Source organism: Phyllobates terribilis, unplaced genomic scaffold, assembly GCF_046119375.1.
Source record: "Phyllobates terribilis strain yellow unplaced genomic scaffold, ASM4611937v1 Scaffold_5__5_contigs__length_657084704, whole genome shotgun sequence".
NCBI lineage: Eukaryota > Metazoa > Chordata > Amphibia > Anura > Dendrobatidae > Phyllobates > Phyllobates terribilis.
In genome coordinates, this window is record NW_027362765.1 from 22,556,457 (window position 1) to 22,844,814 (window position 288,358).

Genomic DNA, 288,358 nt, shown 5'->3' on the forward strand with positions numbered 1-288,358 from the left:
GTGCTGACAGGTAAGTTAACATGCCTGTGTCCCTGCAGGGGAGGAGGAAGGAGACCCATGCAGGGGTGCCAGCACTGCTGTAACAATGCCCATGCGTTGCCAGGAGTATTGAGCTGTTTCTGGACAATGGATTATATATGATTTTTCTCAGATGAGAAAAATTGAGCTGAAAGGAGAATTATCCTCACTAACAAATCTGTTTCTGCTGCTGTGTATATTTACCACTACTTTGAAATCAATGAAATTATTCCACCATACTGACCTTTAATGGCTGTTAATGGTCCTTGCACCCGAGACACAAGTTCTCTCTTATGATACAATAATTTTTTTAGAAGTGGAAGGTTCTATCTGCTAAGCAGGAAACAAACCAGATCTGCCTGTCATAGAAAGAAACCTTATCTCCATCCCTACTAGAAAAAATGAGATGTATAACTATGATAGAGGCCATGTTATATCAGATACATCATTTCCTGTAATAACTGGTACCATCCATACGTGACTGCACAGAGAGATAACGGTAAATGTTTCTCTGATCTATCAGTTCTACAATCTAAGCATCTGGTCACTTGGTTTTCTGTATTAAGTCACATTATTCATTTCTTCATTGGTTATTTCTCTGGGTAACATGATACATTGCTTCTGCTGCACAAGGGAATAGTCTTAAAAAACTACAAGGTAAGTGACTGAAAATATCATAAACAATTAATTTACATAGAAATTGTGGGTAGAAATATGATAACTAGTGATGGGCGAGGACTAAAATGCTCTGGTGCTCGATGCTCGGGTCGAGCACATTGGAATACTCGGGTGCTCGACCCGAGCAACGAGCCCAATGTAAGCCTATCGGAAACTCAAGCATTTTTCAGGCGGCTCCCCCCGGCGGTCTGAAGAGGGCCTAAAAATTGCCCAAATCGATGGGAACAGTGCTCAAATTACATGGGAACAGCATGGGGAAGACCCCTGGAAGCATTTCTGACTCCCAGGTCACTGTTGTCAACAATGTTGTCAGAGGTATTACGCCACTTTTATGGACTCACAATAAAACATGCAAAAATGAAACCAAAGCGGATTTTCCTACGGAAAATGTTAAGGAACATCCTTTTCCAGGGTAATGACTTGTATATAAGGCAAAATAAATAAACAAACACAAAAATGCTCTTCCACACCTTGAGCTATGTTCACACGTAGCGTTTTTGATGCGTTATTGCACTTTTGCATTGCTTTCAACCAAGACAAGTGCATTCACTGGGAAATGTCATTTTAACATTTTACAACCTTATCTGGCCATGTGGTGTGTGACACTCCAGCCGCCACTATTTCTCTCGGTGTTGTCTCCGCCTTCCACAAGCACGGGTCCCACAACATTAACCGTGTTCTCCCCAGTGCACTTAGGTGGGAAGTTCCGCCTAACCATAAACACGTGGACAGGTGAAAGTGGCCAAGGAAGGTATGGAGCCAGTCCACATTAAAAATGCAACCATAGAGTGTCCGGGAACCTTCCCAAACACATTTCTTAGCCAGGGCTGCTTCTCAGCAGGGTTGGACCAGCCCACCAGAGAATCCTCGGGCTTCTCCATCAGAAGAGTTCATGATAGGCGCAAACTTTGCAGCTGCTATGGGGCTCTTGTGCGGGGGAGAAAGTTGAGCCCTCAGAATCAAATCCTCTGATGGGCCCAATGTTTTTCAGTTTGAAACTGCTTCTCAGTGGGAGTTGTATTTCACCACACCCATATTCTTTAGCTCATTGATATAACTGGCATAGATGGAAACCATATCTACTCCGGCTGTCATTTCTGATTGCCTGACTGTATGTTCAGCGATGAGAGCCACAGATCAGGCTGCTGTGTTACAGCTTTCAACAACTCTGCAGCGGTGGGCAGTTTTTCACCTAAGCATTAAGCATGTTATCTTCAGCACAGCCTGTTGCCGCTTGGCCAAGGCAGTGCTGCAGTGCTCTCAGCTTGTGACTGATATGGTCATTTCGGGGATGGAGGAGGAGGTGCAGGAGCTGAACAATGTGGTTACATTGAGGTTACATTGGCGAGTCTGGTTTTTAAACTAAACAAAGATCCTACTGTGTTTTTATTTTTACGTTATTTTTTAAGACAAATGCATTCACCGGGAAATGTCATTTTAACATTTTACAACCTTACCTGGCCATGTGGTGAGTGACACATCATCAGACACATCCTGCTTCATTTATGATGGAGGAACTCTGAAAGTCACAGAGTCTATTTTTATAGGGTCATCAGGAAGCCCTTACTATTCTTAAAGGGCCAGCAGCCAGCCCTCGCTATTGTTAGAGAGCCATCAGCCGGCTATGCTTTGTTGTTCCCATTATAAACGAGTGGCTCTCCTATACTATTATTGCGTATGCAGTGACTGCAAGGGCTGGCAAAAATTTGGATGCAACCCAATTCCTCTTTGAAAAGACATAGAAGAGGGTCTCAGTAAAAAAAAATATTCCCATTATAAAGGAGCGGGTTGTTATGCTGGCGTGTCCTTTAATAAAATTAAATTACACTTAAAGGACACGTCGGAGTCTACCGGACTGCAGAGAAGCTGCAGCCGCTGAGTCCCTGGGGGAATGTTCAGCTAAGCACAGAGAAATAAATCTACTAGTGTGTTATGTGCACACACAAGTAGTAACGAAACAAGGTACAATGCTGGGAGTTTAGCAACACTCCAGCAATGAAACTAATAAACCTCTGCACTGCAAGACACCGCTATGCAGAGCAAGGAATATTTAGCAGCATGAAAACGCCTAAGCACTAGATGCCGGCGTATAGAGCTGCAGGCCAGAAAAGGCCAGGAACCTAAGTTCCTAAATGGGTGGAAGATCTCTGCAGCACCCTAAACGTGGGTGGAAAAGTGGCAGTGTGACCACACATACAATGAAGGAGCCCTGGGATGCTGGATCGGTAGCTAAGACGCCTCCGTTGCGTGAACACCAACTTGTGAACCGACACAGTAGAGTGTGCTGCTCACAGCAATCCCCCTAGCCCTAATTGATGGCTAGGATGACTAGGAAGCACACGGCAGGAACCCTTGACAATGACTCTCACACACTGCATTTACTGCCAGAGACCTTACCCCAGGTTAGACAGAGATAGACTAGGCACCGGGGCGGAGACCACTGTGCCCTTAAATAAGTGCCCTTAAGTGATACCCCCAGGCCCCCTGGAAAACCAATCACGCTGTGACAGACAGCAGTGGGCATGGCTTAGCGTCACATGACCGCAAGGGGGCAAGGCCTACCTGCACATGAGCAGAAAAGCAGAAACAACACTTAAAATCCCTAGAACTGAACCTAAATGCTGACAATTACTGAGCAGCAGGAAGGGGCCTGGCCGGACGCCGCGAGAAAGCCCTTCTCCTGCGTACTGGCCTAACACGGGTCTCCTCTAGTGGTAATGCCCATGCTGTGACTTCAAGGGCTGCCAAAATTTGGAAAACCCCACTAACAATTTAAAGACACATAGAGCTGGGCCACAGTAATGACATGTTCCCATTTAATATGAGAGGGTCTGCTATACAGTTAAAGGGTATGCAGTGAATGCAACCATTGCCAAAAATTTGGAGGAACTCCAATGCCCCTTGCAAGAGACGTAGAGTTCAGAAGGCCTCCTGAAAACAATGTTCCCATTATTAGGAAGTGTGTCTCCCATACTGTTTGCCTATGCAGTGAAGCAACGGCTGCCAAAAATTTGGAGGAACTCCAATGCCCTTTGCAAGAGACATAGAGGTCAGAGGGCCTCCTGAAAACTATGTTCCCATTATTAGGAAGTGTGTCTCCCATACTGTTTGCCTAAGCAGTGAAGCAACGGCTGCCAAAAATTTGGAGGAACGACAATGCCCCTTGCAAGAGACGTAGATATGTTGATATGGTACATATGGTGGTGATATGGTGGTGGGGGATGAGGATGCGGAGAAGGAGGAGGACAAAAGAAAATAGACAAAATCGGGAAGCGTATATCCATGTCTGGGTGTGAAGACAGAGGTGCGTGGGAATAGAGTTAGACCTCCCAAAAAAAAGACACTGTATTTGAGTTTATCTTATGCTGCTATCATTCGGTGGTGTTGATACGTTTGGCCTAATCCAGCCCTTGTTCATTTTTATGAGTCAGCCTGTCAGCATTTTCAGTTGACAGGCGAATGCGCCTATCAGTTATAATTCCTCTGGCGGCGCTAAAAACCCGCTCTGACAAAACACTAGCAGCAGGGCAGGCCAGGACCTTCAAGGTGTAGAGAGCCAGTTCATGTCACGTGTCCAGGCATAGAGGAATCACGGAGGATGTTGGTATGGTCGGCAAGGTGCTCCCTCACCATCTTCCGAAACTTTGCACTCCTTTGGAGAATACCCTGTGCCTCAGGGCCTGTGCGATGGGAGGGTCTGAGCAAACTGTCCCAGAACTTTGACAGTGTTCCCCTGCCTCTGCTGGATTGCATTTGTGGCTCTCTTGCCTGTACTCCTTGGTTGTCCAGCGAACTGTGACCTCTGCCGCCAACATTTTCTGATGGGAATTTTTTAATAATTCTGCAACAAGGGCCTTCTCATACTGCACCATTTTGTTAGGCCTGTCCTGCTAAGGAATAAGAGACAGAAAGTTCTCCCTGTAGCGTGGGTCTAGAATAGAGATGAACCACCCCCGTAGTGTTCGGGTTCGGTTCGTCGAACGCCGCCGGTATGTTCGCCGAATTATTCATCGAACGGTTCGTCGAACACCGTCGAACATCGTTAAAACCAATGGCAGGCAAACAAAAACACATAGAAACACATAGAAAACACATAGAAAACACCTTCAAAGGTGTTCAAAAGCTGTCAAACTGCTCAGAAGACACAACTAACACATGGAAAAGTGACAAGTACATATAGTCATGCAAAAAGAAAAGAGGTGGAGGAGTAAAAGTAGGAGGAGACACAGATATAGGCATGTCATGCCCTTCTAAAATCAAGAAAGGCTGGAGTAAAAATCTAAAATCAGCCTACCAACACCCAGACGTCGTGACAAGAAAATTAAAAAAAGAAATATCTTTAGGTAGAATGGCGGTTCCATTCAGAACACTTTCCTTAAAGACGTAGTGGTATCCCCGTTGTGAGTTGTGCCAAAAACGGAACCCAATATATTCGGACTAATCCACCATTTGTCATATCCAAGGGGCAGGTCAGTAAACGACAACATCGACGCGGAACGAAGTACAGTAGTATATACTGTACATCCTTTGACAAGGCAATCAGGCGGGTCAAGACGTTGTGAAGGTGCACCCTAATGGCCAAACCAGACATTGAGGGGGCGTTCCGGTTACTTACTACCTGTGCCTCCGAATAGTGTCCGCCTATTGGGCTGCTTCTGGGAAGGAGCATACTATATAGATTGCTGTTTGCCCATGGGGTGCTCCAGATCCTGCTCACTATTTGAGGCGTTTAGTTGCTTCCTCGAATGGGTCGTCACGGACGTTTCTTAGGGGGCACATATTATCCATTACCTCGACGACTTCTTATGCCTGGGCCCAAAAGATTTGCCACAGTGTGAATACATGCGGTAGTCCACCTGTGAGAAGGAGAGAGCTGTAGGGAGAGCGGACACCACAGAGCCTGGGGGGTTAGATGGAGAACGGAAGAAGGAAAGAGGCCGAGGGAGGTAAGGGAGTACGGTGGAAGGCCGACCTGAGATCCCCCACGTTCCTGCTGGGCGGGGAACAGCCCTGGGAAGAAAAGTCACTTGCGCATCCCTTTGAGGTTACGGGCGCGAGTGGGCAGAGGGACTAACCTGGAGTGCGAAGCCGACATGGCCAGGCCGTTCCTACCCGTGCGACCTCCGTGTTGCCGGGTTTGTGCCAGAGCCGCGGTGGACCCTGACGGCCAGCTCCCCTCTCCCAATACTGGTGCCTGTCCTCTGGTGTGTCGAGCCCCCCATCGGTGGAGGCAGGTCTAAGCTCTGTAATTTGAGTGAGTACACTTTAAATCCTTTTACAAGGATCTATTGGAGGGCACGTCTGGTGCCAGCAGCCACGGTAATTCCAGCTCCAGTAGAGTCCACTAAAGCTGCTGCAGTTAAAAAGCTTTTATAAGGATCGAGCTTGGCGGTCCGCCACAAGGCGTGCTACCACCAGTCCCAGCCCCCTTGCCTTGGGGCGCCTACCCGATAATCTTCACTGAGTGTCCCGGGGGCCCGAAGCGTTTCCTTTGAAAAAATTAAGTGTCCAAACCACAGGTGGTGTAGCTTGCTTAACAGCTGGGCTACTCCACTGACTAGCAGACACTGCTACTAGGCCCAAAGGATTGCCTGGGCTAGATGCAGTTAAAAATTTGTAATTAGATCTACAGGCGGTGTAGCTTGCAAAACAGCTGGGCCACTCCGCTGACTAGCAGACACTGCTACTAGGCCCAAAGTATTGCCTGGGCTAGATGCAGTTAGAAATTGTTATTAGATACACAGGCGGTGTAGCTTGTTTCACAGCTGGGCTCCTACGCTGACTAGCAGACACTGAAGCTTTGGAGCAGACCTCTGATTCCCAGGCTATAGTATGAGTAAACAGCTCTTCAGACTCAACCATCTGTGTTACCCCAAGCCATAGTGTATGTAGTTTCTTACAGTTAAAAGGGGGGGGAGCGACCTGACCCACCTGGAATTGACGATGCCAACGTCATGTAAAACACAGCAAGGGGACTCCAAAAAGAGTCTCCATTTTTTTCCAAAAATTGTGGCACAGACACCACTTAAGTGGCATCAATTGTCCCAGAGTTGCTTAAAATGGTTGGTGAGGTGATTTTCCAAAATCCTCATGCTTTTAGTCTCCCCAGGATGACACAGGGGTAGAAAAGTCCTTGCGGATCCATGATTTGTTCATCTTTATGAACGTGAGTCTGTCTACATTGTCAGTAGACAGCCGCGTGCGCTTATCTGTCAGCACACCACCAGCAGCGCTGAACACACGTTCAGAAAGAACGCTGGTTGCGGGGCACGACAAGATCTCCAAGGCATGAGTGGCGAGCTCAGGCCATTTTTCAAGATTGGAAGCCCAAAATGAGCAAGGGTCCAGTAACACAGTCATGGCTTCAATGTTCACTTGGAGATACTCCTGTACCATCCTCTCTAGGCGTTGACTATGTGTCAGACTTCTTGTCTCCTGCGGCCTTGCAAAGGATGGGCTAAAAAATTGGTGAAATGATTCCACAAAATTGATGTTACCAGCAGATACGGTGTTACTGTTACGGTTTGAGTGATGAAGACTCGACAGTCCCACGGTTGGCAACTTAGAACTGTGAGATTCACTACGTGCACCACTGGTGTTTTGTGGAAAAGCACATGTAAGATTTTTTAACAGCCTCTGCTGATACTCCTGCATGCGTGAATCCCTTTCTATGGCAGGAATTATTTCGGCAAATTTACTTTAGTACCAGGGATCTAAGAGTGTGGCAACCCAGTAGTCGGGATTACTTCGAATTCTGACAATCCGAGGGTCATATTGCAGGCATTGCAGCAAGAAGGCACTCATGTGTCTTGCGCATCCAGGAGGACTAAGTCCTTGTTGTGTTGGTGGCGAGGTAAGAATCATGCTTCCTTCCTCTGCCCTCTCCCCCCAACCTCACACAACAGAAATGTGACCAAGGTCTCCCTCATCTGATGAGTCTTCCATGCCCATCGCCAGTTCGTCCTCCACTTCTTCCTCGGCTCCTGCACCATCCTCAACAGTTTGGCTGCTACCATGCGCCCTCGTTAATCCCTTTCCCCCACCCTCCCATGCCTGCCGCCTTGGTGCTGCCGACCCTCTGGAACTTGGAGATGTTATCTCTTCCACATATGACTCCTCCTCTACTTCCTCCCCCTCCTCTTGTCCCACCACCTGACTCCGGATTCTGTTTAACGTGTGCTCCAGCATGTAAATCACCGGAATAGTCATGCTGATAATGGCATCGTCAGCACTAAACATCTTCGTCGCGATTTCAAAACTGTGCAGAAAGTTGCATAGGTCCCTGATCTGAGACCACTCCTGCAGCGTGATTTGCCCCACCTCTGGGTCTCGTTGGCCCAGGCTATACGTCAGAACGTATTGCACCAGGGCTCGTCGGTGCTGCCACAGTCGCTGCAACATGTGCAGAGTTGAATTCCACCGTGTTGGCACATCGCATTTCAGCCGGTGAACTGGCAGGCCTAACGACTTCTGTAGAGATGTAAGTCGTTGAGCTGCGGGATGCGAACTGTGGAAGTGAGAACACAGTGACCATGTCCTCTGCAGAAGGCCATCTAGTCCGTGATAGTGGGCTAAAAATTGCTGGACAACCAGGTTCAACACGTGAGCCATACAAGGCACGTGTGTGACATTGCCCCGGCGAAGGGCCGCACCCAGGTTTGCAAGAATTGTCGCACACGGCCTTCCCTGGCTGCAGGACCAGTGGAACCAACCATTCATGAAACTCGGTCTCCAGAGCTGACCACAACTCCTCAGCTGTGTGACTCACATTTCCCAGACATTTCAAAGTAAACACCGCCTGATGCCGTTGAGCCCTGCTGCCAGCATAGTAAGGAGGTGTGCAGGATTCCTCCTGCGCAGTTAGAACACGGGTCGCATTACCAGACAGGCTTTGGGTGCAGGTGGAGGACCGAGAGGAGGTTGAGGAGGCAGAAGCAGTGGAGGAACTTCTAGATAAAGAGGATTGACGCACAACTCGTGGGGACGGCAAGACCTTGACAGCAGCCCCTTGTCCTGCTGTCACCTTAGTTACCCAGTGCCCAGTCAGCGACATGTAACGCCCCTGTCCATGCCTACTCGTCCAAGTGTCTGTGGTGAAATGAACCCTGTCACACACAGAGTTTCTCAAAAAAGCAGTGATGTTGTGTGCGACATGCTGGTGGAGCGCAGGCACACCTTTTTTTGAGAAGTAGTGCCGACTGGGCATCTGGTACTGGGGCACTGCGACGGACATAAGGTCTTGAAAATCCTCAGTGTCCACCAGGCGGAAAGGCAGCATTTCTGTAGCCAACAGCTTGCAGATGGTGAAATTCAATCTCTTAGCTTTGTCATGGCTAGGAGGAAATGGTCTTTTACTTGTCCACATCTGAGGGACCGAGGGCTGGCTGTTGTGCTTAGACCGGGTTGAGTAGGGTGTTCCCGGCAAACTGCTGGTCTGTGAGGAAGATGCAGGCTGACATGTTAGGCTGCCTTGATCCAAAGGTGGTGCTCTCGATGTCGGAGAGCGCTCAACACCAGCAGGTGTTTCCACTTCCAAATGAACTGACAACCTGCAAATCACACTGGCTGTTGCGGGTAAAGAGGTGGCAGGTCTGCGTCCAAAAACATGTGTGATTGCTGTCCCCCCAGTCACAGAGGATGAATAGGCCGCGGATGCACAATATGGGACAGACGGTGGTTGGCCCAGCACGCTAGGCCACATTGTAGCACAGTGAGCTTCCCACTGCAACTTATGCTTCATATCCATGTGACGGTTCATGCATGAAGTACTCAAACTATGGATTTTTTGGCCTCTACTTAGCTTTTGGTGACAAATGCTACAGATAACATGAGTTGGGTCATCCTTATCGGTCTGAAAAAATGCCCAGGCTATGCAAGGCTTAGAGCCCATGCGACCTGAAGAGCCACCACGACTTGTGTTCAGAGGCAGAGTTGTGGTTGAGGATGCAGTTGTTGACGTGCTTCCAGTACTCCGTCTCTGTCCAGGAAGGCACAACCTAACCTCGTCGTCAATAGCATGCTCCTCCACCTCCTCTGCTGACCTCATCGACTGGCTGACTGTGGGTTGACAGTAAGTGGGATCTCCAACCTCGTCATCATCACCCTGTGTGTTCTCACACCCGTCGTCCTCAGAGCCAACCTCTTCCTGCCCTGACCAAAAAGTCAAGTTGTCGCTCCAATCAGGTATCTGAGTCTCATCATCGTCTTCCTCATTGTCTCCACCAACTGGAGTTATAAAGTTTGGGAACGAGGGTCTACATTATGCTCAGAACCTTCTTCATCTGGGCCTGGATCTGACTCATAAACATTCTGGGCATCAGTGCAGATCATTTCCTTGTCTGGATTTACAGAAGCTCTGGAGCAGACCTCTGATTCCCAGGCTATAGTATGATTAAACAGCTCTGCAGACTCAACCATCTGTGTTACCCCATACTCAGACGGGCAGCTGACGACTTGGGAGCTGTGAGGAAGCAAGTGCAATTGGGGTGACACCTCTAAGGACTGGAGTATTTGTGATGTTGAAGTTGAGGTGGAGAAGAGTCCACTTGAAGGAGCACTTGATATCGGTTGAAGCACCTGCTGTTTTTGTGCCTCATCTGGAATTTGTAGCGATGGGCGCGTCCGTAAGAAAGGGATCTTATCACATTGTCCACGAAAAGAAGTAGACATCTTGGTTTGGCTGGAAGATGGTCTTTCTTCTGCAGATGTTAATATTGCTTTACCATCTACCCCACGGACACAACCTTTTTTTCCCTTTCCAACACGCATATTCCCCTTTCCACCAGCAGCAGGCCATTTGCAACTCATTTTGGTGGTTAACTAATTGGCAACTCTTTAGTTGTTTGCACAAAAAATGATGGATGGAAACCGAGCAGAGCTGAGTGGCCAAACTGTGGTACTAGCCGAAAAGGATTGGATGGGTTAGATGCAGCAAAACAATTTTATTAGATACACAGGGGGTGTAGCTTGCTTCAGATGCTCCACAGACACTGCTACAGGCTCAAAAGCATTTTCTAGGCTAGATGCAGTAAAAAATTGTTATTTGATTGATACACAGTGGTGTAGCGTGGTTCAGATGGGCTACGCCAATGACTAACAGGCACTGCTACAGGCCCAAAAGGATTTACTAGGCTAGATGCAGTAAAAAAATGTTATTTGATAATCAGTGGTGTAGCTTGGTTCAGATGGGCTACTCCAATGACTAACAGACACTGCTACAGGCCCAAAAGGATTTACTGGGCTAGATGTAGTAAAAAATTGTTATTGGATACACAGGTGGTGTAGCTTGGTTCAGATGGGCTACTCCAATGACTAACAGACACTGCTACCGGCCCAAAAGGATTTACTGGGCTAGATGCAGTAAAAAATTGTTATTTGATACACAGTGGTGTAGCTTGGTTCAGATGGGCTACTCCAATGACTAACAGACACTGCTACAGGCCCAAAAGGATTTACTGGGCTATATGGAGTAAAAAATTGTTATTTGATACACAGTGGTGTAGCTTGGTTTAGATGGGCTACTCCAATGACTAACAGACACTGCTACAGGCCCAAAAGGATTTACTGGGCTACATGTAGTAAAAAATTATTATTTGATACACAGGGGGTGTAGCTTGGTTGAGATGGGCTACTCCAATGTCTAACAGACACTGCTACATGCTCAAAAGGATTTACTCGGCTAGATGCAGTAAAAAATTGTTATTTGACACACAGTAGTGTAGCTTCGTTCAGATGGGCTACTCCAATGACTAACACACACTGCTACAGGCCCAAAAGGATTTACTGGGCTTGATGTAGTAAAAAAGTGTTATTTGATACACAGGTGGTGTAGCTTGGTTCAGATGGGCTACTCCAATGACTAACAGACACTGCCACAGTTCCAAAAGGATTTACTTGGCTAGATGCAGTAAAAAATTGTTATTGGATACACAGGTGGTGTAGCTTGGTTCAGATGGGCTACTCCACCGACTAACAGACACTGCTACAGGCTCAAAAGCATTTTCTGGGCTAGATGCAGTAAAAAATTGTTATTTGATACACAGTGGTGTAGCTTGGTTCAGATGGGCTTCTCCAATGACTAACAGACACTGCTACAGGCCCAAAAGGATTTACTGGGCTACATGCAGTAAAAAATTGTTATTTGATACTCAGTGGTGTAGCTTGGTTCAGATGGGCTGCTCCAATGACTAACAGACACTGCTACAGGCCCAAAAGGATTTACTGGGCTAGATGCAGTAAAAATTTTTTATTTGATACACAGGTGGTGTAGCTTGGTTCAAATGGGCTACTCCAATGACGAACAGACACTGCTACAGGCCCAAAAGGATTTACTGGGCTAGATGCAGTAAAAAAATGTTATTTGATAATCAGTGGTGTAGCTTGGTTCAGATGGGCTACTCCAATGACTAACAGACACTGCTACAGGCCCAAAAGGATTTACTGGGCTAGATGTAGTAAAAAATTGTTATTGGATACACAGGTGGTGTAGCTTGGTTCAGATGGGCTACTCCAATGACTAACAGACACTGCTACCGGCCCAAAAGGATTTACTGGGCTAGATGCAGTAAAAAATTGTTATTTGATACACAGTGGTGTAGCTTGGTTCAGATGGGCTACTCCAATGACTAGCAGACACTGCTACAGGCCCAAAAGGATTTACTGGGCTAGATGTAGTAAAAAATTGTTATTTGATACACAGGTGGTGTAGCTTGGTTCAGATGGGCTACTCCAATGACTAACAGACACTGCTACAGGTCCAAAAGGATTGGCTTAGCTACATTTAGCCAAATGCTGTGAAAAACACTTGCACAGCACTGGCACAGACCTACCTGGCAAAAAGTGCTAGGAACTGCTGTAATCTAGCCCTCAATAGGGCTGCAATTACAACTAGTCCCTACTCCCTAAACCTATCTCTCTCTTTAACAGAAAATTTGCTCCCAGTTCACACAGTTATACTATATAACGCCCACAGCAGCAGCGGTGCCGTCTAACACTCAGCTGCAGCAGTGAGAAAATGGTGGCGACTGGGAAAATGGCTGGGTCTTATAGGGCAAGGACATGTGACATACACAGCCAATGACACATGCCCTTGCTTGTGTGAAGAAAAAAAAGCACTTCGCTGCGTGTGTGCGCTGCTGATAGGCTGACAGACTGCACCTCCCCACTTTAAATGCGGGAAAGAAAAAAAAAATGGAGATCAGCATTATCTCTGCAGAGATCCATCCCCTGCCCCTCCCCCTCCCCCCTCCCACTGTACACTAAAACTGTCTTTTAACATTGATTAACAGTATTACTGTGAAAAAATCCAGTTACAATTTTGGTGTACAAACAGTTATCGAACATAACCTCGAATAGTCGAATTTTTTGCAAATCATTCGGGTTCGTCGAACGGCTCGAACACCGCCCAAAACTGCTCGAATTTGAGATTGGCGAACAGTTCGAGTCAAACACCGCTCATCTCTAGTATAGAAGTGCCACAAACCAGTAATGACTGTCACCCAAAATTTGGACAACGCAATGGTCACGAGAAAGGCAGCGTAACATAAACTCAGCCATGTGTGTCAGACTACAAAGAGGCAAGACGTCCGTGTCCTCACCAAGAGGACGACTGACCATGCTCTCTTCCTCATCTTCCTCCTCCTCCCTGTTCTCAGGCCATCCATGCTGAACAGACGGTATGACAGTTGTGCAGGTAGTACCGTCTATATCGCAGGAAACTAGTGACGTGCCACCTGGGGCCGTGGGGTACTCGGTAGCCAGGCCGGTCGGTGCTGGGGATGTCATGGTGGCAGTAACCCTGTCCGTGGCCCCGGGCAGTCAAATAAAGGGAAAGTAAAAGGGGAATAAAGTATTTGGGATAATATTCATGACGCCACCTGTGGTATGCGGCTATATGGAGCCGCCGCTGCAGTGCAGATCCTCTGGAGCTGATGGTGACGCAGCAGAGTTGGTTCAGCTTTCCACAGGCAGCGCTAAGCTCCAGGGCAGTGAAGATGATTTTATGAGGTAGATGTTGTTTGTGCAGTGTAGTTCAGGGCTGGTGATGGCGCAGCAATTATTCAAGGACACAGTGGGGTGCAGTCTTCAGGTTTTACTCACAGTTGTTCAATTCTCCAGGTTATAATGGGCAGCGTGTAACTGCCCACATCGTCCTGTGTCCTCTAGGGTAGTGATCCAGCAAATTCTCAGGCATCTCAGGAGCACTTAAACGGGACCCCGTTCTATGTACCTTTCTCAGTCGTCTCACTGCGCTGGCTCTCACACTCCTGCCCTGCGCCTCACACCCAGTGTCCCAAGCCAGTGGCGCGGACCTTGTCGGGCGACGTCTTCCCTGTCCCCTGGGTCCTCTATGGCCACCTTTTTAGCAATTTAGGTGTGGAGTGTGGCTGCAGCACCTGAAATGCTGCAGCCTCCGGTTGGAGAGCAAAGACTTGAAGTACTCCACTAGGCTGGGGCCGGTCCCCTACTGCGGCCTGATCCCTCCATGTCAGCATGAATTCGGTCGCACGGTTGGCATCCACACTCACCGTGCCCCTGGGATCCCCTCTGTCTCTCTGGAGCCCTCCTCACTGCTCCACTCTTCTCCTCTCTCTTTCCTCCTTCTGGGCCTCTCTCACTAGGCCCTGCTCCTTCCTTGCTCTCCAGAGCAGAGCTCCTTCTGAGCTCCTGCTCTGAGCTGACTCTCCTCTCAACAACAACCCCTTCTAGAACTTTCTACCTTCTTTTTATACTCTTCCTTTCAGTGCTCCCCTGAACTACCTCCTCCACCCATACCCATTACATGGTTCCCTATCTCTTGGTTCCCCCCCTTCCAGCCAGAGACAGGGCTCAGCAGTGGACAAGTGCATCTTGCCCCGCCTGCTGGTCTGGAGTAGTGTAGTGTCGGATGTAGGTGTGTGGTTCCTGGGTAGTACTCCCTCCTTACCTGAGAATGGGATACCACACCTCTGGGTGAGATGCAGTACCTCTGTGGCAACTGGACCCGCTCCTGTTATTCCTTCTCCTCCTCTTCCTCATTGTCACCCAATCCATGTTGGGTTGAGATGAGGCTGGGCTGTGTGTAATCACCCTTTATGGTTCCTTGCTCCTTCTCATCGTGCTCCGCCTGCAATGCATCATCCATTTAATTACAAGCAGAGAGTGTTTCAGAAGACAGAGAAGCGGGATGGTGACACTAATTATGGTGTTATCGCCGCTCGCCACCTTGATGGAGTCCTCAAAGTTTTGGAGGATGGTACAGATGTCTGACATCCATGTCCACACCTGAGGTTTTATGTGTGGAGTCTGACCTGAATACCGATGGCCTTGTTGATGCTGGCAGTCAACAACTGCCCTCTACTGTTCACAAATCCTTCCCAATATCTGCAATGTAGAGTTCCAATGCGAGGAGTCAACACAGATAAGTCGGTGAGCCGGAAGCTGCAAATGCTGCTGAAGCACGGCAAGGGCGGCGGAAGCTGTAGCTGACTTTCTAAAATGGGCACAGAGGTGGCGTACTTTGACAACCAGATCCAACAGATCCATTTAGGTTTTGAGAAATCACTGAACTACGAGGTTAAGCACATGGGCCAGTCATTGTACGTGTGTGAGCTCGCCTCACCTCAGAGCCACCACCAGATTCCGGCCATTGTCACACATAACCATGCCTGGCTGTACGGTCAGCGGTGTCAGCCACAGATCTGCCTGCTCTTTCAGAGCTATCCACAAATCTTCAGCGTTGTGTGGTTTGTCACCTAAGCATATTAGCTTCAGCACAGCCTGTTGCCGCTTGACCGAGGTGGTGCAGCAGTGCTTCCAGTTTGCAACTGATGTGGTCATTTCAGAGATGGATGCAGAAAAGGAGGAGAAGGAGGTGCAAGAGCTGTAGAATGTGGGGGCAACCCTGATTGATCCAGGGCTTGCAATCCTCGGTGTCGGGAGGACGTGTTCAGTTCCAAGGTCCGACTGGGTCCCAGCTTCCACTATATTAGCCCAGTGTGCCGTCAGCGAGATGTACCGTCCCTGCCCACAAGCACTTGTCCACTTGTCTGTGGTTAGTTGGACTTTCCCAGTAACTGTGTTGTTGAGGGCACGTCTAATATTGTGGGACCCGTGCTCATGTAATGCGGGGACGGCACACTGGGAGAAATACTGGCGGCTGGGAACCCAGTACTGAGGGACGGCCTCCGCTATCAGGTTGCGGAAAGCTTCCATCTCCATGAGCATAAAAGGCAACATTTCGAGTGCAAGCATTCACAAAATGTGTGATTTTAGTAGCGCGGCCTGGGGGGTGTTAGCTTCGTATTTGCGCTTGCATTCCAAAGACTGGGGTAGGGGCAACTGTACGCTGCACTTGGACAAGGACGTGCTTGCTGATGGTGCTACTTGAGAGTGTGCAATGACAGGTGCAGGGCAGGGGCATCCTGGCATGCGCCATGGACAGGGGATTGGCGTGCACGCACAACAGCGGAACAAGAAGTGGTGTCACCCGCAGACACTGTTGCTGGACCCTGGGTTTCAGCTCACTTAGTCAATTGCTTTGCTGCCATGTACCTGATCATGCTGGTGGTGGTCAGGCTGCTAGTTTTGCTAGCCCTGCTGATGCTGGCCTGGCAGGTGGTGCAAATGGCAATTTTGGGGTTATCTGCAGAGTCTTTAAAAAATAACCAGACTCAGGAAGACCTAACAGTTGTACTGGCAACTTCCGTCGTGTTGGCGTTACAAGGAATGCTTTCCCGCCTTGTGTCTCCGGTCACCACACTGCTTCTTTCTGCCTGTTGTGGTGCGTCGACTCCCTCTCCGTGTGTGCTGCTGTCCTCACTCTGTGTGTCCCCCTGCCAGGCTGGATAAGTTACTATATCATCCACCACCTCATCTTCCACTTCTGCACACTGGTTATCCTCCTGACTTTCTGGCAATTGCGTCTCATCATCATCATCCACCTTTTGCATCAGTAATTGCACTTTCCCACCATCGCCCTCATGTGACCGTGGCTCTTCTGAGTGTCCAAGTGTGGGATCAGTTGTCTCTGGGCTCTCAGCATGGTGGGAGGAAGGAGGATCAGGGTGAGGAATATGCGGTCCAGACTCACAGCTACTGAGCTGTGAGTCTGGACCGCATATTGGAGATTTTGTGAACCGTTATACCCGTTCCGTGTGCTTTTAACACGGAGGGGTTAATTACTTAATAGGTGCGTCTCCGGACGCTCATCTTCCGTGCAGTTAACGGATATAGAGCGCACCGCTATACCATTACCGTGTGTTGTTAACACGGAGCGGTTATCATTTAAGTTGATTGTTTCCCTTTCCACCCGGGAAGTGTTCGGCAGCAGTCCACCAGGCTAAATCGCGGACCCCGGGGTCGGTTGCGTTCCATTTTATTAAAGTTGTCTGCAACTGCCCTCCTAACAGTATCCGAGCGCCAGGGTCTTGGCGAACATGGCCGACAATCAACAACAGCAGCGTTATATACAGCAACTGGAGTCCAGACTTAGAACTCTGGAACAAACTGCTCCAGTCGCTGATATCACTGCAGTAGCTTCCCAGGCGGCTTCTCTAGCAGCCAATATTATCAACTCGGCTGCAGTGAATACTGCAACCACTGCAAGTGCCCCATTACCCCGGTTTGCTCTCCCGGAGAAATTTTCTGGGGATAGTAAACTCTGCAGGGGTTTTATTAATGTATGCTCCATTCATTTGGAGATGATGGAGGCACGGTTTCCCTCCGAAAGAGCCAAAGTGGGATATATCATCTCATTGCTTTCTCACAGGGCTCTGGAGTGGGCTACTCCCCTATGGGAGCGGAACGACCCGGTTGTAGTAAATGCGGGTCTTTTCCTTAAGACCCTAAAAAGTGTTTTCCTGGGTCATCAGGTCGCGCATGATATGGCTCTTAAGCTTCTTGCGTTGGTCCAGGGTTCGGCCACCGCCAGCTACTATGCTGTCCAGTTCAGAATCTTAGCGGCTGAACTGGATTGGTCTGAGCGGTCGCTTATCCCGGTGTTCTGGAAGGGTCTGGCTGGGCATATTAAAGATGCATTATCTACCAGAGAGATTCCAACCTCTCTGGAGGAGTTAATATCTCTCGCTGACCGTATAGACTTGCGTCATGCAGAACACAAGTTAGAGCTAGAGGTTGGCAGACCTCAGTATCTGTTGGCACCAGGCGTCTTTAAATCCAAATCCAAGACTCTCGACCCGGAGCCTGAGGCTGTGGACATATCCCGGACTGAGTCTAGTCCCTCTCGTTCCCGACCTGCACATCTCTTGGAGCACTCAGTAAATAAGGGTTCCAAGCAGTCGGTAAAACGAGTAGGTCTTACCACCGTTGGAGGAGGTGTATTAAATTCCGGGTCTTCTTCCTCCAAGTTATCATATAATGTGACATTTTCCTTTGGTAAATCTGCAGTTTCTGCCAAGGCATGGGTGGATTCTGGTGCTGAGGGCAATTTTTTATCATCTATGTTTGCCCAGAGGCATGCCATCCCTATTGAGCTACTCTCTAGTCCAATGAACATTAGTGTTGCCAATGGTTCACTCCTGGATGTGCAAACCACCCATCAGTCGATCCCTCTCACCATGTCATTCCCTCAGGGCCACCGGGAGGTTATCTCATTTCTTATTATTTCCGGTGGATTAGACGAGGTGTTATTGGGTCTCCCCTGGTTGCGTTGTCATTCTCCACACATTGACTGGAATACGGGGAGAATTTCTTCCTGGAGTGAGAATTGTGCATCTCAGTGTTTGGTCAAAGTCACCCGGAGGGTAGTCTCTGATCCTCCTGTCATTGCGACATCCGGTACAGATTCCTTGTCTGTTTCCAGGACCCGGGTCTTGTCAGATTATGTAACAAAGAACTTTCAGGAAGAGAGGGTGGCTGCAGTGTCCTCCAACCCGGTTCCGTCGGGGAGGACGTTTGTTTCCCCTAATCTACGGAGTATGGTGCTCTCCTGGACTCATGCCCCTAAGACCGGAGCTCACCTGGGGGTCAAACGTACCATTAAGTCCCTTCAACGGTCCTATTGGTGGCCCCGGTGGCACCAGGACGTCAAGGACTTTGTTCTCGCGTGTCCCGTCTGTGCGAGAGATAAATCTTTCTGCCAGAGACCGGCGGGTCCTTTCCCTCTGTCACCCATGAAGGATCCCACACATGAAGAACCAGTTGTCACTTCTTGCCATCCTGCTTCCCGCCCTAAGAAAGGTACCCTGTACACCGGAGGGGTCACAGTTTCGTGAATCCTCTCTGTGATCCGATGGACCACATCCTTGCCCCCCGGTTCATGGAGGAAAATGAGCATCAAGTGGAGGGGGATATTAGAGGGGGGGATAATTTTAGGCGTTGGTCTGGTGCTGGATTCGAAATGGGTCCAGGACCTTCTGTGGTCACCCATTTTGGTCCAGCTGGGGCTGATGCTACTCAGCATCGTTGTCAGCCCCAACACCTAGCTGCTCCACGAGCAGTACAGATTGTCTCCCAGGCATTTGTACCTAGCAATGTTAAGCTTAGGTTGCAGAGGGAGACAGGGCTTGTGGAGTCTAAGTCCAGGATTCGCCGCACTGAGCATGTCCGTGACCTGGCGGATCATGATTGGTGGTTTGGCACCTACCTGACCCGGTGATCTGGCACCGCCTGATTGGTCCACGGGTGGCATCACCAATGGCGAGTCGGTGGGCAGGGCTTAGTCTTTAAAAGGCCCGCCCACAAACATGGTGGTGCGCTCGGATCATTGAGCATGTGTTGCTTTGTGTGGACGATTGGTTCCACGTAGTTTCTGCAGGCAGGTTTAGTGAAAGTAGGCAGGCTAGTGAAAGAAGGCAGGTAGCTTCGTCTAGCAGTCTGGCTCTGCCAAAGGGGTCGCCTAACACCCCGAGCAGCCTGCAGACATCCTATTCACGGCTATCGCCTGTCTGCCACGTGGAGTAGCTCCCTTCAGTCCGGTAGCACGCCGGCTGGAGGCACGTGTACCTGTCGGCGTAGTCACACCCGCACACTAGCGCCAACTCCTACTGCGTAGCGCCTGTATCGCAGACAGGGCTACTGCTTCTCCCCAGGTCACACGTCTCCCTGTGGTTCTTGGAGATTGTGTGAACCGTTATACCCGTTCCGTGTGCTTTTAACACGGAGGGGTTAATTAGTTAATAGGTGCGTCTCCGGACGCAGTTAACGGAGATAGAGCGCATCGCTATACCGTTACCGTGTGTTGTTAACACGGAGCGGTTATCATTTAAGTTGATTGTTTCCCTTTCCACCCGGGAAGTGTTCGGCAGCAGTCCACCAGGCTGCATCGCGGACCTCGGGGTCGGTTGCATTCTATTTTATTAAAGTTGTCTGCAACCGCCCTCCTAACAATCTGCTATCCAACCAATAACCTTTTCATACTGCGGCTTTAAATTGTAGGTCTGTAATTTACTAATATTATTCCACATGGAGACCTAGTGTGAATAGCTTCACCGACACACTGCAATGGAATGAAAATGGAAGAAATGTATGATTTTTGAACAGTATTTTAGGTGATATGTCTGACAGAGAAACATGGCTTTAAATTGTAGGTCTGTAATTTACTAATATTATTCTACACGGAGAAGTAGTGTGAATAGCTTGACTGACACGCTGCAACGGAATGAAAATGGAAGAAATGTATGATTTTTGAAGTCTTTTCAGTGATATGTCTGACAGAGGACCACGGCTTTAAATTGTAGGCCTGTAATTTACTAATATTATTATACACGGAGACCTAGTGTGAATACCTTCACTGCCACACTGTAACAGAATGAAAATGGAAGAAATGTATGATTTTTGAAGTCCTTTAGGTGATATGTCTGACAGAGAACCACGGCTTTAAATTGTAGGCCTGTAATTTACTAATATTATTCTACACGGAGACGTAGTGTGAATAGATTCACAGACACACTGCAACAGAATGGAAAAGGAGGCCAATATTTACCACGTTCAGTTCAAATTTCTGGATTTTTGTTGCTGAAATATGGAACAGATCTGGCTTTATTCTGCAGTGAGCAGAAAAATGGTGTACTCTGGATTGCTTTTTAAGTAAATAACCAGGTTTAAGATAAAAAAAATGCCTTTCTATGTCTAGAAATATCTAATTTTTATAGCAGCAGCAGACAGGACATTCAATGGACCCTCTTGTGCTGTATCATGCACTGCAGTCTGCAAAATACACTGCCTGCCTGCCTAGCACGGATTATATGCAGCTGGATTAGTCCTCAGAAGGACTGTTAGTTCAGATGGATATACACAGGTGGTCAAATGGTTAAAATTGTTGGTACCCCTCGTTTAATGAAAGAAAAACCCACAATGGTCACAAAAATAACTTGAATCTGACAAAAGTAATAATAAATTAAAAATCTATGAAAATGAACAAATGAAATTCAGACATTGCTTTTCAACCCTGCTTCCACAGAATTATAAAAAAATTAAACTCATGAAATAGGTCTGGACAAAAATGATGGTATCCCTGAAAATAATTGACAAAAGGGACATGTTAAATCAAGTTGTGTCCACTAATTTACATCACAGGTGTCTATAATCTTGTTATCAGTCAGTGGGCCTGTATATAGGGCTACAGATACTCACTGTGCTGTTTGGTGACATGGTGTGCACCACACTCAACATGGACCAGAGGAAGCAAAGGAAAGAGTTGTCTCAGGAGATTAGAAAGAAAATTATAGACAAGCATGTTAAAGGTAAAGGTCATAAGACCATCTCCAAGCAGCTTGATGTTCCTGTGACTACAGTTGCACATATTATTCAGAAATTTAAGATCCATAGGACTGTAGCCAATCTTCCTGGACGTGGCCGCAGGAGGAAAATTGATGAAAAATCAAAGAGACGGATAATACGAATGGTAACAAAAGAGCCCATGAAAACTTATAAAGTGATTAAATGTGAACTTCAAGCTCAAGGAACATCAGTGTCAGATTGCACCATCCGTCATTGTTTGATCCAAAGTTGACTTCATGGGAGACGACCAAGGAGAACACCATTCTGGAAAAAAAATCATAAAAAAGCCAGACTGGAATTTGCCAAACTACATGTTGACAAGCCACAAAGCTTCTGGGAGAGTGTCCTATGGACAGATGTGACAAAAATGGAAGTTTTTGGCAAGGCACATCAGCTCTATGTTCACAGACGGTAAAATGAAGCATATGAAGAAAAGAACACTGTTCCTACTGTGAAACATGGAGGAGGCTCTGTTATGTTCTGGGGCTGCTTTGCTGCATCTGGCAGCACAGAGTATCTTGAATCTGTGCAGGGTACAATGAAATCTCAAGGCTATCAAAGATTCTAGAGAGTAATACGCTGCCCAGTGTCAGAAAGCTCGGTCTCAGTTGCAGGTCATGGGTCTTGCAACAGGATAATGACCCAAAACACACAGCTAAATACTAAGCTGTGTGTTAAATACTAAGACTATTCTGAAGTGGCCTTCTATGAGCCCTGACCTAAATCCTATTGAGCATCTTTGGAAAGAGCTGAAACATGCCGTGTGGAAAAGGCAACCTTCAAACATGAGACAACTGAAGCATTTTGCTCATGAAGAGTGGGCCAAAATACCAGTCGAGAGGTGCAGAAGTCTCATTGACAGTTACAGGAATCGTTTGATTGCAATGATTGCCTCAAAAGGTTGTTCAACAAAATATTAAGTTAAGAGTACCATCATTTCTGTCCAGGCCTATTTCATGAGTTTAATTTATTTTTAAATTCTGTGGAAGCAGTTTTGAAAAGCAATGTCTGATTTTCATTTGTTCATTTTCATAGATTTTTAATTTATTATTACTTTTATCAGATTAAAGTTATTTCTGTGACCATTGTGGATTTTTCTTTCATTAAACAAGGGGTACCAACAATTTTGACCATGTGTGTAGATATATGTTGTGGAATACCTATACTAACTATAAACAACCAAATGTCTCCCTGACCCAGCAGCAGCTCTCCCTACTCTGCCTGATTCTGGGTAGACTGTGACGAGCATGGCGGTGCCTGGTCTTATATAGACTTGATGATGCTGTGCGGCCAGCCAATCACTGTAATGCCCACAAACAACATGGCTACGGCATTACAGTGTATGTCAGGCAATCCCTGCATGTTTGTTGGCTCTCTAAAGAGCACCAAACATGCAGGGAGGGGACCAGAGTTTCCGCCCGAGCAACCCAGGAATACTCGCCGAGCTCATCGAGCACAGTAATGCTCAGGCGACTACTGAGCAGTGGCGGGCACATTCTCTCATCACTAATGATAACGTATAGAAATAGATACATGATAGATATTAGTGTTGAGTGAACATGCTCGACACTGCTCGCTACTCGGAATGTTCGGCGAGCATTTCCGAGTTACTTGGGCGGGAGCTCGGGTCTCCGCCCTGCATGTTTGGCGCTCTTTACAGAGCCAATGAACATGCAGGGATTGCCAGCCAGTCACTGTAATGCCGCAGCCATGTTGGTTGTGGGCATTACATTGATTGGCTGGCCGCACAGCGTCACCTCGAGTATTTAAAACTGGGCGCCGCCATCTTGGACACAGACGGCCGGGATCAGCTAGTGTAGGGAAAGTGCTGCTGAGCTAGAGAGAGATTTATTATGCGAAATAGGTAGTGTAGGGTCTCTAAAGCCTGCCAGATCAAACAAACAGTCCTTCTCAGGACTAATATCCATCCCAGATATCAGGCAGGCAGGCAGGCTGTATAGGAGACGCAGTGGTTATACTAGCAAACGCTGCATTACACTCCTGTGTGGTCCTGTTGCTGAAATTTCTGGACTTAGCTCCAGGTCTCGGGGGCCAGGAAAAATCCTTTTTTTTCATCTAAATCCTCTTTTTTTTTTCCTTCTTCACACTATACAAATACCCGCCTTATTAACCTCTTGGTGTCCCCCCCCCCCCAATAAAAAAAAAGTGTGTCTGTGACAGTTCAGACACAAATATATCTATTTAACAAAGTCTGGTGTAGACCAGAGAAATAGAAGTGTGGTTTTGCAGTTCCACGGTTCAAACCTCTGTATTATCCACTTTTGGGCCATTTTTACCTAAAAAAAACAGTTTGAGTGTGTCGCTCACTGTTCAGTCACAAATATATCTATTTAAAAAAGTCTGGTATTCACCAGTAAATTATAACTGTGGTTTTGCTGTTCCACGGTGAAAAATCTCTATTATCCTGCTTTTGGCATTTTTTGCCGTAAAAAAAAAAAACGTAATAGTATCTTTCTGATTGTTCAGACACAAATATATCTGTTTAAAATAGTCTGGTGTAGGCAGAGAAATAGAAAAGTGGTTTTGCAGCTCCACGGGTCAAATCTCTGTATTATCCTGCTTTTGGCATTTTTTGACATAAAGAAAAACAATAATAGTGTCTCCTGATTGTTCAGACACCAATATATCTATTTAAAAGAGTCTGGTATACACCAGTAAATTATAACTGTGGTTTTGCCGTCCCATGGTAAAAAATTTCTATTATCCAGCTTTTGGTATTTTTTCCAAAAATGAAAAAGAGTAATAGTGTCTCCCTGATTGTTCAGACACAAATATATCTGTTTAAAATAGTCTGGTGTAGACCCGAGAAATAGAAGTGTGGTTTTGCAGTTCCCTGGATCAAATCTCGGTATTATCCTGCTTTTGGCATTTTTTGCCGTAAAGAAAAACAGTAATAGTGTCTCCTGATTGTTCAGACACAAATATATCTGTTTAAAAGAGTCTTGTATACACCAGTAAACTATAACTGTGGTTTTGCCGTCCCATGGTAAAAAATTTCTATTATCCAGCTTTTGGTATTTTTTTCCGTAAAGAAAAACAGTAATAGTGTCTCCTGATTGTTCAGACACCAATATATCTGTTTAAAAGAGTCTGGTATACACCAGTAAATTATAACTGTGGTTTTTCTGTTCCACGGTAAAAAATCTCAATTATCCAGCTTTTGGTATTTTTTCTGAAAATGAAAAACAGTAATAGTGTCTCCCTGATTGTTCAGACACAAATATATCTGTTTAAAATAGTCTGGTGTAGGCTCGAGAAACTGAAGTGTGGTTTTGCAGTTCCATGAGTCAAATCTCTGTAATATCCTGTTTTTGGCATTTTTTGCCATAAAGAAAAACAGTACTAGTGTCTCCTGATTGTTCAGACACAAATATATCTGCTTAAAAAGTCTGGTGTATGCCAGTAAATTATAACTGTGGTTTTGCCGTTCCACGGTAAAAAGTCTCTATTATCCTGCTTTTGGCATTTTTTGCCGTAAAGAAAAACAGTACTTGTGTCTCCTAATTGTTCAGACACAAATATATCTGTTTAAAAGAGTCTGGTGTAGGCCCGAGAAATAGAAGTGTGGTTTTGCATTTCCACAGTTCAAACCTCTGTATTATCCACTTTTGGGCCATTTTTACCTAAAAAAAACAGTTTGAGTGTGTCGCTCACTGTTCAGCCGCAAATATATCTATTTAAAAAAGTCTGGTATACACCAGTAAATTATAACTGTGGTTTTACTGTTCCACGGTAAAAAATCTCTATTATCCTGCTTTTGGCATTTTTTTCCGTAAAAAAAAACTGTAATAGTGTCTCCCTGATTGTTCAGACACAAATATATCTGTTTAACATAGTCTGGTGTAAGCCCGAAAAATAGAAAAGTGGTTTTGCAGCTCCACGGGTCAAATCTCTGTATTATCCTGCTTTTGGCATTTTTGACGTAAAGAAAAACAGTAATAGTGTCTCCTGATTGTTCAGACACAAATATATCTGTTTAAAAGAGTCTGGTATACACCAGTAAACTATAACTGTGGTTTTGCTGTCCCACGGTAAAAAATCTCTATTATCCAGCTTTTGGCATTTTTTCCGTAAAGAAAAACAGTAATAATGTCTCCTGATTGTTCAGACACCAATATATCTGTTTAAAAAAGTCTGGTATACACCAATAAATTATAACTGTGGTTTTGCTGTTCCATGGTAAAAAATCTCTATTATCCTGCTTTTGGCATTTTTTGCAGTAAAAAAAAAACTATAATAGTGTCTCCCTGATTGTTCAGACACAAATATATCTGTTTAAAATAGTCTGGTGTAGGCCCTAGAAATAGAAGTGTGGTTTTTCAGTACCACGGGTCAAATCTCTCTATTATCCTGCTTTTGGCATTTTTTGCCGTAAAGAAAAACAGTAATAGTGTCTCCTGATTGTTCAGACACAAATATATCTGTTTAAAAGAGTCTGGTATACACCGGTAAATTATAACTGTGGTTTTGCCATTCCACGGTAAAAAAATCTCTGTTATCCAGCTTTTAGTATTTTTTCCGTAAAGAAAAACAGTAATAGTTTCTCCCTGATTGTTCAGATTGTTTAACAGAGTTGGGTGTAGGCCAGAGAAATAGAACTGTGGTTTTCCTCTTCCATGGTCCTAATCTCCTTTTTATTACCCTTTTTCCATTGATAGTGCGAGTGTAAGCTATTTTACTTCCTTTACAATGGGCAAGGTGCGTGGCAAGGGACGTGGAACTGGATGTTCTGGTGATGGTGCGTGCAGAGGACGGGGCCGTGGCCAAGGTGAAAATGTGCCACAACCAACAGCCACATCTTCTCACTCCCAGTTTTTGACCGAATTACTAGGGAAGCAGAGAACAACACCAGTATTGCGAACTGATCAGTGTGAACAGGTTATTAATTGGATAGCAGATAATACTTCCAGTTACTTGGGCACCACCACCTCCGGTCTGTCTTCCACACGGTTAAATCTTAGCAGCCGTGAGTCTCGAACGCATACTCCTCCTCCCCCTGATGCTCCTTCCTCCCACCATGCCGAGTTTTGTCAGACAGCAACTGATCCCACACTTGGACACTCTGAAGAGCTGTTAACTGGTCCATTTCCAGATTTGTGCCCCTCGCCTGCTCCGCTTGAAGTGGTGGAAGAGGAGATCCCATGTAGTGATGCCCAAATATTTGAACATTTGAACAGCCACGGCCACAGGAAGTCGATGCTGGCAATTTGTCACAAGAGGTGGACGATGACGAGACACAATTGCCAGGAAGTGAAGAGGAGGATCCTGGTGCGCAAGTGGAAGAGGAGGAGGTGGTGGATGATCTAGTAGCTGACCCAACGTGGCAGGAGGACATGCAGAGTGAGGCCAGCAGCACACAGGGTGAGTGAGGCAGAGTACCCCAACAGGCAGGAAGAAGCAGTGTGGTGGCCGCACACAGAAGGCAGACAACAGTTCCCCGTAACACGAAAACGAGGGATGTTGCCAGTATAACCTGTAGGTCTTCCAGAGTCTGGAATTTTTTTTAAAGACTCTGCTGATAACCCCAAAAAGGCCATTTGTACCACCTGCCATGCCAGCATCAGCAGGGGTGACAAAACTACCAGCCTGACCACCACCAGCATGATCAGGCACATGGCAGCAAAGCACCAGACTTTGTGGGGTGAACCCCAGGGTCCACGACCAGTGTCAGCGGCTGTCACCACTGCTTCTTCCGCTGTTGTGCGTGCAATAGAACCCCCTGTTGTGTGTGCAAGGCAATCCCCTGTCCATGCTGCATGCAAAGATGTCCCCTCCTCTCAGTCTTCACTTGTTATGGCAGTTTCTCAAGAAACAGCATCAATGTCCACGTCCACGTCCCACTGCAGCGTTCAATTGTCGATATCCCAGATGTTTGAACGAAAGCGGAAATTTGCATCCAACGCCCCACAGCCCACAGTCCTAAATTCTCACATTTCATGACTGCTTGCGTTGGAAATGCTGCCTTTTAGGCTGGTGGAGACAGAATCCTTCCGCAACCTTATGGTATTGGCCGTCCCTCGGTACTCGGTCCCCAGCCGACACTATTTTGCCCTGTGTGCCATCCCCGCACTACACAAGCACGTGTCCCAAAACATCTGCCGTGCCCTCAACAACGCAGTTACTGGGAGAGTCCACCTGACAACGGACACATGGACAAGTGCTTGTGGCCAGGGACGGTACATCTCCCTGACGGCACACTGGGTAAACATAGTGGAAGCCGGGACCCAGTCGGACCTTGGGACAGAACACATCCTCCCCACACCGAGGATTGCGGGCCCTATGTCAGTCAGAGTTACCCCCACAGAGTGTTCAGCCTCCATCTCAGATATCACATCAGTTACAAGCTGGAAGCACTGCAGTACTGCCTCAGCCAAGTGGCAACAGGCTGTGCTGAAACTCATCGCTTAGGTGATAAACCTCACACTGCTTGTATGTTGTGAACAGCTGTGAAAGAGCAGGCAGATCTGTGGCTGAGACCGCTGAACCTACATCCAGGCATGGTCGTGTGTGACAATGGCCGTAACCTGGTGGCGGCTCTGAGGCGAGGTTAGATCACACACATACCATGCCTGGCTCATGTGCTTAACCTCGTGGTTCAGCGGTTTCTTAAATCATACCCCGAGTTGCCAAATCTGCTTGTGAAAGTACGCCCCCTGTCAGCTCATTTTCGCAAGTTGCCTACAGCTTCCGCCGCCCTTGCTGTGTTACAGCAGTGTTTGCAGCTTCCGGCACACCGACTGGTGTGTGATGTCCCCACACGTTGGAACTCTACCCTCCACATGTTGCAAAGGATTTGTGAGCAGAAGAGAGCAGTTGTGGAGTACCAGCTGCAACAAGGCCGTCGATATTCAGGTCAGACTGCACACTAGTGTTGAGCCACCCCCGTAGTGTTCAGGTTCGGTTCGTCGAACACCGGGATGTTCGTGAAACTGTTCGTTGAACACCTTAGAACACCGTCGAACACTGTCGAACACTGTCGAATACCGTTAAAACCAATGGCATGCAAAAAAAAACCACATAGAAACACATAGAAAACACATAGAAAACACCTTCAAAGGTGTCCAAAAGCTTACAAACTGCTCAGAAGACACTCTCTTTAAAAAAGCCGGCCGGCAATTCAGCAGCGGCATACACCGGTACCCGACAATTTAGAACAGAAAGAATAGAGCATCACACATAGATTAGATACATAGAAACATGTCAGTCACATATATAAGAAGTACAGTGATAGTGTTGATTACTGTACTTGTCATTTAGTGTTAAAATAAATGATTTATTTAAAAAAAATTGGCGTGGGGTTCCCCGTAATTTTAGTCTCTAGCGAAGGTTAAGCAGACGGCTGGGACAGATGTTTGAAGCCTGGGAAGGGGGTAATACCAACGGAGCTTCCCAGGCTACTAATATCATCCCCCAGCTGAATACCTAGCCTTTACTAGCTATTAAAATGGGGGACCCCCAAAAGAATGACGTGGGGTCCCCCCTATTTTAATAGCGAGCAAAGGCTAGGCAGACAGCTGGGGGCTGATATTGATAGCCCAGGAAGGGTACCATGAATATTAGCCCCCTCCCAGGCTAGAAACACCAGCCGTCAGCCGCCCCAGAAATGGCGCATCCATAGGATGCACCAATTCTGGCACTTAGCCTCGCTCTTCCCACTGCCCTGTAGCGGTGGCAGTGGAGTAATAGGGCTGGGTTTGATTTCAGCTTATAATGCCAGCTGACATCAAGCCCAGGTTAGTAATGGAGAGGCGTCTATAAGACACCCCCATTACTAACCCCATAGTCAAAGTTAAAAAACCCCACAAACACCCAGAATAAAGTCCTTTAATTGAAATAAACACACAATTCTTTATTGTTCTAAATTAAACCATACTTACCATCACGCCCATTCCAAATGAATCCAATGTCTTCTGCAATAAAAGTAAAATAATAAACCAACATCATCCTTACCTTTCCATGGTTCCCACGACGGCTCCAGCTCTGCTACATTCACATGACAGGCTGGATCGCAGCTGAAAGCTGCCGTCCAGCTAGCCATGCCGCAGACACTGAGAAGCGCAGGCATGCTTGCGCTCCTCAGTGTCTGGCTGTGACGGCATCCAGATGAGCCAAGTTCATGTCCAGGAGAATTTTCCCACGCTGTCAGTGACGTGCATGAGGTGAGCTCATGTCCAATGAACTCAGCTCACCTCATGCACATCACTGACAGCGTGGGAGAATTCTCCTGCGCTCAGCGCTTGAGCAGGAGAATTTTCCCACGCTGGGATGGCATTGAGATGACAGGCTGCATCGCAGCTTAACGCTGCCATCCAGCTTGTCATACTTCAGAGACACTGCAGAGCGCAAGCATGCCTGCGCTCTGCAGTGTCTATGAAGGATGGCATGCTGGATGGCAGCGCTCAGCTGCGATCCAGCCTGTCATCTCAATGCCATCCCAGCATGGGAGAATTCTCCTGCTGAAGCGCTGAGCGCAGGAGAATTCTCCCACGCTGTCAGTGACGTGCATGAGGTGAGCTGAGTTCATTGGACATGACCTCGGCTCATCTGGATGCCGTCACAGCCAGACACTGCAGAGTGCAAGCATGCCTGTGCTTCTCAGTGTCTGCGGCATGGCAAGCTGGATGGCAGTTTTCTGCTGCGATCCAGCCTGTCATGTGAATGTAGCAGAGCTGGAGCCGTCGTGGGAACCATGGAAAGGTAAGGATGATGTTGGTTTATTATTTTACTTTTATTGCAGAAGACATTGGCTTCAGCTGGAATGGGCGTGATGGTAAGTATGGTTTAGTTTAGAACATTAAAAATTTGTGTGTTTATTTCAATTAAAGGACTTTATTCTGGGTGCTGTGTTTTTTTAAATACTTTACTAGAAATTCATGGTGGTCATGTCTAATATTGGCGTGACCCCATGAATTTTGGGCTTAGGGCCAGCTGATAATGCCAAGCTGGCCCTAACCCCTTTATTACCCAGTGAGCCACCGCACCAGGGCCCTGGATGAGTTGGGTACAGCGCCAGAAGATGGCGCTTCTATGAACGCGCCATTTTCTGGGGTGGCTGCGGACAGAATAAAGTCCTTTAATTGAAATAAACATACAATTTTTTAATGTTCTAAATTAAACCATACTTACCATCAAGCACATTCCAACTGAAGCCAATGTCTTCTGCAATAAAAGTAAAATAATAAAGCAACCTCCTCCTTACCTTTCCATGGTTCCCACGATGGCTCCTGCTCTGCTACATTGACATGACAGGCTGGATCGCAGCCGAAAGCTGCCATCCAGCTTGCCATGCCGCAGACACTGAGAAGCGCAGGCATGCTTGCGCTCTGCAGTGTCTGGCTGTGACGGCATCCAGATGAGCCGAGGTCATGTCCAATGAACTCAGCTCACCTCATGCACGTCACTGACAGCGTGGGAGAATTCTCCTGCGCTCAGCGCTTCAGCAGGAGAATTCTCCCACGCTGGGATGGCATTGAGATGACAGGCTGGATCGCAGCTGAGCTCTGCCATCCAGCATGCCATCCTTCATAGACACTGCAGAGCGCAGGCATGCTTGCGCTCTGCAGTGTCTCTGAAGGATGACAAGCTGGATGGCAGCGTTCAGCTGCGATCCAGCCTGTCATCTCAGTGCCATCCCAGCGTGGGAGAATTCTCCTGCTCAAGCGCTGAGCGAAAGAAAATTCTCCCACGCTGTCAGTGACGTGCATGAGGTGAGCTGAGTTCATTGGACATGAGCTCACCTCATTCACGTCATTGACAGCGTGGGAAAATTCTCCTGTGCTCAGTGCTTCAGCAGGAGAATTCTCTCACGCTCACTGAAAGCGCAGGAGAATTTTCCCACGCTGTCAGTGACGTGCATGAGGTGAGCTGAGTTCATTGGACATGACCTCGGCTCATCTTTATGCCGTCACAGCCAGACACTGAGGAGCGCAAGCATGCCTGCGCTTCTCAGTGTCTGCGGCATGGCAAGCTGGATGGCAGCTTTCAGCTGCGATCCAGCCTGTCATGTGAATGTAGCAGAGCTGGAGCCATTGTGGGAACCATGGAAAGGTAAGGATGATGTTGGTTTATTATTTTACTTTTATTGCAGAAGACATTGGCTTCAGCTGAAATGGGCATGATGGTAAGTATGGTTTAACTTAGAACAATAAAGAATTGTGTGTTTATTTCAATTAAAGGACTTTATTCTGGGTGGTTGTGTTTTTTTTTAACTTTGACTATGGGGTTAGTAATGGGGGTGTCTTATAGACGCCTCTCCATTACTAACCTGGGCTTGATGTCAGCTGGCATTATAATATGACATCAATCCCAACCCTATTACCCCACTGCCACCGCTACAGGGCAGTGGGAAGAGCGAGGCTAAGTGCCAGAATTGGTGCATCCTATGGATACGCCATTTCTGGGGAGGCTGACGGGTGGTGTTTCTAGCCTGGGAGGGGGCCAATATTCATGGCACCCTTCCTGGGCTATTAATATCAGCCCCCAGCTGTCTGCCTAGCCTTTGCTCGCTATTAAAAGAGGGGGGACCCCACGTCATTTCTTTTTGGAGTTCCCAATTTTAATAGCTAGTAAAGGCTAGGTATTCAGCTGGGGGCTGATATTAGTAGCCTGGGAAGCTCCGTGGGTATTACCCCCTTCGCAGGCTTCAAACATCTGCCCCAGCCGTCTGCTTAACCTCCGCTAGAGACTAAAATTACGGGGAACCCCACGCCAATTTTTTTTTTAATAAATCCTTTATTTTAACACTAAATGACAAGTACACTAATCAACAGTATCACTGAACTTATTATATACAGTATGTGACTGACATGTTTCTATCTATCTAATCTATGTGTGATGCTTTATTCTTTCTGTTCTTAATTGTCGGGTACAGATGCTGAATTGCCGGCCGGCTTTTTTAAAGAGACAGGTGCATGAAAACACTTGTATTTTTTTTAAATAAATCCTTTAACACTAAATGACAAGTACAGTAACCAACACTGTCACTGTACTTCTTATATATGTGACTGACATGTTTCTATCTATCTAATCTATGTGTGATGCTCTATTCTTTCTGTTCTAAATTGTCAGGTACCGGTGTATGCCGCTGCTGAATTGCCGGCTTTTCATGTTTCACTGTGAGCACGGTTCCCATCGATTTGGGCAACCACTGTAATGCCTCAACCACCATGGCTATGGCATTAAAGTGAGTGGCAGACAATCCCTGCATGATTGGTGCTCTAAATAGCGCCAGACATGCAGGACACGCTTTTGGTGCACGAACAGTTATTGAACATAACCTCGAACAGCCAAATTTTTTGCAAATCGTTCGCGTTCCTCGAACGACTCGAACACCGCTCAGCACAGCTCGAATTTGAGATTGGCGAACAGTTCTAGTCGAACACCGCTCATCTCTACTCAACACATAAGACCTCAGGAGTGGACCTGGATGTCTGACATATGTACCATCTTGACAAACTTAGAGGAGTCCACCAAGATGGTGAGTGGCGATGACGCCATCATTAGCGTCAGCATTCCACTTGTCTGTCTTTTGCAATGCTCTCTGCAGAGAATTAAAGAGATGGCATTGCATCCAGAGTATGATGAGATGGATCAAAAAGCCATAGCGGGTGATTACACACAGCCAAGCCTCATCTCATCCCAACGTGCATTGGGGGACAATTAGGGAGAGGAGGAGGAGGAGGAGGAAGAACAGGAGCTGGTATCATGCGCTGTAGACGGTAGTACCTGATCAACTGTCATACTGTCGGTTCAGCGTGGGTGGCCTGAGGACAGGGGGGAGGAGGGGAGCATGGTCAGTCGTCATCTTGGAGAGGACACGGAAGTCTTGCCCGTTACCAGTCTGGCACGCATGGCTGACTTTATGTTACGCTGCCTTAACCGTGACCCTCGCATTGTCAAAATGTTGGGTGACCGTCATTACTAGAGATGAGCGGTGTTCGACTCGAACTGTTCGCCAATCTCAAATTCGAGCTGTTTTGGGCGGTGTTCGAGCCGTTCGGCGAACACGAACGATTTGAAAAAAATTTGGCTGTTCGAGGTTATGTTCGATAACTGTTCGTGCACCAAAATCATAACTGGATTTTTTCTCAGTAATGCTGAAAATTAATGTTAATACGCAGTTTGAGTGTACAGTGGGGCGGGGGGTGGGGCAGGGGTTGGATCTCTGCAGAAATAATGAAGATCTCCATTTTTTTTTCTCTTTCCCGCATTTACAGTGGGGAGGTGCAATCTGTCAGCCTATCAGCAGCGCACACATGGAGCGAACTGCTGTTTTTCACACAAGCAAGGGCATGTGTCATTGGCAGTGTATGTCACATGTCCTTGCCCTATAAGACCCAGCCATTTTCCCCATCGCCACCATTTTCTCACTGCTGCAGCTGCGTGTTAGACGGCACCGCTGTTGCTGTGCGCTATACTTTGTTAATTTCAAGCCAATTTTCGCACAAATCTACAGATAGCTTGGGAGTAGGGAATAGTTGTGATTGCAGTCCTTTTAAGGCATAGGTTACATCATTTCCTACGACTTTTATCAGGCAGGTCTGTGCTCTTAAATAGATAGGTTGGGAGTAAAGACTAAATGTAATTGCAGTCCTTTTCAGGGCTAGGTTACATCAATTCCTATCACTTTTATCAGGCAGGTCTGTGCTCTTAAATAGATAGGTTGGGAGTAAAGACTAATTGTAATTGCAGTCCTTTTCAGGGCTAGGTTACATCAGTTCCTATCACCTTTTGCAAGGCAGGTCTGTGCTAGTGCTGTGCAAGTTTTTTTCACAGCACTTGGCTAAATCTAGCAAAGCTAATCCTTTTTGTCCTCTTGCAGTGTGTGTTAGTCAGTGGAGAAGCCTTTCTGTGTTGCAAGCTACACCAACTGTGTATAGAATACAATTTTTTTTACTGCACCTAGTGAAGTAAAACCTTTTGGGCATAGCATCATTCTATTAGTCCATCTATACTAACCTCCTTCAGGTTGCAAATTCAATCTAATTTTTTTCTGCATCTAGCTCTGAAAAAATATTTCGGCTTGTAGCAGTGTGTGGGACTTGTTCTATTAGTCCATCTATACTAACCTCCATCAGGTTGCAAATTCAATCAAATTTTTTTCTGCATCTAGCTCTGAAAAACTCTTTTGGCTTGTAGTAGTGTGTGGGACTTGTTCTATTAGTCCATCTATACTAACCTCCATCAGGTTGCAAATTCAATCTAATTTTTTTCTGCATCTAGCTCTGAAAAAAATATTTCAGCTTGTAGCAGTGTGTGGGCCTTGTTCTATTAGTCCATCTATACTAACCTCCATCAGGTTGCAAATTCAATATACTTTTTTTCTGCATCTAGCTCTGAAAAACTATTTCGGCGTCTAGCAGTGTGTGGGACTTGTTCTATTAGTCCATCTATACTAACCTCCATCAGGTTGCAAATTCAATATAATTTTTTTCTGCATCTAGCTCTGAAAAACTATTTCGGCTTCTAGCAGTGTGTGGGACTTGTTCTATTAGTCCATCTATACTAACTTCCATCAGGTTGCAAATTCAATAAAAAATGTTTCTGCATCTAGCTCTGAAAAACTATTTCGGCTTGTAGCAGTGTGTGGGACTTGTTCTATTAGTCCATCTATACTAACCTCCATCAGGTTGCAAATTCAAAATAATTTTTTTCTGCATCTAGCTCTGAAAAAATATTTTGGCTTGTAGCAGTGTGTGGGACTTGTTCTATTAGTCCATCTATACTAACATCCATCAGGTTGCAAATTCAATATAATTTTTTTCTGTATCTAGCTCTGAAAAAATATTTCGGCTTCTAGCAGTGTGTGGGACTTGTTCTATTAGTCCATCTATACTAACCTCCATCAGGTTGCAAATTCAAGATAATTTTTTTCTGCATCTAGCTAGGAAAAACTATTTTGGCTTCTAGCAGTGTGTCGGACTTGTTCTATTAGTCCATCTATACAAACCTCCAGCAGGTTGCAAATTCAAAAATAATTTTTATCTGCATCTAGCTCTGAAAAAATATTTGGGCTTCGGCTTGCAGCAGTGTGTGGGACTTGTTCTATTAGTCCATCTATACTAACCTCCATCAGGTTGCAAATTCAATATAATTTTTTTCTGCATCTAGCTCTGAAAAACTATTTCGGCTTCTAGCAGTGTGTGGGACTTGTTCTATTAGTCCATCTATACTAACTTCCATCAGGTTGCAAATTCAATATAATTTTTTTCTGCATCTAGCTCTGAAAAACTATTTCGGCTTGTAGCAGTGTATGGGACTTGTTCTATTAGTCCATCTATACTAACCTCCATCAGGTTGCAAATTCAATATAATTTTTTTCTGCATCTAGCTCTGAAAAAATATTTCGGCTTGTAGCAGTGTGTGGGACTTGTTCTATTAGTCCATCTATACTAACCTCCATCAGGTTGCAAATTCAATATAATTTTTTTCTGCATCTAGCTCTGAAATAATATTTCGGCTTCTAGCAGTGTGTGGGACGTGTTCTATTAGTCCATCTATACTAACCTCCACCAGGTTGCAAATTCAATCAAATTTTTTTCTGCATCTAGCTCTGAAAAAATATTTCAGCTTGTAGCAGTGTGTGGGACTTGTTCTATTAGTCCATCTATACTAACCTCCATCAAGTTGCAAATTCAATATAATTTTTTTCTGCATCTAGCTCTGAAAAACTATTTCGGCTTCTAGCAGTGAGTGGGACTTGTTCTATTAGTCCATCTATACTAACCTTCAGGTTGCAAATTCAATATAATTTTTTTCTGCATCTAGCTCTGAAAAAATATTTCGGCTTCTAGCAGTGTGTGGGACTTGTTCTATTAGTCCATCTATACTAACCTCCATCAGGTTGCAAATTCAATATAATTTTTTTCTGCATCTAGCTCTGAAAAAATATTTCGACTTGTAGCAGTGTGTGGGACTTGTGCTATTAGTCCATCTATACTAACCTCCACCAGGTTGCAAATTCAATATAATTTTTTTCTGCATCTAGCTCTGAAAAACTATTTCGGCTTCTAGCAGTGTGTGGGACTTGTGCTATTAGTCCATCTATACTAACCTCCACCAGGTTGCAAATTCAATATAATTTTTTTCTGCATCTAGCTCTGAAAAACTATTTCGGCTTCTAGCAGTGTGTGGGACTTGTTCTATTAGTCCATCTATACTAACCTCCATCAGGTTGCAAATTCAATATAATTTTTTTCTGTATCTAGCTCTGAAAAACTATTTCGGCTTCTAGCAGTGTGTGGGACTTGTTCTATTAGTCCATCTATACTAACCTCCATCAGGTTGCAAATTCAATATATTTTTTTTCTGCATCTAGCTATGAAAAACTATTTTGGCTTCTAGCAGTGTGTGGGACTTGTTCTATTAGTCCATCTATACTAACCTCCAGCAGGTTGCAAATTCAAAAATAATTTTTATCTGCATCTAGCTCTGAAAAAATATTTGGGTTTCGGCTTGTAGCAGTGTGTGGGACTTGTTCTATTAGTCCATCTATACTAACCTCCATCAGGTTGCAAATTCAATATAATTTTTTTCTGTATTTAGCTCTGAAAAAATATTTCGGCTTCTAGCATTGTGTGGGACTTGTTCTATTAGTCCATCTATACTAACTTCCATCAGGTTGCAAATTCAATATAATTTTTTTCTGCATCTAGCTCTGAAAAACTATTTCGGCTTGTAGCAGTGTATGGGACTTGTTCTATTATTCCATCTATACTAACCTCCATCAGGTTGCAAATTCAATATAATTTTTTTCTGCATCTAGCTCTGAAAAAATATTTCGGCTTGTAGCAGTGTGTGGGACTTGTTCTATTAGTCCATCTATACTAACCTCCATCAGGTTCCAAATTCAATATAATTTTTTTCTGCATCTAGCTCTGAAAAACTATTTCGGCTTCTAGCAGTGTGTGGGACTTGTTCTATTAGTCCATCTATACTAACCTCCAGCAGGTTGCAAATTCAAAATAATTTTTATCTGCATCTAGCTCTGAAAAAATATTTGGGCTTCGGCTTGTAGCAGTGTGTGGGACTTGTTCTATTAGTCCATCTATACTAACCTCCACCTGGTGGCAAATTCAATCTAATTTTTTTCTGCATCTAGCTCTGAAAAAATATTTCAGCTTGTAGCAGTGTGTGGGACTTGTTCTATTAGTCCATCTATACTAACCTCCATCAGGTTGCAAATTCAATCTAATTTTTTTCTGCATCTAGCTCTGAAAAAATATTTCAGCTTGTAGCAGTGTGTGGGACTTGTTCTATTAGTCCATCTATACTAACCTCCACCAGGTTGCAAGTTAAATCTAATTTTTTTCTGCATCTAGCTCTGAAAAAATATTTCGGCTTCTAGCAGTGTGTGGGACTTGTTCTATTAGTCCATCTATACTAACCTCCATCAGGTTGCAAATTCAATATAATTTTTTTCTGCATCTAGCTCTGAAAAACTATTTCGGCTTCTAGCAGTGTGTGGGACTTGTTCTATTCGTCCATCTATACTAACCTCCATCAAGTTGCAAATTCAATATAATTTTTTTCTGCATCTAGCTCTGAAAAAATATTTCGGCTTCTAGCAGTGTGTGGGACTTGTTCTATTAGTCCATCTATACTAACCTCCATCAGGTTGCAAATTCAATATAATTTTTTTCTGCATCTAGCTCTGAAAAACTATTTCGGCTTCTAGCAGTGTGTGGGACTTGTTCTATTAGTCCATCTATACTAACCTCCAGCAGGTTGCAAATTCAAAATAATTTTTATCTGCATCTAGCTCTGAAAAAAAATTTGGGCTTCGGCTTCTAGCAGTGTGTGGGACTTGTTCTATTAGTCCATCTATACTAACCTCCATCAGGTTGCAAATTCAATATAATTTTTTTCTGCATCTAGCTCTGAAAAACTATTTCGGCTTCTAGCAGTGTGTGGGACTTGTTCTATTAGTCCATCTATTCTAACCTCCATCAGGTTGCAAATTCAGTATAATTTTTTTCTGCATCTAGCTCTGAAAAAATATTTCGGCTTCTAGCAGTGTGTGGGACTTGTTCTATTAGTCCATCTATACTAACCTCCATCAGGTTGCAAATTCAATATAATTTTTTTCTGCATCTAGCTCTGAAAAACTATTTCAGCTTCTAGCAGTGTGTGGGACTTGTTCTATTAGTCCATCTATACTAACCTCCAGCAGGTTGCAAATTCAAAATAATTTTTATCTGCATCTAGCTCTGAAAAAAAATTTGGGCTTCGGCTTGTAGCAGTGTGTGGGACTTCTTCTATTAATCCATCTATACTAACTTCCACCAGGTTGCAAATTCAATCTAATTTTATTCTGCATCTAGCTCTGAAAATCTATTTCGGCTTCAAGCAGTGTGTGGGACTTGTTCTATTAGTCCATCTATACTAACCTCCATCAGGTTGCAAATTCAATTTAATTTCTTTCTGCATCTAGCTCTGAAAAACTATTTCGGCTTCAAGCAGTGTGTGGGACTTGTTCTATTAGTCCATCTATACTAACCTCCATCAGGTTGCAAATTCAATATAATTTTTTTCTGCATCTTGCTATGAAAAACTATTTCGGCTTGTAGCAGTGTGTGGGACTTGTTCTATTAGTCCATCTATACTAACCTCCATCAGGTTGCAAATTCAATATAATTTTTTCCTGCATCTAGCTGTGAAAAAATATTTCAGCTTGTAGCAGTGTGTGAGACTTGTTCTATGAGTCCATCTATACTAACCTCCATCAGGTTACAAATTCAATATAATTTTTTCCTGCATCTAGCTCTGAAAAACTATTTCGGCTTCTAGCAGTGTGTGGGACATGTTCTATTACTCGATCTATACTAACCTCCTTCAGGTTGCAAATTCAATATAATTTTTTTCTGCATCTAGCTCTGAAAAAATATTTCGGCTTGTAGCAGTGTGTGGGACTTGTTCTATTAGTCCATCTATACTAACCTCCATCAGGTTGCAAATTCAATATAATTTTTTTCTGCATCTAGCTCTGAAAAAAATTTTGGCTTGTAGCAGTGTGTGGGACTTGTTCTATTAGTCCATCTATACTAACCTCCACGAGGTTGCAAGTTCAATCTAATTTTTTTCTGCATCTAGCTCTGAAAAAATATTTCAGCTTGTAGCAGTGTGTGGGACTTGTTCTATTAGTCCATCTATACTAACCTCCACGAGGTTGCAAGTTCAATCTAATTTTTTTCTGCATCTAGCTCTGAAAAAATATTTCGGCTTCTAGCAGTGTGTGGGACTTGTTCTATTAGTCCATCTATACTAACTTCCACCAGGTTGCAAATTCAATCTAATTTTTTTCTGCATCTAGCTCTGAAAAAATATTTCGGCTTCTAGCAGTGTGTGGGACTTGTTCTATTAGTCCATCTATACTAACCTCCATCAGGTTGCAAATTCAATATAATTTTTTTCTGCATCTAGCTCTGAAAAACTATTTCGGCTTCTAGCAGTGTGTGGGACTTGTTGTATTAGTCCATCTATACTAACCTCCATTAGGTTTCAAATTCAATATAATTTTTTTATGCATCTAGCTATGAAAAAATATTTGGGCTTCGGCTTGTAGCAGTGTGTTGTACTTTTTCTATTAGTCCATCTATACTAACCTCCATCAGGTTGCAAATTCAAGATAATTTTTTTCTGCATCTATCTCTGAAAAAATATTTCGGCTTGTAGCAGTGTCTGGGATGTGTTCTATTAGTCCATCTATACTGACCTCCATCAGGTTGCAAATTCAATCTAATTTTTTTCTGCATCTAGCTCTGAAAAAATATTTTGGCTTCTAGCTGTGTGTGGGACTTGTTCTATTAGTCCATCTATACTAACCTCCACCAGGTTGCAAATTCAATCTAATTTTTTTCTGCATCTAGCTCTGGAAAACTATTTCGGCTTGTAGCAGTGTGTGAGACTTGTTCTATTAGTCCATCTATACTAACCTCCATCAGGTTGCAAATTCAATCTAATTTTTTTCTGTATCTAGCTCTGAAAAAATATTTCAGCTTGTAGCAGTGTGTGGGACTTGTTCTATTAGTCCATCTATACTAACCGCCATCAGGTTGCAAATTCAATATAATTTTTTTCTGCATCTAGTTCTGAAAAACTATTTCAGCTTCTAGCAGTGTGTGGGACTTGTTCTATTAGTCCATCTATACTAACCTCCATCAGGTTGCAAATTCAATATAATTTTTTTCTGCATCTAGCTCTGAAAAAATATTTCGGCTTCTAGCAGTGTGTGGGACTTGTTCTATTAGTCCATCTATACTAACCTCCACCAGGTTGCAAATTCAATCTAATTTTTTTCTGCATCTAGCTCTGAAAAAATATTTCGGCTTGTATCAGTGTGTGGGACTTGTTCTATTAGTCCATCTATACTAACCTCCACCAGGTTGCAAATTCAATCAAATTTTTTTCTGCATCTAGCTCTGAAAAAATATTTCGGCTTGTAGCAGTGTGTGGGACTTGTTCTATTAGTCCATCTATACTAACCTCCAGCAGGTTGCAAATTCAAAATAATTTTTATCTGCATCTAACCCAGCCAATACTTTTGGGCTAATACCACAGTTTGGCCGCTCGGCTCTGCTTGGTTCCCATCCATTGTTCTTTGTGTAAACAACTCCAGAGTTGTGAATTAGTTAACCACCAAAATGAGTGGAAAAAGGCTTGCTGCTGAGTGGAAAGGGGAATAGGCGTGTTGGGAAGGGAAAAAGAGGTTGTGTCCGTGGGGTAGGTGTTAAAGCAACTGTAACATCTGCAGAAGAAAGACCATCTTCCAGCCAAACTAAGATGTCTACTTCTTTTCGTGGACAATGTGATAAGATCCCTTTCTTACGGCCACGCCAATCACTACAAATTCCACATGAGGCACAAAAACAGCAGGTGCTTCAACGGATATCAAGTGCTCCTTTAAGTGGACTCTCCTCCACCTCAACTTCAACATCACAAATACTCCAGTCCTCAGATGTGTCACCCCAATCGCACTTGCTTCCTCACAGCTCCCAAGTCTCCAGCTGCCCGTCTGAGTATTGGTTAGAATAGATGGTTGAGTCTGCAGAGCTCTTTACTCATGCTATAGCCTGGGAATCAGAGGTCAGCTCCAGAGCTTCTGTGAATCCAGACGAGGAAATGATCTGCACTGATGCCCAGAATCTTTATGAGTTGGAACCAGGACCAGACGCAGAAGGTTCTGACCATAATGTAGACCCTCGTTCCCAAACTGTAACTCCTGTTGGTGGAGACAATGAGGAAGACGATGATGAGACTCAAATACCTGATTGGAGCGACATCTTTAGTTTTTTGTCAGGGCAGGAAGAGGTTGGTTCTGAGGACGACGGGTGTGATAACACACAGGGTGATGATGACGAGGTTGGAGATCCCACTTACTGTCAACCCACAGTCAGCCAAGAGATGAGGTCAGCAGAGGAGGTGGAGGAGGATGCTAGTGAAGACGAGGTCAGGTTGCGCCTTCCTGGACAGAGACGTAGTACTGGAAGCACGTCAACAACTGCATCCTCAAACACAACTCTGCCTCTGACCACAAGTCCTGGTGGTTCTTCAGGTCGCATGGGCGCTAAGCCTTGCATAGCCTGGGCATTTTTTCAGATCGATAAAGATGACCCAACTCGTGTTATCTGTAACATTTGTCAGCAAAAGCTAAGTAGAGGCCACAAAATACATAGTTTGAGTACTTCATGCATGAACCGGCACATGGATATGAAGCATAAGTTGCAGTGGGAAGCTCACTGTGCTACAATGCGGCCTATCCGGCCGGGCCAACCACCATCTACCATATCTTGTGCATCCGCAGTCTCTTCATCCTCTGTGACTGGGGGGACAGCAGTCACACCTGTTTTGGGACGCTGACCTGCCACCTCTTTACCCGCAACAGCCAGCGTGATTGGTAGGTCATCATTTTGTTTGGAGGTGGAAACACCAGCTGGTGTTCAGCGCTGTCCGACATCGATAGCACCACCTTTGGATCAAGGCAACCTAACATGTCCACCTGCATCTTCCTCACAGACCGGCAGTTTGCTGGGGACACCCTTCTCAACCCAGTCTAAGCACAACAGCCAGCCCTGGGTCCCTCAGATGTGGACAAGTAAAAGACCATTTCCTCCTAGCCATGAGAAAGCTAAGAGGTTGAATTTCACCATCTGCAAGCTCTTGGCTACAGAAATGCTGCCTTACCGCCTGGTGGACACAGATGATTTTCGAGACCTTATGTCCGTCGCAGTGCCCCAGTACCAGATGCCCAGTCGGCACTACTTCTCAAAGAAAGGTGTGCCTGTGCTCCACCAGCAAGTCGCACACAACATCACCGCTTCTTTGAGAAACTCTGTGTGTGACAGGTTGCATTTCATCACAGACACTTGGACGAGTAGGCATGGACAGGGGCGTTACATGTCGCTGACTGGGCACTGGGTAACTATGGTGACAGCAGGACAAGGGGCTGCTGTCCAAGTCTTGCCATCCCCACTAGTTGTGCGTCAATCCTCTTTATCTCAAAGTTCCTCCACTGCTTCTGCCTCCTCAACCTCCTCTCGGTCCTCCACCTGCACCCAAAGCCTGTCTGGTCATGCCACAAGCTTTCTAACTGCGCAGAAGGGATCCTGCACGCCTCCTTACTATGCTGGCAGCAGGGCTCAACGGCATCAGGCGGTTTTTACTTTGAAATGTCTGGGAAATGTGAGTCACACAGCTGAGGAGTTGTGGTCAGCTCTGGAGAACCAGTTTCATGAATGGTTGTCTCCACTGGACCTGAAACCAGGGAAGGCCGTGTGCGACAATGCTGCAAACCTGGGTGCAGCCCTTCGCCGGGGCAATGTCACACACGTGCCTTGTATGGCTCATGTGTGAACCTGGTTGTCCAGCAATTTTTAGCCCACTATCCAGGACTAGATGGCCTTCTGCAGAGGGCACGGTCGCTGTGTGCTCACTTCCGCCATTCGCATCCTGCAGCTCAGCGACTTACATCTTTACAGAAGTCGTTGGGCCTGCCACTTCACCGGCTAAAATGCAATGTGCCTACCCGATGGAATTCAACTCTGCACATGTTGCAGCGACTGCGGCAGCACCGACAAGCCCTGGTGCAATACGTTGTGACGTATTGCCTGGGCCAACGAGATCCAGAGGTGGGGCAAATCACGCTGGAGGAGTGGTCTCAGATCAGGGACCTATGCACCCTTCTGCACAGTTTTGAAATGGCGACGAAGATGTTTAGTGCTGACGATGCCATTATCAGCATGACTATTCCGGTGATTTACATGCTGGAGCACATGTTAAACAGAATTCGGAGTCAGGTGGTGGCACAAGAGGAGGTGGAGGAAGTAGAGGAGGAGAAGTTGTATGCGGAAGGGCTAACATCTGCAAGGTCCAGACGGTCGGCAGCACCAAGGCGGCAGGCATGTGAGGGTGGGGGAGATTGTTTTACCAGGGCGCATGGTAGCAGCCAAACTAGTGAGGAAGGTGCAGGAGCCCAGGAAGAAGTGGAGGACGAACTGATGGAAGACTCATCAGATGAGGGAGACCTTGATCACATTTCTGTTGTGCGAGGTTGGGGGGAGAGGGCAGAGGAAGGAAGCATGATTGTTACCTCGCCACCAACACAACAGGGACTTGGTGCTCCTGGATGCGCAAGACACATGAGTGCCTTCTTGCTGTACTACCTGCAACATGACCCTCGAATTGTGAGAATTAGAAATAATCCTGACTACTGGGTTGCCACACTGTTAGATCCCCGGTACAAAAGTAAATTTGCAGAAATCATTCCTGCCATAGAAAGAGATGCACGCATGCAGGAGTATCAGCAGAGACTGTTGCAGAATCTTAGATGTGCTTTTCCCCAAAACACTAGTGGTGCACGTAGTGAATCTCACAGTTCCAACTTGCCAACCGTGGGACCGTCGAGTGTTCAGCACTGAAACCGTAACAGAAACACAGTATCTGCTGGTAACATCAATTTTGCGGAATCATTTCACCACTTTTTTAGCCCATCCTTTGCAAGGCCACAGGAGACAAGAAGTCTGACACATAGTCAACGCCTAAAGACGATGGTACAGGAGTATCTCCAAGTAAACATTGAAGCCATGACTGTGTCACTGGACCCTTGCTCTTTTTGGGCTTCCAATCTGGATAAATGGCCGGAGCTCGCCACTTACGCCTTGGAGATCTTGTTATGCCCCGCAGCCAGCATTCTGTCTGAATGTGTGTTCAGCGCTGCTGGTGGTGTGCTGACAGATAAGCGCACGCGGCTCTCCACTGATAATGTAGACAGACTCACGTTCATAAAGATGAACAAATCATGGATCCGAAACGACTTTTCTACCCCTGTGTCATCCTAGGTAGAGTAAAAGCTTGATGATTTGTTAAAATCACCTCACCAACCGTTTTAAGCTTTAAAATTACTAATCATGTTTATCTGTATCTTGGCTGGAAAATAAAATGGGCCTTGTAGCAGTGTGCAGTACTGATTCTATTAGGCCATCTATACTAAGCTCCACCAGATTTAAAATTACTAATCATGTTTATCTGCATCTTGGCTGGAAAATAATTTGGGCCTTGTAGCAGTGTGCAGTACTGATTCTATTAGGCCATCTATACTAAACTCCACCAGATTTTAAATTACTAATCATGTTTATCTGTATCTTGGCTGGAAAATAATTTGGGCTTTGTAGCAGTTTTCAGTACTGATTCTATTAGGCCATCTATACTAAGCTCCACCAGCTTTCAAATTAATAATAATTTTTAGCTGCATCTAGCCCGGAAAGTAATTTTGGGGTTCCTAGATGCGCAAGACACATGAGTGCCTTCTTGCTGCACTACCTGCAACATGACCCTCAGATTGTCAGAATTCGAAGTAATCCTGACTACTGGGTTGCCACACTCTTAGATCCCCCACACTCTTCGATCAACCTTTTCATTTTAATAAAGAACAAAAAAATGGTCATTTTTGATATTATAAGCATTAGCAGGTTATTAGAAACTGAAATCAAACAGTTTTCAACTCAAAACTTTATTCTAGGTGATGTTACATTTGCACATAGGACCCCTTGTTCGAAAGGAGCTTCTGAACTCTCTCGTCCATTGAATTTGTCAGGTTTTGGATGGTTTCTGCTTCAATTGTTTTGCATGAGGACAGAATACCCTCCCAGAGCTATTGCTTAGATGTGAACTGCCTCCCGCCATCATAGACACTCCTTTTGATGATGCTCCAGAGGTTCTCAATGGGGTTGAGGTCAGGGGAAAATGGGGGTCACACCATAAGTTTGTCCCCTTTTATGCCCATATGAGCCAGAGATGCAGATGTGTTATGTGCAGCATGAGACGGTGCATTATCATGCATGAAAATGATCTTGCTGCGGAATACACGGTCCTTCTTCTTGAATTATGGCAGGAAGTGCTGTTTGAGAAACTCCACATACATTATGGAGTTCATCTTTACCCCTTCAGGGATCCTAAAGGGGCCGACAATCTCTCTCCCCATGATTCCAGCCCAAAACATTATTCCACCTCCTCCTTGTTGGCGCTGTAGCCATGTTTGCGTGGGGTGTCCATCAACCAGCCATCCTCCACTCCATCCATCTGGACCATCGAGCATTGCACGGCACTCATCGGTGAACAAAAGAGTTTTGAAGTCAGTCTTCATGTATTGTTTGGCCCACTGGAGCCGTTTCTGCTTGTGTGCAGTGGATAGAGGAGGTCGACAGGATGGCGTACGCACAGCTGCAAACCTCTGAAGGACTCTGCATCTTGTTGTTCGGGGGATGTTGGAGGCACCAGCAGCTTCAAAAACTTGTCTACTGCTATGACAAGGCTTTTTTGCCGCTGCTCTTTTAACCTGACGTAATTGCCTGTAGGAAAGAGTCCTCAATTTTCCCTTATCAGCATGCACACGTGTGTACTGTGAATCAGCTGCATACTTCTTGATTGTGCGATGATCAGAATGAAGTGTCTTGGCAATGTTGATTGTAGTCATGCCTTGACCTAAACACTCCACAATTTGTTGCTTCTCAGCAGCCGACACATCCTTTTTCTTTCCCATTTTGGCAGAAAATGTAGGCTGCTTAATAATGTGGGACAGCCTTCTTAAGTAGTCTGGCCTTTCATTGGACACACCTGCCAAACTAATTAGCACAGGTGTCTGCAATTGCTTACAGTGATATAAAGAGCCATGACACACATCACCATCAATGAGTTTAACTGACAAACAAAAAAATTCTTTCCTTATCACTCCTAAACACTTTTTGCATAATAATTTGGAACACAGTGTACATGTGCTTTTCCACAAAACACCAGTGGTTCACGTAGTGAATCTTACAGTTCTAACTTGCCAACCGTGGTCTGTATGGAGTTGTTCAATAAAGGGCCCAAAATTAAGATAACATAGACGGGAGAGGTCTCTATGAATAGGAATTCCTAAGTATTTGATACCCTGTGAGGGCCAGGCAAAAGGAAAGTTGGACTTGATGGAATCCTGTATGGATTTGGGGAGGGAGACATCGAGGGCCTCAGACTTCACTGCATTGATTTTAAAATTTGACCATGTAACAAAGTGATCTATTTCAGCCATAACAGCAGGGATGGATATATGTGATTGAGTGATTTATACTAGGACATCATCAGCAAATGCAGAGCACTTGTACTCGATGCCTCCCACCTCAATCCACCTAATATTGGGGTTATGGCGAATTGATGAGAGCAGGTGCTCCGTCACTAGGATGTATAAGAGAGGGGACAGAGGACATCCCTGCCTTGTCCCATTGGTGATTATGAAAGGTGATGAAAATGTTCCATTTATCTTCAGCCTAGGTGAAATATTGCGATACAGGGCTGTGATTTTGCCTATAAAAGGGTCCCCTAGACCCCTACCCCAAGCTTTTTAAGGGAATAATATATGGCGTGCCAGGAGACTCTATGGAGTGCTTTCTCAGCATCCAACGAGAGTATCTAATTACAAATTTTTAACTGCATCTAGCCCAGGAAATACTTTGTGCCTAGTAGCAGTGTCTGCTAGTCAGCGGATTATCCCAGCTGTTAAGCAAGCTACACCACCTGTAGTTTGGACACTTAATTTTTTAAAAGGAAATGGTTTGGGCCCCCGGGACACTCAGTGAAGAGCATCGGGGAGGCACCCCAAGGCATAGGGGCTGGGACTGGCCGTAGGATGCCTTGCGGTGGACCGCCGAGCTCGATCCTTATAAAAGCTTTTTAACTGCAGCAGCTTTAGTGGACGCTACTGGAGCTGGAATTACGCGGCTGCTGGCATGAGACTTGCCCTCCAATAGATCCTTGTAAAAGGATTTAAAGTGTATTCATTCAAATTAGAGAGACAATTTAAATTAAAAAGCTTAGACCTGCCTCCACCGCAGTGGGGCTCGCTCGACCCACCAGCCGACAGGCACCAGTATTGGGAGAGGGGGGCTGGCCGTCAGGGTCCACCGCAGCTCTGGCACAAACCCGGCGACATGGAGGTCGCACGGGCAGGAACGGACTGGCCGTGTCGGCTTCGCACTTTTTTGGTTTTAGAAGGGCATGACATGCCTATATCTGTGTCTCCCCCTCCTTTTACTCCTCCACCTCTTTTCTTTTCGCATGACTATATGTACTTGTCACTTTTCCATGTGTTAGTTGTGTCTTCTGAGCAGTTAGTCAGCTTTTGAACACCTTTGAAGGTGTTTTCTATGTGTTTTTGTTTGCCTGCCATTGGTTTTAACGGTGTTTGACGGTGTTCGACGAACAGTTTGGCGAACATACGAGTGTTCGACGAACCGAACCGAACTCGAACACTACTGGGGTGGCTCAACACTAGTCATTACTGGTTGGTGACACTTTTAGACCCCCACTACAAGGAGAACTTTCACTCTCTTATTCCTGAGGTGGAGAGGTCTACAAAAATGGGGCAGTACCAGAAGGCCCTTGCTGCAGAACTGTTAAAAAAATTCCCATCTGAACACGCTAGAGGCAGAGGTCACAGTTCATTGCCCAACCAAGGCGTACATGCGAGAGAGACGCAACTCCAATCCAGCAAAGGCAGGGAAACACTGTCAACGTTCTGGGACAGTTTTCTGAGACCCGCCCGGCTTACAGGCCCTGAGGCGCGGGGTACTCTCACAAGGAGTGGAAAGTTTGAAAAGATGGTGAGGGAGTACCTTGCCGACCGTACCAGCGTCCTCCGTGATTCCTCTGTGCCTTTTAATCTTTGGGTATCTAAGCTGGACACTTGGAATGAACTTGCTCTGTATGCCTTGGAGGTCCTGGCCTGCCCTGCTGCTAGCGTGTTATCGGAGCATGTTTTTAGTGTCGCTGGGGGAATTATAACTGATAAGCGCACTTGCCTGTCAACTGACAATGCTGACAAGCTGACCCTTATCAAAATGAACAAGGCCTGGATTGGGCCAGACTTCTCATCACCACCAAATGACAGCAGAGTAAAATAAAGTCAAATCCAGTGTGTTATTTCGGGAGGGGTGTATTCACATGCACAGCTTCACACCCACACATGGGTTTACGCTTCCTCATTTCGGCTGTTTTATGTTCTTCTCCTTATCCTCAGCCTCCACCACCACTATACCACCAGGGTGGCCATGGTCCGTGTTGCCATTATTGAAAGTTCCTCCGTCCTTATTTTTGGCAGCTTTTGCTTGGAAGGCATAAGCAAAGACTATGGGAGACCCATTCCCCAATAATGGGAATAATATTTTTAAGATGCTGTACTGTATGGCTCTTGTAAGGGTCATTAAAACCGCCTTGTTAAGCTACTGTAACCTCCACCACTTTTCCAAGGGGCATTAAAACCGTCTTGTTAAGTTACTGCGACCTCCACCACTTTTCTAAGGGGCATTAAAACCATCTTGTTAAGCTACTGTGACCTCCACGTCTCTTCCAAGGGGCATTAAAACTGTCTTGTTAAGCTACTGCAACCACCACGTCTCTTTGGAGGGGCATTAAAACCGTCTTGTTAAGCTACTGTGACCTACACAACTTTTCCAAGGGGCATTAAAAATGTCTTGTTAAGTTACTGAGACCTCCACCACTTTTGTAAGGGGCATTGAAACCGTCTTCTTAAGCTACTGTGACCTCCACGTCTCTTCCAAGGTGCATTAAAACAGTCTTGTTAAGCTACTGCGACCACCACATCTCTTCCGAGGGGCATTAAAACCATCTTGTTAAGCTACTTTGACCTCCACGTCTCTTCCGAGGGGCATTAAAACAGTCTTATTAAGCTACTGTGACCTCCACGTGTCTTCCAAGGGGCATTAAAACAGTCTTGTTAAGCTACTACGACTTCCACCAGTTTTCCAAGGGGCATTAAAACAGTCTTGTTAAGCTACTGCGACCACCACGTCTCTAACGAGGGGCATTAAAAACGTGTTGTTAAGCTACTGTGACCTAAACCACTTTTCCAAGGGCATTAAAACTGTCTTGTTAAGCTTCTGCGACCTCCACCACTTTTCTAAGGGGCATTAAAACCATCTTGTTAAGCTACTGTGACCTCCACGTCTCTTCCAAGGGGCATTCAAACTGCCTTGTTAAGCTACTGCAACCACCACGTCTCTTCCGAGGGGCATTAAAACCGTCTTGTTAAGCTACTGTGACCTGCACCACTTTTACAAGGGGCATTAAAACCATCTTGTTAAGCTACTGTGACCTCCATGTCTCTTCAAAGGGGCATTAAAAGCGTCTTGTTTAACCACTTTGAACTCCACAGCTCTTCCAAGGGGCATTGAAATGTTATTTTTAATTACCTCTAACCTCCACGACTCTTCCAATGGGCATTGCATTTCCTCCTAATTTTAGTCAGCTTTTGCTTTTAAATGCAAAGTCGAAAACTAAGCGAGACCCACTCCCCAGTAATGAGTAAAAGGTTTTTAGTACGCTGTAATCCACGTCTGTTTCAAGGGGCATTGCAGTTCCTCATAATTTTTGGAAAGCCTTCCATTCACTGCTTAGGCCAACAGTGTACAGGAGACCCAGTTTCTATAATTGGAAAAAACGGTTTAGTTAAGGCCTTATGACCTCCATGTCACTTCCAAGGGGCATTGGAGTGCCTCGAAATTTTTGGTAGGTATTGCACTCACTGTATGCCCTATAACTGTGTAGCCGAACCGCTCCTTTTGTTACAGAAACATATCCTACAAGACATGTGTGGTTGACTAGCCTGATATTGATGTGAATGGTCCCTGTTCCTCCTGCTCTTTCTCCTTTGCCACCACCTCATCCATCAATTTATCACCTGAAGCTTTGTTTTAACGGGAGTCATAGAACTGGAATAGTAGCAGGAAAACATCCAGCAATCCTCGGAGGAGGTAGCATATGCGCCAAAACGCTGACCATCTCAGGACTAGCCGCTACTATATACATGCGCTTGCATTCCAAGAAAACAAAGCAGATGCTAACTTCTATCATCATCATCATGCTCCTCACCTTGACACTCCCAACTCCCCTGATGGAGAAGCCAGGGCCCACCGGAGGAGTCTGGTTCTATGGTGGGCTCGTCCAATGCTGCCCTAAAGCAGGCCAGGCTAAGAAAAGTGTAAGGGAAGGTGACAGGAGAAATAGGGGCGGCTGGGGACCATTTATGGACACCCGGCTGCCCCCAGGCGGCTGGGGACCGTGAGTGGACACCCGGCCGCGGGGCGGCTGGGGACCGAGTATGGATACCAGGCCTCCGACGCAGCTGTGACATGGTGGCCAGATTCCGCCTCCACATGCCTAAAAGGCCCAATTTAAAGTGCAAGCAAGCAAGTAGTATGGTATTGCAGCCTGGGGGTGGGTGGGTGGCAGGCTGCATACTTGTGCTTACATTGGAAGGAATGGGAGAGGTACAATTGAACACTGCCCTGGGACAAGGACTTGAACGGGGATAGTTGCAAGTCTGCAATGACAGGTGCAGGGTGGGTGGCATCTTCGTATGTGCCATGAACAGGGGGTTGGCATGCACGCACAACAGCGGAATAGGCTGTCCCTCCCACTAAATGCACTGGGGAGGGCACAGGTAATGTTTTGGTATGCGCGCTTAATCTTATGTATAAGGCGCACCGGAACAAATAGTGGCGGCTGGGGACCGAGTATGGATACCTCGCTGCCGAAGCAGCCATGAGGTAGTGGCCAGCTTCGGCCTCCTCCAAACTAAAAGGCCCCATTTCAAGTGCAAGGTAGCACTATGGCCAGGGCCGGCGTCAGCACCCGGCGCACCCGGGCAAATGCCGGGGCCCTGAGCAGGCAGAGGGGCCCACTGGCGGTCGCGCACCCCGCTGGGCTATGGGCGGAGAAGAGCGGTGTCAGCGCCCGCCCTTCTCCGCCACTTGCTCAGGGCCCCGGCAGCCCGATACTTACCTCTCCCCGTGCCTCCGCAGATCAGCTGTCTTCCTGCTCTGCGCTCCCTGTGACGTCTCAGGTCAGAGGGCGCGGTGACGTCTTTACACCGCGCCCTCCCCTGAGCCGTCACAGGGAGCGCTGAGCGGGAAGATGCCGACAACGCTGGAGTTCGGAGCCGAGCAGCGAGCGGCGGGCAGCAGGCAGCGGGCAGCAGGTAGCAGGTGAGGAGAAGGGAGGTGAGTATTTGATTTTTTTTTTTTTTTAATGTATGGAGGCATGGGGCATTATAAAGAGGGGAGGGGGGGCATCCTGCATGGGGCATTATAAAGAGGAGGGGTGACAGCCTGCATGGGGCATTATAAGGTGGGGAACAGCCTGCATGGGGCATTATAAAGAGGGGGGGATTCCTGCTTGGGGCATTATAATGAGGAGGGGTGACAGCCTGCATGGGGCATTATAAGGTGGGGACCAGCCTGCATAGGGCATTATAAGGTGGGGAACAGCCTGCACGGGGCATTATAAAGAGAGGGGGGGCATCCTGCATGGGGCATTATAAAGAGGAGGGGTGACAGCCTGCATGGGGCATTATAAGGTGGGGAACAGCCTGCATGGGGCATTATAAAGAGGGGGGGATTCCTGCTTGGGGCATTATAATGAGGAGGGGTGACAGCCTGCATGGGGCATTATAAGGTGGGGACAAGCCTGCATGGGGCATTATAAGGTGGGGAACAGCCTGCACGGGGCATTATAAAGAGAGGGGGGGACATCCTGCATGGGGCATTATAAAGAGGAGGGGTGACAACCTGCATGGGGCAGTATAAAGAGGAGGGGTGACAGCCTGCATGGGACATTATAAAGAGGAGGGGTGACAGCCTGCATGGGGCATTATAAAGAGGAGGGGTGACAGCCTGCATGGGGCAGTATAAAGAGTAGGGGTGACAGCCTGCATGGGGCATTATAAGGTGGGGAACAGCCTGCATGGGGCATTATAAAGAGGGGGGGATTCCTGCTTGGGGCATTATAATGAGGAGGGGTGACAGCCTGCATGGGGCATTATAAGGTGGGGACCAGCCTGCATGGGGCATTATAAGGTGGGGAACAGCCTGCACGGGGCATTATAAAGAGAGGGGGGGACATCCTGCATGGGGCATTATAAAGAGGAGGGGTGACAGCCTGCATGGGGCAGTATAAAGAGGAGGGGTGACAGCCTGCATGGGGCATTATAAAGAGGAGGGGTGACAGCCTGCATGGGGCAGTATAAAGAGGAGGGGTGACAGCCTGCATGGGGCATTATAAGGTGGGGAACAGCCTGCATGGGGCATTATAAAGAGGGGGGGATTCCTGCTTGGGGCATTATAATGAGGAGGGGTGACAGCCTGCATGGGGCATTATAAGGTGGGGACCAGCCTGCATGGGGCATTATAAGGTGGGGAACAGCCTGCACGGGGCATTATAAAGAGAGGGGGGGACATCCTGCATGGGGCATTATAAAGAGGAGGGGTGACAGCCTGCATGGGGCAGTATAAAGAGGAGGGGTGACAGCCTGCATGGAGCATTATAAAGAGGAGGGGTGACAGCCTGCATGGGGCATTATAAAGAGGGGGGGCAGCCTGTATGGGGCATTATGTGGGGGGTAACAGCCTGCATGGAGCATTAAAAGGGGGGGGCCTGTATGGGGCATTATGTGGGGGGGAACAGCCTGCATGGAGCATTATAAGGGGGGGGGGGGCAGCCTGTATGGGGCATTATGTGGGGGGTAACAGCCTGCATGGAGCATTAAAAGGGGGGGCCTGTATGGGGCATTATGTGGGGGGGAACAGCCTGCATGGAGCATTATAAGGGGGGGGCAGCCTGTATGGGGCATTATGTGGGGGGTAACAGCCTCCATGGAGCATTAAAAGGGAGGGGCCTGTATGGGGCATTATGTGGGGGGTAACAGCCTGCATGGAGCATTATAAGGGGGGGACAGCCTGTATGGGGCATTATGTGGGGGGTAACAGCCTGCATGCAGCATTATATGGGGACCGGTATCCTGTATGGAGCGTTATATGGGGGCCAGTATCCTGTATGGAGCGTTATATGGGGGCCAGTATTCTGTATGGAGACTTATATGGAAGCCAGTATTCCGTATGGAGCCTTATATGGGGGCCAGTATTCCATATGGGGGCCAGTATTCCGTATGAAGCCTTATATGGGGGCCAGTATTCCGTATGGAGCCTTATATGGGGGCCAGTATTCCTTATGGAGCCTTATATGGGGGCCAGTATTCCATATGGAGCCTTATATAGGGGCCAGTATTCCATATGGGGCCTTATATGGGGCCAGTATTCCGTATGGAGCCTTATATGGGGGCCAGTATTCCGTATGGAGCCTTATATGGGGGCCAGTATTCCGCATGGAGCCTTATATGGGGGTCAGTATTCCGCATGGAGCCTTATATGGGGGTCAGTATTCCGCATGGAGCCTTATATGGGGGTCAGTATTCCGCATGGAGCCTTATATGGGGGTCAGTATTCCGTATGGGGCCTTATATGGGGGCCAGTATTCCGTATGGGGTCTTATATGGGGGCCAGTATTCCGTATGGGGTCTTATATGGGGGCCAGTATTCCGTATGGGGTCTTATATGGGGGCCAGTATTCCGTATGGGGCCTTATATGGGGGCCAGTATTCCGTATGGGGCCTTATATGGGGGCCAGTATTCCGTATGGGGTCTTATATGGGGGCCAGTATTCCGTATGGGGTCTTATATGGGGGCCAGTATTCCGTATGGGGCCTTATATGGGGGCAAGTATTCCGTATGGGGCCTTATATGGGGGCCAGTATTCCGTATGAAGCGTTATATGGGGGCCAGTATTCCGTATGGGCGTTATATGGGGACCAGTATTCCGTATGGAGCCTTATATGGGGGCCACTATTCTGTGTGGAGCGATTCACCGGTTTCTGAGCTATTGTGGAATTTACAATAGATATCACTCATGAAGTGAAATCTTTGCATTGTACTATATATATATATTTCTCCGCCGTATCTCTGCATCATGAATCGTGGTATGTGTTAAAGGGGCCCACTGAGACTCTTTCGCCCGGGGCCCAGAAAAACCTGGAGCCGGCCCTGACTATGGCATTGCAGCCTGGGAGTGGGTGGGTGGCAGGCTGCACACTTACGCTTGCATTCCAAGAAAACAAAGCAGATGCTAACTTCTATCATCATCATCATGCTCCTCACCTTGGCACTCTCAACTCCCCTGATGGAGAAGCCAGGGCCCACCAGAGGAGTCTGGTTCTCTGGTGGGCTCGTCCAATGCTGCCCTAAAGCAGGCCAGGCTAAGAAAAGTGTGTGGGAAGGTGACAGGAGAAATAGGGGCAGCTGGGGACCGTTTATGGACACCCGGCTGCCCCCAGGAGGCTGGGGACCGTGTGTGGACACCCGGCCATGGAGTGGCTGGGGACCGAGTATGGACACCCGGCCGCCCCCTGTCAGCTGGGGACCGAGCGTGGACACCCGGCCGCCGGGAGGCTGGAGACTGAGTATGGATACTTCACTGCCGAAGCAGCCATGAGGCAGTGGCCAGCTTCGGCCTCCTCCAAACTAAAAGGCCCCATTTCAAGTGCAAGCTAGCATTATGGTATTGCAGCCTGCGGGTGGGTGGATGGCTGCATCTTTGTGCTTGTGACGCGCCCCCTGGGCCGCGTGTGTGTGGGGATACCCGGAACAGGACCCGTTGTGGATGCTAGGGGTTGTAGTCCTTGCGTGGCGGGGACCCGGTCCCATGGCTCAGGGCGGTCAACCGAAATGGCAGTCTATTTGTGTGGTTTTGTGATATTTAAGGCGGGGCTCCAGTTCTCGCGCGCTTTCGTCATCCACACCCCTTTTCTTCCCGCGCGGCATCCCAAGGATGGCGCCTGATGGCGGGAAAATGGCCGCGGATGGCGGGAAACGGCTGCGGATGGCGGGAAACTCCACCAAAGTAAGTTTTACGGTCTCTCTTCAGGCACGCAGTACCCGTTGGTGGCGGGTACGAAATCCTGCCGACTACGCCAAAAGTTGACGCGCCACCTGGGCCGTGTGTGTGTGGGGATGTTCGGAACCGGACCCGTTGTGGATGCTGGGGGCTGTAGTCCTTGCGTGGCGCGGGGACCTGGTCCCATGGCTCAGGGCGGTCAACCCAAATGGCAGTCTATTTGTGTGGTTTTGTGATATTTAAATGTCCGACTACGCCACCCGTGGATTGCGGTCAGAGAGTACCACCGCTGCAGGGCAGACCGCTGAGGCTGGTATTGGGAATGCAGCAGAGGATAGTATAACTCCCCACGGGAGGAGTATAGCCTCAGGGCAGAAAGTAGGGATGTTGGTGGTGATGGTGCGCGGGAGCAGCAGTAACCACACGGAGTCTGTCATGCAAGTCAGGGTCTTTACTGTTGGTGGTATTAAGGGACCCATCCGGAATACAGGTTAACAATGGAGGCCTGGTCAGTCTGAGAGCAACTAGGAAATCCCGCTGGTCAGGGGGAGTTTGTAGGCCTACCGTGCTGACTTCACTCTTTCTTGGCTATCCCGCTGTAGTGTAATGGTAGCCCACGTCTCTGAGTGTACCGTGTTGTTCTCACCCGTATGACTGGCGACTCGGGCCTTCCGTACTTCTCACCCCTCCAAGGCGGTAGTGGTCCCTCTCATGTGGCTGAGCCTCCGGGCTTCCTTGGGCCAGAGGACTTGAAGTCCCCTGCATGGTGGTTTTCTGCTGCTGGGCTTATAACCCTCACAGCCTCGGACTCCAGTGTCCGGCTTAGTAAGTCTCTAGCCAGGATGAGCTGTTCTAGCTCCCCTCCTGGCCCTGTGTTCCTCCTCTGCCTACAGGGACTCCTCAGCCTGCTGCTGACCTGTCCCTATCTGCAACTTCACTGGAGCTTGTCTCTAACTGGTCTCTCTAACCCCGCCCCAGATACAGTTTATAAAGGGCAGGTTTCTCCCCTCCCTGGACAGAGGCAGGAGGTGCTGCATGCTAATTGCCCCCAACCAGTGAACCTCCAACCTGCTCTCAGACATGACATTGCTGCCCCTGTGGTGACCAGACCTGGGGTGCCACACTTGCATTTCAAGAAATGGGGGAGGTACAATTGAACACTGCCCTGGGACAAGGACTTGCACGGGGATAGTTGCAAGTCTGCATCTTCTGATGCGGCAAGGATCACTTCTGATGGGCACACTTTTAGGCAGTGACATGGGTGTCAGAAATGCTTCCAAGGGTCTTCCCCATGCTGTTCCCATGTCTTTTCAGCACTGTATGCATGTGTCACACAGTACATGGCCAGATAAGTTTGTAAAATGTTAAAATGACATTTCCAGGTGAATGCATTTGTCACGGTTGAAAGCAGTACAAAAGTGCAAAAACGCATAAAAAATGCTACTTGTGAACATAGCCCAAGGTGAAGAGGAGTATTTTTGTTTTTGGTTATTTATTTTACCCTATACGCAAGTCTTTACCCTGGAAAGGAAATTCCTTAACATATTTCACAGGAAAACCGTTTCAGTTTTGTTTTTGAACGTTTTATTGTGAGCCCGTAAAAGTGGCTTAATATCTCTGACCACGTTGTTGACAGCAGTGACCTGGGGGTCAGAAATGCTTCCTGGGGCGATCCCCATGCTGTCCCCATGTCTTTTGAGCACTGTCACTATCGTTTTGGGCACTTTTTAGGCTTTCTACAGACTGCCGGGGGTGCCACCGCAAAAATGCTCGGGTCTCCCATAGACTAACATTGGGCTCGTTGCTCGGGTCGAGCACCCGAGTATCACGGTGAGCTCGGCCCGAGCTTCGAGCACCCGAGCATTTTAGTGCTCGCTCAACACTAATAGATATCACTGTTCTACATACTGTATTTTCAAAAGTTGTCAGGTTCAGTTATGAAATTAGCCATTTCTTAATGATTTTGACCTCCTGAATTTAAATCTGACAATGACAATTTTTAGTTGGCTCTTGTTTCTATGATATCAAACAGTTTCATTTTACTGCTACATATAATTAATCCATGAACGTTTCAGTACTTTGAAATATTATTTTTGCAAATATAAAGATGCAGAATATTTTGTTATGACAATTTTCTGATATTTATTTAGATGAACAATTCAAATAACCATAACCTGTCTAAATACTATTACGAATTATAAACAGTTACAGAAATTTCACTACAAAATCTGGTCCTCATTCAGTGACAACTCTTTTTTTCTTGTCTCTTGTACTCCTTCATCGGATCATCTCTTACAATTCACCCAAGGTAATCTGCAAGCATTGCTGGATTCCATTTTCCTTGATATCTTTTATCCATAGCTGCAATATCTCGTCGCTCACTGCTCCGCAGTTTGGTGGACAAAAGTCTAGATCCGAATGTAAGAAATTAATCTTTAAGGAAATGTTACAGCCAATATCCTTATATGTTTAGAGGAGATTTTGCACCAACCATTCATAGATTTCTGCTCTTGAGTTTCCCAAAAAATATTTACCACTAAATGTGAATGTTACCCATGCAGTCTTTTCCTTGCCATGCAACAAACGGAGAAACTCCTCAACTTGAAGAAGCTTATGAATCTGAGTTGCAATAAAGACTCCTTCCTTTATCTTTGCTTCACTCAACCTTGGAAATTTTGTCAATGATATACTTGAATTCTTTTGCATTTTTATCCATTGTCTTTACAAAGTTCTTCATTAGGCCCAACTATGCAATGGTAGTAATAAATCTTATGTGGGTCATCAAGTGCTGGATGCAGAACATTTTTACTTCCCGGCTGGAGTGAATGTTGGAGAGGTCAGTCTCTTGTAATGTAGTGATTTTCTCTTGCACAACTATCCCACTCATACAGAAAGCAGCAGTACTTTGTGTATCCACCCTGGAGACCAAGTAAGATGGCAACCATCTTTAAGACCCCACAGAGGGGCCACAAATGTTGGTCATAGTTCAGGCACCTCAACAGCTGTTTCATGTTGTCATAGGTTTCTTTCAAGTAGACTGCATAATCAAGTGGAATTGAAGGTAACACATTTCCATTATGCAGTAAGATGGCTTTTAGGCTTGTTTTTAACTAATCTGTCAGGGAAATATTAAGAAAATATTAACAATTTCTCCCAAACCCCTCTTCCCTCTCACCCTCCCTTGTCCACCATTTGTCACAAGAGAAGAGATGACAATCTAAAGGGCGATCTCTCTGCAAATTATCACCCACAGCAGAAGTAGCTTAAAGAAATGCTAGCACAAAGAGAGGTGCTACAAACCCATTTAGCATGCGAGTGTGTTTCTCCTCTGACACAGAGAGGAGGACGCAGCTCGTTAAGGTCAAACTCACAATAACTAAGACAATTCCCCAACTGCAAACTGCAGGATTTTCGGCTCCCATACGACATATGGTATAACTAAAGTTCCATATGTCCGATAATAATGGGACCTATATTTTTAGTGGCAGGGTCAGCCAAGGAACAATACGGATATTTTCCCATCATTGTAAGCCCCTCTGGGGAGCAGTAATGCAAAAGTACCAGAATAACAGATTGCAGCTATTCCATGTGTAGTCTCTAAAGAAAGGTAAATTCATAATGAAAAATATGGCATCGCTTGCAAGCTTCTGCGAAAAACCAGGGATGAGTTATCACAGAAATTAGCATATTTTAATGAAAACATGAAGGGTTGAGCCGAGCCCACATGATGTTATCACAGGGGTGTGTGGGTCGGTCTCTCCCTTCGGCATTAAAGAATCCACTGAGGATGGATCCATATTCATTGCGGGGAGTATATATTTATTATAGCAAAGGATCCTGTTCAATAACAGTTTAATCAATCTGAGTGTCTCCCCGCCACCTATATTGAATCGTCTCATCGATTTTATAGTAAGTTTCTGCTTTAATCTTTATTATTTTGTGTAACTGCATCTATATTGTATTGTCCCCTTTCGTAAAATCTTGTATATTTTTCCTAAACACTGCCTCCCTTTCGGACTAAATATAACATTTAATAGTTCGGTTTCTTTTGTCCTGTAATCGTTCCCTCCCCCGAAGCTATATACGCTACCAGAATGCAGGTGTTCGACCCGGCCTGTATTATATTTTGGGTCGGTGGTGGAAGAGAATAATATTAATTGGGCTATCGTGAAGCTGGCAGTAACCGTACGGTGGCGTGTACACATATTCCATGAGTTGGAGTCCGGAGGTGTGACGCCATATGCTTTCTGCTCGCTTGCTGATAGTGATGAAGTGAGTAATCGGGATCATGTGCTCGCGAATCCCTGCTCAAACCTGTGAATTCCCGACGACGTGACGGCAGCGGTGAGATATTGTGTGATCTCCCTGGTGTCGTCGGTGACGTCCCTGACATAATCAATGAAGAACCTCCATTCCCCTGGATTATGACTTATCTTCAGAGCTTACGTTAAACTGTTGGCATTGTTGCATGCCACAAGATCTCCCTCCATGAAGAAGTATTGGACAAGATCGTTATCACAATTGTGGAACAAAGAAATGCGAACATCGCCCGCCAGGAGATTCCACTGCTGTAGCCTGGAACCTAAGAGCTCAGCCTTACTCTTGGGCAGATCCAAATCTCTAACAAGATCATTCAGTTCACTTTGTGTTATAAGGTGTGGTTCAGTTGAAGTTGTTGATAGAAAGTCTGGGTCATGATAGGAAGATGCTTTATAACACCAAGCACCCTCTTCTTCCTCACTCGACTTGACTGAAAATATTTCTGGTACTGGATGTATTGCAGATGGAATGTTTGGATACTATAAAGTCCACGTCTTCTTCCTTGAAACTCTTTTCCTAATAGGGGGGCAGCATACAAAAATAACAATTAGTAGTATAATCACTTGGCTCGCTCCAGATCATTGGAATTGCAAAAGACATAGATTGCCTCTTCCCATGCAATCACTTGGTAAGAATGTGATGCACATCGATTGCAGCATATATGTGGAACCCAACTCTTTTCCTGATCTCATATTCTGAAGCCAAAATACAGGCTGTAGGCTTTCCTTATCATGGTAGTCTAGCTTAAGCTTTGTGACTCAAAAGTGACATCTCCGCATATGTAGCAAAAATTATCCGCTTTGTTAATGCAGGAATGAGGAATATCTGAAAAATCATATATAAACATTTCAATATGCTACGAAACTAAGCATTCTTAAAATTGTATACCGTATACAGAGGGCATTTATAGAAGTAGGTAATTAGGATTATGTCATCGGAACGGATTTGGCGTTTTTTGACTGGTCAACCTTAGATGATAGAAAACTGAAGGCTCAATAGATGATGTAACAGACTACCTACTAACAATGCAATAATGATGATGAAATAATAAAGATGCAATTCTGCAAGCCTACTTGAAAGGTGCCATAAGTAATTACAACCTCCTCTGGATCTTGAACATTAGAGCCAATCAGCAAATTTAAGCATCACATTTGTTTTCAGCACCACAAAATTAGTTAAAGGGAACCTGTCATCAAGTTTTCCCATATGAGGTAAGGCCAGTACCTGTAAGTCCTCATACACAGCATTCTAATATGCTGTATATATGCCCCAATCTGACCTGCAAAACATGAAAAAGAGGTGTTATTATGCTCACCTACAGGGAGGTCAGGTCCAATAGGTGTCGCTGGTCTTGCTAGAGTGCCTCCTCTCTTCTTGTGATGCCATCCTCCTTCTCAGCTTCATATTGATAATGCTTCCTACGTCATCCACATGGCTTCCAGCATCGTGCTCTTGCGCAGGCGTAGTTCTCTCTGCCCTATTGAGAGTGTTTTGGGGACCTCCAGGGGGTCCTCAAGGTCATCAAGGTGGTTTCCAAATATTTTAGGCTTGAGCAGACAATAAGGAACCAGACAGAGACAGGTCTCAGTTTGGGAGGATTCCATGGAAATCTCTAACCCTTGTATTGCATAGACAGGTTATATAGGTTTACAGACATTCCTTCCTAGTTCCCACCACCCAATCACAACCCAGAGTTCAGTCCTTTGCCCATATTAGGAACAACAATGAAGCGGTTCATCTGGTTCTGGTGTTGTCTTGTCGTTGTCAAGTGTGGACACATTCCTGGACACATTCCTATACGAGGTGGATTCTGTATCTGTTAAACTGGTTTAGGCAGAAATATATAATGCTTAAGGGGAGAGGGGGTGCTTCATAGATAAAAATATCATTATCACCATGGAAAGCCAGTCCATACTTCACAGTCCCCCCTTGATAATATATTTTTATCAATTATATTGATTATGTGGGCCCAACATTCCTGGTCAAGGGTTCTGTGGGTACTATCCCATGTTGTAGAGGCACAGGGGAGGTTGGTCTTTATTCAGACTGATTCCATGTTATCAGACTGGAGCTTTCTGCGGCACCTCCATCCCCCTACAGGCCTTGACCAGACATAAGTATGGGCCCACTTTCATATCTGTATCAATTATATCAGCTTTCTCAATTTGAATCTCCAGCTGAGTTGCTAAACTGGTTAATGCATCTCGGGAATAATTAACAAACATTTGTTGGTTGTAATACAAATAGTTAATCCAAGCTACATTCTTATTAGCTGTAATGATGGGAAGCAGGGATTCAAAACCAGCTTTCACCTCATCCTGGGCCTTGAATTCATCAGGCACCCCCCTTGGGACTCCTATGGCATCTATGTAAACGTGGGGGTCATCAAACAGTTCTGGTTTTATGGCTGCACGTCTGTACCTGTTCCTAACTGAACTGACTATATCAGTGAGTTCTACTTCATGGTTTACTCGGGCTATCAAAATCGGCATAATTACTTTCATGAGGGCACATTGTCCTTCCCAATTTCCTTCCAATCTGCTCCTTACTCTGAGATCACCACAAACCCAGTATATATCTGCTAAAGATTTAGTATGGTTTTGTGCCAACTGGGTTATATTCTCATCATTGGTGATATTCTCTGCACAGTAGCCTGGAGGGAACATACCATAATTTCTAAATGTACCAGTAGTATTTTGTATTGTAATACACGTATACTTTCCAGGGTAAACAGTTATTTCTTGGCCAGGTTGGGGTGTCCTGGTTATTATAGGATATTTTTCTTTCCATTTCTGACATTCCGTACTGATATTATTATTGCTGGAGTATAAACTCAAAAAACATTCCAACACTTCATCTCTCACATGTAAGGGTACTGATCCTAGATGGGGCCTTGCAGAAGCACATACAAAACAATCTGATTGATTATTGGTTTTAGCAGTATATTGAGTCCATTGAACCCAGAGATTGGTGTCTGTATACCCTGTCTCTACCAAGAAGGTTTCTGCAGTTGACAAATGAACTGATTGGCCTGGTGGTATTGGTTTACCCAGGGTTTTACTTGGGAGTAGGGGATTTGAGGGCATACCAGGGCTAACGTGGGGCGTCTGAGCGACATCTTTTAGTATCAAATGTCCTAGATACAAATTCCCTGTATTTTCAGACTGCCATAGACCCAGAACATAGGTCCCTAGATCACATTGGGTTGGATTTTCAAGGTTCAGTACTAGCGATGAGCATTTATTATTATCATTAGATCGGTAACACTTATTATTGGTCCTGGCCAATTCCGGATTAGTGAGGGTAAGCCGAACACGCAAACTCTGGTTTTTGTTATTTCTACACTTTATACTTTCTGTTGGGCGGTATCCCCAATCTTCTCCAGTGTTCCACCCCACATCACTCCACGAATGACAGTTCTGATTATTTTTCTCGGGTTGCACAGATAGTATCTAAACTCAGCCCCCCTCCTAAACCAGGCTGTCCCTGAACAATTAACCACATTACAGTAGTCAAAGAAGAATGTTTGGGTTGGGAAGGTAGTATTCACCCATAGTACATAAGGGCTGGTGCCAGCATTTTAAACGGGCATCGCCAATCCAGAACTTAATATACATAAGGAAAGGATATGGGAAATCATTTCTTTTGGGGAACCAGTTTGCAGTGTGAAGCGTGTATCCATGTTGACCGGCCTTCAACCTTCATCGAGGTAGGAGTCACGAGTAGAACTTGGTAAGGGCCGTCAAAGGATGGTTCTCGGTAGCTCTTCTTTATGTGTCTTTTGACCAATACCTGATCTCCAGGTTTTATACGGTGGCAGGCACTGCTGGCTTCAGGATCTGGAATGGAAGAAGAAACTATAGCATGGGAGTTAGTTAATTCTTTAGTGAGATTGATTACAAACTGAACAACTCTATCATTGGACTGAGACAATTCTTGTGGACAGTAAGAAGCTATTGGGGGTATAGCTCAAAACAATATCTCATACGGTGACAACCCATGTCTGGACAATGGGGTTGTTCTGACATGGTAAAGAGCAATGGGGAGCAAGTCAGGCCATCCCTCAGTCGACTCATGCATCATTTTTGTCAGTTTTCTCTTCAGGGTACCATTCATTCTGTCTACCTTGGCGTTGGCTTGTGGATGATATGGAGTATGCAGGGCCACACTTGATCCTATCATTGTCAACAGTTCCTGGTAGACTGAGGCTACGAAGGCGGGGCCCTGATCACTTTCCACTACTTCTGGGACTCCATACCGGCACACAACTTCTGAGATCAACTTCTTAGCCGTAGTCTTTGCCGTCATGTTGGGCACAGCGAATGCTTCGGGCCAATTAGAGAAAACGTCTACCACTACCAGACAGTAATCATATCTTCCTGCTTTGGGCAACTGTATATGATCAACTTGGAGTCTCTGGAAGGGGTAGTCTGGTTTAGCAAGGTGTTTTGATGGCACGACTTCTGTTCTTCCGGGGTTGCAGGTCTGGCAGACGAGACAACTTTTGTTATAGTTGGACAATGTTGTTGATATCCCAGGTGCCCAGTAAAACTTCTGAATAAGTAGCAGTGCCTGATTCTTGCCTCTGTGTGTAGGACAGTGGGCCCAGGCTGCAATGGCTGCATGCATTCTTTTGGGCAAACAGACTAATCCATTCACTCGCCATATATCATTTTCTTTCTTTGTACCCTCTCTCTTCCATGTTCCTAATTCTTCCTTGGATACCAATCTTTGCTCGGCTGTAAGCTTGTCAGTAGGTGTCCGACCAAGGACTACAGCGTCTTGTGGCCCCCCTGGTTCAACCAGTGCCAGATCACGCAGGGCCTGTCTCCTTTGAGCTCGAGTGGTTATCATGACATAGGTATACTCAGCTTCTTTCACTTCCATTCCATTTCTTGCATGTCCAGGTGTCTTTTCACAGGATGGATCGGATCCCCCTTTGGAAGAGGAAGAAGCGTTGCTGGATTGATGGTGGTACATTGATGGAGAGTGACATTATCTGGAAGGAGGAGGGAGCACTGGAGCTGGAGATGTCGTTGGGTAGACAAATGTTTGGGTTGAGTCAAGGTCAAGATGGCAGAGATATCATGAGGGGCGAAGATTTTGGTCGGGTGCCCAAGGATGATGTCAGCTGTCTTGTCGAGCAGTATGTGTGTGGCTTGAACAGCTCTCATGCAGGTGGGGGAAGCTCTGGCTACCGGGTCAAGACGTGCAGAATAATAGCCAACTGGCCGTTGTCGTGTGCCATGACGTTGGGTGAGTACTCCAGCGGCATGTCCTGAATTTTCTGAAACATACAGGTGGAACAGTTTTTGATAGTCTGAGATTCCTAATGCCGGGGCTGAGGCAATCTGAGACTTGAGTAAATTGAAGGCTTGACGGATGGCTGTGGTTCTTTGAGAGTTATCCTCGGTATATGAGGAGAATCCAGTTTTGAGAGCATCATATAGAGGCTGCATGGTTCTGGAGGCATCTGGAATCCATTGCCGAAAGTAGGTGCATAATCCAAGAAATCTTTGAAGTTCAGTTGGGTTGCTTGGAAACTTGAGTGCGATGATGGCTGTCTTCCTTTCTCCTGTGAGGTGTTTGGCACCCCGAGAGATACAGTGTCCAAGGAAGACAACTTGACTTTGGCAGAGCTGAACTTTAGAGCGCAAAACTCTACAGTTAAGATCTGCGAGATGCTTGAGGAGGGACATACTGAGGGACAAACAGAACTGCTCATCCTCCGCACAAAGGAGGAGGTCATCAACAGACTGCAAGAGAACTGCATCGGTATGTTGCATTATTCAGGGCAGCAAGCAACTGGTCATGTTGCGGGTGAATTGGTTCGGGCTGTTTTGGGTTCCTTGGGGCATAACAGTCCAAGTTAATTGGTAACCTTTGAGCGTAAAAGCAAAAAGATACTGGCAGTCTGGATGTAAGGGGATACTGAAGAAGGCATTTGCCAAGTCAATGACAGTGAAACAAGCAGCTTCCTTTGGTACGTTAGACAGCAAGGTGTGAGGATTGGGGACTACAGGGGTTTCGAGAACCGTGGCAGCATTGACAGCTCTCAAGTCTTGGACTAAGTGATAAACTGGAGCTTGTCCTAGTACAGCCTTTTTCTTTACAGGAAACAGGGGTGAATTACATGGAGAAACACAATGTCTGAGGGCTCCGTTTCCAAGAAGGGTATTGACTTGTTGCTGTAGGCCCTGCACCTGGGCAGGTTTTAGGGTGTATTGGGGGACTCTGGGTAGTGGGACACCAGGTTTCAAATGAACCATGACAGGGTCGACTGGGAGACATCCGATATCATCGGGACCCTTGGACCATAAATGGTCTGGTAGCTGATCCAGGAGGGCTTGATATTGGGGTTTGTTAGCAGGTGATGACAGAGCCATCATTATTGTGGGTAGTGCTTTGAGCAGACAGATTTCCTCATGCCCCTGTTGAGTATGAGGATTGACGAGGACAACATGCATATTACCATCATCACTGTAGGTAATTCTGGTTTTAAACTGTGACAGGAGTTCGGACCCCATCAAATTAACAGGGCAGGTTTCAGAGATCACAAACTGGGATACCACATCGGGAAAGGGGCCAACAGGAATCGGGACAGTCAAATTATGGGTGGTTGGCTCTACGGGCGGGTGCACTTTAGGGGCGGGATTTGGGCCATCAACGTCCACTAAGAGATCAGTGGGCGGATCAGTAGTAGGTACGGGCTGGGCAACAAAGCAACCTGCCTGGGGGTCTTTCTGTTCCTTCTCCGTTTCCTGCTGCACGTAGTAGTACACGTAGTAGTACATGAATATACCATCTTTGCCTTCTTTCTCAATCTCTACATATCCTTCTCGTTTCAATTCGCGTGCTACGGCAAAGAAAGTCTTCGCAACATCCAACAAACCCTCATCACTTAACTTTCCCTTCTTCTCATTAATGCCATTTTCCCTTCTTCTCATTAATACCATTTTACCACTCGATAGGTTGTAAGCGGCCACTCTTCGGCATGCCTAATAGTTTGAAGAGTTTAGTACTGTTCTTCACCGCTTTCTTCCCCTCTCTATTGGCAACTAGAGTAATTACATCCTGTAGATCCTCTCACTCGCTATCCCGTTTCTTACCCCACCTAAACATCCTGTCTATTCCTTGACTAAAATGACAATTTGACAAGAACTAAAGACTATTTTGGCGCACGATGCCGGGCGTTCCACCCCTACTCTAACTCCCTTCGCTAGGTAGGCAACCACGGTGGTCCGTGAAAGGAGGAGGAGTTCCTATACAGACATCTGCTCCGGGCGCGGCTAACTACGCCTTTTACAGCCCTTCCCAATATTCGATCACAGACACCGCCTTGTCTCAAATACAGACAAGGAGAAACAAATCTCACTGTTGTCAAACCGTCAGCTTCAACCTATTATATTCAGAACCAACGACCACCTTATGATCCTCTGTGACATTGTTTCACGTACACCTCGGGGAGTATGTTCGTGATACCGGGCCCCCAGCGGGCACCACCTACCGGGTCACTTCCGGTCACCCCGACTCGGCGAGATACGGTGGGCAGCAGTGTTTCAACACCTCTCTATAAACCCAACAAACGGCAGTGAATACACAGTATGTAACACCGTAGTTCGGGGGGTTGATCAGTCCCGCTTTGGAGAGAGGAGGCTTCCGCCGCTCGACCACGAGTTTCGCTGAGCTTTCGTGTTTAGGGGTGCTCCTTTTGGGGGCCCCACGTTGGGTGCCAGGCTGTTGGGGGGACCTCCAGGGGGTCCTCAAGGTCATCAAGGTGGTTTCCAAATGTTTTAGGCTCAAGCAGACAATAAGGAACCAGACAGAGACAGGTCTCAGTTTGGGAGGATTCTGTGGAAATCTCTAACCCTTGTATTGCATAGACAGGTTATATAGGTTTACAGACATTCCTTCCTAGTTCTCACTACCCAATCACAGCCCAGAGTTCAGTCCTTTGCCCATATTAGGAACAACAATGAAGCGGTTCATCTGGTTCTGGTGTTGTCTTGTCGTTGTCAAGTGTGGACACATTCCTGGACACATTCCTATACCAAGTGGCATTCCTATATGAGGTGGATTCTGTATGTGTTAAACTGGTTTAGGCAGAAATATATAATGCTTAAGGGTGGAGGGGGTCCTTCATAGATGAAAATATCATTATCACCATGGAAAGCCAGTCCATACTTCAAAAGAGCAGAATTGAAGCAGACATTTTCCACAGCATTTCTGCATGTCCTTGCCAGTAAAAGCGCATGCGGATTTTGCACGCGTTTTTTAAGCGATTTTGAAGCGTTTTTACTTGCGGATTTGCCATGCATTTTTCAAATGCATTGTGTAGGCAAATCCGCATGTAGAAACGCACAAATGATGGACATGCTGCAGATGGGAGAAGGAGCCTCCTTCCCCTCCCAGCCTGCTAAATTCTGCAATCAATATCCAATTGCAGATGCGTGAAAATTGGAAAAAAATGCAATTCCACCGTGTTTTTTTGAGTTTTAAGTTTACCATGTTCAATATGTGGTAAAACTGACCTGGCACTGTGATTTCTCCGGTTAGTATGAGTACACAGATACCAAACATGCATAGTTGTTTTTTTTTAATTAAGTGGCGAAAATAAAATTCATAAATTTGTCCAAAAAAAATGTTTACTTTTGTTGCCATTTTCTGAGACCCATAGTGTTCTCATTTTTCGGGACTTGGAGCTGTATGAGGGCTTAGTTTTTGCTCAGGAAAAAATCTGGAGCATTTCTGCATCGTGGGCACATAGCCTTAGAGTGCTTTTAAATGTGTCAGTCAGCAATATATGAAAACTACGGTATATAGGATATGTGTAGGTTGCGACCGCACCTCAAGTATATCCTGATACCCTTATATGAGTGATGCTATTGGGACAGACTATGAAACAGTGATAGGTAGGAGACCAATATAAGGAGAGATATAATAGCTATCTGTCCCTTTGCACTGCTGACTGCATGCTGGTTTTAATATGTTGCTCTAATAATTTAATAGTAATTATTAAAAGTTACATTTTATGAGTTCTTAGTTCAGGGCTTATTTGCCTATGGCAATTTGTAATTGCCATCATACATTATGCCCCCCACAACATAATCACAGCAATAGGGCCTGTGTGCCGTTCCCTCGTGGTGGCCCCTTCAAGGCATTGCCACGTGGTCTCCAAATGGAGACCAGAGGCGGAAATAGAGCAAAGGAGTCTTGAACGGGAGTTTAACTTCTTCAACAATGAATCCATTTTGTATCCTGGACATCTGCTCAGTCTTTTGTCTTATTCCCCATGTACCACATCTGGGACATCAAAGACGGCAATTACAAAGTGAGCTGCCAGCAGAGGATCTTGATGATTTCCTTAAGTGCTGCCTGTTTTTATTGATCAGCATCATACAGGGAGAAGAAGTGCAAGCTATTTGATAACAACCACTTGGACTTAACAAACGTTTACTCATTAGGTACCGAATAGTGTTGAGCGAGCACTAAAATGCTCGGGTGCTCGAAGCTCGGGCCGAGCTCACTGTGATACTCGGGTGCTCGACCCGAGCAACGAGCCCAATGTTAGTCTATGGGAGACCCGAACATTTTTGCGGCGGCTCCCCTGGCAGTCTGTAGAAAGCCTAAAAAGTGCCCAAAATGATAGTGACAGTGCTCAAATGACATGGGGACAGCATGGGGATCGCCCCAGGAAGCATTTCTGACCCCCAGGACACTGCTGTCAACAACGTGGTCAGAGGTATTAAGCTACTTTTACAGGCTCACAATAAAACGTTCAAAAACGAAAGTGAAAGTGCTTTCCTGTGAAATATGTTAACCCCTTAACGACCATGGGTCTTTCTGTTTTTGTGTTTTCCTTTCTTGCTCCCCTTCTTCCCAGAGCCAGAACTTTTTTAATTTTCATTCAATATGGCCATGTGAGGACTTATTTTTTGCGGAACGAGTTGTACTTTTAAACACCATCACTGGTTTTACCATATCGTGTGCTGGAAAATGGGAAAAAAATTCCAAGTGCAGTGAAACTGCAAAAAAAATGCAATTCCACAGTTGTTTTTTGGGTCCTTTTTTTACCATGTTCACAGATTGCTAAAACTGACCTGCCATCATTATTTTCCAGGTCGTTACGAGTTCATAGACACCAAACATGTATTGGTTCTTTTTTATTTAAGTGGTGAAAAAAAAATCCAAAGCTTGCTAAAAAAACCAAAAAAAATGACGCCATTTTCCGAGACCCTTAGCGTCTCCATTTTTCGGGATCTGGGGCCAGGTGAGGGCTTATTTTTTGCGTGCCAGGCTGACGTTTTTATTGATACCATTTTGGGGTAGATCCGATGTTTTGTTCGCCCGTTATTGCATTTTATTGCAAAGTTGTAGCGACCAAAAAAACTTAATTCTGGCGTTTAAATTTTTTTTCTCGTTACGCCGTTTACTGATTGTATTAATTCTTCTTTTATATTGATAGATCGGGCGATTCTGAACGCGGCGATACCAAGTATGTGTATGTGGTTTTTTTTTTATATATATATATTTTATTTTGAAAGGGGGGTGACTTAAACTTTTATATATTTTTTATTTTTTTTATTTTTTTAAAAACTTTTTTTTACACTTTCTGCTTGCTTCTATAGTCTCCAGAGGAGACTAGAAGCAGCAATTGTCTGATTGCTTCTACTGCATACAAGCGATGAGCAGATCGCTTGTATGCAGGAGAAATGCTCACTTGCTATGAGCGCTGACCACTAGGTGGCGCTCATAGCAATTGAGACATGACAACCACAGGCGTCTGCTGCAGACCCTGAGTTGTCATGCCCACCCATTGGTGACCCGCGATCACGTGACGGGGTCACTGATGGGCGGGGCTTAGGACTCCCGGAAGCGCGAGTTAAATGCCACTGTCAGAGATTTAACATGTTAACAGCCGCGGGTGGATTGCGATTCCAATAATCAGCTGACATGTGCTCGCTTCAGTGCGGGCTCACCGCCGGAGCCCCCGCTGAACCGGCCTTCCGACCTGGTGCGTACTATTACTGACCAGGTCGGAAAGGGGTTAAGGAACATCCTTTCCAGGGTAAAGACTTGTGTATAAGGTAAAATAAATGACCAAAAACAAAAATACTCCTCCACACCTTGGGCTATGTTCACAAGTAGCATTTTTTATGCGTTTTTGCATGTTTGTATTGCTTTCAACCGTGACAAATGCATTCACCGGGAAATGTCATTTTAACATTTTACAACCTTATCTGACCATGTGCTGTGTGACACATGCATACAGTGCTAAAAAGACATGGGAACAGCATGGGGAAGACCCCTGGAAGCATCTCTGACACCCAGGTCACTGCCTAAAAGTGTGCCCATCAGAAGTGATCCTTGCCGCATCAGAAGATGCAGACTTGCAACTATCCCCGTGCAAGTCCTTGTCCCAGGGCAGTGTTCAATTGTACCTCCCCCATAACTTGCAATACAAGCGCAAGTATGCAGCCTGCCACCCACCCACCCCCAGGCTGCAATACATTACTGCTAGCTTGCTTGCACTTGAAATTGGGCCTTTTAGGCATGTGGAGGTGGAATCTGGCCACCACGTCATGGCTGCGTCAGTAGCCTGGTATTCATACTCAGTCCCCAGCCGCCCGGCGGCCGGGTGTCCACGCTTGGTCCCAGCCGCCAGGGGGCGGCCGGTTGTCCATACTCAGTCCCCAGCCGCCCCGCGGCTGGGTGCCCACACACAGTCCCCAGCCGCGTGGGGGTGGCCGGGTGTCCATAAACGGTCCCCAGCCGCCCCTTGGAGGTTAGAGGTAATTAAAAACAACATGTCAATGCCCCTTGGAAGAGCTGTGGAGTTCAGAGTGGTTTAACAAGACGGTTTTAATGCCCCTTACAAGAGACGTGGAGTTCAGAGTGGTTTAACAAGACAGTTTTAATGCCCCTTGGAAGAGATGTGGAGGTCGCAGTAGCTTAACAAGACGGTTTTAATGCCCCTTGGAAGAGTGGTGGAGGTCGCAGTGGAATAAAAAGACAATATCAATGCCCCTTGGAAGAGTGGTGGAGGTTACAGTGGAATAAAAAGACAATATCAACGCCCTGTGGAAGAGACGTGAAGGTCACAGTAGCTTAACAAGATGCTTTTAATGCCCCTTGGAAGAGTGGTGGAGGTCGCAGTGGAATAAAAAGACAATATTAACGACCCTTGGAAGAGACGTGGAGGTCACAGTAGCTTAACAAGACGATTTTAATGCCCCTTACAAGAGCCATGCAGTACAGCATATTAAAAACATTATTCCCATTATTGGGGAGTGGGTCTCCCATAGTCTTTGCCTATGCCTTCCAAGCAAAAGCTGCCAAAAATTAGGAAGGGGGAACTTGCAATGTCCCTTACAAGAGCCATGCAGTACAGCATATTAAAAACATTATTCCCATTATTGGGGAGTGGGTCTCCCATAGTCTTTGCCTATGCCTTCCAAGCAAAAGCTGCCAAAAATTAAGACAGAGGAACTTGCAATGCTGGCAACATGGACCACGGTCACCCTGGTGGTATAGTGGTCGTTGAGGCTGAGGATAAGGAGAAGAGCAAAAAACAGCCGAAATGAGGAAGCGTATACCCATGTGTGGGTGTGAAGCGATGCATGGGAATACACCTCCCGAAATAACACAGTGGATTTGACTTTATGTTACTCTGCTGTCATTTGGTGGTGATGAGAAGTCTGGCCCAATCCAGCCCTTGTTCATTTTGATAAGGGTCAGCTTGTCAGCATTGTCAGTTGACAGGCGAGTGCGCTTATCAGTTATAATTCCCCCAGCGGCACTAAAAACACGCTCCAATAACACGCTAGCGGCAGGGCAGGCCAGGACCTCCAAGGCATACAGAGTGAGTTCATTCCAAGTGTCCAGCTTGGATACCCAATAATTAAAAGGTACAGAGGAATCACGGAGGACGCTGGTACTCCCTCACCATCTTTTGAAACTTTCCACTCCTTGTGAGAGTACCCTGCGCCTCAGGGCCTGTAAGCTGGGCAGGTCTCAGAAAACTGTCCTACAACATTGACAGTGTTCCCCTGCCTCTGCTGGATTGGAGTTGCGTCTCTCTCGCCTGTATGCCTTAGTTGGGCAGCGAACTGTGACCTCTGCCGCTACCGTGTTCAGATGGAAATTTTTTTAATAGTTCTGCAGCAAGGGCCTTCTGGTACTGCCCCATTTTTGTAGACCTCTCCAACTCAGGAATAAGAGAGTGAAAGTTCTCCTTGTAGAGGGGGTCTAAAAGTGTCATCAACCAGTAATGACTGTCAGCCAACATTTTGACAATGCGAGGGTCACGGTTAAGGCAGCGTAACATAAAGTCAGCCATGGGTGCCAGACTTCCGTGTCCTCACCAAGATGACGACTGATAGTGTTGAGCGATCACTAAAATGCTCGGGTGCTCGAAGCTCGGGCCGAACTTACCGTGATACTCGGGTGCTCGACCCGAGCAACGAGCCCAATGTTAGTCTATAAGAGACCAGAGCATTTTTGCGGCAGCACCCCCGGTAGTCTGTAGAAAGCCTAAAAAGTGCCCAAAACGATAGTGACAGTGCTCAAAAGACATGGGGGCAGCATGGGGATCGCCCCTGGAAGCATTTCTGACCCCCAGGTCACTGCTGTCAACAACGTGGTCAGAGGTATTAAGCCACTTTTGCGGGCTCACAATAAAACGTTCAAAAACGAAACTGAAACGGTTTTCCTATGAAATATGTTAAGGAATTTCCTTTCCAGGGTAAAAACTTGTGTATAAGGTAAAATAAATAACCAAAAACAAAAATACTCCTCCACACCTTGGGCTATGTTCACAAGTAGCATTTTTCATGCGTTTTTGCACTTTTGTATTGCTTTCAACCGTGACAAATGCGTTCACCGGGAAATGTCATTTTAACATTTTACAACCTTATCTGGCCATGTGCTGTGTGACACATGCATACAGTGCTGAAAAGACAAGGAATCAGCATGGGGAAGACACCTGGAAGCATCTCTGATCCCCAGGTCACTGTCTAAAAGTGTGCCCATCAGAAGTGATCCTTGCCGCATCAGAAGATGCAGACTTGCAACTATCCCCGTGCAAGTCCTTGTCCCAGGGCAGTGTTCAATTCTACCTCCCCCATTCCTTGCAATGCAAGCGAAAATATGCAGCCAACCACCCACCCACCCGCAGGCTGCAATACCATACTGCTAGCTTTCACTTGAAATGGGGCCTTTTAGTTTGGAGGAGGCCGAAGCTGGCCACTACCTCATGGCCGCTTCGGCAGCGAGGTATCCATACTCTGTCCCCAGCCGCCCGGCGGCCGGGTATCCACGCTCGGTCCCCAGCCGCCAGGTGGCGGCCAGGTGTCCATACTCGGTCCCCAGCCGCCTTGATTTCTCCTGTCACCTTCCCCCACACTTTTCTTAGCATGGCCTGCTTTAGGGCAGCATTGGACGAGCCCACCAGAGAACCAGACTCCTCCGGTGGGCCCTGGCTTCTTCATCAGGGGAGTTGAGAGTGCCTAGGTGAGGAGCATGATGATGATGATAGAAGTTAGCATCTGCTTTGTTTTCTTGGAATGCAAGCGCATGTATGTAGTAGCGGCTAGGCCAGAGGTGGTCCGCGTTTTGGCGCATATCCTACCTCCTCCGAGGATTGCTGGATGTTTTCCTGCTACTATCCCAGTTCTATGACTCTCGTTAAAACAAAGCTTCAGGTGATAAATGATGGATGAGGTGGTGGCAAAGGAGAAAGAGCAGGAGGAACAGGGACCATTCACATCAATATCAGGCCAGTCAACCAGATATGTCTTGTAGGATATGTTTCTGTAACAAAAGGAGCTACACAGTTATAGGGCATACAGTGAGTGCAATGCCTACCAAAAATTTCGAGCCACTCCAATTCCCCTTGGAAATGACATGGAGGTCAGAGGGCGTTAACTAAACCTTTTTTTCGATTTATAGCAACTGGGTCTCCCGTGCACTGTTGGCCTAAGCAGTGACTGGAAGGCTTTCCAAAAATTATGAGGAACTGCAATGCCCCTTACAAGAGCCATGTGTGGCACCCCAGGGGTCTGGTCACCACGGTAATAGAGATATTACGTCGGAGAGCAAGTGGGAGGTTTCCTGGTCAGGATCCCTTAAACATGCAACATCCTCCTGCCCCAGTCCTTGGAGGGGAGAATTCTGCCCTTATAAACTGGATCTGGGGTGGGGTTGAGTGAGTCAGAGAACAGTCAGAGTCAGAGTGAGAGCAAGGGAAAGTAACAGCAAGGAGCTCTGTAGGAGCTAGGAGCTAAAGACCAGGGGCTGGAAGCTGAGCAGAGCTCGCCCTGGCAGAAGACAATAGGAACTGGACACAGGAGTCCGAAGCTGTGAGGACTTATATATCCAGCAGCAGAAACCAGCCGGCAGGGGATTTCAGGTCCTCTGGCCATAGAAGCCCGGAGGCTCAGTCACAAGCAAGGGACCAGCACCGCCGTCGTGGAGCGGAGGCTAACAGAAGGCCCCAAGTCACCAGCCATACGCGTGAGCACTACACGGTACACTCAGGGACGTGGGCTACTTCTACCCGCTTACAGCAAGGTAGCCAGGAAGAGTGCAGACAGACGGGGAGGCCTACAACTCCACCTGGCCAGGGGAACTCCTGCTTGCTCACAGACTGACCAGGCCTCTTATGCTAGACAGTACTCCCGGGAGGGTCTACCTTATAATCATCAGTAAAGACCCTGAACTGCACTGCAAAGACTCTGAGTCGTTCCTGCTGTGCTCGTGCACCATCACCCCCATAATCCACACTCACTGCCCTGAGGCTATACTCCTCCCGAGGGGAGTTATCCCATTCTATGCTGCATACACAACACCAGCCTCAGCGGTCTGCCTTGCAGCGGTGGTACTCCCTGACCGCAATCCACGGGTGGCGCAGTCGGACAATTAACCTCAAAACCTAAGAAAGACTGCCACTGGTTTGACCAGCCTGAGCCACGGGACCGGGTCACCACCACGGAGACTACAGACCCCAGAGACCCGGCACCGGGTATCCCACACACGTGTACACATGGCCCAGGGGGCGCGTCACATGCAGTACAGCATATCACAAACATAAGTTCCATTATTGGGGAGTGGGTGTCTCATGGTATTTGCTTATGCCTTGCAAGCAAAAGCTGCCAAAAATTAGGACGGAGCAACTTGCAATGCCCCTTACAAGAGCCATGCAGTACAGCATATTCCAAACATAAGTCCCATTAATGGGGAGTGGGTCTCCCATAGTATTTGCTTATGCCTTGCAAGCAAAAGCTGCCAAAAATTAGGATGGAGCAACTTGCAATGCCCCTTACAAGAGCCATGCAGTACAGCATATTACAAACATAAGTCCCATTATTGGGGAGTGGGTCTCCCATAGTATTTGCTTATGCTTTCCCAGCAAAAGCTGCCAAAAATTAGGACGGAGCATCTTGCAATGCCCCTTACAAGAGCCATGCAGTACAGCATATTACAAACATAAGTCCCATTATTGGGGAGTGGGTCTCCCATAGTATTTGGTTATGCTTTCCCAGCAAAAGCTGCCAAAAATTAGGACGAAGCAACTTGCAATGCCCCTTACAAGAGCCATGCAGTACAGCATATTACAAACATAAGTCCCATTATTGGGGAGTGGGTGTCCCATGGTATTTGCTTATGCTTTCCCAGCAAAAGCTGCCAAAAATTAGGACGGAGGAACTTGCAATGCTGGCACCCTGGTGGTATAGTGATGGTGGAGGCTGAGGATAAGGAGAAGAAGATTAAACAGCCGAAACGAGGAAGCGTATACCCATGTGTGGGTGTGAAGCGGTGCATGTGAATTCACCTCCCGAAATAACACAGTGGATTTGACTTTATGTTACTCTGCTGTCATTTGGTGGTGATGAGAAGTCTGGCCCAATCCAGCCCTTGTTCATTTTGATAAGGGTCAGCTTGTCAGCATTGTCAGTTGACAGGCGAGTGCGCTTATCAGTTATAATTCCCCCAGCGGCACTAAAAACACGCTCCGATAACACGCTAGTGGCAGGGCAGGCCAGGACCTCCAAGGCGTACAGAGCAAGTTCATTCCAAGTGTCCAGCTTGGATACCCAATAATTAAAAGGCACAGAGGAATCACGGAGGATGCTGGTACGATCGGCAAGGTACTTCCTCACCATCTTTTGAAACTTTCCACTCCTTGTGAGAGTACCCCGCGCCTCAGGGCCTGTAAGCTGGGCGGGTGTCAGAAAACTGTCCCAGAACGTTGACAGTGTACCCCTGCCTCTGCTGGATTTGAGTTGCATCTCTCTCGCCTGTACGCCTTGGTTGGGCAACGAACTGTGACCTCTGCCGCTAGCGTGTTCAGATGGGAATTTTTTTAAGAGTTCTGCAGCAAGGGCCTTCTGGTATTGCCCCATTTTTGTAGACCTCTCCACCTCAGGAATAAGAGAGTGAAAGTTCTCCTTGTAGCGGGGGTCTACAAGAGTCACCAACCAGTAATGACTGTCACCCAACATTTTGACAACGCGAGGGTCACGGTTAAGGCAGCGTAACATAAAGTCAGCCATGCGTGCCAGACTGGTAACGGGCAAGATTTCCGTGTCCTCACCAAGATGACGACTGACCATGCTCTCCTCCTCCTCCTCCTCTTCCTCCTCCCCCCTGTCCTCAGGCCACCCACGCTGAACCGACGGTATGACACTTGTACAGGTACTACCGTCTACAACGCATGATAGCAGCTCCTGTTCTTCCTCCTCCTCCTCCTCCTCTCCCTCATTGTCCCCCAATGCACATTGGGATGAGATGAGGCTGGGCTGCGTGTAATCGCCCGCTACGGCTTCTTGATCCATCTCATCATTAGTGTTGAGCCACCCCCGTAGTGTTCGAGTTCGGTTCGTCGAACACCCGTGTGTTCGCCGAACTGTTCGTCGAACTGTTCGTCGAACACCTTCGAACACCGTTAAAACCAATGGCAGGCAAACAAAAACACATAGAAACACATAGAAAACACCTTCAAAGGTGTCCAAAAGCTGACAAACTGCTCAGAAGACACAACTAACACATGGAAAAGTGACAAGTACATATAGTCATGCGAAAAGAAAAGAGGTGGAGGAGTAAAAGGAGGGGGAGACACAGATATAGGCATGTCATGCCCTTCTAAAATCCAAAAAGTGAGAAGCCGACACGTTCAGTCCGCTCCTGCCCGTGCCACCTCTGTGTCGCCGGGTTTGTGCCAGAGCCGCGGTGAACCCTGACGGCCAGCCCCCCTCTCCCAATACTGGTGCCTGTCCGCTGGTGGGTCGAGCGAGCCCCCCTGTGGTGGAGGCAGCTCTAAGCTTTTTAATTTAAATTGTCTCTCTAATTTGAATAAATACACTTTAAATCCATTTACAAGGATCTATTGGAGGGCAAGTCTCATGCCAGCAGCCGCGTAATTCCAGCTCCAGTAGCGTCCACTAAAGCTGCTGCAGTTAAAAAGCTTTTATAAGGATCGAGCTCAGCTGTCCACCGCAAGGCATCCTACTGCCAGTCCAAGCCCCTATGCCTTGGGGTGCCTCCTGATGCTCTTCACTGAGTATCCCGTGGTCCCGAAGCATTTCCTTTGAAAAAATGAAGTGTCCAAACTACAGGTGGTGTAGCTTGCTTAACAGCCGGGATAATCCGCTGACTAGCAGACACTGCTACTAGGCACAAAGTATTTCCTGGGCTAGATGCAGTTAAAAATTTGTAATTAGATACTCTCGTTGGATGCTGAGAAAGCATTCCATAGAGTCTCCTGGCACGCCATATATGATTCTCTTAAAAAGCTTGGGGTAGGGGTCTAGGGGACCCTTTTATAGCCAAAATCACGGCCCTGTATCACAATAGGTCACCTAGGCTGAAGATAAATGGAACTGTAGCACCCTGAGGGCTCCGTTGCTACCGAGGTATTGCACCTCACCCAGAGGTGTGATATCTCACTCTCAGGTAAGGATGGAGTGTGGATCAGGACCCGACACCTGCATGCATTACACCACATTGCCGTGGGGCAGGGCGACCAATATGCCCCTGAGATGGGCACGACAGTCCCTGTCCCTGGCTGGAGTGGGGGGAGGGAACACTGAGGAAGGGGAACCCTGTAGTGCAGGAGCAGGGAGGAAGCAGTTCCTGGGTGCATTGAGAAGGGAGTATAAAAGGTGGGCACCATCTTAGTTCAGTGCAGAGAAGTCTGAGCAGAAGTGGCAGGGAGCAGGGGCTCTGCATGAGCTCTGCTCCGGAGGCGGGCCTAGTAACAGAGGCCCAGGCCTGGAAGAGGGAGAAGGAAGGAAGAGGAGCGGAGAAGGCTCCAGGAATGAGGAACGAAGGGATCTCAGGGGTGCGGACGGGCGAGTCGCCACCGCACGCCCGAATCCACCTGCGTGGAGGGGTCAGGCCAAAGGGGGAGACCGGTCCCCGAAACTAGTGGAGGCAGGAAACGACCCTCAGCTAGAAACAGGAGGCTGTGACATTTTATGTGGCGCAGCCCCTCGCTACACCCGCTAGGAAGGCACCACATAGGGTCAGGGAAACTGGCGCCAAGTTTACCAAGAGGAGGCCCGAGGCAGCCGGACAGAAGGGTTGGTAAGAAAGGCCAGACAAAGGACACACAAAGGGGGTCCTGTGAAGCACTCCAAAGTTATCTGGGAGTTGTCTGAGCCCCTCACCTGGTGAGCACAGTACGACGTGGGCAGCCGTTACCTGCAGACGTGGTCTGGATAATAAGAACTGTGAGTAAAGGCCCTGGACTGCATCACTGACTCCGTGTCATTACTGCTGCTGCCCTGCACCATCACCCCCATCCTCCGCATACACTGCCCTGAGGCTATACTCCTCCCGTGGGGAGTTATGCTACGCTCTGCTGCACCCACAACACCAGCCTCAGCGGTCTGCCCTGGAGCGGCGGTTCACTCTGACCGCAATCCACAGGTGGCGTAGTCGGATATTTAAACATCAAAACCACATAAATAGTTCCGCCACTGGTTTGACCGCCCTGAGCCACGGAACCGGGTCGCCGCCACGGAGACTACAACCACCAGCATCCACCAAAAAGGGTCCGGCTCCGGGTGTCCCAAGGCCCAGGGGGCGCGTCAGAACATTTTCATCACCTTTCACAATCACCAATGGGACAAGGCAGGGATGTTCTCTGTCCCCTCTCTTATACATCCTAGTGATGGAGCACCTGCTCTCATCAATTCGCCATAACCCCAATATTAGGTGGATTGAGGTGGGAGGCACCGAGTACAAGTGCTCTCTATTTGCTGATGATGTCCTAGTATATATCACTCAATCACATATATCCATCCATGCTGTTATGGCTGAAATAGATCACTTTGTTACATGGTCAAATTTTAAAATCAATGCAGCGAAGTCTGAGGCCCTCGATGTCTCCCTCCCCAAATCCATATAGGATTCCATCCAGTCCAGCTTTCCCTTTGCCTGGCCCTCACAGGGTATCAAATACTTAGGAATTCCTATTCATAGAGACCTCTCCCATCTATGTTATCTTAATTTTGGGCCCTTTATTGAACAACTCCATACAGACCACGGTTGGCAAGTTAGAACTGTAAGATTCACTACGTGAACCACTGGTGTTTTGTGGAAAAGCACATGTACACTGTGTTCCAAATTATTATGCAAAAAGTGTTTAGGAGTGATAAGGGAAGAATTTGTTTGTTTGTCAGTTAAACTCATTGATGGTGATGTGTGTCAGGGCTCTTTATATCACTGTAAGCAATTGCAGACACCTGTGCTAATTAGTTTGGCAGGTGTGTCCAATGAAAGGCAAGACTACTTAAGAAGGCTGTCTCACATTATTAAGCAGCCTACATTTTCTGCCAAAATGGGAAAGAAAAAGGATGTGTCGGCTGCTGAGAAGCAACAAATTGTGGAGTGTTTAGGTCAAGGCATGACTACAATCAACATTGTGCGATGATCAGGATGAAGTGTCTTGGCAATCAAGAAGTATGTAGCTGATTCACAGTACACACGTGTGCGTGCTGATAAGGGCAAATTGAGGACTCTTTCCTACAGGCAAATACGTCAGGTTGAAAGAGCAGCGGCAAAAAAGCCTTGTCATAGCAGCAGACAAGTTTTTGAAGCTGCTTGTGCCTCCAACGTCCCCCGAACAACAAGATGCAGGGTCCTTCAGAGGTTTGCAGCTGTGCATACGCCATCCTGTCGACCTCCTCTATCCACTTCACACAAGCAGAAACGGCTCCAGTGGGCCAAACATTACATGAAGACTGATTTCAAAACTGTTTTGTTCACGGATGAGTGCCGTGCAGCGCTCGATGGTCCAGATGGATGGAGTGGAGGATGGCTGGTTGATGGACACCCCACGCAAACACGGCTACAGCGCCAACAAGGAGGAGGTGGAGTAATGTTTTGGGCTGGAATCATGGGGAGAGAGATTGTCGGCCCCTTTAGGATCCCTGAAGGCGCTAAAGATGAACTCCATAATGTATGTGGATTTTCTCAAACAGCACTTCCTGCCATGGTTCAAGAAGAAGAACCGTGTATTTCACAGCAAGATCATTTTTCTGCATGATAATGCACCATCTCATGCTGCACATAAAACATCTGCATCTCTGGCTGATATGGGCATAAAAGGGGACAAACTTATGGTGTGACCCCCATGCTCCCCTGACCTCTACCCCATTCAGAACCTTTGGAGCATCATTAAAAGGAGTGTCTATGATGGCGGGAGGCAGTTCACATCTAAGCAACAGCTCTGGGAGGGTATTCTGTCCTCATGCAAAACAATTGAAGCAGAAACCATCCAAAACATGACAAATTCAATGGACGAGAGAGTTCAGAAGCTCCTTTCGAACAAGGGGTCCTATGTGAAAATGTAACATCACCTAGAATAAAGTTTTGAGTTGAAAACTGTTTGATTTCAGTTTCTAACAACCTGCTAATGCTTATAATTTCAAAAATGACCATTTTTTTGGTCTTTATTAAAATGAAAAGGTTGATCGAAAAGTTTGGGGGATCTAAGAGTGTGGCAACCCAGTAGTCATGATTACTTCGAATTCTGACAATATGAGGGTCATGCTGCAGGTAGTGCAGCAAGAAGGCACTTATGTGTCTTGCGCATCTCGGAGCCCCAAAATTATTTTCCGGGCTAGATGCAGATAAAAATTATTATTAATTTTAAATCTGGTGAAGCTTTAGTATAGATGGCCTAATAGGATCAGTGCTGCACACTGCTACAAAGCCCAAATTATTTTCCAGTCAAGATACAGATAAACATGATTAGTAATTTTAAATCTGGTGGAGCTTATTATAGATGGCCTAATAGAATCAGTGCTGCACACTGCTACAAAGCCCAAATTATTTTCCAGCCAAGATACAGATAAACATGATTAGTAATTTGAAAGCTTAAAATGGTTGGTAGGGTGATTTTAACCAATCATCAAGCTTTTACTCTCCCCAGGATGACACAGGGGTAGAAAAGTCGTTTCGGATCCATGATTTGTTCATCTTTATGAACGTGAGTCTGTCTACATTATCAGTGGAGAGCCGCGTGCGCTTATCTGTCAGCACACCACCAGCAGCGCTGAACACACGTTCAGACAGAACGGTGGCTGCGGGGCATGACAAGATCTCCAAGGCGTAAGTGGCTAGCTCCGGCCATTTATCCAGATTGGAAGCCCAAAAAGAGCAAGGGTCCAGTGACACAGTCATGGCTTCAATGTTTACTTGGAGATACTCCTGTACCATCGTCTCTAGGCGTTGACTATGTGTCAGACTTCTTGTCTCCTGTGGCCTTGCAAAGGATGGGCTAAAAAAGTGGTGAAATGATTCCGCAAAATTGATGTTACCAGCAGATACTGTGGTTCTGTTACGGTTTGAGTGCTGAACACTTGACGGTCCCACGGTTGGCAAGTTGGAACTGTGAGATTCACTACGTGCACCACTGGTATTTTGTGGAAAAGCACATGTAAGATTCTGCAACAGTCTCTGCTGATACTCCTGCATGCGTGCATCCCTTTCTATGGCAGGAATAATTTCTGCAAATTTACTTTTGTACCGGGGATCTAACAGTGTGGCAACCCAGTAGTCAGGATTATTTCTAATTCTCACAATTCGAGGGTCATGTTGCAGGTAGTGCAGCAAGAAGGCACTCATGTGTGTTGCGCATCCAGGAGCACCAAGTCCCTGTTGTGTTGGTGGCGAGGTAACAATCATGCTTCCTTCCTCTGTCCTCTCCCCCAACCTCGCACAACAGAAATGTGATCAAGGTCTCCCTCATCTGATGAGTCTTCCATCAGTTCGTCCTCCACTTCTTCCTGGGCTCCTGCACCTTCCTCACTAGTTTGGCTGCTACCATGCGCCCTGGTAAAACCATCTCCCCCACCCTCACATGCCTGCCGCCTTGGTGCTGCCGACCGTCTGGACCTTGCAGATGTTAGCCCTTCCGCATACAACTCCTCCTCCTCTACTTCCTCCACCTCCTCTTCTGCCACCACCTGACTCCGAATTCTGTTTAACATGTGCTCCAGCATGTAAATCACCGGAATAGTCATGCTGATAATGGCATCGTCAGCACTAAACATCTTCGTCGCCATTTCAAAACTGTGCAGAAGGGTGAATAGGTCCCTGATCTGAGACCACTCCTCCAGCGTGATTTGCCCCACCTCTGGATCTCGTTGGCCCAGGCTATACGTCAGAACGTATTGCACCAGGGCTTGTCGGTGCTGCCACAGTCGCTGCAACATGTGCAGAGTTGAATTCCACCGGGTAGGCACATCGCATTTTAGCCGGTGAAGTGGCAGGCCCAACGACTTCTGTAGAGATGTAAGTCGCTGAGCTGCGGGATGCGAACGGCGAAAGTGAGCACACAGCGACCGTGCCCTCTGCAGAAGGCCATCTAGTCTGGGATAGTGGGCTAAAAATTGCTGGACAACCAGGTTCAACACGTGAGCCATACAAGGCACGTGTGTGACATTGCCCCGGCGAAGGGCCGCACCCAGGTTTGCAGCATTGTCGCACACGGCCTTCCCTGGTTTCAGGTCCAGTGGAGACAACCATTCATGAAATTGGTTCTCCAGAGCTGACCACAACTCCTCAGCTGTGTGACTCACATTTCCCAGACATTTCAATGTAAAAACCGCCTGATGACGTTGAGCCCTACTGCCAGCATAGTAAGGAGGTGTGCAGGATCCCTTCTGCGCAGTTAGAAAGCTTGTGGCATGACCAGACAGGCTTTGGGTGCAGGTGGAAGACCGAGAGGAGGTTGAGGAGGCAGAAGCAGTGGAGGAACTTTGACATAAAGAGGATTGACGCACAACTCGTGGGGACGGCAAGACTTGGACAGCAGCCCCTTGTCCTGCTGTCACCATAGTTACCCAGTGCCCAGTCAGCGACATGTAACGCCCCTGTCCATGCCTACTCGTCCAAGTGTCTGTGGTGAAATGCACCCTGTCACACACAGAGTTTCTCAAAGAAGCGGTGATGTTGTGTGCGACATGCTGGTGGAGCGCAGGCACACCTTTCTTTGAGAAGTAGTGCCGACTGGGCATCTGGTACTGGGGCACTGCGACGGACATAAGGTCTCGAAAATCCTCTGTGTCCACCAGGCGGAAAGGCAGCATTTCTGTAGCCAAGAACTTGCAGATGGTGAAATTCAACCTCTTAGCTTTCTCATGGCTAGGAGGAAATGGTCTTTTACTTGTCCACATCTGAGGGACCGAGGGCTGGCTATTGTGCTTAGACGGGGTTGATAAGGGTGTCCCCGGCAAACTGCCGGTCTGTGAGGAAGATGCAGGCGGACATGTTAGGTTGCCTTGATCCAAAGGTGGTGCTATCGATGTCGGACAGCGCTCAACACCAGCTGGTGTTACCACCTCCAAAGAAAATGATGACCTGCCAATCACGCTGGCTGTTGCGGGTAAAGAGGTGGCAGGTCTGCGCCCCAAAACAGGTGTGACTGCTGTCCCCCCAGTCACAGAGGATGAAGAGGCTGCGGATGCACAAGATATGGCAGACGGTGGTTGGCCCGGCCGGCTAGGCCGCATTGTAGCACACTGAGCTTCCCACTGCAACTTATGCTTCATGTCCATGTGCCGGTTCATGCATGAAGTACTCAAACTATGTATTTTTTGGCCTCTACTTAGCTTTTGCTGACAAATGTTACAGATAACACGAGTTGGGTCATCTTTATCGATCTGAAAAAATGCCCAGGCTATGCAAGGCTTAGCACCCATGCGACCTGAAGAGCCACCACGACTTGTGGTGAGAGGCAGAGTTGTGTTTGAGGATGCAGTTGTTGACGTGCTTCCAGTACTACGTCTCTGTCCAGGAAGGCGCAACCTGACCTCATCGTCACTAGCATCTTCCTCCACCTCCTCTGCTGACCTCATCTCTTGGCTGACTGTGGGTTGACAGTAAGTGGGATCTCCAACCTCATCATCATCACCCTGTGCGTTATCACACCCGTCGTCCTCAGAGCCAACCTGTTCCTGCCCTGACAAAAAACTAAAGTTGTCGCTCCAATCAGGCATTTGAGTCTTATCATCGTCTTCCTCATTGTCTCCACCAACAGGAGTTACAGTTTGGGAATGAGGGTCTACATTATGGTCAGAACCTTCTGCGTCTGGTCCTGGATCCGACTCATAAAGATTCTGGGCATCAGTGCAGATCATTTCCTCGTCTGGATTCACAGAAGCGCTGGAGTCGACCTCTGATTCCCAGGCTATAGTATGAGTAAACAGCTCTGCAGACTCAACCATCTGTTCTACCTCATACTCAGACGGGCAGCTGGAGATTTGGGAGCTGTGAGGAAGCAAGTGCGATTGGGGTGACACCTTTGAGGACTGGAGTATTTGTGATGTTGAAGTTGATGTGGAGGAGAGCCCACTTAAAGGAGCACTTGATATCCGTTGAAGCAAATGCTGTTTTTGTGCCTCATCTGGAATTTGTAGCGATTGGCGTGGCCGTAAGAAAGGGATCTTATCACATTGTCCGCTAAAAGAAGTAGACATTTTAGTTTGGCTGGAAGATCGTCTTTCTTCTGCAGATATTACTGTTGCTTTACCACCTACCCCACGGACACAACCTTTTTTCCCCTTTCCAACACGCCTATTCCCCTTTCCACCAGCAGCAGGCCTTTTTCCACTCATTTTGGTGGTTAACTAATTAACAACTCTGGAGTTGTTTGCACAAAAAAACAATGGATGGGAACCGAGCAGAGCTGAGTGGCCAAACTGAGGTATTAGGCCAAAACTATTGGCTGGGTTAGATGCAGAAAAAAATTATATTCAATTTGCAACCTGATGGAGGTCAGTATAGATGGACTAATAGAGAAAGTCCCACACACTGCTAGAAGGCCAAATATTTTTTCAGAACTAGATGCAGAAAAAAATATATTCAGTTTGCAACCTGATGGAGGTCTGTATAGATGGATTAATAGAACAAGTCCCACACACAGCTAGAAGCCCAATATTTTTTCAGAGGTAGATGCAGAAAAAAATATATTCAGTTTGCAACCTGATGGAGGTCAGTATAGATGGACTAATACAACAAGTCCCACACACAGCTAGAAGCCCAATATTTTTTCAGAGGTAGATGCAGAAAAAAATATATTCAGTTTGCAACCTGATGGAGGTCAGTATAGATGGATTAATAGAACAAGTCCCACACACAGCTAGAAGCCCTATATTTTTTCAGAGGTAGATGCAGAAAAAAATATATTCAGTTTGCAACCTGATGGAGGTCTGTATAGATGGACTAATACAACAAGTCCCACACACAGCTAGAAGCCCAATATTTTTTCAGAGGTAGATGCAGAAAAAAATATATTCAGTTTGCAACCTGATGGAGGTCAGTATAGATGGACTAATACAACAAGTCCCACACACAGCTAGAAGCCCAATATTTTTTCAGAGGTAGATGCAGAAAAAAATATATTCAGTTTGCAACCTGATGGAGGTCTGTATAGATGGATTAATAGAACAAGTCCCACACACAGCTAGAAGCCCAATATTTTTTCAGAGGTAGATGAAGAAAAAAATATATTCAGTTTGCAACCTGATGGAGGTCAGTATAGATGGATTAATAGAACAAGTCCCACACACAGCTAGAAGCCCAATATTTTTTCAGAGGTAGATGCAGAAAAAAATATATTCAGTTTGCAACCTGATGGAGGTCTGTATAGATGGATTAATAGAACAAGTCCCACACACAGCTAGAAGCCCAATATTTTTTCAGAGGTAGATGCAGAAAAAAATATATTCAGTTTGCAACCTGATGGAGGTCAGTTTCGATGTACTAATATAACAAGTCCCACACACAGCTAGAAGCCCAATATTTTTTCAGAGGTAGATGCAGAAAAAAATATATTCAGTTTGCAACCTGATGGAGGTCTGTATAGATGGATTAATAGAACAAGTCCCACACACAGCTAGAAGCCCAATATTTTTTCAGAGGTAGATGCAGAAAAAAATATATTCAGTTTGCAACCTGATGGAGGTCTGTATAGATGGATTAATAGATCAAGTCCCACACACAGCTAGAAGCCCAATATTTTTTCAGAGCTAGATGCAGAAAAAAATTATATTCAATTTGCAACCTGATGGAGGTCAGTATAGATGGACTAATAGAATGATGCTATGCCCAAAAGATTTTACTTCACTAGGTGCAGTAAAAAAATTGGTATTCTATACACAGGTGGTATATCTTGCAACACAGATAGGCTACTCCACTGACTAACACACTCTGCAATAGGCCAAAAAGGATTAGCTTTGCTAGATTCAGCCAAATGCTGTGAAAAAAACTTGCACAGCACTGGCACAGACCTGCCTGGCAAAAACTGATAGGAACTGATGTAACCTAGTCCTGAAAAGGACTCCAATTACAATTAGTCTTTACTCCCAAGCTATCTGTAGATTTGTGCAAAAATTGGCTTGAAATTAACAAGGTATAGCGCACACAGCAACAGCGGTGCCGTCTAACACGCAGCTGCAGCAGTGAGAAAATGGTGGCGACGGGGAAAATGGCTTGGTCTTATAGGGCAAGGACATGTGACATACACTGCCAATGACACATGCCCTTGCTTGTGTGAAAAAAAGCACTTCGCTCCGTGTGTGCGCTGCTGATAGGCTGACAGATTGCACCTCCCCACTGTAAATGCGGGAAAGAGGAAAAAAAATGGAGATCTTCATTGTTCCTGCAGAGATCCATCCCTTGCCCCTCCCCCCACCCCGCTGTACACTCAAACTGCGTATTAACATTAATTTTCATCATTACTGAGAAAAAATCCAGTTATGATTTTGGTGCACGCACAGTTATCGAACATAACCTCGAACAGCCGAATTTTTCTCAAATTGTTCGTGTTCGTCGAACGGCTCGAACACCGCCCAAAACAGCTCGAATTTGAGATTGGCGAACAGTTCGAGTAGAACAACGCTCATCTCTACTCATCATACTCTGGCTGCAATGCCTCCTCTTTAATTCTCTGCAGAGAGCGTTGCAAAAGACAGACAAGTGGGATGCTGACACTAATGATGGCGTCATCGCCACTCACCATCTTGGTGGCCTCCTCAAAGTTTGTCAGGATGGTACATATGTCAGACATCCAGGTCCACTCCTGAGGTCTTATGTGTGGAGTCTGACCTGAATATCGACGGCCTTGTTGCAGCTGGTACTCCACAACTGCTCTCTTCTGCTCACAAATCCTTTGCAACATGTGGAGGGTAGAGTTCCAACGTGTGGGGACATCACACACCAGTCGGTGTGCCGGAAGATGCAAACGCTGCTGCAACACAGCAAGGGCGGCGGAAGCTGTAGCCGACTTGCGAAAATGAGCTGACAGGCGGCGTACTTTCACGAGCAGATCTGGCAACTCGGGGTACGATTTATGAAACCACTGAACCACGAGGTTAAGCACATGAGCCAGGCATGGTACGTGTGTGATCTCACCTCGCCTCAGAGCCACCACCAGGTTACGGCCATTGTCACACACGACCATGCCGGGATGTAGGTTCAGCGGTCTCAGCCACAGATCTGCCTGCTCTTTCACAGCTGTCCACAACTCACAAGCAGTGTGAGGTTTATCACCTAAGCTTATGAGTTTCAGCACAGCCTGTTGCCGCTTGGCGGAGGCAGTACTGCAATGCTTCCAGCTTGTAACTGATGTGGTGATATCTGAGATGGAGGCTGAACATGAGGAGGAGGAGGAGGAGGATGCGCAGGAGCTGTACACTGTGGGGGCAACTCTGACTGACATAGGGCCCGCAATCCTCGGTGTGGGGAGGATGTGTTCCGTCCCAAGGTCCGACTGGGTCCCGGCTTCCACTATGTTTACCCAGTGTGCCGTCAGAGAGATGTACCGTCCCTGGCCACAAGCACTTGTCCATGCGTCCGTTGTCAGGTGGACTCTCCCAGTAACTGCGTTGTTGAGGGCACGGCAGATGCTTTGGGACACGTGCTTGTGTAGTGCGGGGATGGCACACCGGGCAAAATAGTGTCGGCTGGGGACCGAGTACCGAGGGACGGCCACCGCCATAAGATTGCGGAAGGATTCAATCTCCACCAGCCTAAAAGGCAGCATTTCCAATGCAAGCAGTCGTGAAATGTGCGAATTTAGGACTGTGGCCTGTGGGGCGTTAGCTGCGAATTTCCGCTTTCGTTCAAAGGTCTGGGATATGGACAATTGAACGCTGCGGTGGGACGTGGACATGGACGTTGATGCTGTTTCTTGAGAAACTGCCATAACAAGTGAAGACTGAGAGGAGGGGGCATCTTTACATGCAGTATGTACAGGGAATTGCCTTGCACACACAACAGGGGGTTCTATTGTACGCACAACAGTGGAAGAAGCAGTGGTGACACCCGCTGACACTGGTCGTGGACCCTGGGTTTCACCCCACAAAGTCGGGTGCTTTGCTGCCATGTGCCTGATCATGCTGGTGGTGGTCAGGCTGGTAGTTTTGTCACCCCTGCTGATGCTGGCATGGCAGGTGGAACATATGGCCTTTTTGGGGTTATCAGCAGAGTCTTTAAAAAAATTCCAGACTCTGGAAGACCTACCACTTGTACTGGCAACGTCCCTCGTGTTGGGAACGGTTGCCTGCCTTCTGTCTGCGGCCACCACACTGCTTCTTCCTGCCTGTTGGGGTACTCTGCCTCCCTCCCCCTGTGTGCTGCTGGCCTCACTCTGCATGTCCTCCTACCACGTTGGGTCAGTTACTAGATCATCCACCACCTCCTCCTCTTCCACTTGCGCACCACGATCCTCCTCCTCACTTCCTGGCAATTGTGTCTTGTCATCGTCCACCTCTTGTGACAGATTGCCAACGTCGACTTCCTGTGGCCGTGGCTGTTCAAATATTTGGGCATCGCAACATGGGATCTCCTCTTCCACCACTTCAAGCGTATCAGGCGAGGGGCCCAAATATGGAAATGGACCAGTGAACAGCTCTTCAGAGTGTCCAAGTGTGGGATCACTTGCTGCCTGACGACACTCGGCATGGTGGGAGGAAGGAGCATCAGGGTGAGGAGGAGTAAACGGTCGAGACTCACGGCTACTAAGAGTTGACCGTGTGGAAGACAGACCGGAGGTGGTGGTGCCCAGGTAACTGGAAGTATTGTCTGCTATCCAATTAATAACCTGTTCACACAGATCAGTTCTCAATACTGGTGTTGTTCTGTGCTTCCCTAGTAATTCGGTCAAGAAGTGGGAGCGAGAAGATGTGGCTGTTGGTTGTGGCACATTTTCACCTTGGCCACGGCCCCGTCCTCTGCACGAACCATCACCAGAACGTCCACTTCCACGTCCGTTGCCACGCGCCTTGCCCATTGTAAATGAAGTAAAATAGCTTACACTTGCACTATCAATGGAAAAAGGGTAATAAAGAGTAGATTAGAACCGTGGAAGAGGAAAACCACAGTTATTGTTCATTGGGGTATACCACACTTTTTTAAATAGAGATATTTGCGGCTGAACAGTGAGCGACACACTCAAACTGCTTTTTTTTTAGATACCAAAGGCCCAAAACTGGATAGTACAGCGATTTGACCCGTGGAACTGCGAAACCACACTGGGATGTCGGGCCTACACAAGACTATTTTCAACAGATATATTTTTGTGTCACAACAGTCAGGAGACACTACTGTTTTTCTTTACGGAAAAAAATACCAAAACCTGAATAATAGAGATTTTTTACCGTGGGATGGCAAAACCACAGTTATTGTTTACTGGGGTATACCACGCTTTTTTAAATAGAGATATTTACGGCTGAACAGTGAGCGACACACTCAAACTGTTTTTTTTAGATACAAATGGCCCAAAAGTGGATAATACAGAGGTTTGAACCGTGGAACTGCAAAGCCACACTTGGATTTCTCGGGCCTACACCAGACTATTTTCAACAGATATATTTGTGTCTGAACAATCAGGAGACACTATTTATTTTTTACGGCAAAAAATGCCAAAAGCAGGATAATAGAGATTTTTTACTGTGGAACAGCAAAACCACAGTTATAATTTACTGGTGTATACCAGGCTTTTTAAAATATATATATATTTGCGGCTGAACAGTGAGCGACACACTCAAACTGTTTTTTTTAGATACAAATGGCCCAAAAGTGGATAATACAGAGGTTTGTACCGTGGAACTGCAAAACCACACTTGTATTTCTCAGGCCTACACCAGACTATTTTCAACAGATATATTTGTGTCTGAAAAATCAGGGAGACACTATTATTTTTTTTTTTACAGCAAAAAATGCAAAAAGCAGGATAATAGAGATTTTTTACCGTGGAACAGCAAAAGCACACTTCTGTCTCTCTGGCCTACACCAGACTATTTTCAACAGATATATTTGTGTCTGAAAAATCAGGGAGACACTATTATTATTTTTATACAGCAAAAAATGCCAAAAACAGGATAATAGAGATGTTTTACCGTGGAACATCAAAACCACAGTAATAATTTACTGGTGTATACCAGACTTTTTTAAATATATATATTTGCGGCTTAACAGTGAGCGACACACTCAAACTGTTTTTTTTAGATACAAATGGCCCATAGAACTGCAAAACCACACTTCTATTTCTCTGGCCTACACCAGACTATTTTCAACAGATATATTTGTGCCTGAAAAATCAGAGGCACACTTTTTTTTTTTTTGGGGGGGAGGACACCAAAAGGTTAATAAGATGGGTATTTGTACATTGTGAAGGAGGAAAAAAAAAAGAGGATTTAGATAAAAAAAAAAGGATTTTTCCTGGCCCCCGGGACCTGGAGCTAAGTCCAGCAATTTTAGCAACAGGAGCAGCACACAGGACTGTAATGCAGCGTTTGCTGGTATAACCACTGCATCTCCTATACAGCCTGCCTGCCTGCCTGATATACCTGGGATGGATATTAGTCCTGAGAAGGACTGTTTGTTTGATCTGGCAGCCTTTACAGACCCTACACTAACTATTTTGCAGGATATATCTCTCCCTAAATCAGCAGCGCTGTCCCTACACTGTCTGATCCGGAGCGACTGTGTCCAAGATGGCGGCGCCCGGTTTTAAATACTCGAGGTGACGCAGTGCGGCCAGCCAATCACTGTAATGCCCACAAACAACATGGCTGCGGCATTACAGTGACTGGCTGGCAATCCCTGCATGTTCATTGGCTCAGTAAAGAGCGCCAAACATGCAGGGCGGAGACCCGAGCTCCCGCCCGAGTAACCCGGAAATGCTCAGTGCTCACCGAACATCCCGAGTAGCGTGATGCTCGGGCGAGTACCGAGCAGTGTCGAGCATTTTCACTCAACACTAGTACCAAATACTTTGATTTCTAATATCTCCATAACTGAGAGGAAAAAAAATGTTTTATTCCGCTCTGCAGCCGCTATTTACATTGTATGTCCAACTGAAGATGAAAAACTTGGTACAAACTCCTCTTTAAATACAACAATAAAAACATTAGTATTACACTTTTCTCATAATGAACTCAAAGCTCTGATAATTGTATAAGAATCAAGGAAAAGCATTAAAAATGATATGTATAAAATATGTTTAAACTAATATATCCGGATGTTTCAATAACAACTAAATAAATTATATAAAGAACAATTATTTATAATTGTTTGCTCTTAGCAGAAGTGTCTGATGGATTGGGGCTGAGAAGTGTATATATATATATATATATATATATATATATATATATACAGTACAGACCAAAAGTTTGGACACACCTTCTCATTTAAAGATTTTTCTGTATTTTCATGACTTTGAAAATTGTACATTCACACCGAAGGCATCAAAATTATGAATTAACACATGTGGAATTATATACTTAACAAAAAAGTGTGAAACAACTGAAAATATGTCTTATATTCTAGGTTCTTCAAAGTAGCCACCTTTTTCTTTGACGACTGCTTTGCACACTCTTGGCATTCTCTTGATGAGCTTCAAGAGGTAGTCACCAGAAATGGTTTTCACTTCACAGGTGTGCCCTGTCAGGTTTAATAAGTGGGATTTCTTGCCTTATAAATGGGGTTGGGACCATCAGTTGTGTTCTGCAGAAGTCAGGTGAATACACAGCTGATAGTCCTACTGAATAGACTGTTAAAATTTGTATTATGGCAAGAAAATAGCAGTTAAGTAAAGAAAAACGAGTCGCCATCATTACTTTTAGAAATGAAGGTCAGTCAGTCCGAAAAATTGGGCAAACTTTGAATGTGTCCCCAAGTGCAGTTGCAAAAGCCATCAAGCGCTACAAAGAAACTGGTTCACATGAGGACCGCCCCAGGAAAGGAAGACCAAGAGTCACCTCTGCTTCTGAGCATAAGTTTATCCGAGTCACCAGCCTCAGAAATTGCAGGTTAACAGCAGCTCAGAGTAGAGACCAGGTCAATGCCACATAGAGTTCTAGCAGCAGACACATCTCTTCAACAACTGTTAAGAGGAGACTTTGTGCAGCAGGCCTTCATGGTAAAATAGCTGCTAGGAAACCACTGCTAAAGACAGGCAACAAGCAGAAGAGACTTGTTTGGGCTAAAGAACACAAGGAATGGACATTAGACAAGTGGAAATCTGTGCTTTGGTCTGATGAGTCCAAATTTGAGATCTTTGGTTCTAACCACCAGTGTCTTTGTGCGACAAAGCAAAGGTGAACGGATGGACTCTACATGTCTGGTTCCCACCGTGAAGTATGGAGGAGGAGGTGTGATGGTGTGGGGGTGCTTTGCTGCTGACACTGTTGGGGATTTATTCAAAATTGAAGGCATACTGAACCAGCATGGCTACCACAGCATTTTGCAGCGGCATGCTATTCCATCTGGTTTGCGTTTAGTTGGACCATCATTTATTTTTCAATAGGACAATGACCCCAAACACACCACCAGGCTGTGTAAGGGCTATTTGACCAAGAGGGAGAGTGATGGGGTGCTACGCCAGATGACCTGGCCTCCACAGTCACCAGACCTGAACCCAATCGAGATGGTTTGGGGTGAGCTGGACCGCAGAGTGAAGGCAAAAGGGCCAACAAGTGCTAAGCATCTCTGGGAACTCCTTCAAGATTGCTGGAAGACCATTTCCGGTGACTACCTCTTGAAGCTCATCAAGAGAATGCCAAGAGTGTGCAAAGCAGTCATCAAAGCAAAAGGTGGCTACTTTTTAGAACCTAGAATATAAGACATATTTTCAGTTGTTTCACACTTTTTTGTTAAGTATATAATTCCACATGTGTTAATTCATAGTTTTGATGCCTTCAGTGTGAATGTACAATTTTCATAGTCATGAAAATACAGAAAAATCGTTAAATGAGAAGGTGTGTCCAAACTTTTGGTCTGTACTGTATACAGTATGTACAACAGCAATGCTGGTTATAGACAAAGAATCCGCTAGACTAACTGACCAGAGAGAAGGGATCCTAGTTGAAGAAGTACAGGTGCATCTCACTAAATTAGAATATCATCAGAAAATTAATTTATTTCAGTTCTTCAATACAAAGAGTGAAACACATATATTATATAGAGTCATTACAACAGAGCGATCTATTTTAAGCGTTTATTTCTGTTAATGTTGATGATTATGGCTTATAGCTAGTGTTGAGCAAGCACTAAAATGCTCGGGTGCTCGAATCTCTGGCCGAGCTCACCGTGACACTCGGGTGCTCGACCCGAGCAACGAGCCCAATGTTAGTCTATGGGAGACCTGAGCATTTTTGCGGCGGCACCCCCGGCAGTCTGTAGAAAGCCTAAAAAGTGTCCAAAACGATAGTGACAGTGCTCAAAAGACATGGGGGCAGCATGGGGATCGCCCCAGGAAGCATTTCTGACCCCCAGGTCACTGCTGTCAACAACATGGTCAGAGGTACTAAGCCACTTTTACGGGCTCACAATAAAACGTTCAAAAACGAAACTGAAACGGTTTTCCTGTGAAATATGTTAAGGAATTTCCTTTCCAGGGTAAAGACTTGTGTATAAGGTAAAATAAATAACCTTATACCTTCTCTCTGCTCTGTCTTGTCCACCACTTCCGTGTTTTGCTTTGCTCTGCCTTGGCCACCGCACCTGCGGTTTCGCTTTACTCTGCTAGTCTACAGCATTTGCGGTTCTGTTCCTGAATCCCAGTCTATACTGGACCCTATCCGGCCTGCGCTCCAACCTGCTAGTACCTCCCTGTCTGCATGCCAGCCATGCCTGCCAGTACCTCCCTGTCTGCATTCCAGCCGTGCTTGCCAGTATCCCCCTGTCTGCATATCAGTCGTGCCTGCCAATACCCATCTGTCTGTGAGCCAACCTAACCTGCCTGTTCCTGCATTCCCCGGTGTGGGTCAACAGCCGTGTCCGGGGTCTGACCTAGGAGTAGCACCTGGTCCCTGTGCTCGGTTCCTCCCTGGTGCACAGAGTCGACTGATCCGCCGTGCGACATTGGTCGGATCGGGTTGATACTTAGTCATGCCCCTCCAGGCACTCCCCGGTTCATGGTACAGTGGGATCACTAATCACGCACACGCCAGCCAGTACGGGCGTGTGCATAACAACCGGGAAATGTCATTTTAACATTTTACAAACTTATCTGGCCATGTGTTGTGTGACACATGCATACAGTGCTGAAAAGACATGGGAACAGCATGGGGAAGACCCGTGGAAGCATCTCTGACACCCAGGTCACTGCCTAAAAGTGTGCCCATCACAAGTGTTCCTTGCTGCATCAGAAGATGCAGACTTGCAACTATCCCCGTGCAAGTCCTTGTCCCAGGGCAGTGTTCAATTGTACCTCCCCCATTCCTTGCAATGCAAGCGCAAATATGCAGCCAACCACCCACCCGCAGGCTGCAATACCGTACTGAAATGGGGCCTTTTAGTTTGGAGGAGGCTGAAGCTGGCCACTACCTCATGGCTGCTTCGGCAGTGAGGTATCCATACTTAGTCCCCAGCCGCCTGGCGGTCGGGTGTCCATAGACAGTCCCCAGCCGCCCCTATTTCTCCTGTCACTTTCCCCCAAACTTTTCTTAGCCTGGCCTGTTATAGGGCAGCATTGGATGAGCCCACCAGAGAACCAGACTCCTCCGGTGGGTCTGGCTTCACCATCAGGGGAGTTGAATGTGCCAAGGTGAGGAGCATGATGATGATGATAGAAGTTAGCATCTGCTTTGTTTACTTGGAATGCAAGCGTAAGTGTGCAGCCTGCCACCCATCCACCCCCAGGCTGCAATGCCATACTGCTAGCTTGCACTTGAAATGGGGCCTTTTAGTTTGGAGGAGGCTGAAGCTGGCCACTAACTTATGGCTGCTTCGGCAGCGAGGTATCCATACTCGGTCCCCAGCCGCCCCTATTTGTCGCAGTGCGCCTTACACATAAGATTAAGCGTGCATACCAAAACATTACCTGTGCCCTCCCCAGTGCATTTAGTGGGAAGGACAGCCTATTCCGCTGTAGTGTGTGCATGCCAACCCCCTATTCATGGCACATGCGAAGATGCCTCCCACACTGCACCTGTCGTTGCAGACTTGCAACTATCCCCATTGAAGTCCTTGTCCCAGGGCAGTGTTCAATTGTACCTCTCCCATTCCTTGCAATGCAAGCGCAAGTATGCAGCCTGCCACCCACCCACCCCCAGGCTGCAATACCATACTGCTTGCTTACTTGCACTTTAAATTGGGCCTTTTAGGCATGTGGAGGCGGAATCTGGCCACCGCATCATGGCTGCGTCGGCGGCCTGGCATCCATGCTCAGTCCCCAGCCGCCTGGCGGCCGGGTGTCCACGTTCTGTCCCCAGCCGCCAGGCGGTGGTCGGGTGTCCATACTCGGTCCCCAGCCACCCCGCGGCCGGGTGTCCACACACGGTCCCCAGCTGTCTGGGGGCGGCTGGGTGTCCATAAACGGTCCCCAGCCGCCCCTATTTCTCCTGGAACTTCCCCCACACTTTTCTTAGCCTGGCATGCTTTAGGGCAGCATTGGACGAGCCCACCAGAGAACCAGACTCCTCCGGTGGACCCTGGCTTCTCCATCAGGGGAGTTGAGAGTGCCAAGGTGAGGAGCATGATGATGATGATAGAAGTAAGTATCTATTTGTTTTCTTGGAATGCAAGCGCATGTATGTAGTAGCGGCTAGGCCTGAGGTGGCCAGAGTTTTGGCGCATATCCTACCTCCTCCGAGGATAGCTGGATGTTTTCCTGCTACTATCCCAGTTCTATGACTCCCGTTAAAACAAATCTTCAGGTGATAAATGATGGATGAGGTGGTGGCAAAGGAGAAAGAGCAGGAGGAACAGGGACCATTCATATCAATATCAGGCCAGTCAACCACACATGTCTTGTAGGATATGTTTCTGTAACAAAAGGAGCGGTTGGGCTACACAGTTATAGGGCATACAGTGAGTGCAATGCCTACCAAAAATTTTGAGGCACTCCAATGCCTCTTGGAAGAGACATGGAGGTCATAGGGTCTTAACTAAACCGTTTTTTCCATTTATAGCAACTGGGTCTCCTGTACACTGTTGGCCTAAGCAGTGAATGGAAGGCTTTCCAAAAATTATGAGGAAATGCAATGCCCCTTGAAACAGATGTGGATTACAGCGTACTAAAAACCTTCTACCCATTATTGGGGAGTGGGTCTCCCTTAGTTTTCGCCTTTGCATTGAAAAGCAAAAGCTGACAAAAATTTGGAGGAAATGCAATGCCCGTTGGAAGAGTCGTGGAGGTTAGAGGTAATTAAAAACAACATTTCAATGCCCCTTGAAATAGCTGTGGAGTTCAGAGTGGTTTAATAAGACGCTTTTAATGCCCCTTGGAAAAGTGGTGGAGGTCACAGTAGTTTAACAAGACGGTTTTAATGCCCCTTGGAAAAGTGGTGGAGGTCACAGTAGCTCAAAAAGATGGTTTTAATGCCCCTCGGAAGAGACGTGGAGGTCACAGTAGCTTAGCAAGATGGTTTTAATGCCCCTTGGAATAGTGGTGGAGGTCGCAGTAGCTTAACAAGATGGTTTTAATGCCCCTTGGAAAAGTGGTGGAGGTCGCAGTAGTTTAACAAGACGGTTTTAATGCCCCTTGGAAAAGTGGTGGAGGTCACAGTAGCTCAAAAAGATGGTTTTAATGCCCCTCGGAAGAGACGTGGAGGTCACAGTAGCTTAGCAAGATGGTTTTAATGCCCCTTGGAAAAGTGGTGGAGGTCGCAGTAGCTTAACAAGACGGTTTTAAATACCCCTTGGAAAAGTGGTGGAGGTCGCAATAGCTTAATAAGACGGTTTTAATGCCCCTCGGAAGAGATGTGGAGGTCGCAGTAGCATAACAAGACGGTTTTAATGCCCCTTGGAAAAGAGGTGGAGGTCACAGTAGCTTAACAAGACGGTTTTAATGCTCCTTGGAACAGTGGTGGAGGTCGCAGTAGCTTAACAAGATGGTTTTAATGCCCCTTGGAAAAGTGGTGGAGGTCGCAGTAGCTTAACAAGATGGCTTTAATACCCCTTGGAAATGTGGTGGAGGTCACAGTAGCTTAACAAAATGGTTTTAATGCCCCTCGAAAGAGACGTGGAGGTCGCAGTAGCTTAACAAGACGGTTATAATGCCCCTTGGAAAAGTGGAGGAGGTCACAGTAGCTTAACAAGACGATTTTAATGCCACTTACAAGAGCCATACAGCACAGCATCTTAAAAACATTATTCCCATCATTGGGGAGTGGGTCTCCCAGAGTCTTTGTTATGCCTTCCAAGCCAAAGCTGCAAAAAATTAGGATGGAGGAACTTGCAATGCCCCTTACAACAGCCATGCAGTACAGCATATCACAAACATTATTCCCATTATTGGGGAGTGGGTCTCCCATAGTCTTTGCTTATGCCTTCCAAGCAAAAGCTGCCAAAAATTAGGAGGAAATGCAATGCCCATTAGAAGAGTCGTGGAGGTTAGAGTTAATTAAAAACAACATTTCAATGCCTTTTGGAAGAGCTGTGGAGTTCAGAGTGGTTCAACAAGACGCTTTTAATGCCCCTTGGAAGAGACGTGGAGGTCGCAGTAGCTTAACAAGACAGTTTTAATGCCCCTTGGAAGAGACGTGGAGGTCACAGTAGCTTAACAAGACGGTTTTAATGCCCCTTGGAAAAGTGGTGGAGGTCACAGTAGATTAACAAGACGGTTTTGATGCCCCTTGGAAAGGTGGTGGAGGTCACAGTAGCTTTACAAGACGTTTTTAATGCCCCTCGGAAGAGACGTGGAGTTCGCAGTAGCTTAACAAGACGGTTTTAATGCCCCTTAGAATAGTGGTGGAGGTCGCAGTAGCTTAATTAGATGGTTTTAATGCCCCTTGGAAAAGTAATGGAAGTCGCAATAGCTTACCAAGACGGTTTTAATGCCCCTCGGAAGAGACGTGTAGGTTGCAGTAGCTTAACAAGGCGGTTTTAATGCCCCTCGGAAGAGACGTGGAGGCCGCTATAGCTTAACAAGACAGTTTTAATGCCCCTTGGAAAAGTGGTGGATGTCGCAGTAGCTTAACAAGACAGTTTTAATGCCCCTTACAAGAGCCATGCAGTACAGCATATTACAAACATTATTCCCATTATTGGGGAGTGGGATTCCCATAGTCTTTGCTTATGCCTTCCAAGCAAAAGCGGACAAAAATTAGGACGGAGGAACTTGCAATGCCCCTTACAAGAGCCATGTAGTACAGCATATTACAAACAAAATTCCCATTGTTGGGGATTGGGTCTCCCATAGTCTTTGCTTATGTATTCCAAGCAAAAGTTGCCAAAAATTAGGAGGAAATGCAATGCCCGTTGGAAGTGTCTTGGAGGTTAGAGTTAATTAAAAACAACATTTCAATGCCCCTTGGAAGAGCTGTGGAGTTCAGAGTGGTTTAACAGGACGCTTTTAATGCCCCTTGGAAGAGACGTGGAGGTCGCAGTAGCTTAACAAGATGGCTTTAATGCCCCTCGGAAGACAAGTGGAGGTCACAGTAGCTTAACAAGAAGGTTTTAATGCCCCAGGGAAAAGTGGTGGAGGTCACAGTAGCTTAACAAGACAGTTTTAAAGCCCTTTGGAAAAGTGGTGGAGGTCTCAATAGCTTAGCAAGACAGTTTTAATGCCCCTCGGAAGAGACATGGAGTTCACAGTAGCTTAACAAGGCTGTTTTAATGCCTTTGTGGAGAAGTGGTGGAGGTCGCAGTAGCTTAACAAGATGGTTTTAATGCCCCTTGGAAAAGTGGTGGAGGTCGCAGTAGCTTAAAAAGATGGTTTTAATGCCCCTTGGAATAGTGGAGGTCACAGTAGCTTAGCAAGATTGTATTAATGCCACTTGGAAAAATGGTGGAGGTCGCAATAGCTTAACAAGACGGTTTTAGTGCCCCTCGGAAGAGACATGGAGGACAAAGTAGCTTAACAAGACGGTTTTATTGCCCCTTGGAAAAGTGGTGGAGGTCGCAGTAGCTTAATAAGATGGTTTTAATGCCCCTTGGAAAAATGGTGGAGGTCGCAATAGCTTAACAAGACGGTTTTAATGCCCCTCGGAAGAGACGTGGAGGACAAAGTAGCTTAACAAGACGGTTTTATTGCCCCTTGGAAAAGTGGTGGAGGTCACAGTAGCTTTGCAAGACGGTTTTAATGCCCCTTGGAAAAGTGGTGGAGGTCGCAGTAGCTTAACAGGATGGTTTTAATGCCCCTCGTAAGATACGTGGAGGTCACAGTACCTTAAAAAGACGGTTTTAATGCCCCTTGGAAGAGTGGTGGAGGTCACAGTAGCTTAACAAGACGGTTTTAATGCTCCTTGGAAAATTGGTGGAGGTCGCAGTAGCTTAACGAGATGGTTTAAAAGCCCCTTGGAAAAGTGTTGGAGGTCACAGTAGCTTAACAAGATGGTTTTAATGCCCCTCGGAAGAGACGTGGAGGTCGCAGTAGCTTAACTTGACGGTTTTAATGCCTCTTGGAAAAGTTGTGGAGGTCGCAGTAGCATAACAAGACGGTTTTAATGCCCCTTGGAAGAGACGTGGAGGTCACAGTAGCTTAAGAAGACGGTTTTAATGCCCCTTGGAAAAGTGGTGGAGGTCACAGTAGCTTAACAAGATGGTTTTAATGCCCCTTGTAAAAGTGGAGGTCACAGTATCTTAAGAAGACGGTTTTAATGGCCCTCGGAAGAGACTTGGATGTCGCAGTAGCTTAACAAGACGGTTTTAATGCCCCTTGGAAAAGTGGTGGAGGTCGCAATAGCTTAACAAGATGGTTTTAATGCCCCTCTGAAGAGACTTGGAGGTCACAGTAGCTTAACAAGACTGTTTTAATGCCCCTTGGAAAAGTGGTGGAGGTTGCAGTATCTTAAGAAGACGGTTTTAATGCCCCTTGGAAAATTTGTGGAGGTCACAGTAGCTTAACAAGACGGTTTTAATGTCCCTTGGAAAAGTGCTGGAGATCACAGTAGCTTAACAAAATGGTTTTAATGCCGCTTGGAAGAGACGTGGAGGTCGCAGTAGCTTAAAAAGATGGTTTTAATGCCCCTTGGAAAAGTGGTGGAGGTCGCAGTAGCTTAACAAGACGGTTTTAATGCCCCTCGGAAGAGACGTGGAGTTCGCAGTAGCTTAACCAGATGGTTTTAATGCCCCTTGGAAAAGTGGTGGAGGTCACAGTAGCTTAACAAGACGGTTTTAATATCCCTCGGAAGAGAAGTGGAGGTCGCAATAGTTTAACAAGACGGTTTTTATGCCCCTTGGAAAAGTGGTGGAGGTCACAGTAGCTTAACAAGACAGTTTTAATGCCCCTTATAAGAGCCATACAGTACAGCATCTTAAAAACATCATTCCCATTATTGGGGATTGGGTATCCCATAGTCTTTGCTTATGCCTTCCAAGCAAAAGCTGCCAAAAATTAGGAGGAAATGCAATGCCCGTTGGAAGAGTCGTGGAGGTTAGAGTTAATTAAAATCAACATTTCAATGCCCCCTGGAAGAGCTGTGGAGTTCAGAGTGGTTTAACAAGACGCTTTTAATGCCTCTTGGAAGAGACATGGAGGTCGCAGTTGCTTGACAAGACGGTTTTAATGCCCCTCAGAAGAGAGGTGGAGGTCACAGTAGCTTAACAAGACGGTTTTAATGCCCCTTGGAAAAGTGGTGGAGGTCGCAATAGCTTAGCAAGACAGTTTTAATGTCCCTCGGAAGAGAAGTGGAGGTTACAGTAACTTAACAAGACGATTTTAATGCCCCTTTGAGAAGTTGTGGAGGTCGCAATAGCTTAACAAGACGGTTCTAATGCCCCTTGGAAAAGTGGTGGAGGTCGTAGTAGCTTAACAAGTCGCTTTTAATGCCCCTTGGAAAAGTGGTGGAGGTCACATTAGCTTAACAGGACGGTTTTAATGCCACTCCGAAGAGACGTGGAGGTCGCAGTAGCTTAACAAGACGGTTTTAATGCCCCTTGGAAAAGTGGTGGAGGTCGCAATAGCTTAGCAAGACGGTGTTAATGCCCCTCGGAAGAGACGTGGAGGTCACAGTAGCTTAACAAGACGGTTTTAATGCCCCTTGGAAAAGTGGTGGAGGTTGGAGTAGCTTAAGAAGATGGTTTTAATGCCCCTTGGAAAAGTGGTGGAGGTTGCAGAAGCTTAACAAGACGGTTTTAATGCCCCTCGGAAGAGACGTGGAGGTCGTAGTAGCTTAACTTGATGGTTTTAATGCCCATAGAAAGAGACGTGGATGTCGCAGTAACATAGTAACATAGTAACATAGTTTTAAGCTTGAAGAAAGACTAAGTCCATCTAGTTCAACCCATAGCCTAACATGTTGATCCAGAGGAAGGCAGAAAAAACCCATGTGGCAAACACTAAGCTCCACATTGGGGAAAAAAATTCCTTCCCGACTCCATACGACAATCAGACTAGTTCACTGGATCAACACCCTATCAAGGAATCCATGCCCTTCTTAAATGTTAGAAGTGAATCACTCATTACAACATCATGCGGGAGACAGTTCCATAGTCTCACTGCTCTTACAGTAAAGAATCCCCGTCTGTGATTATGATTAAACCTTCTTTCCTTCAGACGTAGAAGATGCCCCCTTGTCCTCGTCTCTGGCCTCAGAGTAAAAAGATCAGTAGAAAGGTCTTTGTACTGTCCCCTCATATACTTGTACATAGTAATAAGATCACCCCTAAGCCTTCTTTTTTCCACAGTAAATAACCCCAAGTGTAATAACCTGTCTTGGTATTGCAGACCCCCCCAGTCCTCTAATAACCTTGGTCGCTCTTCTCTGCACCTTCTCTAGTTTAGCTATGTCTTTCTTTTACACCGGAGACCAACACTCTACACAGTATTCTAAGTGTGGTCGCACTAATGACTGGTATAGAGGTAAAATTATGCTCTCCTCATGAGCATCTATGCCTCTTTTAATGCATCCCATTATTTTATTTGCCTTTGCAGCAGCTGCCTGACACTGGCCACTAAACGTGAGCTTGTCGTCCACCAATACACCCAGGTCTTTTTCAGTTACAGTTTTGCCCAGTGTTTTACAATTAAGCATATAATTATACATTTTATTTCCTCTTCTCAAGTGCATTACCTTACATTTATCCCCATTAAAGCTCATTTGCCATTTATCAGCCCAAGCTTCTAGTTTACATAGATCCTCCTGTAATATAAAATTGTCCTCCTCTGTATTGATTACCCTACAAGGTCATTAATAAATATGTTTAAAAGAAGGGGGCCCAATACTGACCCCTGTGGTACCCCACTGTTAACTGAGACCCTGTGTGAGTGTGTTCCATTAATAACCACCCTTTGTTTCCTATCACTGAGCCAGTTCTTAACCCACATACATATATTTTCCCCTATCCCCATTGTTCTCAATTTATATATCAACCTTTTGTGTGGAACCGTATCAAAAGCTTTTGAAAAGTCCATATATACAACATCCACTGCATTTCTTTGGTCCAGTCCAGAACTTGCCTCCTCATGAAAACTGATCAGATTAGTTTGACAAGAACGGTCCCTCGTAAACCCATATTGATATTGGGTCATGAGGTTATTCTTCTTCAGATACTCTAGTATAGCATATCTTAGAAAACCCTCCAGGATTTTACCCACAGTATAGGTTAAGCTTACTGGCCTATAATTTCCAAGTTCAGTTTTTGTCCCCTTTTTGAATATTGGCACCACATTTGCTATAGGCCAGTCTTGTGGTACAGACCCTGTTATTATGGAATCTTTAAAGATTAAAAATAATGGTCTATCTATGACGTTACTTAATTCCTGCAGTTCTCTCGGGTGTATCCTATCCGGGCCCGGGGATTTGTCAACTTTACTGATTTTTAGACGCCGCCGTACTTCCTGCTGGGTTAAGCAAGTGACATTTAATGGAGAATTTTTGTTATCACTAATCATGTTTTCTGTCATGCGATTTTCTTGTGTAAATACGGTTGAAAAAAAATCATTTAGCATATTGGCTTTTTCCTCATCCTCATCCACCATCTCACCCAGACTATTTTTAAGGGGGCCAACACTATCATTTTTTAGTTTTTTACTATTTATGCAGTTAAAGAATATTTTGGGGTTATTTTTACTTTCTCTGGCAATGATTCTCTCTGCCTCAATCTTTGATGCCTTGATTTGTTTTTTACATAATTTATTTAATTTTCTATATTTATTTAATGCCTCATCACTACCTACTTGCTTTAGTTCTCTAAATGCTTTCTTTTTCTCAATTATTGCGTCCCTTACAGCTCTATTTAGCCATAGTGGTTTCCTCCTATTTCTAGCATGTTTATTCCCAAAGGGTATATATTGTGCACAGGTCCTATTCAGGATGTTAATAAATGTCTCCCATTTGCTTTGTGTAGCTTTATGTCTCAGGATATCGTCCCAGTTTATTGCACTAAGATCATCTCTCAACCGTTGGAAATTTGCCTTCCTGAAGTTTAGTGTCCTTGTAACCCCTCTACTACACATCTTATTAAAGGATACATGAAAACGTATTATTTTGTGATCACTATTACCCAAGTGACCCCCAACTCGTATATTTGATATAAGGTCTGGCCTATTGGTTAATATTAGGTCTAGCAGTGCCCCCCTTCTTGTTGGGTCCTGAACCAGTTGTGAAAGGTAATTGTCTCTCATAGTTGTCAAAAACCTATTACCTTTGCTTGAACTGTGTGTTTCTGTCCCCCAATGTATTTCAGGGTAGTTGAAATCTCCCATAATAATGACTTCTCCTTGAGTCGCTGCTTCATCTATTTGCTTTACGAGGATATTCTCCGCTACTTCCATTATTTTTGGAGACTTATAACAAACCCCTATCAGTAATTTATTATTTTTTCCCCCTCCCCTTATCTCCACCCACAGGGACTCTACATTTTCATTAGATTCACATATATCTTCCCGCAAGACGGGTTTTAAGGATGATTTTACATATAAACACACACCCCCCCTTGCTTGTTTGCACGGTCATTTCTGAACAGACTATAGCCCTGTAAATGAACTGCCCATTCATGGCTCTCGTCCAGCCATGTCTCAGCTATCCCTACCATGTCATAATTATTTTCCAACAAAATTAATTCTAATTCCTCCATTTTGTTGGTGAGGCTTCTGGCATTAGTGTACATGCATTTTATGTGTCTCTCTGTACCTCTATTCTTTCTTACTTTATTGACTGTTCTTACCCCACCCCCAATTTCTTTATTTGTGCCCAGGTCACTATCTGCACTATCTTCCCCACCTATAAAATGAATACCCTCCCCCCCAATCCCTAGTTTAAACACTCCTCCAACCTTCTAGCCATTTTCTCCCCCAGCACAGCTGCACCCTCCCCATTGAGGTGCCGCCGGTCCCTAGCGTAGAGTCTGTAGCCAACTGAGAAGTCGGCCCAGTTCTCCAGGAACCCAAATCCCTCCTTCCTACACCAGTTCTTGAGCCACTTATTTATCTCCCTAATCTCCCGTTGCCTCTCTGGCATGGCACGTGGTACCGGTAGTATTTCAGAGAATACCACCTACCTCTAACTTTGTCATTTGTGCCAATGTGCACCATGACCGCTGGGTCCTCACCAGCCCCTCCCAGTAATCTGTCAACCCGATCAGCGATGTGCCGGACTCGAGAGTCAGGTAGGCAGCACACTGTTCGACGATACCTGTCTTTGTGACAGATTGCCCTATCTGTTCCCCTAATAATTGAGTCCCCCACTACCAGCACCTGCCTGGCCTGCCCTGCTCTCCTATTTCCCTCTTTACTGGAGCTGAAACTCCTCCAGCTTTCAGGAGACATACCTTGCTGCAGTAGTGCTACCCCTGTACCGTCACTCCCCTCATCTGCCAACTTTGCAAACTTATTGGGGTGTGCCAGATCAGGACTAGCCTCCCTGGCCCTCTTCCCTCTACCCCCCCTTCTAACTGTCACCCAACTAGCGACCTCACTGTCCTACAGCTCCCGACCACCATCCTCCCCCACATCTACCCCAGTGAGCTGCTGCTCAGTGAGCAGCAGACTCCTTTCCATATTGTTAATGGATCTCAGTGTTGCCAGCTGCTCATTTAGATCCAGTACCTGGGCTTCCAGACGCACAACGTGCACACATCTCGCGCAGCAGTAAGCAACCCCAACCGGCTGTTCAAGGAATGCATACATGTGGCAAGATGTACACTGGATAGCATTGTCAATAATGGAGCTCATTTCCTAATGGGGATTGCAATAAACAGAATGTTAAGTAAAAAGAAAAGTAAAGAGTTAATAAAATACAGACAGCAATTCAGTCCAAAGTCCTCCCTTCCAATCTCCCTGAATCCAAAGTCACTGAAAAACAAGTCACACACTTACTTTTGCTCGCACTTACGCTCCGGTCACTCTCAGCTCGTTGACACTGGAAAACTAAGAGATTTAAAGAGTTTTTTTTTTTTCCCTTTTCCAGCAATGCACCCTTCACCTCAATGCACTTCCAAATGACTGGATGCCCAACCAGCTGCCCCTTATAAACCCTTAATTATGACCCCTCCCCCTTAATTAACCCCTTGTGAGTATAGCGACACCTCAAGATTTTAGTGCAATGTAGTTAACCCTTAAATACACAGGTAGTAAACTAAGAAACTGTAAAACTGTAGTGAGAAAATAGGTTTTAAAAAGCCCAATAACATTAAACAGGCAGAAAAGCACTCAGCAGGTCACAATGCAGCAACTCACCGCAATTCACACAGGTATTTTCTGCAGGATTCCCAAATATCTCTTCACTGAAAAACAAGTCACACACTTACTTTCGCTCGCACCTACGCTCCGGTCACTCTCAGCTCGTTCACACTGGAAAACTAAGAAATTTAAAGAGTTTTTTTTTTTTTTCCCCTTTTCCAGCAATGCACCCTACAGCTCAATGCAGTTCCAAAGGACGGGATGCCCAACCAGCTGCCCCTTATAAACCCTTAATGATGACCCCTCCTCCTTAATTAACCCCTTGTGAGTATAGCTACACCTCAAGATTTTAGTACAATGTAGTTAACCCTTAAATACACAGGTAGTAAACTAAGAAACTGTAAAACTATGTAACGGGTCTGGGAGGTGGAACCTCTGAGCAACTATACAAAGGGGCAGTCCTTGTAAGGAAGCGGGTGACTCCCAGGGAAGGCGGGGCAGGCAGTCACGGCTAGTGACGGGGGCAGTCTCTGGGTAAGAGGGCAGGAGGTCACGGCGAGTGACGGGGACAGTCTCTCGACAGGCGGATGGTCACGGCAAGTGACGGGGACAGTCTCTTGACAGACGGGTGGTCACGGCAAGTGACGGCTAAGCCTCCAGGTAGGCTAGCAGGCAGGTAGCAGGTGGACGCTCCCAGGTGAGCGGGCAAGAGTCTCTGGACAGACAGGTGGTCACAGCAAGTGACGGCTGAGCCTCCAGGTAGGCTAGCAGGCAGGTAGCAGGTGGACGCTCCCAGGTGAGCGGGCGAGAGTCTCTGGACAGGCAGGTGGTCACAGCAAGTGACGGCAGAGCCCATAGGTAGGCTAACAGGCAGGTAGCAGATGGACGCTCCCAGGTGAGCGGGCAAGAGTCTCTGGACGGGCAGATGGTCACAGCACGTGACGGCAGAGCCTCCAAGTAGGCTAGCAGACAGGTAGCAGGTGAGCGCTCCCAGGGTAAGAGTCTCTGGACGAGCAGGTGGTCACAGCACGTGACGGCAGAGCCTCCAGGTAGGCTAGCAAGCAGGTAGCAGGTGAGCGCTCCCAGGTGAGCGGGCAGACGGATCCATAGACAGACTGGCAGGGCTGGTAGGCAGACTGTCGGACCGCAGGAATGTCAGCAGATAGACACGTATCAGGCAGGTATCAAACAGGAAACTGGCAGGTAACTGTCAGGTAACTGACAGGTATCTGGAAGCGGAACTGAGGGCTGAAGCAGAGTGATAGGCTATGCTACAACATTGCTCGGGCACCTCCATTTTGGAGGCGGTGCCTTATATATGGAGAGGTCCTCCGGCCATTGGCCGGGGACACCTTAGGACGGCGCGCGCGGCCCCTTTAAGAGAGGGGGAGCGCGCGCGCGCGCCCTAAGCACAGTGGCCGGGAAGGAGCGCGCGCTGCCAGCAGAGCGGGAGGAAGACGCCGGGCACGGAGCGGAGAGGTGAGGGGAACAGCGTCCCTGCCTAGCAGGAGGCAGGGACGCCGACGCTACAGTACCCCCCCCTTTAGGCCCCCCCTTTTTTAGGCCAGACAGAAATTTATCAAGGATGAGAGGGGCATGGATGTTCTCCCGGGGCTCCCACGTTCTCTCCTCAGGACCAAACCCCTTCCAATCCACTAGAAAAAAGGTCTTTCCTCTTACCCTTTTGGTGGCAAGAATGTTCTCTACCTCAAACTCGTTCTCAGCAGAAACCGGAGCAAGGGGCTTACCTGTAGACTTGGAAAAAGAGTTAAGTACCACGGGTTTGAGGAGAGATACATGGAAGGAGTTAGGGATCCGCAAGTTGGCCGGGAGTTTCAATTTATAGGCCACCGGGTTGATCTGTTTGATAACCTCCAGTGGGCCGATGAACCGAGGCCCTAACTTGTAGGAAGGAACCTTGAGCCGGACATACTTGGACGAGAGCCAGACTTTATCTCCAGGACAGAATTGTGGAGGATCCAGGCGTTTTTTGTCTGCATGTTTTTTCATCCGCTCGGACGACTGAAGGAGTGCGGATCGGGTACTCTCCCAAATGGAGGAAAATTCGCTAACGAGAGATTCCGCAGCCGGATTGTCCACCGAGGTGGAGACAGGAAATGGGATCCGAGGATGCTGACCGAAGACTACAAAAAACGGGGATTTGGAGGAAGATTCGCTCTCGTGGTTATTGTAAGAGAATTCGGCCCATGGTAGGAGATCCACCCAGTCTGAATGGTGGGCATTAACGAAGTGCCGGAGGTAACTGGTCAGGATCTGATTGATCCGCTCCACTTGACCATTGGACTGTGGGTGGTAAGCGGAGGAGAAGTCGAGGGTGACGTCTAGCAGCTTACATGTGGCTCTCCAGAAGCGTGAGGTGAACTGAACCCCACGATCCGACACGATGTGGAGGGGCAGGCCATGGAGACGGAAGATGTGGCAGATAAAGTCTTTAGCCAGCTCGGGTGCAGACGGGAGGCCCGGCAGGGGAATGAAGTGAGCTATCTTGGAAAAGCGGTCAGCGACCACCCAAATGACCATACAACCGGCAGAGACAGGGAGATCTGTTATAAAGTCCATAGCTATATGCTGCCAGGGGGCAGCAGGTACCGGAAGAGGAAGGAGGCGACTGGATGGCAGGTGTCTCGGAACCTTGTTGTGGGCGCAGGACACACAGGCAGAAACAAAGTCTATTACGTCCTTGTGCAGGGTAGGCCACCAGTAGTGCCGGGTAATAAGCTGGAGGGTCTTTTTCTGACCGGCGTGGCCAGCTAACTTAGACGAGTGACCCCAGTGTAGGATCTTCTCCTGATCAGGTACAGTTACGAACGTCTTACCGGGAGGGAGACGATTTAGATTCACGGGAGCCACCTGCTTTACTCTGGCGGGATCGATGATGTGTTTAGGTTCCTCCTCGAGATCAGACACCAGGAAGGATTGGGACAAGGCGTCAGCTTTGATGTTTTTGTCAGCCGGGCGAAAATGAAGGACGAAATCAAAGCGAGCAAAAAGCAAGGACCACCGGGCTTGGCGCGGGTTAAGTCTCTGGGCACTCTGGAGGTAAGCCAAGTTCTTGTGGTCCGTATAAATTATTACCGGGTGAAGAGCCCCTTCGAGCAGGTAACGCCACTCCTCCAGTGCCAGCTTAATGGCCAATAACTCTCGGTCTCCTATAGAATAGTTGCGCTCAGAAGAGGAGAAGAGTTTGGAGAAGAAGCCGCAAGTTACCATTCTTCCGGAAGACGACTTTTGGGTAAGTACCGCTCCGGCTCCAGAGGAGGAGGCGTCAACTTCCAGGAAGAATTGTTTGTTGCCGTCCGGGCGATGCAGCACCGGGGCGGAAGAGAAAGCCTGTTTTAAGGAAAGAAAGGCTTCCTCTGCTTCAGGCGGCCATTCTCTGGGATTAGTACCCTTACGGGTGAGCGCAGAGATTGGGGCAGTCCGGGAAGAGAAGTGCGGTATGAAGAGACGGTAGTAGTTGGCGAAGCCCAGGAACCGCTGAATAGCCTTCAACCCCTCTGGTCGAGTCCACTTCTGGATGGCAGACAGTTTCTCAGGATCCATTCGTAGGCCGGTCTGAGAGATTATGTAGCCCAAAAACGGAAGCGAGGTCTGCTCAAAGAGGCACTTCTCATATTTAGCGCAGAGGTGGTTCTGCCTGAGCCTGAGCAGGACCTGACGAACATCCCTCCGGTGAGTGGGAAGATGCGGAGAGAAGACCAAGATGTCATCTAGGTACACCACTACGCAGGAATAGAGAAGGTCCCGGAAGATGTCATTGACCAACTCTTGAAAGACGGCGGGAGCGTTACAGAGACCAAAGGGCATTACCAGGTATTCATAGTGGCCGTCCCGGGTGTTGAATGCCGTCTTCCATTCATCCCCCTGACAGATACGGACCAGGTTATAGGCCCCACGGAGGTCCAGCTTGGTGAAGATTCTAGCCCCCCTCAGACGGTCAAATAACTCCGGAATGAGCGGAAGGGGGTATTTATTCTTCACCGTGATCTGGTTAAGGCCTCTATAGTCTATACAGGGACGGAGTGAGCCGTCCTTCTTTTTAACGAAGAAGAAGCCTGCTCCCGCCGGGGAGGTAGATTTCCGGATAAATCCCCGGGGCAGATTCTCCTCAATATATTCAGACATGGACCGGGTCTCAGCAGCGGACAAAGGGTAAATACGCCCACGGGGAGGAGTAGCGCCGGGTATCAGGTCGTATGGTCTATGAGGGGGTAAGGTCTCTGCCTCCTTTTTATTAAAGACGTCCGCATAAGACCAATAGGGAACCGGAAGTCCAGGTAGATTGGCTGGGGTAGGAGAAGGACGGACAGGATGGACGGGAACTAAACAAGTCTTATGGCAGTCCTGTCCCCAGCGAAGGACTTCTCCGGTCTGCCAATCAAGCACGGGTGCATGTTTCTGAAGCCAAGGTAGGCCTAGCAAGAGGGCGTGAGAGAGTCCAGGCAGAACATGAAAGAAGATGCTCTCAGAGTGCAGCATTCCCACCTGCAGAGTAATGGATTCGGTGATGAGTTGGATGGGAAGTGGTAAGAGGCCCCCATCCACGGCAGCGACAGATAAGGGTACAGCCAGAGGTTTGGTGGGAATGCGGTATTTCTCTACCAGGGACTGAGAAATAAGATTTCCGGCAGCTCCAGAGTCAAGTTGGGCTAGTTCAAAATAACGGTTCTCCCCGCAGATGATAGAGACCGACAGCAACAGAGATGGAGAGGGTTTACTCTTGTCTAGGACGACCTCTCTGAGCGATCCTAGACACAGGCGTTTCCCGACCTCTCCGGGCAGGAACGGATCCGGTGCTCCTTACTGCCACAGTAGAAGCAGCTCCCCTCGGCTCGGCGTAACTCTTGACGGGTCTTGACCATCTTGGTCTGGTCGACCTGCATAGGCTCGGGTGAGTGCGCCTGGGGAGTAGCGGGAGAAGTGACAGGTTTCTGAAAGGTAGGGGCTAGACATGGAAACCTCCTCTCACGGGTGACCTCTTTGGCGCGCTCCTGGAACCAGATGTCAATCCGGGTGGCAAGAGTTATTAAGTCGTCGAGAGTGGTAGGAATGTCCCGACCGGTGAGTTCATCTTTAATACGGCCGGAGAGACCCTCCCAAAATACAGACACCAGGGCGTCGTTATCCTAGGCCAGCTCTGAAGCAAGGGTACGGAACCGTATGGCATATTGGCCCACGGTGAGATTTCCTTGATGGAGGCGTAGCAGAGATGATGCGGATGAGGTCTTCCGTCCGGGTTCGTCGAAGACTTTCTGGAAAGCCATGAGAAAGGCTGGCAGGTTGGACACCAGGGGGTCTCCTCTCTCCCATAGAGGATTTAGCCAAGCCAGTGCCTCCCCCGTGAGATGGGACATGATGAAGGCTACTTTGGCCCGGTCGGAGATAAACTGGTGGGACAGGAGTTCAAAGTGCAGGGTGCACTGGTTTATGAAGCCCCGAGCTTGAGCGGGGTCGCCTCCGAAGCGAGGAGGTGCAGGCGGGGTCCGGGGCAGGATGCCATGGTATTGGTGGGCAGCGGCGCTGCCGGGTTGCGAGTCATGACACTAGAGGTGGTTGCTGGTGGAGCAGTCAGAGTGTCCAGGCGAGAGTTGACATTCCGCAGGTGGCTCAGGATGGACTCCTGTTGGGACCTCTGACGGGGCAGTTCATGACATAGGTCCGAGAGTGAGGGAGCTTGGGTGCCACCGGGTTCCATGGCCCGAGCAAACTGTAACGGGTCTGGGAGGTAGAACCTCTGAGCAACTATACAAAGGGGCAGTCCTTGTAAGGAAGCGGGTGACTCCCAGGGAAGGCGGGGCAGGCAGTCACGGCTAGTGACATGGGCAGTCTCTGGGTAAGAGGGCAGGAGGTCACGGCAAGTGACGGGGACAGTCTCTCGACAGGCGGGTGGTCACGGCAAGTGACGGCTAAGCCTCCAGGTAGGCTAGCAGGCAGGTAGCAGGTGGACGCTCCCAGGTGAGCGGGCAAGAGTCTCTGGACAGACAGGTGGTCACAGCAAGTGACGGCTGAGCCTCCAGGTAGGCTAGCAGGCAGGTAGCAGGTGGACGCTCCCTGGTGAGCGGGCGAGAGTCTCTGGACAGGCAGGTGGTCACAGCAAGTGACGGCAGAGCCTCCAGGTAGGCTAACAGGCAGGTAGCAGATGGACGCTCCCAGGTGAGCGGGCAAGAGTCTCTGGACAGGCAGGTGGTCACAGCAAGTGACGGCAGAGCCTCCAGGTAGGCTAACAGGCAGGTAGCAGATGGACGCTCCTAGGTGAGCGGGCAAGAGTCTCTGGGCAGGCAGGTGGTCACAGCAAGTGACGGCAGAGCCTCCAGGTAGGCTAACAGGCAGGTAGCAGGTGAGCACTCCCAGGTGAGCGGGCAGACGGATCCATAGACAGACTGGCAGGGCTGGTAGGCAGACTGTCGGACCGCAGGAATGTCAGCAGATAGACACGTATCAGGCAGGTATCAAACAGGAAACTGGCAGGTAACTGGCAGGTAACTGTCAGGTATCTGGAAACGGGACCTGAGCGCTGAATCAGAGTGATAGGCTATGCTACAACATTGCTCGGGCACCTCCATTTTGGAGGAGGTGCCTTATATATGGAGAGGTCCTCCGGCCATTGGCCGGGGACACCTTAGGACGGCGCGCGCGGCCCCTTTAAGGGAGGGGGAGCGTGCGCGCGCGCGCCCTAAGCACAGTGGCCGGGAAGGAGCGCGCGCTGCCAGCAGAGCGGGAGGAAGACGCCGGGCACGGAGCGGAGAGGTGAGGGGAAAAGCGTCCCTGCCTAGCAGGAGGCAGGGACGCCGACGCCACAAACTATAGTGAGAAAATAGGTTATAAAAAGGCCAATAAAATGAAACAGGTAGAAAAGCAATCAGCAGGTCACAATGCAGCAACTCACTGCAATTCACAGAGGTATTTTCTGCAGGATTAACAAATACCTCGTCATTGAAAAACAAGTCACACACTTACTTTCGCTCGCACTTACGCTCCGGTCAAACTCAGCTCGTTCACACTCACAAACTAAGAGATTTAAAGAGTTTTTTTCCCCTTTTCCAGCAATGCACCCTACAGCTCAATGCAGTTCCAAAGGACTGGATGCCCAACCAGCTGCCCCTTATAAACCCTTAATTATGACCCTTCCCCCTTAATTAACCCCTTGTGAGTATAGCGACACCTCAAGATTTTAGTGCAATGTAGTTAACCCTTAAATACACAGGTAGTAAACTAAGAAACTGTAAAACTGTAGTGAGAAAATAGGTTTTAAAAAGCCCAATGAAATTAAACAGGTAGAAAAGCACTTAGCAGAGGTCGAGGAGGTCGCAGTAGCTTAACAACATGGTTTAATGCCTCTTGGAAAAGTGGTAGCGGTCGCAGTAGCTTAACAAGACGGTTTTAATGACCCTTGGAAAAGTGGTGGAGGTCGCAATAGCTTAACAAGACGGTTTTAATGCCCCTTGGAAGAGACGTGGAGGTCACAGTAGCTTAACAAGACGGTTTTCATGCCCCCTGGAAAAGTGGTGGAAGTCACAGTAGCTTAACAAGATGGTTTTAATGCCCCTTGGAAAAGTGGTGGAGGTCACAGTAGCTTAACAAGACGGTTTTAATGCCCCTTGGAAAAGTGGTGGAGGTCACAGTAGCTTAACAAGACAGATTTAATGCCCCTCGGAAGAGACGTGGAGGTCGCAGTAGCTTAACAAGAATGTTTTAATGCCCCTTGGAAAAGTGGTGGAGGTCACAGTAGCTTAACAAGACCGTTTTAATGCCCCTTGGAAAAGTGGTGGAGGTCACAGTAGCTTAACAAGACGGTTTTAATGCCCCTTACAAAAGCCACACAGTACAGCATCTTAAAAACATTATTCCCATTATTGGGGAGTGGGTCTCCCATAGTCTTTGCTTATGCCTTCCAAGCAAAAGCTGCCAAAAATTAGGATGGAGGAACTTGCAATGCCACTTACAAGAGCCATGCAGTACAGCATATTACAAACATTATTCCCATTATTGGGGAGTGGGTCTCAAATAGTCTTTGCTTATGCCTTCCAAGCAAAGGCTGCCAAAAATTAGGACGGAGGAACTTGCAATGCCCCTTATAAAAGCCATGCAGTACAGCATATTGCAAACATTATTCCCATTATTGGGGAGTGGGTTTCCCATAGTCTTTGCTTATGCCTTCCAAGCAAAAGCTGCCAAAATCTAGGAGGAAATGCAATGCCCGTTGGAAGAGTCGTGGAGGTTAGAGTTAGTGAAAAACAACATTTCAATAACCCTTGGAAGAGCTGTGGAGTTCAGAGTGGTCTAACAAGTCGCTTTTAATGCCTCTCGGAAGAGACGTGGAGGTCCCAGTAGCTTAACAAGATGGTTTTAATGCCCCTTGGAAAAGTGGTGGAGGCTGGAGTAGCTTAACAAGATGGTTTTAATGCCAATTGGAAAAGTGGTGGAGGTCACAGTAGCTTAACAAGACTGTTTTAATGACCCTTGCAAAAGTGGTGGAGGTTGCAATAGCTTAAGAACATGATTTTAATGCCCCTCGGAAGAGACGTGGAGGTCGCAGTAGCTTAAAAAGACGAATTTAATGCCCCTTGGAAAAGTGGTGGAGGTCACAGTAGCTTAACAAGACAGTTTTAATGCCCCTGGGAAGAGACGTGGAGGTCGCAGTAGCTTAAAAAGACAGTTTTAATGCACCTTGGGAGAGACGTGGAGGTCACAGAAGCTTAATAAGATGGTTTTAATACCCCTTGGAAAAGTGGTGGAGGTCACAGTAGCTTAACAAGACGGTTTTAATGCCCCTCGGAAGAGACCTGGAGGTCGAGTAGCTTAAAAAGACGGTTTTAGTGCCCCTTGGAAAAGTGGTGGAGGTCGCAGTAGCTTAACAAGACAGTTTTAATGCCCCTTGGAAGAGACGTGGAGGTTGCAGTAGCTTAACAAGATGGTTTTAATGCCTCTTGGAAAAGTGGTGGAGGTCACAGTAGCTTAACATGACAGCTTTAATGCCCCTTACAAGAGCCATAAAGTACAGCATCTTAAAAACTATATTCCCATTATTGGGGAGTGGATCTCCCATAGTCTTTGCTTATGCCTTCCAAGCAAAAGCTGCCAAAAATTTGGATGAAGGAACTTGCAATGCCCCTTACAAGAGCCATGCAGTACAGCATATTACAAACATTATTCCCATTATTAAGGAGAGGGTCTCCCCTAGTCTTTGCCTATGCCTTCCAAGCAAAAGCTGCCAAAAATTAGGACGGAGGAACTTGCAATGCCCCTTACAAGAGCCATGCAGTACAGCATATTACAAACATAATTCCCATTATTGGGGAGTGGGTCTCCCATAGTCTTTGCTTATGCCTTCCAAGAAAAAGCTGATAAAAATTAGGAGGAAATGCAACGCCCGTTGGAAGAGTCGTGGAGGGTAGAGTTAATTAAAAACAACATTTCAATGCCCCTTGGAAGAGCTGTGGAGTTCAGAGTGGTTTAACCAGATGCTTTTAATGCACATTGGAAGAGACATGGAGGTCGCAGTAGCTTAACAAGACGGTTTTAATGCCCCTCGGAAGAGACGTGGAGGTCACAGTAGCTTAACAAGACGGTTTAAATGCCCCTTGGAAAAGACGTGGAGGTCGCAGTAGCTTAACAAGACGGTTTTAATGCCCCTTGGAGAAGTGGTGGAGGTTGCAGTAGCTTAACAAAACGGATATAATGCCCCTTGGAAAAGTGTTGGAGGTCACAGTAGCTTAACAAGACGGTTTTAATGCTCCTTGGAAAAGTGGTGGAGGTCACAGACGCTTAACAAGATGGTTTTAATGCCCCTCAGAAGAGACGTGGAGGTCACAGTAGCTTAACAAGACGATTTTAATGCCCCTCGGAAGAGACGTGGAAGTCACAGTAGCTTAACAAGACGGTTTTAATGCCCCTTGGAAAAGTGGTGGAGGTTGCAGTAGCTTAACTAGACGGTTTTAATGCCACTTGGAAAAGTGGTGGAGGTCACAGTAGCTTAACAAGACCGTTTTAATGCCCCTCGGAAGAGAGGTGGAGGTCGCAGTAGCTTAACAAGACGGTTTTAATACCTTTTGGAAAAGTGGTGGAGGTCGCAGTAGCTTAACAAGACGGTTCTAATGACCCTTGGAAAAGTGGTGGAGGCCGCAGTAGCTTAACAAGACGGTTTTAATGCCCCTTGGAAAAGTGGTGGAGGTTGCAGTAGCTTAACAAGACCGGTTTTAATGCCCCTTGGAAAAGTGGTGGAGGTCGCAGTAGCTTAACAAGAGGGTTTTAATGCCCCTCGGAAGAGAGGTGGAGGTCGCAGTAGCTTAACAAGACGGTTTTAATACCTTTTGGAAAAGTGGTGGAGGTCGCAGTAGCTTAACAAGACGGTTTTAATGACACTTGGAAAAATGGTGGAGGTCGCAATAGCTTAACAAGATGGTTTTAACGCCCCTTGGAAGAGACGTGGAGGTCACTGTAGGTTAACAAGATGGTATTATTGACCCTTGGAGAAGTGTTGGAGGTCACAGTAGCTTAACAAGACGGTTTTAATGCCCCTCGGAAGAGACGTGGAGGTCGCAGTAGCTTAAAAAGACGGTTTTAATGCCCCTTGGAAAAATGGTGGAGGTCACAGTAGCTTAGCAAGATGGTTTTTATGCCCCTTGGAAAAGACGTGGAGGTCGCAGTAGCTTAACCAGACGGTTTTCATGCCCCTTGGAGAAGTGGTGGAGGTTGCAGTAGCTTAACAAAACGGTTATAATGACCCTTGGGAAAGTGTTGGAGGTCACAGTAGCTTAACAATACGGTTTTAATGCTCCTTCGAAAAGTGGTGGAGGTCACAGTAGCTTAACAAGACAGTTTTAATGCCCCTCGGAAGAGATGTGGAGGTCACAGTAGCTTAACAAGACGATTTTCATGCCCCTCGGAAGAGACGTGGAAGTCACAGTAGCTTAAAAAGACTGTTTTAATGACCCTTGGAAAAATGGTGGAGGTCGCAATAGCTTAACAAGATGGTTTTAACGCCCTTGGAAGAGACGTGGAGGTCACAGTAGGTTAACAAGATTGTATTATTGATCTTTGGAGAAGTGTTGGAGGTCACAGTATCTTAACAAGATGGTTTTAAAGCCACTCGGAAGAGATGTGGAGGTCGCAGTAGCTTAAAAAGACGGTTTTAATGCCGTTTGGAAATGTGGTGGAGGTCACAGTAGCTTAGCAAGATGGTTTTTATGCCCAATGTAAAAGACGTGGAGGTCGCAGTAGCTTAACAAGACGGTTTTAATGCCCCTTGGAGAAGTGGTGGAGGTTGCAGTAGCTTAACAAAACGGTTATAATGACCCTTGGAAAAGTGTTGGAGGTCACAGTAGCTTAACAAGACGGTTTTAATGCTCCTTCGAAAATTGGTGGAGGTCACAGTAGCTTAACAAGACGGTTTTAATGCCCCTCGGAAGAGACGTGGAAGTCACAGTAGCTTAAAAAGACGGTTTTAATGACCCTTGGAAAAATGGTGGAGGTCGCAATAGCTTAACAAGATGGCTTTAACGCCCCTTGGAAGAGACGTGGAGGTCACAGTAGGTTAACAAGATGGTATTATTGACCTTTCGAGAAGTGTTGGAGGTCACTTTATCTTAACAAGATGGTTTTAAAGCCACTCGGAAGAGATGTGGAGGTCGCAGTAGCTTAAAAAGACGGTTTTAATGCCCTGTGGAAATGTGGTGGAGGTCACAGTAGCTTAGCAAGATGGTTTTTATGCCAAATGGAAAAGACGTGGAGGTCGCAGTAGCTTAACAAGACGGTTTTAATGCCCCTTGGAAAAGTGGTGGAGGTCACAGTAGCTTAACAAGATGGTTTTAATGCCCCTTACAAGAGCCATACAGTACAGCATCTTCAAAACATTATTCCCATTATTGGGGAGTGGGTCTCCCATAGTCTTCGCTTATGCCGTCCAAGCAAAAGCTGTCAAAAATTAGGACGGAGGAACTTGCAATGCCACTTACAAGAGCCATGCAGTACAGCATATTCCAAACATTATTCCCATTATTGGGGAGTGGATCTCAAATTGTCTTTGCTTATGCCTTCCAAGCAAAAGCTGCCCAAAATTATGACGGGGGAACTTGCAATGCCCCTTATAAAAGCCATGCAGTACAGCATATTACAAACATTATTCCCATTTTTGGGGAGTGGGTCTCCCATAGTCTTTGCTTATGTCTTCCAAGCAAAAGCTGCCAAAAATTAGGAGGAAATGCAATGAACGTTGGAGGAGTCGTGGAGGTTAGAGTTAGTTAAAAAAAACATTTCAATGCCCCTTGGAAGAGCTGTGGAGTTCAGAGTGGCTTAACAAGTCGCTTTCAATGCCTCTCGGAAGAGATGTGGAGGTCGCAGTAGCTTAAAAAGACGGTTTTAATGCCCTTTGGAAATGTGGTGGAGGTTACAGTAGCTTAGCAAGATGGTTTTTATGCCCATTGGAAAAGACGTGGAGGTCGCAGTAGCTTAACAAGATGGTTTTAATGCCCCTTGGAGAAGTGGTGAAGCTTGCAGTAGCTTAACAAAATGGTTATAATGCCCCTTGGGAAAGTGTGGGAGGTCACAGTAGCTTAACGAGACGGTTTTAATGCTCCTTGGAAAAGTGGTGGAGGTCACAGTAGCTTAACAAGACGGTTTTAATGCCCCTTGGAAGAGACGTGGAGGTCACAGTAGCTTAACAAGACGATTTTAATGCCCCTCGGAAGAGACATGGAAGTCACAGTAGCTTAACAAGACAGTTTTAATGCCCCTTGGAAAAGTGGTGGAGGTTGCAGTAGCTTAACAAGACGCTTTTAATGCCACTTGGAAAAGTGGTGGAGGTCACAGTAGCTTAACAAGACAGTTTTAATGCCCCTTGGAAAAGTGGTGGAGGTCGCAGTAGCTTAACAAGAGGTTTTTACTGCCCCTCGGAAGAGAGGTGGAGGTCGCAGTAGCTTAACAAGACGGATTTAATGACCCTTGGAAAAATGGTGGAGGTCGCAATAGCTTAACAAGATGGTTTTAATGCCCCTTGGAAGAGACGTGGAGGTCACAGTAGGTTAACAAGATGGTATTATTGACCCTTGGAGAAGAGTTGGAGGTCACAGTAGCTTAACAAGACGGTTTTAATGCCCCTCGGAAGAGACGTGGAGGTCGCAGTAGGTTAAAAAGATGGTTTTGATGCCCCTTGGAAAAGTGGTGGAGGTCACAGTAGCTTAACAAGACCGTTTTAATGCCCCTCGGAAGAGACGTGGAGGTCGCAGTAGCTTAACAAGAATGTTTTAATGCACCTTGGAAAAGTGGTGGAGGTCACAGTAGCTTAACAAGACTGTTTTAATGCCCCTTGGAAAAGTGGTGGAGGCCACAGTAGCTTAACAAGATGGTTTTAATGCCCCTTACAAGAGCCATACAGTACAGCATCTTAAAAACATTATTCCCATTATTGGGGAGTGGGTCTCCCATAGTCTTCGCTTATGCTTTCCAAGCAAAAGCTGACAAAAATTAGGACGGAGGAACTTGCAATGCCCCTTATAAAAGCCATGCAGTACAGCATATTACAAACATTATTCCCATTATTGGGGAGTGGGTCTCCCATAGTCTTTGCTTATGTCTTCCAAGCAAAAGCTGCCAAAAATTAGGAGGAAATGCAATGAACGTTGGAAGAGTCGTGGAGGTTAGAGTTAGTTAAAAACAACATTTCAATGCCCCTTGGAAGAGCTGTGGAGTTCAGAGTGGTTTAAAAAGTCGCTTTTAATGCTTCTCGGAAGAGACGTGGATATCCCAGTAGCTTATCAAAATGGTTTTAATGCCCCTTGGAAAAGTGGTGGAGGCCGCAGTAGCTTAACAAGTCGGTTTTAATGCCCCTTGGAAAAGTAGTGGAGGTCGCAGTAGCTTAACAAGACAGTTTTAATGCCCCTTGCAAAAGTGGTGGAGGTCGCAATAGCTTAAGAAGATGAGTTTAATGCCCCTGGGAAGAGACGTAGAGGTCACAGTAGCTTAACAAGACGGTTTTAATGCCCCTTGTAAAAGTGGTGGAGGTCACAGTAGCTTAAATAGACGGTTTTAATGCCCCTGGGAAGAGACGGTGAGGTCGCAGTAGCTTAACAAGACAGTTTTAATGCACCTTGGAAGAGACGTGGAGGTCACAGAAGCTTAATAAGATGGTTTTAATACCCCTTGGAAAAGTGGAGGAGGTCACAGTAGCTTAACAAGACGGTTTTAATGCCCCATGGAAAAGTGGGGGAGGTCAAAGTAGCTTAACAAGACGGTTTTAATGACCCTTGGAAAAGTGGTGGAGGTCAAAGTAGCTTAACAAGACGGTTTTAATGCCCCTCGTAAGAGACATGGAGGTCGCAGTAGCTTAAAAAGACGGTTTTAATGCCCCTTGGAAAAGTGGTGGAGGTCGCAGTAGCTTAACAAGATGGTTTTATTGCCCCTCGGAAGAGACATGGGGGTCGCAGTAGCTTAACAAGATGGATTTAATGCCCCTTCGAAAAGTGAAGGAGGTCACAGAAACTTAACAAGACAGTTGGAAGAGTCGTGGAGGTTAGAGTTAGTTAAAAACAACATTTCAATGCCCCTTGGAAGAGCTGTGGAGTTCAGAGTGGTTTAACAAGTCGCTTTTAATGCTTCTCGGAAGAGACGTGGATATCCCAGTAGCTTAACAAAATGGTTTTAATGCCCCTTGGAAAAGTAGTGGAGGCCGCAGTAGCTTAACAAGTCGGTTTTAATGCCCCTTGGAAAAGTAGTGGAGGTCGCAGTAGCTTAACAAGACAGTTTTAATGCCCCTTGCAAAAGTGGTGGAGGTCGCAATAGCTTAAGAAGATGATTTTAATGCCCCTGGGAAGAGACGTAGAGGTCACAGTAGCTTAACAAGACAGTTTTAATGCCCCTTGTAAAAGTGGTGGAGGTCACAGTAGCTTAAATAGACGGTTTTAATGCCCCTGGGAAGAGACGGTGAGGTCGCAGTAGCTTAACAAGACAGTTTTAATGCACCTTGGAAGAGACGTGGAGGTCACAGAAGCTTAATAAGATGGTTTTAATACCCCTTGGAAAAGTGGAGGAGGTCACAGTAGCTTAACAAGACGGTTTTAATGCCCCATGGAAAAGTGGGGGAGGTCAAAGTAGCTTAACAAGACGGTTTTAATGACCCTTGGAAAAGTGGTGGAGGTCACAGTAGCTTAACAAGACGGTTTTAATGCCCCTCGTAAGAGACATGGAGGTCGCAGTAGCTTAAAAAGACGGTTTTAATGCCCCTTGGAAAAGTGGTGGAGGTCGCAGTAGCTTAACAAGACAGTTTTAATGCCCCTTGTTAGAGACGTGGAGGTTGCAGTAGCTTAACTAGATGATTTAAATGCCTCTTGGAAAAGTGGTGGAGGTCACAGTAGCTTAACACGACATTTTTAATTCCCCTTGGAAAAGTGGTGGAGGTCACAGTAGCTTAACAAAACAGTTTTAATGCCCCTTACAAGAGACATAAAGTACAGCATATTACAAACATTATTCCCATTATTAAGGAGTGGGTCTCCCATAGTCTTTGCCTATGCCTTCCAAGCAAAAGCTGCCACAAATTAAGATGGAGGAACTTGCAATGCCCCTTACAAGAGCCATGCAGTACAGCATATTACAAACATAATTCCCATTATTGGGGAGTGGATCTCCCCTAGTCTTTGCTTATGCCTTCCAAGAAAAAGCTGATAAAAATTAGGAGGAAATGCAACGCCCGTTGGAAGAGTCGTGGAGGTTAGAGTTAATTAAAAACAACATTTCAATGCCCCTTGGAAGAGCTGTGGAGTTCAAAGTGGTTTAACCAGATGATTTTAATGCCCATTGGAAGAGACATTGAGGTCGCAGTAGCTTAACAAGACGGTTTTATTGCCCCTCGGAAGAGACGTGGAGGTCACAGTAGCTTAACAAGATGGTTGAAATGCCTCTTGGAAAAGTGGTGGAGGTCACAGTAGCTTAACAAGACAGTTTTAATGCCCATTGGAAAGGTGGTGAAGGTCGCAATAGCTTAGCAAGATGGTTTTAATGCCCCTTGGAAAAGACGTTGAGGTCGCAGTAGCTTAACAAGACGGTTTTAATGCCCCTTGGAGAAGTGGTGGAGGTTGCAGTAGCTTAACAAAACGGTTATAATGCCCCTTGGAAAAGTGTTGGAGGTCACAGTAGCTTAACAAGACGGTTTTAATGCTCCTTGAAAAAGTGGTGGAGGTCACAGTAGCTTAACAAGACGGTTTTAATGCCCCTTGGAAAAGTGGTGGAGGTCGCAATAGCTTAACAAGAGGATTTTAATGCCCCTCGGAAGAGACGTGGAAGTCACAGTAGCTTAACAAGACGGTTTTAATGCCTCTTGGAAAAGTGGTGGAGGTTGCAGTAGCTTAACAAGACGGTTTTAATGCCCCTTGGAAAAGTGGTGGAGGTCAAAGTAGCTTAACAAGACAGTTTTAATGCCCCTTGGAAAAGTGGTGGAGGTCGCAGTAGCTTAACAAGTGAGTTTTAATGCCCCTCGGAAGAGAGGTGGAGGTCTCAGTGGCTTAACAAGACGGTTTTAATACCTTTTGGAAAAGTGGTGGAGGTCGCAGTAGCTTAACAAGACGGTTTTAATGACCCTTGGAAAAATGGTGGAGGTCTCAATAGCTTAACAAGATGGTTTTAACACCCTTGGAAGAGATGTGGAGGTCACAGTAGCTTAACAAGATGGTATTAATGACTCTTGGAGAAGTGTTGGAGGTCACAGTAGCTTAACAAGACGGTTTTAATGCCCCTCGGAAGAGACTTGGGGGTCGCCGTAGCTTAAAAAGACGGTTTTAATGCGCCTTGGAAAAGTGGTTGAGGTCACAATAGCTTAACAAGATGGTTTTAATGCCCCTCGGAAGAGACGTGGAGGTCGCAGTAGCTTAACAAGACGGTTTTAATGCCCCTTGTAAAAGTGGTGGAGGTCCCAGTAGCTTAACAAGACAGTTTTTATGTCCCTTACAGGAGCCGTACAGTACAGCATCTTAAAAGCTATATTCCCATCATTGGGGAGTGGGTCTCCCATAGTCTTTGCTTATGACTTCCAAGCAAAAGCTGCCAAAAATTAGGACAGAGGAACTTGAAATGCCCCTTGCAAGACCAAGGCAGCTCAGCATATTACAAACATTATTCCCATTATTAAGAAGTGGGTCTCCCAGAATCTTTGCCTATGCCTTCCAAGCAAAAGCTGCCAAAAATTAGGATGGAGGAACTTGCAGTGCCCCTTACAAGAGCCATACAGAACAGCATATTACAAACATAATTCCCATAATTGGGGAGTGTGTCTCCCATAGTGTTTGCTTATGCCTTCCAAGAAAAAGCTGCCAAAAATTAGGAGGAAATGCAATGCCCGCTGGAAGAGTCGTGGAGGTTAGAGTTAATTAAAAACAATATTTCAATGCCCCTTGGAAGAGCTGTGGAGTACAGAGTGGTTTAACAAGACGATTTTAATGCTCCTTGGAATAGATGTGGAGGTCACAGTAGCTTAACAAGACGGTTTAAATGCCCCTTGGAAAAGTGGTGGAGGTCACATTAGCTTAACAAGATGGTTTTAATGCCCCTTGAAAAGGTGGTGGGGGTCGCAATAGCTTAGCAAGACGGTTTTAATGCCCCTTGGAAAACAGGTGGAGGTCACAGTAGCTCAACAAGACGGTTTTAATGCCCCTTGGAAAAGTGGTGGAGGTCACAGCAGCTTAACTAAACGGTATTAATGCCACTCGGAAGAGACGTGGAGGTCGCAGCAGCTTAACAAGACGGTTTTAAAGCCCCTTGGAAAACTGGTGGAGGTCACAGTAGCTTAACAAGACGGTTTTAATGCACCATGGAAACGTGGTGGAGGTCGCAATAGATTAACAAGACAGTTTTAATGCCCCTTGGAAAAGTGGTGGAGGTCGCAGTAGCTTAACAAGATGGTTTTAATGACCCTTGTGAGAATGGTGGAGGTCGCAATAGCTTAACAAGACGGTTTTTATGCCCCTTAGAAGAGACGTGGAGGCCAGAGTAGCTTAAAATGATGGTTTTATTGCCCGTTGGAAAAGTGGTGGAGGTCGCAGCAGCTTAACAAGATGGTTTTAATGCCCCATGGAAAAGTGTTGGTTGTCGCAGTAGCTTAACAAGACGGTTTTAATGCCCCTTGGAAAAGTGGTGGAGTTAGCAATAGCTTAACAAGATGGTTTTAATGCCCCTCGGAAAAGACGTGGGGGTTGCAGTAGCTTAACAAGACGGTTTTAATGCCCCTTGGAAAAGTGGTGGAGGTCGCAATAGCTTAACAAGACAGTTTTAATGTCCCTCGGAAGAGACATGGAGGTCGCAGTAGCTTAACAAGATGGTTTTAATGCCCCTTTGAAAATTGGTGGAGGTAGCAGTAGCTTAATATGACTGTTTTAATGCCCCTTGGAAAAGTGGTGGAGGTCGCAGTAGCTTAACAAGACGGTTTTAATGCCTCTCAAAAGAGACGTGGAGGTCGCAGTAGCTTAACAACACGGTTTTAATGCCCCTTGGAAAAGTGGTGGAGGTCATAGTAGCTTAACAAGATTGTTTTTCCGCCCCTTGGAAAAGTGGTGGAGGTCGTAGTAGATTAACAAGACGGTTTTAATGCCCCTTGGAAACGTGGTGGAACTCGCAATAGCTTAACAAGACGGTTTTAATGCCCCTTGGAAAAGTGGTGGAGGTCGCAATAGCTTAACAAGACGGTTTTAATGACCCTTGGAAGAATGGTGGAGGTCGCAATAGCTTAACAAGACAGTTTTAATGCCCCTTGGAAGAGTCGTGGAGGTCAGAGTAGCTTAACATGACGGTTTTATTGCCCCTTGGAAAAGTGGTGGAGGTCGCAATAGCTTAACAAGACAGTTTTAATGCCCCTCGGAAGCGATGTGGAGGTCGCAGCAGCTTTACAACATGGTTTTAGTGCCCCTTGGAAAGGTGGTGGAGGTCGCAGTAGCTTAACAAGACGGTTTTAATGCCCCTTGGAAAAGTGGTGGAGGTCGCAATAGCTTAACAAGATGGTTTTATTGCCCCTCGGAAGAGACGTGGGGGTCGCAGTAACTTAACAAGACGGATTTATTGCCCCTTCAAAAAGTGAAGGAGGTCACAGTAGCTTAACAAGACAGTTTTAATGCCCCTCGGAAGAGACATGGAGGACGCAGTAGCTTTACAACACGGTTTTAATGCCTCTTGGAAAGTGGTGGAGGTCGCAGTAGCTTAACAAGACGGTTTTAATGACCCTTGGAAAAATGGTGGCGGTCGAAATAGCTTAACAAGACAGTTTTAATGCCCCTTGTAAGAGACGTGGAGGTCAGAGTAGCTTAACATGATGGTTTTAATGCCCCTTGGAAAGTGGTGGAGGTCACAGTAGCTTAACAAGGCGTGTTAATGCCCCTTAGAAAAGCGGTGGAGATCGCAATAGCTTAACAAGATGGTTTTATTGCCCCTCGGAAGAGACATGGGGGTCGCAGTAGCTTAACAAGATGGATTTAATGCCCCTTCGAAAAGTGAAGGAGGTCACAGAAACTTAACAAGACAGTTGGAAGAGTCGTGGAGGTTAGAGTTAGTTAAAAACAACATTTCAATGCCCCTTGGAAGAGCTGTGGAGTTCAGAGTGGTTTAACAAGTCGCTTTTAATGCTTCTCGGAAGAGACGTGGATATCCCAGTAGCTTAACAAAATGGTTTTAATGCCCCTTGGAAAAGTGGTGGAGGCCGCAGTAGCTTAACAAGTCGGTTTTAATGCCCCTTGGAAAAGTAGTGGAGGTCGCAGTAGCTTAACAAGACAGTTTTAATGCCCCTTGCAAAAGTGGTGGAGGTCGCAATAGCTTAAGAAGATGATTTTAATGCCCCTGGGAAGAGACGTAGAGGTCACAGTAGCTTAACAAGACAGTTTTAATGCCCCTTGTAAAAGTGGTGGAGGTCACAGTAGCTTAAATAGACGGTTTTAATGCCCCTGGGAAGAGACGGTGAGGTCGCAGTAGCTTAACAAGACAGTTTTAATGCACCTTGGAAGAGACGTGGAGGTCACAGAAGCTTAATAAGATGGTTTTAATACCCCTTGGAAAAGTGGAGGAGGTCACAGTAGCTTAACAAGACGGTTTTAATGCCCCATGGAAAAGTGGGGGAGGTCAAAGTAGCTTAACAAGACGGTTTTAATGACCCTTGGAAAAGTGGTGGCGGTCACAGTAGCTTAACAAGACGGTTTTAATGCCCCTCGTAAGAGACATGGAGGTCGCAGTAGCTTAAAAAGACGGTTTTAATGCCCCTTGGAAAAGTGGTGGAGGTCGCAGTAGCTTAACAAGACAGTTTTAATGCCCCTTGTTAGAGACGTGGAGGTTGCAGTAGCTTAACTAGATGATTTAAATGCCTCTTGGAAAAGTGGTGGAGGTCACAGTAGCTTAACACGACATTTTTAATTCCCCTTGGAAAAGTGGTGGAGGTCACAGTAGCTTAACAAAACAGTTTTAATGCCCCTTACAAGAGACATAAAGTACAGCATATTACAAACATTATTCCCATTATTAAGGAGTGGGTCTCCCATAGTCTTTGCCTATGCCTTCCAAGCAAAAGCTGCCACAAATTAAGATGGAGGAACTTGCAATGCCCCTTACAAGAGCCATGCAGTACAGCATATTACAAACATAATTCCCATTATTGGGGAGTGAATCTCCCCTAGTCTTTGCTTATGCCTTCCAAGAAAAAGCTGATAAAAATTAGGAGGAAATGCAACGCCCGTTGGAAGAGTCATGGAGGTTAGAGTTAATTAAAAACAACATTTCAATGCCCCTTGGAAGAGCTGTGGAGTTCAAAGTGGTTTAACCAGATGATTTTAATGCCCATTGGAAGAGACATTGAGGTCGCAGTAGCTTAACAAGACGGTTTTTTTGCCCCTCGGAAGAGACGTGGAGGTCACAGTAGCTTAACAAGACGGTTGAAATGCCTCTTGGAAAAGTGGTGGAGGTCACAGTAGCTTAACAAGACAGTTTTAATGCCCCTTGGAAAGGTGGTGGAGGTCGAAATAGCTTAGCAAGATGGTTTTAATGCCCCTTGGAAAAGACGTGGAGGTCGCAGTAGCTTAACAAGACGGTTTTAATGCCCCTTGGAGAAGTGGTGGAGATTGCAGTAGCTTAACAAAACGGTTATAATGCCCCTTGGAAAAGTGTTGGAGGTCACAGTAGCTTAACAAGACGGTTTTAATGCTCCTTGGAAAAGTGGTGGAGGTCACAGTAGCTTAACAAGACGGTTTTAATGCCCCTTGGAAAAGTGGTGGAGGTCGCAATAGCTTAACAAGAGGATTTTAATTCCCCTCGGAAGAGACGTGGAAGTCACAGTAGCTTAACAAGACGGTTTTAATGCCTCTTGGAAAAGTGGTGGAGGTTGCAGTAGCTTAACAAGACGGTTTTAATGCCCCTTGGAAAAGTGGTGGAGGTCAAAGTAGCTTAACAAGACAGTTTTAATGCCCCTTGGAAAAGTGGTGGAGGTTGCAGTAGCTTAACAAGTGGGTTTTAATGCCCCTCGGAAGAGAGGTGGAGGTCGCAGTGGCTTAACAAGACGGTTTTAATACCTTTTGGAAAAGTGGTGGAGGTCGCAGTAGCTTATCAAGACGGTTTTAATGACCCTTGGAAAAATGGTGGAGGTCGCAATAGCTTAACAAGATGGTTTTAACACCCTTGTAAGAGATGTGGAGGTCACAGTAGCTTAACAAGATGGTATTAATGACTCTTGGAGAAGTGTTGGAGGTCACAGTAGCTTAACAAGACGGTTTTAATGCCCCTCGGAAGAGACTTGGGGGTCGCAGTAGCTTAAAAAGACGGTTTTAATGCCCCTTGGAAAAGTGGTTGAGGTCACAATAGCTTAACAAGATGGTTTTAATGCCCCTCGGAAGAGACGTGGAGGTCGCAGTAGCTTAACAAGACGGTATTAATGCCCCTTGTAAAAGTGGTGGAGGAACCAGTAGCTTAACAAGACAGTTTTTATGTCCCTTACAAGAGCCGTACAGTACAGCATCTTAAAAGCTATATTCTCATCGTTGGGGAGTGGGTCTCCCATAGTCTTTGCTTATGACTTCCAAGCAAAAGCTGCCAAAAATTAGGACAGAAGAACTTGAAATGCCCCTTGCAAGACCAAGGCAGCTCAGCATATTACAAACATTATTCCCATTATTAAGAAGTGGGTCTCCCAGAATCTTTGCCTATGCCTTCCAAGCAAAAGCTGCCAAAAATTAGGATGGAGGAACTTGCAGTGCCCCTTACAAGAGCCATACAGAACAGCATATTACAAACATAATTCCCATAATTGGGGAGTGTGTCTCCCATAGTGTTTGCTTATGCCTTCCAAGAAAAAGCTGCCAAAAATTAGGAGGAAATGCAATGCCCGCTGGAAGAGTCGTGGAGGTTAGAGTTAATTAAAAACAATATTTCAATGCCCCTTGGAAGAGCTGTGGAGTTCAGAGTGGTTTAACAAGACGCTTTTAATGCTCCTTGGAATAGATGTGGAGGTCACAGTAGCTTAACAAGACGGTTTAAATGCCCCTTGGAAAAGTGGTGGAGGTCACATTAGCTTAACAAGATGGTTTTAATGCCCCTTGGAAAGGTGGTGGGGGTCGCAATAGCTTAGCAAGACGGTTTTAATGCCCCTTGGAAAACAGGTGGAGGTCACAGTAGCTTAACAAGACGGTTTTAATGCCCCTTGGAAAAGTGGTGGAGGTCACAGCAGCTTAACTAAACGGTATAAATGCCCCTCGGAAGAGACGTGGAGGTCGCAGTAGCTTAACAAGACGGTTTTAAAGCCCCTTGGAAAACTGGTGGAGGTCACAGTAGCTTAACAAGACGGTTTTAATGCACCATGGAAACGTGGTGGAGGTCGCAATAGATTAACAAGACAGTTTTAATGCCCCTTGGAAAAGTGGTGGAGGTCGCAGTAGCTTAACAAGACGGTTTTAATGACCCTTGTGAGAATGGTGGAGGTCGTAATAGCTTAACAAGACGGATTTTATGCCCCTTAGAAGAGACGTGGAGGCCAGAGTAGCTTAACATGATGGTTTTATTGCCCGTTGGAAAAGTGGTGGAGGTCGCAGCAGCTTAACAAGATGGTTTTAATGCCCCATGGAAAAGTGTTGGTTGTCGCAGTAGCTTAACAAGACGGTTTTAATGCCCCTTGGAAAAGTGGTGGAGTTAGCAATAGCTTAACAAGATGGTTTTAATGCCCCTCGGAAGAGACGTGGGGGTTGCAGTAGCTTAACAAGACGGTTTTAATGCCCCTTGGAAAAGTGGTGGAGGTCGCAATAGCTTAACAAGACAGTTTTAATGTCCCTCGGAAGAGACATGGAGGTCGCAGAAGCTTAACAAGATGGTTTTAATGCCCCTTTGAAAATTGGTGGAGGTAGCAGTAGCTTAATATGACTATTTTAATGCCCCTTGAAAAAGTGGTGGAGGTCGCAGTAGCTTAACAAGACGGTTTTAATGCCTCTCGAAAGAGACGTGGAGGTCGCAGTAGCTTAAAAACACGGTTTTAATGCCCCTTGGAAAAGTGGTGGAGGTCATAGTAGCTTAACAAGATGGTTTTACCGCCCCTTGGAAAAGTGGTGGAGGTCGTAGCAGATTAACAAGACGGTTTTAATGCCCCTTGGAAACGTGGTGGAACTCGCAATAGCTTAACAAGACGGTTTTAATGCCCCTTGGAAAAGTGGTGGAGGTCGCAATAGCTTAACAAGACGGTTTTAATGATCCTTGGAAGAATGGTGGAGGTCGCAATAGCTTAACAAGACAGTTTTAATGCCCCTTGGAAGAGTCGTGGAGGTCAGAGTAGCTTAACATGACGGTTTTATTGCCCCTTGGAAAAGTGGTGGAGGTCGCAATAGCTTAACAAGATGATTTTAATGCCCCTCGGAAGAAACGTGTAGGTCGCAGTAGCTTAACAAGACGGTTTTAATGCCCCTTGGAAAAGTGGTGGAGGTCACAGTAGCTTAACAAGACAGTTTTAATGCCCCTGGGAAGAGACGTGGAGGTCGCAGTAGCTTAAAAAGACAGTTTTAATGCACCTTGGGAGAGACGTGGAGGTCACAGAAGCTTAATAAGATGGTTTTAATACCCCTTGGAAAAGTGGTGGAGGTCACAGTAGCTTAACAAGACGGTTTTAATGCCCCTCGGAAGAGACCTGGAGGTCGAGTAGCTTAAAAAGATGTTTTTAGTGCCCCTTGGAAAAGTGGTGGAGGTCGCAGTAGCTTAACAAGACAGTTTTAATGCCCCTTGGAAGAGACGTGGAGGTTGCAGTAGCTTAACAAGATGGTTTTAATGCCTCTTGGAAAAGTGGTGGAGGTCACAGTAGCTTAACACGACATTTTTAATGCCCCTTGGAAAAGTGGTGGAGGTCACAGTAGCTTAACAAGACAGCTTTAATGCCCCTTACAAGAGCCATAAAGTACAGCATCTTAAAAACTATATTCCCATTATTGGGGAGTGGATCTCCCATAGTCTTTGCTTATGCCTTCCAAGCAAAAGCTGCCAAAAATTTGGATGAAGGAACTTGCAATGCCCCTTACAAGAGCCATGCAGTACAGCATATTACAAACATTATTCCCATTATTAAGGAGTGGGTCTCCCCTAGTCTTTGCCTATGCCTTCCAAGCAAAAGCTGCCAAAAATTAGGACGGAGGAACTTGCAATGCCCCTTACAAGAGCCATGCAGTACAGCATATTACAAACATAATTCCCATTATTGGGGAGTGGGTCTCCCATAGTCTTTGCTTATGCCTTCCAAGAAAAAGCTGATAAAAATTAGGAGGAAATGCAACGCCCGTTGGAAGAGTCGTGGAGGGTAGAGTTAATTAAAAACAACATTTCAATGCCCCTTGGAAGAGCTGTGGAGTTCAGAGTGGTTTAACCAGATGCTTTTAATGCCCATTGGAAGAGACATGGAGGTCGCAGTAGCTTAACAAGACGGTTTTAATGCCCCTCGGAAGAGACATGGAGGTCACAGTAGCTTAACAAGACGGTTTAAATGCCCCTTGGAAAAGACGTGGAGGTCGCAGTAGCTTAACAAGACGGTTTTAATGCCCCTTGGAGAAGTGGTGGAGGTTGCAGCAGCTTAACAAAACGGATATAATGCCCCTTGGAAAAGTGTTGGAGGTCACAGTAGCTTAACAAGACGGTTTTAATGCTCCTTGGAAAAGTGGTGGAGGTCACAGACGCTTAACAAGATGGTTTTATTGCCCCTCAGAAGAGACGTGGAGGTCACAGTAGCTTAACAAGACGATTTTAATGCCCCTCGGAAGAGACATGGAAGTCACAGTAGCTTAACAAGACAGTTTTAATGCCCATTGGAAAAGTGGTGGAGGTTGCAGTAGCTTAACTAGACGGTTTTAATGCCACTTGGAAAAGTGGTGGAGGTCACAGTAACTTAACAAGACCGTTTTAATGCCCCTCGGAAGAGAGGTGGAGGTCGCAGTAGCTTAACAAGACGGTTTTAATACCTTTTGGAAAAGTGGTGGAGGTCGCAGTAGCTTAACAAGGCGGTTCTAATGACCCTTGGAAAAGTGGTGGAGGCCGCAGTAGCTTAACAAGACGGTTTTAATGCCCCTTGGAAAAGTGGTGGAGGTTGCAGTAGCTTAACAAGACGGTTTTAATGCCCCTTGGAAAAGTGGTGGAGGTCGCAGTAGCTTAACAAGAGGGTTTTAATGCCCCTCGGAAGAGAGGTGGAGGTCGCAGTAGCTTAACAAGACGGTTTTAATACCTTTTGGAAAAGTGGTGGAGGTCGCAGTAGCTTAACAAGACGGTTTTAATGACACTTGGAAAAATGGTGGAGGTCGCAATAGCTTAACAAGATGGTTTTAACGCCCCTTGGAAGAGACGTGGAGGTCACTGTAGGTTAACAAGATGGTATTATTGACCCTTGGAGAAGTGTTGGAGGTCACAGTAGCTTAACAAGACGGTTTTAATGCCCCTCGGAAGAGACGTGGAGGTCGCAGTAGCTTAAAAAGACGGTTTTAATGCCCCTTGGAAAAATGGTGGAGGTCACAGTAGCTTAGCAAGATGGTTTTTATGCCCCTTGGAAAAGACGTGGAGGTCGCAGTAGCTTAATCAGACGGTTTTCATGCCCCTTGGAGAAATGGTGGAGGTTGCAGTAGCTTAACAAAACGGTTATAATGACCCTTGGAAAAGTGTTGGAGGTCACAGTAGCTTAACAATACGGTTTTAATGCTCCTTCGAAAAGTGGTGGAGGTCACAGTAGCTTAACAAGACAGTTTTAATGCCCCTCAGAAGAGACATGGAGGTCACAGTAGCTTAACAAGACGATTTTCATGCCCCTCGGAAGAGACGTGGAAGTCACAGTAGCTTAAAAAGACGGTTTTAATGACCCTTGGAAAAATGGTGGAGGTCGCAATAGCTTAACAAGATGGTTTTAACGCCCCTTGGAAGAGACGTGGAGGTCACAGTAGGTTAACAAGATGGTATTATTGATCTTTGGAGAAGTGTTGGAGGTCACAGTATCTTAACAAGATGTTTTTAAAGCCACTCGGAAGAGATGTGGAGGTCGCAGTAGCTTAAAAAGACGGTTTTAATGCCCTTTGGAAATGTGGTGGAGGTCACAGTAGCTTAGCAAGATGGTTTTTATGCCCAATGGAAAAGACGTGGAGGTCGCAGTAGCTTAACAAGATGGTTTTAATGCCCCTTGGAGAAGTGGTGGAGGTTGCAGTAGCTTAACAAAACGGTTATAATGACCCTTGGAAAAGTGTTGGAGGTCACAGTAGCTTAACAAGACGGTTTTAATGCTCCTTCGAAAAGTGTTGGAGGTCACAGTAGCTTAACAAGACGGTTTTAATGCCCCTCGGAAGAGACGTGGAGGTCACAGTATCTCAATAAGACGATTTTAATGCCCCTCGGAAGAGACGTGGAAGTCACAGTAGCTTAAAAAGATGGTTTTAATGACCCTTGGAAAAATGGTGGAGGTCGCAATAGCTTAACAAGATGGCTTTAACGCCCCTTGGAAGAGACGTGGAGGTCACAGTAGGTTCACAAGATGGTATTATTGACCTTTGGAGAAGTGTTGGAGGTCACTTTATCTTAACAAGATGGTTTTAAAGCCACTCGGAAGAGATGTGGAGGTCGTAGTAGCTTAAAAAGACGGTTTTAATGCCATTTGGAAATGTGGTGGAGGTCACAGTAGCTTAGCAAGATGGTTTTTATGCCCAATGGAAAAGACGTGGAGGTCGCAGTAGCTTAACAAGACGGTTTTAATGCCCCTTGGAAAAGTGGTGGAGGTCACAGTAGCTTAACAAGATGGTTTTAATGCCCCTTACAAGAGCCATACAGTACAGCATCTTCAAAACATTATTCCCATTATTGGGGAGTGGGTCTCCCATAGTCTTCGCTTATGCCGTCCAAGCAAAAGCTGTCAAAAATTAGGACGGAGGAACTTGCAATGCCACTTACAAGAGACATGCAGTACAGCATATTCCAAACATTATTCCCATTATTGGGGAGTGGATCTCAAATTTTCTTTGCTTATGCCTTCCAAGCAAAAGCTGCCAAAAATTATGACGGAGGAACTTGCAATGCCCCTTATAAAAGCCATGCAGTACAGCATATTACAAACATTATTCCCATTTTTGGGGAGTGGGTCTCCCATAGTCTTTGCTTATGTCTTCCAAGCAAAAGCTGCCAAAAATTAGGAGGAAATGCAATGAACGTTGGAGGAGTCGTGGAGGTTAGAGTTAGTTAAAAACAACATTTCAATGCCCCTTGAAAGAGCTGTGGAGTTCAGAGTGGTTTAACAAGTCGCTTTCAATGCCTCTCGGAAGAGATGTGGAGGTCGCAGTAGCTTAAAAAGACGGTTTTAATGCCCTTTGGAAATGTGGTGGAGGTTACAGTAGCTTAGCAAGATGGTTTTTATGCCCATTGGAAAAGATGTGGAGGTCGCAGTAGCTTAACAAGATGGTTTTAATGCCCCTTGGAGAAGTGGTGAAGCTTGCAGTAGCTTAACAAAATGGTTATAATGCCCCTTGGGAAAGTGTTGGAGGTCACAGTAGCTTAACAAGACGGTTTTAATGCTCCTTGGAAAAGTGGTGGAGGTCACAGTAGCTTAAGAAGACGGTTTTAATGCCCCTTGGAAGAGACGTGGAGGTCACAGTAGCTTAACAAGACGATTTTAATGCCCCTCGGAAGAGACATGGAAGTCACAGTAGCTTAACAAGACAGTTTTAATGAACCTTGGAAAAGTGGTGGAGGTTGCAGGAGCTTAACAAGACGGTTTTAATGCCACTTGGAAAAGTGGTGGAGGTCACAGTAGTTTAACAAGACAGTTTTAATGCCCCTTGGAAAAGTGGTGGAGGTCGCAGTAGCTTAACAAGAGGGTTTTACTGCCCCTCGGAAGAGAGGTGGAGGTCGCAGTAGCTTAACAAGACGGTTTTAATACCTTTTGGAAAAGTGATGGAGGTCGTAGTAGCTTAACAAGACGGTTTTAATGACCCTTGGAAAAATGGTGGAGGTCGCAATAGCTTAACAAGATGGTTTTAATGCCCCTTGGAAGAGACGTGGAGGTCACAGTAGGTTAACAAGATGGTATTATTGACCCTTGGAGAAGAGTTGGAGGTCACAGTAGCTTAACAAGACGGTTTTAATGCCCCTTGGAAGAGACGTGGAGGTCGCAGTAGCTTAAAAAGATGGTTTTGATGCCCCTTGGAAAAGTGGTGGAGGTCACAGTAGCTTAACAAGACTGTTTTAATGCCCCTTGGAAAAGTGGTGGAGGCCACAGTAGCTTAATAAGATGGTTTTAATGCCCCTTACAAGAGCCATACAGTACAGCATCTTAAAAACATTATTCCCATTATTGGGGAGTGGGTCTCCCATAGTCTTCGCTTATGCTTTCCAAGCAAAAGCTGACAAAAATTAGGACGGAGGAACTTGCAATGCCCCTTATAAAAGCCATGCAGTACAGCATATTACAAACATTATTCCCATTATTGGGGAGTGGGTCTCCAATAGTCTTTGCTTATGTCTTCCAAGCAAAAGCTGCCAAAAATTAGGAGGAAATGCAATGAACGTTGGAAGAGTCGTGGAGTTAGAGTTAGTTAAAAACAACGTTTCAATGCCCCTTGGAAGAGCTGTGGAGTTCAGAGTGGTTTAACAAGTTGCTTTTAATGCTTCTCGGAAGAGACGTGGATATCCTAGTAGCTTAACAAAATGTTTTTAATGCCCCTTGGAAAAGTGGTGGAGGCCGCAGTAGCTTAACAAGTCGGTTTTACTGCCCCTTGGAAAAGTAGTGGAGGTCGCAGTAGCTTAACAAGACAGTTTTAATGCCCCTTGCAAAAGTGGTGGAGGTCGCAATAGCTTAAGAAGATGATTTTAATGCCCCTGGGAAGAGACGTAGATGTCACAGTAGCTTAACAAGACGGTTTTAATGCCCCTTGTAAAAGTGGTGGAGGTCACAGTAGCTTAAATAGATGGTTTTAATGCCCCTGGGAAGAGACGGTGAGGTCGCAGTAGCTTAACAAGACAGTTTTAATGCACCTTGGAAGAGACGTGGAGGTCACAGAAGCTTAATAAGATGGTTTTAATACCCCTTGGAAAAGTGGAGGAGGTCACAGTAGCTTAACAAGATGGTTTTAATGCCCCATGGAAAAGTGGGGGAGGTCAAAGTAGCTTAACAAGACGGTTTTAATGACCCTTGGAAAAGTGGTGGAGGTCACAGTAGCTTAACAAGACGGTTTTAATGCCCCTCGTAAGAGACATGGATGTCGCAGTAGCTTAAAAAGACGGTTTTAATGCCCCTTGGAAAAGTGGTGGAGGTCGCAGTAGCTTAACAAGACAGTTTTAATGCCCCTTGTTAGAGACGTGGAGGTTGCAGTAGCTTAACTAGATGATTTAAATGCCTCTTGGAAAAGTGGTGGAGGTCACAGTAGCTTAACACGACATTTTTAATGCCCCTTGGAAAAGTGGTGGAGGTCACAGTAGCTTAACAAAACAGTTTTATTGCCCCTTACAAGAGACATAAAGTACAGCATATTACAAACATTATTCCCATTATTAAGGAGTGGGTCTCCCATAGTCTTTGCCTATGCCTTCCAAGCAAAAGCTGCCACAAATTAAGATGGAGGAACTTGCAATGCCCCTTACAAGAGCCATGCAGTACAGCATATTACAAACATAATTCCCATTATTGGGGAGTGGATCTCCCCTAGTCTTTGCTTATGCCTTCCAAGAAAAAGCTGATAAAAATTAGGAGGAAATGCAACGCCCGTTGGAAGAGTCGTGGAGGTTAGAGTTAATTAAAAACAACATTTCAATGCCCCTTGGAAGAGCTGTGGAGTTCAAAGTGGTTTAACCAGATGATTTTAATGCCCATTGGAAGAGACATTGAGGTCGCAGTAGCTTAACAAGACCGTTTTATTGCCCCTCGGAAGAGACGTGGAGGTCACAGTAGCTTAACAAGACGGTTGAAATGCCTCTTGGAAAAGTGGTGGAGGTCACAGTAGCTTAACAAGACAGTTTTAATGCCCCTTGGAAAGGTGGTGGAGGTCGCAATAGCTTAGCAAGATGGTTTTAATGCCCCTTGGAAAAGACGTGGAGGTTGCAGTAGCTTAACAAGACGGTTTTAATGCCCCTTGGAGAAGTGGTGGAGGTTGAAGGAGATTAACAAAACGGTTATAATGCCCCTTGGAAAAGTGTTGGAGGTCACAGTAGCTTAACAAGACGGTTTTAATGCTCCTTGGAAAAGTGGTGGAGGTCACAGTAGCTTAACAAGACGGTTTTAATGCCCCTTGGAAAAGTGGTGGAGGTTGCAATAGCTTAACAACAGGATTTTAATGCCCCTCGGAAGAGACGTGGAAGTCACAGAAGCTTAACAAGACGGTTTTAATGCCTCTTGGAAAAGTGGTGGAGGTCAAAGTAGCTTAACAAGACAGTTTTAATGCCCCTTGGAAAAGTGGTGGAGGTCGCAGTAGCTTAACAAGTGGGTTTTAATGCCCCTTGGAAGAGAGGTGGAGGTCGCAGTGGCTTAACAAGACGGTTTTAATACCTTTTGGAAAAGTGGTGGAGGTTGCAGTAGCTTAACAAGACGGTTTTAATGTCCCTTGGAAAAATGGTGGAGGTCGCAATAGCTTAACAAGATGGTTTTAACACCCTTGGAAGAGATGTGGAGGTCACAGTAGCTTAACAAGATGGTATTAATGACTCTTGGAGAAGTGTTGGAGGTCACAGTAGCTTAACAAGACGGTTTTAATGCCCCTCGGAAGAGACTTGGGGGTCGCAGTAGCTTAAAAAGACGGTTTTAATGCCCCTTGGAAAAGTGGTTGAGGTCACAATAGCTTAACAAGATGGTTTTAATGCCCCTCGGAAGAGACGTGGAGGTCGCAGTAGCTTAACAAGACGGTTTTAATGCCCCTTGTAAAAGTGGTGGAGGTCCCAGTAGCTTAACAAGACAGTTTTTATGTCCCTTACAAGAGCCGTACAGTACAGCATCTTAAAAGCTATATTCCAATCATTGGGGAGTGGGTCTCCCATAGTCTTTGCTTATGACTTCCAAGCAAAAGCTGCCAAAAATTAGGACAGAGGAACTTGAAATGCCCCTTGCAAGACCAAGGCAGCTCAGCATATTACAAACATTATTCCCATTATTAAGAAGTGGGTCTCCCAGAATCTTTGCCTATGCCTTCCAAGCAAAAGCTGCCAAAAATTAGGATGGAGGAACTTGCAGTGCCCCTTACAAGAGCCATACAGAACAGCATATTACAAACATAATTCCCATAATTGGGGAGTGTGTCTCCCATAGTGTTTGCTTATGCCTTCCAAGAAAAAGCTGCCAAAAATTAGGAGGAAATGCAATGCCCGCTTGAAGAGTCGTGGAGGTTAGAGTTAATTAAAAACAATATTTCAATGCCCCTTGGAAGAGCTGTGGAGTTCAGAGTGGTTTAACAAGACGCTTTTAATGCTCCTTGGAATAGATGTGGAGGTCACAGTAGCTTAACAAGACGGTTTAAATGCCCCTTGGAAAAGTGGTGGAGGTAACATTAGCTTAACAAGATGGTTTTAATGCCCCTTGGAAAGGTGGTGGGGGTCGCAATAGCTTAGCAAGACGGTTTTAATGCCCTTGGAAAACAGGTGGAGGTCACAGTAGCTTAACAAGACGGTTTTAATGCCCCTTGGAAAAGTGGTGGAGGTCACAGCAGCTTAACTAAACGGTATTAATGCCCCTCGGAAGAGACGTGGAGGTCGCAGTAGCTTAACAAGACGGTTTTAAAGCCGCTTGGAAAACTGGTGGAGGTCACAGTAGCTTAACAAGATGGTTTTAATGCACCATGGAAATGTGGTGGAGGTCGCAATAGATTAACAAGACAGTTTTAATGCCCCTTGGAAAAGTGGTGGAGGTCGCAGTAGCTTAACAAGATGGTTTTAATGACCCTTGTGAGAATGGTGGAGGTCGTAATAGCTTAACAAGACGGTTTTTATGCCCCTTAGAAGACACGTGGAGGCCAGAGTAGCTTAACATGATGGTTTTATTGCCCGTTGGAAAAGTGGTGGAGGTCGCAGCAGCTTAACAAGATGGTTTTAATGCCCCATGGAAAAGTGTTGGTTGTCGCAGTAGCTTAACAAGACGGTTTTAATGCCCCTTGGAAAAGTGGTGGAGTTAGCAATAGCTTAACAAGATGGTTTTAATGCCCCTCGGAAAAGACGTGGGGGTTGCAGTAGCTTAACAAGACGGTTTTAATGCCCCTTGGAAAAGTGGTGGAGGTCGCAATAGCTTAACAAGACAGTTTTAATGTCTCTCGGAAGAGACATGGAGGTCGCAGTAGCTTAACAAGATGGTTTTAATGCCCCTTTGAAAATTGGTGGAGGTAGCAGTAGCTTAATATGACTGTTTTAATGCCCCTTGGAAAAGTGGTGGAGGTCGCAGTAGCTTAACAAGACGGTTTTAATGCCTCTCGAAAGAGACGTGGAGGTCGCAGTTGCTTAACAACACGGTTTTAATGCCCCTTGGAAAAGTGGTGGAGGTCATAGTAGCTTAACAAGATGGTTTTACCGCCCCTTGGAAAAGTGGTGGAGGTCGTAGTAGATTAACAAGACGGTTTTAATGCCCCTTGGAAACGTGGTGGAACTCGCAATAGCTTAACAAGACGGTTTTAATGCCCCTTGGAAAAGTGGTTGAGGTCACAATAGCTTAACAAGATGGTTTTAATGCCCCTCGGAAGAGACGTGGAGGTCGCAGTAGCTTAACAAGATGGTTATAATGCCCCTTGTAAAAGTGGTGGAGGTCCCAGTAGCTTAACAAGACAGTTTTTATGTCCCTTACAAGAGCCGTACAGTACAGCATCTTAAAAGCTATATTCCAATCATTGGGGAGTGGGTCTCCCATAGTCTTTGCTTATGACTTCCAAGCAAAAGCTGCCAAAAATTAGGACAGAGGAACTTGAAATGCCCCTTGCAAGACCAAGGCAGCTCAGCATATTACAAACATTATTCCCATTATTAAGAAGTGGGTCTCCCAGAATCTTTGCCTATGCCTTCCAAGCAAAAGCTGCCAAAAATTAGGATGGAGGAACTTGCAGTGCCCCTTACAAGAGCCATACAGAACAGCATATTACAAACATAATTCCCATAATTGGGGAGTGTGTCTCCCATAGTGTTTGCTTATGCCTTCCAAGAAAAAGCTGCCAAAAATTAGGAGGAAATGCAATGCCCGCTTGAAGAGTCGTGGAGGTTAGAGTTAATTAAAAACAATATTTCAATGCCCCTTGGAAGAGCTGTGGAGTTCAGAGTGGTTTAACAAGACGCTTTTAATGCTCCTTGGAATAGATGTGGAGGTCACAGTAGCTTAACAAGACGGTTTAAATGCCCCTTGGAAAAGTGGTGGAGGTAACATTAGCTTAACAAGATGGTTTTAATGCCCCTTGGAAAGGTGGTGGGGGTCGCAATAGCTTAGCAAGACGGTTTTAATGCCCTTGGAAAACAGGTGGAGGTCACAGTAGCTTAACAAGACGGTTTTAATGCCCCTTGGAAAAGTGGTGGAGGTCACAGCAGCTTAACTAAACGGTATTAATGCCCCTCGGAAGAGACGTGGAGGTCGCAGTAGCTTAACAAGACGGTTTTAAAGCCGCTTGGAAAACTGGTGGAGGTCACAGTAGCTTAACAAGATGGTTTTAATGCACCATGGAAATGTGGTGGAGGTCGCAATAGATTAACAAGACAGTTTTAATGCCCCTTGGAAAAGTGGTGGAGGTCGCAGTAGCTTAACAAGATGGTTTTAATGACCCTTGTGAGAATGGTGGAGGTCGTAATAGCTTAACAAGACGGTTTTTATGCCCCTTAGAAGACACGTGGAGGCCAGAGTAGCTTAACATGATGGTTTTATTGCCCGTTGGAAAAGTGGTGGAGGTCGCAGCAGCTTAACAAGATGGTTTTAATGCCCCATGGAAAAGTGTTGGTTGTCGCAGTAGCTTAACAAGACGGTTTTAATGCCCCTTGGAAAAGTGGTGGAGTTAGCAATAGCTTAACAAGATGGTTTTAATGCCCCTCGGAAAAGACGTGGGGGTTGCAGTAGCTTAACAAGACGGTTTTAATGCCCCTTGGAAAAGTGGTGGAGGTCGCAATAGCTTAACAAGACAGTTTTAATGTCTCTCGGAAGAGACATGGAGGTCGCAGTAGCTTAACAAGATGGTTTTAATGCCCCTTTGAAAATTGGTGGAGGTAGCAGTAGCTTAATATGACTGTTTTAATGCCCCTTGGAAAAGTGGTGGAGGTCGCAGTAGCTTAACAAGACGGTTTTAATGCCTCTCGAAAGAGACGTGGAGGTCGCAGTTGCTTAACAACACGGTTTTAATGCTCCTTGGAAAAGTGGTGGAGGTCATAGTAGCTTAACAAGATGGTTTTACCGCCCCTTGGAAAAGTGGTGGAGGTCGTAGTAGATTAACAAGACGGTTTTAATGCCCCTTGGAAACGTGGTGGAACTCGCAATAGCTTAACAAGACGGTTTTAATGCCCCTTGGAAAAGTGGTTGAGGTCACAATAGCTTAACAAGATGGTTTTAATGCCCCTCGGAAGAGACGTGGAGGTCGCAGTAGCTTAACAAGATGGTTATAATGCCCCTTGTAAAAGTGGTGGAGGTCCCAGTAGCTTAACAAGACAGTTTTTATGTCCCTTACAAGAGCCGTACAGTACAGCATCTTAAAAGCTATATTCCAATCATTGGGGAGTGGGTCTCCCATAGTCTTTGCTTATGACTTCCAAGCAAAAGCTGCCAAAAATTAGGACAGAGGAACTTGAAATGCCCCTTGCAAGACCAAGGCAGCTCAGCATATTACAAACATTATTCCCATTATTAAGAAGTGGGTCTCCCAGAATCTTTGCCTATGCCTTCCAAGCAAAAGCTGCCAAAAATTAGGATGGAGGAACTTGCAGTGCCCCTTACAAGAGCCATACAGAACAGCATATTACAAACATAATTCCCATAATTGGGGAGTGTGTCTCCCATAGTGTTTGCTTATGCCTTCCAAGAAAAAGCTGCCAAAAATTAGGAGGAAATGCAATGCCCGCTTGAAGAGTCGTGGAGGTTAGAGTTAATTAAAAACAATATTTCAATGCCCCTTGGAAGAGCTGTGGAGTTCAGAGTGGTTTAACAAGACGCTTTTAATGCTCCTTGGAATAGATGTGGAGGTCACAGTAGCTTAACAAGACGGTTTAAATGCCCCTTGGAAAAGTGGTGGAGGTAACATTAGCTTAACAAGATGGTTTTAATGCCCCTTGGAAAGGTGGTGGGGGTCGCAATAGCTTAGCAAGACGGTTTTAATGCCCTTGGAAAACAGGTGGAGGTCACAGTAGCTTAACAAGACGGTTTTAATGCCCCTTGGAAAAGTGGTGGAGGTCACAGCAGCTTAACTAAACGGTATTAATGCCCCTCGGAAGAGACGTGGAGGTCGCAGTAGCTTAACAAGACGGTTTTAAAGCCGCTTGGAAAACTGGTGGAGGTCACAGTAGCTTAACAAGACGGTTTTAATGCACCATGGAAACGTGGTGGAGGTCGCAATAGATTAACAAGACAGTTTTAATGCCCCTTGGAAAAGTGGTGGAGGTCGCAGTAGCTTAACAAGATGGTTTTAATGACCCTTGTGAGAATGGTGGAGGTCGTAATAGGTTAACAAGACGGTTTTTATGCCCCTTAGAAGAGACGTGGAGGCCAGAGTAGCTTAACATGATGGTTTTATTGCCCGTTGGAAAAGTGGTGGAGGTCGCAGCAGCTTAACAAGATGGTTTTAATGCCCCATGGAAAAGTGTTGGTTGTCGCAGTAGCTTAACAAGACGGTTTTAATGCCCCTTGGAAAAGTGGTGGAGTTAGCAATAGCTTAACAAGATGGTTTTAATGCCCCTCGGAAAAGACGTGGGGGTTGCAGTAGCTTAACAAGACGGTTTTAATGCCCCTTGGAAAAGTGGTGGAGGTCGCAATAGCTTAACAAGACAGTTTTAATGTCTCTCGGAAGAGACATGGAGGTCGCAGTAGCTTAACAAGATGGTTTTAATGCCCCTTTGAAAATTGGTGGAGGTAGCAGTAGCTTAATATGACTGTTTTAATGCCCCTTGGAAAAGTGGTGGAGGTCACAGTAGCTTAACAAGACGGTTTTAATGCCTCTCGAAAGAGACGTGGAGGTCGCAGTTGCTTAACAACACGGTTTTAATGCCCCTTGGAAAAGTGGTGGAGGTCATAGTAGCTTAACAAGATGGTTTTACCGCCCCTTGGAAAAGTAGTGGAGGTCGTAGTAGATTAACAAGACGGTTTTAATGCCGCTTGGAAACGTGGTGGAACTCGCAATAGCTTAACAAGACGGTTTTAATGCCCCTTGGAAAAGTGGTGGAGGTCGCAATAGCTTAACAAGACAGTTTTAATGACCCTTGGAAGAATGGTGGAGGTCGCAATAGCTTAACAAGACAGTTTTAATGCCCCTTGGAAGAGTCGTGGAGGTCAGAGTAGTTTAACATGACGGTTTTATTGCCCCTTGGAAAAGTGGTGGAGGTCGCAATAGCTTAACAAGATGGTTTTAATGCCCCTCGGAAGAAACGTGGAGGTCGCAGTAGCTTAACAAGACGGTTTTAATGCCCCTTGGAAAAGTGGTGGAGGTCACAGTAGCTAAACAAGATGTTTTTAATGCCCCTCCTAAGAGACGTGGAGGTGGAAGTAGCTTAACATCATGGTTTTAATGCCTCTTGGAAAAGTATTGGAGGTCACAGTAGCTTAACAAGACGGTTTTAATGACCCTTGGAAGAATGGTGGCGGTCGCAATAGCTTAACAAGACAGTTTTAATGCCCCTCGGAAGAGATGTGGAGGTCGCAGCAGCTTTACAACATGGTTTTAGTGCCCCTTGGAAAAGTGGTGGAGGTCGCAGTAGCTTAACAAGACGGTTTTAATGCCCCTTGGAAAAGTGGTGGAGGTCGCAATAGCTTAACAAGATGGTTTTATTGCCCCTCGGAAGAGACGTGGGGGTCGCAGTAACTTAACAAGACGGATTTAATGCCCCTTCGAAAAGTGAAGGAGGTCACAGTAGCTTAACAAGACAGTTTTAATGCCCCTCGGAAGAGACATGAAGGACGCAGTAGCTTTACAACACGGTTTTAATGCCTCTTGGAAAGTGGTGGAGGTCGCAGTAGCTTAACAAGACGGTTTTAATGACCCTTGGAAAAATGGTGGGGGTCGAAATAGGTTAACAAGACAGTTTTAATGCCCCTTGTGAGAGACGTGGAGGTCAGAGTAGCTTAACATGACGGTTTTAATGCCCCTTGGAAAGTGGTGGAGGTCACAGTAGCTTAACAACGCGGTGTTAATGCCCCTTAGAAAAGTGGTGGAGGTCGCAATAGCTTAACAAGATGGTTTTATTGCCCCTCGGAAGAGACATGGGGGTCGCAGTAGCTTAACAAGATGGATTTAATGCCCCTTCGAAAAGTGAAAGAGGTCACAGTAACTTAACAAGACAGTTTTAATGCCCCTCGGAAGAGACATGGAAGACGCAGTAGCTTTACAACACGGTTTTAATGCCTCTTGGAAAGTGGTGGAGGTCGCAGTAGCTTAACAAGACTGTTTTAATGCCCCTCGGAAGAGACATGGAGGTCACAGTAGCTTAACCAGACGGTTTCAATGCCTCTTGAAAAAGTGGTGGAGGTCGCAATAGCTTAACAAGACTGTTTTAATGCCCCTCGGAAGAGACATGGAGGTCACAGTAGCTTAACAAGACGGTTTTAATGCCTCTTGAAAAAGTGGTAGAGGTCGCTGTAGCTTAACAAGACGGTTTTAATGCCCCTCGGAAGAGACGTGGGGGTTGCAGTAGCTTAACAAGACGGTTTTAATGCCCCTTGGAAAAGTGGTGGAGGTCGCAATAGCTTAACAAGACAGTTTTAATGTCCCTCGGAAGAGACATGGAGGTCGCAGTAGCTTAACAAGATGGTTTTAATGCCCCTTTGAAAATTGGTGGAGGTAGCAGTAGCTTAATATGACTGTTTTAATGCCCCTTGGAAAAGTGGTGGAGGTCGCAGTAGCTTAACAAGACGGTTTTAATGCCTCTCGAAAGAGACGTGGAGGTCGCAGTAGCTTAACAACACGGTTTTAATGCCCCTTGGAAAAGTGGTGGAGGTCATAGTAGCTTAACAAGATGGTTTTACCGCCCCTTGGAAAAGTGGTGGAGGTCGTAGTAGATTAACAAGACGGTTTTAATGCCCCTTGGAAACGTGGTGGAACTCGCAATAGCTTAACAAGACGGTTTTAATGCCCCTTGGAAAAGTGGTGGAGGTCGCAATAGCTTAACAAGACGGTTTTAATGACCCTTGGAAGAATGGTGGAGGTCGCAATAGCTTAACAAGACAGTTTTAATGCCCCTTGGAAGAGTCGTGGAGGTCAGAGTAGCTTAACATGACGGTTTTATTGCCCCTTGGAAAAGTGGTGGAGGTCGCAGTAGCTTAACAAGATGGTTTTAATGCCCCTCGGAAGAAACGTGGAGGTCGCAGTAGCTTAACAAGACGGTTTTAATGCCCCTTGGAAAAGTGGTGGAGGTCACAGTAGCTAAACAAGATGGTTTTAATGCCCCTCCTAAGAGAAGTGGAGGTGGAAGTAGCTTAACATCATGGTTTTAATGCCTCTTGGAAAAGTATTGGAGGTCACAGTAGCTTAACAAGACGGTTTTAATGACCCTTGGAAGAATAGTGGAGGTCGCAATAGCTTAACAAGACAGTTTTAATGCCCCTCGGAAGAGATGTGGAGGTCGCAGCAGCTTTACAACATGGTTTTAGTGCCCCTTGGAAAAGTGGTGGAGGTCGCAGTAGCTTAACAAGACGGTTTTAATGCCCCTTGGAAAAGTGGTGGAGGTCGCAATAGCTTAACAAGATGGTTTTATTGCCCATCGGAAGAGACGTGGGGGTCGCAGTAACTTAACAAGACGGATTTAATGCCCCTTCGAAAAGTGAAGGAGGTCAAGTAGCTTAACAAGACAGTTTTAATGCCCCTCGGAAGAGACATGGAGGACGCAGTTGCTTTACAACACGGTTTTAATGCCTCTTGGAAAGTGGTGGAGGTCGCAGTAGCTTAACAAGACGGTTTTAATGACCCTTGGAAAAATGGTGGGGGTCGAAATAGCTTAACAAGACAGTTTTAATGCCCCTTGTAAGAGACGTGGAGGTCAGAGTAGCTTAACATGACGGTTTTAATGCCCCTTGGAAAGTGGTGGAGGTCACAGTAGCTTAACAAGGCGGTGTTAATGCCCCTTAGAAAAGTGGTGGAGGTCGCAATAGCTTAACAAGATGGTTTTAATGCCTCTTGGAAAGTGGTGGAGGTCGCAGTAGCTTAACAAGACTGTTTTAATGCCCCTCGGAAGAGACATGGAGGTCACAGTAGCTTAACCAGACGGTTTCAATGCCTCTTGAAAAAGTGGTGGAGGTCGCAATAGCTTAACAAGACTGTTTTAATGCCCCTCGGAAGAGACATGGAGGTCACAGTAGCTTAACAAGACGGTTTTAATGCCTCTTGAAAAAGTGGTAGAGGTCGCTGTAGCTTAACAAGACGGTTTTAATGCCCCTCGGAAGAGACGTGGAGGTCGCAGTAGCTTAACAAGACGGTTTAAATGCCCATTGGAAAAGTGGTGGAGGTCACAGTAGCTTAACAAGACAGTTTTTATGCCCCTTACAAGAGCCGTACAGTACAGCATCTTAAAAACTATATTCCCATTATTGGGAAGTTGGTCGCCCATAGTCTTTGCTTATGCCTTCCAAGCAAAAGCTGCCAAAAACCAGGATGGAGGAACTTGCAGTGCCCCTACAAGAGCCATGCAGTACAGCTAGTGTTGAGCGAACATGCTCGACACTGCTCGGTACTCGCCCGAGCATCACGCTACTCGGGATGTTCGGCGAGCACCGAGCATTTCCGGGTTACTCGGGCGGGAGCTCGGGTCTCCGCCCTGCATGTTTAGCGCTCTTTACAGAGCCAATGAACATGCAGGGATTGCCAGCCAGTCACTGTAATGCTGCAGCCATGTTGGTTGTGGGCCTTACAGTGATTGGCTGGCCGCACAGAGTCACCTCGAGTATTTAAAACCGGGCGCCGCCATCTTGGACACAGTCGCTCCGGATTAGACAGTGTAGGGACAGCACTGTTGATTTAGGGAGAGATATAAACTGCGAAATAGTTAGTGTAGGGTCTGTAAAGGCTGCCAGAACAAACAAAGAGTCCTTTTCAGGACTAATATCCATCCCAGATACCAGGCAGGCAGGCTGTATAGGAGACACAGTGGTTATACCAGCAAACGCTGCATTACAGTCCTGTGTGCTCCTGTTGGTGAAATTGCTGGACTTAGCACCAGGAAAAATCCTTTTTTTTTCATCTAAATTCTCCTTTTTTTTTCCTCCTTCACACTGTACAAATACCCGGCTTATTAACCTTTTGGTGTGTCCCCCCCCCCAAAAAAAAAAGCGTGTCTCTGATTTTTCAGACACAAATATAACTGTTGAAAATAGTCTGGTGTAGGCTAGAGAAACAGAAGTGTTGTTTTGCACTTCCACGGTTCAAACCTCTGTATTATCCATTTTGGGCCATTTGTATCTTAAAAAAAAAACAGTTTGAGTGTGTCGCTCACTGTTCAGCCGCAAATATCTCTATTTAAAAAAGTGTGGTATACCCCAGTAAACAATAACTGTGGTTTTGCCATCCCACGGTAAAAAATCTCTATTATTCAGCTTTTGGTAGTTTTTTCCGTAATGAAAAACAGTAGTGTGTCCTGACTGTTGTGACACAAAAATATATCTGTTGAAAATAGTCTTGTGTAGGCCCCACATCCCAGTGTGGTTTCGCAGTTCCACGGGTCAAATCGCTGTACTATCCAGTTTTGGGCCTTTGGTATCTAAAAAAAAAGCAGTTTGAGTGTGTCACTCACTGTTCAGTCGCAAATATCTCTATTTAAAAAAGTGTGGTATACCCCAGTAAACAATAACTGTGGTTTTGCCATCCCACGGTAAAAAATCTCTATTATTCAGCTTTTGGTAGTTTTTTCCGTAAAGAAAAACAGTAGTGTCTCCTGACTGTTGTGACACAAAAATATATCTGTTGAAAATAGTCTTGTGTAGGCCCCACATCCCAGTGTGGTTTCGCAGTTCCACGGGTCAAATCACTGTACTATCCAGTTTTGGGCCTTTGGTATCTAAAAAAAAAGCAGTTTGAGTGTGTCGCTCACTGTTCAGCCGCAAATATCTCTATTTAAAAAAGTGTGGTATACCCCAGTAAACAACAACTGTGGTTTTGCCATCCCACGGTAAAAAATCTCTATTATTGAGCTTTTGGTAGTTTTTTCCGTAAAGAAAAACAGTAGTGTCTCCTGACTGTTGTGACACAAAAATATATCTGTTGAAAATAGTCTTGTGTAGACCCGACATCCCAGTGTGGTTTCACAGTTCCACGGGTCAAATCGCTGTACTATCCAGTTTTGGGCCTTTGGTATCTAAAAAAAAAGCAGTTTGAGTGTGTCGCTCACTGTTCAGCCGCAAATATCTCTATTTAAAAAAGTGTGGTATACCCCAGTAAACAATAACTGTGGTTTTGCCATCCTACGGTAAAAAATCTCTATTATTCAGCTTTTGGTAGTTTTTTCCGTAAAGAAAAACAGTAGTGTCTCCTGACTGTTGTGACACAAAAATATATCTGTTGAAAATAGTCTTGTGTAGGCCCGACATCCCAGTGTGGTTTCGCAGTTCCACGGGTCAAATCGCTGTACTATCCAGTTTCGGGCCTTTGGTATCTAAAAAAGAAGCAGTTTGAGTGTGTCGCTCACTGTTCAGCCGCAAATATCTCTATTTAAAAAAGTGTGGTATACCCTAGTAAACAATAACTGTGGTTTTGCCATCCCACGGTAAAAATCTCTATTATTCAGCTTTTGGTAGTTTTTTCCGTAAAGAAAAACAGTAGTGTCTCCTGACTGTTGTGACACAAAAATATATCTGTTGAAAATAGTCTTGTGTAGACCCGACATCCCAGTGTGGTTTCGCAGTTCCACGGGTCAAATCGCTGTACTATCCAGTTTTGGGCCTTTGGTATCTAAAAAAAAAGCAGTTTGAGTGTGTCGCTCACTGTTCAGCCGCAAATATCTCTATTTAAAAAAGTGTGGTATACCCCAGTAAACAATAACTGTGGTTTTGCCATCCTACGGTAAAAAATCTCTATTATTCAGCTTTTGGTAGTTTTTTCCGTAAAGAAAAACAGTAGTGTCTCCTGACTGTTGTGACACAAAAATATATCTGTTGAAAATAGTCTTGTGTAGGCCCGACATCCCAGTGTGGTTTTGCAGTTCCACGGGTCAAATCGCTGTACTATCCAGTTTTGGGCCTTTGGTATCTAAAAAGAAAGCAGTTTGAGTGTGTTGCTCACTGTTCAGCCGCAAATATCTCTATTTAAAAAAGTGTGGTATACCCCAGTAAACAATAACTGTGGTTTTCCTCTTCCACGGTTCTAATCTACTCTTTATTACCCTTTTTCCATTGATAGTGCAAGTGTAAGCTATTTTACTTCATTTACAATGGGCAAGGCGCGTGGCAAGGGACGTGGAAGTGGATGTTCTGCTGATGGTTCGTGCAGAGGACGGGGCCGTGGCCAAGGTGAAAATGTGCCACAACCAACAGCCACATCTTCTTGCTCCCACTTCTTGACCGAATTACTAGGGAAGCACAGAACAACACCAGTATTGAGAACTGATCAGTGTGAACAGGTTATTAATTGGATAGCAGATAATACTTCCAGTTACCTGGGCACCACCACCTCCGGTCTGTCTTCCACACGGTCAACTCTTAGTAGTCGTGAGTCTCGACCGCATACTCCTCCTCACCCTGATGCTCCTTCCTCCCACCATGCCGAGTGTCGTCAGACAGCAAGTGATCCCACACTTGGACACTCTGAAGAGTTGTTCACTGGTCCATTTCCATATTTGGGCCCCTCGCCTGATACGCTTGAAGTGGTGGAAGAGGAGATCCCATGTTGCGATGCCCAAATATTTGAACAGCCACGGCCACAGGAAGTCGACGTTGGCAATCTGTCACAAGAGGTGGACGATGACGAGACACAATTGCCAGGAAGTGAGGAGGAGGATCGTGGTGCGCAAGTGGAAGAGGAGGAGGTGGTGGATGATCTAGTAACTGACCCAACGTGGAAGGAGGACATGCAGAGTGAGGCCAGCAGCACACAGGGGGAGGGAGGCAGAGTACCCCAACAGGCAGGAAGAAGCAGTGTGGTGGCCGCAGACAGAAGGCAGGCAACCGTTCCCCGTAACACCAACACGAGGGACGTTGCCAGTACAAGCGGTAGGTCTTCCAGAGTCTGGAATTTTTTTAAAGACTCTGCTGATAACCCCAAAAAGGCCATATGTTCCACCTGCCATGCCAGCATCAGCAGGGGTGACAAATCAACCAGCCTGGCTACCACCAGCATGATCAGGCACATGGCAGCAAAGCACCCGACTTTGTGGGGCGAAACCCAGGGTCCACGACCAGTGTCAGCGGGTGTCACCACTGCTTCATCCACTGTTGTGCGTGCAATAGAACCCCCTGTTGTGTGTGCAAGGCAATCCCCTGTCCATACTGCATGTAAAGATGCCCCCTCCTCTCAGTCTTCACTTGTTATGGCAGTTTCTCAAGAAACAGCATCAAAGTCCATGTGCACGTCCCACCGCAGCGTTCAATTGTCCATATCCCAGACCTTTGAACGAAAGCGGAAATTCGCAGCTAACGCCCCACAGGCCACAGTCCTAAATTCGCACATTTCACGACTGCTTGCATTGGAAATGCTGCCTTTTAGGCTGGTGGAGACGGAATCCTTCCGCAATCTTATGGCGGTGGCCGTCCCTCGGTACTAGGTTCCCAGCCGACACTATTTTGCCCGGTGTGCCATCCCCGCACTACACAGGCACGTGTCCCAAAGCATCTGCCGTGCCCTCAACAACGCAGTTACTGGGAGAGTCCACCTGACAACGGACACGTGGACAAGTGCTTGTGGCCAGGGACGGTACATCTCTCTGACGGCACACTGGGTAAACATAGTGGAAGCCGGGACCCAGTCGGACCTTGGGACGGAACACATCCTCCCCACACTGAGGATTGCGGGCCCTATGTCAGTCAGAGTTGCCCCCACAGTGTACAGCTCCTGCGCATCCTCCTCCTCCTCCTCCTCATGTTCAGCCTCCATCTCAGATATCACCACATCAGTTACAAGCTGGAAGCATTGCAGTACTGCCTCCGCCAAGCGGCAACAGCCTGTGCTGAAACTCATAAGCTTAGGTGATAAACCTCACACTGCTTGTGAGCTGTGGACAGCTGTGAAAGAGCAGGCAGATCTGTGGCTGAGACCGCTGAATCTACATCCCGGCATGGTCGTGTGTGACAATGGCCGTAACCTGGTGGCGGCTCTGAGGCGAGGTGAGATCACACACGTACCATGCCTGGCTCATGTGCTTAATAGTGTTGAGCCACCCCCGTAGTGTTCGAGTTCGGTTCGGTTCGTCGAACACCCGTGTGTTCGCCGAACTGTTCGTTGAACTGTTCGTCGAACACCTTCGAACACCGTTAAAACCAATGGCAGGCAAACAAAAACACATAGAAACACATAGAAAACACCTTCAAAGGTGTCCAAAAGCTGACAAACTGCTCAGAAGACATAACTAACACATGGAAAAGTGACAAGTACATATAGTCATGCGAAAATAAAAGAGGTGGAGGAGTAAAAGGAGGGGGAGACACAGATATAGGCATGTCATGCCCTTCTAAAATCCAAAAAGTGAGAAGCCGACACGGCCAGTCCGCTCCTGCCCGTGCCACCTCCGTGTCGCCGGGTTTGTGCCAGAGCCGCGGTGAACCCTGATGGCCAGCCCCCCTCTCCCAATACTGGTGCCTGTCCGCTGGTGGGTCGAGCGAGCCCCCCTGTGGTGGAGGCAGCTCTAAACTTTTTAATTTAAATTGTCTCTCTAATTTGAATGAATACACTTTAAATCCATTTACAAGGATCTATTGCAGGGCAAGTCTCATGTCAGCAGCCGCGTAATTCCAGCTCCAGTAGCGTCCACTAAAGCTGCTGCAGTTAAAAAGCTTTTATAAGGATCGAGCTCGGCTGTCCACCGCAAGGCATCCTACTGCCAGTCCCAGCCCCTATGTCTTGGGGTGCCTCCTGATGCTCTTCACTGAGTATCCCGTGGTCCCGAAGCATTTCCTTTGAAAAAATGAAGTGTCCAAACTACAGGTGGTGTAGCTTGCTTAACAGCCGGGATAATCCGCTGACTAGCAGACCCTGCTACTAGGCACAAAGTATTTCCTGGGCTAGATGCAGTTAAAAATTTGTAATTAGATACTCTCGTTGGATGCTGAGAAAGCATTCCATAGAGTCTCCTGGCACGCCATATATGATTCTCTTAAAAAGCTTGGGGTAGGGGTCTAGGGGACCCTTTTATAGCCAAAATCACGGCCCTGTATCGCAATATGTCACCTAGGCTGAAGATAAATGGAACTGTAGCACCCTGAGGGCTCGGTTGCTACAGAGGTATTGCACCTCACCCAGAGGTGTGATATCTCACTCTCAGGTAAGGATGTAGTGTGGATCAGGACCCGACACCTGCATGCATTACACCACATTGCCGTGGGGCAGGGCGACCAATATGCCCCTGAGATGGGCACGACAGTCCCTGTCCCTGGCTGGAGTGGGGGGAGGGAACACTGAGGAAGGGGAACCCTGTAGTGCAGGAGCAGGGAGGAAGCAGTTCCTGGGTGCATTGAGAAGGGAGTATAAAAGGTGGGCACCATCTTAGTTCAGTGCAGAGAAGTCTGAGCAGAAGTGGCAGGGAGCAGGGGCTCTGCATGAGCTCTGCTCCGGAGGCGGGCCTAGTAACAGAGGCCCAGGCCTGGAAGAGGGAGAAGGAAGGAAGAGGAGCGGAGAAGGCTCCAGGAACGAGGAATGAAGGGATCTCAGGGGTGCGGACGGGCGAGTCGCCACCGCACGCCAGAATCCACCTGCGTGGAGGGGTCAGGCCAAAGGGGGAGACCGGTCCCCGAAACTAGTGGAGGCAGGAAACGACCCTCAGCTAGAAACAGGAGGCTGTGACATTTTATGTGGCGCAGCCCCTCGATACACCCGCTAGGAAGGCACCACATAGGGTCAGGGAAACTGGCGCCAAGTTTACCAAGAGGAGGCCCGAGGCAGCCGGACAGAAGGGTTGGTAAGAAAGGCCAGACAAAGGACACACAAAGGGGGTCCTGTGAAGCGCTCCAAAGTTATCTGGGAGTTGTCTGAGCCCCTCACCTGGTGAGCACAGTACGACGTGGGCAGCCGTTACCTGCAGACGTGGTCTGGATAATAAGAACTGTGAGTAAAGGCCCTGGACTGCATCACTGACTCCGTGTCATTACTGCTGCTGCCCTGCACCATCACCCCCATCCTCCGCATACACTGCCCTGAGGCTATACTCCTCCCGTGGGGAGTTATGCTACGCTCTGCTGCACCCACAACACCAGCCTCAGCGGTCTGCCCTGGAGCGGCGGTTCACTCTGACCGCAATCCACGGGTGGCGTAGTCGAACATTTAAACATCAAAACCACATAAATAGTTCCGCCACTGGTTTGACCGCCCTGAGCCACGGAACCGGGTTGCCGTCACGGAGACTACAACCACCAGCATCCACCAAAAAGGGTCCGGCTCCGGGTGTCCCAAGGCCCAGGGGGCGCGTCAGAACATTTTCATCACCTTTCACAATCACCAATGGGACAAGGCAGGGATGTTCTCTGTCCCCTCTCTTATACATCCTAGTGACGGAGCACCTGCTCTCATCAATTCGCCATAACCCCAATATTAGGTGGATTGAGGTGGGAGGCACCGAGTACAAGTGCTCTCTATTTGCTGATGATGTCCTAGTATATATCACTCAATCACATATATCCATCCATGCTGTTATGGCTGAAATAGATCACTTTGTTACATGGTCAAATTTTAAAATCAATGCAGCGAAGTCTGAGGCCCTCGATGTCTCCCTCCCCAAATCCATATAGGATTCCATCCAGTCCAGCTTTCCCTTTGCCTGGCCCTCACAGGGTATCAAATACTTAGGAATTCCTATTCATAGAGACCTCTCCCATCTATGTTATCTTAATTTTGGGCCCTTTATTGAACAACTCCATACAGACCACGGTTGGCAAGTTAGAACTGTAAGATTCACTACGTGAACCACTGGTGTTTTGTGGAAAAGCACATGCACACTGTGTTCCAAATTATTATGCAAAAAGTGTTTAGGAGTGATAAGGGAAGAATTTGTTTGTTTGTCAGTTAAACTCATTGATGGTGATGTGTGTCAGGGCTCTTTATATCACTGTAAGCAATTGCAGACACCAGTGCTAATTAGTTTGGCAGGTGTGTCCAATGAAAGGCAAGACTACTTAAGAAGGCTCTCTCACATTATTCAGCAGCCTACATTTTCTGCCAAAATGGGAAAGAAAAAGGATGTGTCGGCTGCTGAGAAGCAACAAATTGTGGAGTGTTTAGGTCAAGGCATGACTACAATCAACATTGTGCGATGATCAGGATGAAGTGTCTTGGCAATCAAGAAGTATGTAGCTGATTCACAGTACACACGTGTGCGTGCTGATAAGGGCAAATTGAGGACTCTTTCCTACAGGCAATTATGTCAGGTTGAAAGAGCAGCGGCAAAAAAGCCTTGTCATAGCAGCAGACAAGTTTTTGAAGCTGCTTGTGCCTCCAACGTCCCCCGAACAACAAGATGCAGGGTCCTTCAGAGGTTTGCAGCTGTGCATACGCCATCCTGTCGACCTCCTCTATCCACTTCACACAAGCAGAAACGGCTCCAGTGGGCCAAACATTACATGAAGACTGATTTCAAAACTGTTTTGTTCACGGATGAGTGCCGTGCAGCGCTCGATGGTCCAGATGGATGGAGTGGAGGATGGCTGGTTGATGGACACCCCACGCAAACACGGCTACAGCGCCAACAAGGAGGAGGTGGAGTAATGTTTTGGGCTGGAATCATGGGGAGAGAGATTGTCGGCCCCTTTAGGATCCCTGAAGGCGCTAAAGATGAACTCCATAATGTATGTGGATTTTCTCAAACAGCATTTCCTGCCATGGTTCAAGAAGAAGAACAGTGTATTTCACAGCAAGATCATTTTTCTGCATGATAATGCACCATCTCATGCTGCACATAAAACATCTGCATCTCTGGCTGATATGGGCATAAAAGGGGACAAACTTATGGTGTGACCCCCATGCTCCCCTGACCTCTACCCCATTCAGAACCTTTGGAGCATCATTAAAAGGAGTGTCTATGATGGCGGGAGGCAGTTCACATCTAAGCAACAGCTCTGGGAGGGTATTCTGTCCTCATGCAAAACAATTGAAGCAGAAACCATCCAAAACCTGACAAATTCAATGGACGAGAGAGTTCAGAAGCTCCTTTCGAACAAGGGGTCCTATGTGAAAATGTAACATCACCTAGAATAAAGTTTTGAGTTGAAAACTGTTTGATTTCAGTTTCTAACAACCTGCTAATGCTTATAATTTCAAAAATGACCATTTTTTTGGTCTTTATTAAAATGAAAAGGTTGATCGAAAAGTTTGGGGGATCTAAGAGTGTGGCAACCCAGTAGTCATGATTACTTCGAATTCTGACAATATGAGGGTCATGCTGCAGGTAGTGCAGCAAGAAGGCACTTATGTGTCTTGCGCATCTCGGAGCCCCAAAATTATTTTCCGGGCTAGATGCAGCTAAAAATTATTTTTAATTTTAAATCTGGTGGAGCTTATTATAGATGGCCTAATAGGATCAGTGCTGCACACTGCTACAAAGCCCAAATTATTTTCCAGTCAAGATACAGATAAACATGATTAGTAATTTGAAAGCTTAAAATGGTTGGTAGGGTGATTTTAAACAATCATCAAGCTTTTACTCTCCCCAGGATGACACAGGGGTAGAAAAGTCGTTTCGGATCCATGATTTGTTCATCTTTATGAACGTGAGTCTGTCTACATTATCAGTGGAGAGCCGCGTGCGCTTATCTGTCAGCACACCACCAGCAGCGCTGAACACACGTTCAGACAGAACGCTGGCTGCGGGGCATGACAAGATCTCCAAGGCGTAAGTGGCTAGCTCCGGCCATTTATCCAGATTGGAAGCCCAAAAAGAGCAAGGGTCCAGTGACACAGTCGTGGCTTCAATGTTTGCTTGGAGATACTCCTGTACCATCGTCTCTAGGCGTTGACTATGTGTCAGACTTCTTGTCTCCTGTGGCCTTGCAAAGGATGGGCTAAAAAAGTGGTGAAATGATTCCGCAAAATTGATGTTACCACCAGATACTGTGGTTCTGTTACGGTTTGAGTGCTGAACACTTGACGGTCCCACGGTTGGCAAGTTGGAACTGTGAGATTCACTACGTGCACCACTGGTATTTTGTGGAAAAGCACATGTAAGATTCTGCAACAGTCTCTGCTGATACTCCTGCATGCGTGCATCCCTTTCTATGGCAGGAATAATTTCTGCAAATTTACTTTTGTACCGGGGATCTAACAGTGTGGCAACCCAGTAGTCAGGATTATTTCTAATTCTCACAATTCGAGGGTCATGTTGCAGGTAGTGCAGCAAGAAGGCACTCATGTGTGTTGCGCATCCAGGAGCACCAAGTCCCTGTTGTGTTGGTGGCGAGGTAACAATCATGCTTCCTTCCTCTGTCCTCTCCCCCCAACCTCGCACAACAGAAATGTGATCAAGGTCTCCCTCATCTGATGAGTCTTCCATCAGTTCGTCCTCCACTTCTTCCTGGGCTCCTGCACCTTCCTCACTAGTTTGGCTGCTACCATGCGCCCTGGTAAAACCATCTCCCCCCCCTCACATGCCTGCCGCCTTGGTGCTGCCGACCGTCTGGACCTTGCAGATGTTAGCCCTTCCGCATACAACTCCTCCTCCTCTACTTCCTCCACCTCCTCTTGTGCCACCACCTGACTCCGAATTCTGTTTAACATGTGCTCCAGCATGTAAATCACCGGAATAGTCATGCTGATAATGGCATCGTCAGCACTAAACATCTTCGTCGCCATTTCAAAACTGTGCAGAAGGGTGCATAGGTCCCTGATCTGAGACCACTCCTCCAGCGTGATTTGCCCCACCTCTGAATCTCGTTGGCCCAGGCTATACGTCAGAACGTATTGCACCAGGGCTTGTCGGTGCTGCCACAGTCGCTGCAACATGTGCAGAGTTGAATTCCACCGGGTAGGCACATCGCATTTTAGCCGGTGAAGTGGCAGGCCCAACGACTTCTGTAGAGATGTAAGTCGCTGAGCTGCGGGATGCGAACGGCGGAAGTGAGCACACAGCGACCGTGCCCTCTGCAGAAGGCCATCTAGTCTGGGATAGTGGGCTAAAAATTGCTGGACAACCAGGTTCAACACGTGAGCCATACAAGGCACGTGTGTGACATTGCACCCGCGAAGGGCCGCACCCAGGTTTGCAGCATTGTCGCACACGGCCTTCCCTGGTTTCAGGTCCAGTGGAGACAACCATTCATGAAATTGGTTCTCCAGAGCTGACCACAACTCCTCAGCTGTGTGACTCACATTTCCCAGACATTTCAATGTAAAAACTGCCTGATGACGTTGAGCCCTACTGCCAGCATAGTAAGGAGGTGTGCAGGATCCCTTCTGCGCAGTTAGAAAGCTTGTGGCATGACCAGACAGGCTTTGGGTGCAGGTGGAAGACCGAGAGGAGGTTGAGGAGGCAGAAGCAGTGGAGGAACTTTGACATAAAGAGGATTGACGCACAACTCGTGGGGACGGCAAGACTTGGACAGCAGCCCCTTGTCCTGCTGTCACCATAGTTACCCAGTGCCCAGTCAGCGACATGTAACGCCCCTGTCCATGCCTACTCGTCCAAGTGTCTGTGGTGAAATGCACCCTGTCACACACAGAGTTTCTCAAAGAAGCGGTGATGTTGTGTGCGACATGCTGGTGGAGCGCAGGCACACCTTTCTTTGAGAAGTAGTGCCGACTGGGCATCTGGTACTGGGGCACTGCGACGGACATAAGGTCTCGAAAATCCTCTGTGTCCACCAGGCGGAAAGGCAGCATTTCTGTAGCCAAGAGCTTGCAGATGGTGAAATTCAACCTCTTAGCTTTCTCATGGCTAGGAGGAAATGGTCTTTTACTTGTCCACATCTGAGGGACCGAGGGCTGGCTATTGTGCTTAGACGGGGTTGATAAGGGTGTCCCCGGCAAACTGCCGGTCTGTGAGGAAGATGCAGGCGGACATGTTAGGTTGCCTTGATCCAAAGGTGGTGCTATCGATGTCGGACAGCGCTCAACACCAGCTGCTGTTACCACCTCCAAAGAAAATGATGACCTGCCAATCACGCTGGCTGTTGCGGGTAAAGAGGTGGCAGGTCTGCGCCCCAAAACAGGTGTGACTGCTGTCCCCCCAGTCACAGAGGATGAAGAGGCCGCGGATGCACAAGATATGGCAGACGGTGGTTGGCCCGGCCGGCTAGGCCGCATTGTAGCACACTGAGCTTCCCACTGCAACTTATGCTTCATGTCCATGTGCCGGTTCATGCATGAAGTACTCAAACTATGTATTTTTTGGCCTCTACTTAGCTTTTGCTGACAGATGTTACAGATAACACGAGTTGGGTCATCTTTATCGATCTGAAAAAATGCCCAGGCTATGCAAGGCTTAGCACCCATGCGACCTGAAGAGCCACCACGACTTGTGGTGAGAGGCAGAGTTGTGTTTGAGGATGCAGTTGTTGACGTGCTTCCAGTACTACGTCTCTATCCAGGAAGGCGCAACCTGACCTCGTCGTCACTAGCATCTTCCTCCACCTCCTCTGCTGACCTCATCTCTTGGCTGACTGTGGGTTGACAGTAAGTGGGATCTCCAACCTCATCATCATCACCCTGTGTGTTATCACACCCGTCGTCCTCAGAGCCAACCTGTTCCTGCCCTGACAAAAAACTAAAGTTGTCGCTCCAATCAGGTATTTGAGTCTTATCATCGTCTTCCTCATTGTCTCCACCAACAGGAGTTACAATTTGGGAATGAGGGTCTACATTATGGTCAGAACCTTCTGCGTCTGGTCCTGGATCCGACTCATAAAGATTCTGGGCATCAGTGCAGATCATTTCCTCGTCTGGATTCACAGAAGCGCTGGAGTCGACCTCTGATTCCCAGGCTATAGTATGAGTAAACAGCTCTGCAGACTCAACCATCTGTTCTACCTCATACTCAGACGGGCAGCTGGAGATTTGGGAGCTGTGAGGAAGCAAGTGCGATTTGGGTGACACCTTTGAGGACTGGAGTATTTGTGATGTTGAAGTTGATGTGGAGGAGAGCCCACTTAAAGGAGCACTTGATATCCGTTGAAGCACCTGCTGTTTTTGTGCCTCATCTGGAATTTGTAGCGATTGGCGTGGCCGTAAGAAAGGGATCTTATCACATTGTCCGCTAAAAGAAGTAGACATTTTAGTTTGGCTGGAAGATGGTCTTTCTTCTGCAGATGTTACTGTTGCTTTAACACCTACCCCACGGACACAACCTTTTTTCCCCTTCCCAACACGCCTATTCCCCTTTCCACCAGCAGCAGGCCTTTTTCCACTCATTTTGGTGGTTAACTAATTCACAACTCTGGAGTTGTTTGCACAAAAAAACAATGGATGGTAACCGAGCAGAGCTGAGTGGCCAAACTGTGGTATTAGGCCAAAACTATTGGCTGGGTTAGATGCAGAAAAAAATATATTCAGTTTGCAACCTGATGGAGGTCAGTATAGATGGACTAATAGAGAAAGTCCGACACACTGCTACAAGGCCAAATATTTTTTCAGAGGTAGATGCAGAAAAAAATTATTTTTAATTTGCAACCTGATGGAGGTCAGTATAGATGGACTAATACAACAAGTCCCACACACAGCTAGAAGCCCAAATATTTTTTCAGAGGTACTGTAGATGCAGATACAAATTATTTTTAATTTGCAAACTGATGGAGGTCAGTATAGATGGACTAATACAACAAGTCCCACACACAGCTAGAAGCCCAAATATTTTTTCAGAGGTAGATGCAGAAAAAAAAATATTCAGTTTGCAACCTGATGGAGGTCAGTATAGATGGACTAATACAACAAGTCCCACACACAGCTAGAAGCCCAAATATTTTTTCAGAGGTACTGTAGATGCAGATACAAATTATTTTTAATTTGCAACCTGATGGAGGTCAGTATAGATGGACTAATACAACAAGTCCCACACACAGCTAGAAGCCCAAATATTTTTTCAGAGGTACTGTAGATGCAGATAAAAATTATTTTTAATTTGCAACCTGATGGAGGTCAGTATAGATGGACTAATAGAGAAAGTCCCACACACTGCTAGAAGGCCAAATATTTTTTCAGAGCTAGATGCAGAAAAAAATTATATTCAGTTTGCAACCTGATGGAGGTCAATATAGATGGATTAATAGAACAAGACCCACACACAGCTAGAAGCCCAATATTTTTTCAGAGGTAGATGCAGAAAAAAATGTATTCAGCTTGCAACCTGATGGAGGTCAGTATAGATGGACTAATACAACAATTCCCACACACAGCTAGAAGCCCAAATATTTTTTCAGAGGTACTGTAGATGCAGATAAAAATTATTTTTAATTTGCAACCTGATGGAGGTCAGTATAGATGGACTAATACAACAAGTCCCACACACAGCTAGAAGCCCAAATATTTTTTCAGAGGTACTGTAGATGCAGATACAAATTATTTTTAATTTGCAAGCTGATGGAGGTCAGTATAGATGGACTAATACAACAAGTCCCACACACAGCTAGAAGCCCAAATATTTTTTCAGAGGTAGATGCAGAAAAAAATATATTCAGTTTGCAACCTGATGGAGGTCAGTATAGATGGACTAATACAACAAGTCCCACACACAGCTAGAAGCCCAAATATTTTTTCAGAGGTACTGTAGATGCAGATACAAATTATTTTTAATTTGCAACCTGATGGAGGTCAGTATAGATGGACTAATACAACAAGTCCCACACACAGCTAGAAGCCCAAATATTTTTTCAGAGGTACTGTAGATGCAGATAAAAATTATTTTTAATTTGCAACCTGATGGAGGTCAGTATAGATGGACTAATAGAGAAAGTCCCACACACTGCTAGAAGGCCAAATATTTTTTCAGAGCTAGATGCAGAAAAAAATTATATTCAGTTTGCAACCTGATGGAGGTCAGTATAGATGGATTAATAGAACAAGACCCACACACAGCTAGAAGCCCAATATTTTTTCAGAGGTAGATGCAGAAAAAAATATATTCAGTTTGCAACCTGATGGAGGTCAGTATAGATGGACTAATACAACAAGTCCCACACACAGCTAGAAGCCCAAATATTTTTTCAGAGGTAGATGCAGAAAAAAATATATTCAGTTTGCAACCTGATGGAGGTCAGTATAGATGGACTAATACAACAAGTCCCACACACAGCTAGAAGCCCAAATATTTTTTCAGAGGTACTGTAGATGCAGATACAAATTATTTTTAATTTGCAACCTGATGGAGGTCAGTATAGATGGACTAATAGAACAAGTCCCACACACAGCTAGAAGCCCAAATATTTTTTCAGAGGTACTGTAGATGCAGATAAAAATTATTTTTAATTTTCAACCTGATGGAGGTCAGTATAGATGGACTAATAGAGAAAGTCCGACACACTGCTAGAAGGCCAAATATTTTTTCAGAGCTAGATGCAGAAAAAAATTATATTCAGTTTGCAACCTGATGGAGGTCAGTATAGATGGACTAATACAACAAGTCCCACACACAGCTAGAAGCCCAATATTTTTTCAGAGGTAGATGCAGAAAAATATATATTCAGTTTGCAACCTGATGGAGGTCAGTATAGATGGATTAATAGAACAAGACCCACACACAGCTAGAAGCCCAATATTTTTTCAGAGGTAGATGCAGAAAAAAATATATTCAGTTTGCAACCTGATGGAGGTCAGTATAGATGGACTAATACAACAAGTCCCACACACAGCTAGAAGCCCAAATATTTTTTCAGAGGTACTGTAGATGCAGATACAAATTATTTTTAATTTGCAACCTGATGGAGGTCAGTATAGATGGACTAATACAACAAGTCCCACACACAGCTAGAAGCCCAAATATTTTTTCAGAGGTACTGTAGATGCAGATACAAATTATTTTTAATTTGCAACCTGATGGAGGTCAGTATAGATGGACTAATACAACAAGTCCCACACACAGCTAGAAGCCCAAATATTTTTTCAGAGGTACTGTAGATGCAGATAAAAATTATTGTTAATTTGCAACCTGATGGAGGTCAGTATAGATGGACTAATAGAGAAAGTCCGACACACTGCTAGAAGGCCAAATATTTTTTCAGAGCTAGATGCAGAAAAAAATTATATTCAGTTTGCAACCTGATGGAGGTCAGTATAGATGGATTAATAGAACAAGACCCACACACAGCTAGAAGCCCAATATTTTTTCAGAGGTAGATGCAGAAAAAAATATATTCAGTTTGCAACCTGATGGAGGTCAGTATAGATGGACTAATACAACAAGTCCCACACACAGCTAGAAGCCCAAATATTTTTTCAGAGGTACTGTAGATGCAGATAAAAATTATTTTTAATTTGCAACCTGATGGAGGTCAGTATAGATGGACTAATACAACAAGTCCCACACACAGCTAGAAGCCCAAATATTTTTTCAGAGGTACTGTAGATGCAGATACAAATTATTTTTAATTTGCCACCTGATGGAGGTCAGTATAGATGGACTAATAGAGAAAGTCCGACACACAGCTAGAAGCCCAAATATTTTTTCAGAGGTAGATGCAGAAAAAAATATATTCAGTTTGCAACCTGATGGAGGTCAGTATATATGGACTAATACAATAAGTCCCACACACAGTTAGAAGCCCAAATATTTTTTCAGAGGTACTGTAGATGCAGATAAAAATTAGTTTTAATTTGCAACCTGATGGAGGTCAGTATAGATGGACTAATAGAATGATGCTATGCCCAAAAGATTTTACTTCACTAGGTGCAGTAAAAAAATTGGTATTCTATACACAGGTGGTATATCTTGCAGCACAGATAGGCTACTCCACTGACTAACACACTCTGCAATAGGCCAAAAAGGATTAGCTTTGCTAGATTCAGCCAAATGCTGTGAAAAAAACTTGCACAGCACTGGCACAGACCTGCCTGGCAAAAACTGATAGGAACTGATGTAACCTAGCCCTGAAAAGGACTCCAATTACAATTAGTCTTTACTCCCACAACCTATCTATTTAAGAGCACAGACCTCCCTGATAAAAGTCGTAGGAAATGCTGTAACCTAGTCCTTAAAAGGACTGCAATCACAACTATTCCCTACTCCCAAGCTATCTGTATATTTGTGCGAAAATTGGCTTGAAATTAACAAGGTATAGCGCACACAGCAACATCGGTGCCGTCTAACACGCAGCTGCAGCAGTGAGAAAATGGTGGCGACGGGGAAAATGGCTTGGTCTTATAGGGCAAGGACATGTGACATACACTGCCAATGACACATGCCCTTGCTTGTGTGAAAAAAAGCCCTTCGCTCCGTGTGTGCGCTGCTGATAGGCTGACAGATTGCACCTCCCCACTGCAAATGCGGGAAAGAGAAAAAAAAATGGAGATCTTCATTGTTCCTGCAGAGATCCATCCCCTGCCCCTCCCCCCACCCCGCTGTACACTCAAACTGCGTATTAACATTAATTTTCATCATTACTGAGAAAAAATCCAGTTATGATTTTGGTGCACGAACAGTTATCGAACATAACCTCGAACAGCCGAATTTTTATCAAATTGTTCGTGTTCGCCGAACGGCTCGAACACCGCCCAAAACAGCTCGAATTTGAGATTGGCGAACAGTTCGAGTAGAACAACGCTCATCTCTACTCTTAATCTTATGTATAAGGCACACCAGGACAAATATGGGCGGCTGGGGACTGAGTATGGATACCTCGCTGCCGAAGCAGCCATGAGTTAGTGGCCAGCTTCGGCCTCCTCCAAACTAAAAGGCCCCATTTCAAGTGCAAGCTAGCAGCATGGAATTGCAGTCTGGGGGTGGGTGGGTGGCAGGCTGCACACTTACACTTGCATTAAAAGAAAACAGCAGATGCTAACTTCTGTCATCATCATCATGCTCCTCACCTTGGCACTCTCAACTCCACCGATGGAGAAGTCAGGGCCCACCGGAGGAGTCTGGTTCTCTGGTGGGCTCGTCCAATGCTGCCTAAAGCAGGCCGGGCTAAGAAAAGTGTGTGGGGGGATGTTCCAAGGAGAAATAGGGGCGGCTGGGGACCGTTTATGGACACCCGGCTGCCCCCAGGCGGCTGGGGACTGTGTGTGGACACCCGGCCGCGGGGCGGCTGGGGACCGAGTATGGACACCCGGCCACCGGGCGGCTGGGGACTGAGTATGGATTCCAGGCCGCCAACACAGCCATGACGTGGTGGCCAGATTCCTCCTCCACATGCCTAAAAGGCCCAATTTCAAGTTCAAGCAAGCAAGCAGTATGGTATTGCAGCCTGGGGGTGGGTGGGTGGCAGGCTGCATACTTGAGCTTGTATTGCAAGGAATGGGGGAGGTACAATTGAACAGTGCCCTGGGACTAGAACTTGCATGGGGATAGTTGCAAGTCTGCATCTTCTGATGCGGTAAGGATCACTTATGATGGGCACACTTTTAGACAGTGACCTGGGAGTCAGAGATGCTTCCAAGGGTCTTCCCCATGCTGTTCCCTTGTCTTTTCAGCACTTTATGCATGTGTCACACAGCACATGGCCAGATAAGGTTGTAAAATGTTAAAATGACATTTCACGGTGAATGCATTTGTCATAGTTGAAAGCAATACAAAAGTGCAAAAACGCATAAAAAATGCTACTTGTGAACATAGCCGAAGGTGTGGAGGAGTATTTTTGTTTTTGGTCATTTATTTTAACTTATACACAAGTCTTTTCCCTGGAAAGGATGTTCCTTAACATATTTCACAGGAAAAAAGTTTCACTTTCGTTTTTGAACATTTTATTGTGAGCCTGTAAAAGTGGCTTAATACCTCTGACCACTTTGTTGACAGCAATGACCTGGGGGTCAGAAATGCTTCCTGGGGCGATCCCCATGCTGTCCCCATGTCATTTGAGCACTTTCACTATCGTTTTGGGCACTTGTTAGGCTTTTAAAAGACTGCCCGAGTATCACGACGAGCGTGGCCTGAGCTTTGAGCACCCGAGCATTTTAGTGCTCACTCAACACTAAGTACAGCTAATTACAAACATTATTCCCATTATTAAGAAGTGGGTCTCCCATAGTCTTTGACTATGCCTTCCAAGCAAAAGCTGCCAAAAATTAGGACGGAGGAACTTGCAATGCCCCTTACAAGAGCCATGCAGTACAGCATACTACAATCATAATTCCCATTATTGGGGAGTGGGTCTCCCATAGTCTTTGCTTATGCCTTTCAAGAAAAAGCTGCCAAAAATTAGGAGGAAATGCAATGCCCGTTGGAAGAGTCATGGAGGTTAGAGTTAATTAAAAACAACATTTCAATGCCCCTTGGAAGAGCTGTGGAGTTCAGAGTGGTTTAAGAACATGATTTTCATGCCCCTTGTAAGAGATGTGGAGGTCGCAATAGCTTAAAAAGACGGTTTTAATGCCTCTCGGAAGAGACATGGAGGTCACAGTAGCTTAACAAGACGGTTTAAATGCCCCTTGGAAAAGTGGTGGAGGTCACAGTAGTTTAACAAGGCGGTTTTAATGCCCCTTGGAAAGGTGGTGGAGGTAGCAATAGCTTAGCAAGACAGTTTTAATGCCCCTCGGAAGAGTTGTGGAGGTCGCAGTAGCTTAACAAGACTGTTTTAATGCCCCTTGGAGAAGTTGTGGAGGTCGCAGTAGCTTAACAAGTTGGTTTTTAATGCCCCTTGGAAAAGTAGTGGAGGTCACAGTAGCTTAGCAAGACGGCTTTAATGCCCCTCGGAAGAGACGTGGAAGTCACAGTAGCTTAACAAGATGTTTTTAATGCCCCTTGGCAAAGTGGTGGAGGTTGCAGTTGCTTTACCAGACGGTTTTAATGCCCCTTGGAAAAGTGTTGGAGGTCGCAAAAGCTTAACAAGACCCTTTTAATGCCCCCTGGAAGAGTGGTGGAGGTCGCAATAGCTTACAAAGACTGTTTTAATGCCCCTCGGAAGCGACGTGGAGGTCGCAGTAGCTTAACAAGACGGTTTTAATGCCCCTTGGAAGAGTGGTGGAGGTCGCAATAGCTTAACAAGACAGTTTTACTGCCCCTCGGAAGAGACGTGGAAGTCACAGTAGCTTAACAAGACGTTTTTAATGCCCCTTAGAAAAGTGGTGGAGGTTGCAGTAGCTTAACCAGACGGTTTTAATGCCCCTTGGAAAAGTGGTGGAGGTCGCAGTAGCTTAACAAGATGGTTTTAATGCCCCCTGGAAAAGTGGTTGAGGTCGCAATTGCTTAAAAAGACTGTTTTAATGCCCCTCGGAAGAGACATGGGGGTCGCAATAGCCTATCAAAACGGTTTTAATGCCCCTTGGAAAAGTGGTGGAGGTCGCAGTAGCTTAACAAGACTGTTTTAATGCCCCTTGGAAAAGTGGTGGAGGTCGCAGTAGCTTAACAAGACTGTTTTAATGCCCTTTGGGAGAGACGTGGAGGTCGCTGTAGCTTAATAAGACGGTTTTAATGCCCATTGGAAAAGTGGTGGAGGTCACAGTAGCTTAACTAGACGGTTTTAATGCCCCGCGGAAGCGACAAGGAGGTCGCAGTAGCTTAACAAGATGGTTTTAATGCCCTTCGGGAGAGACGTGGAGGTCTCTGTAGCTTAAGAAGACGGTTTTAATGTCCCTTGGAAAAGTGGTGGAGGTCACAGTAGCTTAATTAGACGGTTTTAATGCCCATCGGAAGCGACTTGGAGGTCGCAGTAGCTTAACAAGGCGGTTTTAATGCCCCTTGGAAGAGTGGTGGAGGTCGCAATAGCTTAACAAGACAGTTTTACTGCCCCTCGGAAGAGACGTGGAGGTTGCAGCAGCTTTACAAGGCGGTTTTAATGCCCCTAGCAAAAGTGGTGGAGGTCGCAGTAGCTTAACAAGACGGTTTAAATGCCCCTTGGAAAAGTGGTGGAGGTCACAGTAGTTTAACAAGACGGTTTTAATGCCCCTTGCAAAGGTGTTGGAGGTAGCAATAGCTTAGCAAGACAGTTTTAATGCCCCTTGGTGAAGTTGTGGAGGTCGCAGTAGCTTAACACAACGGTTTTAATGCCCCTTGTAAAAGTGTTGGAGGTCGCAGTAGCTTAATAAGTTGGTTTTAATGCCCCTTGGAAAAGTGATGGAGGTCACAGTAGCTTAGCAAGACGGTTTTAAGGCCCCTCGGAAGAGACGTGGAAGTCACAGTAGCTTAACAAGACGTTTTTAATGCCCCTTGGAAAAGTGGTGGAGGTTGCAGTTGCTTAACCAGACGGTTTTAATGCCCCTTGGAAAAATGGTGGAGGTCGCAGAAGCTTAACAAGACGGTTTTAATGCCCCCTGGAAAAGTGGTGGAGGTCGCAATAGCTTAAAAAGACTGTTTTAATGGTCCTCGGAAGAGACGTGGGGGTCGCAGTAGCTTAACAAGACGGTTTTAATGCCCTTTGGGAGAGACGTGGAGGTCGCTGTAGCTTAAGAAGACGGTTTTAATGCCCATTGGAAAAATGGTGGAGGTCACAGTAGCTTAACTAGATGGTTTTAATGCCCCTCGGAAGTGAAAAGGATGTCGCAGTAGCTTAACAAGACGGTTTTAATGCCCTTCGGGAGAGACGTGGAGGTCTCTGCAGCTTAAGAAGACGGTTTTAATGCCCCTTTGAAAAGAGGTGGAGGTCACAGTAGCTTAACTAGACGGTTTTAATGCCCCTCGGAAGCGACGTGGAGGTCGCAGTAGCTGAACAAGACGGTTTTAATGCCCCTTGGAAGAGTGGTGGAGGTCGCAATAGCTTAACAAGACAGTTTTACTGCCAATCGGAAGAGACGTGGAGGTTGCAGCAGCTTAACAAGGCGGTTTAATGCCCCTAGGAAAAGTGGTGGAGGTCGCAGTAGCTTAACAAGACGGTTTTAATGCCCCTTGGAAAAGTGGTGGAGATTGCAGTAACTTAACAAGTTGGTTTTAATGCCCCTTGGAAAAGTGGTAGAGGTAACAGTAGCTTAGCAAGACGGTTTTAATGCCCCTCGGAAGAGACGTGGAAGTCACAGTAGCTTAACAAGACGTTTTTAATGCCCCTTGGAAAAGTGGTGGAGGTTGCAGTAGCTTAACCAGACGGTTTTAATGCTCCTGGGAAAAGTGGTGGAGGTCGCAGTAGCTTAACAAGATGGTTTCAATGCCCCCTGAAAAAGTGGTGGAGGTCGCAATAGCTTAAATAGACTGTTTTCATGCCCCTCAGAAGAAACTTGGGGGTCGCAATAGCTTATCAAAACGGTTTTAATGCCCCTTGGAAAAATGGTGGAGGTCGCAGTAGCTTAACAAGACTGTTTTAATGCCCCTTGGAAAAGTGGTGGAGGTCGCAGTAGCTTAACAAGACTGTTTTAATGCCCTTTGGCAGAGACGTGGAGGTCGCTGTAGCTTAAGAAAACGGTTTTAATGCCCATTGGAAAAGTGGTGGAGGTCACAGTAGCTTAACTAGATGGTTTTAATGCCACTCGGAAGCGACAAGGAGGTCGCAGTAGCTTAACAAGACGGTTTTAATGCCCTTCGGGAGAGACGTGGAGGTCTCTGTAGCTTAAGAAGACGGTTTTAATGCCCCTTGGAAAAGTGGTGGAGGTCACAGTAGCTTAACTAGACGGTTTTAATGCCCCTCGGAAGCGACGTGGAGGTCGCAGTAGCTTAACAAGACAGTTTTAATGCCCCTTGGAAGAGTGGTGGAGGTCGCAATTGCTTAACAAGACAGTTTTACTGCCCCTCGGAAGAGACGTGGAGGTTGCAGCAGCTTAACAAGGCGGTTTTAATGCCCCTAGGAAAAGTGGTGGAGGTCGCAGTAGCTTAACAAGACGGTTTTAATGCCCCTTGGAAAAGTGGTGGAGATTGCAGTAGCTTAACAAGTTGGTTTTAATGCCCCTTGGAAAAGTGGTGGAGATCACAGTAGCTTAGCAAGACGGTTTTAATGCCCCTTGGAAGAGACGTGGAAGTCACAGTAGCTTAACAAGACGTTTTTAATGCCCCTTAGAAAAGTGGTGGAGGTTGCAGTAGCTTAACCAGACAGTTTTCATGCCCCTTGGAAAAGTGGTGGAGGTCGCAGTAGCTTAACAAGATGGTTTTAATGCCCCTTGGAAAAGTGGTGGCGGTCGCAATAGCTTAAAAAGACTGTTTTAATGCCCCTCGAAAGAAACTTGGGGGTCGCAATAGCTTATCAAAACGGTTTTAATGCCCCTTGGAAAAATGGTGGAGGTCGCAGTAGCTTAACAAGACTGTTTTAATGCCCCTTGGAAAAGTGGTGGAGGTCGCAGTAGCTTAACAAGACGGTTTTAATGCCCTTTGGGAGAGACGTGGAGGTCGCCATAGCTTAAGAAGACGGTTTTAATGCCCATTGGAAAAGTGGTGGAGGTCACAGTAGCTTAACTAGACGGTTTTAATGCCCCTCGGAAGCGACAAGGAGGTCGCAGTAGCTTAACAAGACGGTTTTAATGCCCCTTGGAAGAGTGATGGAGGTCGCAATAGCTTAACAAGACGGTTTTACTGCCCCTCGGAAGAGACGTGGAGGTTGCACCAGCTTATCAAGGCGGTTTTAATGCCCCTAGGAAAAGTGGTGGAGGTCGCAGTAGCTTAACAAGACGGTTTTAATGCCCCTTGGAAAAGTGGTGGGGGCTGCAGTAGCTTTACCAGATGGTTTTAATGCCCCTTGGAAAAGTGGTGGAGGTCGCAGTAGCTTAACAATACATTTTTAATGCCCCTCGGAAGAGACGTGGAAGTCACAGTAGCTTAACAAGATGGTTTTAATGCCTCTTGGAAAAGTGGTGGAGGTTGCAGTAGCTTAACAAGACTGTTTTAATGCCCCTCGGAAGAGACGTGGAAGTCGCAGTAGTTTAACAAGACGGTTTTAATGCCCCTTGGAAAAATGGTGGAGGTCGCAGTAGCTTAACAAGACTGTTTTAATGCCAAATGGAAAAGTGGTGGAGGTCGCAATAGCTTTACAAGATGGTTTTACTGCCCCTTGGAAGAGACGTGGAGGTTGCAGCAGCTTAACAAGACGGTTTTAATGCCCCTAGGAAAAGTGGTGGAGGTCGCAGTAGCTTAACAAGACGGTTTTAATGCCCCATGGAAAAGTGGTGGAGGTCACAGTAGCTTAACTAGACGGTTTTAGTGCCCCTCGGAAGAGACGTGGAGGTTGCAGTAGCTTAACAAGTCGGTTTTAACGCCCCTCGGAAAAGTGGTGGAGGTCGCAGTAGCTCAACAAGACGGTTTTAATGCCCCTTGGAAACGTAGTGGAGGTCGCAATAGCTTAACAAGAGGGTTTTAATGCCCCTCAGAAGAGACGTGGAGGTCACAGTAGCTTAACAAGACGGTTTTAATGCCCCTTGGATTATTGGTGGAGGTAGCAGTAGCTTAACAAGACTGTTTTAATGCCCTATGGAAAAGTGGTGGAGGTCGCAGTAGCTTAACAAGACGGTTTTAATGCCTCTCGGAAGACACGTGGAGGTCTCAGAAGCTTTGCAACATGGTTTTTATGCCCCTTGGAAAAGTGGTGGAGGTCACAGTAGCTTAACTAGACGGTTAAAGTGCCCCTCGGAAGAGACGTGAAGGTTGCAGTAGCTTAACAAGTCGGTTTTAACGCCCCTCGGAAAAGTGGTGGAGGTCTCAGTAGCTCAACAAGACGGTTTTAATGCCCCTTGGAAACATGGTGGAGGTCGCAGTAGCTTAACAAGACGGTTTCAATGCCCCTTTGAAAAGTGGTGGAGGTCGCAATAGCTTAACATGACTGTTTTACTGCCCTTCAGAATTAACGTGGAGGTTGCAGCAGCTTAAAATGACGGTTTTAATGCCCCTTGGAAAAGTGATGGAGGTCGCAGTAGCTTAACAAGATGGTTTTAATGCACCTTAGAAAAGTTGTGTAGGTCGCAATACCTTAACAAGATGGTTTTAATGCTCCTCGGAAGAGACGTGTAGGTCGCAGTAGCATAACAACACGGTTTTAATGCCCCTTGGAAAAGTGATGGATGTTGCAATAGCTAAACAAGACGGTTTTATTGCCCCTTGGAAAAGTGGTGGAGGTCGCAGTAGCTTAACAAGACGGTTTTAATGGCCTTTGGGAGAGACGTGGAGGTCGCTGTAGCTTAAGAAGACGGTTTTAATGCCCATTGGAAAAGTGGTGGAGGTCACAGTAGCTTAACTAGACGGTTTTAATGCCCCTCGGAAGCGGCAAGGAGGTCGCAGTAGCTTAACAAGATGGTTTTAATGCCCCTTGGAAGAGTGGTGGAGGTCGCAATAGCTTATCAAGACGGTTTTACTGCCCCTCGGAAGAGACGTGGAGGTTGCACCAGCTTATCAAGGCGGTTTTAATGCCCCTAGGAAAAGTGGTGGAGGTCGCAGTAGCTTAATAAGACGGTTTTAATGCCCCTTGGAAAAGTGGTGGGGGCTGCAGTAGCTTTACCAGATGGTTTTAATGCCCCTTGGAAAAGTGGTGGAGGTCGCAGTAGCTTAACAATACATTTTTAATGCCCCTCGGAAGAGACGTGGAAGTCACAGTAGCTTAACAAGATGGTTTTAATGCCTCTTGGAAAAGTGGTGGAGGTTGCAGTAGCTTAACAAGACTGTTTTAATGCCCCTCGGAAGAGTCGTGGAGGTCGCAGTAGTTTAACAAGACGGTTTTAATGCCCCTTGGAAAAATGGTGGAGGTCGCAGTAGCTTAACAAGACTGTTTTAATGCCCAATGGAAAAGTGGTGGAGGTCGCAATAGCTTTACAAGACGGTTTTACTGCCCATTGGAAGAGACGTGGAGGTTGCAGCAGCTTAACAAGACAGTTTTAATGCCCCTAGGAAAAGTGGTGGAGGTCGCAGTAGCTTAACAAGACGGTTTTAATGCCCCATGGAAAAGTAGTGGAGGTCACAGTAGCTTAACTAGACTGTTTTAATGCCCCTCGGAAGAGACGTGGAGGTTGCAGTAGCTTAACAAGTCGGTTTTACCACCCCTCGGAAAAGTGGTGGAGGTCGCAGTAGCTCAACAAGACGGTTTTAATGCCCCTTGGAAACGTAGTGGAGGTCGCAATAGCTTAACAAGAGGGTTTTAATGCCCCTCGGAAGAGACGTGGAGGTCACAGTAGCTTAACAAGACGGTTTTAATGCCCCTTGGAATATTGGTGGAGGTAGCAGTAGCTTAACAAGACTGTTTTAATGCCCAATGGAAAAGTGGTGGAGGTCGCAGTAGCTTAACAAGACGGTTTTAATGCCTCTCGGAAGACACGTGGAGGTCTCAGAAGCTTTGCAACATGGTTTTTATGCCCCTTGGAAAAGTGGTGGAGGTCACAGTAGCTTAACAAGACGGTTTTAATGCCCCTTGGAAAAGTGGTGGAGGTCACAGTAGCTTATCTAGATGGTTAAAGTGCCCCTCGGAAGAGACGTGGAGGTTGCAGTAGCTTAACAAGTCGGTTTTAACGCCCCTCGGAAAAGTGGTGGAGGTCTCAGTAGCTCAACAAGACGGTTTTAATGCCCCTTGGAAACGTGGTGGAGGTCGCAGTAGTTTAACAAGACGGTTTCAATGCCCCTTTGAAAAGTGGTGGAGGTCGCAATAGCTTAACAAGACTGTTTTACTGCCCTTCAGAAGAGACGTGGAGGTTGCAGCAGCTTAAAATGACGGTTTTAATGCACCTTAGAAAAGTTGTGGAGGTCGCAATACCTTAACAAGACGGTTTTAATGCCCCTCAGAAAAGTGGTGGAGGTCACAGTAGCTTAACGAGACTGATTTAGTGCCCCTCGGAAGAGATGAGGAGGTTGCAGCAGCTTAACAAGTCGGTTTTAACGCCCCTCGGAAAAGTGGTAGAGGTCGCAGTAGCTCAACAAGACGGTTTTAATGCCCCTTGGGAACGTGGTGGAGGTCGCAGTAGCTTAACAAGACGGTTTCAATGCCACTTGGAAAAGTGGTGCAGGTCGCAATAGCTTAGCAAGACTGTTTTACTGCCCTTCAGAAGAGACGTGGAGGTTGCAGCAGCTTAAAATGACGGTTTTAATGCCCCTTGGAAAAGTGGTGGAGGTCGCAGTAGCTTAACAAGATGGTTTTAATGCACCTTAGAAAAGTTGTGGAGGTCGCAATACCTTAACAAGATGGTTTTAATGCTCCTCGGAAGAGACGTGTAGGTCGCAGTAGCATAACAACACGGTTTTAATGCCCCTTGGAAAAGTGATGGATGTTGCAATAGCTAAAGAAGACGGTTTTAATGCCCCTCGGAAAAGTGGTGGAGGTCACAGTAGCTTAACTAGACAGTTTTAGTGCCCCTTGGAAGAGATGTGGAGGTTGCAGTAGCTTAACAAGTCGGTTTTAACGCCCCTCGGAAAAGTGGTGGAGGTCGCAGTAGCTCAACAAGACGGTTTTAATGCCCCTTGGAAACATGGTGGAGGTCTCAGTAGCTTAACAAGACGGTTTCAATGCCACTTGGAAAAGTGGTGGAGGTCGCAATAGCTTAGTAAGACTGTTTTACTGCCCTTCAGAAGAGACGTGGAGGTTGCAGCAGCTTAAAATGACGGTTTTAATGCCCCTTGGAAAAGTGGTGGAGGTCGCAGTAGCTTAACAAGTTGGTTTTAATGCACCTTAGAAAAGTTGTGGAGGTCGCAATACCTTAACAAGGTGGTTTTAATGCTCCTCGGAAGAGACGTGTAGGTCGCAGTAGCATAAAAACACGGTTTTAATGCCCCTCGGAAGAGACGTGGAAGTCACAGTAGCTTAACAAGACGGTTTTAATGCCCCTTGGAAAAGTGGTGGAGGTCCCAATAGCTTAACAAGACGGTTTTAATGCCCCTTGGAAAAGTGGTGGAGGTTACAGTAGCTTTACAAGACGGTTTTAATGCCCGTTGGAAAAGTGGTGGAGGTCACAGCAGCTTAACAAGACGGTTTTAATGCCCCTCGGAAGAGGCGTGGAGGTCACAGTAGGTTAACAAGATGGTTTCAATGCCCCTTAGAAAAGTGGTGGAGGTCACAGTAGCTTAACAAGACTGTTTTAATGCCCCTCGGAAGAGACGTGGAGGTCGCAGTAGCTTAACAAGACGGTTTTAATGCCCCTTGGAAAAGTGGTGGAGGTCAAAGTAGCTTAACAAGACCGTTTTAATGCCCGTTGGAAAAGTGGTGGAGGTCACAGTAGCTTAACAAGACGGTTTTAAAGCCCCTCAGAAGAGACGTCGAGGTCACAGTAGCTTAACAAGATGGTTTTAATGCCCCTTAGAAAAGTGGTGGAGGTCACAGTAGCTTAACAAGACTGTTTTAATGCCCCTTGGAAGAGACGTGGAGGTCGCAGTAGCTTAACGAGATGGTTTTAATGCCCCTTGGAAAAGTGGTGTAGGTCAAAGTAGCTTAACAAGACGGTTTTAATGCCCCTTGGAAAAGTGATGGAGGTCACAGGAGCTTAACAAGACGGTTTTAATGCCCCTTACAAGAGCCATACAGTACATCATCTTAAAAACATTATTCCCATTAATGGGGAGTCGGTGTCCCATAGTGTTTGCTTATGCCTTCCAAGGAAAAGCTGCCAAAAATTAGGACTGAGGATCTTGCAATGCCACTTACAAGAGCCATGCAGGAAAGCATATTACAAACATTATTCCCATTATTGAGGAGTAGGTCTCCCATAGTCTTTGCTTATGCCTTCCTAGCAAAAGCTGCCCAAAATTAGGACGGAGGAACTTACAATGCCCCTTACAAGAGCCATGCAGTACAGCATATTACAAACATTATTCCCATTATTGGGGAGTGAGTCTCCCATAGTCTTTGCTTATGCCTTCCAAGCAAAAGCTGCCAAAAATTAGGAGGAAATGCACTGCCCGTTGGAAGAGTCGTGGAGGTTAGAGTTAATTAAAAACAACATTTCAATGTCCCTTGGAAGAGCTGTGGAATTCATAGTGTTTTAACAAGATGCTTTTAATGCCCCTTGGAAGAGATGTGGAGGTTGCAGTAGCTTAAGAAGATGGTTTTAATGCCCCTCGGAAAAGACGTAGAGGTCACAGTAGCTTAACAAGACGGTTTTAATACCCCTTGAAAAAGTGGTTGTGGTCACAGTAGCTTAACAAGATGGTTTTAATGCCCCTTGGAAGAGACGTGGAGGTCACAGTAGCTTAACAAGACGGTTTTAATGTCCCTTGGAAAAGTGGTGGAGGTCACAGTAGCTTAACAAGATGGTTTGAATGCCCTATGGAAGAGACGTCGAGGTCGCAGTAGCTTAACGAGACGGTTTTAATGCCCGTTTGAAAAGTGGTGGAGGTCAAATTAGCTTAACAAGATGGTTTTAATGCCCCTCAGAAGAGATGTGGAAGTCGCAGTATCTTAACAAGACGTTTTTAATGCCCCTTGTAAAAGTGGTGGAGGTCACAGTAGGTTAACAAGACTTTTTTAATGCCCCTTGGAAAAGTGGTGGAGGTCTCAGTAGCTTAACAAGCCAGTTTTAATGCCCCTTACAAGAGTCATACAGTACAGCATCTTAAAAACATTATTCCCATTATTGGGGAGTGGGTCCCCATAGTCTTTGCTTATGAATTCCAAGCAAAAGCTGCCAAAAACTAGGACGGAGGAACTTGCAATGCCCCTTACAAGACCCATGCAGTACAGCATATTAGAAACATATTCCCATTATTGGGGAGTTGGTCTCCCTTAGTGTTTGCTTATGCATTCCAAGCAAAAGCTGACAAAAATTAGGAGGAAATGCAATGCCCATTGGAAGAGTCGTGGAGGTTAGAGTTAATTAAAAACTACATTTCAATGCCCCTTGGAAGAGCTGGGGAGTTTAGAGTGGTTTAACAAGACACTTTTAATGCCCCTTGTAAAAGACGTGGAAGTCGCAGTAGCTTAACAAGACGGTTTTAATGCCCCTTGGAAGATACGGGGAGGTCCCAGTAGCTTAACAAGATGGTTTTAATGCCCCTCGGAAGAGACGTGGTAGTCGCAGTAGTTTAAGAATACGGTTTTATTGCCCCTTGGAAAAGAGGTGGAGGTCGCTGTAGCTTAACAAGACGGTTTTAATGCCCCTTGGAAAAGTGGTGAATGTCGCAGTAGCTTAACAAGACAGTTTTAATGCCCCTTGGAAAAGTGGTGGAGGGCACAAAAGCTTAGAAAGACGGTTTTAATGCCTCTCGGAAGAGACGTGGAGGTCACAGTAACTTAACAAGATGGTTTTATTGCCCCCTTGGAAAAGTGTTGGAGGTCGCAATAGCTTAACAAGACAGTTTTAAAGGCCTTCGGAAGAGACGTGGAGGTCGCAGTAGCATAACAAGATGATTTAATGCACCTTGGAAAAATGGTGGAGGTCGCAGTAGCTTAACAAGATGGTGTTAATACCCCTTGGAAAGAGGTGGAGGTCACAGTAGCTTAACAAGACTTTTTTAATGTCCTTCGGAAGAGACATGGAGGTCGCAGTAGCTTAACAACACGGTTTTAATGCCTCTTGGAAAAGTGGTGGTGGTCGCTGTATCTTAACAAGATGTTTTTAATGACCCTCGGAAGAGACGTGGAGGTCGCAGTAGCTTAACAAGACGGTTTTAATACCCCTTGGAAAAGTGGTGGAGGTCACAGTAGTTTAACAAGACTGTTTTAATGCCCCTCGGAAGAGACGTGGAGGTCGCAGTAGCTTAACAAGACGGTTTTAATGCTCCTTGGAAAAGTGGTGGAGGTCACAGTAGCTTAACAAGACGGTTTTAATGCCCCTTGGAAAAGTGATTGAGGTCACAGTAGCTTAACAAAACGGTTTTAATGCCCCTTACAAGAACCATACAGTACAGCATCTTAAAAACCTTCTTCCCATTATTGGGGAGTGGGTCTCCCATAGTCTTTGCTTATGCCTTCCAAGCAAAAGCTGCCAAAAATTAAGAAGGAGGAACTTGCAATGCCACTTACAAGAGCCATGCAGTACAGCATATTACAAACATTATACCCATTATTGAAGAGTGGGTCTCCCATAGTCTTTTCTTATGCCTTCCTAGCAAAAGCTGCCAAAAATTAGGATGGAGGAACTTACAATGCCCCATACAAGAGCCATGCAGTACAGCATATTCAAACATTATTCCCATTATTGGGGAGTGGGTCTCCCATATTCTTTGCTTATGCCTTCCAAGCAAAAGCTGCGAAAAATTAGGATGGAGGAACTTGCAATGCCCCTTACAAGAGCCATGCAGTACAGCATATTACAAACATTATTCCCATTATCGGAAAGTGGGTCTCCCATAGTATTTGCTTATGCCTTCCAAGCAAAAGCTGCCTAAAACTAGGAGGAAATGCAATGCCAGTTGAAAGAGTCGTGGAGGTTAGAATTAATTAAAAACAACATTTCCAAGTCCCTTGGAAGAGCTGTGGAGTTCAGAGTGGTTTAACAAGATGCTTTTAATGCCCCTTGGAAAAGTGCTGGAGGTCACAGTAGCTTAACAAGACGGTTTTAATGAACCTCGGAAAAGACGTGGAGGTCGCAGTAGATTAACAAAACGGTTTTAATGCCACTTGGAAGAGACGTGGAGGTCACAGTAGCTTAATTAGATGGTTTTAGTGCCCCTTGGAAAGGTGGTGGAGGTCTCAGTAGCTTAACAAAATGGTTTTAATGACCCTTACAAGAGTCATACAGTACACCATCTTAAAAACATTATTCCCATTATTGGGGAGTGGGTCTTCCATATTCTTTGCTTATGCCTTCCAAGCAAATGCTGCCAAAATTAAGGACGGAGGAACTTGCAATAATGGCAACATGGACCATGGTCACGCTTGTGGTATAGTGGAGGCTGAGGATAAGGAGAAGAGCATAAAACAGAGCGAGTTCATTCCAAGTGTTCAGCTTGGATACCCAAAAATTAAAAGTCACAGAGGAATCACGGAGGACGCTGGTACGGTCGGCAAGGTACTCCCTCACCATCTTTTGAAACTTTCCACTCCATGTGAGAGTACCTCACGCCTCAGGGCCAATAAGCTGGGCGGGTCTGAGAAAACTGTCCCAGAACATTGCCAGTGTTCCCCTGCCTCTGCTGGATTGGAGTTGCATCTCTCTCGCATGTACGCCTTGGTTGGGCAATGAACTTTGACCTCTGCTGTTAGCGTGTTCAGATGGGAATTTTTTTAACAGTTTTGCAGCAAGGGCCTTCTGGTACTGCCCTATTTTTGTAGACCTCTCCACCTCAGGAATAAGAGAGTGAAAGTTCTCCTTGTAGCGGGGGTCTAAAAGTGTCACCAACCAGTAATGACTGTCACTCAACATTTTGACAACGCGAGGGTCAAGGTTAAGGCAGCGTAACATAAAGTCAGCCATGCGTGCCAGACTGGTAATGGGCAAGACTTCCGTGTCCTCACCAAGATGACTACTGACCATGCTCTCCTCCTCCTCCTCCCCCCTGCCCTCAGGCCACGCACGCTGAACCGACGGTATGACAGTTGTACAGGTACTACCGTCTACAGCGCATGATACCAGCTCTTGTTCTTCCTCCTCCTCCTCCTCCTCCCCCTCATTGTCCCCCAATGCACGTTGGGATGAGATGAGGCTGGGCTGTGTGTAATCGACCGCTACCGCTTCTTGATCGATCTCATCATACTCTGGCTGCAATGCCTCCTCTTTAATTCTCTGCAGAGAGAATTGCAAAAGACAGACAAGTGGAATGCTGATGCTAATGATGGCGTCATCACCACTCACCATCTTGGTGGACTCCTCAAAATTTGTCAAGATGGTACATATGTCAGACATCCAGGTCCACTCCTGAGGTCTTATGTGTGGAGTCTGACCTGAATATCGACAACCTTGTTGCAGCTGGTACTCCACAACTGCTCTCTTCTGCTCACAAATCCTTTGCAACATGTGGAGGGTAAAGTTCCAAAGTGTGGGGACATCACACACCAGTCAGTGTGATGGAAGCTGCAAACGCTGCCGCAACACAGCATGGGCGGCGGAAGCTATAGCCGACTTGCGAAAATGAGCTGACAGGCGGCGTACTTTGACGAGCAGATCTGGCAATTCGAGGTACGATTTAAGAAACTGCTGAACTACGAGGTTAAGCACATGAGCAAGGCATGGTACGTGTGTGATCTCGCCTCGCCTCAGAGCCGCCACCAGGTTACGGCCATTGTCACACACGACCATGCCTGGATGTAGGTTCAGCGGTCTCAGCCACAGATCTGCCTGCTCTTTCAGAGCTGTCCACAACTCACAAGCAGTGTGAAGTTTATCACCTAAGCTTATGAGTTTGAGCACAGCCTGTTGCCACTTGGCAGAGGCAGTACTGCAGTTCCTCCAGCTTGTAACTGATGTGGTGATTTCTGAGCTGGAGGCTGAACATGAGGAGGAGGAGGATGATGATGCGCAGGAGCTGTACACTGTGGGGGCAACTCTGACTGACATAGGTCCCGCAATCCTCGGTGTGGGGAGGATGCGTTCCGTCGCAAGGTCCGACTGGCTCCCGACTTTCACTATGTTTACCCAGTGTGCCGTCAGGGAGATGTACCTTCCCTGCCACAAGCACTTGCCCATGTGTCCATTGTCAGATGGACTCTCCCAGTAACTGCGTTGTTGAGGGCACGGCAGATGTTTTTAGACACGTGCTTGTGTAGTGCGGGGATGGCAAACCGGGCAAAATAGTGTCGACTTGGGACCGAGTACCAAGAGACGGCCACCGCCATAAAGTTTCAGAAGGATTCCGTCTCCACCAGCCTAAAAGGCAGCATTTCCAACACAAGCAGTCATGAAATGTGCGAATTTAGGACTGTGGCCTGTGGGGCACTGGCTGCGAATTTCCACTTTCATTCAAAGTTCTGGGATATGGACAATTGAATGCTGCGGTGGGACGTGGATGTGGACATTGATGCTGTTTCTTGAGAAACTGCCATAACAAGTGAAGACTGAGAGGAGGGGGCATCTTTGCATGCAGTATGGACAGGGGAATACCTTGCACACACAGCAGGGGGTTCTATTTAGAGTTGAGCCACCCCCGTAGTGTTCGAGTTCGGCTCGGTTCGTCGAACACCCGTATGTTCGTCGAACTGTTCGTCGAACACCTTCGAACACCGTTAAAACCAATGGCAGGCAAACAAAAACACATAGAAACACATAGAAAACACCTTCAAAGGTGTCCAAAAGCTGACAAACTGCTCAGAAGACACAATTAACACATGGAAAAGTGACAAGTACATATAGTCATGCGAAAAGAAAACAGGTGGAGAAGTAAAAGGAGGGGGAGACACAGATATAGGCATGTCATGCCCTTCTAAAACCAAAAAAGTGCGAAGCTGACACGGCCAGTCCGTTCCTGCCCGTGCGACCTCCGTGTCGCCGGGTTTGTGCCAGCGCTGCGGTGGACCCTGACGGCCAGCCCCCCTCTCCCAATACTGGTGCCTGTCCGCTGGTGGGTCGAGCGAGGCCCCCTGCGGTGGAGGCAGGTCTAATCTTTTTATTTTAAATTATCTCTCTAATTTGAATTAGTACACTTTAAATCCTTTTACAAGGATCTATTGGAGGGAAAGTCTGATGCCAGCAGCCGTGGGAATTCCAGCTCCAGTAGCGTCCACTAAAGCTGCTGCAGTTAAAAAGCTTTTAGAAGGATCGAGCTTGGCGGTCCACCGCAAGGCGTCCTACCGCCAGTCCCAGCCCCTGTGCCTTGGGGTGCCTCCCCGATGCTCTTCACTGAGTGTCCCGGGGGCCCAAACCATTTCCTTTGAAAAAATTAAGTGTCCAAACTACAGGTGGTGTAGCTTGCTTAACAGCTGGGATAATCCGCTGACTAGCAGACACTGCTACTAGGTCCAAATTATTTCCTGGGCTAGAAGCAGTTAAAAATTTGTAATTAGATCTACAGGAGGTGGCTACTCCGCTGACTAGCAGACACTGCTACTAGGCCCAAAGTATTGCCTGGGCTAGATACAGTTAAAAATTTGTAATTAGATACTCTCGTTGGATGCTGAGAAAGCATTCCATAGAGTCTCCTGGCACGCCACATATTATTCTCTTAAAAGCTTGGGGTAGGGGCCTAGGGGACCCTTTTATAGACAAAATCATGGCCCTGTATCGCAATCCGTCAGCTAGGCTGAAGATAAATGGAACATTTTCATCACCTTTCATAATCACCAATGGGACAAGGCAGGGATGTCTTCTGTCCCCTCTCTTATACATCCTAGTGATGGAGCACCTGCTCTCATCAATTCGCGATAACCCCAATATTAGGTGGATTGAGGTGGGAGGCACCGAGTACAAGTGCTCTGCATTTGCTGATGATGTCCTATTATATATCACTCAATCACATATATCCATCCCTGCTGTTATGGCTGAAATAGATCACTTTGTTACATGGTCAAATTTTAAAATCAATGCAGCGAAGTCTGAGGCCCTCTATGTCTCCCTCCCCAAATCCATACAGGATTCCATCCAGGCCAACTTTCCCTTTGCCTGGCTCTCACAGGGTATCAAATCCTTAGGAAATCATATTTATAGAGACCTCTCCCGTCTATTTTATCTTCATTTTGGGCCCTTTATTGAACAACTCCATAAAGATCTTACTTCTTGGACGGTGAAGGATTTTTCCTGGTTCGGCAGAATAAGTATACTAAAAATGAACATCCTACCTAAACTCTTATACCTCTTCTAAATCATTCCCGTGGTAATTCCCTCAAATTTTTGGAAAAGACTACGCAGTAGCTTTTAGTCTCCCCAGGATGACACAGGTGGGGCAGATGGTGGTTGTCCCGGCACGCTAGGCCGCATTGTAGCACAGTGAGCTTCACACTGCAACTTATGCTTCATATCCATGAGACGGTTCATGCATGAAGTGCTCAAACAATGGATTTTTTGGCCTCTACTTAGCTTTTGGTGACAAATGTTACAGATAACACGAGTTGGGTCATCCTTAGCAATCTGAAAAAATGCACAGGCTATGCAAGGTTTAGAGCCCATGCGACTCTGCTACTAGCAATACTATCAAATGATTGGCTGGGTTACATGCAGAGCGTCTGGGTTTGGTTGGGGGTCCCCACAGTCTGCCTAGGCTAGATGCAGTTAAAAATTCTCATTAGATACACAGGCGGTGCAGCTTGCTTCGCAGCTGGGCTAATACGCCCAAAGTATTGGTAGACTCTATACTAAATAAGGAAGGATTCACTGACTGTGGTGGCCCCTCCGTGGGCAGTGGCGATTGGTAGAGATTTGGTGGATGATTATAGGAGAAAGCTCCTTAATAGAGAAAGTTGGTGGATTTATACTTTAAATACACGTGTACCAGCGGGTTTAAACATCAGACATGATTTGATGTATCATTATGAGTGATCATTTATCGATTATTATTATATATGTTCCTTTTTTTCTTTTCTTTTTCTTTTTGATTATTTACATTTATATGCATTGTTTCTAAGCTATATGATTTTAACATGGTATGTGTGTTTAAATTTCTGATTAACTCAGCCTTGAACAGGTGCATAGCAGGACATGACATATAAATACCACTTCCTTGCTGTTTTTTTGCTATGCAATGATTAAGAACTCGTATATATATTGTGCAGAAAGAAGGGTGAAAGTCCGCCCAGGCGCAAGGAAATTGGAGTTTCGTAACACATATTTGAACTGGAGAGGTATTAGAGGCCTGCAATAGCCACAGGTACTAATGGAGGTAATCAAGGTAGGGAGAGAGGCAAGAGGTCCGGTCATCTTAGGTATACAGGCCGGGGGGAAACGACATAGCTTATCACAAGAGCGCATAACTAATGGCAATAATGAAACTAGACACTGAGCGCTTCAGAGAATTTTTCACAAAACTAACTATAGTATGGTCAGAGATTGTGCCGAGAACGGTATGGCAAGGTGCGTGAGACATCACGGCCATCGAACGGACAAGGCAGGCAATAAATATTCGGATGGCAAAATTTATAAGAGACAGAGGCTGTGTAGTGATACGACACCGACAACTGGAAGGAGATAAAGCAGGCCTCATACGGCCCGACGGTGTTCACTTAATGGATATTGGACTGGACATATTCCTGTCAGGACTCCAGGATGGAGTGGAACAAGCATTAAGAGTGATGGATGGGGGTCAGAGTCCTGCATACGAGTAAGCAGGATCCTCCGTGGCCTGGAAATAGAAAGGACATGTTGGAGAGTTACACTTGTTGGCCAACTTGCCATTGTGGAGACTGGAGACCCAGGGCATGCTGCAACAAGCTGAATAATTTTAGAAATAAAATGCATTTCTAACGGAATGAGTATAAACAGTTAATAAAGCTGTAACCAATCCTCACCCATTCAGTTGTAAGAGTTACATGATTGCATTGTCAATGAAAGGGGGGTTTAGGGGGCTGAGCGTCTGGGTTTGGTTAGGGGTCCCCACAGTCTGGCTAGGCTAGATGCATTTAAAAATCATTATTAGATACACAGGCGGTGCTGCTTGCTTCGCAGCTGGGTTACTACGCTGACTAGCAGACACTGAAGCTTTGGAGCAGACCTCTGAGTAAACAGCTCTTCAGACTCAACCATCTGTGTTACCCCAAGCCATAGTGTAAGTATTTTCTTATGGTTAAAGGGGGGAGAAGACCCAACCCACCTCTAATTGACGATGGCAACGTCACGTAAAACAAAGCAAGGGGACTCCAAAAAGAGTCTCCATTTTTTCCAAAAATTTGTGGCACAGACACCACTTAAGTGGCATCAATTGCCTCACAGTTGCTTAAAACAGTTGGTTAGAATGAGTACCACACACTGCTACTATGCCCAAAATTATTTTCTAGACAAGATGCAGCTAAAAATTATTAGTAATTTGCAAGCTGGTGGAGCTTAGTATAGATGGCATAATAGAATGAGTACCGCACACTGCTACAGGCCCAAAATTATTTTCCAGACAAGATGCAGCTAATAATTATTAGTAATTTGCAAGCTGGTGGAGCTTAGTATAGATGGCATAATAGAATGAGTACCGCACACTGCTACAGGCCCAAAATTATTCTCCAGACAAGATGCAGCTAAAAATTATTAGTAATTTGCAAGCTGGTGGAGCTTAGTATAGATGGCATAATAGAATGAGTACCGCACACTGCTACAGGCCCAAAATTATTTTCCAGACAAGATGCAGCTAAAAATTATTAGTAATTTGCAAGCTGGTGGAGCTTAGTATAGATGGCATAATAGAATGAGTACCGCACACTGCTACAGGCCCAAAATTATTCTCCAGACAAGATGCAGCTAAAAATTATTAGTAATTTGCAAGCTGGTGGAGCTTAGTATAGATGGCATAATAGAATGAATACCGCACACTGCTACAGGCCCAAAATTATTTTCCAGACAAGATGCAGCTAAAAATTATTAGTAATTTGCAAGCTGGTGGAGCTTAGTATAGATGGCATAATAGAATGAGTACCGCACACTGCAACAGGTCCAAAATTATTTTCCAGACAAGATGCAGCTAAAAATTATTAGTAATTTGCAAGCTGGTGGAGCTTAGTATAGATGGCATAATAGAATGAGTACCGCACACTGCTACAGGCCCAAAATTATTTTCCAGACAAGATGCAGCTAAAAATTATTAGTAATTTGCAAGCTGGTGGAGCTTAGTATAGATGGCATAATAGAATGAGTACCGCACACTGCTAATATGCCCAAAATTATTTTACAGGCAAGATGCAGCTAAAAATTATTATTAATTTCAAAGCTGGTGGAGCTTGGTATAGATGGCCTAATACAATGAGTACCACACACTACTACTATGCCCAAAATTATTTTCAGAGCTAGATGCAGATAAAAATTATTTGGAATTTGCAAGCTGGAGGAGCTTAGTATAGATGGACTAAGAATAAGTCCCACACACTGCTACAAGCCCAAAATTATTTTCCGAGCTAGATGTAGATAAAAATTATTACTAATTTGAAAGCTGGTGGAGCTTAGTATGGATGGCCTAATAGAATGATGCTATGCCCAAAAGGTTTTACTTGGCTAGGTGCAGTAAAAAAAAATTTATTCTATACACAGGTGGTGTAGCTTGCAACACAGATACGCTACTCCACTGACTAACACACACTGCAAGAGGCCAAAAAGGATTTGCTTAGCTAGATTTAGCCAAATGCTGTGAAAAACACTTGCACAGCACTGGCACAGACCTGCCTGGCAAAAAGTCCTAGGAAATGCTGTAAAATAGTTCTCAAAAGGACTGCAATTACAATTAGTCCCTACTCCCAACCTATCTATTTCAGAGCACAGACCTGCCTGATAAAAGTCGTAGGAAATGCTGTAACCTAGTCCTCAAAAGGACTGCAATCACAACTATTCCCTACTCCCAAGCTATCTGTATATTTCAGAGAAAATTGGCTTGAAATTAACACTGAAAGTATAGCGCACACAGCAACAGCGGTGCCGTCTAACACGCAGCTGCAGCAGTGAGAAAATGGTGGCGACGGGGAAAATGGCTGGGTCTTATAGGGCAAGGACATGTGACATACATGTTAGAACTCTCCTGTTAGGTTTTTTCTAGTTGGCTGGTCACATGACCATTTTTGCCTATTTTATCCGGCTCCGCCCTCCTGGCCTCGCTGGACTTCATTGTATTTTCTACTCTTGAGCTAGCTTGGTACTCTGTTACCTTTCTCTGTTAGTTTTGCTAGGTCTTCTGACCTCTATGTTCTATGTTGTGTGTTTGTCTTTTACTGCTACAATTTCTGCTAGGAGGTGTCCAACTTTATCCCAGTCCCTAGTTCTTGTAGGGATCCCTCCCTTGCATCTATAGGTCTTCGTACAGACTAGCCGAGGACTTTAGCGGGTCTGATCGCAGGATTAGGTTCCCCGTTACATCGTAGGGATCCAGTTTAGTTCTATTGTAGGGACAGATCTCCTGTCTTTCCTTAGTGCTTGTAGCAGATCATAACAGTAAGTCCAGCCTAAAAAATTTCTCTAAGGAAAGACCCCCAGTTTCCATCATGGTCTCGGTTCAGGATTTGGCTCAACGCTTGCAGGGACTCTCTCTGGAGGTGGTCAAGCTCCAACTACACTTGAGTAGCTGCCCTGGAGCACATTTTGTGGAGCCAAAGGTACGTCTGCCTGATCTATTTTTTGGTGAACAACAAGATTTTTTTTCTTTTAAAAATGCTTGTTTATTGTATTTTCGTTTAAGACCCGGATCCTCTGGTGATGAATCACAGCGCATAGGGTTCATAATGTCACTTTTGCGCAAGGATCCTCAGGGATGGGCTTTTTCTCTCCAACCTAGTGATCCGTGCTTTAGATCAGTGGATAGTTTTTTTTCTGCTTTGGATTTGTTGTACGATGATCCTGATCGTGTCTCATCTGCTGAGTCTGAATTGAGACGTTTGAGGCAGGGATCAGGTAATGTGGAAAAATATTGTTCTCACTTCCGTCGGTGGTCTGCCCTGGTGGGGTGGAACGATTCAGCTTTGAAAAGTTTGTTTCTTGCGGGGCTAGGTGAAAGGGTTAAAGATTTGCTGATTGCTTATCCCACACCTGGAAACTTGCAGGAGGCTATGCAATTAGCTATACGGGTGGACAGGAGACTGCGTGCAAGGGTTAATGAGAGCAAATCCTCTGCTATGTCAGCTCCGAGTCTTGAGAGGGTCTGTGCTGACAAAGGAGAGCTGATGGAGATTGGGGCGATGACACCCCGCTCTCAGGAAAAAGACCGCAGGCTTTCTGAAGGTTTGTGCTTCTATTGCGGAAATTCTGGTCATTTTATTAAGAACTGTGTGCTTCGTATGAACAAAGAAAAAAAAATGGTCAGTTATGCACGTATAGCCTGTTTAAATACTAAGGGAGTATTCCTATCTGCTACTACCGCTGCTCAGGAAGAATTAATTGAATTTCGGGTATTTGTGGATTGTGGTTCTACTCTGAATGTGATTGATGGGGGATTTTTGGAAAAACTTACATTAAAACCTAAACCTTTGTCATCCCCTATTGCTGTGGTTTCTGTTGATGGCTCTCCCTTGAAGAGTGTTACTCACAAGGTCTGTGAGTTTCCCCTCACTATTAATGGTGTTCATCAAGAGAATTTGGATTTGGTAGTATTGAATAATAAAATAATTAAACCTGTCCGTGAAGACTTGAGTAAACTTGATTCACAAATTCAGCATGACAACATTTCTTTCTCAACTAAGCGTGCAATACGCGAACTTCAACAAATGAAAAATGTAGTTATCAAACGAGCAGACAAGGGCGGAAATGTGGTGGTGTGGTCGGTGGAGATGTACGAGGCCGAAGCATTTAAACAACTTCACTGTGCTCAGAAATATAGGAGGCTGAATAGCATCCCTCTAAATTCTTTTAAAAAGGAACTTAAAAATCTCATCGACGATGGTATGGAAGATCATGTTATTACACCCAAAATGGGTGAGGCTCTTTTACCCGAGTTTCCCATTAACCCCACATTCTATCTCCTACCGAAGGTTCACAAAGACCCCCTCTGCCCACCAGGTAGACCCATTGTCTCCGGCATGGGGGGTCTTTGTGAACCAATATGCAAATTTGTAGACTTCTATTTACAACAATGTGTGGAAACCCTCCCTTCCTTTCTCAAAGACACTACTGATGTCCTTAAAAGATTGGATGGAGTGGTGCTTGAGGACAATATGTGGCTGGTTACTTGCGACGTGGAGTCCCTATACACGTTGATACGGCACGACCAGGGAATCCGGGCGGCAGAATTTTTTCTCAATATGACCAATTTAGAATCCGAGAACATAGAATTTATACTTAAGCTTCTTAAATTCATTCTTACCCATAATTATTTTGTGTTCAAGGACCGCCCCTTCCTACAGGTCCAGGGTACAGCGATGGGGGCGTGTTGTGCGCCCTCATACGCTAACCTTTTCCTGGGGCTGTGGGAGAGGGATATTGTCCTGAACACTCCGGGCATTGAAGCGGTGGTTCTCTGGTCGCGCTATATCGACGATGTGCTTTTCATTTGGCAGGGCTCCACGTCGCAACTGGAAAACTTCCTTACGCGTCTTAGCATCAATGATTTTAATGTGAAATTGACATGGAAATATAGCCAGAGACATATTGACTTCTTAGACCTTTTTCTTTCTAAAAATCCGGATGGTAGTCTGGAAACCGATATCTTTCGCAAGGAGACATCTACGAACTCTCTTTTGCACTATACCTCGTCTCATCCTCCAAATCTAAAGAATTCTATACCTATAGGGCAGTTCTTGAGAGCCCGGAGGATTTGTTTGACCGAGAAGACATTTTTAGATCAGGCACAGGAATTATCTACACGGTTTCAAGACAGAGGATATAGGAAGCAAGATATCGAGAAAGGCTTTACCAGAGCCTTACAAGCTGACAGGCAAATATTATTGAGCAAACCAGGACGGAAAAATAATAGGTACAACAACATGTAGCAGAATACAACCCTCGGTTTATTTCTAAATTTAATACCAATTGGTCAGCAATTAAATCAATTATTTCCAGACACTGGCCGATTCTTCTCACAGACAAAGACTTGCGCTACAATTTAACAGCATATCCTTCTAATACGTGGTGTAAGTCTAGAACATTAGGGGACTTACTGTCCAGAAGTCACTATATCGCTCCAGGAAATAAATTCATCTTTGGAAGCAAGGGCCCAGCATGGGGTAGTCACTCATGTGGTAGATGCTCTATTTGTAAATATGTTCCTAGAGCCACAGAATTTTGTGGCTCTGGTAGCAATAAATCATACCAAATAGTGCATCATATTTCCTGTGAGACGGAGGCGGTCGTGTACCATTTAACATGTCCCTGTGGACTCATCTACATAGGGATGACAACGAGATCATTAAAAGTCCGCATTCAGGAACATATCCGCGACATAAAAAACTCCAACACATGCCCCGACCCACAATTATTAAAAACCATTCCAAGACATTACTGGGAAGTACATAAAGGTGACCCCAAACGTACTATAATCTGTGGGATTGATCATGTCTATTTGGGGATCAGAGGTGGCAATATGAAACAAAAACTCCTACAAAAAGAGACCCGTTGGATCATTGTTCTAAATACAGTAGCTCCCCTCGGACTTAATGAATACGTAAGCTTTAAATCTTTTTTGGCTTAGGATATCGGCAGGTGGTTTTGTCGATTTCTCTTTTTATGTCGATTGGTTTTATTAGTTTTTAATTGTCATATTTGTTTTCTAGATACCTTTTCGCATTTTCACTAAGTTGGTGTCCATTGCGGGAGAGTGAGTGTATCCGTTCATCAATTATCTTCAATATCTATGAACTTATTGCATCTGTAATCGAAAGATGAAGAGGGGACCCATGTATACATCATTATTTTTCTTTTTTCAATTCAACTTCTTTTTTTTTTTTTTTTGTATATTAGTGACTATTAGTTATTTATATCTGAGTAGCGCAGTGCTGATATATATTTATTTAGTAACTATTTATATTTAATATTTATTTATTTATTCATTGGTTCTTTTTATATATATATATTGCAGTCATATACTTTCTTTATATATGTATTCGCTTGCATGCATTTATCGTTATTCAGATTTATGTACTGTCTTTAGTTACCGTCATTTCCTTTTTCATTTTTTTATTTTCATTATTTTATTTATTTTTGTTTTGTTATATGGATCTTTAACGTCGGCCTCATTCATTATTGTTCCCTTCTTCATATTTTCTATTGTATTATTCACATTTACTGTTGTACTTCGATTTTATTATTCATGCGGGTCTGAACGACTCTCTGGCGGCTTGTGGACTGGCCACCCACTTACCGATCGATGACAAGTTCCGCGCTAATCGACTCATGCCTCCTCATGCCTCCTGGTCTGCCTCTGACTTCTGCTGTCCTCCGCTGGGGTGTTGCAGCCTGAGCATTGTGGGCGTGCCCACGGTTGCCCGGTTGATGGGGAGGTGACGCTGTTCCTCTTCCTGTCTTGCCGGGCGGCGGTGGGCTCACCCGGACGACTTAGGGGGCGGACCGCTGCAGCTGGAGGCACACCCATTGGATGGCATCTAGTGCAATTTCATATAAATACATTCACCTGCCCTGTCTGGCCACGCCTCCTGACGAAGCCATTCAGGTGAAACGCGCGTCGAGGCACGCTGCTCTTGACCCGTACTACAGACTTTGCATCTCCTTCATCTGCCATGTCTCAAGGTAATGTGTGGCTATGCTGAATATCCACGTATATGTTATTTCTTTATATATATTGTTGTACTTATCAGCTAGCCCACCTACCCTCCATTTATATTTACCTTCTCAGACCCCCATTGCCTCCTACACTTTTGGATACAGGCTGGGGCTCTGGGATTCATTCATAGGCATTTTTTATGGAGTGCTTTCTGTAGCAGGGTATGAGCCTTCTTTTTCTCTTTGTTGGGGTTCTTTTTCCATCTTACCCCTCACTGTTCATCTCATCTTAGCCATCCTTTATCATATTTTTTGATATTTGCACCTATTTTAAATTGCTGGAATATTGTGTACAATAAAAATTAACACTATTTTGCACTTTAAATGGTATTCCTGTTCTTTATTAGTGTGAGCAGTGCCTTCCACATACTATTCTGTGGATATTGGCTTTACTTCTCCACTCCTTTTTCCTTTCATTGGATATAAGTATTGAATAATTTGCCTTCTCCAGTAATATTGGGGTTGCCCTGGTTAAAACTGCATAATCCTGTACTGGATTGGTCTACCAATGAAATTAAGTCCTGGAGCCCTAAATGTTATGACAAGTGTTGTAACGGACGTATTGCTGCGGTGGAAAAAGGGGAATTACCTGTACCTATTCAGGATTTTTGGAGAGTTTTTTTCTGAGGAGGAGTCACAAATTTTGCCTCCCCATAGAGACTATGATTGTACCATTGAATTTGTCCCTGGAGCGACTCTTCCTTAAAGTCGTTTATTTAATCTTACTATTCCTGAGAGAAAGGCTTTGGAGGAATACATACAGACAAGCTTGGCCGCCAGTCACATTAGGCCTTCCAAGTCTCCTGTGGCTGTTGGATTTTTTTTTGTTAAAAAAAAAGATGGCGGTTTACGTCCTTGTCTGGACTTTCGTGAGATTAATAAAATTACTGTACGCAATCCTTACCCACTGCCATTGATTCCTGATTTGTTTAACCAGTTAGTGGGGGCCAAGTGGTTCTCTAAAATTGATCTCCGGGGGGCATACAATTTGTTGCGCATGAAAGAGGGTGATGAATGGAAGACTGCTTTTAACACTCCTGTGGGTCATTTTGAGAATCTGGTTATGCCTTTTGGTCTCACCAATGCTCCAGCATTTTTTCAGAATCTTATTAATGACATCCTTAGACCTTTGATCGGCAAAAATGTGGTTGTGTATTTGGATGACATTCTGATTTATTCGCCTGATCTGGAGTCTCATTGGCGGAGCGTACGTGAGGTATTACAGTTATTAATGGACAATTCGTTTTTTGCTAAGCTGGAGAAATGTGATTTCTCTGTACAGAGAATTAGTTTTTTGGGTTACATTATCTCCAGTGAAGGATTTGAGATGGACCCGGTTAAAGTTCAAGCTGTGCAGGAATGGCCTAGGCCTATTGGTTTGAAATCGATACAGAGGTTTTTGGGTTTCGCCAATTATTACAGAAAATTCATAAAAAAAATTTCTATTATTGTCAAACCGCTGACCGATCTCACTAGGAAAGGTGCTAATGTGGTTCAGTGGACTTCTGAGGCCATTGAAGCTTTTGTGTTTCTAAAGGAGAGGTTCACCTCTGCTCCCATCCTTATGCAGCCTGATGTGACTAAGCCGTTTTTGGTTGAGGTTGATGCTTCTTCTGTGGGGGTTGGTGCGGTGTTGTCTCAGGAAAGCAAGGATGGAGTACATCCCTGTGCCTTTTTTTCAAAAAAATTTTCTGAGACTGAACTTAATTACGATATTGGTAATCGGGAATTGCTGGCTATTAAACTCGCATTTGAACACTGGCGTCACCTCTTGGAAGGTGCTGAATTTCCCATTCAGGTTTTCACTGATCATAAAAATCTGATCTATTTTGATGCTGCCAAGCGCTTGAATGCCCATCAGGCTAGGTGGGCACTTTTTTTCTCGCGGTTTAATTTTTCCGTTATTTACATCCCGGGTACCAAGAATGTTAAAGCTGATGCTTTGTCTCGCAGCTTTTCTCCCATGGTCGGTGCTGAGAAGGAGGAGAGCATTTTACAAGAAGGTGTTGTGATTGCTGCTTTGGACTCCGTTTTGGAAGATGAGATTCTTAAAGCACAGGAGAATGCCCCATCTAACACTCCCCATGGGAGGTTGTTTGTGCCTAGGACCTTTAGGAGAGATTTGTTTGTTGAGTGTCATGAGTCTCGGTTGGCAGGTCATCCAGGAATTTCTGAGACCAAGAGACTTGTGGGTCGCAGTTTTTGGTGGCCTGGATGGCAGAAGGAAGTCATTAAGTGGGTGCGTCAATGTACTGTGTGTGCTAGATCTAAGTCTTCGCATGCTCCTGCTGCGGGGTTGCTTTGCCCTCTGGAGGTTCCTAGTGCACCTTGGACACATCTGGCTATGGACTTTATTACTGACCTTCCCCTCTCTGAAGGTTTCACGGTCATCTGGGTTGTCGTGGACCGTTTTAGCAAGATGTGTCACTTGGTTCCCTTCATCAAACTGCCTTGCGCTAAGACACTCGCTAAGGCCTTTGTCAAGGAAATTGTCAGACTACATGGCGTTCCTACTGACATTGTTTCTGATAGGGGACCTCAATTCGTGGCTCGTTTTTGGCGTGCCTTTTGTGACAGGTTGGGAGTTCATTTGTCGTTTTCATCCGGATATCATCCTGAGTCTAATGGCCAGACAGAAAGAAAGAACCAGGATGTTGAGCAGTTCTTGCGTTGCTTTGTGGCAGACAATCAAGAGGGGTGGTCTGAGTTTCTGCCACTTGCTGAATTTGCTCTTAACAACCATACATCCTCTTCTGCTGGGTGTTCGCCTTTTTTTTGTTGTTCTGGGAGACATCCGTCTTTTGAGTCATTCTCCAAATTGGTATCGGCTGTGCCTGAGGAGGAGAGTTTTTCCGGTGATTTGGAGAGAGTTTGGAAGGATGTGCGTGATAATCTTCAGGAGGCTAACAAAAAATCTAAGAGGTACTTTGATAGGAAACAGCAAGAGGTTTCGTTTGCTATTGGTGACATGGTTTGGTTGTCCTCTAAGAATCTGCGATTGAGGATTCCTTCCAAAAAATTGGGTCCCAAGTTTGTAGGGCCCTTTAAGGTGCTTCAGATAGTTAACCAATCTGCTGTTAGTTTGGAGGTTCCTACCTCCTGGAAGATTAATCCGGTGTTTCATGTTTCTCTGTTGAAAAAAGCTGATGTGTCGGTTGGTGACGCCTCTGCCACTGATCCTCCGGTGGTGGAGGACGGGGAATATGAAATTTCCCGCATCCTAAATTCTAGACGGTATAGAGGGAGTTGCAGTATCTCGTCGCTTGGAAAGGTTTCGGACCCGAGGATAACTCATGGGTGAGGGCGGATGATGTTTCTGCTTCCAGACTTGTCACAGCGTTTCACAGGAGGTTTCCTGATAAGCCCGGTCCTAGGGGATCCGGAGGATCCTCTTAGAAGAGGGGGTACTGTTAGAACTCTCCTGTTAGGTTTTTTCTAGTTTGCTGGTCACATGACCATTTTTGCCTATTTTATCCGGCTCCGCCCTCCTGGCCATGCTGGACTTCATTGTATTTTCTACTCTTGAGCTAGCTTGGTACTCTGTTACCTTTCTCTGTTAGTTTTGCTAGGTCTTCTGACCTCTATGTTCTATGTTGTGTGTTTGTCTTTTACTGCTACAATTTCTGCTAGGAGGTGTCCAACTTTATCCCAGTCCCTAGTTCTTGTAGTGATCCTTCCCTTGCATCTATAGGTCTTCGTACAGACTAGCCGAGGACTTTAGTGGGTCTGATCGCAGGATCAGGTTCCCCGTTACATCGTAGGGATCCAGTTTAGTTCTATTGTAGGGACAGATCTCCTGTCTTTCCTTAGTGCTTGTAGCAGAACATAACAATACACAGCCAATGACACATGCCCTTGCTTGTGTGAAAAAAAGCAGTTCGCTCCGTGTGTGCACTGCTGATAGGCTGACAGATTGCACCTACCCACTGTAAATGCGGGAAAGAGAAAAAAAAATGGAGATCTTCATTATTTCCTCAGAGATCCATCCCCGGCCCCTCCCCCCGCCCCGCTGTACACTCAAACTACGTATCAACATTGATTATCAGCGTTACTGTGAAAAAATCCAGTTATGATTTTGGTGCATGAACAGTTATCGAACATAACCTCGAACAGCCGGATTTTTTTCAAATCGTTCGTGTTCGCCGAACGGCTCGAACACCGCTCAAAACAGCTCGAATTTGAGATTGGCGAACAGTTCGAGTCGAACAACGCTCATCTCTAGTTCTATTGCATGCACAACAGCGGAAGAAGCAGTGGTGACACCCGCTGACACTGGTCGTGGACACTGGGGTTCACCCCACAAAGTCGAGTGCTTTGCTGCCATGTGCCTGATCATGCTGGTGGTGGTCAGGCTGGTAGCTTTGTCACCCCTGCTGATGCTGACATGGCAGGTGGTACAAATGGCCTTTTTGGGGTTATCAGCAGAGTCTTTAAAAAAATTCCAGACTCAGGTAGACCTACAGGTTGTACTGGCAACATCCCTCGTGTTGGTGTTATGGAAAACTGTTGCCTGCCTTCTGTGTGCGGCCACCACACTGCTACTTCCTGCCTGTTGGGGTACTCTGCCTCCCCCCCCCTGTGTGCTGCTGGCCTCGCTCTGCATGTCCTCCTGCCACGTTGGGTCAGTTACTAGATCATTCACCACTTCCTCCTCTTCCACTTGCACACCACCATCCTCCTCCTCACTTCCTGGCAATTGTGTCTCGTCATTGTCCACCTCTTATGACAAATAGCCAGCGTCGACTTCCTGTGGCCGTGGCGGTTCAAATATTTGGGCATCGCTACATGGTATCTCCTCTTCCACCACTTCAAGCGGAGCAGGCGAGGAGCACAAATCTGGAAATGGACCAGTGAACAGCTCTTCAGAGTGTCCAAGTGTGGGATCAGTTGCTGTCTGACGACACTCTGCATGGTGGGTGGAAGGAGCATCAGGGTGAGGAGGAGTATGCGGTCGAGACTCACGGCTACTAAGATTTCACCGTGTGGAAGACAGACCAGAGGTGATGGTGCCCAGGTAACTGAAAGTATTATCTGCTATCCAATTAATAACCTGTTCACACTGATCAGGTCGCAATACTGGTGTTGTTCTGTGCTTCCCTAGTAATTCGGTCAAGAACTGGGAGTGAGAAGATGTGGCTGTTAGTTGTGGCACATTTTCACCTTGGCCACGGCCCCGTCCTCTGCACGCACCATCACCAGAGCGTCCAGTTCCACGTCCCTTGCCACGCGCCTTGCCCTTTGTAAATGAAGTAAAATAGCTTACACTCGCACTATCAATGGAAAAAGGGTAATAAAAAGTATATTAGAGTCGTGGAAGAGGAAAACCACAGTTCTATTTCTCTGGCCTACACCCGACTCTTTTAAACAATCTGAACAATCAGGGAGAAACTATTACTGTTTTTCTTTACGGAAAAATTACCAAAAGCTGGATAATAGAGATTTTTTACCACGGAACGGCAAAACCACAGTTATAATTTACTGGTGTATACCAGAGTCAGACTCTTTTAAACAGATATATTTGTGTCTGAACAATCAGGAGACACCTATTACTGTTTTTCTTTACGGCAAAAAATGCCAAAAGCAGGATAATACAGAAATCTGACCCGTGAAAATGCAAAACCACACTTCTATTTCTCTGGCCTACACCAGACTCTTTTAAACAGATATATTTGTGTCTGAACAATCAGGAGACACTATTACTGTTTTTCTTTACGGAAAAAATACCAAAAGCTGGATAATAGAGATTTTTTACCGTGGAATGGCAAAACCACAGTTATAATTTACCGGTGTATACCAGACTTTTTTCAATACAGTAGATATATTTGCGGCTGAACAGTGAGCGACACACTCAAACTGTTTTTTTTTTAAGGTAAAAATTGCCCAAAAGTGGATAATACAGAGGTGTGACCTGAGGAACTGCAAAATCACACTTCTATTTCTCTGGCCTACACCAGACTCTTTTAAACAGATATATTTGTGTCTGAACAATCAGGAGACACTATTACTGTTTTGCTTTACGGAGAAAATACCAAAAGCGGGATAATAGAGATTTTTTACCGTGGAACGGCAAAACCACAGTTATAATTTACTGATGTATACCAGAGTCAGACTCTTTTAAACACATATATTTGTGTTTGAACAATCAGGAGACACTATTACTGTTTTTCTTTATGGCAAAAAATGCCAAAAGCAGGATAATACAGAGATTTGACCTGTGGAACTGCAAAACCACACTTCTATTTCTTGGGCCTACAGCAGACTCTTTTAAACAGATATATTTGTGTCTGAACAATCAGGAGACACTATTACTGTTTTTCTTTATGGAAAAAATACCAAAAGCTGGATAATAGAGATTTTTTACCGTGGAACAGCAAAACCACAGTTATAATTTACTGGTGTATACCAGACTTTTTTAAATAGATATATTTGCGGTTGAACAGTGAGCGACAAACTCAAACTGGTTTTTTTTTGGTAAAAATGGCCCAAAAGTGGAAAATACAGAGGTTTGACCAGTGGAACTGCAAAACCACACTGCTATTTCTCGGGCCTACACTAGACTCTTTTAAACAGATATATTTGGGTCTCAACAATCAGGAGACACTATTACTGTTTTTCTTTACGGCAAAAAAATTCCAAAAGCAGGATAATACATAGATTTGACCCGTGGAACTGCAAAAAAACACTTCTATTTCTCTGGCCTACGCCAGACTCTTTTAAACAGATATATTTGTGTCTGATCAATCAGGAGACACTATTACTGTTTTTCTTTACGGCAAAAAATGCCAAAAGCAGGATAATACAGAGATTTGACCCGTGGTACTGCAAAACCACACTTCTATTTCTCAGGCCTACACCAGACTCTTTTAAACAGATATATTTGTGTCTGAACAATCAGTAGACACTATTACTGTTTTTCTTTACGGCAAAAAATTCCAAAAGCTGGATAATGGAATTTTTTACCGTGGAACGACAAAACCACAGTTATAATTTACTGGTGTATACCAGACTCTTTTAAACAAATATATTTGTGTCTGAACAATCAGGGAGACACTATTACTGTTTTTTTTTTACGGCCAAAAATGCCAAAAGCAGAATAATAGAGATTTTTTATCGTGGAATGGCAAAACCACAGCTATAATTTACTGGAGTATACCAGACTTTTTTAAATAGATATATTTGCGGCTGAACAGTGAGAGACACACTCAAACTGTTTTTTTTAGGTAAAAATGGCCCAAAAGTGGATAATACAGAGATTTGAACCGTGGAACTGCAAAACCACACTTCTATTTCTCTGGCCAACATCAGACTCTTTTAAACAGATATATTTGTGTCTGAACTGTCACAGACACACTTTATTTTTTTGGGGGGTAGGGGACACCAAAAGGTTAATAAGACAGGTATTTGTACAGTATGAAGGAGGAAAAAAAAAAAAGAGGATTTAGATGAAAAAAAAGGATTTTTCCTGGCCCCCGAGACCTGAAGCTAAGTCTAGAAATTTTAGCAACAGGAGCACACAGGACTGTAGTGCAGCATTTACTGGTATAACTACTGCGTCTCCTATACAGCCTGCCTGCCTGATATCTGGGATGGATATTAGTCCTGAGAAGGACTGTTTGTTTGATTTGGCAGGCTTTACAGACCCTACACTAACTATTTTGCAGTATATATCTCTCCCTAAATCAGCAGCACTGTCCCTTTACTGTCTGATCCCGGTCGTTTGAGTCCAAGATGGCGGCGCCCGGTTTTAAATACTCGAGGTGACGCTGTGTGGCCAGCCAATCAATGTAATGCCCACAACCAACATGGCTGCGGCATTACAGTGACTGGCTGGCAATCCCTGCATGTTCATTGGCTCTGTAAAGAGCGCCAAACGTGCAGGGCGGAGACCCGAGCTCCCGCCCGAGTAATCCGGAAATGCTCGGTGCTCGCCCAACATCCCGAGTAGCGTGATGCTCGGGCGAGTACTGAGCAGTGTTGAGCATGCTCGCTCAACACTACTTACAGCCAATGAAAACACAAAAGTCATTATCTCAGTAAATTAGAATAATTAACAAAAAACACCTGCAAAGGCTTCCTAAGTGTTCAAAAAGGTCTCTTAGTCTGTTTCAGTTGGCTCCATAATCATGGGGAAGATTGTTGACTTGACACATGTCCAAAAGGCAGTCACTGACACACTCCACAAGGTCCCAGAGTTCCAATTTTCATTTGGAAATCAAGGTCCCAGAGTCTGGAGGAGAAGTGGAGAGGCCACAATCCAATCTGCTTGAGGTCTAGTGTGAAGTTTCCACAATCAGTATTGGTTTGGGAGCCATGTCATCTGCTGATGTAGGTCCACTGTGTTTTATCAAGACCAAAGTCAGCACAGCCGCCTACCAGGAAATTTTAGAGCACTTCATGCTTCCCTCTGCCGACAAGAATATTGGAGATAGAAATTTCATTCTCCAGCAGGACTTGGCATCTGTCCACACTGCCAAAAGTACCAATACCTGGTTTACAAACAACAGTATTACTAGAGAATCTATAGGGTATTATCAAGAGGAAGATTAGAGACACCAGACCCAACAATGCAGACGAGCTGAAGGCTGCTATCAAGGCATCCTGGTCTTCCATAACACCTCAGCAGTGCCTCAGGCTGATCGCCTCCATGCCACGCCGCATTGATGCAGTAATTGATGCAAAAGGAGCCCCGACCAAGTATTGAGTGCATTTACTGAACATACATTTCAGTAGGCCAACATTTCAGATTTTAAAAACATTTTTCAAGCTGTTGCTATAAAGTATTCTAATTTACTGAGATAATGACTTTTGTGTTTTCATTGGCTGTAAGTCATAATTATCAACATTACCAGAAATAAACACTTGAAATAGATCACTCTGTGTGTAATGAGTCTGTATAATATATGAGTTTCACTTTTTGTATTGAAGAACTGAAATAAATGAACTTTTTGATGATCTAATTTAGTGAGATGCACCTGTAAGTAAGGTAATGACATCTATCTATCTATCTATCTATCTATCTATCTATCTATCTATCTATCTATCTTTTTTATTATTTTTTTTACAGAGAAGCAGTATATTATTCCGGTAATTTGTACGTTATGGAATCTTTTTCTTATAGGGAATTCTCCCAACCCCCAAACTGTGTATATGGTCATGTTGTGTCTTCTCATTAATGTCAGAGAGGAACACGACCATATAAACCGTTGGGAGAGGATTGTGCTGACAGATTCCCTTTATGGCATCTCCAATAAGATATTGAGCTGATTGTTTGGGTGTTATGTCTCATGTGATGAGTGATAACGATATATCTGTAAGACGTCATTCCACAACAGATAATGATGTCTTTATCAGCGGTGGGATGTAACTTTCCTTGGAGACATGTTTGCTGCACATGATATAGGCAGATTTCGGCCACATTGTCCCTACCCTCCATATAACATTGTCTAATCTTTTCCCAGCACCTATATTTTTGGATCCTGTTCCCAAGAACTATAACTATCCAGCGTGCAGCTCATCTTACTCCAGCCGGCTTTATATAAGTCCCCCATAGTGTAAGCTGGAGACAGATGTGATTACAGGAGCCCCCCGATGTGTTTATTGTCCCCTGTTAGCAATCAGTAATGTGTGTAGAGAGTCTATTACAATACTTACCAGCCGCCGTCATCTGCCGTTTCCAGCGCTGCTCTAGTCTACTGCGGCTCCACTCCACTTCTCTGTGGACCGGAGGTCACTTTTTCAGTGTTAGTCTATGAGATTCTGAACAAGGCAGGAAAGCTTGAAACCGCAAAAGACGGTAACTGGTAAGTATTGTAGTACACTCGCTACACACATTACTGATTGCTAACAGGGACAATGAGAAAAAACAATCTCTGCCGAGGTCCTTTAATAAAATTACACAACTTCAATTGCAAAGACATGATAATCATATAATAGTCTGTTGAATTGAATAATTATTATTAGTATTTTTCTTTATTTTTCTAGTAGGTGAATCCTATCATGGACGATGGTTATTATTATGATAATCCGATCACATCTAATACAATTCTGGACTATGATGATTATAATCTGACCACATCTAATACATCTCTGCACTTCAGCAACTGGTAAGTTTATATTCCTAATTCTTTTTTTCTCATGAGATATCAGTGCAGACTCCATTCTCATCTATATCCGAGCCTCCGTCCCGATTACATCCTTATTCATGGGGATAAATCAGCTCTACCTGCAGCGCCATTATTCCTACCATAATGATGGAAACTCTGGATAACCCATCAAGCCCCTCTGCCCTCAGTGTCCTCCATCAGGAGTCAGTGGTGTCTGTGGTGCAGAGGATTCGGCTCTGCGTTGTGGCTCCTGTATAATAACATAGATGTGACCAGAGCCGGACATAGACAACCTCACTGTGATCATTTATTGGGAACACACAGAGGAACAGCACAATTATTTTTACGTTTTTTTAGCCAAAGATCCTATAATTACAGCAATAAACACCCAAACACTTCGGGAGGATTTTATTTTTAGGGGGCACAAGGTGCAGAATTACACTTGGGTACTGCCCTTGTGAGGGGGAAACCACTACACGGTGCATGACAGGGAGAACTAGGGTCACCAGGGCATCCGTGTTGATGTGGCCCCTCAAGTGGCTCCATGAATCACGACAACCTGTCTTCTGGATTGGGTGAGATTGTAACAATTTCCTCCTGATACAGCTATTAGCATTACACTTTATAGCATCGATGTTATGCTGTGATATACCTATTTATGTCCTTGGTCCTGTAATCAGAAGCTCTGCAGAGGATCTTGGGCATTATTGTGGGTAGAGCCCTATTTTTATACGATACTATTATAAAAGTTATATTTTACCAATAGAATTTCTTGCTATTTACTGAACAAAAGTTCCTATAGAAAGCAGCAGACCTGCCCAGATCTGCTAGATCTACAGCCAAACACGTCTGCCACATCTGAATATGTTCTTACTAGTGTTGAGCGAGCACTAAAATGCTTGGGTGCTCGAAGCTCAGGCCGAGCTCACCATGATACTCGGGTGCTCGACCCGAGCAACGAGCCCAATGTTAGTCTATGGGAGACCCGAGCATTTTTGCGGCGGCACCCCCGGCAGTCTGTAGAAAGCCTAAAAAGTGCCCAAAACTATAGCAACAGTGCTCAAAAGACATGGGGACAGCATGGGGATCGCCCCAGGAAACATTTCTGACCCCCAGGTCGCTGCTGTCAACAACGTGATCAGAGATATTAAGCCACTTTTACAGGCTAACCATAAAACGTTCAAAAACGAAACTGAAACGGTTTTCCTGTGAAATATGTTAAGGAATTTCCTTTCCAGGGTAAAGACTTGTGTATAAGGTAAAATAAATAACCAAAAAAAAAATACCCCTCTACACCTTGGGCTATGTTCACAAGTAGCATTTTTTATGTGTTTTTGCACTTTTGTATTGCTTTCAACTGGGAAATGTCATTTTAACATTTTAACATTTTACAAACTTATCTGGCCATGTGCTGTGTGACACATGCATACAGTGCTGAAAAGACATGGGAACAGCATAGGGAAGACCCCTGGAAGCATCTCTGACACCCAGGTCAATGCCTAAAAGTGTGACCATCAGAAGTGATCCTTGCCGCATCAGAAGATGCAGGCTTGCAACTATCCCGGTGCAAGTCCTTGTCCCAGGGCAGTGTTCAATTGTACCTCCCCCATTTCTTGCAATGCAAGCGCAAATATGCAGCCAACCACCCACCCACCCGCAGGCTGCAATACCATACTGCTACCTTGCGCTTGAAATGGGGCCTTTTAGTTTGAAGAAGGCTGAAGCTGGCCACTACCTCATGGCTGCTTCGGCAGTGAGGTATCCATACTCAGTCCCCAGCTGCCCAGCGGCCGGGTGTCCACACACGATCCCCAGCCGCCTGGGGGTGGACGGGTGTCCATAAACGGTCCCCAGCCGCCCCTATTTCTCCTGGGAACTTCTCCCACACTTTTCTTAGCCTGGCCTGCTTTAGGGCAGCATTGGATGAGCCCACCAGAGAACCAGACTCCTCCGGTGGGCCTGGCTTTTCCGTCAGGGGAGTTGAGAGTGCCAATGTGAGGAGCATGATGATGATGAAAGAAGTTAGCATCTGCTTTGTTTTCTTGAAATGCAAGCGCATGTATGTAGTAGCGGCTAGGCCTGAGGTGGTCAGCGTTTTGGCGCATATCCTACCTCCTCCGAGGATTGCTGGATGTTTTCCTGCTACTATCCCAGTTCTATGACTCCCGTTAAAACAAAGCTTCAGGTGATAAATGATGGATGAGGTGGTGGCAAAGGAGAAAGAGCAGGAGGAACAGGGACCATTCACATCAATAGGCCAGTCAACCACACATGTCTTGTAGGATATGTTTCTGTAACAAAAGGAGCGGTTCGGCTACACAGTTATAGGGCATACAGTGAGTGCAATGCCTAACAAAAATTTCTAGGCACTCCAATGCCCCTTGGAAGGGACATGGAGGTTAGAGGGCCTTAACTAAACCGTTTTTTCCATTTATAGCAACTGGGTCTCCTGTACACTGTTGGCCTAAGCAGTGAATGGAAGGCTTTCCAAAAATTATGAGGAACTGCAATGCCCCTTTAAACAGACGTGGATTACAGCATGCTAAAAACATTCTACCCATTATTGGGGAGTGGGTCTCCCTTACTTTTCACATTTGCATTGAAAAGCAAAAGCTGACTAAAATTAGGAGGAAATGCCCGTTGGAAGAGTCGTGGAGGTTAGAGGTAATTAAAAACAACATTTCAATGCCCCTTGGAAGAGCTGTAGAGTTAAGAGTGATTTAAGAAGACGCTTTTAATGAACCTTTGAAGAGACGTGGAGGTCGCAGTAGCTTAAGAAGACGGTTTTAATGCCCCTTGGAAAAGTGGTGGAGGTCACAGTAGCTTAACAAGACGGTTTGAATGCCCCTTGTAAAAGTGGTGGAGGTCGCAGTAGCTTAACAAGATGGTTTTAATGCCCCTTACAAGAGCCATACAGTACAGAATCTTAAAAACATTATTCCCATTATTGGGGAGTGGGTCTCCCACAGTCTTTGCTTATGTTTTCCAAGCTAAAGCTGCCAAAAATTAGGATGGAGGAACTTGCAATGCCCCTTATAAGAGCCATGCAGTACAGCATATTACAAACATTATTCCCATTATTGGGGAGTGGATCTCCCATAGTTTTTGCTTATGCCTTCCAAGCAAAAGCTGTCAAAAATTAGGAGGAAATGCAAAACCCGTTCGAAGAGTCGTGCAGATTATAGGTAATTAAAAACAACATTTCAATGCCCATTGGAAGAGCTGTGGAGTTCAGAGTGGTTTAAGAAGACGCTTTTAATGCCAATTTGAAGAGACGTGGAGGTCACAGTAGCTTAACAAGCTGGTTTTAATGCCCCTTGGAAGAGACGTGGAGGTCGCAGTAGCTTAACAACATGGTTTTAATGCACCTCGGAAGAGATGTAGAAGTCACAATAGCTTAACAAGATGGTTTTAATACTCCTTGGAAAAGTGGTGGGTGTCGCAGTAGCTTAACAAGACAATTTTAATGCCCCTCGGAAGAGACGTGGAGGTCGCAATAGCTTAACAAGACGGTTTTAATGCCCCTTGGAAGAGACGTGGAGGTCACAGTAGCTTAACAAGACGGATTTAATACCCCTTGGAAGAGAGGTGAAGGTCACAGTAGCTTAACAAGACGGTTTTAATGCCCCTTCGAAGAGACGTAGAGTTCAGAGTGGTTTAAGAAGACGCTTTTAATGGCCCTTTGAGGAGACGTAGTGGTTAAAGTAGCTTAACAAGATGGTTTTAATGCGCCTCGGAAGAGACGTGGAGGTCACAGTAGCTTAACAAGACGGTTTTAATGCCCTCTGAAAAGTGGTGGAGGTCGCAGTAGCTTAACAAGACGGTTTTAATGCCCCTCGGAAGAGAAGTGGAGGTAGGAGTAGCTTAACAAGACGGTTTTAATGCCCTTTGGAAAAGTGGTGGAGGTCACAGAGGCTTAACAAGACGGTTTTAATGCCCCTCGGAAGAGACGTGGAGGTCGCAGAAGCTTATCAAGACCGTTTTAATGCCCCTTGGAAGAGACGTGGAGTTCAGACTGGTTTAAGAAGATGCTTTTAATGCCCCTTTGAAGAGACGTGAAGGTCACAGTAGCTTAACAAGACGGTTTTAATGCTCCTGTGAAGAGACGTGGAGGTCACAGCAGCTTAACAAGATGGTTTTAATGCCCCTTTGAAAAGTGGTGGAGGTCGCAGAAGCTTAGCAAGACGGTTTTAATGCCCCTTGGAAAAGTGGTGGAGGTCACAGTAGCTTAACAAGACGGTTTTAATGCCCCTCGGAAGAGACGTGGAGGTCGCAGTAGCTTAACCAGACGGTTTTAATGCCCCTTGGAAGAGACGTGGAGTTCAGAGTGGTTTAAGAAGACACGTTTAATACCCCTTTGAAGAGACGTGGAGGTCACAGTAGCTTAACAAGATGGTTTTAATGCCCCTCGGAAGAGAAGTGGAGGTCGCAGTTGCTTAACAAGACGGTTTTCATGCCCCTCGGAAAAGACGTGGAGGTCACAGTAGCTCAACAAGATGGTTTTAATGCCCTTTGGAAAAGTGGTGGTGGTCGCAGTAGCTTAACAAGACGGTTTTAATGCCCCTCGGAAGAGACGTGGAGGTCGCAGTAGCTTAACAAGATGGTTTTAATGCTGCTTGGAAGACATGTGGAGGTCACAGCAGCTTAACAAGACAGTTTTAATGCCCCTTGGAAGAGACGTGGAGTTCAGAGTGGTTTAAGAAGACGCTTTCATTGCCCCTTTGAAGAGACGTGGAGGTCACAGTAGCTTAACAAGACTGTTTTAATGCCCCTCGGAAGAGACGTGGAGGTCGCAGTAGCTTATCAAGACTGTTTTAATGCCCCTTGGAAGAGACGTGGAGTTCAGAGTGGTTTAAGAAGATGCGTTAATGCCCCTTTGAAGAGACGTGGAGGTCACAGTAGCTTAACAAGATGGTTTTAATGCCCCTCGGAAGAGAAGTGGAGGTCGCAGTTGCTTAACAAGACGGTTTTAATGCCCCTCGGAAAAGACGTGGAGGTCAAAGTAGTTTAACAAGACGGTTTTAATGCCCTTTGGAAAAATGGTGGTGGTCGCAGTAGCTTAACAAGACGGTTTTAATACCCCTCGGAAGAAACGTGGAGGTCGCAGTAGCTTAACAAGACAGTTTTAATGCTGCTTCGAAGAGATGTGGAGGTCACAGTAGCTTAACAAGATGGTTTTAATGCCCCTCGGAAGAGACGTAGAGGTCACAGTAGCTTAACAAGATGGTTTTAATGCCCCTTGGAAATGTTGTGGAGGTCGCAGTAGCTTAACAAGATGGCTTTAATGCCCCTCCCAAGAGACGTGGAGGTCACAGTAGCTTAACAAGACGGTTTTAATGCCCCTTGGAAAAGTGGTGGAGGTCACAGTAGCTTAACAAGACGGTTTTTATGCCTCTTGGAAGATACGTGGAGGTCGCAGTAGCTTAGCAAGACGGTTTTAATGCCCCTTGGAAGGGACGTGGAGTTCAGAGTGGTTTGAGAAGACGCTTTTAATGCCTGTTTGAAGAAACGCGGAGGTCACAGTAGCTTAACAATACAGTTTTAATGCCCCTTGGAAGAGACGTGGAGGTCACAGTAGCTTAACAAGACGGTTCCAATGCCCCTTAGAAAAGTGGTGGAGGTCACACTAGCTTAACAAGATGGTTTTAATGCCCCTCGGAAAAGTGGTGGAGGCCGCAGTAACTTAACAAGACGGTTTTAATGCTTCTTACAAGAGCCATACAGTACAGCATCTTAAAAATGTTATTCCCATTATTGGGGAGTGGGTCTCCCATAGTCTTTGCTTATGCCTTCCAAGGAAAAGCTGCTAAAAGAAGGATGGAGGAACTTTCAATAATGTCAACATGTACCACGTTCACCCTGTTGGTATAGTGGTGGTGGAGGCTGAGGATAAGGAGAAGAGCATAAAACAGCCAAAATGAGGAAGCGTATACCAATGTGTGGGTGTGAAGAGGTGCATGGGAATACACCTCCCGAAATAACACAGTGGATTTGACTTTATGTTACTCTGCTGTCATTTGGTGGTGATGAGAAATCTGGCCCTATTCAGCCCTTGGTCATTTTGATAGGTGTCAGCTTGTCAGCATTGTCAATTGACAGGCAAGTGCACTTATCAGTTATAATTCCCCCTGCGGCACTAAAAACACGCTCCGATACACGCTAGCGGCATGGCAGGCCAGGACCTCCAAGGCATACAGAGCGAGTTCATTCCAAGTGTCCAGCTTGGATACCCAAAAATTAAAAGGCACAGAGGAATCACGGAGGATGCTGGTACGGTCGGCAGGGTACTCCCTCACCATCTTTTGAAACTTTCCACTCCTTGTGACAGTACCCCGCGCCTCAGGGCCTGTAAGCTGGGCGGGTCTCAGAAAACTGTCCCAGAACGTTGACAAAGTTTCCCTGCCTCTGCTGGATTGGAGTTGCGTCTCTCTCACATGTACGCTTTGGTTGGGCAACAAACTGTGACCTCTGCCGCTAGCGTGCTCAGATGGGAATTTTTTTAACAGCTCTGCAGCAAGGGCCTTCTGGTACTGCCACATTTTTGTAGACCTCTCCACCTCAGGAATAAGAGAGTGAAAGTTTTCCTTGTAGCGGGGGTCTAAAAGTGTCACCAACCAGTAATGACTGTCACCTAACATTTTGACAATGCGAGGGTCATGGTTAATGCAGCGTAACATAAAGTCAGCCATACGTGCCAGACTGGTAACGGGCAAGACTTTCATGTCCTCACCAAGATGACAACTGACCATGCTCTCCTCCTCCTCATCCCCCCTGTCCTCAGGCCACCCATGCTGAACCGACGGTATGACAGTTGTACAGGTACTACCGTCTACAGCGCATGATACCAACTCCTGTTCTTCCTCCTCCTCCTCTTCCTCATTGTCCCCCAATGCACGTTGGGATGAGATGAGGCTGGGCTGTGTGTAATCGACCGCTACGGCTTGTTGATCCATCTCATCATACTCTGGCTGCAATGCCTCCTCTTTAATTCTCTGCAGAGAGCGTTGCAAAAGACCGACAAGTGGAATGCTGACGCTAATGATGGCGTCATCACCACTCACCATCTTGATGGACTCCTCAAAGTTTGTCAAGATGATACATATGTCAGACATAGAGGTCCACTCCTGAGGTCTTATGTGTGGAGTCTGACCTGAATATCGACGGCCTTGTTGCAGCTGGTACTCCACAACTGCTCTCTTCTGCTCACAAATCCTTTGCAACATGTGGAGGGTAGAGTTCCAACATGTCGGGACATCACACACCAGTCAGAGTGACAGAAGCTGCAAACGCCGCTGCAACACAGCAAGGGCGGCGGAAGCTGTATCCAACTTGCGAAAATGAGCTGACAGGCGGCGTACTTTCACAAGCAGATCTGGCAACTCGGCGTATGATTTAAGAAACCGCTGAACCATGAGGTTAAGCACATGAGCCAGGCATGGTACGTGTGTGATCTCGCCTCAGAGCCGCCACCAGGTTACGGCCATTGTCACACATGACCATGCCTGGATGTAGGTTCAGCGGTCTCAGCCACAGATCTGCCTGCTCTTTCACAGCTGTCCATAACTCACAAGCAGTGTGAGGTTTCTCACCTAAGCTTATGAGTTTCAGCACAGCCTGTTGCCGCTTGGCTGAGGCAGTACTGCAGTGCTTCCAGCTTGTAACTGATGTGGTGATATCTGAGATGGAGGCTGAACATGAGGAGGAGGAGGATGATGGTGTGCAGGAGCTGTACACTGTCGGGGTAACTCTGACTGACATAGGGCCCGCAATCCTCGGTGTGGGGCGGATGTTTTCCGTCCCAAGGTCCAACTGGGTCCTGGCTTCCACTATGTTTACCCAGTGTGCCGTCAGGGAGATGTACCATCCCTGGCCACAAGCACTTGTCCATGTGTCCGTTGTCAGGTGAACTCTCCCAGTAACTGTGTTGTTGAGGGCACGGCAGATGTTTTGGGACACATGCTTTTGTAGTGCGGGGTTGGCATACCAGGCAAAATAGTGTCGGCTGGGGACCGAGAACCAAGGGACAGCCACCGCCATAAGGTTGCACGAGGATTCCATCTCTACCAGCCTAAAAGCAGCATTTCCAACGCAAGCAGTCATGAAATGTGCAAATTTAGGACTGTGGCCTGTGGGGCGTTGGCTGCAAAATTCCGCTTTCGTTCAAAGGTCTGGGATATGGACAATTGAACGCTGCGGTGGGATGTGGACGTTGATGCTGTTTCTTGAGAAACTGCCATAACAAGTGAAGACTGAGAGGAGGGGGCATCTTTGCATGCAGTCTGAACAGGGGATTGCCTTGCACACACAACAGGGGGTTCTATTGCATGCACAACAGCGGAAGAAGCAGTGGTGACACCTGCTGACACTGGTCGTGGACACTGGGGTTCAGCCCACAAAGTCGGGTGCTTTGCTGCCACGTGCCTGATCATGCTGGTGGTGGTCAGGCTGGTAGTTTTGTCACCCCTGCTGATGCTGGCATGGCAGGAGGTACAAATCGCCTTTTGGGGGTTACAGCAGAGTCTTTAAAAAAATTCCAGACTCTGGAAGACCTAAAGGTTGTACTGGCAATGTCCCTCGTGTTGGTGTTACGGGGAACGGTTGCCCGCCTTCTGTCTGCGGCCACCACACTGCTTCTTCCTGCCTGTTTGGATACTCTGCCTCCCTCCCCCTGTGTGCTGCTGGCCTCGCTCTGCATGTCCTACTGCCACGTTGGGTCAGTCACTGGATCCTCCACCACCTCCTCCTCTTCCACTTGCGCACCACGATCCTTCTCCTCACTTCCTGGCAATTGTGTCTCTTGTGACAAATTGCCAGCGTCGACTTCCTGTGGCTGTGGCTTTTCAAGTATTTGGGCATCGCTACATGGGATCTCCTCTTCCACCACTTCAAGCGGAGCAGGCGAGGGGCACAAATCTGGAAATGGACCAGTGAACAGCTCTTCAGAGTGTCCAACTGTGGGATCAGTTGCTGTCTGACGACACTCGGCATGGTGGGAGGAAGGAGCATCAGGGTGAGGAGGAGTATGCGGTCGAGACTCATGGCTAGTAACATTTGACCGTGTGGAAGACAGACCAGAGCTGTTGGTGGTCAGGTAGCTGGAAGTATTATCTGCTATCCAATTAATAACCTGTTCACACTTATCAGGTCGCAATACTGGTGTTGTTTTGTGCTTCCCTAGTAACTCGGTCAAGAACTAGGAGTGAGAAGATGTGGCTGTTGGTTGTGGCACATTTTCACCTTGGCCACAGCCCCATCCTCTGCATGCACCATCACCAGAACGTCCAGTTCCACGCGCCTTACCCATTGTAAATGAAGTAAAATAGCTTACACTCGCACTATCAATGGAAAAAGGGTAATAAAAATTAGATTACAACCGGGGAAGAGGAAATCCACAATTCTATTTCTCTGGCCTACACCCGACTCTTTTAAACAATCTGAACAATCAGGGAGAAACTATTACTGTTTTTCTTTACAGAAAAAATACCAAAAGCTAGATAATAGAGATTTTTTGCCGTGGGACAGCAAAACCAAGTTATAGTTTACTGGTGTATACCAGACTCTTTTAAACAGATATATTTGTGTCTGAACAATCAGGAGACACTATTACTGTTTTTCTTTACTTCAAAAAATGCCAAAAGCAGGATAATACAGAGATTTGACCCATGGAACTGCAAAACCACACTTCTATTTCTTGGGCCTACACCAGACTATTTTAAACAGATATATTTGTGTCTGAACAATCAGGGAGACACTATTACTGTTTTTCTTTCCGAAAAGAATACCAAAAGCCGGATAATAGAGATTTTTTTACCGTGGAACGGCAAAACCACAGTTATAATTTACTGGCGTATACCACACTCATTTAAACAGATATATTTGTGTCTGAACAATCAGGAGACACTGTTACTGGTTTTTTTACGGCAAAAAATGCCAAAAGCAGGATAATACAGAGATTTGACCCGTGGAACTGCAAAACCACACTTCTATTTCTCTGGCCTACACCAGACTATTTTAAACAGATATATTTGTGTCTGAACAATCAGGGAGACACTATTAAATTTTTTTTTTGCGGCAAAAAATGCCAAAAGCAGGATAATAGAGATTTTTTTTACCATGGAACGGCAAAACCACAGTTATAATTTACTGGTGTATACCAGATTTTTTAAATAGATATATTTGCTGCTGAACAGTGAGCGACACACTCAACCTGTTTTTTTTAGGTAAAAATGGCCCAAAAGTGGATAATACAGAGATTTGACCCGTGGAACTACAAAACCACACTTCTATTTCTCGGGCCTACACCGGACTATTTTAAACAGATATATTTGTGTCTGAACAATCAGGGAGGCACTATTACAGTTTGTATGTTTACGGCAAAAAATTCCAAAAGCAGGATAATAGAGATTTTTTACCGTGGAACAGAAAAAACACAGTTATAATTTACTGATGTATACCAGACTCTTTTAAATAGATATATTTGCGGCTGAACAGTGAGCGACACACTCAAACTGGTAAAAATGGCCCAAAAGTGGATAATACAGAGGTTTGAACCGTGGAACTGCAAAACCACACTTCTATTTCTCTGGCCTACACCAGACACCAAAAGGTTAAAAAGACGGGTATTTGTACAGTGTGAAGTAGGAAAAAAAAAAAGAGGATTTAGATGAAAAAAAAGGATTTTTCCTGGCCCCCGAGACCTGGAGCTAAGTCCAGAAATTTCAGCAACAGGAGCACACAGGACTGTAATGCAGCGTTTGCTGGTATAACCACTGCGTCTCCTATACAGCCTGCCTGCCTGCCTGATATCTGGGATGGATATTAGTCCTGAGAAGGACTGTTTGTTTGATTTGGCAGCCTTTACAGACCCTACATTAACTATTTCGCAGTATATATCTCTCCCTAAATCAGCAGCGCTCTCCCTACACTAGCTGATCCCGGCCATCTGTGTCCAAGATGGCGGCGCCCGGTTTTAAATAGTCGAGGTGACGCTGTGTGGCCAGCCAATCACTGTAATGCCCACAAACAACATGGCTGCGGCATTACAGTGACTGGCTGGCAATCCCTGCATGTTCATTGGCTCTGTAAAGAGCGCCAAACGTGCAGGGCGGAGACCTGAGCTCCCGCCCGAGTAACTCGGAAATGCTCGATGCTCGCCGAACATCCCGAGTATCGTGATGCTCGGGCGAGTACCGAGCAGTGTTGAGCATGTTTGCTCAACACTAGTCCTTACTAAGGGGCTTAGATGTTCTTCTTTTGGGATTTTCTGTTTAAATATAAATGGGAGAGACCTGTCAATCACCTGCAGCTGCACTGGGAAAAGCCGGCCGGGGGCAGCGCCGGACTCGTCTGGTCTCTGGCTATGATCTTGCAATAAAAAAAAAAATAAAAAACTCCCGTGTATATTTCTACTTGCCTGGTAATTCCTCTGCTGCTCCTGTGCCATCACTTTATTGCTCTCGCTAAGGTCTTATGAGCATCTCCTGCAGTGATGACGTGCTGTACTGCACATGTGCATATGACTACTGCAGCCAATCAGTGACCTCGGTAGTGATTCATACATTTAGGTATGGTCTACTGCGGCCACTGATTGGCTGCAGCAGTCTTGTGCACATGTGCAGTACAGCACATCATCACTGCAGGAGAACTTCATAATATATACCTCAGCTTCTGCAAAACCTCATAATACACATCCGCTGCTGCAGAACCTCATAATACACCTCAGCTTCTGCAGAACCTCATAATACACCTCAGCTTCTGCAGAACCTCATAATACACATCAGCTTCTGCAGAACCTCATAATACACATCAGCTGCTGCAGAACCTCATTATACACTTCAGCTGCTGCTGAACCTCATAATACACCACAGCTGCTGCAGAACCTCATAATATACCTCAGCTTCTGCAGAACAAAAAAAAACAAAACTCAACTTAAAGTCTAATAGGTATCATAAAGGTAATCATATAAATAATAGCATAACAAAAAAAGAAAAATAAATACCTAAGACACATCGGAGATATATAGAATATATTATAATTTTATTAGATACAAAAATATTTCTTTATAGGAAACATCAGATAATAGGTGTTGGGAAAAGATCAGCTAAAACAATAGGGGATTCAAAATTCAGAATCCCAGTAAGTGACAGGGGAAAAGACTGCACTAATGGTCCCAGGTCCTTACAGACACTCCATAGGCTATTATATAAGTAAATCTAATACAGCTAATATAGTGGAAGTCCAGTAATATAAATTAATAAATATCCTAAAGCAGATGAACATCACAAAGTAGCTAAAAGTATGAGAGAATTATAATTGTCACGCAATAATATAGCTCAATCTGATAAATATCAATTGATATCAATTCAATACAAAAGGATATTTATGCTATAATAGTGCATGAAAAATGATAACTAGCATGTCATTTAGTCAGCTAACAGTAATAGTACGGCATGCTAACCAGTGGAGTGAATGTCAGCTCAATATAGATACCTTAAGTCATGGTGGGGAACCTGAGACCTATGACAGCAGTCAACCAAGCGCCTCAACGCGCGTTTCGCCTCGACTTCGTCAGGAGGCGTCTGCAGAACCTCATAATACACCACAGCTGCTGCAGAACCTCACAATACACCTCAGCTGCTGCAGAACATCACAATATACCTCAGCTGCTGCAGAACCTCATAATACACCAGAGCTGTTGCAGAACCTCATAATACACCACAGCTGCTGCAGAACCTCATAATACTCCTCAGCTGCTGCAGAACCTCACAATACACCTCAGCTGCTGCAGAACCTCATAATACACCTCAGCTGCTGCAGAACCTCATAATAAACCTCAGCTGCTGCAGAACCTCATAATACTCCTCAGCTGCTGCAGAACCTCACAATACACCTCAGCTGCTGCAGAACCTCATAATACACCACAGCTGCTGCAGAACCTCACAATACACCTCAGCTGCTGCAGAACATCACAATATACCTCAGCTGCTGCAGAACCTCATAATACACCAGAGCTGTTGCAGAACCTCATAATACACCACAGCTGCTGCAGAACCTCATAATACTCCTCAGCTGCTGCAGAACCTCACAATACACCACAGCTGCTGCAGAACCTCATAATACACCTCAGCTGCTGCAGAACCTCACAATACACCTCAGCTGCTGCAGAACATCACAATATGCCTCAGCTGCTGCAGAACCTATTAATACACCAGAGCTGCTGCAGAACCTCATAATACACCACAGCTGCTGCAGAACCTCATAATACTCCTCAGCTGCTGCAGAACATCATAATACGCCTCAGCTGCTGCAGAACCTCATGATAAACCTCAGCTGCTGCATACCCTTATAATACACCTCAGCTGGTGCAGAACGACATAATCCACCTCAGGTGCTGCAGAACCTCATGATACACCTCAGCTGCTGCAGAACCTCATGATACACCTCAGCTGCTGCAGAACCTCATAATACACCTCAGCTTCTGCAGAACCTCATAATACACCTCAGCTTCTGCAGAACCTCATAATACACATCAGCTGATGCACAACCTCATAATACACCACAGCTGCTGCAGAACCTCATAATACACCACAGCTGCTGCAGAACCTCATAATACTCCTCAGCTGCTGCAGAACATCATAATACACCTCAGCTGCTGCAGAACCTCAAAATACACCTCAGCTGCTGCAGAACCTCATAATATATACCTAAGCTTATGCAGAACCTCATAATACACCTCAGCTGCTGCAGAACCTCATAATACACCTCAGCTTCTGCAGAACCTCATAATACACCTCAGATTCTGCAGAACCTCATAATACACCACAGCTGCTGCAGAACCTCATAATACTCCTCAGCTGCTGCAGAACATCATAATACACCTCAGCTGCTGCAGAACCTCAAAATACACTTCAGCTGCTGCAGAACCTCATAGTAAACCTCAGCTGCTGCAGAACCTCATAATATACCTCAGCTGCTGCAGAACCTCATAATACACCTCAGCTGCTGCAGAACCTTATAATACTCCTCAGCTGCTGCAAAACCTCATAATACACCTCAGCAGCTGCAGAACCTCAAAATATACCTCAGCTGCTGCAGAACCTCAAAATACACCTCAGCTGCTGCAGAACTTCATAGTACACCTCAGCTGCTGCAGAACCTCATAATATACAGTACCTCAGCTGCTGCAGAAACTCATAATACACCTCAGCTGTTGCAGAACCTCATAATACACCTCAGCTGCTGCAGAACCTCATAATATATACATCAGCTGCTACAGAATCTATGCAACTATAAATTCTTTATTCCCCTAATGTCTTGTCTTCCAGGTCATCTGATGAACATAAGACATACGATTATTATTTTGAGAACATTATACAGAAGACGTCCATTACATTATTCAGCCTTGTTTTTGCTCTCGGGATTATCGGTAATGGATTAGTCATCTGGATTGCCGGATTCAGGATGAAGAACACAGTCAGTGCCTTGTGGTTCCTCCACCTGGCCATCGCGGACTTCCTGTGCTGCTCATCTCTCCCTCTGAGAATTGCTGATTGGGCTGCACTTTTCTCAGACCACCCACATCCTGCACTTTGCATAGTGAACTTTTTTCTGTTTAATCTGAACATGAGCGCCAGTGTTCTTCTCCTGACGGCCATGAGCATTGACCGCTGGATGTCCGTCATGTGGCCATTCTGGGCCAAAGTTCATAGATCTTGTAACCTGGTGAGAATCACTGCAGCGATCATCTGGGGGCTGAGCGTAATTGTGGCCGGTTCACCATATTATGTATATAGATACCAGGTACGTTCTCTAGAGGAATGGTGTGTTTTTGATTTTTCAATGTCTCCTTATCTTTATGAGTTACATCTGACCATTCTGCGGATCAGATTGGTTATGATGTGTGTGATCCCGTTTCTCATCATCGTCACCTCTTATGTCACCATTTTCCACACACTTAGAAAAAGTAAGAGATCCCGGAGATCTCAGAGATCCTCCAGGATCATCACCGCTGTTATATTGTGTTTCTTCATCTGCTGGTTTCCATATTACATCTGGCCACTAATATCCTGGTATTATGGAGATTACCTAATACCCTGGTATGATGGATATTACAGAACAATCTTTACATTCCTTATTGTACACACTATCATTACCAGCCTGGCTTGTCTTAACAGTTGCTTGAATCCAATCATTTATGTGTTTATGGCACCGGATTTCCAACAAGGTTTCCTCAGATCCATCCCCTCCAGGCTAGAAAGAGCCTAATGACCTGTGCCGAGAACGAGAAGATCCGGGAAACCCTGGCACTGCTGATGTGTAATGTATATTCCTGGTATCTCCTGTATGTGACACCTCTTAACCCCTTGGAGACTGGGATATTCCTCATTTTTTCACTTTCTTTCCTTTTTTCTCTCGTTCCAAGAACATAAAATGTTGTTTTCCCACCAACACAACCTAATGAGGGAATGATTGCTGCAGGATGAAATTTAGTTATGAAAGTGTCTTCATTTTACCCCATAATGTGCTGAAAAATGGTGGAAATAATAATCCCAAGTGAAGTGAAATGGTGGAAAACAAATTGTAATTCCTCCATATTAATTATAGTGACCCAGTAGTTTCTGCCGTTCACATCAATTCTGTATATATATTAGAGATGAGCGGATCGATCCGTGGAGGATCAAGTCTGAGTCCTATTTCCTGAAATTCACAGTTTCACGAGTTCAAACATTTTGAAATTCGATTATCAGTTCACAAAAAAATGATGGTTTTCTGTGAAGACACAGGCGGCGTTGTCGTATAAAGACCAAGCGATCAGATGATCACCGGTTCAAGGCCCCAAAGGGACTTAAAGATAGAGGATTGTTTTATAAAATTGTATTTAAAAATAGAGGAAAAAAACATAAAATTTTGACTCACCTGCACTTTTCAACCAGTAAACTCAGTTATAAAAATGTTAAAAAAAAAATAACATAATTGCTATCACTGTGTCTGTAAATAATTAAATATACAATTAATTGACCCATAATGTAAAAGCCGTAAGAATAAATCAGATTGAGACTCCAAAATTGTCTTTTTTCAGTCTCCAAAACTCCAATATAATGTAATAGAAAATCACCCAGCGCCCCCTGGTGTCGTCCTGCAGGAATACACATGAAGTAGAGGTTCAGTTTACGGCTCACATCAGACAGTTGTGCTGCCGGAAAAACACCAAAAAGTCCTGATTCCATATTCAGCAGTTTCTGGAAAATAAACTCCCTCCAGGGGGCAGCAATGGGAAGACAGGAGGAGCAGATCCAGGAGGAACTGTAGAGGTTCACAAAGATTAACCCCATATCTGCACGGTAATAGCCATATTTTACATGACCGGTTCCCTTTACACCTACATACCCGCAGTCATCTGCAGTCTGATAAGTGTAATCTTTATAGGGATCTAACATCCTCAATAAAGTTGTGTTTCTTACCGAGGTAATAAAATCTCAGACATTTATAAATCAATCGCAGGATGGGCGACCCCCGGCTCCAACACTGAGATGTGTGTAATTGGTAGAATGTGTCCTGTGCCCGGGGAATATTACTTTACATGTATTTGTTGTATCTTTATAGCACTGATATTACAACTAATTACTAATAATCTTATATTCTGTAACCTGAGAAGTATTTGTGATAGAAAAGTCTCATATGTGACGGATTTCATTCTGCTCCAATAATAAAATGTTATAACACAAGAATCAAAATAATAAATAAATCTGCTATCACGTTGTGTTAATGTCGGCTTTGTGACCAGAGAGGGGTAAAGCTTTGCATCTTTATAACATAATTATCCCTCATTATCCATTACAATTCCTAAGAGAAGTAGCCTGAAATGGGAGATCCCTGTTCCCCAAACTCATTGCTCATCTGAAGTCTCATTTTTATATTTTCTTGGCTTCTATCCTCACCTCTCCAATGCAGCTCCATAACTCCTCCTTCTCGGAGAGCAGGCCACTTCTCTCTGCTCAGTGCATAAATTAACTTATATATTCACTTCTTCACCCTCAAGTGATCAGCTCTCCCAGGATTTAAACTCACATCTCAGTGTTTACAGGCTGGTTCTCTACCAATGAGCCACAGCCCACAATGACGTAGATAGGAGAATTTAGTAATCTTGACCTCTATTGCAGGCAATGAACTCAGAAGCAGCTAATACATATCCGTAGAGATACATTGTGTATAACAAGGTTATTTTATGGTCCCTGTATACTGAGGTGAAGAAAAATATTTTTTTTGTTCCTATAGTAGTAAAAATAATAAGCAGTTACAAGAATGTAATTTATTTTTTCTGGGAGTCTCCTGGACTCAAACCAACAACCATAACATTACAGGCAGGAAAGAGCTTAACCTGCTGAGCCACAGGCTCTAGTAATGTCATGGGGTGAATTCAGTGTACTTGTTCTGTATTGCAGGCTCTGACTACAGGCAGATTATACTGATGGAAATACACTGCTGTGTACAATGGATGTATTTTCATTCTAGAGGGAGAATAAAAGATTTTTTCATTCTATAAAATTGCTAAAAAATAATAATGAAAAACACTTCATAATGAAAAAAGTCCTTTTAAATGCATTTTTTCAAAAAATAATGATAATAATAGGAATAATTACTTCTGCACTCCAAATTGCAAGTTAAAAAAAGATTTATATGGAATCTTGTATCACAGACATTTAGAACAAGCCAAGGTTTCGGCCCATATATGGCCCTTAAATCTGTATGGTACAAAAATAAAAAAGAAAAGACAAAAGGAAAATAATAAACAAAACAAAAACAATAATCTAGTACGCAAACAATTCACAGAAGTAACATTGAAACTGATCGGTATCATATCCTGGTCCAATCTGTGAATACAGAGCACAAAATTATTGATGGGAACATAGTAACCATAAGGTAACATAGGGGGATAAGTGCTGGAGGATGTGAAGTGGGCTCCAAACAGAAGGTATGCATAATAGGATGTGCTACTATGTATGTAAAAAAGAGAAGAAATATTGCATTATTATATGACTAACCATAAAGAAAATATAACAAGAAACCATCAAAAAGAAAAGAAGATAATCTGGAACCAGGTCCATAGACGGCATTGAAAGAAAAGGAAAAAGAACAAAATAGGTTTCTAAAATGTGAACCAAAATAGAAACAAATGTTAAAAACATAAGGAACCCGAATCTGTGTGATGTGACACCTATCATCATCGTAACGAACCGCACATCACAGCGATCAGATTATTTACGGGGATCGTAATTGATATTTTTCTCTATTAAACCAATAAAAAATGTAATAATACTGTAATGCTGAGGCCGTGTTCACAAGTAGCATAAATGCCGCGTTCTTTCTGCTGCTTTTTATCTGCAGGTGTCCGCACTACACAACACAGTAACAATCTTCTCTGAATATTACGTGTTTGCTGTGCTTAATTTATTTGTTTTCACCCTTATTTGATGCAATTTTGGGGAAGATATGAAGGATTTTTTACATAAATGGGGTAAAAGAAAAAGAGGGTTGACATATTATAAATACACAGTAATATAGAAAAATGGGGGAGAGATTATAAATACACAGTAATATAGAAGAAGGGGGAGACATATTATAAATGCATAGTAATATAGAAAAAGGGGGAGACATTATAAATACACAGTAATATTAAAAAAGGAGGGAGTCATATTATAAATACACAGTAATATAGAAAAACGGGGGAGACATATAAATACACAGTAATATAGAAGCACTCAAGAGCAAAATAAAAGTAAAACAAAGTAAAAAATTGTGAGAGAACTGAATCCATTTTGAGTATGTGGTATCCATCTTGTCTTGTAACTTCTGTGTAATGGTGATCAAGTAACACTGATGGGCAGGGAGGTTTCACATTTGTATTCACTCCCCTAATGTTACTATTGGTTCATATGTCAGAGGGAATTATTCCTTTGTCACTTACCCTACTTAAAGTGCCACATGTGTTAATAAAGCAGAAGTCTTTTCTAGTACACCATACAAGGCTGTGCTGTTGTTAGGCCGGTACGCAGGAGAAGGGCTTTCTCGCGGCATCCAGCCAGGCCCCTTCCTGCTGGTCAGCAATTATCAGCATTTAGGTTCGGTTCTTGGGATTCTATGTGTGGTTTCTGCATTTCTGCTCATGTACAGGCAGGCCACACCCCTTGCGGCCATCTGCTCCTAAGCCACGCCCCCTTGTGGTCATGTGCTGTTAAGCCACGCCCCCTGCTGCCTGGCACAGCATGATTGGTTGTCCAGGAGGGCTGGGGGTATCACTTGTGTATTTAAGGGCACAGTGGTCTCTGCCCTGGTGCCTAGTCTATCTCTGTCTAACCTGGGGTAAGGTCTCTGGCAGTAAATGCAGTGTGTGAGAGTCGTTTTCAAGGGTTCCTGCTATGTGCTCCCTAGTCATCCTACCCATCAATTAGGGCTAGTGGGAATGCTGTGAGCAGCAGGCTCTACCGTGTCGGTTCACCGGTGGGTGATCACGCCACGGAGGCATCTTAGCTACCGATCCAGCATCCCAGGGCTCCTCCATTGTATGTGTGGTCACACAGCCGCTTTTCCACCCACGTTTAGGGTGCTGCAGAGATCTCCCACCTCTTTACGACCTTAGGTTCCTGGCCTTTTCTGGCCTGCATATTTATACGCCGATATCTAGTGCTTTAGGCATTTTCATGCTGCTAGATTTTCCCTGCTCTGCACAGCGGTGTCTTGCAGTGCAGTGCTTTATTAGTTTTATTGCTGGAGTGTTGCTAACTCCCGGCATTATACCTTGTTTAGTTACTACTTGTGTGTGCACATAACACACTAGTAGATTTCTTTCTCTGTGCTTAGCTGAACATTCCCCAGGGGCTCAGTTGCTGCAGCTCTTCTGCAGTCCAGTGGACTCCAACGTGTCCTTTAAGTTTAATTTAATTTTATTAAAAGACACGCCAGCATAACAGGTGTATTGATTTCCCGAGCGCTCGTTAAACAAATCTTATTAATTTGGAGTTCAGAAGGCATAGAAGAGAGCGTATTTCGCTCACAGAATTTGGTGCCAAAACCCGGGACTAGACACGCATTATACCATCCGGATCTAGAGTGAGGAAGACTCTCCAGTAAAAGTGAATTCAATCGCTGCAGCATAAGATAAGAAGCTTATTCTTACAATTGTATTTCACTGTTACTGCGAGCTGGTTCATCTCCAATCCGGGTGAGTTATTTTTGCAATTAATAGTCTAGTCCAAGAACTGGGAAGAGGAAGAGATACCTATGCCTTTTTTAACTGTGTGCATGTGATCTGATCAGTGTATAAGTGTGATATTGTGGTACTTGTACTTAGAGGATTGTTGGTGTTGCTGCATCTTGTTTGACTGTGGAAACTGATCAACTCAGCAGGAAGGGTATCATATAGACCATTTACTGGGTGTATTGTAGTATTTTGGCTAAGTGCCTGACTACAGAATAATATTATTTGTGTCAGTGTGGCCTGCCTATTGGACCCGTGGCTTTGTGCCTATTGTTGATTCTGTGCTAGCACTGATTTTGAGGCAAGTATGGGAAACTTGTCGAGTACATGGAAACAGAAATTCAATGGACAGACAGCAAAAAGTAGAATGTTCAGATAACGTGAAGGCAAGGATGCCACAACGGATAGTAAAAGCATGTTGAAATGACTGAAATTCCTCACAGGGGAGTCTGGTCTGTATGTGTTCAGGGAGAAGGCTGAGCAGTTAAAGAATGTTAGCTGTGGAAGTAATTAGTGCAGAAAGTGTGAGAAAACCACTATAAGTAAAGTATTGTGTGTGTTTTTGACAATGGACTGAACGGACTTAATGAGACAGAATTAACAGTACCTCCTCCTTATAATGGAGCAGGGCGTTGGACATGTACAGTATGTAAGGTACAGTATTTGGGATGGAAAAATAACTGTTAAAATTGCAAGACAACTAAATCTAAATTCAGTTCCCCAAATGCTCCTATTCTACCAGTTATAACAAAGACGCATGTGGTAGCTGATAATACACCTCCTCCCCCAGAGCTAATTACATGGGATGGGGAGGAGGAAAAGAGCAGTGAAAGGGGAGGACTGATAGAGGATACTCTCACATACCAATGACCAGTGCTCCTCACACACGAGTCATGGCCCCCTTCACAAAGTGACTTTAAAGGAATACAAGCCTTGGAGCACCAGTGAACTGTTAGCTATGATGATTCCACTTCCTGACCCTGACAAGAAGCCAGTTACTTTCTGTATACAAATTCAGCAGATAAAGGTTGCATACAACTATATATGGCAGGATTTAGAATCGTTAGTAGACGCAAAAGGAGGAGATGTGACTGCACATATTATAAAACAAGAAACAGGACCATCAAAAGACTATCTGATTGATTTTGTCCTTTTACAAATGACTTGGACAGATATGGGATGTTTACCAGGGGACACTCTTAATATACGTATATTGGGAGATGCTTTTGTGGATGGGTTAAAGAAATCAATTAGAGGGGGACTTGCAAAAAAGTGCACCCAGAGTGGAGGGGGATTTGTTACAATTATCCAAAGGGGTGGAGTAAGAGTTGATCCAAACTCGCAGAACAAGGAGAGTACGTTTTTTTCCTTACTATAGAAAAAGGTGGGGTGAGACAGGAATGCAGCAGCCCCCACTCACATAGCAGATAGCTGTGAATGACTTTTTCCCTTCATTCTAATTATTGAAAACCACTAGATAAAAACTATGATGACAGAAATTCAAATTTTAGAGGTTCTATTTAAATGATTAAAATGAACTCCAGGCACATTTTTAAATTTTTATTTTTTTCCTTAACGGATACTGGGCAGCCAGGTCTGTATGAAATTAATGCTTTTCTTTGAGAAATTATCAAAGCATTTTATGGTGATTTACTTAGAAAATGCATTATTTTCCGTTCCTCTGCACCCAGACTGCCGGTATTTATTTGTTTTTATTTATTTATTTTTCCTTGGTCATAAGCAATTTACAAGGATGGTGCAGGTGCTCAAAAATCACCGATAATGTCTACTTTTGCAATGTTTTCTCATTTTTAAAATTTGTTGACTCCTCCATATTTGGAGGTTGTGATGTTTTAGTTTAGAGGCACATTATACACTGCTGGGAGCACAACCCTCAGCCGTACACCACATGAGGTTACCACACATATAGTGGGGAACTGGAAGACGTTATTCTTAGGGGTATTACATATCTCTTCATGCATCATTGTTTTATGTTTGATCTTCATTTTTTTCCCCAAATGAATGGAGCCCCGATGGGTTCACGTTTCTCATCCTCTCTTACTATATTGTATGTTCCTTGGTGGAAGGAATTTTTGTTTTTTTTCTGAATTCAACCCTTTTTTTCAGGACATAATGTGGTACGGTCACTATGTGGATGACATTCTCCTAACTTGGAGGGGTGACATAGTGGCCGGACCCACATTTGTGCAATATTTAAATCAGAATGGTGTTAATCTCAGGTTTACCTCCGTATGTTCTACTGCTAAAATAAATGTTTTGGATCTCACACGACAAGGGGATCCCATCAGCAGATGCATTGTCAGCACTATGTTTCGGGAAGTGGTCAGTGGGAATACCATCTTGAGAGCAGACAGCGGCCCCTATGCACACTGTAAAATCCATCCCATACGGGCGAATTCATCAGAGCAAAACGCATTTACTCCAACAGCAATACTTTCCATAATGAAAGAGACACTACAAAAAGCAGATTATTCACTAGGGGGTACAAAGAAAAAATCATTAATGATTCCCTTAGAAGAACAATGAATACTACCAGGCAACAGACCTTACTGCCTAAAACCAAAGAATTGAATGATAATGATAAAATTGTAACATTTAGTAAATTAGTACCTCTTACAGTTTACATAAAATGCCTTATAAATAATTATATTTCTGTACTGTACCAGGATAAAGTCTTTTGTAAAATACTGTCTCAGGGGCATCGGTGTATTGCCAAAAAAGGACGCTCATTAGGCAACATTGTGTCTCCTAGACTTTTCCACAGTAATAATAATTCCAGGACAGAATCCACGTGGTTAGCCACCAAAGGTTCCTTTAAATGTGGAAGCACCAAATGTAATATGTGCAAATATGCGAGAAATATTTAAACCTTCTTCAAAAAGGTTTTTTTTTTAAAGCTCCAGACAACATTGCCTTTCTCTATTTTTTTTTCACTATTGTAGGGGGTATATAATTGAGATACCTGTGCCCTGTGTTAGTTACAAGGACCACATTATAAATAGCCAATTTGGCACTTTAGTTTTTTCCTAGACTGACGTCCCTGCTGTTAGAGAATTATGTGACTTGTGGGTTAATTCTTTAAATCTACACTTTAAATGTAAATTTTTTTCTTAATCCAAACCTTCTCAAGTTAATTGTAGCGCCGGCGTCCCTGCCCTCTGCTAGGCAGGGACGCTGTTCCCCTCACCCCTCTGCTCCGAGCCCGGCGTCCTCCTCCCGCTCTGCTGGCAGCGCGCGCTCCTTCCCGGCCACTGTGCTTAGGGCGCGTGCGCGCTCCCTCCCTCTTAAAGGGGCCGCGCGCGCCGTCCTAAGGAGTCCCCGGCCAATGGCCGGAGGACTTCACCATATATAAGGCACCTCCTCCAAAATGGAGGTGCCCGAGCAATGTTGTTGCACTGTTCACTACTCTGCTTCAGCCCTCAGGTCCCGTTGCCAGTTACCTGCCAGTTACCTGCCAGAAACCTGCCAGTTTGCTGTCTGTTTCCTGCCTGACATTCCTCCTACCTGCTTGCTAGCCTGAGGTCCGACGGTCTGCCTTCCTACTCCTGTCAGTCTGTCTATGGACCAGCTTGCCCGCTCACCTGGGAGCGCACATCTGCTACCTGCCTGCTAGCCTACCTGGAGGCTCCGCCGTCACGTGCTGTGACCACCTGCCATTCCAGAGACTCCTGCCCGCTCACCTGGGAGCGCACATCTGCTACCTGCCTGCTAGCCTACCTGGAGGCTCCGCCGTCACGTGCTGTGACCACCTGCCATTCCAGAGACTCCTGCCCGCTCACCTGGGAGCGCACATCTGCTACCTGCCTGCTAGCCTACCTGGAGGCTCCGCCGTCACGTGCTGTGACCACCTGCCATTCCAGAGACTCCTGCCCGCTCACCTGGGAGCGCTCATCTGCTGCCTGTCTGTTGGCCTACCTGGAGGCACCGCCGTCACGTGCTGTGACCACCTGCCATTCCAGAGACTCCTGCCCGCTCACCTGGGAGCGCTCATCTGCTGCCTGTCTGTTGGCCTACCTGGAGGCCCCGCCGTCACATGCTGTGACCACCCATTTATCCAGAGACTCTCGCTTGCTCACCTGGGAGCAAACATCTACCATCTGCCTGCTAGCCTACCTGGAGGCTCAGCCATCACAGGTCGTACCTACCCTTTACCCAGAGACTGCCCCGGTCACTTGCCATGACCTCCTGCCCGTTCATCCAGAGACTGTCCCGGTCACCTGCTGTGACTGCCTGCCCGCCTTCCCTGGTCGCCACCCGCTCCCTTACAAGGACCGCCCCCTTGTATAGTAGCTCAGAGGTTCCGCCTCCCAGACCCGTTACAGTTTGCTCGGGCCATGGAACCCGGTGGCACCCAAGCTCCCTCACTCTCGGACCTGTGTCATGAACTGTCCCGTCAGAGGTCCCAACAGGAGTCCATCCTGGGTCACCTGCGGAATGTCAATTCTCGCCTGGACACTCTGACTGCTCCACCAGCAACCACCGCCAGTGCCATGACTCGCAATCCGGCAGCTCCGCTGCCCACCAATACTATGGTATCCTACCCCGGACCCCGGCTTTCTGCACCTCCTCGCTTCAGAGGCGACTCCGCTCAGGCTCGGGGCTTTATAAATCAGTGCACCCTGCACTTTGAACTCCTGTCCCACCAGTTTAACTCCGACCGGGCCAAAATTGCCTTCATCATGTCCCATCTCACCGGGGAGGCCCTGGCCTGGCTAAATCCTCTATGGGAGAGAGGAGACCCCCTGGTGTCCGACTTGCCTGCCTTTCTCACGGCTTTCCGGAAAGTCTTCGACGAACCCGGACGGAAGACCTCATCCGCATCATCTCTGCTACGCCTCCGTCAGGGAAGTCTCACCGTGGGCCAATATGCCATACGGTTCCGTACCCTTGCCTCGGAGCTGGCCTGGGATAACGACGCTCTGGTATCTGTCTTCTGGGAGGGTCTGTCCGGCTGTATTAAAGATGAACTCGCCGGTCGAGACATTCCTACCACTCTCGATGACCTAATAACTCTTGCCACCCGAATTGACCTACGGTTCCAGGAGCGTGCCAAAGAAGTCACCCGTGAGAGGAGGTTTCCACGTCTAGCTCCTACTTTTCAGAAACCCGTCACTCCCTCCGTTTCTTCCCAGGTACACTCTCCTGAGCCTATGCAGGTCGACCAGACCAAGATGGTCAAAACCCGTCAGGACTTACGCCGTGCCGAGGGGAGCTGCTTCTACTGTGGCAGTAAGGAGCACCGGATCCGTACCTGCCCGGAGAGGTCGGGAAACGCCTGTGTCTAGGTTCGCTCAGAGAGGTCGACCTAGACAAGAATAAATCCTCTCCATCTCTGCTGCTGTCAGTCTCAATTATCTGCGGGGAGAATCGTTATTTCGAACTAGCCCAACTTGACTCTGGAGCGGCCGGGAATCTTATTTCACAGGCCCTGGTAGAAAAATACCGCATTCCCACCAAACCTCTGGCTATACCATTATCTGTCGCTGCTGTGGATGGGGGCCTCTTACCACGTCCCATCCAACTCATCACCGAATCCATAACTCTGCAGGTGGGAATGCTGCATTCTGAGAGCATCTCTTTTCACGTTCTGCCTGGACTCTCTCACGCCCTCTTGCTAGGTCTACCTTGGCTCCAGAGACATGCACCCGTGCTTGACTGGCAGACCGGAGAAGTCCTTCGCTGGGGACAGGACTGTCATAAGACTTGTTTGGTTCCTGTTCATCCCGCCCGTCCTTCTCCTACCCCAACTAATCTACCTGGACTTCCGATTCCCTATTGGTCATTTGCTGATGTCTTTAATAAAAAGGAGGCAGAGACATTTCCCCCTCATAGACCATACGACTGTCCTATCGACCTGTTACCCGGTACTACACCTCCCCGTGGGCGTATTTACCCATTGTCCGCTGCTGAGACCCGGTCGATGTCCGAATATATTGAGGAGAATTTGGCCAGGGGATTCATCCGGAAATCTACCTCCCCGGCGGGAGCAGGCTTCTTTTTCGTAAAAAAGAAGGACGGCTCTCTCCGTCCCTGTATAGACTATAGAGGCCTTAACCAGATCACGGTGAAGAATAAGTACCCCCTTCCACTCATTCCAGAATTATTTGATCGTCTGAGGGGGGCTAGAATCTTCACCAAACTGGACCTCCGTGGGGCGTACAACCTGGTCCGTATCCGTCAAGGGGATGAATGGAAGACTGCATTCAACACCCGGGACGGCCACTATGAATATCTGGTAATGCCCTTTGGTCTCTGTAACGCTCCTGCCGTCTTTCAAGAGTTGGTCAATGACATCTTCCGGGACCTTCTCTACTCCTGCGTAGTGGTGTACCTGGACGACATCTTGGTCTTCTCTCCGGATCTCCAGACTCACCGGAGAGACGTTCGTCAGGTCCTGCTCAGGCTCAGGCAGAATCACCTCTTCGCTAAATATGAGAAGTGCCTCTTTGAGCAGACCTCGCTTCCGTTTTTGGGCTACATTATTTCTCAGACCGGCCTACGAATGGATCCAGAGAAACTATCTGCCATCGAGAAATGGCCCCGACCGGAGGGGTTGAAGGCCATTCAGCGGTTCCTGGGCTTCGCCAACTACTACCGCCTCTTCATACCGCACTTCTCTTCCCGGACTGCCCCAATTTCCGTGCTCACCCGTAAGGGCACTAATCCCAGAGAGTGGCCGCCCGAAGCAGAGGAGGCCTTTCTTTCCTTAAAACAGGCCTTCTCTTCCGCCCCGGTGCTGCATCGCCCAGATGGCAACAAGCAGTTCTTCCTGGAGGTTGACGCCTCCTCCTCTGGAGCCGGAGCGGTACTTACCCAAAAATCATCTTCCGGGAGAATGGTAACTTGTGGCTTCTTCTCCAAACTCTTCTCCTCTTCTGAGCGCAACTATTCCATAGGAGATCGAGAGTTATTGGCCATCAAGCTGGCATTGGAGGAGTGGCGTTACCTGCTCGAAGGGGCTCTTCACCCGGTAATAATTTACACTGACCACAAGAACTTGGCTTACCTCCAGCATGCCCAGAGACTTAACCCGCGCCAAGCTCAGTGGTCCTTGTTTTTTGCTCGCTTTGATTTTATTCTTCATTTTCGCCCGGCTGACAAAAACATCAAGGCGGACACCTTGTCCCGATCCTTTCTGGTGTCTGATCTCGAGGAAGAACCGAAACACATCATCGATCCCGCCAGAGTAATGCAGGTGGCTCCCGTGAGTCTAAATAGTCTCCCTCCCGGTAAGACGTTCGTATCAGTACCTGATTGGGAGAAGATCCTACACTGGGGTCACTCGTCTAAACTAGCTGGCCACGCCGGTCAGAAAAAGACCCTCCAGCTTATTACTCGGCACTACTGGTGGCCTACCCTGTACAAGGACGTAATAGACTTTGTTTCTGCCTGTGTGTCCTGCGCCCGCAACAAAGTTCCGAGACATCTGCCAGCCGGTCGTCTCCTTCCGCTCCCAGTACCTGCTGCCCCCTGGCAGCATATAGCAATGGACTTTATAACTGATCTCCCCGTCTCTGCCGGTTGTACGGTCATTTGGGTGGTCGCTGACCGCTTTTCCAAGATGGCTCATTTCGTTCCGCTGCCAGGCCTCCCGTCTGCACCCGAGCTGGCTAAAGACTTTATCCGCCACATCTTCCGTCTTCATGGACTGCCCCTCCACATAGTGTCGGATCGTGTGGTACAGTTCACCTCACGCTTCTGGAGAGCCACTTGTAAACTGCTAGACGTCACCCTGGACTTCTCCGCTTACCACCCACAGTCTAATGGTCAAGTGGAGCGGATCAATCAGAACCTGACCAGTTACCTCCGGCACTTCGTTAATTCCCACCATTCAGACTGGGTGGATCTCCTGCCATGGGCCGAATTTTCTTACAACAATCACGAGAGCGAATCTTCCTCCAAATCCCCGTTTTTTGTTGTCTTCGGTCAGCATCCTCGGATCCCATTTCCCGTCTCCACCTTGGTGGACAATCCGGCTGCGGAATCTCTTGTTAACAAATTTTCCTCCATATGGGAGAGTACCCGGTCCGCACTCCTTCTGTCATCCGAGCGTATGAAAAGACATGCTGACAAAAAACGTCTGGATCCTCCTCAATTCCGTCCAGGGGATAAGGTCTGGCTCTCGTCCAAGTATGTCCGGCTCAAGATTCCTTCCTATAAGTTAGGGCCTCGGTTCATCGGTCCTCTGGAGGTCATCAGTCAGATCAACCCGGTGGCCTATAGATTGAAACTCCCGGCCAACTTGCGGATCCCTAACTCCTTCCATGTATCTCTCCTCAAACCTGTGGTACTTAACTCTTTTTCCAAGTCTACAGGTACGCCTCCTGCTCCGGTTTCCGCTGAAAACGAATTTGAGGTAGAGAACATTCTGGCCACCAAAAGGGTAAGAGGGAAGACCTTTTTTCTAGTAGATTAGAAGGGGTTTGGTCCTGAAGAGAGAACGTGGGAGCCCCGGGAGAACATCCATGCCCCTCTCATCCTAGCTAAATTTCTCTCTGGCCTAAAAAAGGGGGGGCCTAAAGGGGGGGGTACTCTAGCGCCAGCGTCCCTGCCCTCTGCTAGGCAGGGGCGCTGTTCCCCTCACCCCTCTGCTCCGAGCCCGGCGTCCTCCTCCCGCTCTGCTGGCAGCGCGCGCTCCTTCCCGGCCACTGTGCTTAGGGCGCGTGCGCGCGCGCTCCCTCCCTCTTAAAGGGGCCGCGCGCCGTCCTAAGGAGTCCCCGGCCAATGGCCGGAGGACTTCACCATATATAAGGCACCTCCTCCAAAATGGAGGTGCCCGAGCAATGTTGTTGCACTGTTCACTACTCTGCTTCAGCCCTCAGGTCCCGTTGCCAGTTACCTGCCAGTTACCTGCCAGAAACCTGCCAGGTTGCTGTCTGTTTCCTGCCTGACATTCCTCCTACCTGCTTGCTAGCCTGAGGTCTGACGGTCTGCCTTCCTACTCCTGTCAGTCTGTCTATGGACCAGCTTGCCCGCTCACCTGGGAGCGCACATCTGCTACCTGCCTGCTAGCCTACCTGGAGGCTCCGCCGTCACGTGCTGTGACCACCTGCCATTCCAGAGACTCCTGCCCGCTCACCTGGGAGCGCACATCTGCTACCTGCCTGCTAGCCTACCTGGAGGCTCCGCCGTCACGTGCTGTGACCACCTGCCATTCCAGAGACTCCTGCCCGCTCACCTGGGAGCGCACATCTGCTACCTACCTGCTAGCCTACCTGGAGGCTCCGCCGTCACGTGCTGTGACCACCTGCCATTCCAGAGACTCCTGCCCGCTCACCTGGGAGCGCTCATCTGCTGCCTGTCTGTTGGCCTACCTGGAGGCCCCGCCGTCACATGCTGTGACCACCCGTTTATCCAGAGACTCTCGCTTGCTCACCTGGGAGCACACATCTACCATCTGCCTGCTAGCCTACCTGGAGGCTCAGCCATCACAGGTCGTACCTACCCTTTACCCAGAGACTGCCCCGGTCACTTGCCGTGACCTCCTGCCCGTTCATCCAGAGACTGTCCCGGTCACCTGCTGTGACTGCCTGCCCGCCTTCCCTGGTCGCCACCCGCTCCCTTACAAGGACCGCCCCCTTGTATAGTAGCTCAGAGGTTCCGCCTCCCAGACCCGTTACATTAATGCATCTGAAGACAGATTTCTCAAAACTGTTAAAGTACAGTATGGTGCCATTATTTAAACTCATCACTCCAGAGCACCTGCTGACATTTTACTGCACCCTACTTCCTATGTTTTCATACATAGTTGAGTCAGTCACTTTACCTTCTTTCCATATCGAAGGTATGATTTTTGCCAGCAATTTCTCCATGAAGCCCACTTTTGGCCAGACTACTCTGAAGAGTAGATGGGTAAAGCCGGATCTCACATGCTGCTGCCAGTTCTAAGCTGATGGCACTGCTAGACATTTTCCAAATTTGAAGGGAAGTAACATGATGTGTCTTTCATTTACTGCAGTAACTTTCCTTGGCAGATTACTTTGCCTACCATCCTCAATGTTTCCCATTTCTTGGGGTCCTCAATTCTGAGAAATACAGGTAGATACTTATCCATCACATAATCCACAAAGCCCTGATCTCACATCATCCAGTCTGGCTTGAGTCACATGAAGAGACAGAATGATCTGCAAAAGCCTCATACACTGAAGATCTGGGGTCAGTTCTCCAAGATATTTGGAACAACCTCCCTGCCAAGTTCAGTCAAAAACTATACACAAGTTTACCTGGAAGAACTGATGAAATGGGCAGTCACTCCAAATAATGATTTGATTTAGAATTTTCTTTTGTTCATTCACTTTGTATTTTGTTAATCCTACAAATCCTTCTCTGAGCAATTAACCCCTTTAATGCTTTAATCTTTTAATCCTATCTCCGACTCCGCTCTCTTCCCTCCCCATACTACTTCTGAACATGTTACAGTCATTCCTAAAGCTGCAAAGGACCCCCACTTATGCAGCAGTTTCCACCCAATATCACTCCTAAATGTGGATTTGAAAATATACACTAAATTAATAGCGAACAGTTTAAACCCTCTCCTACCAGGCCTTCTCCACCCGGACCAGGAGGGTTCTGTCCCGGGTAGAGAAGTCTTCAATAACACCTGCAAAACACTACACTTTATTAACTACGCTTCCTCTAATAAAACCCAATTTATAATCCAGGTGTTACAAGCCAAGAAGGCCAACAACATGGTTTCATGGCTATCTCTCGACTAAGTACAACATTAAAATATAAAATTGTTGCTCTACGTAAATCCTCATCGGCTAGACTTAAAATCATTCATACTGTTTTGGACCCTTCTATAATTAATGTATGCTTCAGGATTGTTTCCCCCAGATGCCTTAGCCAACTCTTTCCTCGGTGGTTGTAAAAACGCGCCTTTTTGTATTTATCAGGTCACCTCACAAGGTTCTCTTCTGCCTCTCTCTACCTTCTTACATGGACGAATCCCAACGTTACGCCAACTCTTTAGATATATTCAACTCCAGCATTTCTATCTTTCGCTAAACGGATGATCTAATTTCACATGCCCTCTATGCCCATTTAAAACTATGTAATTCCTCCCCTGGTCCTACGCTTGCCATCTCAGTCCTTTACAAACTCCTATTAGCTCTGCACTTGGACTCCCTTTCCCACTTCTATACACTCTGGAAATCTGAATAACAACAAAAATTCACAGAGGAACAATAGGACTGATGCCTCCATCTGTCCTATAAATCCCTAATTACGACAAAAGTGCAAGAAACTAATTATAAAATCATCTCTAGATGGTAAGGTGTCCCCTTGGTTCTGCTCCAAGTTACTAAAACAATAATTACTCGTCAAAGGAAATCTCCAGATGCGCCATCTCTAGAAGAATGGTTTACAGAAATTCCTTTGACCCTGTGCATTGAAATGTTAATAACCCAAACACAGGAGAAAATAAAAAATGACAATAAATTGTTCCACTGGGATTCATTCTTAACCTCCATACTATATAGATCCATCTTAAGATGACCTATCTTCATTTTGAGTCGTCTGCACTGCATTCTCCTTTAATGACATGAGTCCGTTAGTCCATCTATCGATCGCCTTCTCTCTTTTCTAGTTTCTATCTGTGTTCTTTGACTTGTTAGTCTCCCCTCCCCCTCTCATAACTTACTCTTCCTCACCCCTTTATGCTCATCACCTCCCCCTAGATTTCTACTTTTCATTCCTTCTCCTCTCAAACTGCTGATGATTCCTGGATCCTCCGTGATCCTTGGCTTTCCTTAAATCAGTTGTTATAGTTTTTAACGATAATCGTTATTTCCCTCTCCATGGCCAAGAGGACGACTGACCATGCTCTCCTCCTCCTTCTCCCTGTTCTTAGGCCATCCACACTGAACAGACGGTATGACAGTTGTGCAGGTTGTACCATCTATAGCGCATGAAACTAGCTCCTCCTCCTCCTCTTCCTCATTGTCACCCAATCCAGATGATGATGAGATGAGGCTGGGCTGTGTGTAATCACCCTGTATGGTTCCTAGCTCCATCTCATTGTGCTCTGCCTGCAATGCATCCTCTTTGATTGTGAGCAGAGAGCATTTCAGAAGACAGAGAAGCGGAATGGTGACACTAATTATGGCGTCATTGCCGCTCAGGGCGGCGGAAGCTGTAGGTGACTTTCTAAAATGGGCACAAAGGCGCTGTACTTTGACAAGCAGATATGGCAGCTCGGGGTAGGTTTTGAGAAAAAGCTGAACCACAAGGTTAAGCACATGGGGCAGGCATGGTACATGTGGAGCTCGCCTCGCCTCAAAGCCGCCACCAGATTCAGGCCATTGTCACACACGACCATGCCTGGCTGTAGGTTCAGCGGTATCAGCCGCAGATCTGCCTGCTCTTTCCGAGCTGTCCACAACTCTTCAGCGTTGTGTGGTTGGTCATCATATTAACTTCAGCACAGCCTGTTGCCGCTTGGCCAAGGCCGTGCTGCAGTGCTTCCAGCTTGTGACTGATGTGGTCATTTCGGAGATAGATGCTGAAAGGGAAGAAGAGGAGCTGCAAGAGCTGTAGAATGTGGGGGCAACCCTGATTGATCCAGGGCTTGCAATCCTCGGCGTCTGGAGGACATGTTCCGTCCCAAGGTCCGACTGAGTCCCAGATTCCACTATGTTAACCCAGTGTGCCATCAACGAGATGTACCGTCCCTGCACACAAGCATTTGTCCACGTGTCCTTGGTTAGGTGGACTTTCCCAGAAATTGCGTTGTTGAGGGCATGGCTAATATTGTGGGACACGTGCTCATGTAATGCGGGGATGGCATACCGGGAGAAATAGTGGCGGCTGGGGACCAAGTACCGAGGGACGGCCGCTGCCATTAGGTTGCGGAAAGCTTCCGTCTCCACGAGCTTAAAAGGCAACATTTAGAGTGCAAGCAGTCGCGAAATATGAGAATTTAAGGGTGAGGCCTGTGGGGCGTTGGCTACATATTTGCACTTGCGTTTCAAGGACTGGGGTAGAGACAACTGAACGCTGCGCTGGAACAAGGACGTGAACGTGCTTGCTGATGGTGCTAGTTGAGTGTGTGCAATGACAGGTACAGGGCAGGAGGCATCTTCGCGTGCGCAATGGACAGAGGATTGGCTTGCACGCAATACAGCGGAAGAAGCAGTGGTGCCACCCGCAGACACTGTTGCTGGATCCTGGGGTCCGGCCCACTTAGTCGGGTGCTTTGCTGCCATGTGCCTGATCATGCTGGTGGTGGTCAGGCTAGTAGTTTTGCTAACCTTGCTGATGCTGGCCTGGCAGGGGGTGCAAATGGCCTTTTTGGAGTTATCGGCAGAGTCTTTAAAAAACACTGGCAACTTCCGTTGTGTTGATCTTTCGGGGGAACGGTAGCCCATCTTCTGTCTGCGGCCACCACACTACTTCTTCCTGCCTGTTGTGTTGCTACACCTCCCTCCCTCTGTGTGCTGCTGTCCTCGCTCTGTATGTCCTCCTGCCAGGTTGGGTCAGTTACTATATCATCCACCACCTTGTTTTCCATTTCCGCACCCTGGTCCTCCTCCTGACTTTCTGGCAATTGTGTCTCATCATTGTTCACCTCTTGTGTCAGTTTCCCACCGATGCCTTCGTGTGACTGTGGCTGCATAAATATTTGGGCATCGCTACATGCAATCTCCTCTTGCCCCGCTTCAATTGGACCGGGCGAGAGGCCCGAATCTATAAATGGAAAGTGAACAGCTCTTCGGAGTTTCCAAGTGTGGGATCAGTTGTCTCTGGGCACTCGGCATGGTGGGAGGAAGGAGGATCAGGGTGAAGAATATGCGGTCCAGACTCACGGCTACTGAGACTTAACCATGTGAAAGACAGAGTGGTGGTGATGGTTGCCTAAGTGACTGGAAGCATTATCTCCTATCCAATCAACAGCCTTTTCACACTGCTCCATGTTCAATAGTGGTGTTCTGCGGTCCTCTATTATTTGGGACAGGAAGGTTGAGCGAGAAGATGTGGGTGTTTGTTGTGGCACAATTTCCGCTAGCCCAAGGCCTCGGCCTCGTCTTCTGCATGCACCATCATCACAATCACGTCTCCTTCCCTGACCCTTGCCATACGCCTTGCCCATTTTAAATGGAGGACAATATTTTCCACGTTCAGTACAAATGGCTGGATTTAAACCGCAGTGATATGTGATATGTGTGAGGTAGAACCACAGTTCTAAATAGCTGGCCTGTAGGTAACTATTTGTAACAGCGACCTCATGTCAATAACTACTTTGACACACTGCAACAAAATTTCAATGGAGGCCAGAAATGGCAGAATTTTCAGAGCAATTATATGTGATCCATGTGACAGACAAACTACAGTTTTAAATAGCTGGCCTGTAGGTAACTATTTTTAACAGCGACCTCGTGTCAATAACTTCGCTGACACACTAGAACAAAATTTCAATAGAGGCCAGAAATGGCAGAATTTTCAGCGCAATTATATGTGATCCGTGTGACGGACAAACCACAGTTTTAAATAGATGGATTTGTAGCATTGTAATATGGAAAGGATATGGCTGTATTCTGCAGTGCCAACAAGCAAATGGAGCCAAAAAACGGTGTTCTCTGGATTGCTTTTTAAGCAAATAATCAGGATTAAGATCCCAAAAATTTTTTTTCCTGGCTCCTGATACCTGGGGCTATTTCTAGAAATATCTGTAAAAGCACCAGCAGACAAAACTGGAATGGATGCTCCTGCTATTTGCACTGCAGTCGGCCACATATACTGCCTGCCTGCCTAGCACTGATATCTATGCAGCTGGATTAGTCCTCATAAGGACTGTTAGTTGAGATGGATATGTGTAGAATATGTTGTGGAATACCTACACTAACTATGAAGAAGCAAATCTCTCCCTAGCTCAGCAGCATCTCTCCCTAAACTGCCTGATTCCAGAGTAGACTGTGACGAGCATGGCGGCTCCAGGTCTGATATAGACCTGATGATGCTGTGCGGCCAGCCAATCACTGTAATGCCACAACCACCATGGCTGCGGCATTACAGTGAGTGGCAGGCAATCCCTGCATGTTGATTAGCGCTCTAAAGAGCGCCAAACATGCAGGGAGGGGACCCGAGCTCCCGCCGTGCAACCCCGGAAAAACACGGCGAGCGCCGAGCATCTCAAGCATTGAGATGCTTGGGCGAGCACCAAGCAGTTGCGAGCATGCTCGCTCATCACTACAGAAAAAAGACTTCCAAGCTCTTTGGTACTTGTGTCTTTAAGAGACCCTACGTCCTCTACCCTTAATATCTTAAATTCTTGTAAAGTCCACTTTTCCTTCTCTTTCACAGATATGATCCAGGGCATTTATATCTCCCAGAATTTTCTTACATTTTGTTATCTTTTTAATTCATTCAATTTATTTCATATTAATAACTTTATCCTATTTTTCCATTCTGGAATTGTAGATGACTCCTGTGCCAAACATTTACTTTCTATTATTAAATGAGCCGAAATTGGTGGATATTAAGCTCTAGAGAGGCTGTAGAGGACCTACAGTAGAAGGTGATGTTGACTGGTAGATGCCTGTTACACATGTGGTTGTGGAAATGCTTTGTCATGGTCCACGGATAGCCTGGAGGGGCGTATCAAGGTGAACGCCTGACTCTTCGCTATAGTCCCTGATAGTGGGGTTAGACTTAGCTCCAGATGGACAACAAGTCCTACTCCAGGATGGACCCCGGAGCTCCAAACGGGCAAGGAAACAGGATCGGCCAACAACTGGTTAAACAGGAGGGATATGGCTGGTAGGCAGATGAGGAGTAAGGCACAGGCAGGACAGGTACAGGAGCACAGGATGGCCACAGGTATGGGATCGCTGATGCAGGTACACAGGTGCAGGTTCAGGTGGATTAGGAATAGGACTAGGCACAAGCAGGATATATATGGGTATGGGTTCAGAAGGATGGTCTGGAACAGGTGCAGACAGGGTGGACAGGATCAGGTAAGCGGGGCAGACAGGACCTGAGAGCACGGGTACAGACCCTTACAACTACCTAGCAGGTTATACACTGCTTGACTAAAGTTGCTAAGGCATCTCCCAATAGGGGAGGATGTCTTATATATCAAACGCCTCCCAGCTATTGGCTGGAGATGTTAATAGCAGCACACGAGCTGGCCCTCTAAGAGGCAGGGGGAGCGCGCGGCCTAAGCACACTCTCAGGAGACCTGCATACTGTGCACAGGTCCTGGGAGGAAGCAGATGGCAGGGGAGCACTGACAGGTAAGTTAACATGCCTGTATCCCTGCAGGGGTGGAGGAAGGAGACCCATGCAGGGGTGCCGGCACTGCTGTAACAATGCCCATGCATTGCCAGGAATATTGAGCTGTTTCTGGTGTGTATATTTACTACTACTTTGAAATCAATGAAATTATTCCACTATATTGACCTTTAATGGCTGTTAATGGTCCTTGCACCCGAGACACAAGTTCTCTCTTACGATACAAAAATTTTTTTGGAACTAGAAGGTTCTATCTGCTAAGCAGGAAAGAAACCAGATCTGCCTGCCATAGAAAGAAACCTTATCTCCATCCCTACTAGAAAAAATGAGATGTATACCTATGATAGAGGCCATGTTATATCAGATACATCATTTCCTGTAATATCTGGTACCATCAGTACGTGACTGCACAGAGAGATAACGGTAAATGTTTCTCTGATTTATCAGTTCTACAACCTAAACATCTGGTCACTTGGTTTTCTGTATTAAGTCACATTATTAATTTCTTCATTGGTTATTTCTCTGAATAACATGACACATTGCTTCTGCTGCACAAGGGGAATAGTCCTAAAAAAAACTACAAGGTAAGTGACTGGAAATATCATAAACAATTTATTTACATAGACATTGTGGGTAGAAATATGATAACTAGTGATGGGCTGATCGTTGCTCGGGTCGAGCACATTGGAATACTTGGGTGCTCGACCCGAGCAATGAGCCCAATGTAAGTCTATGGGAAACTCGAGCATTTTTCAGGCGGCTCCCCCTGGTGGTCTGCAGAGGGCCTAAAAATTGTCTAAATCAATGGGAACAATGCTCAAATGACATGGGAACAGCATGCAGAAGACCCCTGGAAGCATTTCTGACTCCCAGGTCACTGCTGTCAACAACATTGTCAGAGGTATTACGCCACTTTTAAGGACTCACAATAAAGCATACAAAATTAAACCAAAATGGATTTTCCTGGGGAAAATGTTAAGGAACATCCTTTCCAAGGTAATAACTTGTATATAAGGCAAAATAAATAAACAAACTGTTAAACGTCGGTCTGGTGCTGGATTTGAAATGGGTCCAGGACCATCTGTGGTCTCCCATTTCAGTCCAGCCAGGGCTGATGCTGCTCAGCATCACCATCAGCCCCAATGCCTAGCTGGGCCGCGAGCCCTGTTTGTCTCTCAGGTAGTTGTGCCTAGCAATGTTAAGCCTGGGTTGCAGATGGAGACAGGGCTTGTGGAATCTAAGTCCAGGATTTGCCGCACTGAGCATGTCCGTGACCTGGCGGATCATGATTGGTGGGTTGTCACCCACCTGACACTGTGACCTAGCACCGCCTGATTGGTTACGGGTGTCGTCACCAATGGTGCGACAGTGGGGCAGGGCTTAATCTTTAAAAGGCCCGTCCACAAACAAGGCGGCGCACTCAGATCATTTGAGCTGGCTGTATGTGGTGTGCACGCTTTCTCTTGGGCTCCTCGAAGAGCCATAGCTTTAGCTAGGCAGGTAGAAAAAGTAGACAGGTAGCTTCGCCTTGCAGACTGGCTCTAACCAGGGGGTTCGCCTTACACCCCGAGCCGCCTGTGACCTATATAGAGCGGGTTTGCTCAGTCCGGTGGCACGCCGGCTGAGTGTTTGAATACCCGGCGGGAATCACACCCGCACACTAGCGGCGTCTCCTATAGCGTAGCGCCTGTATCGAAGACAGGGCTATTGCTCCTAGTCCGGTCACACGTCTCCCTGCGGTTCTTGGAGATTGTGTGAACCGCTTTAGCACCAATCCCCATAGCGTAGCGCCTGTATCAAAGACAGGGCTACTGCTGGTCGCTCGTCTCCCTGTGGTTCTTGGAGATTGTGTGAACCGTCTTACCCTTCTGTGTGCTTTAACACGAAGGGTTAAGGTTATTGTTAGGTGCGTCGCCGGTCGCTCTCCCTCCGTGCAGTTAACGGAGATAGAGCGTACCGCTTTACCCGTTCCTGTGTGAAGAAACACGGAAGGGTTTATCATTTAAGTTGTCGTTTGCCTTTCCACCCGGAAAGTGTTCGGCAGCAGTCCTCTAGGCTCCATCGCGGACCCCAGGGTCGGTTGCGTTCCATTAAATAAAGTTGTCTGCAACCGCCCTCCTAACAGTATCTGAGCGCCCGGGTCTTGCCGAACATGGCCAACAACCAGCAACTGCAGCGTTACGTACAGCAACTCGAGACCAGACTTTGAACTCTGGAACAAACTGCTCCAGTCGCTGATATCACTGCAGTAGCTTCCCAGGCGGCTACTCTAGCAGCCAATATTATAAACTCGGCTGCGGTGAATTCTGCAACCACTGCAAGTGCCCCATTACCCCGGTTTGCTCTCCCGGAAAAATTTTCTGGGGATAGTAAACTCTGTAGGGGTTTTATTAATGTATGCTCCATTCACTTGAAGATGATGAAGGCACGGTTCCCCTCCAAAAGAGCCAAAGTGGGATATATCATCTCATTGCTTTCTCACAGGGCTCTGGAGTGGGCTACTCCTCTATGGGAGTGGAACGACCCGGTGGTAGTAAATGCGGGTCTCTTCCTTAAGACCCTAAAACGTGTTTTCCTGGGTCCTCAGGTCACGCATGATACGGCTCTTAAGCTCCTTGCGTTGGTCCAGGGTTCGGCCACCGCCAGTCACTATGCCGTCCAGTTCAGAACCTTAGCGGCTGAACTGGATTGGTCTGAGCGGTCGCTTATCCCTTTGTTCTGGAAGGGTCTGGCAGGGCATATTAAAGATGCTTTATCTACCAGAGAGATTCCAACCTCCCTGGAGGAGTTGATATCTCTCGCTGACCGTATAGACTTACGTCATGCAGAACACAGGTTAGAGCTAGAGGTTGTCAGTCCCCAGTACCTGTTGGCACCAGGCATCTTTAGACCCAAATCCAAGACCTCCAACCCGGAGCCTGAGGCTATGGATGTATCCCGGACTGAGTCTAGTCCCTCTTGTTCCTGTCCAGCACATCTCTTGGAGCACCCCGTAAATAAGGGTTCCAAGGAGCCGGTAAAACGAGTAGGTCTTACCACCGTTGGTGGGGGTACATTAAATTCTGGGTCCTCTTCCTCCAAGCTATCATATAAGGTGATCTTGTCCTTCGGTAAATCTGCAGTTACTGCCAAGGCGTGGGTGGACTCTGGTGCTGAGGGCAATTTTTTATCATCTACATTTGCCCAGAGACATGCCATCTCTACTGAGCCACTCTCTAGTCCCATAAACATTAGTGTTGCCAATGGTTCACTCCTGGATGTGCAAGTCACCCACCGGTCGATCCCTCTCACCATGTCATTTCCTCAGGGCCACCGGGAGGTTATATCTTTTCTTATTATTCCTGGTGGATTAGACGAGGTGTTGATGGGTCTCCCCTGGCTACGTTGTCATTCTCCACACATTGACTGGAGGTCGGGGAGGATTTCTTCCTAGAGTGGGAGTTGTGCATCTCAGTGTTTGGGCAAAGTCACCCGGAGGGTAGTCTCTGATCCTCCTATCATTGCGACATCCGGTACAGATCCCTTGTCTGTTTCCAGGCCTCGGGTCCTGTCAGATTTTGTCGCAAAGAACTCTCAGGAAGAGAGGGTGGCTACAGTGTCCTCCAACCCGGTTCCGTCGGGGAGGACGTTTGTTTCCCCTAATCTGCGGAGTATGGTGCTCTCCTTGGCTCATGCCCTAAGACCGGAGCTCACCTGGGGGTCAAACGTACCACTAAGTCCCTTCTACGGTCCTATTGGTGGACCCCGGTGGCGCCAGGACGTCAAGGACTTTGTTCTCGCGTGTCCCGTCTGTGCGAGAGATAAATCTTTTCGCCAGAGACCGGCGGGTCCTTCCTCCCTGTCACCCGTGAAGGATACTACTCATAGAGAACCAGTTGTCACTGCTTCCCGTCCTAAAAGAGGGTACCCTGTACACTGGAGGGGTCACTGTTTCGTGAATCCTCTCTGGGACCCGTTGGACCACATCCTTGCCCCCCGGCTCATGGAGGAAAATGAGCGTCAAGTGGAGGGGGATGTTAAAGCGGGGGATAATGTTAGGCGTCAGTCTGGTGCTGGATTTGAAATAGGTCCAGGACCTTCTGTGGTCTCCCATTTCAGTCTAGCTGGGGCTGATGCTGCTCAGCATCACCATCAGCCCCAATGCCTAGCTGGTCTGCAAGCCCTGTTTGTCTCCCAGGTTGTTGTGCCTAGCAATGTTAAGCTTGGGTTGCAGAGGGAGACAGGGCTTGTGAAATCTAAGTCCAGGATTTGCCGCACTGAGCATGTCCGTGACCTGGCGGATCATGATTAGTGGGTTGGCACCCACCTGACCCGGTGACCTGGCACTGCCTGATTGGTTACGGGTGTCGTCACCAATTGTGCGACAGTGGGGCAGGGCTTAATCTTTAAAAGGCCCGCCCACAAACATGGCGGCGCACTCAGATCATTTGAGCTGGCTGTGTGGTGTGCATGCTTTCTCTTGGGCTCCTCGAAGAGCCATAGCTTTAGCTAGGCAGGTAGAAAAAGTAGACAGGTAGCTTCGCCTTGCAGACTGGCTCTAACCAGGGGATTCGCCTTACACCCCGAGCCGCCTGTGAGCTATATAGAGCGGGTTTGCTCAGTCCGGTGGCACGCTGGCTGAGTGTTCGAATACCCGGCGGGAATCACACCCGCATGCTAGCGCCGTCTCCTATAGCGTAGCGCCTGTATCGAAGACAGGGCTACTGCTCCTAGTCCGGTCACACGTCTCCCTGCGGTTCTTGGAGATTGTGTGAACCGTTTAGTGCCAATCCCCATAGCGTAGCGCCTGTATCAAAGACAGGGCTACTGCTGCTCCCACGGTCGCACGTCTCCCTGCGGCTCTTGGAGATTGTGCGAACCGTCTTACCCTTCCGTGTGCTTTAACACGAAGGGTTAAGGTTGTTGTTAGGTGCGTCGCTGGTCGCTCTCCCTCCGTGCAGTTAACGGAGATAGAGCGTACCGTTTTACCCGTTCCTGTGTGAAGAAACACGGAAGGGTTTATCATTTAAGTTGTCGTTTGCCTTTCCACACGGAAAGTGTTCGGCAGCAGTCCTCTAGGCTGCATCGCGGACCCCGGGGTCAGTTGCGTTCCATTAAATAAAGTTGTTTGCAACCGCCCTCCTAACACAAACACAAAAATGCTCCTCTACATCTTGGGCTATGTTCACACGTAGCCTTTTTGATGCATTTTTGCACTTTCGCATTGCTTTCAACGAAGACAAATGCATTCACTGGGAAATGTCATTTTAACATTTTACAACCTTATCTGGCCATGTGGTGTGTGATACATCATCAGACACATGCATACAGTGCTGAAAAGACATGGGAACAGCATGGGGAGGACCCCTAGAAGCATCTCTGACTCTCAGGTCACTGCCTCAAAGTGTGCCCATCATAAGTGAATCCTCGGGTGGGCCCTGGCTTCTCTATCAGGAGCGTTTGCCAACTTTTCAGCTGCTATGGGGCTCTTTAGCCGGGGAGAAAGGTGAGCCCTCAGAATCAAATCCTCTGGTGGGCCCAATGTTTTTCAATCAGAAACAGTTTCTCAGGTGGGAATTGTATTTCACCACAGCCATATTCTTTAGCTCGGTGAAAGGACTGGCATAGAGGGAAACCGTATCTACTCCGGCTGTCATTTCTTCGTCACCAGGTTCTGCCCATTGTCACACACGACCATGCCTGGCTGTATGTTCAGCGATGAGAGCCACAGATCAGGCTGCTGTGTTAGGCTATGTGCACACGATGCAGAAATGCTCAGGATTTTTTCCTGAGCGTTTCTGCATCTCCCTGGCAGAAAAAAATGCATGCAGATTGTACATGCGTTTCCCTGCCAGGGACATGCGGAAATGCAGCGGTTACCCACTGACATTTCCGCATGCGGATTGACAAGCGCTTTCCAAGCGATTAGCATCACTTGGAAAGTGCTTGTGACAACTAGGTCACACTATATAAATCCATGCAAACAGCATGGATTTATATAGTGTGACCCGAGAGAGTGGTAAAAATAAAAAATAATGTATACTTACCCTCTGATGGCCCCCGGTGTCCCGCTCACTCCGTTCTCCCTTGCCGGCAACAGTGAATTGAAAGACCTGCTGACGTCAGCGTCACGTGACCCGTCACATGACTCTGACGTCAGCGCAGGTCCTTCAACTCACTGCAAAGTGCCGGGAACCAAGCAGGAGCGGTGCGCGGGCCGGCAGAAGGTAAGTATACATTTATTTTTTATTTTATTCTTTTTTTACAGATTTTTTAATGGTACCTGGGTGTGGATGAGACTCTCCTCTCCTTCACACCCGGGTACCATCCGCACATTAGAACGCGTGGATTACGCATCTACATATACAGTGATGCGTAATCCATGCAGTCTAATGCAAGTCAATGGCGGCAAAGACGCAGCACTTCCGCAAAATAATTGGTAGTGCTGCGTTTTTTTCCGCAATGATAATCCGCAGCGGAAATTTCCGCAGCATGTGCACAGCACATGCGGATTATCATTGGGGAACATTGCTGCTCTTCTACCATGCATTTTTAATGCATTTCCGCAGCTGCAAAAACGCTGCGGAAACGCATTAAAAACGCATCGTGTGCACACAGCCTTACTGCTTTCAACAACTCTGCAGCACTGGGCGGTTTGTCACCTAAGCATTAAGCATGTTATCTTCAGCACAGCCTGTTGCCGTTGGCCAAGGCAGTGCTGCAGTGCTGTCAGCTTGTGACTGATGTGGTCATTTCAGAGATGGAGGAGGTGCAGGAGCTGAACAATGTGATTACATTGAGGTTACATTGGCGACTCAGTTTTTATACTAAGGAAAGATCCTACTGTTTTGGGTTTTTTTTACGTTTTTTTTTTAAGGCAAATGCATTCACCGGGAAATGTCATTTTAACATTTTACAAACTTATCTGGCAATGTGGTGTGTGACACATCATCAGACACATACTGTTTTATTGATGATGGAGGGACTCTGAAAGACACATAGAGCAGGGCCACAGTAACGAGTACGACATGTTCCCATTAGAAAGGAGAGAGTCTGCTATACAGTTATAGGGTATGCAGAGAGTCCAACGGCTGACCAAATTTAGGAAAAACCTCACTAAGAAATTAAAGACACATAGAGCAGGGCCACAGTAACGACAAATTCCCATTAGAATGGAGAGAGTCTCCCATAGTGTTGGCCTATGCAGTGAATGCAAGGGTTGTCAAAAATTTGGAGGCACTTCAATGCCCCTTGGAAGAGACGTGGAGGAGGGCCTCATAAAAACTGTTCCCATTAGAAAGGAGCGGGCCTCCTATACTTGTAATGCCCATGCATTAAGTGTATGGGCTGACAAACATTTACCGAGAACTTTGGCCGCCATGACACCACCAGGCCTCGGCGGACTGTAGCGGCGCTGGTGACCCTTCACCAGGCACCACAGGTGGCGTAGTCGTTAATCAGCCACTCAACCCGGACAAGCCCACACCATATCTTTCTAATGTGATGGCACTGAGCACGGGTCGGGCCCGGGCCACGGCTGCATCCCTTCTCTCCATCACAGGGCCCGACACCGAGTCCCCCATCACCCAGGGTAAAACACGAGCTTCTCTGAGTAGAGGCGTCACAAAACCCGGCGTAGTCGGCAGGATCGAGTGCCCGCAGCAAAGGAAGAAGTGAACATTGCTACCGGGTACTGTGTACCTTGAACTGTTGTTTTACACTTAAAATGGCGCCCGCCCAAGAAGAACAGACGCCATAATGCTGAGAAAAGACTGTCTTTGAACGCCTCCCATCGTGGGCTGGGCTCCCGCTTGGCGCCAAAAATGTGGACTGCCCCTTCCATCAGAGACTGTCCGCGGGGTAATGCCCGTCAAACTGGACGGGCTGGACGAAGGCGGGCCTGTCAGCATTCCACCCAGGAACCACCCAGAAAGAGGAGGAAGAAGAAAAGCAACAAGGTGCGGCCATTGCAGTCGGAGCTTGGCAGTCAACAGAGGCAGACATGGATGCCTCTGGGGAGCAAGACTACGCGTCTACTGAACCCGGTTCAGGCCCTTCACCCGGCAAAGAGGAAGGCGTCAGTGTGTTGACCCCGGGAGATATTGCATTTCTCCAGCAGGAAGCTCCAGGACTCCTAAGAAGGCAAAGAGAGGCCCAGGAGGCGGCGACGGCTGCGTGGCTGGAGGAGATGCTGCTGCGTATCCGGGACCGCCGCCAAGGAGTTGAGGCTCCAGGACAAGTCGACACGGTAACAGAGGTCGAGAACGGCTCAGCGGCGTGTGAGTGTGCAACCCCTGCCCCGGCTGCAGAGCCTACCGTGACTATCTTGGACCTCATGTCGGAGTACCTGATTCCCCACGCGGTCACCTGGGACCAAGCGTTGGCTCCAGAGCTGCAATTGGCAGCCATGGGTGGGGACCTGCGATGCCGCCCAAACCCTGATACGGAGGTGCCTGAAGCTGCGGAGGAAACTACCGGCTCCAACCCGGACTGGTCCGCGTCTACGGAGGACTCGCAGCAACCCGTTCTAACCCCGCTACCTGCACCGGCAGTAACCTGGCCCGAAGCTGAGGAGTGGGCCTGGGAAAACCAGGGGGGCGACCTAATGGGCTTCCCTCGAGAGACCCGGGCTGAAGCGCGGAGGAGGAGCCAGTGGTGCAGCGACCAGATATTCCAGCTTGCATGGGAGCAGCGCCGGCGAGAGCAGCGCTGTAAGCGCCTCGAGGCCCGGACCATTGCTGCAAAAACTCGGGCACGTCAGGAGGAGGCCACCCGTCCCAGTCCCCGGTACGAAGGCCAAGTCGTCCGTTTTCATCATGAGGCGGGGTGGGGGTTCATCCGGTGTCCCCAGTTCCAGGACGACGTGTTCGTCAGCCGGCGGGACGTCGAGCCGCGCCTCAGGAAGGGACACCCTGGTCAGAACCTCTTCCCAGGCGACACAGTGACTTTCACTCGCCACCAGGGGGAGCGTGGGTGGTACGCCCTGGACGTACACAAAGTATCTGGGAGCGACGCCACCCCGTGCTCAGCCTCAAGCGACCGGCTAGCCTCCGTCGGGAGGAATGAGCCCTTTCCAAGAAGGCAGCCCAAAGTTTAAAGCAGCCCCCGGCTGTTTCTGTTTTGTTTACAAGTTTGAAAAGTTGACTTTTTCTATTATGCCTGATTTCTAACCCGGTTTTTCTAGAGACACGTGTCCCTGCGGACTGGCAGCAGACAGACTCTTTGCCCATGTATATAGTTTGCATCTCTTTAGGTGCTCCATATTGGTTTTATACAAAACCGCGGATATTCTCTACCTCAAAACCTCAGAAGAAAAACCTGTCAGGGTGGATCTCCGGGAGGTCCAACTAGGGATCTTCATGCCCTACAGCCACCCCAGGGCCAACGTGGAGGGTTTAGGACAGGTCCCTCGCACTTCTGAACTGATTCGGCATCCTTGCACTTTACCTGTCTGTCTGTACAAAATGTCTCTGGAAAATGCTAGCACTTTCATAATTTTATAATTTTATACTTTTGTATTTTTATACCTGTTATGCAACGTTTGAGATGTGCCTCCCATAAAGGGATGATAGTTGTGTTATTATAAAAAGAAAATTTCCTGGGTGTTACTTCTTTTGCAGCCTGCGGATGTGCTGTGTTTTACCAGGGGGGAATGTGGCGCCCCTGAGGGTTCGACCGACACAGGGATGCTGCACTTCTTTAATGGAGTGTGGTGTTCTTCCTCCAAGGTAAGGCCAGTGTGATAGTCGTGACCTAACCTTTTGCATCCAACACCACACTTCTCCACCAGAGGGAGCAAGTACGCACTAGGTGCTGCTCCCCTGGTTACAGGGAGACTGGGGAACACAAAGTGGTAGGAACCAGTTAGTGGGTGAGGGTGGAGGACTTACCAGTAAGTTACACTTCAGATTTCATATTTAATAGAAAGCCATCTTTGATCTTGGTCCTTCTGCTAATTCTTCCTAGTTGATTAGTTGGTCATACTGTGCTGTCAAAATACTGTGTATAATGTGACTTCCCTCCGGGAGCGCAGATCCTGTGTGGGCCTGCACCGGCAAGGGACACAGCCCTCGTACCCTGGCCTTGGGATGAGAGGTAGGTTGCAGACAAGGAATGTCTCAACCCGGCCGAGGACCAGGATCAAGAAAGCCCGGGAGCTTTTGAGTGTGGCTCCCTAGCAAATGGGTCCCGGGGAGGATGCAGACGGAGAGGAGTACGCCACCTGTCCTCGCCTACCTGATCTATTCAGAGGGATTCCGGCTGCAAGAGGGGTACCGGCCCCCGACACCCGACCTTGTACTCCAAGTCCTGGACGGGAAAGCCCGGTTAGGCCCTGAGGATCCCACCGGGCATCGGATGGAGAGGAATTGCCACCCATGCCCTAGTCCTGAGAGAAGCTCAGAGGGAGACCAGGCCTATTTACACACACACACAGACGGGAAAGGGTGAAGTCTGTAGTGCAGGAACACTCTGGTGTAGGGTCGCTACTGATCACTGGACTTTCTCGGAGGTAGTCGGACCCCCCGTCCCTGGTGGCTGCAGGACTCTGTGGGGAGCAGGGAGTCGCCTTCCCGCTATCATCTCTAAGTGAGTAAAGCCTTGGAAGTTCACCCCTATGGCCTCCGGACTGTTCATTATGCGCCATACCATGCGACGCGGTGCCGTACTCCCCGCACTACTACCCCTCTTATCCTGTTTGCCTGCCCTGAGGCCTTGCTCCACCTGTGGGGAGCAGCAAGAACTTTGGCCGCCATGACACCAGGCCTCGGCGGACTGTAGCGGCCCTGGTGACCTTTCACCAGGCACCATAGGTGGCGTAGTCGTTAATCAGCCACTCAACCCGGAGAAGCCCACACCATATCTTTCTAATGTGACGGCCTTGAGCACGGGTCGGGCCCGGGCCACGGCTGCATCCCATTTCTCCATCACAGGGCCCGACACCGAGTCCCCCAGGGTAAAACACGGGCTTCTCTGAGTAGAGGCGTCACAGTAACACGTGCAATGCCACGGCCTCTGGTTACTAGCTGAGGGTAGTTGATCTCCTCCACTAGATGAGGGATTCGGTTCCCTTTCTTGGCCTGACCCCCATACTCTGGTAGCGGGCGTACGGTGGCGACTGACCGGTCCGCACCCCTGGGGTCCCTTCACTCCACTCCTGGAGCCTCTTCCATTCCTCTCCTCTCTGACTGAACTCAGCAGCTCTTCTCTTCTCTAGGCTCAGGCCTTGACCCCTGCGGAGCAGAGCCCGTACAGAGCCCCTGCTCCCAGTCTTCTCTCTCTGTTTTCCTCTTCTCTAAGATGGTGCCCACCTTATATACTCCCCTTTCTAGTGCACCCTGGATCTACTCTCCCCACCCACACACTACCGCGTTCCCCCTTTCTAGGTGTTCCCTCCCCCCACTCCAGCCAGGGACAGGGGCAGTTGTGCTCACTCTTGGGAGCATTGTCGCCCTGCCCCCCGGAAATGTGGTGTAGTGCATGTGGGTGTTAGGATCCTGAGCCACACTCCATCCTTACCTGGAAGTGAGATATCAAACCTCTAGGTGAGATGCGATACCTCTGTAGCGACCGAACCCTTGGGGCGCTACACACATACTGTATAAAAAAAATTTTTTACGGGCATCATAAACACCCTTTAAAAAAATTATGTGGGTGTTGCATCACGGACCACGGTCACCCTTGTGATATGGTGGTGGAGGATGAGGAGAAGGAGGAGGACAAAAGCAAATAGCCAAAATCAGGAAGCGTATACCCATGTGTGGGTGTGAAAAGGAGCAAGGGAATAGAGTTAGACCTCCCAAGAAAAAACACTGGATTTGAGTTTATGTTACGCTGCTATCATTTGCTGATATTGAGAAGTCTGGCCCAATCCAGCCCTTGTTCATTTTTATAAGAGTCAGCCTGTCAGCATTTTCAGTTGACAGGCGGATGCGCTTATCAGTTATAATTCCACCAGCGGCACTAAAAACCCGCTCTGATAAAATGCTGGTGGTAGGGCAGGCCAGGACCTCCAAGGCATAGAGAGCCAGTTCATTCCACGTATCCAGCTTGGATACCCAATAATTATAAGGCACAGAGGAATCACGGAGGACGTTGGTACGGTCGGCAAGGTACTCCCTCAGCATCTTTCAAAACTTTGCACTCCTTGTGAGAATACCCCAAGCCTCAGGGTGTGCCCTCTGCCACCAGCGTTTTCAGATAGGAATTATTTTAATAGTTCCGCAACAAGGGCCTTCTGGTACTGCCCCATTTTTGTAGACCTGTCCGCCTCAGGAATAAGAGATATAAAGTTCTCCTTGTACCGTGGGTCTAGAAGTGTCACCAACCAGTAATGACTGTCACACAAAATTTTGAGAACGCGAGGGTCATGGGAAAGGCAGTGTAACATAAACTCAGCCATGCATGCCAGACTACTAACAGGCAAGACTTCCGTGTCCTCACCAAGAGGATGACTGACCATGTTCTCCTCCTCCTGCTCTCTGTCCTCTGGCCATCCACGCTGAACAGACAGTATGACAGCTGTGCAGTACCGTCTATAGTGCATGAAACTAGCTCCTGTCCTTCCTCCTCCTCCTCTTCCTCATTGTCACCTAATCCACGTTGGGATGAGATGAGGCTAGGCTGTGTGTAATCACCCTGTATGGTTCCTTGCTCCATCTCATCGTGTACCACCTGCAATGCATCCTCTTTGATTGTGAGCAGAGAGCATTTCAGAAGACAGAGAAGCGGGATGGTGACGCTAAATATGGCATCATCGCCGCTCACCATCTTGGTGGAGTCTTCAAAGTTTTGGAGGATGGTACATATGTCTGACATCCATGTCCACTCCTGAGTAGTGTTGATCGAGCACTAAAATGCTCGGATGCTTGAAGCTCGGGCCGAGCTCGCCGTGATACTCGGGTGCTCGACCCGAGCAACGAGCCCAATGTTAGTCTATGGGAGACCCGAGCATTTTTGCGGCGGCACCCCCGGCAGTCTGTAGAAAGCCTAAAAAGTGCCCAAAACGATAGTGACAGTGCTCAAACGACATGGGGACAGCATGGGGATCACCCCAGGAAGCATTTCTGACCCCCAGGTCACTGCTGTCAACAACATGGTCAGAGCTATTAAGCCACATTAACGGGCTCACAATAAAATGTTCAAAAACGAAACTGAAACTGCTTTCCTGTGAAATATGTTAAGGAACTTCCTTTCAAGGGTAAAAACTTGTGTATGAGGTAAAATAAATAACCAAAAGCAAAAATACTCCTCCACACCTTGGGCTATGTTCACAAGTAGCATTTTTTATGCGTTTTTGCACTTTTGTATTGCTTTCAACTGTGACAAAAGCATTCACCGGGAAATGTCATTTTAACATTTTACAACCTTATCTGGCCATGTGCTGTGTGACACATGCATAAAGTGCTGAAAAGACAAGGAATCAGCATGGGGAAGACCCCTGGAAGCATCTCTGACACCCAGGTCACTGTCTAAAAGTGTGCCCATCATAAGTGATCCTTGTCGCATCTTCACTATCCCCGTGCAAGTTCTAGTCCCAGGGCAGTGTTCAATTGTACCTCCCCCATTCCTTGCAATACAAGCGCAAGTATGCAGCCTGCCACCCACCCACCCCCAGGCTGCAATACTATACTGCTTGCTTGCACTTGAAATTGAGCCTTTTAGGCATGTGGAGGCGGAATCTGGCCACCACGTCATGGCTGCGTTGGCGGCCTGGAATCCATACTCAGTCCCCAGCCGCCCGGCGGCCGGGTGTCCATGCTTGTTCCCCAGCCGCCCCGCGGCCGGGTGTCCACACACGGTTCCCAGCCGCCTGGGGGCAGCCGGGTGTCCATAAACGGTCCCCAGCCGCCCCTATTTCTCTTTGGAACATCCCCCCACACACTTTTCTTAGCCCGGCCTGCTTTAGGGCAGCATTGGACCAGCCCACCAGAGAACCAGACTCCTCCGGTGGGCCCTGGCTTCTCCATCAGGGGAGTTGAGAGTGCCAAGGTGAGAAGCATGATGATGATGACAGAAGTTAGCATCTGCTTTGTTTTCTTTTAATGCAAGTGTAAGTGTGCAGCCTGCCACCCACCCACCCCCAGACTGCAATGCCATATTGCTAGCTTGCACTTGAAATGGGGCCTTTTAGTTTGGAGGAGGCCGTAGCTGGCCACTACCTCATGGCTGCTTCGGCAGCGAGATATCCATACTCAGTCCCCAGCTGCTCCTATTTGTCCTGGTGTGCCTTATACATAAGATTAAGCGCGTATACCAAAACATTACCTGTGCCCTCCCCAGTGCATTTAGTGGGAAGGAGAGCCTATTCCACTGTAGTGTGTGCATGCCAAACCCCTGTTCATGGTACATGCGAAGATGCCTCCCACCCTGCATCTGTCATTGCAGACTTGCAACTATCCCCGTTCAAGTCCTTGTCCCAGGGCAGTGTTCAATTGTACCTCTCCCATTCCTTGCAATGCAAGTGCAAGTATGCCACCCACCCACCCCCAGGCTGCAATATCATACTGCTTGCTTGCACTTTAAATTGGGCCTTTTAGGCATGTGGAGGCGGAATCTGGCCACCACGCCATGGCTGCGTCGGCGGCCTGGTATCCATACTCAGTCCCCAGCCGCCCAGTGGCTGGATGTCCCCGCTTGCTCCCCAGCCTCCAGTGGGCGGCCGGGTGTCTATATTCGGTCCCCAGCCACCCCTATTTGTCCCGGTAACCTTTCCCACACTTTTCTTAGCCTGGCCTGCTTTAGGGCAGCATTGGCCGAGCCCACCAGACAACCAGACTCCTCCGGTGGGCCCTGGCTTCTCCATCAGGGGAGTTGAGAGTGCCAAGGTGAGGAGCATGATGAGGATGATAGAAGTTAGCATCTGCTTTGTTTTGTTGGAATGCAAGCGCATGTATGTAGTAGCGGCTAGGCCTGAGGTGGTCAGCGTTTTGGCGCATATCCTACCTCCTCCGAGGATTGCTGGATGTTTTCCTGCTACTATCCAAGTTCTATGACTCCCGTTAAAACAAAGCTTCAGGTGATAAATGAAGGATGAGGTAGTGGCAAAGGAGAAAGAGCAGGAGGAACAGGGATCATTCACATCAATATCAGGCCAGTCAACCAGATATGTCTTGTAGGATATGTTTCTGTAACACAGTTATAGGGCATACAGTGAGTGCAATGTCTACCAAAAATTTCGAGGCACTCCAATGCCCCTTGTAAATGACATGGAGGTCAGGGGGCCTTAACTAAACCTTTTCTTCCATTTATAGCAACTGGGTCTCCTGTGCACTGTTGGCCTAAGCAGTGAATGGAAGGCTTTCCAAAAAATATGAGGAACTGCAATGCCCCTTACAAGAGCCATGCAGTACAGCATATTACAAACATAAGTCCCATTATTGGGGAGTGGGTCTCCCATAGGATTTGCTTATGCCTTCCAAGCAAAAGCTTCCAAAAATTAGGACGGAGCAACTTGCAATGCCCCTTACAAGAACCATGCAGTACAGCATATTACAAACATAAGTCCCATTATTGGGGAGTGGGTCTCCCATGGGATTTGCTTATGCCTTCCAAGCAAAAGTTGACAAAAATAAGGACGGAGGAACTTGCAATGCTGGCACCCTGGTGGTATAATGGTGGTGGAGGCTGAGGATAAGGAGAAGAACGTAAAACAGCTGAAATGAGGAAGCGTATACCCATGTGTGGGTGTGAAGCAGTGCATGTGAATACACCTCCCGAAATAACACAGTGGATTTGACTTTATGTTACTCTGCTGTCATTTGGTGGTGATGAGAAGTCTGGCCCAATCCAGCCCTTGTTCATTTTGATAAGGGTCAGCTTGTCAGCATTGTCAGTTGACAGGCGAGTGCGCTTATCAGTTGTAATTCCCCCAGCGGCACTAAAAACACGCTCCGATAACACGCTAGCGGCAGGGCAGGCCAGGACCTCCAAGGTGTACAGAGCGAGTTCATTCCAAGTGTCCAGCTTGGATACCCAATAATTAAAAGGCACAGAGGAATCACGGAGGATGCTGGTACGGTTAGCAAGGTACTCCCTCACCATCTTTTGAAAATTTCCACTCCTTGTGAGAGTACCCCGCGCCTCAGGGCCTGTAAGCTGGGCCGGTGTCAGAAATCTGTCCCAGAACATTGACAGTGTTCCCCTGCCTCTGCTGGATTGTAGTTGCATCTCTCTCACCTGTACGCCTTGGTTGGGCAACGAACTGTGACCTCTGCCGCTAGCGTGTTCAGATGGGAATTTTTTTAAGAGTTCTGCAGCAAGGGCCTTCTGGTACTGCCCCATTTTTGTAGACCTCTCCACTTCAGGAATAGTGTTGAGCCACCCCCGTAGTGTTCGAGTTCGGTTCGGTTCGTCGAACACCCGTATGTTCGCCGAACTGTTCGTCGAACACCTTCGATCACCGTTAAAACCAATGGCTGGCAAACAAAAACACATAGAAACACATAGAAAACACCTTCAAAGGTGTCCAAAAGCTGACAAACTGCTCAGAAGACACAACTAACACATGGAAAAGTGACAAGTACATATAGTCATGTGAAAAGAAGAGAGGTGGAGGCGTAAAAGGAGGGGGAGACACAGATATAGACATGTCATGCCCTTCTAAAACCAAAAAAGTGCGAAGCCGACACGGCCAGTCCGTTCCTGCCCATGCCACCTCCGTGTCGCCGGCTTTGTGCCAGAGCCGTGGTGGACCCTGACGGCCAGCCCCCCTCTCCCAATACTGGTGCCTGTCCGCTGGTGGGTTGAGCGAGCCCCCCTGCGGTGGAGGCAGGTCTAATCTTCTTAATTTAAATTGTCTCTCTAATTTGAATGAGTACACTTTAAATCCTTTTACAAGGATCTATTGAAGGGCAAGTCTCATGCTAGCAGCCACGGTTGCAGGAGGAGGAAGAGGTGGAGCCTGCCGTGTGCTGCTGTGTTTGGTGTGTGGAGAGAGCTCCTGGGAAGGGAGGTTTTGCCTTTACCATCTGGGACTTTTTGTCTGCCCCCTTCCCAGGAAAGGAGGCTTGCTGTGGGATTGGCCTCCGGGGCTGGGCCCCCAGCTCCTGCCCCCTGGTCCAAGCCGGCGGGGGGCAGGAGGAATACCATCGTGGCTGGGATGACCAGGTCCGGAAAAGGCAAGGCATCCGGCATGAAGACCAGAGGGACCCCCGAGGCCACGGCCGCGGCAGCTCCTCCCCCCGGAGGTAGGCCGAGTACGTGCAGGGGTGCTGCAGCGGTGCCCCCTGATTGGGGCACCAAGGTGGCGAAGGAGTCCACTGTCATCTATGGCTCCCGCATCCATGCGCACCTCTGCGAGTATGAGGACGCCTCTAGGAAGCTAAAATCCCTCTGGGGGGAGTTGAGGGTAGCTCAGGAGAGGTCCGACAGGACCTCTAGCAGCAAGAAGCCTGAGCTATCTGCCGCGGTCAGGAGGATTAAGAAGGCCATCCAGGAGGTGGAGAACCGGCAGTGTACCATCCTGGCCGGCAGCGGGCCATTCAGAGAAAAGTTGGAGAACGACGACCGGTTCAGAGCCATGGCCGGTGGATCTCTGGAGGGGTCACGGAGCTCCAGCCAGGTGGTGGCGGTGGAGGATGAGGAGGAAGAGGACTGTGAGGAGGAGGTTGCACCCTACCCGCCATCTGGTGGCCTGGTAAGTGATCTCCAGGCATCGCATAGCGGGATAGCCCCTCAGCAGATGGCTCTCCCGTCTGACTCTAGCCCTTCAGAGGGCAGCGGGAGCGAAGGGGAGGATGAGGATGGTGGTAGTACTAGTGAGGGGGGCTGCCTCGTCATGAAGCAGATCAGGCAGATTGAGTCCCCGGTACGTTTTAACCAGCTGACGTTCGGGGATGAGATCTGCGAGGACGAGGCAACCGGGAGGGGGATGAAGAGGAAAGAGGAGAGCTATGAAAAAGTAAACATCGGTAACACATAAATTTGTGTATGTCCCCCTCTCTGGGGCCCCCCGGTCCCGTTGTGCGGCACCCGCCACCCACCCCGGCTCGGGCCCTGATGTGGGTCTGCAGCGAGGGGGCGGGGAGACTATAGGCCATGGTACGCAGAGCGCCGCCTCTGTTTGTAGTAATGAAGGTGGTGTGTCGGATGTGTCTGACATGGAGCATGGCACGGAGGGTGGCCCGGCGGCGGGCAAAAACCATGGTGGTGCTCAGGCTGGGTCCCCTGTGAGAGAGGGGGCTGGCCTGGCACCTGGTGTGCCTGCTGGCGTGCGGGGGGCGGCGAGCGTAACTGCATCTCCGGCGGCGTGTGCTGGGAAAGTGTCTGGGTCCCTCACTCACGGATCCGTTAAATCTGGATCACTTTTGGGGACCCAGGCATCCGGTAAGGCATCTGGCGGGGCAAAAAGTGCGGGGCCTGCAGCTCCGGCAGAGCCGGTTCGTAAAAGGAAGGTGGTGGGGCCTGCTCCCCCGGCGGGGTCCGTGGCGAAGTCGGGGCCCCCGGCGCAGGGGCCCAGTAAGGGGTCGGCGCTGAGGGCTCTGCCGCCGGTGGATGCCGAGGGGGAGTGGCCCAGCCTGGGGCCGGCCGCCGGAGTTGCTGTGGCCAAGCTCTTTGTGGCTAAGGGAGTGACGGTGGGGGGAGCTGTGCCTCCGGGAATTGGTGCCGCTGGATCAGGGACCCCCGAGAGTAGACCCGGCTCCGGGCCGGTTTTGGAGGTCCCGTCGCGGCCATTTTCGGGGAGTGTGGCCTCCCTGGCGTCCCCCACCCATGTGGGAGTGGCCACGGAGGGCCGCACTGTGCTGCCGGGTGCAGGGGGTGTGGCTTCACAGGTGGGGCCGCCCATGTAGGAGTGGCCACAGTGAGCAGTACTGTGCTGCCGGGCGCTGGGGGCGTGGCTTCCCGAGCCGGGTCTGCCCATGTGGGCGTGGCCACGCCCGGGGGCGGGGCTTAGCGCCGGCGCCGGTGACTGCTCCTGGAGCAACAGACACCACAGCTGCGGCCAGTGCCAGTGTGGGGGCTGCCGCTGTAGCTGATGCGGGTGCCTGTGTGCCGGGGTCCGCTGTGTCTGGGGGCTTACCTGGGGCAGGGGATCCGGCACTGCGGGTATCCAGGAAAGCTGCAGCAGGGCTGGATGGTGCAGTGGGAGGAGCTACACCTGGCTCTCTTCCTGCCAGTAAATCAGGAAGCTCCAGGTATGCTGGGAGCAGTGGTGCTGCACTGCTTAAGTCCTGCAGTGTGGTGCTTGATAGGTCAGCAGCATTAAAAGTGAACCCCCTGGCACGGAAGATGCCACCAGCAGGCGGCAGTACTGGCAACACAAGTAATATGGACGGTGGTAGTGAAACTGTGCCCAGAAAGTGTACACAAAAAAAGAAAAACATTGACCCCGGTTCACATGGGAGTGGGAGCGGGGCAAGTGGGGTGATTGTAGACACAAATGGGGATGGTGTGGGTACGAATGTGTCTGTGGCTGGGGATGCAAATGGTGGGGTGTCTGCGGTAGGGTGCGTAAATGGAGTGTCTGTTGGTAGCGGGGAGCACGGGGGGGGGACTGGTCCATCTGCTCCCCCGGCCGCGAGCCCCCGGAGTTTTGCGGGGGTAGTGGCTGGGGCCTCGGGGTCCTCTCGGGGGGTTTCCTCGCCTCTGGACCTCAGGGACGGTGACTTGCGACGCCGTTTTCTGGAGGCCCTCAAGAAGGGAGAACGGACGATCACAGTAGAGGGAAGAGAGGTGGATCTGGCCTTTTAGCTGGACAGGCATGGCCAGGCTGCCTTCCAAGATAAAAGGGAGGGGGAAACAGTGTGGTCCCTCCCGACAGCCGGGCAGGGGGTGGCCAGGAGGAATGTAGTCCGTCTTTGGTGGAGGGCTAGTGAAGCGTGCCCGCCTAGAGCGAGGGTCGTGGAGCTCCTCCTGAAGGTGGACTTCAGGGCAATTGACATCTTTGCCCTGATCCATCCTTTTGGTACCTCCATCTTTGACATCAGTTTTGTTCGGCCGGAGGGCTTAGAGCTTTTCTGGTCGAATTTTGAACTGGTGAAGGGGGAGCCCGGCTGGCGAGACTTTGCCGTACAGGCAGTGTCTCGCCAAAATGGCGTAAAGAGGGTGACCGTTCTAACAAATAACGAGTCACTCTCAGGGATCGATATTATGACGTGGCTTTCTCGTTATGGGGAAGTCACAGAGGTCCCAAAGAAGAACAGGGACGAGTTCGGCATTTGGTCAGGGGGCTGGACCTTCATGATGAAATTGAAGGTTTCAGGTGGTACTGTCACTCACATCCCCTCCTCGGCATTCCTGGGGAGGGACAGGATCCTGATCTTCTACCAGGGGCAGCCGAAGGTCTGCCACAGGTGCGGTGACCCCCGCCACTTCAGCGCGGGCTGCAAGGTGCAGAAATGTACCTTGTGTGGCGGGGTAGGTCATCTGGCCGCGGCCTGTGGTGACATTAGATGTCACCTGTGTGGTGATCTAGGTCACCCGTATAGCCGCTGCCCACATTCCTTTTCCAACACCATCTCTGGTCAGGCGGAGGAGGGCCGCGGGGGGGTCCCCAGTGGTTCATCTTCTGCTGGAACTGGAGGTGGGGGCGGGAGGGGAGTTGAGGGGTCAGGGAGGAAAGGCGAGGCAAATACACCTGCCCACCAGTGGCAACAGGTGAGGCGCCGAAGGGACAGGGGGCAGGATAAGCCCCAGGCGACTGGGGTGATGACTGTCCCCTCCCCGGAGGTTGCAGCCGGAGCCTCTGAGGCCCTGGGGGAAAAGACGGTGAGCGAGGAGATCAGGAGGATGGAGAGGGAGGAGGCGGCTGCTTCCGATAACTCCTCCCAGTATGAAAGTCTGGATGAGGAGGTGGTGGAGCAGCCAAAAAAATCAGGTGACAAAAGTACCAGTAGTCGGAGGAAAAAGAACAGGAAAAGGGTAAAAAAAACTAAAGCCCCCCACCCCTTGACCACTACGGTGCCTACGGAAGGGCTCACCGGCTCCCCTCTGATCCCCCTCTCCAATCGGTTCCAAGCCCTCGATGACTCTGCTGTGTCGGAGGTTGGGGGTAAGGAGCCGGAGACAACATCTGGGGTGCCTTCAGGGAGCGGCGGGGTCTGTCCCCCGGGGGACTCGGCTGCCCCTGGGGGGGGGACTGCCCCGGGGTCTGGAGGCGAGGAAACCTGTGCTAGGAAGGAAGTGTCCGATGCTGGAGGGGCGGGCATGGACACCTCGGTATCCCTAAAGAGGAGTGGTGACTCGGGCTCCTCCTCAGAAGGCGAGAGGAAAAAGGGGGGTACGGGGAAAAAGAAGGCCATCTAACTCAATCACCCATGATGGCGGAACCTACCCCGTTGACTCTGGCGTCGATTAATGTCGCCAGTATAAAGTCAGATGCGGCCAGATTTACGGCCTTTGATTTTTTCACCCGAGTTGAGGCTGACATTTTATTTTTGCAGGAGACCAGACTAACGGACATGGGGGCCATTTATAAAGCAAACAGGGAGTGGAGGTGTGGGCCCTCATACTGGTCTCTTGCGGCCGAGCCGTATAGCGGGGTAGCGGTCCTTTTTAAGGCCTCTTCGGTGGAATGCAGACGGGTGATTGAGGTAGAAATGGGGAGGTGCTTGGTTCTTGACGTCTTCATGAGGGGACAGGAGCTCCGGCTCATTAATATCTACGGCCCGCAATCTAAGTGGGACCGTAAATGTCTCTTCCTGAAGGTCAAGCCCTATCTTTTTACAAGCCGGCAGGTGGTCTTCGGTGGGGATTTTAACACTGTAACTAGATCCCGTGATAGGGGAGGCCCCGGAGACCGGCTGGCTTATGATAGCATAGCCCTGAATAGCATAGCAAGTGAAGCTCGCCTGGTGGATGTCCACATCCGGCACACCCCAGGTCACGGGGGTTTCACCTTTCATAGGGGTAGCAGTAGGTCTAGGATAGATAGGTTTTATTTAAAGGAGGAGGCCGTCTCTTCTGCAGTGTCCGCTGTGGAGGTGGAATTCTCCGATCACTGTTTCATTTTCTTTTCCTTGAATGTTACAGAGACCCCCCGGATGGGGAGATGCCTGTGGAAGCTGAATTCGTCCCTGTTGGAAGAAGCTGATGTAAGACAATCCTTTGAGGAATTTCTTCAGAGCCAGGTACCTCTCTTGGGTCTCTGTAGTACTAAGTCTGAGTGGTGGGAGATCTTCAAAAGAAGGGTTGCAAGGTTCTTCCGTCAGCTCTCGAGCCTCAGGTGCCTGAACAGGCACCGCCTGTATCGGGATCTGGGGAGGAAACTCGAGCAGCTCGTCTCTACTGGAGGGGACCGTGAGGAAGTCTCTAGGGTGAAGGCCTTGCTCAAGGGGTGCCAGTATGATAGGCACACATCCTTGGTTTTTGAGAGGGATTTCGGGAGGTACCGCTCGCCCGACCCTTACAGGAACTGCAGGATGTCAGTGAGTTGTAAGGTGGTAACAGGACTGATCGACAGTACGGGGTCCCTGAACAGATCCAAATCAGGGATCCTGGAGGTGGTCAGATCCTTCTACTCGCACCTCTTGGGGGGGAGGGAACCTGATCAGGATGAGATGTCGGCTTTCCTGGCTGAAAGCAGGATGTCAGTGAGTTGTAAGGTGGTAACAGGACTGATCGACAGTACGGGGTCCCTGAACAGATCCAAATCAGGGATCCTGGAGGTGGTCAGATCCTTCTACTCGCACCTCTTGGGGGGGAGGGAACCTGATCAGGATGAGATGTCGGCTTTCCTGGCTGAAACCATCCCTGAGCCAGGGGATGACCCCTCTCTTCATGTTTTGGTGGAAGCAATCAGGGAAGAGGAAGTGAGACGGGCGGTTGATGGGCTCCGGCCCAAAAAGTCGCCTGGTCCGGATGGCTTAACATCCGAGTTTTACAAGACTTTTAGGGACTCCTTGGTCCCCCTCTTGACTGAGGTGTTTAATGAGTGTCTCTCCTCGGACGCTCTGCCCAGTTCAATGAGGAAGTCAGCCCTGATTATTCTGTCAAAGGGTAAAGACTCGTCACGTATTGAGAATTGGCGTCCCATAGCGCTTCTCAATATGGACCGAAAGGTTCTGGCAAAGGTGCTTTTTAATCGGTTGGTGAAATTTGCACCCCGGCTCCTTTCGGGGGCCCAGCACTGCTCTGTTCCAGGCCGCAGCACATTTAGTGCTGTGCTCGGTGTCCGAGAGGCAGTGGAGCAGAGCAGGTCAGGTCACTGGAAGGGGTACTTGCTGTCCTTAGACCAGGCGAAAGCCTTTGACCGGGTTAACCACGAGTACCTCTGGTCCGTCCTTCTGAGGTACGGTCTGCCCGGGAGGTTTGTTGATTGGTTGAGAGTTTTATACAATGGGGCAGAGACTTTATACTTGTGAACAGTTGGGTCGGACCCCCTTTTGAGGTGAAGTCTGGTGTCCGCCAGGGCTGTCCACTGAGCCCACTGTTATACGTATTTGCGATTGACCTCCTTCTAAGGAGGGTGGAGCGTGGACCGTTGGTGGGAGTCGGGATGGACCAGGTGGAGCCAGATGCCACCTTGAGGGTAGTGGCGTGCGCCGATGACGTTTCCCTTTTTGTAACCTCGAGAGGGGAGGCAGATTGGGTCATGTCTGAGGTTGAGCGCTCCTCGGTGGCATCCGGGTCCATGATCAACCGGGATAAGTGTGAAAGTCTCTGGCTGGGAGGGGGAGATCCTAGTTTTGATCTCCCGGACACTCTTCCAGGGCCTCAGGCCACAGCAAAAATACTAGGCATCAGTTTCGGCCCGGGGGACTACCCCCAGCAAAACTGGGAGGGCAGACTTAAGATTGCCGCCCAGAAGGTGGATCAGTGGAAGGGCTGGTCCCTGACCCTGAGGGAAAGGGTTAGCCTGGCCAAAGGGTATTTGCTTCCTTTACTAATATACCTGGGCAGTGTCTGCACATTGCCAGAGCCTCTTTGGACACGGGTCTACAGCCTGTTCTTTCAACTATTATGGGGGAATAGGCTGAACCTAATCAGGAGGGAGGTCACGTAGCGCACGAGGAGACTTGGAGGGTTGGGTATGGTCAACCCAGTGGTGTTCCTAGTAAACACCTTTATTAAGGCAAACATTGCCAACCTCTGGTTAGAGAGGGCTCCTCCGTGGGTATTCTCCTGTAGGGGGTGGTTTCGGCCTTTCTTCCAGGAATGGGAGACAGGAGGGCAGGTGAAGGACCTTCGAACGCCTCATGGGCATCTTCCGGCTTATGCTACCCCGGTTCTGAAGGTGATCCGTCGGTGGGGTCTGGGAGTGTGGGAGATCAGGACCTTGTCAAGGAGGTTACTTGACAATAGGGTCCTGTTGACCCACTTTCAGAAGCCCCTGGCGCTCAAGGATTGCCCAAGCCGGGATCTGGAGGTAGGGCTTGGGTTATTGAACTCTAAACGGATCCCCTTGAAGTTTTGGGACTTGGCTTGGCGCTGCTTCCATGGGAGACTGTATGTGAGGGACAACCTGAAGTACAGGAACTCTGATGACCGGGATTGTCCCCGCGAGGAGTGTGGCGGCATGCTTGAGAGCATGGAGCACTTCCTGCTTCGGTGTCCCTTTAATACAGAGGTCTACAGTAGGGTGGGTGCTTCCATTGGCTGGCCCAGGCTGGCAGGCCTTTCCTATGCGGAGTGGGCCTATGGGGCATTCAGGTCCCTGGGTGGCCGAGATCGGGGCACTGTTTTCTTAGTTAGCTTAGTGACTAGGTTTTACACGTGGAACGCACGGTGCTTAGTGTCCACCCAGCAGAAAGCCCTCCCCCGGGAAGAGGTGATTAGGAACATCCTGGGTGACCTGGCAAAAGTGCGCTCGCTGGAGTATGAGAGGCTGGGTGCAGGGAGGGCTTCCCTTCTATGGAGGGGGTTCTCATTCAATGTGCCCTAGGGAGAGTTAGGTTATGCGTGTCTGTGATAGGGTGAGTTAATCTCCTTCTATACTTTATATTTTTTTTTTGTAGGGTCAGGTCGTTGTGTAGGGTCAGGGAGGGACAGACAGGGACAGTCATCAGGGATAGGTAGTTTAGTATTAGGTTGGTAGTGAGGGTCAGTGAGGGACAGGTAGGGAAAGATTGGTAGGGTGCTAGGGACAGGTTTTTTTCTTTTCTTTAATAGGGAGGGACAGGGTGTTGTGTGTTAGATTAGGGTGAGAGCCTCTGTAGTCTCCAGTTTCCTGGTGGTGGGCTGCTCCCCTCACATTGTAGTTTTTTGTTTTGCGGTATTGGAATCGGAATATAGGGCTTGCAAGCACTGAACTTGGGTCTGATTTTTGATTTATGGTTGGTTCTTTGTGGTTTGAAATTATCATGTTACTGCTAAGTGTTAAAACAGACTTTTTATGTTGTGTATTGTATGTATATGTGTATTATATGTATATATATGTGTATTGCGCGTGGGGGGATGTAGTTTAAGGTTGGGTGGGGGGTTTCGGGGGGGAGGGGGAAGGGGTGTTTTTATAAAAAAAAAAAAGAAAAATGGACATCCTGCGGGATACGGGAAAGGGACCCTTTTTGCGCGTAAATGGCCACAAACTTTCGTGGGACCTTGTTGGTGTTAAGAGGCCACAGACTTTCGTGGGACCTTGGGTGTTTAAAAATGGTGGTGGGGGAAAAAAAAAAAAAAAAAAAGAAAAATTGTGTGTAGAGTGTTAGTTTTGGCCAGGTGGCCCATCTCTTATTTTTTGCGGTGGGCCGGTTATTTAGTTTTCCTTTTTGGGGTTAGGTGTGAATGTGCAGGTATGAATGTTGCGGATGTTAGGGGTCTTGTGCGCTTTAGGGCGTGGCCTGGCTGGTAGGTACGGAAGGTCTTCCCTTGCTGGGGGGTCTTTTGGAAAGAACGAAGACGTTTTGTGTCTTGTGTTTCGTGTCAAGTGTCATGTGTTAGTTTGTTGGACTCTATAATTTTTGGATTTGGGCTATGTCTTGCTGGGGTTTTTTGTTTTTCTTGTATAATGTTTGTATTTGTGGTTTATATTTGTGTTTTGTTTTTGTGTTTTTGTACTTTTATATAAAATAAAAAAAAGAGTTCCAGCTCCAGTAGCGTCCACTAAAGCTGCTGCAGTTAAAAAGTTTTTATAAGGATCGAGCTTGGCGGTCCACCGCAAGGCGTCCTACCGACAGTCCCAACCCCTATGCCTTGGGGTGCCTCCCCGATGCTCTTCACTGAGTGTCCCGGGGGCCCGAACCATTTCCTTTGAAAAAATTAAGTGTCCAAACTACAGGTGGTGTAGCTTGCTTAACAGCTGGGATAATCCGCTGACTAGCAGACACTGCTACTAGGCACAAAGTATTTCCTGGGCTAGATGCAGTTAAAAATTTGTAATTAGATACTCTCGTTGGAAGCTGAGAAAGCATTCCATAGAGTCTCCTGGCACGCCATATATTATTCTCTTAAAAAGCTTGGGGTAGGGGTCTAGGGTCCCTTTAATAGCCAAAATCACGGCCCTGTATCGCAATATTTCACCTAGGCTGAAGATAAATGGAACATTTTCATCACCTTTCATAATCACCAATGGGACAAGGCAGGGATGTCCTCTGTCCCCTCTCTTATACATCCTAGTGACGGAGCACCTGCTCTCATCAATTCGCCATAACCCCAATATTAGTTGGATTGAGGTGGGAGGCACCGAGTACAAGTGCACTGCATTTGCTGATGATGTCCTAGTATATATCACTCAATCACATATATCCATCCCTGCTGTTATGGCTGAAATAGATCACTTTGTTACATGGTCAAACTTAAAAATCAATGCAACGAAGTCTGAGGCCCTCGATGTCTCCCTCCCCAAATCCATACAGGATTCCATCCAGTCCAACTTTCCCTTTGCCTGGCCCTCACAGGGTATCAAATACTTAGGAATTCGTATTCATAGAGACCTCTCCCGTCTATGTTATCTTAATTTTGGGCCCTTTATTGAACAATTCCATACAGACCACGGTTGGCAAGTTAGAACTGTAAGATTCACTACGTGAACCACTGGTGTTTTGTGGAAAAGCACATGTACACTCTGTTCCAAATTATTATGCTAAAAGTGTTAAGGAGTAATAAGGTAAGAATTTTTTTGTTTGTCAATTAAACTCATTGATGGTGATGTGTGTCAGGGCTCTTTATATCACTGTAAGCAATTGCAGACACTTGTGCTAATTAGTTTGGCAGGTGTGTCCAATGAAAGGCAAGACTACTTAAGAAGGCTGTCCCACATTATTAAGCAGCCTACATTTTCTGCCAAAATGGGAAAGAAAAAGGATGTGTCGGCTGCTGAGAAGCAACAAATTGTGGAGTGTTTAGGTCAAGGCATGACTACAATCAACATTGCCAAGACACTTCATCCTGATCATCGCACAATCAAGAAGTATGTAGCTGATTCACAGTACACACGTGTGCCTGCTGATAAGGGCAAATTGAGGACTCTTTCCTCCAGGCAATTATGTCAGGTTAAAAGTGCAGCGGCAGAAAAGCCTTGTCATAGTAGCAGACAAGTTTTTGAAGCTGCTGGTGCCTCCAACGTCCCCCGAACAACAAGATGCAGAGTCCTTCAGAGGTTTGCAGCTGTGCGTAAGCCATCCTGTCGACCTCCTCAATCCACTGCACACAAGCAGAAACCGCTCCAGTGTGCCAAACAATACATGAAGACTGACTTCAAAACTGTTTTGTTCACCGATGAGTGCCGTGCAACGCTCGATGGTCCAGATGGATGGAGTGGAGGATGGCTGGTTGATGGACACCCCACGCAAACACAGCTACAGCGCCAACAAGGAGGAGGTGGAATAATGTTTTGGGCTGGAATCATGGGGAGAGAGATTGTCGGCCCCTTTAGGATCCCTGAAGGGGTAAAGATGAACTCCATAATGTATGTGGAGTTTCTCAAACAGCACTTCCTGCCATGGTTCAAGAAGAAGAACAGTGTATTTCACATCAAGATCATTTTCATGCATGATAATGCACCGTCTCATGCTGCACATAACACATCTGCATCTCTGGCTGCTATGGGCATAAAAGGGGACAAACTTATGGTGTGACCCCCATGCTCCCCTGACCTCAACCCCATTCAGAACCTCTGGAGAATCATCAAAAGGAGTGTCTGTGATGGCGGGAGGCAGTTTACATCTAAGCAACAGATCTGGGAGGGTATTCTGTCCTCATGCAAAACAATTGAAGCAGAAACCATCCAAAGCCTGACAAATTCAATGGACGAGACAGTTCAGAAGCTCCTTTCGAACAAGGGGTCCTATGTGCAAATGTAACATCACCTAGAATAAAGTTTTGAGATGAAAACTGTTTGATTTCAGTTTCTAATAACCTGCTAATGCTTATAATTTCAAAAATGACCATTTTTTTGTTCTTTATTAAAATGAAAAGGTTGATCGAAGAGTTTGGGGGATCTAAGAGTGTGGCAACCGCGTAGTCAGGATTACATCGAATTCTGAGAATCTGAGGGTCATGTTGCAGGTAGTGCAGCAAGAAGGCACTCATGTGTCTTGCGCATCTAGGAGCCCCAAAATTATTTTCCGGGCTAGATACAGCTAAAAATTATTATTCATTTGAAAGCTGGTGGAGCTTAGTATAGATGGCCTAATAGATCAGTACTGCACACTGCTACAAAGCCCAAATTATTTTCCAGCCAAGATACAGATAAACATGATTAGTAATTTTAAATCTGGTGGAGCTTAGTATAGATGGCCTAATAGAATCAGTACTGCACACTGCTACAAAGCCCAAATTATTTTCCAGCCAAGATACAGATAAACATGATTTGTAATTTGAAAGCTTAAAACGGTTGGTGAGGTGATTTTAACAAATCATCAAGCTTTCACTCTCCCCAGGATGACACAGGGGTAGAAAAGTCATTTCGGATCCATGATTTGTTCATCTTTATGAACGTGAGTCTGTCTACATTATCAGTGGAGAGCCGCGTGCGCTTATCTGTCAGCACACCACCAGCAGCGCTGAACACACGTTCAGACAGAACGCTGGCTGCAGGGCATGACAAGATCTCCAAGGCGTAAGTGGCGAGCTCTGGCCATTTATCCAGATTGGAAGCCCAAAAAGAGCAAGGATCCAGTGACACAGTCATGGCTTCAATGTTTACTTGGAGATACTCCTGTACCATCGTCTCTAGGCGTTGACTATGTGTCGGACTTCTTGTCTCCTGTGGCCTTGCAAAGGATGGGCTAAAAAAGTGGTGAAATGATTCCTCAAAATTGATGTTACCAGCAGATACTGTGTTTCTGTTACGGTTTAAGTGCTGAACACTCGACGGTCCCACGGTTGGCAAGTTGGAACTGTGAGATTCACTATGTGCACCACTGGTGTTTTGTGGAAAAGCACATGTAAGATTCTGCAACAGTCTCTGCTGATACTCCTGCATGCGTGCATCCCTTTCTATGGCAGGAATAATTTCTGCAAATTTAAATTTGTACCGGGGATCTAACAGTGTGGCAACCCAGTAGTCAGAATTATTTCTAATTCTCACAATTCGAGGGTCATGTTGCAGGTAGTGCAGCAAGAAGGCACTCATGTGTGTTGCGCATCCAGGAGCCCCAAGTCCCTGTTGTGTTGGTGGCGAGGTAACAATCATGCTTCCTTCCTCTGTCCTCTTCCCCCAACCTCGCACAACAGAAATGTGATCAAGGTCTCCCTCATCTGATGAGTCTTCCATCAGTTCGTCCTCCACTTCTTCCTGGGCTCCTGCACCTTCCTCACTAGTTTGGCTGCTACCATGTGCCCTGGTAAAACCATCTTCCCCACCCTCACATGCCTGCCGCCTTGGTGCTGCCGACCGTCTGGACCTTGCAGATGTTAGCCCTTCCGCATACAACTCCTCCTCCTCTACTTCCTCCGCCTCCTCTTGTGCCACCACCTGACTCCGAATTCTGTTTAACATGTGCTCCAGCATGTAAATCACCGGAATAGTCATGCTGATAATGGCATCGTCAGCACTAAACATCTTCGTCGCCATTTCAAAACTGTGCAGAAGGGTGCATAGGTCCCTGATCTCAGACCACTCCTCCAGCGTGATTTGCCCCACCTCTGGATCTCGTTGGCCCAGGCTATACGTCAGAACGTATTGCACCAGGGCTTGTTGGTGCTGCCACAGTCGCTGCAACATGTGCAGAGTTGAATTCCACTGGGTAGGCACATCGCATTTTAGCCGGTGAAGTGGCAGGCCCAACGACTTCTGTAGAGATGTAAGTCGCTGAGCTGCGGGATGCAAATGGCAGAAGTGAGCACACAGTGACCGTGCCCTCTGCAGAAGGCCATCTAGTCCGGGATAGTGGGTAAAAATTGCTTGACAACCAGGTTCAACACGTGAGCCATACAAGGCACGTGTGTGACATTGCCCCAGCGAAGGGCCCCACCCAGGTTTGCAGCATTGTCGCACACGGCCTTCCCTGGTTGCAGGTCCAGTGGAGACAACCATTCATGAAACTGGTTCTCCAGAGCTGACCACAACTTCTCAGCTGTGTGACTCACATTTCCCAGACATTTCAAAGTAAAAACAGCCTGATGACATTGAGCCCTGCTGCCAGCATAGTAAGGTGTGCAGGATCCCTTCTGCGCAGTTAGAAAGCTTGTGGCATGACCAGACAGGCTTTGGGTGCAGGTGGAGAACCGAGAGGAGGTTGAGGAGGCAGAAGCAGTGGAGGAACTTCGAGATAAAGAGGATTGACGCACAACTCGTGGGGACGGCAAGACTTGGACAGCAGCCCCTTGTCCTGCTGTCACCATAGTTACCCAGTGCCCAGTCAGCGACATGTAACGCCCCTCTCCATGCCTACTCGTCCAAGTGTCTGTGGTGAAATGCACCCTGTCACACACAGAGTTTCTCAAAGAAGCGGTGATGGTGTGTGCGACTTGCTGGTGGAGCGCAGGCACACCTTTCTTTGAGAAGTAGTGCCGACTGGGCATCTGGCACTGGGGCACTGCGACAGACATAAGGTCTCAAAAATCCTCTGTGTCCACCAGGTGGAAAGGCAGCATTTCTGTAGCCAAGAGCTTGCAGATGGTGAAATTCAACCTCTTAGCTTTCTCATGGCTAGGAGGAAATGGTCTTTTACTTGTCCACATCTGAGGAACCGAGGGCTGGCTGTTGTGCTTAGACGGGGTTGATAAGGGTGTCCCCGGCAAACTGCCGGCCTGTGAGGAAGATGCAGGTGGACATGTTAGGTTGCCTTGATCCAAAGGTGATGCTATCGATGTCGGACAGAGCTCAACACCAGCTGGTGTTACCACCTCCAAAGAAAATGATGACCTGCCAATCACGCTGGCTGTTGCGGGTAAAGAGGTGGCAGGTCTGCGTCCCAAAACAGGTGTGACTGCTGTCCCCCCAGTCACAGAGGATGAAGAGGCCGCGGATGCACAAGATGGGGCAGATGGTGGTTGGCCCGGCCGGCTAGGCCGCATTGTAGCACAGTGAGCTTCCCACTGCAACTTATGCTTCATGTCCATGTGCCGGTTCATGCATGAAGTACTCAAACTATGTATTTTTTGGCCTCTACTTAGCTTTTGCTGACAAATGTTACAGATAACACGAGTTGGGTCATCTTTATCGATCTGAAAAAATGCCCAGGCTATGCAAGGCTTAGCACCCATGCGACCTGAAGAGCCACCACGACTTGTGGTCAGAGGCAGAGTTGTGTTTGAGGATGCAGTTGTTGACGTGCTTCCAGTACTACGTCTCTGTCCAGGAAGGCGCAACCTGACCTCGTCGTCACTAGCATCCTCCTCCACCTCCTCTGCTGACCTCATCTCTTGGCTGACTGTGGGTTGACAGTAAGTGGGATCTCCAACCTCATCATCATCACCCTGTGTGTTATCACACCCGTCGTCCTCAGAGCCAACCTGTTCCTGCCCTGACAAAAAGCTAAAGTTGTCGCTCCAATCAGGTACTTGAGTCTCATCATCGTCTTCCTCATTCTCTCCACCGACAGGAGTTACAGTTTGGGAATGAGGGTCTACATTATGGTCAGAACCTTCTGCGTCTGGTCCTGGATCCGACTCATAAAGATTCTGGGCATCAGTGCAGATCATTTCCTCATCTGGATTCACAGAAGCTCTGGAGCCGACCTCTGATTCCCAGGCTATAGTATGAGTAAACAGCTCTGCAGACTCAACCATCTTTTCTACCCCATACTCAGACGGGCAGCTGGAGACTTGGGAGCTGTGAGGAAGCAAGTGCGATTGGGGTGACTGGAGTATTTGTGATGTTGAAGTTGAGGTAGAGGAGAGCCCACTTAAAAGAGCACTTGATATCCGTTGAAGCACCTGCTGTTTTTGTGCCTCATCTGGAATTTGTAGCGATTGGCGTGGCCGTAAGAAAGGGATCTTATCACATTGTCCGCTAAAAGAAGTAGACATTTTAGTTTGGCTGGAAGATGGTCTTTCTTCTGCAGATGTTATTGTTGCTTTAACACCTACCCCACGGACACAACCTTTTTTCCCCTTCCCAACACGCCTATTCCCCTTTCCACCAGCAGCAGGACTTTTTCCACTCATTTTGGTGGTTAACTAATTCACAACTCTGGAGTTGTTTGCACAAAAAAACAATGGATGGGAACCGAGCAGAGCTGAGTGGCCAAACTGTGGTATTAGGCCAAAAGTATTGGCTGGGTTAGATGCAGATAAAAATTATATTGAATTTGAAACCTTATGGAGGTCAGTATAGATGGACTAATAGAACAAGTCCCACACACTGCTAGAAGCCCAAATATTTTTTCAGAGCTAGATGCAGAAAAAAATTATATTGAATTTGAAACCTTATGGAGGTCAGTATAGATGGACTAATAGAACAAGTCCCACACACTGCTAGAAGCAGAAATATTTTTTCAGAGCTAGATGCAGAAAAAAATTATATTGAATTTGAAACCTTATGGAGGTCAGTATAGATGGACTAATAGAACAAGTCCCACACACTGCTAGAAGCAGAAATATTTTTTCAGAGCTCGATGCAGAAAAATATTATATTGAATTTGCAACCTGGTGGAGGTTAGTATAGATGGACTAATAGAATGATGCTATGTCGAAAAGGTTTTACTTCACTAGGTGCAGTAAAAAAAATTGTATTCTATACACAGGTGGTGTAGCTTGCAGCACAGATACGCTACTCCACTGACTAACACATTCTGCAATAGGCCAAAAAGGATTTGTTTTGCTAGATTTAGCCAAATGCTGTGAAAAAAACTTGCACAGCACTGGCACAGACCTGCCTGGCAAAAAGTGATAGGAAATGATGTAACTTAGTCCTGAAAAGGACTGCAATTACAATTAGTCTTTACTCCCAACCTATCTATTTAAGAGCACAGACCTGCCTGATAAAAGTCGTATGAAATGCTGTAACCTAGTCCTTAAAAGGACTGCAATCACAACTCTTCCCTACTCCCAAGCTATCTGTAGACTTGTGCGAAAATTGGCTTGAAATTAACAAAGTATAGCGCACAGCAACAGTGGTGCCGTCTAACACGCAGCTGCAGCAGTGAGAAATTGGTGGCGACGGGGAAAATGGCTGGGTCTTATAGGGCAAGGACATGTGACATACACTGCCAATGACACATGCCCTGGCTTGTGTGAAAAAAAGCACTTCGCTCCATGTGTGCTCTGCTGATAGGCTGACAGATTGCACCTCCCCACTGTAAATGCGGGAAAGAGAAAAAAAAATGGAGATCTTCATTATTCCTGCAGAGATCCATCCCCTACCCCTCCCCCCGCCCCGCTGTACACTCAAACTGCGTATTAACATTAATTTTCAGCATTAATGAGAAAAAATCGAGTTATGATTTTGGTGCACGAACAGTTATCGAACATAACCTCGAACAGCCAAATTTTTTTCAAATCGTTCGTGTTCGCCGAACGGCTCGAACACCGCCCAAAACAGCTCGAATTTGAGATTAGCGAACAGTTCAATTCGAACAACGCTCATCTCTATTCTTGACCGAATTACTAGGGAAGCACAGAACAACACCAGTGTTGAGAACTGATCAGTGTGAACAGGTCATTAATTGGATAGCAGATAATACTTCCAGTTACCTGGGTACCACCACCTCCGGTCTGTCTTCCACACGGTCAACTCTTAGTAGCCATGAGTCTCGACCGCACATTCCTCCTCACCCTGATGCTCCCTCCTCCCACCATGCCGAGTGTCGTCAGACAGCAATTGATCCCACACTTGGACCAGTGAACAGCTCTTCAGAGTGTCCATTTCCATATTTGTGCCCCTCGCCTGATACGCTTGAAGTGGTGGAAGAGGAGATCCCATGTAGCAATGCCCAAATATTTGAACAGCCACGGCCACAGGAAGTCGACGCTGGCAATTTGTCACAAGAGGTGGACGATGACGAGACACAATTGCCAGGAAGTGAGGAGGAGCATCGTGGTGCGCAAGTGGAAGAGGAGGAGGTGGTGGATGATCTAGTAACTAGAGATGAGCGTTGTTCAAATCGAACTGTTCGCCAATCTCAAATTCGAGCTGTTTTGGGCGGTGTCCGAGCCGTTCGGCGAACACGAACGATTTGAAAAAAATTCGGCTGTTCGAGGTTATGTTCGATAACTGTTCATGCACCAAAATCATAACTGGATTTTTTCTCAGTAATGCTGAAAATTAATGTTAATACGCAGTTTGAGTGTACAGCTGGGCGGGGGGAGGGGCAGGGGATGGATCTCTGCAGGAATAATGAAGATCTCCATTTTTTTTTCTCTTTCCCGCATTTACAGTGGGGAGGTGCAATCTGTCAGCCTATCAGCAGCGCACACACGGAGCGAAGTGCTTTTTTTCACACAAGCAAGGGCATGTGTCATTGGCAGTGTATGTCACATGTCTTTGCCCTATAAGACCCAGCCATTTTCCCCGTCGCCACCATTTTCTCACTGCTGCAGCTGCGTGTTAGACGGCACCGCTGTTGTTGTGCGCTATACTTTGTTAATTTCAAGCCAATTTTCGCACAAATCTACAGATAGCTTGGGAGTAGGAAATAGTTGTGATTGCAGTCCTTTTAAGGACTAGGTTACATCATTTCATACGACTTTTATCAGGCAGGTCTGTGCTCTTAAATAGATAGGTTGGGAGTAAAGACTAATTGTAATTGCAGTCCTTTTCAGGACTAAGTTACATCAGTTCCTATCACTTTTTGCCAGGCAAGTCTGTGCCAGTGCCGTGCAAGTTTTTTTCACAGCATTTGTCTAAATCTAGCAAAACAAATCCTTTTTGGCCTATTGCAGAGTGTGTTAGTCAGTGGAGTAGCCTATCCGTGTTGCAAGCTACACCACCTATGTATAGAATACAAATTTTTTTACTGCACCTAGTGAAGTAAAACCTTTTTGGCATAGCATCATTCTATTAGTCCATCTATACTAACCTCCACCAGGTTGCAAATTCAATATAATATTTTCTGCATCGAGCTCTGAAAAAATATTTAGGCTTCTAGCAGTGTGTGGGACTTGTTCTATTAGTCCATCTATACTGACCTCCATAAGGTTTCAAATTCAATATATTTTTTTTCTGCATCTAGCGCTGAAAAAATATTTCAGCTTGTAGCAGTGTGTGGGACTTGTTCTATTAGTCCATCTATACTGACCTCCATAAGGTTTCAAATTCAATATAATTTTTTTCTGCATCTAGCTCTGAAAAAATATTTCGGCTTCTAGCAGTGTGTGGGACTTGTTCTATTAGTCCATCTATACTGACCTCCATCAGGTTGCAAATTCAATATAATTTTTTTCTGCATCTAGCTCTGAAAAAATATTTGGGCTTCTAGCAGTGTGTGGGACTTGGTCTATTAGTCCATCTATACTGACCTCCATCAGGTTGCAAATTCAATATAATTTTTTACTGCATCTAGCTCTGAAAAAATATTTCAGCTTGTAGCAGTGTGTGGGACTTGTTCTATTAGTCCATCTATACTGACCTCCATAAGGGTTCAAATTCAATATAATTTTTTTCTGCATCTAGCTCTGAAAAAATATTTCTGCTTCTAGCAGTGTGTGGGACTTGTTCTATTAGTCCATGTATACTGACCTCCATCAGGTGGCAAATTCAATATAATTTTTATCTGCATCTAGCTCTGAAAAAATATTTGGGCTTCGGCTTGTAGCAGTGTGTGGGACTTGTTCTATTAGTCCATCTATACTAACCTCCACCCGGTTGCAATTTCAAAATCATTTTTAGCGGCATCTTGCCTGTAAACTAATTTTGGGCATATTAGCTGTGTGTGGTACTCATTCTATTAGGCCATCTATACTAAGCTCCACCGGCTTTCAAATTACTAATAATTTTTAGCTGCATCTTGCCTGGAAAATAATTTTTGGGCATAGAAGCAGTATATGGTACTCATTGTATTAGGCCATCTATACCAAGCTCCACCAGCTTTGAAATTAATAATAATTTTTAGCTGCATCTAGCCCGGAAATTTTTTTTTCTTCCCAATAGTGGTAGCAATAGAAATATGTGGCGCGCTCCTGGCTAACAAAAATATACGCTTCATAACAAAAAACACCAGCCTAGCGCACTGCATTAATAAGATGGCATTATCGTCTCTCCCGTCTACGCCGGCTAGCATTCCTGTGCCTAAAACACAATGCATCGGTCCGCGCTAGCCACGATGCTGAGGGGTCTAAAGCTGCTGCTAACGCTTTATCACAATTGAATTGGCAGATTTTCACAGAGCTCCTCCCCAACGCCCACCCATCGGGCAACAGATCCCTATGGGATCTAGTGGCGAATAGTTGATGCCATTAATCAGAGCGTCAGTTGCCCCGTCGACGTGGCAAGCATATGTTAAGGCATGGGAAGAGTGGACACGACTAGTAGCAGGCAGACGGGTTGACCAATGTGAACAAGCCAGATTACAAGTCACCATAGAATTTCTCCACCAGCTAATGATGAGGGGCATATCAGGGGCATCAGCGCAGCGGTGTCTGACCGGAGTAACATTTCACTTCCAACTACTGAATTGGGGAGATGTGACAAAGAGATTCATTATCAGACAATCCATAAAAGGGTGGAAAAGGGGTCAGCCAAGTCAGGAGTGTAGACGTCCTGTCCCTTGTCACTAAAACTGATTTCTCACATCATATCCCTAACACCATTAACATGACACTCACAATTTGAAGCAACACTACTGTCTACTGCATTTGCGATCGCCTTCTTCGGGGCGCTATGCATAAGCGAATTAGTCCCTCAATCCAAAATTACCACCAGTGGAGGCTTATTACACCAGGATGTAGTCATAGCCAATAATGCAATACGTCTACGCATACGCTAATCGAAAATGGTTCCAGCGGGCAGGGGCACTTGGGTACTTCTACAACCCACAAACGGTACACTGAGTCGGGTAACAATAGTAAAAACATATCTAACCATCAGATCACAAAGTAATTTCTTCCTATCACACATTGATGGAACGCCATTATCAAGATACCTGTTCCAAGCTATATTTAATAAATGCATAACATCGGCAGGGAACCACCCCAAAGATTACGGGACACACTCATTCCGCATAGGCGATGCCACGGAAACAGCAAGAGCAGGTCTGTCAGAAACGGAAGCTCAGAGGATAGGGAGATGGCGATCCATGTGTTTGGGGAGATACATAAGACCGGACTTGTTATCCTAACGTCGTTTGTGTCTTGTACAGGTGTCACTAAGCTAACAGTGTGGGTGATGGGCCACTCGCATATATATTGGGCAGAAAAAAGGTCGAAAGTCCGCCCAGGCGGGAGGAAATTAGAGTTTCATAACACATATTTCAACTGGAGAGGTATTAGAGGCCTGCTATGGCCACAGGTACTAATGGAGGTAATCAAGTTAGGGAGAGAGGCAAGAGGTCTGGTCTAGAGATGAGCGTTGTTCTACTCGAACTGTTCGCCAATCTCAAATTCGAGCTGTTTTGGGCGGTGTTCGAGCCGGTCGGCGAACACGAACAATTTGAGAAAAATTCGGCTGTTCGAGGTTATGTTCGATAACTGTTCGTGCACCAAAATCATAACTGGATTTTTTCTCAGTAATGATGAAAATTAATGTTAATACGCAGTTTGAGTGTACAGCGGGGTGGGGGGAGGGGCAGGGGATGGATCTCTGCAGGAACAATGAAGATCTCTATTTTTTTTTCTCTTTCCCGCATTTGCAGTGGGGAGGTGCAATCTGTCAGCCTATCAGCAGCGCACACACGGAGCGAAGTGCTTTTTTTCACACAAGCAAGGGCATGTGTGATTGGCAGTGTATGTCACATGTCCTTGCCCTATAAGACCAAGCCATTTTCCCCGTCGCCACCATTTTCTCACTGCTGCAGCTGCGTGTTAGACGGCACCGCTGTTGCTGTGTGCGCTATACCTTGTTAATTTCAAGCCAATTTTCGCACAAATATACAGATAGCTTGGGAGTAGGGAATAGTTGTGATTGCAGTCCTTTTAAGGACTAGGTTACAGCATTTCCTACGACTTTTATCAGGCAGGTCTGTGCTCTTAAATAGATAGATTGTGGGAGTAAAGACTAATTGTAATTGGAGTCCTTTTCAGGACTAGGTTACATCAGTTCCTATCAGTTTTTGCCAGGCAGGTCTGTGCCAGTGCTGTGCAAGTTTTTTTCACAGCATTTGGCTGAATCTAGCAAAGCTAATCCTTTTTGGCCTATTGCAGAGTGTGTTAGTCAGTGGAGTAGCCTATCTGTGTTGCAAGATATACCACCTGTGTATAGAATACCAATTTTTTTACTGCACCTAGTGAAGTAAAATCTTTTGGGCATAGCATAATTCTATTAGTCCATCTATACTGACCTCCATCAGGTTGCAAACTGAATATAATTTTTTTCTGCATCTAGCTCTGAAAAAATATTTGGGCTTCTAGCGGTGTGTGGGACTTGGTCTATTAGTCCATCTATACTGACCTCCATCAGGTTGCAAATTAGAAATAATTTTTTTCTGCATCTAGCTCTGAAAAAATATTTGGGCTTCTAGCAGTGTGTGGGACTTGGTCTATTAGTCCATCTATACTGACCTCCATCAGGTTGCAAATTGAATAAAAAAATTTTCTGCATCTAGCTCTGAAAAAATATTTGGGCTTCTAGCAGTGTGTGGGACTTGGTCTATTAGTCCATCTATACTGACCTCCATCAGGTTGCAAATTGAATAAAAAAAATTTCTGCATCTAGCTCTGAAAAAATATTTGGGCTTCTAGCGGTGTGTGGGACTTGGTCTATTAGTCCATCTATACTGACCTCCATCAGGTTGCAAATTAAAAATATTTTTTTTCTGCATCTAGCTCTGAAAAAATATTTGGGCTTCTAGCAGTGTGTGGGACTTGGTCTATTAGTCCATCTATACTGACCTCCATCAGGTTGCAAATTAAAAATAATTTTTTTCTTCATTTATCTCTGAAAAAATATTTGGGCTTCTAGCAGCATGTGGGACTTGTTCTATTAGTCCATCTATACTGACCTCCATCAGGTTGCAAATTAAAAATAATTTTTTTCTGCATCTAGCTCTGAAAAAATATTTGGGCTTCTAGCAGTGTGTGGGACTTGGTCTATTAGTCCATCTATACTGACCTCCATCAGGTTGCAAATTAAAAATAATTTTTTTCTGCATCTAGCTCTGAAAAAATATTTGGGCTTCTAGCGGTGTGTGGGACTTGGTCTATTAGTCCATCTATACTGACCTCCATCAGGTTGCAAATTAAAAATAATTTTTTTCTGCATCTAGCTCTGAAAAAATATTTGAGCTTCTAGCAGTGTGTGGGACTTGGTCTATTAGTCCATCTATACTGACCTCCATCAGGTTGCAAATTAAAAATAATTTTTTTCTGCATCTAGCTCTGAAAAAATATTTGGGCTTCTAGCAGTGTGTGGGACTTGGTCTATTAGTCCATCTATACTGACCTCCATCAGGTTGCAAATTAAAAATAATTTTTTTCTTCATTTATCTCTGAAAAAATATTTGGGCTTCTAGCAGCGTGTTGGACTTGTTCTATTAGTCCATCTATACTGACCTCCATCAGGTTGCAAATTAAAAATAATTTTTTTCTGCATCTAGCCCAGCCAATAGTTTTGGCCTAATACCACAGTTTGGCCACTCAGCTCTGCTCGGTTACCATCCATTGTTTTTTTGTGCAAACATCTCCAGAGTTGTGAATTAGTTAACCACCAAAATGAGTGGAAAAAGGCCTGCTGCTGGTGGAAAGGGGAATAGGCGTGTTGGGAAGGGGAAAAAAGGTTGTGTCCGTGGGGTAGGTGCAGAAGAAAGACCATCTTCCAGCCAAACTAAAATGTCTACTTCTTTTAGCGGACAATGTGATAAGATCCCTTTCTTACGGCCACGCCAATCGCTACAAATTCCAGATGAGGCACAAAAACAGCAGGTGCTTCAACGGATATCAAGTGCTCCTTTAAGTGGGCTCTCCTCCACATCAACTTCAACATCACAAATACTCCAGTCCTCAAAGGTGTCACCCAAATCGCACTTGCTTCCTCACAGCTCCCAAATCTCCAGCTGCCCGTCTGAGTATGAGGTAGAACAGATGGTTGAGTCTGCAGAGCTGTTTACTCATACTATAGCCTGGGAATCAGAGGTCGACTCCAGCGCTTCTGTGAATCCAGACGAGGAAATGATCTGCACTGATGCCCAGAATGTTTATGAGTCGGATCCAGGACCAGACGCAGAAGGTTCTGACCATAATGTAGACCCTCATTCCCAAACTGTAACTCCTGTTGGTGGAGACAATGAGGAAGACGATGATAAGACTCAAATACCTGATTGGAGCGACAACTTTAGTTTTTTGTCAGGGCAGGAACAGGTTGGCTCTGAGGACGACGGGTGTGATAACGCACAGGGTGATGATGATGAGGTCGGAGATCCCACTTACTGTCAACCCACAGTCAGCCAAGAGATGAGGTCAGCAGAGGAGGTGGAGGAAGATGCTAGTGACGACGAGGTCAGGTTGCGCCTTCCTGGACAGAGACGTAGTACTGGAAGCACGTCAACAACTGCATCCTCAAACACAACTCTGCCTCTCACCACAAGTCGTGGTGGCTCTTCAGGTCGCATGGGTGCTAAGCCTTGCATAGCCTGGGCATTTTTTCAGATCGATAAAGATGACCCAACTCGTGTTATCTGTAACATTTGTCAGCAAAAGCTAAGTAGAGGCCAAAAAATACATAGTTTGAGTACTTCATGCATGAACCAGCACATGGACATGAAGCATAAGTTGCAGTGGGAAGCTCAGTGTGCTACAATGCGGCCTAGCCGGCCGGGCCAATCACCGTCTGCCATATCTTGTGCATCCGCGGCCTCTTCATCCTCTGTGACTGGGGGGACAGCAGTCACACCTGTTTTGGGGCGCAGACCTGCCACCTCTTTACCCGCAACAGCCAGCGTGATTGGCAGGTCATCATTTTCTTTGGAGGTGGTAACACCAGCTGGTCTTGAGCGCTGTCCGACATCGATAGCACCACCTTTGGATCAAGGCAACCTAACATGTCCGCCTGCATCTTCCTCACAGACCGGCAGTTTGCCGGGGACACCCTTATCAACCCCGTCTAAGCCCTCGGTCCCTCAGATGTGGACAAGTAAAAGACCATTTCCTCCTAGCCATGAGAAAGCTAAGAGGTTGAATTTCACCATCTGCAAGCTCTTGGCTACAGAAATGCTGCCTTTCCGCCTGGTGGACACAGAGGATTTTCGAGACCTTATGTCCGTCGCAGTGCCCCAGTACCAGATGCCCAGTCGGCACTACTTCTCAAAGAAAGGTGTGCCTGCGCTCCACCAGCATGTCGCACACAACATCACCGCTTCTTTGAGAAACTCTGTGTGTGACAGGGTGCATTTCACCACAGACACTTGGACGAGTAGGCATGGACAGGGGCGTTACATGTCGCTGACTGGGCACTGGGTAACTATGGTGACAGCAGGACAAGGGGCTGCTGTCCAAGTCTTGCCGTCCCCACGAGTTGTGCGTCAATCCTCTTTATGTCAAAGTTCCTCCACTGCTTCTGCCTCCTCAACCTCCTCTCGGTCTTCCACCTGCACCCAAAGCCTGTCTGGTCATGCCACAAGCTTTCTAACTGCGCAGAAGGGATCCTGCACACCTCCTTACTATGCTGGCAGTAGGGCTCAACGTCATCAGGCGGTTTTTACATTGAAATGTCTGGGAAATGTGAGTCACACAGCTGAGGAGTTGTGGTCAGCTCTGGAGAACCAATTTCATGAATGGTTGTCTCCACTGGACCTGAAACCAGGGAAGGCCGTGTGCGACAATGCTGCAAACCTGGGTGCGGCCCTTCGCCGGGGCAATGTCACACACGTGCCTTGTATGGCTCACGTGTTGAACCTGGTTGTCCAGCAATTTTTAGCCCACTATCCCAGACTAGATGGCCTTCTGCAGAGGGCACTGTCGCTGTGTGCTCACTTCCGCCGTTCGCATCCCGCAGCTCAGCGACTTACATCTCTACAGAAGTCGTTGGGCCTGCCACTTCACCGGCTAAAATGCGATGTGCCTACCCGGTGGAATTCAACTCTGCACATGTTGCAGCGACTGTGGCAGCACCGACAAGCCCTGGTGCAATACGTTCTGACGTATAGCCTGGGCCAACGGGATTCAGAGGTGGGGCAAATCACGCTGGAGGAGTGGTCTCAGATCAGGAACCTATGCACCCTTCTGCACAGTTTTGAAATGGCGACGAAGATGTTTAGTGCTGACGATGCCATTATCAGCATGACTATTCCGGTGATTTACATGCTGGAGCACATGTTAAACAGAATTCGGAGTCAGGTGGTGGCACAAGAGGAGGTGGAGGAAGTAGAGGAGGAGGAGTTGTATGCGGAAGGGCTAACATCTGCAAGGTCCAGACGGTCGGCAGCACCAAGGCGGCAGGCATGTGAGGGTGGGGGAGATGGTTTTACCAGGGCGCATGGTAGCAGCCAAACTAGTGAGGAAGGTGCAGGAGCCCAGGAAGAAGTGGAGGACGAACTGATGGAAGACTCATCAGATGAGGGAGACCTTGATCACATTTCTGTTGTGCGAGGTTGGGGGGAGAGGACAGAGGAAGGAAGCATGATTGTTACCTCGCCACCAACACAACAGGGACTTGGTGCTCCTGGATGCGCAACACACATGAGTGCCTTCTTGCTGCACTACCTGCAACATGACCCTCGAATTGTGAGAATTAGAAATAATCCTGACTACTGGGTTGCCACACTGTTAGATCCCCGGTACAAAAGTAAATTTGCAGAAATTATTCCTGCCATAGAAAGGGATGCACGCATGCAGGAGTATCAGCAGAGACTGTTGCAGAATCTTACATGTGCTTTTCCACAAAATACCAGTGGTGCACGTAGTGAATCTCACAGTTCCAACTTGCCAACCGTGGGACCGTCAAGTGTTCAGCACTCAAACCGTAACAGAACCACAGTATCTGCTGGTAACATCAATTTTGCGGAATCATTTCACCACTTTTTTAGCCCATCCTTTGCAAGGCCACAGGAGACAAGAAGTCTGACACATAGTCAACGCCTAGAGACGATGGTACAGGAGTATCTCCAAGTAAACATTGAAGCCACGACTGTGTCACTGGACCCTTGCTCTTTTTGGGCTTCCAATCTGGATAAATGGCCGGAGCTAGCCACTTACGCCTTGGAGATCTTGTCATGCCCCGCAGCCAGCGTTCTGTCTGAACGTGTGTTCAGCGCTGCTGGTGGTGTGCTGACAGATAAGCGCACGCGGCTCTCCACTGATAATGTAGACAGACTCACGTTCATAAAGATGAACAAATCATGGATCCGAAACGACTTTTCTACCCCTGTGTCATCCTGGGGAGAGTAAAAGCTTGATGATTGGTTAAAATCACCCTACCAACCGTTTTAAGCTTTCAAATTACTAATCATGTTTATCTGTATCTTGACTGGAAAATAATTTGGGCTTTGTAGCAGTGTGCAGCACTGATCCTATTAGGCCATCTATAATAAGCTTCACCAGATTTAAAATTAAAAATAATTTTTAGCTGCATCTAGCCCGGAAAATAATTTTGGGGCTCCGAGATGCGCAAGACACATAAGTGCCTTCTTGCTGCACTACCTGCAGCATGACCCTCATATTGTCAGAATTCGAAATAATCATGACTACTGGGTTGCCACACTCTTAGATCCCCCAAACTTTTCGATCAACCTTTTCATTTTAATAAAGACCAAAAAAATGGTCATTTTTGAAATTATAAGCATTAGCAGGTTGTTAGAAACTGAAATCAAACAGTTTTCAACTCAAAACTTTATTCTAGGTGATGTTACATTTTCACATAGGACCCCTTGTTCGAAAGGAGCTTCTGAACTCTCTCGTCCATTGAATTTGTCAGGTTTTGGATGGTTTCTGCTTCAATTGTTTTGCATGAGGACAGAATACCCTCCCAGAGCTGTTGCTTAGATGTGAACTGCCTCCCGCCATCATAGACACTCCTTTTAATGATGCTCCAAAGGTTCTGAATGGGGTAGAGGTCAGGGGAGCATGGGGGTCACACCATAAGTTTGTCCCCTTTTATGCCCATATCAGCCAGAGATGCAGATGTTTTATGTGCAGCATGAGATGGTGCATTATCATGCAGAAAAATGATCTTGCTGTGAAATACACGGTTCTTCTTCTTGAACCATGGCAGGAAGTGCTGTTTGAGAAAATCCACATACATTATGGAGTTCATCTTTAGCGCCTTCAGGGATCCTAAAGGGGCCGACAATCTCTCTCCCCATGATTCCAGCCCAAAACATTACTCCACCTCCTCCTTGTTGGCGCTGTAGCCGTGTTTGCGTGGGGTGTCCATCAACCAGCCATCCTCCACTCCATTCATCTGGACCATCGAGCGCTGCACGGCACTCATCCGTGAACAAAACAGTTTTGAAATCAGTCTTCATGTAATGTTTGGCCCACTGGAGCCGTTTCTGCTTGTGTGAAGTGGATAGAGGAGGTCGACAGGATGGCATATGCACAGCTGCAAACCTCTGAAGGACCCTGCATCTTGTTGTTCGGGGGACGTTGGAGGCACAAGCAGCTTCAAAAACTTGTCTGCTGCTATGACAAGGCTTTTTTGCCGCTGCTGTTTCAACCTGACGTAATTGCCTGTAGGAAAGAGTCCTCAATTTGCCCTTATCAGCACGCACACGTGTGTACTGTGAATCAGCTACATACTTCTTGATTGCCAAGACACTTCATCCTGATCATCGCACAATGTTGATTGTAGTCATGCCTTGACCTAAACACTCCACAATTTGTTGCTTCTCAGCAGCCGACACATCCTTTTTCTTTCCCATTTTGGCAGAAAATGTAGGCTGCTGAATAATGTGAGAGAGCCTTCTTAAGTAGTCTTGCCTTTCATTGGACACACCTGCCAAACTAATTAGCACAGGTGTCTGCAATTGCTTACAGTGATATAAAGAGCCCTGACACACATCACCATCAATGAGTTTAACTGACAAACAAACAAATTCTTCCCTTATCACTCCTAAACACTTTTTGCATAATAATTTGGAACGCGGTGTACATGTGCTTTTCCACAAAACACCAGTGGTTCACGTAGTGAATCTTACAGTTCTAACTTGCCAACCGTGGTCTGTATGGAATTGTTCAATAAAGGGCCCAAAATTAAGATAACATAGATGGGAGAGGTCTCTATGAATAGGAATTCCTAAGTATTTGATACCCTGTGAGGGCCAGGCAAAGGGAAAGTTGGACTGGATGGAATCCTATATGGATTTAGGGAGGGAGACATCGAGGGCCTCAGACTTCGCTGCATTGATTTTAAAATTTTACCATGTAACAAAGTGATCTATTTCAGCCATAACAGCAGGGATGGATATATGTGATTGAGTGATATATACTAGGACATCATCAGCAAATAGAGAGCACTTGTACTCGGTGCCTCCCACCTCAATCCACCTAATATTGGGGTTATGGCGAATTGATGAGAGCAGGTGCTCCGTCACTAGGATGTATAAGAGAGGGGACAGAGGACATCCCTGCCTTGTCCCATTGGTGATTGTGAAAGGTGATGAAAATGTTCTGACGCACCCCCTGGGCCTTGGGACACCCGGAGCCGGACACTTTTTGGTGGATGCTGGTGGTTGTAGTCTTCGTGGCGGCGATCCGGTTCCGTGGCTCAGGGCGGTCAAACCAGTGGCGGAACTATTTATGTGGTTTTGATGTTTAAATGTCCGACTACACCACCCGTGGATTGCGGTCAGAGTGAACCGCCGCTACAGGGCAGACCGCTAAGGCTGGTGTTGTGGGTGCAGCAGAGCGTAGCATAACTCCCCACGGGAGGAGTATAGCCTCAGGGCAGTGTATGCGGAGGATGGGGGTGATGGTGCAGGGCAGCAGCAGTAACGACACGGAGTCAGTGATGCAGTTCAGGGCCTTTACTCACAGTTCTTATTATCCAGACCACGTCTGCAGGTAATGGCTGCCCACGTCGTACTGTGCTCACCAGGTGAGGGGCTCAGACAACTCCCAGATAACTTTGGAGCGCTTCACAGGACCCCCTTTGTGTGTCCTTTGTCTGGCCTTTCTTACCAACACTTCTGTCCGGCTGCCTCGGGCCTCCTCTTGGTAAACTTGGCGCCAGTTTCCCTGACCCTATGTGGTGCCTTCCTAGCGGGTGGAGCAAGGGGCTGCGCCACATAAAATGTCAGAGCCTCCGGTTTCTAGCTGAGGGTCGTTTCCTGCCTCCACTAGTTCGGGGACCGGTCTCCCCCTTTGGCCTGACCCCTCCACGCAGGTGGATTCGGGCGTGCGGTGGCGACTCGCCCGTCCGCACCCCTGGGATCCCTTCATTCCTCGTTCCTGGAGCCTTCTCCGCTCCTCTTCCTTCCTTCTCCCTCTTGCAGGCCTGGGCCTCTGTTACTAGGCCCGCCTCCGGAGCAGAGCTCATGCAGAGCCCCTGCTCCCTGCCACTTCTGCTCAGACTTCTCTGCACTGAACTAAGATGGTGCCCACCTTTTATACTCCCTTCTCAATGCACCCAGGAACTGCTTCCTCCCTGCTCCTGCACTGCAGGGTTCCCCTTCCTCAGTGTTCCCTCCCCCCACTCCAGCCAGGGACAGGGACTGTCGTGCCCATCTCAGGGGCATATTGGTCGCCCTGCCCCACGGCAATGTGGTGTAATGCATGCAGGTGTCGGGTCCTGATCCACACTCCATCCTTATCTGAGAGTGAGATATCACACCTCTGGGTGAGGTGCAATACGTCTGTAGCAACCGAGCCCTCGGTGCTACAGTTCCATTTATCTTCAGCCTAGGTGACGTATTGTGATACAGGGCCGTGATTTTGGCTATAAAAGGGTCCCCTAGACCCCTACCCCAAGCTTTTTAAGAGAATCATATATGGCGTGCCAGGAGACTCTATGGAATGCTTTCTCAGCATCCAACGAGAGTATCTACTTACAAATTTTTAACTGCATCTAGCCCAGGAAATACTTTGTGCCTAGTAGCAGTGTCTGCTAGTCAGCGGATTATCCCGGCTGTTAAGCAAGCTACACCACCTGTAGTTTGGACACTTAATTTTTTCAAAGGAAATGCTTCGGGACCACGGGATACTTAGTGAAGAGCATCAGGAGGCACCCCAAGGCATAGGGGCTGGGACTGGCACTAGGATGCCTTGCGGTGGACAGCCGAGCTCGATCCTTATAAAAGCTTTTTAACTGCAGCAGCTTTAGTGGACGCTACTGGAGCTGGAATTACGCGGCTGCTGGCATGAGACTTGCCCTCCAATAGATCCTTGTAAATGGATTTAAAGTGTATTCATTCAAATTAGAGGGACAATTTAAATTAAAAAGCTTAGAGCTGCCTCCACCACAGGGGGGCTCTCTCGACCCACCAGCGGACAGGCACCAGTATTGGGAGAGGGGGGCTGGCCGTCAGGGTTCACCGCGGCTCTGGCACAAACCCGGCGACACGGAGGTGGCACGGGCAGGAGCGGACTGGCCGTCTCGGCTTCTCACTTTTTGGATTTTAGAAGGGCATGACATGCCTATATCTGTGTCTCCCCCTCCTTTTACTCCTCCACCTCTTTTCTTTTCGCATGACTATATGTACTTGTCACTTTTCCATGTGTTAGTTGTGTCTTCTGAGCAGTTTGTCAGCTTTTGGACACCTTTGAAGGTGTTTTCTATGTGTTTCTATGTGTTTTTGTTTGCCTGCCATTGTTTTTAACGGTGTTCGAAGGTGTTCGACGAACAGTTCGACGAACAGTTCGGCGAACACACGGGTGTTCGACGAACCGAACCGAACTCGAACACTACGGGGGTGGCTCAACACTAGTCTGGTCATCTTAGTTATACAGAATGAACAAATAAAGTAGCACACTGTAACACTGAGTATATAGATATGAAATATGAATAGCATAACTGCTGTCGAAAATAGAAATTACCGCGGCTGTCAGGTACACATGAATTGGCCAATTTATGCGCTAAGATTTCTCATTTATTTACAGCAGTAATGCTATTCATTTTCCATACTTCATATTTACATGCGCTAAAAAATTTTTCAAAAATTTTTTTCATTTATTTCTATTTTCGACAGCAGTTATGCTATTCATATTTCATATCTATATACTCAGTGTTACAGTGTGCTACTTTATTTGTTCATTATATATGGAGGTAGCTGCTCTTAGTAAGCACCTGTTCACACCTAGTTTTTGTAGTGGAAGTGCCGTCATTTTCTTTGTTACTAGATTCAGCGTTGACTGAGCACTCCACCCCCACCCCCAATGCGCAGGTGGTTTTAAATGCATCAGGATCTGTCTTTCCCACACATAAGCAGACGGAGGTCTCTTAGAGAGGTATTCACATTGGTAGGTCCTGACATCGAGAAACGCCTTACCGCGGCTGTCAGGTACACATGAATTGGCCAATTTATGCGCTAAGATTTCTCATTTATTTACAGCAGTAATGCTATTCATTTTCCATACTTCATATTTACATGCGCTAAAAAATTTTTCAAAAATTTTTTTCATTTATTTCGATTTTCGACAGCAGTTATGCTATTCATATTTCATATCTATATACTCAGTGTTACAGTGTGCTACTTTATTTGTTCATTATATATGGAGGTAGCTGCTCTTAGTAAGCACCTGTTCACACCTAGTTTTTGTAGTGGAAGTGCCGTCATTTTCTTTGTTACTAGATTCAGCGTTGACTGAGCACTCCACCCCCACCCCCATGCCGCAGGTGGTTTTAAATGCATCAGGATCTGCCTTTCCCACACATAAGCAGACAGAGGTCTCTTAGAGAGGTATTCACATTGATAGGTCCTGACATCGAGAAACGCCTTACCGCGGCTGTCAGGTACACATGAATTGGCCAATTTATGCGCTAAGATTTCTCATTTATTTACAGCAGTAATGCTATTCATTTTCCATACTTCATATTTACATGCGCTAAAAAATTTTTCAAAAATTTTTTTCATTTATTTCTATTTTCGACAGCAGTTATGCTATTCATATTTCATATCTATATACTCAGTGTTACAGTGTGCTACTTTATTTGTTCATTATATATGGAGGTAGCTGCTCTTAGTAAGCACCTGTTCACACCTAGTTTTTGTAGTGGAAGTGCCGTCATTTTCTTTGTTACGTGATCTTAGTTATACAGCCCGGGGGAAACAACCTAGGTCATCACAAGAGCGCATAACTAATGGCAATAATGAAACTAGACACTAAGCGCTTCAGAGAATTTTTCACAAAACTAACTATAGTATGGTCAGAGATTGTGCCGATAGCGGTATGGCAAGGTGCGCAAGACATCACGGTCATCGAACGGACAAGGCGGGTAATAAATATTTGGATGGCAAAACTTAGAAGAGACAGAGGCGGTGTAGTGATACGACACCGACAACTGGAAGGAGATAAAGCAGGCCTCATACGGCCCGACGGTGTTCACTTAATGGATATTGGACTGGACATATTCCTGTCAGGACTCCAGGACGGAGTGTAACAAGCGTTAAGAGTGATGGGGGGGGGGTCAGAGTCCTGCATACGAGTACGCAGGATCCTCCGTGGCCTGGAAAGAGAAAGGACATGTCGGAGAGTTACACTTGTTGACCAACTTGCCGGAGTGCAGACCCAGGGCACGCTGCAACAAGATGAATTATTTTAGAAATAAAATGCCTTTCTAATGGAATGAGTATAAAGAGTTAATAAAGCTGTGACCGATCCTCACCCATCCAGTTGTAAGAGTTACATTATTGTATTGTCAAGGAAAGGGGGGCGGTAGGGGGGCTGAGCGTCTGGGTTTGGTTGGGGGTCCCCACAGTCTGCCTAGGCTAGATGCATTTAAAAATTCTTTTTAGATACACAGGCGGTGCAGATTGCTTCGCAGCTGGGCTACTACGCCCAAAGTATTGCCTAGGCTAGATGCAGTTAAAAATTCTACACTGACTAGCAGACACTGAAGCTTTGGAGCAGACCTCTGAGTAAACAGCTCTTCAGACTCAACCAT

At 46.7% G+C, this 288,358-nt stretch overlaps 1 pseudogene; it reads left to right on the forward strand.

Annotated features, from left to right (window-relative positions):
• The first annotated feature begins 598 nt into the window (after positions 1–598).
• Positions 599–217,977, forward strand: LOC141270868 (formyl peptide receptor 2-like; annotated as a pseudogene).
• The last annotated feature ends 70,381 nt before the right edge of the window (positions 217,978–288,358 follow it).